Source organism: Spermophilus citellus (genome assembly GCF_964194105.1).
Source record: "Spermophilus citellus genome assembly, chromosome: 8".
In the NCBI taxonomy this organism is placed as follows: domain Eukaryota; kingdom Metazoa; phylum Chordata; class Mammalia; order Rodentia; family Sciuridae; genus Spermophilus; species Spermophilus citellus.
In genome coordinates, this window is record NC_138189.1 from 98,750,364 (window position 1) to 99,038,721 (window position 288,358).

Genomic DNA, 288,358 nt, shown 5'->3' on the forward strand with positions numbered 1-288,358 from the left:
ATTGAATCCTGTCCTGTAGTGATATTTTCTCTCATCAGGAAGACGTACAAAGTAACTGAAGTAAAACAGAGTCCCACATATTGGCCTGATTGTTGTTGCAGGTCTTAAGTTAGTTTAGCCGCCCACTGCTCAACTGGAAAGAGTAACAATGGCTTCCAAATTGAGCCTGCCTCCTGCTCAGCTCTGGAACACACTTCTCTGCTCCACAAAGTGAGGGCTGCTTAGTGCAGCCCAGAGGTGCCTGTAGCCCTCCCATCCATGTGCCTCATGCTGGCATTCTCAGGTTCCTGTTTGTTAGGACTGCTTTTCTCTCAGCACCTGATTCTAGAGACCAACCCAGTTACCAGGGAGTGGCCTGGCTTTCACTTGCTTTCAACCTCTAGGAAGCACACTTGGTCACTGCCGCTCTCTCAAACTTGCTTAGAATAGCTATCTCTGTACTCCCCCTCAGGCCTTTCTCTCTAGGACTTGGTCTCAGGCTGGATATCTTCAGCCCATAGGGATGGGGGGGGGTAGTTCAAGCATCAACAGGAACTCTGGGGTGCACGGTCCCAAGGGGAGAGATGGGGCTGCAAAATATATCAATGAGATGTGCCATCCCCTGAAGACTGCATTTGGGATTAACTGTGATTTTACTAAAGGGATGTCATAAACTAGTTCTAACACCACAAGCCCCTAGTGCACATACATGCTCAAAACAACAGAAAAAGTCCAGCTGTTAAGTATTAGTCCCCTGCCCTAAGGCCTATGATTTTGTAAGAACACCATGGCCAACAATGGCAGAATCTACCATGAGACCAACTGCTGGAAGAGTAGCTTTCTCAGACTAGGGCATGTGTACGAGCTACTTACTTACTAGCTATCTAGACCTCCACACTGGACAATGGCCTTTCCACTTCACCTCTAGTTGGTCCTACAAATCAACATGGTGGAGAGAAAGGTCGCTCTGCACCATCGTCACCTCCCTACAACTTCACTATTAAGGATAAAAAAGGACTCTAGAAGATCACCTTCCTAGAAGCATATGCTACTCCCACAGGGCTCCCAAATGAGGCACGGCATTCCATCATTCAAAGGTCCTCAAGTAGAAAACTCAGTGTCAAAAACTTCTTCCCCTAGAACTGGTTTTGGAGGCTCCCAGTTTCCAGACTTCTACAACCAATTTTCCTTTTTTACAGTTCTGGGCCTTAAGCATACTAGGCAAGTACTCTACCACTGAGCCCCTGCCCCAGCCCTTATACATGGTGTTTCTAAGCGCCAGTTTATAAGGAGACAGTAGGAAGTACAGTTCTCACTCCAGGAGGTTTTCCTCTCTAATACCTGGCAAAATACACTAGCAATACACTACACTACAGAAATGAGGCTGTGGTGTCTATCTTGCCAAGGCTTGGAGACCCATATTCAGACATCACAGCTTTTCCACGTCTGCAAGACCTGCATGGCCACTCTAGTGAGAGGGGGCTCTATAATCTTTATAAATTCACTTAGTACCATTTAAAAATACATTGTCATAGGATGAAGTTTTATTTTCTCCTATACTACTACTACTTCTCAATTTACATGTCAGGAGACTTGAAAACATCTAACACTCATGCTTTTTGTCTGGAGTCTTAAATCATCTAGTCTATTGCTCATACATAAAACATAACTTACCTGAATGACAACCATCCTTATAGCACACCAGATCATTTCCTTCTTGGTAATTCCTCCAATTAGCCCCAACCAGCACTTCTCTGAAGGCTTGGAAAGACGTTCCCAAGTAAATGTGGGGCACAGGTCTTTTAGCTCAGGTAGCCTAATTGCTTCCTTCTCAGACTCCCTTCTATAACATTCAGGCCTGTTCCCAATCTTCAGCTCATTCTCTTCAGGTGTAAGACCTAAGCTGTCTGTAACCCTGTAGATTACTGTTGCTTCCTTTGCAGTTGGCCTATCTTTGCTAGAAAGTGTTCTCAATACTTGATAGCCATTATCTCATCTGGTCCTCAGAACCCTATAGGATAGATTCCAATGTTTACTAGACATAGTCAGAAAACAACTTCTTTAAGTTATACAGGCAAAAAAAAAAAAAAAAAAAAAAAAAGTGAAGCTAAGAACTAAAACCCAGGTCTGTTTCATTTCAAAACCCACAATATTAGACTGATTAATCCTGCAGCAGCTATAGCTGGTGACTTTAAATAAAACACTGAATTAGTATCAATGACAAGGTTGTATCTTTCAGCAGTTAAAACCATGATTCTGAAACAATGAGATCAAGTAACTTAAAAGATAGAATTTACACAACCCACGGGTTCTTTCAAGGTATAGTTCTGGAAGTACAGCAATGAATTTACCATTCAAAGCATTTTGAACTACTTATACATTACTACTTATATAGCATTGATGCCTATTTACAAGCAAATTAGTCCTATAGAATTATAGCCACACCTTATATTTGGTAGATTTATTCAGTTACTTATGTTGAAATGTTAAGGGGATTAAAATCAAGGTGGGAAAAACAAAAGCTTGTTTCAAATATGTAAACAGTATAATAGCATAGTTAGTGCATATTATTTTATAAGGCATGACTAAGATACTGGTTCTATCCAAAGATGAGTGGTTGAATCTCAGGTGAATTTCGGAATTATATATATTTTTACTAATATGTTAGTAAAAAAAAAATATTGATACTTAGAAAAATCCAGCATAAAATTACTTTACAACACCAGATCTCTATATCCATATTTCTTAGTACCCATACCCGGTTTCACTTTACCTCACTCAGTTCATGCTGTCATTCAACAGGACTCAATAGGACTATACCTTTCAAATGGTGTCAAAAGAAGTTATCAATTTCTCCTGAGAAACTGATATTAACAGTGAATCTTATGGACAATATGATTTTTATTTTACAAAGACATCTTCATGACTATTCAAACTGTTCCCCAGAGAACTCCATTTTGCTGATAACTACAGACCAGGAGATACCTACATTCAAAGGCTTACTTTTTTTTCTAACAAGTCATTTCATACATTGTATGGTTTTAATTTCAAATGTTCACTTCTACTATGGGAATAAAAATATCGTGAAGAGGAATTAGAGGGGAAAAATTAAACTATGTTTTTGAGCTAAGACCTGGTAGTTACTTTAGAATGTTTTGAAGACTCATGGCTGCTGTCAGGAAGCATGGGTGGGAAGGTGAGGCCCCTGCCTGGACTCGCCCTTCCTCAACAAGTGCAACCAAAACACAGCCCAGGAAAGCACAGGTGGCTGGGGTTCTCGTTCAGGTTTGGTTTTCAAAAAGGCAACAGCTATATATGGACCATCCCGCCACACAGCTCTTCCTGGGAGGAACCATGCCCACCTGAGAATGTGGAACCCAAGGAGTTGGGAAGGGAGGCCACTCCCCAAGTCCCAGGTTTAAGAGAAGGATATTCAAAATCCCTTCCTGGTTCCTTCTGAACTTGATGCTTGGAAATGAAACTAACAAAATTCAGAGGCCAGTTCTTTCAACTGTTTAGTAGGTTAAAGTGCATTTTAAAATTGATTCAGAAATATTACTATAATCCTTTACCTTCCCAATCCAACAGTCACAGTGTTGAGTTCTATCTCTTTCCTGGAATTCAGTAGGCAAGAGAGAGCCCTGCTACTTCCAAGATGAAGGCTCAGGTTCTATGTGCACTCTGCTCACAGTGAGAAAGTAAAGCCCCTCCTGGGCCATGGTTCATGTCAAAGATCAAGAGCCAACCTGAGAGTGAGCAGGGCACTGTCAGGCCACAGGATCACCTTGAGCAGAGAAAATGGTCATGGCTGCACAGGCACTTCCTTTTGTTAGTTAAGCAATGTTTAGGAAGCTTCTTAGCTTCTAGTGTGGCAGAAACATTAAGTATGTACTTTTTCACTTTGCAATGCATTTGAATATTTTTAAAATTAATAATCTTCCTTTTATCAATTATGAAATGAAGAAAAAAATCTCAACCATTTGCAACTATGCAAGGGCGCCCATTTGGGAGAAAAGTCCCATCTGCAGTTCAAATTTGAGATTTTCAAATTTACTCTTTTTTAAAAAAATTTGTTTTTAGTTATAGAGGACACAATACCTTCATTTTATTTATTTTTATGTGGTGCTGAAGATCGAACCCATTGCCTCACACATGTTAGGCAAGCCCTCTACCACTGAGCCACAACTCCAGCCCCAAATTTACTCTTTTGTACTTAATTTTATCATCAAAACCTAGATCTAATCTGTATTCTGCAACAAAATTATCTGGTGACCTTAGGCACATCCCTTAAACTCTCTGTTAATGAGGCCACTGGACCTCAGGGCTTCTGATGTCTTTCCAAGTCCTAAATTCTATCATGGAAGACACTTTCTCAAGCCAATGATTAAAAGAAACTTAAGTTACATTACTTCACTTTGTTGGCAAAGAAGAAACAGATGTTCCTTAAAAATCATTCTCTGTGCCCTTATTACTACTTTATTGGTAAGAAATGTGAAAGGGACAGCCTCGGGCAGGCTTTACACAAATGCCTTCTGCCATTCCCTCACCATTGCTGCCACTTTATAAAATAACAATTGGCCAGAGAAGATAAGACTTAGCTTTTGACTGGATCGTCAACCTTTACTTTTATAATAACTTAAGCATTTATAATTTTAAATTACATGTTTATTTCCAAATTTTCACAGATCAATAGATTGCATTTTATTAGAAGACATTTTACAGGAGTTTGCAGCACTGATTTCTTATTAAAAAAAAAGAGAGAGTAATGATTAGGATTTGATGATTAGGATTTGTAGATATGAATGACCATGAAAAGACATCTTCCTGGAAACCAAACATACACAGATATTCCCACCAATCCAGCAACAGTGTCTTGATGAGCTGAATAAAGACATAACATCTTAGGTCACACCCAGATGCAGGATAAGGCTCAAAGCTGCAGGCAGCAAAATATTCTCAGAAAGGCAAGATGCAGGCACCACGGACTGCTGTCCCTCACAGATGCACAGAGTGCGTTGCTGGCTCCTCATAGGAGTGCACAGCAACATGAAGCCAGCAGCTCACTCTGGGAGGAAGGGCCTCTCCTTTCTGAGTGACTCCATCAATGTATTACATAAGAAACATTTGCTCCAAGGCACTGAGGGTGTAAAGTTTTTTAGAAAATACATAGAAATGAACAGACTAAAAAAAGAAGTTAATTATCAATGGAAGAATCTACCATTACTGTGACTAATGAAATAATTACCTCAAATTATAATCGAAATGCACATTGAACAGACTGCACAGTGAGGGATTGCCTGACCAAAGCGCATCCCCATGGCTCTTGGGGCTGGTTAGAGCACACTCACGAAACTTCTTCCTGAAGCCAGAGAAGCTGTGCATCATTTGTATTTGTAATATCCTTCTCCGGTCTTCTTGCCCAGCTTCTTCTCTGCTACCAGCTTATTAAGTGATGTGCTGGGCTGAAACAGTGGGTTCTTCGCATCCATTTCATGCCACCCTATTAAAAGGAGAGACAAAGTGCTCCGTATTCCCAAGGCACTTCTGGAAGTACAGCTTGGGGAAAAGGGCCTTACTCTGATGTGGGAAAGCTCCTGGGGCATGTTGCCCACTCAGGCCACCATGGCAGAGGCATGAGGCACTGAGGCATGTGCTAGTGTAGCCGCATCAGCCCCAAAGCAGGCATGCTGCCACCCACCTGTGCCAATCGAAGCCCAGCCCTGTTATGGCCCTTCTGGGTATCCAATCAATTCCTGGAAATCACTAAGTTCAAGGGTCCAAGAAAACTAATAAAACCTGTTAATTTGCTGGTTGGACTCCTAAGTAGCACAGTTGACTTTCAGAAAACATGTTAAAAATCTGAATTCCTATTACTTCCTACTACTGAATTTTGTTCCTCATAAAATTCAAGTTTCCTGCTTAAATTATAACCCCCCTCCTCCCCAATGCATATAACTTTTTGTGAAATATGGAGTAGAGAATTACTTTCAACTTCCATAGTTCATTTAAAAAAAAAAACTCATTGTTAGACCAATGCTTTATTTATTTATCTATTATTAGTTGTGGATGGACACAATACCTTCTTTTTAAAAAAATTTATTTTTATGTGGTGCTGAGGGTGGAACCCAGTGGCTCACATGTGCTAGGCAAGTGCTCCACAACTGAGCCACAACCCCAGCCTCAACAGTTCAGTTTCAGTAATTATTTTTATCTTGTCTTCGGAGTCACCACATTAAAGTGGATACATTTAAAAAATAGTTGTGTATCTTGGTTGTAATGGAGGACCCACAAATCAAATTTTGTGATAAAAAGGGACAATGACAGTCACATTTTCTTTCTCCTGCCATCAAATATTGAATCTGATACTAAGGTATGCATATGGTTTATTCCCCAAAGGTTCACGTGCTATAAGTTTGGTCCTCAGTGCTGGTGCCAAAGTGGTGAAACCTTTAAAAATTGGGCTTAGTGGAAAGTAATTAGGTCAATGGATGAATTCTGTCTCTTGGGAGCAAGTCTCCTATGACTAGATTACATCTTGAGAGACTGGCCTACTGCAATGCAAAGCCATCCCACACCATGGTCCCTTCTCACACCACTGTTTGCCTTTTCTACTTCTTTCTGAGTTGTGACCCAGCCAGAAGAGCTTTGCCAAACCCAAGCATCTTACTGTTGGGATTTTCCAGAATTATGAGTCAGAATTATGAATCAAATAAACTGCTTTCTTTTCTTTTTTTTTTTTTTTTTTTTTTTTTTGTGGTGTTAGGGATCGAACCCAAGGCCTCCTGCATGCTAGATAAACACTGTATCACTGAGCTACATGCCCAGCCTTACCTCTTTTCCTTATGAAGTACCCAGTGTTGTTAAAGCAACACAAAATTCAATTTAACAAAAACAACAAAGGATTCCAATTCCTACCATCCAGAATGAACTTTGTAGTATCCAGTCCAACATAATCAAGAAGCTCAAATGGACCCATAGGGTATCCAGCTCCCAACTTCATTGCAGTGTCAATGTCTTCCTTGGATGCATCTCCTAAGGAAAAAAGGGCAGCAGTGAGTCACCACCACTTTTCCCAAATTCTTCCTATCATGGGGTTTAGTCCCAGAATCAGAATTTCATATTTTACATTTAAAGTATGTCTAAAGTCCATGTGTCTTCTGAACTGGGTAAGATTTCATCTGAGATATTTGCCCAATATGTCACAAGATGTTCAAAGCAACTGTATCATGTGAGGCAAATTCTAGAGCACTGCTGTTTGTTCATGGAGAGGGAAAGCCCTGGGTCTGGAAATGCTGGCTACTTCCTAACAAACTGGGGTTTTCCAACTCTGGAATCATTTCCTGAAATATCAGTTAATGCTAGAGAAGATTTCTTTATTCATGAATGGGTTGCAAACACACACACACACACACACACACACACACACACACACACACACACGTTTCTGTTTTCATATGTATCATGTATATTTTCTTTTCTAGCTTTCTTTGTTTCACAAGTAACAAGTATTCCCCTGGAACCACATTCCCATGAATACATCAGTTAAGATAACTGTTTTTAAAAGTCCAAATTATTATGATTTAGATCTGGAATATCCCCCATAGGTATGTGTTGAGGATGTGGTACCCAATGCAGCAATGTCCAGAGGTGGGGCTTTGGGGAAGAGGCTGGATCATGAGGGTTCTGACCTTATCAATGGATTAATCCATCTGATATATTAATAGTGACCTATGGTGAGGAGTGAAACTATAGGTAGGTGGGACATGGTTGGAGGAAGTAGGTTACCAGGGGCGTGCTTATTCCTGTATCTTATTCCTGGCTGTCCCATCCTATCCCCCCAACCCCCGCTCTTTCTCTCCCTCTTAGCTGCCATGAGTTGACAGCTTTCCTCTACCACACCCTTGTGCCATTATATCCTGCCTCATCTTAGACCCAGAGCAATAGAACTGACCAACTATGGACTTGTAAACCCATGAGCCAAACTAAACCTTTCCTCCTTTAAGTTAAGTATGTTTGGTTACAGCTGCAAAAAGCTTTCACAAACTGCTATGCACATATGAAAATGGGTTGAACAGACCTAGACAATTTTTTTCCTTGAAAACTTCCCTGTAACATGCTGTCCTTTGGACCACAAGAGGACTTTATAGAGAACCAACCACCTGTGTATCCTTTCTCTGAAATCAGAAATTGGAATGAGCTATAAGAAGTGGCTATCTAGAATTTTATTTCAAAGCACAAAGAAGTAGTTTAATGATATTCAGAGTTAAATAAAATGTTAAAACAGGATTTCATAATTCAGATTTTTAAGCACAAGGAGCAAGAACTACTAAAAAAGCTATAAAGACATATGTAATTTGGGGAGGGCAGGTACCAGTAATCTAACCTAGGACACTTAACCACTGAGCCACCTTTTTATCCTTTTAAATTTTGAGACAGGGTCTCTCTAAGTTGCTTTGGGCCTCACTATGATGTTGTGGCTGGCCTCAAACTTGTGATCCTTCTGCCTCAGCCTCCCAGGTTGCTAGGATTACAGGCATGCACCACAATGCCCTAAGACTATATTTTTTTAAAAGTATAGAAAGTACTAACGTAATGCTGCAGAATTTCAGAGCAATTTAAGGTGAACAAAACACCACTCAAATTATTTTCTATGCATGACATTAGTACTATACTAATTAGGATTCGAGACTTCTGAGAAATCATTGCCACAAAAAAGCAGAAAAGATCAGGTATATCAGCCTTATCAGGCGGCCTTATTGTTCACTCATGTTTGATTTATACCCATTGTGTAGCAGGCACCAAAGACGTACAGTGAGACAATGAAAAAAAAGTACTCAAGGTACTTATGACAAAATGGGAAGACTAAAATGTGCAAACCAAAAAGACAATATAACAGTTGCTGAAGCTTCACGAAGATTTACATGGCTCTGTGTGGGCAATGATGGGCAGATTTTCTCAGAGGAGGGCAGACAGGAAGATAGAAGAACATGTGAAGGGGCAAAATTTGAGCCGTGGCTCTATGGCTCAAAAGTGGATCTGACTCAGGATTTCAAGACCCTGCAACTTCTATGGTAGTACTGTTGCCTCTAGATGATGGGGGTTAGCAGGCTTACATACCCTTATCTCAGGGTTTAGCAATAGCTGCTCCCTGTGCCTGGGGCATGAAGCTCTTATTCTTTAGGTCTCAGCTCAGGTGTCACCTGTCAGAGCCTCCCCTACTCCCTGCATCTAAAAGAGAAGCTCCCAGGACTCTGGGCTAGGGTTCCCACCATCCTAGACCCTCTGTCTCTACAATTCCTAGTCACAGTCTAACACTTCTCTACTGACTCATTTATATGGGGAGTGCCCACAAACAGCCCAATTGTTCCCACTTAACCCAAAGCCACTGAATCAAATTCATACTCAAAGAAGGAATATGAGCCCTCTAGGCAAGACAGTAATTCCTGATTCAGAGACTCACTTGAGGACTATATTACTTCCAACAACAAAAAGACACTACCGTGTATTATGAAAATATTTTTAAAAATCTAGTTTTACAAAGTCAGCACAACTCTTAAAAGTTCTGTCTTGAGTAATAAAGAGCAAAAAAGGCAAAAAGAAGAGAGAGAAATAAAAGACACACACAGGGACTGGTGGACCAAGTGGGAGTTAAATGTTGTATCATACTGATCAATAATCCCTAAAATTCCTTTTTTTAAAAAAAAAAAATTTTACTTGTAGATGGACACAATACCTTTATTTTATTTGTTTATTTTTATGTGGTGCTAGGGATCGAAACCAGTGCCTCATGTATGCTAGGCAAGCGCTCCACCACTGAGCCACAACCCTGGCCCCAATACTTAAACTTCTTTAGAGTTAAGTACTTCTCTAAGAATCTGGCATTCCTCCCATAGAAAATTTTGCATCAACCTTAGGAGGTTCATGAGACCCCTCCACCTCCCCTCAGGCAAGAGCCCTTAACTCTATAGACAACAAAGAAAAGCTTCCTCAGTGTACTCAGAAATCTGCCTAGATGGGGACTGGGACCTGGGCCTGGTCTCAACATTGTTTCCTCTACCAGCAGCTCATCAGCACCACCTTCCAACTACTCTCAAACTGGGACCTGGGTCTGGTCTCAACATTGTTTCCTCTACCAGCAGCTCATCAGCACCACCTGCCAACTACTCTCAGCGTTACCAACAGAGACTCCCAATGTCCACATTAGTAGTTACCTCAATTCCAAATGCCTGACCTGTGCAAGTGCTTTGGGGTCATGAAGAAGAGGAGGACCCAGATACTTCCCCAGAAGGGTATGGCAAGAGAAGACAGACATCCGCCATTCCACAGGGAAGGGATTGGCAAGTCACCCATAGGAAGGCCAAAGCAAAAAGAGCTATGAAAGATTATGTTCAGCATGGAGACGGAGGACACTCAGGTGGGGCATGGGAGTAAAGTATGTGGCAACCACAGCAGGGGCAGAGAGCGAGAACAGTTTGTACACAGTGGATTACCAGAGAACCATTGTGCATGTCTGGAGCAAGGGGTGACTACAAACAGAACATCCTATAGTGACTGGGGACCAGGATTATCACATTCCCAGGGCCTGTTCCCAGCACAGTCCTCTTGTAAAGAGCTCACTGTGTTGTCCACAGCCAAGCTATAACTAGCAAACCATTATGGGCACCTGAGAGGGGACAGTAGTCTGGGCATCAGCCCATCCAATCTATATCCCTCCAACCCACAAGAATAGTGCTTGACTGCCCCCACCAGGCCTTCCCCACAGTAGAATGAGCAATAGTGAGTACTGAGCTGGACAATGAGAAGGCCTAACACAGGAGCCATGAGGCACAGTCAGTAAAGGCAAAAGAGGGCAATGGGCTTCCACTAGTCCCATAGGGAGTGGGTGATAAATAGCAGGAATTAGTTGTGTCCTGAAAGCTGTCCAAACATCTGGGGGCCTGACTAGACAGTAGCCCACACATCCTTCCAATGATCCTCTACCACTCAAAGCAGCCTTTACCAATCCCATGGCCCAGGCATATCAATAGTGTGGTACAGAAAAGCTTCCCTCAAATGAGGTGGGAAATGAAGTCACAGAGCATCTACAGAGGCTTTGTTGTGCTACTGGAGTCTGAGACACCCCCGCAGGGTCTGTAGGTAAGATACAGCACATAGCATCTCCACAACTTCCTCAACAGCACAGCACTTTCTTCGCAAGCACCGTGGAAGGGACAAGTCTGAGGAAGACATGAGGTAACAGGAACTTGTTTGGTGCCTGATGAAGCCTCACTGAGGAGGAGGGAGAGCTGGGATGGAAAGGGAGCAGGTACAACAGGAAGAATCAAGCAGATGTGGAAGACAGAAGAGGGAGAAACCAGAGACTCTGGGTGTCAACAAGTAACTGTGACAACCCAGCTGCAGAGCTGAGAATGGAGGCACAGTGGTGGGCATGCACCTAAGCCCTATTCTGTGCTGGCTGGAAGGGGAGGGGCAGTAAGGTCACAGAAGGGATGTAGTAAGAGGTCTGGGTATGACATAAGGAGTGCAGACCACAGTGTGGATTACTGGAAAACTGCACCCACCCAGACCTCAGCTCCTTTAGGAGATGCACCAGCTCAAAGGCCTCAAAATGCCAGGAGATCAGCAATGACAGACTGTCCTGGAGAGCACCAAGAACAAACTAAAGCACATCCACCAGGCATCAAACCCTGTCCTCTGTCACACCCCACAGGTAGCCTGCGATGGTAAAGGGCAAAGGTAGTCTGTTCTGAAAGGGACCACTGCTGCTGGGAAGCAGAACAGAACAGCTTTCACCTTCCCATAAAATACTTGATACAGGAGAATGTATCAAAGGGACAGTGTAGTTCAGTGAGGAAAACACCATGAAGAGGTGGTTCATCCACATGCTACATTCTCAAACATTATATTTTATTAAAAAAAAAAAAAAAAAAAACACAACTGCCTTTCAAGGTAGGCAAAATGCTGCACTTTCTTTGAGGTGTAATTAGGCATATTTGTTGATAGATAAACACAGAAGTGTTGGTTTGATCTTGGAGCAAAAGTGAGGCAATTGCTTCTATAAACCATAGAGAAGTTAATATTTAAAGCAGATCTTGAGGAAGCAAATGTGCTTTCATCTCTCCGGAAGAGCTGGTGTAAATGTTTTGTTTCAAAAATGACACTCTTCTGGGAGTGAGCATTTGTGAATGATGTCACTGAAAACAGTTACACTTGCTTTTTATCAAGTTCCATTACAGATTGCTTGCCTTCGAAGCAGATATGATAGTTACCTTTCCAAAACTGGGAGAGAAGGTGGGCAGGAGAATGAACATCAACTATAACCCTGGACCATGTCCCAAGTTTTATGTTCCTTCAACAGGAAAAGTCTTTGTCAAACAAGTATTGAGGGAAAATTTTTAGATCATTCTTGAGGTTAAAAAAAAAAAAAAGAATCATGCCGTCTTTCAATAAGTATGAATACAGGGCCATTAGAAATCATCTTTATCACATATCAGCTCTGTCACTTATTTCCAATACAAGTTTTTAGATCCTAAAGGAACTTTCAGTGTCCCCTAGTCTATTGATTTTCACATTATTATTATTCTTTGTTTGAAGCAGTATACTTTTAACCAAAGGCAAAGATCAAGGATATAAATCTGGGTCAGCCACGCAATTGCTCAGACTGGTACTGCAGTGGAGGCCCACAGCCACCTGTTAGAGGCCTCACAGAGAAGCTGGGAGACCTGGATATAATGACAAAGGTTCTGAGGCCATGGAGAGGCTAAGATGACACAGCTAGAGAACTGCAGCTCCTTCCTCTACTATGTGGCCCTGCTTTCTACACACTTCATAAGAAATGTAGATCTCAGACCAGCTCAGGAAGAGTACCTCGTTCATGCATCCTGATCGCTTCTATAAGGTATGGCACCAGGAGACGGTTCACAATAAACCCAGGAGTGTCCTATTTCAGAAAAGAGAAAAAAGATAAATGACTTTTCATTAAACTTCATCTTTTTTGAAGTCACCACTTTTGTGAAGATCATTACTTCTTGCCTTGGATTAAGTTGCCCATGTTTATCAAGCTATATACATTTGTTTTAAAGTACCTATTTTTATCTCACATGACAATGTAATCTTTTCTTCTTTCCTATCCCATTTCCCTTTCAGCAACCTAGGAAAAATTATCACTCCATCTAGAACAATCCTTCAAGGAGTACTATATTCCAGGCTCTGGCACATTCTTGGGCTACTCAGTGTCCTTGCACAGTGCCGCACAGTAGAGTCCAGGACAGGTGCAGGGACAAAGGAGTAGGTCCCCTGGTAGGTGGCTGGCCCTTCATGGCACAGCTTGGCACAGCATGCCACCTCTCCAGGGGATGACTCCAGGCACTGAATTTCTTTGCATGAGTATAACACTTAATCATCTCTCCAAAAGGATCAGTATGAGATTTAGATTTTTATTTACTGATCTCTTTGGTGGGCTTATGGAGAAGGTCAGATTGGTAATGTTTTGATGGTGTTTATGTGAAGCTAATTTCCACTAAGTAAACAGTGCTCCCTCTTCTGTCAAAAAGCTCTAATCTGGGCTGGGGTTGTGGCTCAGTGGTAGAGCACTTGCCTAGCACATATGGGGCACTAGGTTTGATTCTCAGCACCACATTAAAAATAAATAAATAAAATAAAGGCATTGTGTCCATCTACAACTAAAAATATTAGGGAGGGAAAAAAAAGTCTGATCTTCCTAATACAGACATCCTCCCCTTGACCTACGCCCTGTATTCTGTTTCTAGCATATAATAGGTATTCTGCCATCATATGAACTGAAGATGACCAGAACCTGGCACACTTGCTGAGCTAACCTGGGTGCATGCTGTGTAAACTGCACAGTGAAGTGACAGCATTTGTACCTCCTATAACTTCGACCAAGCAGAAACCAACCCCACCCCCATTACAAGAATGCAGAGAAGACCAAACAAGGTTTATATTATAACCAAGATTATAATAACAACACAAAGGTGATTTTATAACTGAGGCAAAACATGCTTTTCAACTTAAGATGAGAGCATGAAACACACCAATACAAAGTTACAATCAGAAAGCAGCCTTCAAAAATATTTGCTCCAGGCCAGGCCTGGTGGTGCACACCTGTAATCCCAGCAACTTGGGAGGCCAAGGCAGGAGGATCACAAGTTTAAAGCCAGCCTCAACAACAACGAGGTGCTAAAACAACTCAGTGAGACCCTGTCTCTAAATAAAATACAAAATACAGCTGGGGATGTGGCTCAGTGGTCGAGTGCCCCTGAGTTCAGTCCCTGGTAACCCTCCAAAAAATTGGCTCCAATTATAATAACTAATAACCTTAATAGAAAGAGCTCACAGGACCCGCTTGAGGCTTTTTTAGTCACCTCTTTTTTATATACGTAAGAAGTAGAAAGGATAAAAAATAAACACATAAACCAGTAATACAGCTGTTTATCATCAAGGGCTATGTATTGTGTGTAACTGTATGCGCTGCACTTTCACACAACTGGCAGTAGAAGTTCGTTTGTACCAGCATCACCACAAACATGTGAGTAGTGCTGGCACCAAAACTTCAGGACGGCTACCACACCAGCACACAATAGGAATTTTTCAGGTCCAGCCCAATCTTATGGGATCATCATCATGTATGCTGTCCATCACTGACTGACAGTGTATTGTAGTATATGACAGTATGTACTATGTGCTAAGCTTCATTCTATGTGCTGCCAGGACATGTCTCATCAAGAGCTTGAATGCATGACCCATTGACTCACAGAGAGCCTCAAAATATCACATAGATGTGTTTCCCAATTATCTAACAAGCTCAATTTTCAGAAACCAAAGGCTTCCTGTCCCTGAAGCTGCCATAGCTACTGAGGGGAGAAAGAATCGCCACTCTCCATGAATTAATGATTATATGCTGAGGATAATTACCGGCCTTTTCCTGCATTTCTAGCACTAGCTTCTGATTTGCCTAAAGTTTAGTTCTTTCTAACACAATTACTACTTTCTTCCACTAACAAAGCAAAAATGGGTAAGAAAGTACAAATATAACATCCAGTTATCAATGTGCTTTTTTTCAAATCCAAGTGATGTAAAACCACAGAACCAATCAAATAAAAAATGGGTGTTCAAAAATGAGACTCTTGGGCTAGGTTGTGGCTCACTGGAGCACTTGCCCAGCACATGTTCGATCCTCAGCCACATAAAAATATAAAAATAAAGGTATTGGGTCCATCTACAACTTAAAAAAAAAAGAGAGAGAGTGAGAGAGAGAGACACTCCCAGCCAGGTGTGGTGGCACACACCTGTGGTTCCATCTACACCAAGTTCAAGGCCAGCCCAGGCAACTTAAACTTAGTAAGATTCTGTCTCAAAATAAAATTTAAAAAGGACCTGGGGATCAAATCTTTATCACGTCAGATTAGGCCCCAACTTCCTTAATAAGACTCCTGAAGTACAAGAAATAAAATCAAAAATCAATAAATGGGATGGATTCAAACCAAAAAGCTTCGCTCAGCAAAAGAAACAATCAATGAGGTGAAGAGAGAGCCTACATTTTGAAAACAAATTTTTGCCACATGCGCATCAGATAGAGCACTAATCTCCAGGATATATAAAGAACTCAAAAAACTTAACACCAAAAACACAAACAACCCAATCAATAAATAGGCTAATGAGGTGAACAGACACTTCTCAGAAAAAGATATACAATCGATCAATAAATATATGAAAACAATGTTCAACATCTCTAGTAATTAGAGAAATGCAAATCAAAACTACTCTTAAGATTTCATCTTTGCCAGTCAGAACGGCAGTTATCAAGAATACAAACAACAATAAGTGTTGGTGAGGATGTGGGGGAAAGGCACACACATACCTTGCTGGTGGGACTGTAAATTGGTACAACCAATCTGCAAAGCAGTATGGAGATTCCTTAGAAAACTTGGAATGGAACCACCATTTGACCCAGCTATCCCACTCCTTGGTCTAACTGAGAGAACTTAAAAATATCATGTTATAGTAATGCAGCCACATCAATGCTTATAGCAGCTAATTCACAATAGCTAAACTGTGGAAGCAACCTAGATGCCCTTCAATAGATGAATGGATAAAGAACTGTGGTACATACACACAGTGGAATATTATTCAGCATTAAAAGAGAACAAAATTATGGCACTTGCAGGTAAATGGATGGAGCTGAAGAATATCATGCTAAGCGAAGTAAACCAATCCCCCAAAACCGAAGGCTGAATGCTCTCTGATAAGTGGATGATGATCCATAGGGGAGGCATGGGGAAAATGGGGCAACTTTGTACAAAGGAGAGTGGAAAGGGGGCCCGGGGACAGGAAAGATGGAATGAGATGGACATTATTACCTTAGATACATGCATGACTGCACATATGGTGCAACTTAACATGGTGTACAACCAGAGAAATGAAAAGTTGTGCTACAATTGTTTACGATGAATCAAAGGCATTCTGCGGTTGTGTATATCTAATTAGAATACATTAATTTTTAAAATTAAAAAAAAGCAGATGAATACAAGAAAAAAAAGTGGGGGCTGGGGATATAACTCAGTGATACAGCACTTGCCTAAGTATATGTAAAACCCTGGTTTTAATTCCAATACTGCAAAACAACAATAAAAACTACTGAGACTTCCTAATAACACCAGACTGGTGGACTAGGGGGACCAGCATATACAAGTCTTTGGCTTAATGAGGCCTACATCAACATATGTCTTGTTCAGATGATTCATGGATGATATGACTTTTTGTGGGTTAATACAATACTATAAGTTCAAATGTAAGACTATTTTAGAAAAGTATGCCAAGAAAGAACTATAAAGATACAAAAAATCATGACAAATAAAGGTCACAACTTATTTATAAAACTTTGAATGGTGTGGCATTTTGTACCTTTTTTTAAAAAACTGCAAAGTCATGCAGAAGTATAGTCCCTAAGTTTGGGGAGGATGAAGGTAATCGGAAAACTAAATGGGGAACTAAAGTCATCATTTAAAGTCAAATGCGCAACCTGAAGGTAATCAAAATGACAGACACCAATAATTGGGATCATTTTTACAAATAATAACTGGGTACCTTAGGAAAAGGGGTTTAAACTGAAGGTCAAGCCTGCTTTCCCTTCAACATGCTTCTCACTGGAAAACATAATGGTACATTCTATAGAGAAGCCCTTCCTTAATGCTACAGGTTAATCAGGTTGGTCTCTTCCTGTGTCATTGTTTCCCTAACTATCTGTAGTGCTCTTTTCAAAAGTTCTTTTCATAGGTTTCTGTTACAGATGTATGTGTCCAGCAAGCTGTAATTGACATAAAGCGTTCCTGAGTCTCAAGGGCCAACAGCAGGTAAAGCTAGTGGGCCACAAAAACCATGTATGAAAATATAACTGCTTAGGCTGGGGATGTGGCTCAAGCGGTAGCACGCTCGCCTGGCATGCATGCGGCCCGAGTTCGATCCTCAGCACCACATACAAAGAAAGATGTCCGCCAAAAAACTAAAAAAAAAAAAAAAAAAAAATATATATATATATATATATATATATATAACTGCTTATCTACAGACAAAAACCAGGGCCCAGAGAGAACTCCCAAGTCTTCTATTCAGCTGGAGCCCTAAGATCTATTTGAATCTCAAGACTATCTACCTGATGGCCCTGGGCACAGGTCAGGAGTCTGGTTTCCTTGCCCAAAAACCAGAATGAAGATACAACCTGATCTTATGGCTCATGGACAATTCTGCAGTAAACAAGTGCCCCATCTCTCATATATCATTCTATTAGAAGTATTCTACCTGAACTAAGTCAGGTTCCAAGGGAAACCACCTCCTTCCCAAGCTACCTACAGTTTGGATGCTGTTTGTCTCCCTAGAGGTTGGTGTTTTGGGAGCCTGGTCCCCTGAGAGATGGTGTGGAACCATTAAGAGGTGAAGCCTAGCAGGAGGTTCTTAGGTTATTGCAGGAACTCACTTGGAAGGAATTGCTGGTTTTCTGGAATGAATTCTTCAAAGAATGAGTTGTTATAAAAAGCCTAGGCATGATCCGAGTCTCTCCTTGGCTTCTTATGTAGACATATGATTCCTCCTGTATATGCTCTGGTCAATGTGACACCATCAGCCATGAGCTGATGCTGATGCTAGCTAACACCATGCCTTTGAATCTCCAGAACTGTATGCTAAATAAACCTCTCTTCTTTATGAAGTTAGTCTGCCTTAGGTATTTTGTCATAGTAACTGAAAACAGACTACCCATACTCTACCTTGCAAGAAACAGGATGTTTTCCCAAGGCTTTGCTAAAGTCCACCAGAGATTCAAATGTCTTCTGGCTTGTCATTGGTGTTTTAATGACCTGGAAATGCAAAGCAAAGAATTATGTCTGGAAAGCAGCAAACAAGTGCAATGAATCATAGAATGATTCAAGGAAACACTGATTTAACAGGGTCCATACAGATGGCAAAAATAATTTTAGTTTCAGCATAAAAATAGAGATCTTAAGCCAAAAACAAAATATTTACCAAAATGTCTATTTTAAGATAGTGAAATACTATAAAATGCAAAAAAATCAAGGCTTACAATGTAAGTGGAGAAAGTATTGGGCAGAGGGAGGGTACAGGACAGTTCTACAGGTCTGTCACTGAGACAGTCCTAAATTCAAATACCAGTTGCTCTAGGTGCAGTGGTACACACCTGTAATCCCAGCAGTTTAGGAGGCAGAGGCAGGAGATTCACAAGTTTAAAGCCAATCTCAGAAAGTTTAATGAGGCCCTAAGGACTTAGTAAGACCATGTCTCAAAACAAACAAAAATCCCCTGTTTTACTACTTACTGGCTGTTTCTTCAAGGTGAATTGACACTAAAATCAATCTATCCATCTCAATGAAGTGAGAAAAAAATTAAAATGGGGGTAAAGCACTAAGCACAGCTCTGAGCAGGTATGAAGGGCTCAGGAAATGCTGGCTTTTCTTATTGTTTTAGTAGTCATTCAGGGTGGTGGAGGGTAGGAGAGTGTGGAGATTGTCCTTAGAGCTGTCTGCACAGAACCTCACTTTCTCCTACTATAGAGAAAGAGCTCCAGCAAAAGGAGTGATTTGCTCAAGGAGTGATTTCCTCCTGGCCTCCTAGATGTGAAACCCTCCCACTATTCCTCCTTCTCCTACACAGATGCCCTAGGGCCCACACCCCCCTTTGCTTTTGAACAGAATCCTCCCAAGAAGAAGCCAACAGGACCAGGTCCTGCCACCTGCTCCAGCAGGTGCACACAAGGGTACAGCTGCTACCCCACTCAGGTGGAGAGGAGGTGGTACCAAGAACACTGCCAGTAAGCACTTATAGGATTCACCTGTAAGGAATTAGATTTGGGTAAATGTAGAGACTCAGGTGAATTTAAACACACACACAATTTAAATGCCAGTAAAGAACTTCCAGTAGAGTTAAAGTGAGGAGGTATGGCTTTTACATCAGATCCTTTATGTTACCTTGGGCAAGTGGCTTACCTCTCTCCTATGAAATGGGCATCTTCATACATAACAGGTCCTCCTGCCTAGGAGGGCCAGAGAAGTGCCTGGCTTAATGAGCTAATGTCAAAGCAGGGTTAAAGAACAAAGGATCACGACTGCTCATGTTCTAGGTGATCACAGCCTGGGTGTGGTGGCATGTCCTGACACTAAGTAAAGTTAATGAGTAGAAACAGAAACAAGCATCAGAAAGACAAAGACAAGGAGCAGGACGAAAGCAACAAGAAACTGACCTGTAGGTTCACAGACCCTGTGAACAGCAATCCTGAAGCTGTTCCTGAAAAGTCTGTATCAGACCTACACAAAATGAGCTAGGCTTATTCTAGTTAAATGGAACTATGTTAACTATGGAATCTTAAAAATAAGTTATTGGGTTAAAGGAGTCAACAATAAAGTTCTGTTCTTGTAAAGAGGAGGGATATGTTCAACATATAACAATGTGCTATAGATAGTCTCAGTGATACAGCACTTGCTATATCACTGAGACTATCTATAGTTCCAACAAGTTCAGTCCCAAGGTGGTGAGCCACTCAGCTTACCACACAATTCATTCTGGTGCTCACCACCAGCAACATATATATAAGAGCTGAAGCTAAAAATCAAATAGAGCACTTTTACAAAATGTTTCCTAGAAAATAACATTTGCTAAGCATCATCTGTTAACATACTACATCTCTGAAGACATAGTCAGTATTAGATAAATGCAGTTGAAACATTATTAGCATTTAAAGTAACTCTACAGAAAGTGTCTTTATCTCCAAACAAGTATACATATGATATACAGTAAATAATTAGTTCCTACATACTAAAATGTTGAAAATTTATTCCATTTCTTTGCTTTTACTGCATAAGAGTAAATGCTATTTTTCTTTGCTAAACTTCTTTAAAATCAGCTTAATGAGTAAATTGGAAGAAGCTGAAGAAGCATCAGAGCTGTCACTTGAGACAAAGGTCTAAGAGTCATCATTATGATTGATGATTACAAAATGGCTATACTGGGGGAGGTAGGCAGTGAGGGAATAAAAGAAGGAAAGGGGGCTGGAGGAGAAAGAAGGCAGCAGTGAGCAGACAGACCAAGTCCACACTTTGGCAGTAAGGCCACAGTCAGTCTCTGGAAGCTTGCCTGACTCCACACAGGCAGCGTCCCCCACACTTCACATGGCAATAACTCCTCAACCTCAGAACAAATGCTGCTTTAATAGCAGCTGCTCCTCTGACCCTATAATTAGCCCCTGTAAAGAGCAAGTTGCCACATTTAAGGTGCAAATTGTCTATTGTGACTCCATCTCCCTTACACCCAAGTCTCTAAGCAAGCAAGCAGAAGCAGCCCAAAGAGGAACACTATAGGTAATCCTGCCTGGCCTTTACTTCCACCTCTCAACTTTGTGGACAGGAGGCTCCCAGGTTATCGGAAGCTGCTCTGAACAGTTCTGATCACAACATAGAAATATGCCTCCTCTGGGGACAATTTAAGGCATATGGGGCCAGAATTCACCCCAGGAATGGTGGACAAGGTAGTACATGAGATTTAATAAAAATTCCACCTATAGCATGGAACAAGCTGACCTCAGCAAGACAGTATGAATGTGTGTGGGTCTCCCCTCCATGGTCTCATCAAGCCAGTGGTCTTTAGTGCTGCCTCCCAAACTGATTGATACCTTTCTCAGCAATGCCACAACCACAACAATAACATTCCATAGCCCTCCAAACACAGGATTGTAAAGACACAAATTACAGGCACCTTTCTAGGTGCTTTTTCTTCCTTTGGCCCTGAAAAGGACAAGAGAAGCACAAGCACAGGACAATCATCCACCCTCCCATTAAAACCCATCCAACATAATCCCCAGTAGCAGGGCCAGGAGACTCAGAAGCCAAGTACTGGAGAGCAAGACACAAGCAGATACCCACTGACCTCTACGAGTTTCATCAGGGGCACTGGGTTGAAGAAATGAAGGCCGGCAAATCGGTCTTGTCTGGTGGTGGCATTGGCTATGCTTGTGATCTGCAAAGAGGAAGTGTTGCTGGCAAAAATTGTATGTCTGTGGAGAGAAAAATGGTGAATCAGAATGAGTCCCAACTTTGGAGACATGCAGCAACATGCTCAGGTGCCATGCCCAAGGTACCTGCTTACTGCCAGATCTATTGTCCCCACCTGCCGAGGATGTCAAGGAAAAGACACATCTTCACACAAGAGGCTGAAATTAAGTAGCCTCAGTTTTGTTTAAATCTTAAAATTTTAAATTAAGTAGGTTACCTTTTCTAAAGGCACATGTAATCTTTACCAGTCTTCCCTTAATTTCCAGGAACTTAATTTCTCCAATCTACTGGTATTAGCTACTTTTCATGTTATATGAGGAACAAAAAAAAGAAGGTAACTAATTGACCAAGCAACAAAACCAACCTCAGTCACAAAATGAAACTCAAAGTGATCCAATTAATGAAAAAAGAAAGATGGATATCTAAAATCAACAACAAAAAACTAAATATCTCAAATCTCCAACAAGAAACATCTGATGGGAAACACAAGCTTAGAACTTTCCTCTCAAGTGAAAAATCCTTACTTTTACATTAGATGAGAATTTAAAATGAAAACAGAAGAAAACAAACATGGTCTAAAGAAGTATTAAGGTTACACAGGTACTCTTGGGGAAGGGAGGACACATGAATATACATGATATATGTTGTAATGTCTCCTGAAAAGTTCCATCTTCTTTTGTGTGTATAAATCAACTGGTTAATTTTACAAAAGTCCATGCTGACTTAAACCAAATTTAATTTTCAAATGAGGTTCCAAAAGCAGGAAAGGCAAATCCTTGGAGACAGGACTTCTCAGTTTTCCTATAGCACCACCTTGTGGATAATACTACATAAACCAGCCTAATGCCAATCACCACCATTCTAAAGGCCTGGTCACAGAACAGGGATGGGCAGTGGTTCTGTTACTAACCAGAATCTTGAGGGCTCCTGATTTCCTACAAGAGAATACTACAATGTGCTTGAAATCAAGAGTGGTGGGAGGTGGTAAGGGGAAGGAAGAAGAAACCCATAATTTGGAGAGAAGAGTGAGGTGAAAGAAGAGGCCAATGTGGGTTAGGTGGCTGACAGATGAGGCTCCAGCATCCTTGTCTCAGGTCAGCTCTTCCTTTCAAGACATAAGCACACCTACTTTTCTCAAACTACTTTCAAGTTAAGCAATTTAAAGGCCAGGCAGAGAGGCTTTTCTTTAAAACAAATAAGATATTTCTAAGGTTTTAAAAATTTAGTTATTGGGCTGGAGTTGTGGCCCAGTGGTGGAGCTCTCACCTAGCACATGCGAGGCCCTGGGTTCCATCCTGAGAACCACATAAAAATAAATAAAAATAAAGATATTGTGTCTAGTTACAACAAATAAATAAATAAATACACAAACAAAATAAAGGTGTTGTGTCCCAACTAAAAAATAAGTATTAAAAAAAATTTTAGTTCTCAAAGTTTCTTGCTTTTTAATAAGTGGGGAAAATAATGTAAACTATCCCCCACTGGAGAAGGTAATGAAAGAAGATCGACTGTGTGGCTGACATAACACTCAGGGCAGCCAGGCACTTGGAACCGCAAGGGCGGCAGGGAGGGCACGTGTCCAGCACCGTGCGAGCAATGGCTCCCAGGATCCCTTAAGAAAAGAAAGCTTTAGCCAGGCTCAGTGGCACATGCCTATCATCTCAGTGACTCAGAAGCCTGAGGCAGGAGACTCACAAGGCCAGCCAGGGCAACTTAACAAGACCCGAAGCAACTTAGTGAAACCCTGTCTCAAAAAAAAAAAAAAAAGAGGATGGAGATATACCTCAGTGGCAAAGCATTCCTGGGTCCAATCCACAGTACCAAAAATAAAAAGGTTTATTTCAAAGACTAATGTTACACTTATAATGTGATAGGTACCACATTTACAAGACATTTATAGGACATTTGAAGGGCCACTCCTCTACAAAAAGGCAGCATGCAGGCAAACTTGGTAAAATAATGAAGGGACCCTGAGCTTGGTCCCAGTGTGTCCAGGGCATGTTTTACCAGTAAGAGGCAGACATCCTGCCAGCAGACCTCTGTCTCTACCCCATCAGCACAGGCTGGCTCAGCTCCTAACAGCCTCACACTGCTGTTCTTCAGGACAAACTAAATGATTTTTACATATTAAAGCACAGGACCATCTTATGTTCCACAAAAAATACTCATATTTTCCTGGAAACACATGACTCTTTCATATCATATTTTGTTTTTCTCTTTCTGATACTCAGATACCCCAAACTACTTTCCTTTTAAAAGCACTAAAAGAAAATAACAGCATAAGCATGATGATCACTAACATCACACTCAGGTCTTTATGTCAAGACAAGAGAGGGTGATGGTGATTGCAAAAGATCGGAGTCCAGGCTTTGTGAATGGGGAGAGCCAGGACATGGCTCCAGATGCCTGTAGTTGCCACTGACTTTTCCTTTAGAGTTTCCTCTACTGCTGGGGAAGTCATGTTCTTTTCCGGATAAAGCTGTTTCATCGGGGCTTCCATTGGGAACTTTATCACTTGAACCTATTTTCTTCTCCCACTAAGAGATCTAACTGTAAAAACTCAGCAACAAAGTATTTCTCAATAAATGTGCTTAAGAAAGAAAACAATTTAGGAAGCATTCAACAGTGGTGGTAAACTAAAATGAAAACAGAGTGCAGAAAAGGATGGCTGAAGGCCAGCAAAGGAGTCACATCTTCAGCAGGCCTACTACGAGTTATCCCTTTACTTTCATGTGTCACATCCGCTTTACATGAGCTCAAGTGACAGAGCCTGACTCACAGCAGGCACTCAGGAAACAAGAATGAAACAACTGTGCAATACATGCCACTATTCCTATCATCAGATAGGGTGACACTTTTAGAGAGTTGTAACTGAGAGAGTCTTGGAAATTATTTGCCCTAAACCTAAAATCGAGGATCTTCCAAGGTCAGAGAATAAAGTGGTTGGTGCTGACACAAGTCCAGCCTCCTGACTTTCCTCTCATGTATTCATTACCCACCACTGACAGCCAGAGAGCAGTCACGCCTGCTGCTGTTGCTAGGAATGATCAGTCTTGTAATAAAGGTCAAATTCTTTGACAAAATGCCTATCTGGGGCAGGTGTTTTAATATCCAGGAGGGCTCCATGCTGACTTGGGAGTCAACCCCAGTACCAAGGGTGTCTTCTGTCTTTGTCAGATATTTCTGTAGCCTGAAGGCACAGATAGCAGAGTGATATACAGATGACAGGAAGACGGGCTTTTTTCTGTCAGGTGCCACAGCTCTGAGGGTTGACATTCTAGCAGGATATTATATGAATATCTCAACTGATCACTAGTGGATCCCTGAGAATTATTTTTGCCTTTCAGGTCTAACCTATAAAGGCAATTAGTATGTCAAAACAGACTACAAGAAGAGCACAGATCAATCATTCGGGATCACAATCACCAAATGCCAAGGGTTGAACGTAATAAAAGGCCCTGGATTCTCAGGGAAATCCAGAGATGCCACTGCCTGAACAGTCCCGAGTCCTGTGCAAGCCTACACCTAACTCAGGTGGCTCTTTTGTGCAGTGAAAGCCGATAAGGAGTCAGTGTTCCTTTAAATGTTCCCAAGAGTGTTTTCACTGAGCCCAGAAAAAACTCAAAATAGAGGAGTCTTGAGGAACTATACAGACAGAAGGACATTCCCTTTAATGACAACATTCTGTATGCTCACCCCAAATACAGAGAAACACGAAACTGATAGACTCTTAAGGACGTGCTGAAGCCTCCTCCATTCTCACTACAGAGAGGCCATGATCTGGATGCTGCAAAAAACATACAGGCCTGTCCCTAAATGGACCTGTCCACTTAACAACAGGCAATTTCACCCTCATTTGTAAACAAGCATCAGGTCAGGGTAGCCCAAGCCTCAGGAAGCAAATTGGGAGTGGGTGAATGGAAGACAAAGGAAACGGTATTGGCTCTTCTGGAACAGCTGCAAGGTAGTAAAGAAGTGGTCCTGGTATCAGAACAACAAACAAGGAGGAATGCTCAAGGCCAGGGAAGGAGCCCTCAGAACCTGACAAGAACATTCAGGGGTCACATACTCAGCAGCAAACTTGTCCAGCCTTTGGAAGAGCTCGTTCTTCACCTTCAGGTTCTCCACGATGGCCTCCACCACCAGGTCTGTGCTGTGGACGACAGATGCTGCATCTGTGCAGGTTGATATGCTGCTCAGGGTCTTCTCCACAAACTCATCACCAGCCTAATGCAGTGGGAGGAAACAGAAGAGAGCATTCACTGGGTTCACAGGAAAATGGTGGGACTTGCTCCTAAAACAGAAGGAAGGAGGGCTGGAGAAACCAACATGCTCAGACACAACTTGAACACACCCTGAGAAATCAAACTGTGTTTCTGCCTAGAGACAATGGCATCTCAATGCAATTCTAGACAGGTCAACAGTCTGCCTGTGAACACCTGGGCACAGCTATGAGGTCCCAGAAAGATAGAGTTATAAAAGGCCTGGGCTGAGTGTTGGTGTCCAGGACAGAGAGGTACTAAACCCAGACTCTTTGCATTTGCCATATGCCTGGCACAACTATCACTGTCCTCTGTTGGTAATGATCTATCCAGTTCTTAGTTTTGCTCCAGTTACTAAACGGAGTGATATTCACAGCTACTGTACTAGCCTTCTGTATTTGTTCTCAGAATACTTATGAAACTTGCAATTTGTCTTTCCAGAAAAGGACAAAAACATAGCTCAGCACTACTCATCCATCTAGAAGTGGTGCAGACTACTCCCCTCTAATAGAAGGCAGAGGAAAGCCAAACTAAGCAGTCAAATAATAATCACTCATTATGGAGCTGAGGTTATAGCTCAGAGGGAGAATGCTTGCCTCACACGTGTGAGCACTGAGTTTGATCCTTAGCACTTCATAAAAATAAATAAACATATTTAAAAAAAATCACTCATCATGTGCCAGCAACTGATGCGTCAAAAACAAGCTAGAAACCATCTCTGCTCTCAAAGATCTTGTAGTCTCATTTTATCCTGTGACTTCAGGTTCCACAAACAGACCTCAGTTGGGGCAGAAACAGAAGCAATGCCTCTATAAGCAGCCATTTTATTTCAAGATGTAATTTATCCATAGGGCACTGTAACAGTTGTAATGAGAAAATCATCCAAAGTCATCATGGAATAAACAGCCAGATCAGTTGTTTAACAGAAACACAATTGTGAGATAAGAGATAATTTTAAATTTTCTATTACCCATATTAAAATGAAAAGAAATTAAGGGATGTAATCAACTTTATTTAAGTTTAAGATACTATCACTTCAACATGTAATCAACTCTTTACATTTTTTTTTCTATTGAGTCTTTAAAATATAGCTACATTTCAAGTGCTCAATGGTCACCCATAACTAGTAGCTATTATACTGGTCAGCACTGGTTAAAAACAGTATGTCAACCAGACAAGTTAAACTGACATCTCCTTCACCTGATGGTGACCCCAGCAGAGGAGAGAAAACATCAGACTAGACTTCTGAAGAGTTAACAATCAGGAGCTGAGCAAATTGAGCATATGGGACATCTTTTTACCCCTATGGCATGGCCACAGCCTCAACCCAAGGCTGACCTTTGCAGAGTGAAAGAAAAAGGGCAAATGTAGCCTATCTGGGTTCAGACATACTCTGTCCTTGCTAACTCTTAACCCAAGCAGGATTCTCATAACCTGTCTGCTTGAACCCTCAACATAACACCCACCATGTTTGAGAACATGAAGGACAAGTAAAGGAGATCTTAACTTGCTTATGATATTTAGTTTTTGGATTTCATCAAGAAGAGAATAAAATTATCTCCATGCCTACCATTCTGGTTTTTAAAAGATGATTAGACATTAGGAAAAATGCAAATCATACCACAATGAGATACTACTGCACACCTTAGATATCTATGATGGAAAAAAAAAAAAAGGAGGAAAAAACAAGAGCTGCCTGGGATAGAGAGAAAATGGAACCTTCACACATTGCTGGTGGGGATATAAACCAAGGCATTCACTATGGATCACAGTTTGGTAGTTTCTCACAAAGCTAAATATGGTACCATCAAATAACCCAACAATTCCAAATACATAAACATTCATCCCAATACTGGTGACAAGGGCTGGAGGAGAGTCAGTGCCAGGACCCCTGAGGAGACTGCAATTCTTACATAGAATGACACAGTATTTTCATATAACCTACATACCTATTTCCATATACTGTATATCATTTCTAGATTATTTTGTACTGAATTGTTCACAGAATAACTCTCAGTAAAAACACATTTTTTGAGTTTTTTTTTTAATCTGTAATTGGCTAAATCCAAAGATGTGGGACCCATAGATATAGAAATTGACTATATATCCAAAAGAAATGGAAATAACAATGTTCATTTTAGCATTATTCACAATAGCCAAAAAAATGAAAGCCTCTTAATCCCATCAATAAACAAAGGGATGAGCAAACTCTGGTATATACACACGATGGAATATTATTTAGCCATAAAAAGGGATGAAATTGTGACACTTGCTACAACACGGATGCATCACGAAAACTTTAGGTAAAATAAGCTAGACTCAAAAGACAAATATTAAAAGGTTCCACTTATATGAAGCATCTGGAACAAGCAAGAAGCAAATTTATAGGCAAAAAGTAGATAAGAAGTTACCAGTGCTGGGGGACAGAGGGAATGGTAAGTTACTGCTTCATGGACAGAGTTTCTGGTTAAAAACAAAAGACAGTTTTCAAAACAGATGGAGGTGATGAGTGTTAATAATGTGAATGTAATTAATGACATTGAGCTGTGTACTTGAAATTGATTAAAATGACAAGTTTTATGTCATATGTATTTTACAAGAATAAAGAAATTTAAAAAGGCAACAAGCAACAAATAACAAATTCCCTATTTTATAATCTTCTCTACGGGCACATGGAGAAAAAAATCCAACCAAGCCTCCAGGTAATCAATCTAAGTAACTTTAACAAAGTGACAAAGGAAATATACATTCATTTGGGTGACTTGTGCAATATTTCTAATTAAATGTGAACTCCCAAGTCAAAATGTGCTGGAAAAGCAACAAGGTCCAACAAGAACAAGTCAATAAGCTAGAGTTCCCAGCCTCCTAACAGTTACTCCTGGTTCTGTGAGAACGACTCATCCTAGATTTGCCCTCTCTAGTTTATCATAAGAAGGCATATAAGATATCAAAAGTTTCCGTCTAAACATAATGTTTATTTGATCATTCTGTTTTACCTTTCAAGTACAGAAAATATTACTATTTCTCCCTCTTCTATTCTTTTGAAAAAATGGCTGTTCCTCAGTCCCAAATTCTCGATCTTCCTTAGAATAAGTTTACCACCTCAGAAACATTTTCCTCAACCTCAAATCCTACCCAACAACAATATAGTTACTTACTTCTCCTGTTTTCTCATCAGCACTTCCTGAATGCTTACTGATGATGTTATTATACTGGTATAAAATTGTGAAGAAATGAGTTTTCCAAAAACAAACTTAAAACAAAACAACAAACCCACAGTAAACTATGAGTAGAAACCCCTCACAAATGTGATGAGTGAGAAGAGAAGACTAGTCTTAAGGACAATGATAACAAGAAATTACCTTAGGATTTTCTGCAAACTTCTTCTTTGACATTTTCCTAAGGTTTTCCTCAACACTTTTTTTGGATTTTGCCAGGATGTCCTCTGTTTGGTCCACCAACACTACTGTGTGGCCACTTGCCGCAGCAACCTAAAGCAAAAACAAATAAACAACAACAAAAAAAAAAAAACAAAAAAAAAAAAAAACAAGGAATTTCTTGTTAAAAGAAAGAAAACATAAAAGTTTAAGAAAGAAGAAAACAGTTCCATATGCCATATGAATTCTACCACCATTTCACTCCAAAATAGTGAATAAACATAATAAGCCAACATTAACTAAACTCATACTTCCTGCCAAGCACCCCTCTAAAACCTTTATGAGGAATATAGCAAATTCTCAAAACAACCTTGTGAAGTTAAGGAGCACCCCAGGGTGGCACAACAGACAGACAGCACAGCAAGGATCTGAACAAGGTTTTGGAGACCACGTTGGAACCCTTTCCCTGTACAACTCCAGCACTATGCTGTCCAATACAGAAGCCACTACCACATGTGACCACTTAAGTGAAGTGAAATCAATGAAACTTCAAACTCAGTTCCTCAATCACACCAGCCCTTTTCTTCTGAGCTGCAGGACTTGGGGAGCTCAACCCCTGGATTCATCTTTCTGTAGTCCTTAAATCAGAAACAAGTATAAGACTTTAAACTTTAAGCTGGGCTTAACTGCATACACTTGTAAACCCAGCAACTTGGGAGGCTGAAACAGGAGGATCACAAGTTTGAGGCCAGTCTCAGCAACTTAGTGGAGACCCTGTCTTAAAAATGTAAAAAGGGCTGGGGATGTAGCTCAGTGATAGAGTGTCCCTGGGTTAAATTCCCAGTACTAAAACACACACACACGCACACAAACAAACAAAAACAACCTTTAGAGAATCATTGCAACAAAAAGGCTCTGTGCTATTCAGCAATAAGATATACACGAAATTGAAGTCTTTGGTAATCGACCAGTTTAAGACAGGTGAGTTCCTACTTTTACCACATCACCTTGGTTGGGGGAGGATCCTAAAGAATAGGTATACTTAGTGAAACTGCCAAGTTGAAAAACAACCAGCTTGGTTTAGCCATAATCAGTGACAAAGTCAATCCATATTTCATCAATTTGCCAATAGCTTCAGCAAGGACCATGGAATAGGAACTATAGTTCAAAATAGGCCATCAGGTCACCTTACAGACAAGTGTAAATGAATCAGCTTAAGACAGAAGCAAGAGGACACATATGACCTATAACAAACATGATTTAAGAGGCCAGAACGAATGAGATGGTCCCGAGGATCTGGAAAACCCCTGGGAAGCACTGCTTTGGAACCTCTGGGCACCAACAGTATGTAGAGAGGAGCAGGTTAGCTGTAGTGGATCTGCCCAGAGAAGAACAAGGAGATGAAAGTTTTAAAAATTAGTCCCAAACCACTGTCATCATGTGAAATTTTTGAGGCCAGGTAACTAAAAGTAGAAAGCCAAAGAAGAAAAGAAACAGAAACAAAAAAGCAAAACCTAAAGGCAAAGAGGTTCAAAACCCAAAGCAAGACTCCCAGGAACAGTTTCAAAATAGTAAGACAGGTTTAAATGCAAGTCAATTTCAATCATATCTACAGCTTCAACCACGGGGCAGGTATGTGTCTGAGACTGTGGGGCCAGAGGGTGGCATCAGCACCCCAAGGCCTGACAGCCTGCCTGGGAACCACAGAGGAAAAAAGCTGCCAGGACAGAGGTCTGACAACTAGAGCAGGGCAATGGGGCAAAGGGATGAGTCATTATGATAAAAGGACAAAGCAAGCGGCAAGTCCACTGTCAGCAGAAGCACTTCACATGTTGCAGGCAGGTAGCCTAAAGTAGAACAATGTCCCCAAAGCAGAAGACCAATTAAAGTTTCTCCCTAAGTGGCAACAGACCAAAGCCCAGCAAGACAACAACTGAAATTATCTGATAGGAATCTGCACTTCCAAATCAATAAATGCTAAGTAGAAAGGCCAGAGCAAATTAGAGGCTATGCAGAAATGACTTAAGACAGCACACCTGGGACAGCTACCCTTAGGAAGTCTGCCTGCAAGGTGACCCTTGGCTGGCATCCAAAACTTGGATTTTGTGAGGCTCCCTACCATTCTTTGATAAGTGTACCCCTGTGCCTAAACTGTTTGTGAAAATGATGTTGCTTATGCTGAATGCCTGTGTTCCACCTGAATGTGAAATTTTGGAATGTGCAAAGCAGAGGGTGCCTACCTGACACACCCAACAAAAATCTTGGACACTTGAGTCTCTAGTTAGCTCTACTGATGAGTGTTTCATAAGTGCTGTTATAACTTGTTGCTGGGGCAAATGAGCATGTCCTGTGTGACTACACTGGGAAAAGGCCCTTGGAAGTCTCCCCTGGACTTTACCCAATTCACTTTTCTCTCTGGCTGTCTGTGGTTTTGTTATCCTTTAGCAGAAGGAGTAAATTATCATCATGAGTAAGACTATTTGCTGAGCCCTGTGAGCCCTTCTAGTGAGTCACCAAAACTTGGTGGGGCTGGAGATTAGTGGGGAACTCTAACACAGAAACTAAGAAATCAATCCCAAATTCTGGTTGGAGCTGGTAAGGAAACTGAATTGCTTTAAGATGGGTGGCCATCGGCAGCCACAGCTGACAGGCAGGAGTGATGGTCACTGATCCAGGTACATCATCTGCAAGGCATGGGCAAGCAGAGGTGCTGCTGCCTTGGAGTCTTTTTGTTTTGTCTTGGCTCCTCTGTCTAACAGCACCTCTGGAATAACACAAGTGATTTTCACTTTATTCCTCTTGACCTCTCCTCTAGGTCATTCTTGGTCAAACAGGATTCCTGACTGCTAGCCACCAAGTACCGATCTACTTGCTCTCACTCCAATTCCAACAGACACCACCCAGGCTTTCTCAGGTCTTCAAGGAGATGGAAGATTTTTGAGTATATCTGACACAAGATGGTGCCAAAGCCGAAGGGAACGGAAACACTAAAAGACAATGGGAGCTGTGCTCTCTTACTGAGAATTTATAATCTCACTGAGAAAAACAAACACAATTTTTTGATACAAAACTTTGTACATGGGATGTCACACAAAATAAAAGCCTCATGGTGAGCAATCCAGGCAGGCATCAGATCTCATTAGGCTAGAGGAGAGGAACACATCTACAAGGGGCCCAGGGTCCTAAGGAGTAACCTTGAAGAAGTGGCCTCAGCAGATGGGGCAGGTGGTATCACAGGTGGTGACTCTAGAAAGCTACTTTCTGAGTTACTATAATCACATCTGACTGTGATCATCACTAGATAATTTGGACTGTTACAGATAAGCTATAATGCTAGCCTCATAATTACTGCTTTTAAGCCTGTAACAGAATCAAATCTAGAGAAGAAACACCCTCAAATAATAAAAAGAAAAGAAGCAAGCACATTTACTTAAAAAAAAAAAAAACTAAAATTCAATCAGAAAAAAAATGTCCAGAAAGTATTTTAGGCTTAAATGCTGACCTTCCACTCCCACCTAAAGTCCTCTGATAAACATCCTACACCTCCACACACACAAGACACAGGGCCAACTCAGCCTCTGCCTTTCCTCATCCTGGTGTCTGCAGCACATACCAGAGACAACACATATGTGCAGACAGTGGCCAAAAAAGAGCTATTAAATCAAAGCTCTCCAAGCAACGTTCCAGGAGAACAAAGTGCATGTGTCACATGATCCTGTGATTGTGTAAAAGGTCTGTTTATTTTCCCATCTCATTTCTAACAGATATGCTCAGAAACACAGTCAGCAACTTCCTGAAGATAATTTCATGTTTTATTCATCTCTGCAAATCCCAATGCCTAGCCCATAGTGAGCACACAATGCACAAACAACACAAGGTATGTATTAGATGCTTAATATTCACAGGATTATAAACCCAATATTCTTTGCTTCTAGAACTCTACTTCACATGGGTTCAGTACTCCTCTCCTACTGGTGAATCAGTCTATCGGGCTACCACAGAGATGGCCTCAGGATACAGGCAGTCTGGCCCTTGCCCCCATGTAATCCACAAAAGCTGCAAGATTCTCATTCCAGACTTGGCAAATTGAGGCAATTTTAAGCACAGGTAGGCTGCCACAGGCCACCTGAAGGCCATCTTGTTTCTTTCTGAATTATTAATGCACTTGCCCTATTTTTCCTATGAGAACCAACAGAAGTCTCTCTACCTTCTTTCGATTATCAGGGGAAAAAAAAATCCTTTAAAAAGAAAAAAGTCAAATGTAGCAAAAATACCAGGGACCATGTATTGAACACCTACCAAGTGCCAGGCTCAACTCTGCATTTTTCCAAGACTACTTTCTGAGTGGTCCAAAAACCTTGTTGAAGCAGACAACATACTTTTTGCAAAAGAAGAAATGGGACTGGACAAGTTGAGTCACTTGCCTAAGATCACTAAGTTGTTAAGACACAAAGCCTCTCATATCTATCAAATATGATTCAAATTGAGACTGCCTAACTCCAGAATTGTGTTCTTGTAATCCAATTAAGAGTTTAAGGAAAGTTGTCCTGTTTTTTGAAGTTACCAACTTTCAAGATACAATAATAAAATATCATTTTGCAGAAATTTCATGTTCCTAATTTTTTTCTATCCTCTTTCCCCCTTGCCTTTCTTGGTAACTATTATAGACTTGGTAATAGTATCATTAACAAGTCCCTCCTAGTTAACTAAATAATTACATGTCAGTTCTCTCCCCCAATGTGATGTTCTAATACTCCTTAAAACACATTATGAAGGGCTGGGGTTGTGACTCAGCAGTAGAGTGCTCACCTAGCACTTGAGAGCACTCTGCTCGATCCTCAGCACATAAAAATAAATAAAATAAAAGTATTGTGTTCAACAACAAATTTTTTTTATTGGTTGTTCACAACATTACAAAGCTCTTGACATATCATACTTCATACATTAGATTGAAGTGGTTTATGAACTCCCAATTTTACCCCAAATGCAGATTGCAGAATCACGTCGGTTACACATCCACAATCTTACATAATGCCCTATTAGTAATTGTTTCAACAACAAATTTTTAAAAAGGCATTATGAAACTGGCATCACTGTTCCATTTTATATAGACGAGGAAACCTGAGGTGTAGAGAAGTTAAAACAACATGTCTCAAGTCTAATGGCCACTAAATATAGTAACACACACCATCAACAAGCATCTTTTGGCCTCAGTTAGTCATAGTAATAAAAATTACTAGACAAACCAGAGCACCTACTTAGACAAATGAGTGTTTAAGGCTTAAAAGCAATAAGAGGCACACTAAATACACAGGGTTCTCAAAGTCTGGGTCCTGGACCAGCAAAAGCAACATCAGCTGCAGACTTGTAAGAAATATAAATTCTCAGAATCTAGACTCAGTCAATCACACTGTGGCAAGACTTGCAGATGATTCTGATGTTCACTTAGGTTTCAGAGCTTCTGCTCTAAGATCTGTAACCCAATCAGGCTATAGATTAGAATCAGCTGAGGGACATTTAAAATGAACACAGTCCAGGCCCCACCTGCATATATTCTGATTCAATTTAGTCTGAGATGGCACCTAGGCACTGGCATTTTTAAACATATCCTGTTATGGTTTAGATATGATGTGTCCCCCAAAAGTTCATGAGTGAAGGAGTGTGGCTCACTGACAAAGTGCTTGCTTGACATGCATGAGGCCCTGGGTTCAAATCCCAAGCACCAAAAAGAAAAAAAAAAGTTCATGTGTGAGATGATGCAAGAAAGTTTAGAGGTGAAATGATTATGAGAGCCTTAACCTTATCAGTGCATTAATCCACTTGAATGGATTAACAAGGTGGTAACTGTAGGCAGGGACAGTGTGGCTACAGGATGTGGGTCACTAGGGGTATGCCACTGGGGTTTATATTTTGTCCCTGTTGAGCACAGCTCTCTCTGCTTCCTTATAGCCATATCTTGAGTTGCCTTTCTCTACTTATTTCTTGTGTCACAATGCTCTGCCTCACCTTGCTCCCAGAGCAATGGAGTTGGCTGTCTATGGACTGAGACCTCTGAAACCGTGAGCCCCAAATAAACTTTTCCTTTTCTACATTGCTCGTCACGTATTTTAGTCACAGCATCAAAAAAACAACAACAAAAAAATCCCCAGATGATTTTAATGCCCAGTCATTGTACCCAGAAAGCACTGCTCTAAAACAATTTTGTTGGGAGGTAAAAATCCTGTTAGTCCTGATTCCTATCCCACCACCACCTACACACACACACCAGCTTTGCCAACTATATCCTCAAACCACAGAGAGGCCAGCAAATCTCTGTCCCTAAACCAGTTATTTCAAGTCTTCCTGCCACTGTGTCCACAAAAAAGTTCCAGACATCATCATGAAGACACTATCCAGAAGGGTTTCTTCCCCAAACTCCCCAAAGAAAGATCAGGCCCTACCAGTGCTCTTTTCCCTGGGACTCTTGAATATAAGGTGCCTTGCTTCCCTAAATAGAACATGTTTCTTAATTCCTGAAGGTCAGGCTCTGCACTTGTTGCCCCACTTTTGTTTTAGTCCCTTCTCCTGAAATGGCTCTCTTCTAACTTTGACCTCTGGCCACATTTGCATCTACCATGTCCTGCATACACCCTTGCTTGCTTGTCCACTACTAGCTACCCTCCACCACCATTGAGCTAACAACCTCCCTTTTCTTCTCCATAGCCATAATACTGGCGAGGGGCGAGGGAATGTGGAACCTCCCAGAGAAGATATTCTTTGAAAGATTCCCTGACCAACTGAAATGTTAGTCCATGGATGTTTGTCACCCCTAATAACAGCTCCCACTAGGAGTACCTTCCTGTACCAAATATCAAGACTATCAATCTCAATTTTATTTAACCAATTATTCAACTTCAAATGCCAATTTTAATTAAGTATCATTTTACAGTTATATAGTTTATTTTCTTAAAAATGGAATAATTATGACATTAAAATCTCAATTAAATGAGCTTATGATTGTTTTTGATATTTGGAACAGGAAAATTCATCAGTTACCATTGTGCTGATAACTATTCATCCAAAGAGAGGAGCTAGGTAATATCTACAGCACAGATATTATGAACATCATGAGGCTCAATTCTCTGGCACATTATCAAGTGCCTGTGACTGCTTCATTCTCCCACAACTTTCCTTCTTCAAGCCATTGCAAAACGTTCTTGGAGGAGGTACTGTGGCTTTACCTAGAACAAATAATATTATGAACATAAATTTGCAAAGTGCACTGATATCTCAGATCTCATTAGTGACAAAAATAAACAGTCATATCATCCATAATATCTTCTATTAATGTTATCAATGAAAACACAAATTTTAAAAATTCCTATAGAACTTTTGAATCCCCCAAAATAAGCCTAAAGACCCTAGTTTAAAAAACAATGTGATCTCCTCTAACCTTTCTGATAACCATAAGAGCAAATGTTAAGAAAGGTGTGACAAGTTAAAATATCAAATAAATATTTAAACTGAACACCATATTAACATTTGGTTCAATGTTCCTCTTTCTGTACTACGTAACACCCTAAACTTCAATTTAGAGACATATTATTTCTTCAGCAACATTCTCCCCAACTGTGTTTCCAGCCTCCAAAGCTCAATGTTCCCAGCCCTCAATAGAGGTTTGTTTCATCTTCTGAAAGTCCAACTTAAACATTGTCTCCACAGGCTCATATTCCTTCCTCCACAAGATAACCAAGTCTTGAAGTATAAAACTCATAACTCCTATAGCTTACTCAAGTTCTTTTGCTTTTGGCTTTGATCTTAAAAATCTCTCTTTCACCATGACAGTGGCACACACTTTAATTCCCAACTATTTGGGAGGCTGAGGTAGGAAAATAGAAAGTTCAAGGCCAGCCTCTGCAAATTAGAAAAGACCCCATCTCAAAACAAAAAATAAAAAGGGTCGAGTGATATGACTTGGTGGAAAGCACCCCGGGGGCTCAATCTCCAGTACCAAAAAAAAAGAAAAATCTCTCTCTTCCATCTAACTTCACTCTTTCTTCATTCTTCCTTGTAAAAATTATCCTTAATTGCTGTTGAGGCCAACCTCTTTCTTAGGATATATATGATGGTTCCTGGTCATGGGTTCTAGTCTCTCCTCTTCAATAAAATTCCAAGTTCTGGCCAGGATCTTTGTTGCCCACCTATAACCCTGGTGACTCAGAAGTTGAGACAAGAGGATTCCAAGTTTGAGGCCTGTTAGAAAGATCCTACCTCAAAATAAAAGATAAAAAGGTCTGGGGGTGTAGTTTAGTGGTAAAGTACCCCTAGGTTCCATTCCCAGTACCAAAAAAATAACATAAAATCCCAATAGTTTCAACATGATTAAGTCTTCATTCACAGTTTTCAGTTATATGTTGATGTGAAGCTAAAAACAGAACAAGGGCTATGCTTTTCTTGGCAGCCACACAACTACACTGGTGCACACAAACGCTCCAGACAGTGGGGAAACCTCTGGACAGTTCAGGTAAGAAATGCAGAGGTTATTAGAAAATGCTTTTTATCAAATGATCAAAGACCATGGACAAATCCTGCTTCTTTGAAGGTGAGAGCTTTTGAACACCTGTCCCCACATCTGTGCATTCCTAGGAATGGAATGGACCATTTAGAGCACCATACAGGACACAGTACTGTGTTCTGTCCTTCATTGACCATTGGGCCACTGATAGCTGGCTCCAGGCCCCTGGAAAAAAGGATAAACAAATTCTCTGCTCTCAAAAAGCTTAATTTCTCATAAAGTATTCCATTCCATCCTCATAACATCCATTGGGGGTAGGCATGCTGCTCTCATTGTAACAATAAGCAAACTGGAAGTTGACATGTGACTGGGATTTGAAACTGGAACTGCCTGCTTGCTTACTTTTCTTGACCCTGCAAGGCATGGCTGGGTCTAAGGGCAATATTCCCAAACAACAAGCTGAGCCAGGGCCAGATTCTGGCACCCATGTGCCAACTTGGAACTGGAAAATATACCTTAACCTTTGTCAACTGTCCAATACCGTAAAACTGGGGCAAAAGTATTTTGGGGAGGATTCAGTGAGTTCATATAATTTAAACACCTATAACAGTTCTTAGCATACTACAATAGATTATTATTTGTATTCTAGGCTGCCCCTTCCCCTCTTTAGGCTACAAGGGTCTAAGGCTTATAATTGGACCCAGGTATAGCCTTCTAAGGCTAGAGTTAACCTTTACACAGCACAGCTGGGAATGGAATGGATCTACTTATAAGATTTCTTTGGAGATTTGTAACCATTTGGAAAAGGTGGCAGACAAACCTTCCTAGAAATATTTAAAAAAAAAAAGTTAGTTATGCCAATAATGCATAAAATATATAATTGTCTATTTTATCACCTACTACCATAAAATATAAACAAATCTTTTATAAAAGTTAAAATATATCAAAATCTATACCCACAAACACATAGTATCATTTGCAGTGGAGAGAAATGTAAACAAAGATGCAATATTAAATCATAGTTGCATACAATTAACTGTAGTACTCTCTGCACTGCTGTGATCATTTCACAGTGTCCAGGTGTGACTGCCGTGGGCTCAAGTGCTGCTGTTAAGTCTCTGGGTGAGCAGTGTGTCTCTTCAATAAGCCATATTATCATAGTAAAAAGTGATCTCTGTGGTTCCTGCATAGTTCTCACTGTATATAATACAAACAACAAACAAAATCTGTATCAATAGGCCTTTTATGTTATAGGTAAGGCTTCCAGCCCACAGCAGGCTCATAGTAGTCAAGTTTCTGGGGAGTCAAAAACTATACATGAATTTTCAATTGTGCAGTGATCAGGGTCCCTAATCCCTGCATTGTTCATGAGTCAACTGTATTTTGTTTTGTTTTTGATCTTACACCTCTGATCTCAAGACTTGTTCTCCTTTCAGTTTTCATTTTCAGGTATTCCCACCTGTGTCTTTAATTTTACAAAAAGGCTGGGAAATCACTCTGTTTAAAAAGAAAGAAAAAAGTGGATGAGGCAACTTCCTCAACTATCTAAAGTGGCTTTGGCTTCACCACCAAAGTCCTTCCATTACTAAGTAGCACAGTGGTATGCTGAGGGCCAAGTTCTAGACTAGAGCTAGATTCACATTCATATTCCTAAATTCATATTCTCACTACAGGGCTGGGGGTGTAGCTCAGGGGTAGAGTGCATGCCTAGCACATGTAAGGCACATGTGCTTGATCCTCAGCACTGCATAAAAATAGATAAAATAAAGGTATTGTGTCTATCTACAACTAAAAATATATTTTTTTTAAAGCAAAACCCTCAATGCCATGCTTTGAATATGTCCCATTCAAAGTCAGGTACTGTCAATGCGGTAGTATTAAAAAGTGAAGCCTTTAAGAGATGAACAGGCCACAAGGGCTCCTCCCTCATGAGTGGGATTAGGTGCCCTTATAAAAGAGCATGTCAAAGGGAGTATGTCTGGCTTGCTCTTCTCATATGCCACATGAGACCACAGCATTTCTCCTTTCTGCAGGACACAGCAAGAAGGCCCTCATCAGACACCCAATGCCAAGTCCTTGTTCTTGGACTTCCAGCCTCCAGAACTGTAAGAAAATAAGTTTGTATTCTTTACCAATTACCTACTCTCAGGTGTTTTGTCACAGCAGCACAAAACAGGCTAAGACAATGGCTTAGCCACTTACTATGTGGCTTTGAGCAAGTTAAGCACTCTCTCTGTAATCTTAGGATACCCATTCCACAGGACTAATATGAGGATTAAGAAATTAATGCACTGGGGTTAGGGATACAGAGCTCAGTGGCAGAGCATGTGCTAAGCATGTGAATGGCCCTTGGTTCAATGAAAAAGGAGAAGGGGAGAAAGGAAGGAAGAGGAGAAATAGGAGGGAGAGGGGGAGAAGAAAAAATTAAAGCATTTAAAATGCTTCAACTGAAGCTGGGCACATGGAAGGTGCACAAAGTTTGTCAGCTACTATTCTACTCAGCACACTTGGTGCTTCCACTTTCTCTAGAGCTATTCCATTCCTTAACTCTAATTATATGGCTTCTGTCTCAAGTCTTTTTGTGCTGCTAGAACAAAATACCATAGACTATGTACTTTATATATAATAGGATTTGATTTTTTAACATTTCTGGAGGCTGGAAATCCAAGATCAAAGTGCCAGCAGGTGTGCTATCTAGAGAGAGCTACACTGCTTCCAAGACAGGGCTTTGTTGATGAATCCTCTGCAGGGAGCACCACTGTGTCTTCACATGGAAAGACAGAAGGAGCAAACTTGTCCCCTAAAGCCATTTTATAAGACACTAATCCATTCAAGAAGGCAGATCCAACAGCTGTATCACCTCCTAAAGCCCTCACCTCGTAATACTGTTGCATTGGGGATTCATTTTAACATTCATTTCTGGAGGAAATACATTCAAACCAAAGCACCACTGTTTCCTGAAATTACAGATAATGTACCAATGACTGTTAGCTATAGTTTGAATAGGATCTGTCCCCACCAAAACTCATGTTTGAGTCTTGGTCATTGCATACTGATACTGAGAGGTGTGGACTGGTGAGAGATGTCTGGATTACAAGGGCAGAGTGTCGTCATGACAACAGATTAAGACCTTTCTCAAAGGAATGGGTTTATTCTTACAGGAGAGGGTTAGGCATCATAAGAGCAGGTTGTTATAAAGCAAATTTGGCTTCTTTAGTGTTCTCCTACTTCTCTTCTTCATGAGCCCACTTACCCTTCTGCTTTCTACCATGAATAGAAACAGCATGGCTCTTACCAAATGTGGCTGCCTGATCTTAGACATTCCAACCTTTGTAATTCTAAGCTGAATAAACCTCTTTTCTTCATAAATTATCTAATCTCAGGTACTATTGTAGCAATAGAAAACAAAGATAAGGCCTTCTAACAGGTTAAGTCAATGCCTTATTCTTTGGATTCATCTTTTATTTTTGCATGGTTCTGCACACTGCAAATTTGGATTTCCACTTTGAAAGTCTGTGATTTCTTATAAGTTGCTCCTTTTGGGCATATGAAAACTGACTTTTTAAAATTTTCTTGGCTTCTAAGCAAAGGTATCCTTTAAAGTTCTGCTTTCAATATTCTTTTCTTCTGGCTCTATATCCTTTGTTTTTGAAACTATGCCTGAAACATGTTCTATTCTAAGTTAGAGTCATCATCTTGACCCTAAAGCCAATTCTCCCTGACCTTTATGAATGGTACCACTATTCTGCAAATCACAACGTGCTGGATAATATCTTAGTTTTTAACTACGGTCCAAAAGAGTTCTACTGAATATTCAAAGCCTATTTCAAATGCTATTCTCTTCATGAAGCCTTTGACCAAATGAATGTCCTCTTTTTCTGTTTTGAAACCTTAGAGCAAGATTTTTTTATGGTTTCTATTATGTGACTTTACACCAAAGTGACTATGTCACTTAGATTTTTGTTTAATTTCTCCTGTTAGACCTAAAATCTTTTACTAGCACAAACTGACTTAAGTCTTTGCACCCACCTAGGATTTATCACATGCCTTGCACATGACAGGTACCCAATAATTGTAAAATAAAAAATAATTTGGAGCATGATAAACTGAGCTCCAGATACAAACCAGACACACCACACTTCTTCCTCTTCTGTGCCAATTTATAGATCCATGACCTCACCTGTGTGGTTTTCTCTGCCAGGCATGTTCTCCCTCATTGCTGCCTCCCCTATATCTTTCATAATCTAATACAGAGGTTATTTGTCCTTTAATGAAATTTCTTCCTACCCCTAGCAGACATTTCTTTGTGCCTCTACTGATTTATAGATATAACAAATCTTTTGTATAGGACTCAAAATAGTGTGTGGGGTGGCAAAAAAAAAAAAAAAAAAAAAAGGTAACAGAAGTTTAAGCTAATATGACTCACCAGCTACCAATGGCTGCTCAATAATATAATAGTAGCCCAAACCACAGGATCAGAAAATGAAAGATAAAAAGGCCATAGGTTCTTTTATGTAAAAATTTCTCAAGTTTGGTCATTAATCAACCAGAATGTAAGAGAAATTCCAGATGTGACGGAAGAATGATAAATCAGAAATGCAAAAACTGATCAACATCAACTTTTGATTGTGAACTCAAGATAACAATGCAGAACCTTTTCAAAAGGGCTGCTACATCATCTACTAGTTCAGATTCTAAAGTTGCTGTCACTATAAATGCCATTTCAGGGTTGTTCTGTCTTACCCCTATCTGAAACCCAACATAAATTTCATAAACATACATATAAACAATATATATATATATATATATATATACACACACACACATATATATTCATACTTTTTTAATGTCCATTTTTCCTTACCATAAGAATTATATTCTATATGTCACATCACATCTTTTGTATTTAAAAAGACTTTCCTCAGACTGGGGATATAGTTCAGTGGTAGAACACATGTTCAGCATAAGCAAGGCCCTGGGTTTGATCCACTGTACTGTGTGAATCTGCACATGCACATGTTTACCTTAAGGTAATGTATCCAAACTATTAAAATTTTCATCTATAGCAAGTCACATCCCAGACATGACAGGCAGGCAGTCTTTATTACAATTAGTTATTCATACCTGTATTTCTTCCTCTACACAGTAGGCTCCTCAAGAGTAGCAATCACATCTTACCTTTCATACTTCTTATGAACACATGAATGATGGACAACCCTTCCACTGTTTTTTGGTAGTACAAAGAATTGAACCCAGACCCTCACACATTAGGCAAGCACTCTGCAATGAAGCTACATCTCCAGCCCGTATCAAGTTCTCTTAAATTGCACAGGCTGACCTGTAACATATAATGTTCCTGTTTCAGCCTCCCAAGTTACTGGAATTACAAACCTGTACCACCAAGCCCAGCCTTGTCTATTTTTTAAAAGCCTCAATATGCAAATTGTTTTAGAAATAAATTCTCAAGAAATCATGACTGGTTTTGTTAACTAGGAAAACTTTATGAAAACAAACTTTACATAAATGTCAAGTTATTTTAAAATTATGCAAAATTAAAATAATGAGAAATCACTTTTGTTTGAAAATAAGAAAAAAATGGAGCTAATAGCAGACTTCAGCCAATTATAAAGTATAAAAAAAGTTATAAAAGTCTCCGTTATTTTGGTGAGCAGATTAGATTTCTGGAACTGGTGTCTGGAATGCTAGGCAAAAGAGGAACTGGAAGACACATGTTGCCTAAAGAGTAATTAACATTCTTTATACACTGTACCTACCCCTGTGATTTAAAAATGAATTTGTGTTTAATTCACTCCAGCATGTTAACGCATCTTGTTCCTTTTATCAAAGGGGCTGTAGGCAAGGCCCTAGGCTGCAGAGGGGCCCATGTGAGCCAGGTCAGATATGGCCACAGAAACTCAGATTCACTCCCTCCAACACAGCTTCCTCTTACCACATGGGGAATTAAGACCCTTAGCTTTCACTACCTTAAGGTCAGAGATCAGCAAAAGCATTTATTGTTCAGGGTTATTAAAGATAATCAAGACCAGCAATTTGTAGAGCAGATCAGCTGATGTGGTAGCCAAAATCAACTAGTGGTATCTTTTAAATTCTCTTAGCCGTGAAATCCTCCATAGGAAAGAATACAAAAGACCAATAATGTAAAATAAGTCATAGAAGAGCAGTTTGGGTAACACTAAGAATATTCATGGGACCCCTGAGGTCCATCAGAGAGCATAGTACAAAAATCTATGAATTACTCACATCCATTAGAATGACTATTACAAAAAACAAAAGTTTGGGCAAGGTATGGAGAAATAAAAACCACTGTGCATTGCTGATGAAATGGAAAATGGTGCTGCCACTATGAAAAACAGAATGGAGGGGTCGGAAGATGGCGGCGATGGGAGTGCAGCTCCCCAGTGCGCCGCATCACTGTGCGGGAGAAAGACGAGGTGACACGGCTGAAGGCTACCTTGTTGGGAATTTCCAGTGAAACTGAGGTGCTCCAGAATCTAGAGGACAGATTTCCAGCGCGCGGGATTCGGCTGCGGGGACTCGGTCGCGGGCGATTTCTCCGCACGGAGGGTAGCAGTACCTGGTCGGCGGACCGCCCCGCGGATGGAGTCTGGGGCGCGCGCTAGTTAGTTAGTGGCGAGGTACCAGAGCGGGATTACAGCGAAGCGGATTCTGGAGGCTCCTGCCAGCGGTGCACTGGCCGCGCTTAGTGCTGAGTTACAGCTTTGAGACAGAGGAGAGAACCGGTCCAGTTCGATTCCCGACACCAGTCGGAACACGGAGGAGGACAGCAGCTGCCATCTTGGAGAGCTGATGCAATCATCCGTTTTCTACTGATCTCAGCTCATTCAACTACGAAACAGATGATTCCAGGCTGGTATTTGCCTGCTTCTCGCAGACAGATCGCTCAGGCTCGGGACTGGAGAACCTGAGGAGAATACTCTTCGGGGCTCGCTCCTGGCAAGGCGGGCGCCGGACTTTGAGCGGCCAGATTCTAGCTCCCCGGGTTGCTTTGGCCCAGGGCAGGGGATCCTATGGGGACTCCGGGCTGAGGCCAGTTACAAGTGGATCGTGCGCTGACGGGCGGCGTGGCTCTGACTCCCGGAACAGTTTTGGCCCGGGGCTGGGGAGCCTGCGGGGACTACGTCTTTGACCCTGCCCCTGGCAGAGCGTACACTGAGCTGGGAGAGTTTGGAGCGGCCAGGCGCGGGCTCCCGGGGCTGCTTGGGCCTGAGGCCGGGGTACCCGCGGGGGTCGCTCTGTGGAGCCTGCTCCTAGAAGAGTGTGGCAGGGATCGGAGAGGCTGGGTTCTGGCTCCCGTAGCTGCTTTAGCCCAGGGCCGGGGATCCTGTGGGGACTGCGAGCTGAGGCCAGCTACAAGTGAAACGTGCGCCGAGGGGCAGCGGGGCTCTGAATCCCGGAATAGTTTTGGCCCGGGGCTGGGGAGCCCGCGGGGACTGCGTCTTTGACTCTGCTCCTAGCGGAGCGTGCACCGAGCAGGGAGAGTTTGGTGCGGCCAGTCTTGGGCTCCCGGGGCTGCTTTGGCCTGGGGTTGGGGAACCCGCGGCGGTTGCTCTGTGGAGCCTGCTCCTAGCAGAACGTGGCTGGGAGCGGAGAGGCCGGCTTCTGGCTCCCGAAGCTGCTTTGGCCCAGGGTTGGGGATCCTACAGGGACTGCTTCTCGGTCCGGGTCCTGCTGGGTGCTGCGGGGCCCTGGGGGGCAGAGTGGAGCTACCACCTGCGCCCAGATCAGGCTAAGGGACCCGCCGGTGTGGTATCATGACACCCCTACTGCAGCTGGGGCCAAGGAGAGTAGCCACCCACGCCTGGAACAGGACCAGCGACCCGACGGCGCGGTAGCCAAGTCACCCCATTTGGAGTGGAGGCTGTGAAGAGTAGCCGTCTGATCCTGCAAGGTAGGCAGACCTGCGTCCCACTGGCAGGACAGGCTCGGCAGCCTGCCAGTGTGGTGGACAAGTAGCATCGAGGCAGTCACGTCACACTGGTTGGAGTGGGGGCTGAGCAGAACTGCCGCCCAAGCCCGCAAGGTAGGCAGATCTGAGACCCACCGGCGGAACAGGCTTAGAGGCCGACCAGCGTGGTAGACACGTCACACCAATTGGAGTAGGGGTGGAGCAGAGCTGCCGCCCACATCCGGATCAGGACCAACGATCCGAGGACGTGGTAGTTACGTCACCACAATTGGAGTGGGGGCAGAGTAGAGCAGCCACCCGCGCCCGCAGGCTGGGCAGACCTACGACCAACCAGCGTGGTAGATAGATCACCCTAATTAGAGGAGGAGCAAAGCCACTACCCGCGCTACAAGAGAGATCTCCCAACTATACAAGAGTAATATAAATAAATAGGGGGAAAATTTCAAAAACACAACAGTTTCACCAAGCAGAAAGAAACGCAAGCAATATGAAAAGACAAGGAAAGAAAGGACCACAAGCAATGCAGGTCAACTCAACTCTAGAAGAGGTAATAGCTGCAACAGATGGAATGTCAGATAAAGAGTTCAGGATATACATGCTTCAGATGATCTGGAGTCTCAAGGAAGACATGAGACAGCAAAATCAGACAATGAAAGATCACATTGACAAGGAACTACAGAAACAAATCCAGGAAGTAAAAGATCAATTTCACAGGGAGTTAGAAGTAATAAAAAACAAACAAATAGAAATCCTAGAAATGCAGGAAGCAATAAACCAACTTAAAACCTCAATTGACAATACTACCAGCAGAACAGATCACTTAGAAGATAGAACATCAGATAATGAAGACAAAGTATTTCAACTTGAAAAGAACATAGACAGCTCACAAGACTGCTAAGAAACCATGAACAGAACATTCAAGAATTATGGGATAACATTAAAAGACCAAACTTAAGAGTCATTGGGATACAGGAAGGCACAGAGTTCCAAACCAAAGGAATAAACAATCTATTCAATGAAATAATACGAGAAAACTTCCCAGACCTGAAGAATGAAACAGAATCCCAAATCCTAGAAGCCTACAGGACGCCGAATGTGCATAATCATAAGAGATCCACACCTAGACACATTATAATGAAGATGCCCAACATACAGAATAAGGAGAGAATTTTAAAAGCTACAAGAGAAAGGAAGCAGATTACATTTAGGGGTAAACCAATCAGGATAACAGCTGATCTCTCAACACAGACTCTGAAAGCTAGAAGATCCTGGAATAACATTTTTCAAACACTGAAAGAAAAAGGGTTCCAACCAAGAATCGTGTATCCGGCGAAATTAAGCTTCAGGATGGAAGATGAAATTAAAACCTTTCACGATAAACAAAAGTTAAAAGAATTCGCAGCTAGAAAACCATCTCTTCAAAAAATCCTTGGCAAAACATTACAGGAAGAGGAAACTGAAAATAACATTGAAAACCATCAGTGGGAGGTAGGACAGGAAAGGAGGGAAAGTAATCAAAGAGGAAAACTAATCAGGTTTAGTAACATAAATAAACAAATATGACAGGAGGAACAAACCAAATCTCAATAATAACCCTAAATGTTAATGGCTTAAACTCACCAATTAAGAGACACAGGCTAGTTGAATGGATCACAAAACAAGATCCAACAATATGTTGCCTACAGGAGACGCATTTGATAGGAAAAGATATACATGGACTGAAGGTGAAAGGCTGGGAAAAATCATTCCACTCATATGGACTGCGGAAACAAGCAGGAGTGTCCATACTCATATCAAACAAAATAGATTTCAAGCCAAAGTTAATCAAAAAGGATAAAGAGGGACACTGCATACTGCTCAAGGAAACCATACACCAACAAGACATAACAATCATAAATATATATGCCCCAAACAATGGTGCAGCTACGTTCATCAAGCAAACTCTTCTCAAGTTCAAGAGTCTAATAGACCACCATACAATAATCATGGGAGACTTCAACACACCTCTCTCACCACTGGACAGATCTTCCAAACAAAAGTTAAATAAGGAAACTATAGAACTCAAAAACACAATTAACAACCTAGACTTAATTGACATATATAGAATATACCACCCAACATCAAGTAGTTACACTTTTTTCTCAGCAGCACATGGATCCTTCACAAAAATAGATCATATATTATGTCACAGGGCAACTCTTAGACAATATAAAGGAGTAGAAATAATACCATGCATCTTATCTGATCATAATGGAATGAAACTGAAAATCAACGATAAAAGGAGGAAGGAAAAATCATGCATCACTTGGAGAATGAACAATAGGTTACTGAATGATCAGTGGGTTATAGAAGACATTAAGGAGGAAATTAAAAACTTCTTAGAGTTAAATGAAATCACAGACACAACATATCGGAATCTATGGGACACATTGAAAGCAGTTTTAAGAGGAAAATTCATTGCTTGGAGCGCATTCCTTAAAAAAAGAAAAAACCAACAAATAAACGATCTCATATTTCATCTCAAAATCCTAGAAAAAGAAGAGCAAAACAACAGCAAAAGAAGTAGAAGGCAAGAAATAATTAAAATCAGAGCTGAAATTAATGAAATCGAAACAAAAGAAACAATTGAAAAAATTGACAAAACCAAAAGTTGGTTCTTTTAAAAAGTAAAATCGACAGACCCTTAGCCATGCTAACGAAGAGAAGGAGAGAGAGAACCCAAATTACTAGCATACGGGATGAAAAAGGCAATATCACAACAGACACTTCAGAAATACAGAAGATAATCAGAAATTATTTTGAATCCTTATACTCCAATAAAATAGAAGATAGTGAAGGCATCGATAAATTTCTTAAGTCATATGATCTGCCCAGATTGAGTCAGGAAGATATAGACAACCTAAACAGACCAATAACAATAGAGGAAATAGAAGAAACCATCAAAAGACTACCAACTAAGAAAAGCCCAGGACCGGACGGGTATACAGCAGAGTTTTACAAAACCTTTGAAGAGGAACTAACACCAATACTTTTCAAGCTATTTCAGGAAATAGAAAAAGAGGGAGAACTTCCAAATACATTCTACGAGGCCAACATCACCCTGATGCCTAAACCAGACAGAGACACCTCAAAGAAAGAAAACTACAGACCAATATCTCTAATGAACATAGATGCAAAAATCCTCAATAAAATTCTGGCAAATCGGATTCAAAATCATATCAAAAAAATTATACACCATGATCAAGTAGGATTCAATCCTGGGATGCAAGGCTGGTTCAATATACGGAAATCAATAAATGTTATTCACCACATCAATAGACTTAAAAATAAGAACCATATGATCATCTCGATAGATGCAGAAAAAGCATTCGACAAAGTACAGCATCCCTTTATGTTCAAAACTCTAGAAAAATTAGGGATAACAGGATCATACCTCAACATTGTAAAAGCAATCTATGATAAGCCACAGGCCAGCATCATTCTGAATGGAGAAAAATTGACGGCATTCCCTCTAAGATCTGGTACAAGACAGGGATGCCCTCTCTCACCACTTCTGTTCAACATAGTCCTTGAAACACTGGCCAGAGCAATTAGACAGACGAAAGAAATTAAAGGCATAAAAATAGGAAAAGAAGAACTTAAATTATCACTATTTGCAGATGACATGATTCTATACCTAGCAGACCCAAAAGGGTCAACAAAGAAACTATTAGAGCTAATAAATGAATTCAGCAAAGTGGCAGGATATAAAATCAACACGCATAAATCAAATGCATTCCTGTATATCAGTGACAAATCCTCTGAAACAGAAATGAGGACAACTACTCCATTCACAATATGCCCCAAAAAAATAAAATACTTGGGAATCAACCTAACAAAAGAGGTGAAAGACCTATACAATGAAAACTACAGAACCCTAAAGAGAGATATAGAAGAAGACCTCAGAAGATGGAAAAATATACCCTGTTCATGGATAGGCAGAACTAACATCATCAAAATGGCGATATTACCAAAAGTTCTCTATAAGTTCAATGCTATCCCAATCAAAATCCCAACAGCATTTCTTGTAGAAATAGATAAAACAATCAGGAAATTCATATGGAATAATAAAAGACCCAGAATAGCAAAAACAATGCTAAGCAGGAAGTGTGAATCAGGCGGTATAGCGATACCAGACTTCAAACTATACTACAGAGCAATAGTAACAAAAACAGCATGGTACTGGTACCAAAACAGGCGGGTGGACCAATGGTACAGAATAGAAGACACAGTAACCAATCCACAAAACTATAACTATCTTATATTTAAAATCATGCAATGGAGGAAGGATAGCATCTTCAACAAATGGTGCTGGGAAAACTGGAAATCCATTTGCATCAAAATGAAACTGAATCCCTTTCTCTCGCCATGCACAAAAGTTAACTCAAAATGGATCAAGGAGCTCGATATTAAACCAGAGACACGGCGTCTGATAGAAGAAAAAGTTGGCTATGATCTACATACTGTGGGGTCGGGCTCCAAATTCCTCAATAGGACACCCATAGCGCAAGAGTTAACAACCAGAATCAACAAATGGGACTTACTCAAACTAAAAAGTTTTCTCTCAACAAAAGAAACAATAAGAGAGATAAACAGGGAGCCTACATCCTGGGAACAAATCTTTACTCCACACACTTCAGATAGAGCCCTAATATCCAGAGTATACAAAGAACTCAAAAAATTAGATAATAAGATAACAAATAACCCAATCAACAAATGGGCCAAGGACCTGAACAGACACTTCTCAGAGGAGGACATACAATCAATTAACAAGTACATGAAAAAATGCTCAACATCGCTAGCAGTCAGAGAAATGCAAATCAAAACCACCCTAAGATACCACCTCACTCCAGTAAGATTGGCAGCCATCATGAAGTCCAACAACAACAAGTGCTGGCGAGGATGCGGGGAAATGGGTACACTTGTTCATTGTTGGTGGGACTGCAAAATGGTGCAGCCAATTTGGAAAGCAGTATGGAGATTTCTTGGAAAGCTGGGAATGGAACCACCATTTGACCCAGCTATTCCCCTTCTCAGTCTATTCCCTAAAGACCTAACAAGAGCATGCTACAGGGACACTGCTACATCGATGTTCATAGCAGCACAATTCACGATAGCAAGATTGTGGAACCAACCTAGAAGCCCTTCAATAGATGAATGGATTAAAAAAATGTGGCATTTATACACAACGGAGTATTACTCTGCATTGAGAAATGACAAAATCATAGAATTTGGAGGGAAATGGATGGCATTAGAGCAGATTATGCTAAGCGAAGCTAGCCAATCCTTAAAAAACAAATGCCAAATGTCTTCTTTGATATAAGGGGAGTAACCAAGGACAGGGTAGAGAGGAAGAGCTGGAGAAGAAGATTAACATTAAACAGGGATGATAGGCGGGAGGGAAAGGGAGAGAGAAGGGAAATTGCATGGAATTGGAAGGTGAGCCTCAGGGTTATACACAATTACATATAAGAGGAAAGGAGGGGTAGGAGAAAAATTAGACAAGTGGAAGAAATGTTTTATAGTAGAGGGGGTGGAGAGAGAGAAGAGAAGGGGAGGGGAGGGGAGGGGAGGGGGGATAGTGGAGAATGGGATAGTCAGCAGAATACATCAGTCACTAGAAAGGCAATATGTAAATTAATGGAAATGTAACTGATGTGATACAGCAATCTGTATACAGGGTAAAAATGGGAGTTCATAACCCACTTGAATCAAACTGTGAAATATGGTATATTAAGAACTATGTAATGTTTTGAACAACCAACAATAAAAAAAAAAAAAAAAAAAAAAAAACGTGGTTGGGGATGTGGCTCAGCAGTGAGCATCCCTGGGTGCAATCCCAAGTACTAAAAAAAAATGTACAATTCTGTATCCAAAAAAAAAAAAAAAAAAACCAGAATGGAAAATCCTCAAAAAATTAAAAACAGAATTACCATATGATCCAGCAATTCCACTTCTGGTTATATACCCCAAAGAACTGAAAGCAGGGACTGAAACAGATATTTGTACACCTATGTTCAAGCAGTACTAGTCACAAGGGGGGAAAAAAAGGTGGAAGTAATTCAAGTGTCCACTGATGAATGAATGAATAAACAAAGTGTGATACACATTCAGTAGGGTGTTATTCCACTTAAAAAGAATAATCTAGCACATGAACCTTGAAGATATGATGCTATCTGAAATAAGCCAGTTGCAAATAGACAAATACAACGCAATTCCACTTATTTGAAGTACTTAAAATAGTTGAATTCAGAGACAAAAAGTAGAACAACAGTTGTCAGAGATGGAAGAAAAAATGGCAAAAAAAAACTATTTAATGAGTTCAAAGTTTCCATTTTGCAAGATTAAGAGTTCTAGAGGCAGATGTTGATGATGGTTCCATGACATTGTAAATGTACTCAAATGCCACTGAATCATACACTTGAAAATGGTTAAAATGATAAATTACCATAATTAAGAAAAAACAGATGATAAAGAAAAATAACAAAAAACCCACTGACCTAATCTAACATAATATCTTCTTTTCAGTGAAGAAAGAAAACAGAAACTATCACAGAACAATTAATCACCCAGATACAGACAGACACCAAAGATCTGATGGCTCTTTCTATTGATGTAACTGAGGACCTTTCTGATAATGTGAGGATACTTGTATTAGTAAGAGCTCTTATTTAGAAAAGCATTTCATGTATCTTGGATGCAAGGAAATCAACAGAACTCATGTTTCTTGAATTATGTAATGATATCACTTAAGTTACTGCTAACTTTTTGGCAAGGAGATATCTGGTAATGGAAAAGGAGACCACAAAAGAAAAATAACCTTTCTTCTCCTCCTTCAAACATCTATAATTTATTGTAATCTTTACAATAAATGAAGAAGACTCCTCCTGGCACTTGAACTTCAGTGACAATAATTTAAATCAGCCACTGAGAATTCTTGTCTTGTATTACAGTGACTTACACACTCCAAGACCTTGAAGACAAGTAGTCTGCAATGGAAAAAAATTATTTGAAGCCTATGTCCTCAGCTCCATGACTTTTCTAGGCCTAGTGGAAGGCAGGCTCAGCCAGAGAGGAAATATTTTTAGACAAGGGTGCTTCAGAGTTCTAAAAATAAGCCAAGAGAACAGAATGCTTGTCAAAGTCCCCAAAGTACTCTGGCCACAGGATCAGTAAGCATGCCAATATTATATTTATTTTTTGCAAATGTATCACCAGATTTGAAGCAGTTTCTCTGAAGCATAGCTTAACTGATGAATATGTAAAAACCAGTCACCAACTGGTCTAGTGACTGACTGGTTTCCCTCCCCTCTCCCACCAACAACACAGCTCCACACCAGAAAGGAGGGCTATGGCATGGTCTTCAAAATATCCCCAAGTGGTACAAATTATCCACCACACCTGAACTCTGAATAAGGACAGAGTCAATGCTCCAAAGCTGACTGTGCCAGGACTGCTGTGCCTTCACAGGAAGGTCTGCCTTTCTCAGTCTTCTTGATTTGCTCCAGAGAAGAAAATGGGTCATAAATCAGGTGCAACTCCATGAACTGGCAAGTCTGGGTTTATGATTATCTCTGCTTGAGTAAGACCTTGGACTCTGCTATCAGCACAAAGTAATCTTCACTAAGTTCAACAAATCAGGCAAGGGTTCTTTGTTGAGGCTTTCAACCACACTGCCACCACAGCCAGCTGGTTTGTTATTAAAACAGTTAAATGCCTTGGCTGTCCTCCCAAGCGTATTTCTAAAAAGCTAAGAAAATGTGCCCCCCAATTTGGACTATAAGTCTGCTAAATATAAAAAAATTTACTAAGGGGCTGGGATTGTGGCTCAGCGGTAGAGCGCTCGCCTAGCACAGGCGGGACCCAGGTTTGATCCTCAGTACCACATAAAAATAAAGGCACTGTGTTGTGTCCATCTATACCTTAAAAAAAAAAATTGTTTTTACTAAGTATCTAGGTTTGGTTGATACAGAGGAAGTATTAGGTAATAGGGGTAATACAGAGACCTCCCACAAATTCTGAACAAGAGGAGGGTTAATGAACATGTTAATTATAACAATTAAGTCTTAATCACATTTATGAATCCCTCAAAGATGCTGCATGATAGACACTTTGGGCAGAAAAGAGTTATAATCTAAACTGTTCTCCACCAAGATTAATATGATAATATGTTATAATAAGGTTTTTTCCTTTAGTGTTTGCTGAAAAGACTAACACAGACACTCCCACAACAATTCAGGTAATATGCCTGGTCTAGGAATCACAGAGGAGATAGCAAAGTTACAGAGCCTTTTCCAGGATAAAGAAAACACTTTATGACCTCAGTTGCAGAGTACATGAGGCTAGAACAGTAATAGCAATAACCAAAGGATATCCTGTGGGAAAAACTTTAGGGGGAAGAAAAGGGAACATGATGATTTAATTTTTGGTAGATAACGAGTCCATAATGGCAGAAAGTCAATGGCAGTACAGCATCCAGAGGGAGATGACCTGCAGGTGATTCTAATTTTTAGTCTAGAGTTGAGAAGAAGACAAGCTGATAACTGTGGATTCAGGATACCAAGAGGATCCTTTGGCCATTCTTCTCCCCAAAAGACAGCATGGGCCAGAGATCAGACACAGCTATGGTTTTCTCAGTCTCAGGGATTTCCAATCCACAGAACAGGAGTGTAAGGAACCCAGTTCTGGCCCCAGCTCTGCCTCTCACCCTTGACCTCAAGTATCATCTCTGTGGGGGTAATTATTAGAATGGTCACATGAAATAATAGATATCAAAAGGCTATGCAAAGAATAAAACATTATATTTCTTGGATATTTTAAGTGTCAGGCTCTGTTCTAAATGCTTTGTGAGTATGAATGCATGGCAATATCCCCAAAGCAAGTCAATGGGGCATTAAGATTATCTTTCTCAAGAAAACACTTAGGTAAAATTTAAAATTTCCAGAATTGTTTGAACTTCCCATATTTCTGTATCAAATAGCTTCAAAGACAGATAAGAGACTTTAAATAGGCCACCAGTTTAGATATGCCAAATCATAAAGTAGTGAACATGTACTGACCAATTATTGCTGAATACACTAATAAGAATTGTGCCTGTATAAATTCTTATTAGTGTATTTTAACATTTAATTCTCACAACATGAGGCAAGTACTGTTATTTCTAGCTAGAGAAAGAAGGAGTAAGTGAGTTGCCCAATGTTCTTTCAGCCAGGAAAGGAGGGCAGGGATCTAAACTCTGGCACGGATTTCAAGGCCTGTACTTTCAAGCTTAGAACACCACTTACCAGAAACAATTACTGCATCTCTAGCATAACTGGAGAGACAGCAACAGCATAATCTTCCTGTGTTCTCAGTAGAGCTAGGCAAGGAAGTATGTATATTTAAGGCAGATAAGGGGAGAAGAGGAGGGGAAGGGGAGGAAACCTGAAACTCAAACAAGCAGATCTAGGAGATAGCAGAGAAAAATAAAAACGTGACTGAAATGCCATTTCTTATTCTACAAAATGTCCAAATACATTCAATAACAGCATTTTATTTTTATTTATTTATTTGGTTTTTGTTTGTTTGTTTATTTTTGCCTGTCTGTCCTACCTCTTCTCACCCTCTGGGAACAACAGTATCTCCACACCCACCCTGAGTTCAATGACTGATGTGCAATACATAGGTAGAGCAGTACATCAGTGATGATCAGAGAACAGCCCTATAAAGAATTAAGTAACAACTCAAGAAATGAGGGAAGATTTTATGACAAACAGATATATGCCATACCCTTGAGCAGGAAGTTAACACCTGCGAATAAAAATATTCCTTTCATAATGAACAGTCCAAATGAGATCTTACAGTCAGGTAACTACCAATATCTATGATCCTGAAACTTCTAGGTCTCTGCACTGTTTTTCAAGCAAACTTCAACAGAGCCCTATACTCACTGTCCCAATAGAAATGAATAAAGCTAAAAAGTACAAAATAACTATGATTATTCCTCCATTCAGAATCAGAAAGTTCAGAGCTGGGAGCAGGGGGAACAGGGGTGAATAAATTCAGTGGCTGGGGAGAAGTTTTTGAGTCTGAGTCCTTTTGGAGCATCACAAAGGAACACAAAGGTTAGGGGAATATTCACCTGTAGCTTAGAATGTTCCCCCTGCCCCCACTTTGTTTCAATAGCTTAAGGAGTTCTCCCCAAAAGAAATGTGCAACTTTGGCTTCTTAAAGGGAAAAATAAACACACACACACACACACACACACACACACACACACACACACTTTTTGGGTGAGACAACTCACCCCTAATCTCCTTTAAGGTGCAAACTTTCTCACTTCCCCAAAGAAGTGTAATATCCTAAAAAGAATGGGCTGGAGATATAGCTCAGTAGCTCAGTTGTTCTTGCCTAGGATAGACTAGGCCCTGGGTTCAATCTCTAGCATAAAACACTCATAACACTCATATTCATTCATTCATTCTCTCTCTCTCTCTCTCTCTCTCTCTCTCTCTCTCTCCCTCCCTACACACACACACACACACACACACACACACACACACACACACGGTTTACAGAAAGTCTCTGAAATGCCCCAGGGAGCCCACTGGCTTCTCACCAATAATTTAACAGAAACGTATGAGCTATCCGGACTCCTTGTATGAAAAAAGGCAATGGACTAAGTAAAATTTAGAAAGGATTCATTCCATGAACTGGAGAAATGCACAGCTTCTTCCCTTTCTTTCTTCTGGGCTCCTCCCCCCCTTATAAAGCAAAAAACAAAGCTGGGCATGATGATGCACGCCTATAATCCCAGCATGCCTGTAATGCAGTCACTCAAAGGCTGAGGCAGGAAGATCACAGGTTCAGGGCCTGCCTTAGCAATTTAATGAGACCCTAAGCAATTTATCAAGACCCTGCCTCAAAATAAAAAGAGCTGGGGAACCCTGCTTCAATCCCTGATAACTCCCCAAGCCCCACCAAAAAAAAAAAAAAAAAAAAAGGAAAGAGGGAAACCAGCAAAAGACTTTACTTGTCCTCACTCAAGGTTTATTTAATGCACAAATTTCTCTGTTGGCCTAAATATACAGCTAAAGATAAATTGGCAATCAAGACCAAGTCAGAAGCCTATAACAAGCAACACACATAAAACAAGTTAACTTATTTAAACATTAACCTGCAGTCTAAGGGATTTTTTTTTCTTTTAATTTAAAGCAAACTAAAAAAAATAACAGGCCAAGTAGATACTCTAAAAATACATCTGTACTAATGGCCTATGTTCTGGTCAAATGCAATTAAGCACAGACCTCACTTGTCTAAAATTGTTTAATTGCTTGTGAAATACATCAGGTGCCTACAAAATCTGTTCAGAATTTTTTCATCTTGCTCAGCAAAAACTAGAACACATTAAAATGATAAATTAAAAAATTAAAATTGTAAACAGACCTGCCACTTGATTAAAATTAAAACTACTTCAGCAAGAATTCAGGAGAATGAACCGAAATGTGATTAGCACTATAATCAAGACAATAGTTTTTGGGTTTGCACTTTTCTCACTTTACTAAGGTGGTAGATGAAAGGTACTTTATCTTGTTTCAGAGATTCCCTAAACAAACTTCAGTATCAGGTGAGATTTACAATATGTAATGGAATTATGACCAATATTTTCCATCTTAATATTAGGTGTCTACCTCAGTAGCAAAGATCAGGAATGAAAGGGACACAAGGCAAAACATGCAACAGGATAGATAACTGCACTGAACATAAAAATCACAGAGGCAGTTAACAATGAGCTCTTATCATCTGCCAGACACAGTCCTAATTGTTTGACATATGCTAATTCATTTAATCCTCTCCATATTCCTCCAGGCCAGTACTACTTTAGAGACAAGGAAACTGAGGTACAGAGGTAAATTAACTTTCCAATGTTACCACAACCAGTGTGGGATACAGCCGGCCTGCAGACCATCCAACTGCCTATACTGACATCCATCTGTATACAAAACATATCAAGTAATGTCAGTGGAACTCAATAGGCAAAACAGATTTTTACTCTGCCAAAGCTGTTGATCCAGAAGCAAAAAGAATGAGGTACTATTGCCTAGACTGCTTGCTACAGGGAAGAATGCAAAACGAAATCATCTAACCCACTGAAAATATTGCATAGATTTGTTTCACAGGAAAGCACCTTTTCCCTCTGAAGTAGAATAGAAGAAATTAAAATGGGTAGAAAGAAGACATAAAGGAAAGACAAGAAAATATAATTTTAACTTTGAGTTTCCACATAGCAAGCCAGTCTCTTTGCCAGGGCTGTCATTCCAAAATTTTAGGGGAAATCTGTAAATCTTAAAGTTGACCATAAATTCATTCCCTCATAATCACTTTAAGCACTGTTAAATAATGGATTAACACTTTAATAGATTAAGCAAAGAGAAATACAAATATTTTGAGGAACCTATAATTTAGGGAACTTCCTAGTATTACCTATTGCTCAAATAACAGAGACCAAGTCAGCTAAGGATCCTGAGAATGATCAGACCACCATAAATTGTCTTACAATAATGAGAATGATGGCAACCTTACATACCTTTTCTTATCATACCTTACATCCTTCATTTAAAACAAGAGCCAGAAACCCCTAAACCACTGTCTCTCACTCTCAAGATGGTCTGCATTCTCCCTTGAACAGTGTACTGTTTGCTTTCTTAAATAGATCTCTGTGCCTCTACTGACTCCTACTGGAATTTTTTTCTTTCATGTATGCCAAGGGCTCTATTTGTCCTGAGTTGAGCTCCCCTGCCCCTTCTCCCTCTGAACTCCAGGAGACTCTCTTCTGGTGATTTCTTCTCCTGACACCTCATAGGACTAGAGTCGTCACCTAAAATAACTAGGGTCTCTTAAACTGTTACATTAAGGATGGAACTACTATTTCTTATGATGGTCCACTATTTAGGCTTTTGGTTTTTATTACCGTTTGGAATAACAGTTTTATTATTTTTCCAACCTAGAAGGTAAATAGCGTTCTTTTTTTCCTTTAAGTTTCAAAAGGCACTTCCTGGTCCAGCTAATGAAGGATTAAATTATCAAATCTATGTATCTCCTTAATGTCAGTCACTTCTCCTTTCTTTTTAGGTGAAAATTCCAACATTATGCTTATAATTTGAGGTGCTGCTTCTGTCTCTTCATGAAATACAACATGCCCCCCACCTAAACTGGGGATTAAACCCTGGGGCACTCTACCAATGAGTTACATCCCCAACCCATATATATATATATATATATATATATATATATATATATCCCATATATATATATATATCCCATATATATATATCCCATATATATATATATATCCCATATATATATATATCCCATATATATATATATATATATCCCATATATATATATATATCCCATATATATATATATATATATTTTTGTTCATTTGTTTATTTTGGAACAGAGTTGCTGAGGTTGGCCTCAAACTTATGATCCTCCTACCTCATTTTCCCTAGTCACTGGGATTACAGGCATCTGCCTCACTGAACTTTTTCTGTAATATGTGTAAAACTTTTAGGTTGAAGGGACTTATTCCTCTCATGCCACACATAATGGAGTTTATGAGGACACCAAAACCTAGCAGCCAGGGTATCTGTACAATGAAAAGAACAACATATGTCCAAAACCATGATCTCATAAGAAATGGGAGACAGTAAAAATCAGAAAGATAAAACATTACAGAAATACAGATTTTAGGGGGAAATGCAATCAAATTAACATATTGCAAAAAAAATGCAGGAAGGGGAAATAAAGACACATAATAATAGTAAAAAAATGTTAAGTAACATGGAAGTATGAATTAGAAAAAAGACAAATAAATAAATAAAAATTAAACTCTTTCGTGACTATAGTTAGTGCAGTTTAGGAACACTCCGAAGGAAAAATTAGGTGACAATAACCGCTCCTCCATTCCCCAACAATTTAAGGGCACAGGACTTAAATTAATGATAAGCAGCTAGGATGTGTAAATCAGAATTCTCTGACATGAGTGGGAACATAACTGGTTGTGGAAAACAAAAAACCCTAAAAACTAAAAGCATTGTATCCATATAATCAACTGCACCTCTGAACCTGAATCATAGAGCTGGAACAGAGTCCTGCAAAAAAAAAAAACCAAAACAAAACAAACAAACAAAAAAAAACATAAGTCTCCTCTCTACTTCTTCAGTCCCCTCCACGGTTTTATCTCCAGCTCCCACTGTCCTTAGCGTCGGAAGAGAGCCCAAATTTCTCTGCACTGAGGGCACTAGGTCAAAGTTGCCTCCAGAAGCCTTAGGCGGAATTCCAGGCCTCCACGAATTCGGATTAGGAGACTGTAATTTACAAAGTGTTAGAAAAGTGGTGGCTATTGTTATTCTTTGTAACCTAGCAGACGAAGGAAACAGGGGGAAGAGCGGGGAGTCCGTGTAGGGAAGAATATTGCTGACAAAGACTGCATTATTATTAAAAGCTGGTAAGTAAAGTTAAAACTGATAGCAGTGCATGTCTCTGAAAGTAAATTTCTGTTTGCGCGAGGCAGCGAGCAAACAAGTTATGCTGAACCTGGTGCCCCCGTAACTTTACGCACGGCCCCGTTCCAAACTGCCTTCACCAACACTCTCCACCGAACCTTCATGGGGCCTTGCGGAAGGCTGGAATTTCAGATAGGAAGGAACTGGGGACCGGGCCAAGAACACTGAATTCGGGGAGACACAGATTGGCTGTTCCTTCACGGGCCCAGACGTAACGTAGTTCAACTACACCCGGAGGGGCGGGTGAAAACTCCCCGCGACTCCGGAGGAAGGGCCACCACCTGCCGGCGCTTTCGTCTCGGAGTGGGCGGCGGAGCGAGCGTGGTTCGCTGCCCGTGGGGCCGCTCACCTGGGCTATGCCGGCGCCCATCAGCCCGCCGCCGATGACCGTCACGTGCTTGACGATAATTTTCTTCGCCGCGGCCGAAGCGCTGGACGAAGAAGACAGGGAGCGCACGAACTGCCTGGTGACGAAAGCCATGGTGCAAGGACGACTACAGCGACGGCGAAAGAAGACGAAGGGTAAAGCAAGAACAGCTCGGCCTAGGCGGCAAGCGGACCTCTGGGGGCGGGCACCCTGCGGCCCCGCCGCCTGCGCGCCGCGGCGCCGCCGTGACGTCAACGGAGGCGTGGACTCGCGCCTGCTCTGCCCATTGGCCTAGACGTCAGGCGCCCGCATTTGAACGTCTGGACTCTCCACTGGGGTTCGCTTTCAGGGGCGCTCGGCCCCGCCTGGCTCCCAAACCCAAGGCAGCACACTTGGTCAACCCTCAAATCAAATGTCTGGCGACCCCTGGGTTCCAAAGCAAAGATCAGGCCCGGGGAAGGAAAGGAGAGTTGACCTTTAGTTATCTATTTCAAAGTTAGTTAATCAATGCAGTGAGCTTGTGGTCAAAGAGCAACCTCTGGAGAGGAACTGATAAGATTAGAAAGCAAAGGCAGAGTATCTTTCTCAGCAATGGAAGACTAGATACACTCTAGGCAAATCTTCTCTTGCGAATACTTTGTAATTATTGTGCTTTAGTCATACAGACTTTCTATAAGTTTACTTACTTTTTAATGTATAAAAGAACCCACAGAGTCACCATCCAAACAAAAGTCATCTGCTCCCAACTGAAAGTAAATATAGTGAATCCTTTGTACCATTGCTTTGATCTGATCTTTATATTTAATTCTGCAAAAACATGGGGGAAGCGTGTTTTGAGCACCTTGTTAGGCTTGGGAGGTCACTACTGGCTGAAGAGACAGTGTTACATTCAAGTAGTGTTACACCATAGCAAAATGCAAAAACCTCTGGAACTAGAAATGGGAAAGGAATATCACACAAAGAAACCTAGTAACAGGAATAATTTGGAACTTTTATAAAGAAAAGATAATTCTAGGCAGGAGAAGCAGTAAATGCAAAGGCAGGCTCATACTGCAACAACAAAAGTGGATGAGGAATTAAGTGTGGTTAGAGGGGAAGCTATGATGGTAGATTAGGAGGATGAGTGTTTAAGTGGATTTTAACTATTAATCCTCATTTACAAGTTTATCTAATGAAAGGCAAAATACAACCTAAGTACAGTGTTGTCATAATGTTTTTTTTTTTTTAAAGAGAGAGTGAGAGAGGAGAGAGAGTGAGAGAGAGAGAATTTTTTAATATTTATTTTTTAGTTCTCGGCGGACACAACAGATGTGTATGTGGTACTGAGGATCGAACCCGGGCCGCACGCATGCCAGGTGAGCGCGCTACCGCTTGAGCCACATCCCCAGCCCTGTCATAATGTTTTTTAGGATGAAATTTGCCTGTAATGTACAACATGATGCCCAAATATGGTACGTTTCAGATGTATAATTTCTTTTCCTCAGGAAAGAAAGAATAACACTTGTCTTAATCCATTCAGGCTGCTATAACAAAATACCATAAGTCAAAGGTCTTATAAATTGAGTCTCTTTTATTGCTAAACAATAAAAACTTCTTTCTCACAGTTCTAGAGGCTGGGAAGTCCAAAGTCAAAGGCACCTGTTGATCCTATGTCTGGTGAGGGCCTGTTTCCTGACTAATAGGTGGTTCCTCCTTGGTATAACCTCACAAGGTAGAAGCTGCAAGTTAGCTTCATTGGGAATTCATCCCATTCATGAGGGCCTGCCCTCATGACCTCATTATCTCTGAAAGGCCCACCTCCAAATACTCTCTTATCAGTCTTCAAAGTATAAATTTGGTGGGAACACTAATATTCAGCCTGTATCACTACTGCGGTATTTTTAGTGTTTCACAAATATGAGGTCCTCTATGATATGTGAAGGTGTGAAGTAAAGAAAGGAGAGCTGTAGTGAAAATTCAGAAGTCTTGGAGCAGTCATCAGTGAGCTGTATAACCTTCTTCAACCACTTGCCCTTTCTTGGCTTTAATGTCCTTGCCTGTCAAAGAAAATGGTTGAGAAAATAACCTTTCAGATAATTTATACTGAGAGTTTTAGACAATTTACAGTCTTCTGAAGCAAAAGGGCCACCCCTGCTCCTCTTCCTGCCCAGTCCTGGTCAGATGACAGTTACAATAGAATCATTCTTCCTTTGCTAGGACAGCAAGTTGTTTTCCAAGTGTAGCCTTGGACATTTGGAAGCTGGTAAGAATTTCTGTAGTTCCTGACTTGCACCTTCAGCTTGTTCTTGGAGTTGTATTTCATCTCTCTGCAGAAAGAGTGAAGTACTGGGAATCGTAACCCTGGTCACTGATTCAACTCAGAGAAAACAAGCAATAAAGAACAGAGTAAGAGGACTGGGATTGTGGCTCAGAGGTAGAGCACTCATCTAGCATGCGTGAGGCACTGGGTTTGAACCTCAGCATCACATAAAAATGAAATAAAGGTATTGTGTCCACCTACAGCTAAAAAAATAAATCTTTAAAAAGCAGAGTAAGAAATGACATTTTTATTTTCATTCCATAATTCAAAAATTGTAATACTTAAAAATAGACAACAAAGAAGCATTATTTAACAACACACATGGTAGTGGGCTCTGAGTAGATTCTTTACCTCCAACAAAGCATTGTGGAGAGCTGAGCTAATAACACTCCATCACTGGCAGGTGACAGGCACATAGACTGAGGGACAGGATTTGTTAACAACCAGGAACATTAATGGAGGTGAGAATCATTAAGCAAGTTGTAATTGTCTTATTTATGGAAAACTATTGATTGATTTCTGACTTTTTGAGAAATAGCGAAAAATTAATGTTGACTCTCTGGTTGAACAATTTCTAGATTTCTTATGGCAGAAAACTGTGACTGCTCAGGGTGGATCAACAGAAAAGTCCAGAACACCCAAGTAAAAGCTTACCTACTTCAAAATCAATGGTGACTAACATTGTTCCTGAGGTTCTAAGGAGGCAATTGTTGATTAAGGCATATCACTAGTTTGAAAAGGGCACAGTTGTGGATTCATAAACCCTACTGAAACATACTCTCATAATGATTTACAAAATACACAAGGCAGACTCTCTTCATAATTATTAAAATTATTTTATGAATAATTGTATCATCTTAAGCTTTTAGGAAAAATATTGTCACAGCAACGGCAGACTTTAAACATGTACCTTAGATTTTCTTATCATGCCAGCAGTTGTCCCAATGCCAGCTGCTCTCCACCTCCATTTTCTACTTGAAAAATCTTTCTCAGGGGCTGGAGATGTGGCTCAAGTGGTAGCGTGCTCGCCTGGCATGCGTGCGGCCTGGGTTTGATCCTTAGCACCACATACAAACAAAGGTGTTGTGTCCGCCGAAAACTAAAAAATAAATGTTAAAAAAACTCTCTCTCTCTCTCTCTCTCTCTCAGTAAAAATCTTTCTCAGTTTCAAAGAATGATGGCATTCCCAATTCACAAGTTAAAATTAAAGTCTAGAAAGTCTGACACATAGGTGTCTTGGGATCTAGGTGGTAAAAACACTTAAACACTCATTTGTGTTAAATACTGCCTTTGGAACAAATGAAAGTAATGTGTAGTACAGTGGGTGCAAGTCTGAGTCTGAATTTTAATCATACAACATTTTCCAATCTGGGCATGAAATTGCTTGGGCTTTCTTGCTGAGGAGATGAAATGATTGTTCACATTTTCAAGCACACAGAGGGAAGCAGGTACAATTTCACCATAAGCATTAATCGCTGTGGGATTTATTGAGTGTAGAATCACAAGATTCTCCTATTTTATAGGAAGGGAAAGTTTTCTAAATTATTGAGAATGGACTATTATTCTAACCTCATCCAGCAATTTTCCAAATGTTTGCTTGAGATTATAAGACTCCCACTAAAGAGGGCACAATGTAAATTCATTATCACCCAAAGGGAAAATGGTGTATCAGCAGGATACACCATTTTACATAAATCATACCTTTCAAACAAATCATACCTTTTGGGTTATTTTCTTAGGATTTCCACATCTAAAATTTCATACTTTTAAAGCTAACCGTGTATTAGCCTTACCAACAACTATAACTAATAATAGTGGTCATCCTTTTGAGAAATTTTTATATACTACTTGCTAATTACATTAAATGGTTTTGCATGAAGTAGCAGCCAATATATATTGAGCCCTTTCCCATGATCCCCCTTGTTCTAGGTGCTTCATGTGAATCAATTTATTAAATCCTCACAATAATGCTACATGATTTGTACCAAGGGCCCACAGTTCTTTAACACATAAGGAAACAGGCCAAGAGAGATTCAGACACTTAGCCAAGGTTACACAGCTAATTAATGGCACTGACAGAATTCAAACCCAGGATGGTCTGTTTTCAGGGCTCATGTTCTTGACCACTATGCTGTTTGCCTCTTCATAGCAACCCTAAGGCTCTCCTTGTCATGTTATCCTTGCCTAAAGCTTAAAAATGAAGGCCAGGTTTTGAGTAGTAAAGTCTCTTATGAATTGTTACTCACCTAATCACTGACCAGGCTTGGGTTTGAACCTCCTCTGACCTCAAAGCAACTCAGGAGGCTGAGATAGGAGAATCACAATTCCAGGAGAGCCTCAGCAACTTAATGAGGCCCAAAGCAACTGAGCAAGACCCTGTTTAAAAATAAAGATATAAAAAGGGCTGGGGATGAGGCTCAGTGGTAAAGCATCCCTGGGTTAAATCATCAGTACCCCAAATAAATAAATAAATAAGCAGATGGATTTAGTTGGACATCTTTACTAATAAACCCCAGAGCTGCAAGTTTCTGGCAGTCCTTCCTGATGTTTCTGCCTGATGACTCTGTAGGAATCATGTGTTCTATAACATCCTGTTTTCCAGCTTATAGACTCAGATTTCTCAAACACAAACATTCACTTATAATTTTCTACTGGTTATCTCTCCTTGGAAACCCCTTCCATCCTTCAAATGTAACCCTATCAAAATTTATAGCTATTATTTCCCACTCCCCAAAATGCCTTCCCATGATGATCCCAACCAAGAGTGTTCTTCCCCCTTACCACTACATTCCCATCCAATTGGCCATAAAATGCCATCAATTCCACCTTAGAAATGGCTTACTGCTGGGTGCAGTGCTACACACCTGTAATCCCAGGGGTTCGGGAAGCTGAGGCAGAAACATCACAAGTTCAAAGCCAGCCTCAGCAATTTGGCAAGGTCCTTAGTAACTCAGGAAGACCCTGTCTCTAAAACAACAACAACAAAAAAAAAAATGAAAAAGGGGATAGTGCAGCTAGATTGTATTTAATAAAACTTCCCAAAACAATACAGTTTTATTAACTTTAGATCTGTTATCCATTAGATCTCTAAACTTGTTCATACTACATATTTGCTCTTTTGTATCCTTTGACTTATACTTCCAATTTCTTCTCCTATTTTCCTATCATGTTAACCTCTGTTTCATTCTCTCTGTGTGCATTCAAGCTCTTTAAAAATACTGATTTTACTTACTTATAAGTGAGACGATGAAATATTTTTCTGAGTCTGGCTTATTTCACTTTCACTTAGCATAATGTCATCTAAGTCCATTTATGTTTGACAAATGGCAAGATCTTCTTTTTTAAGACTGAATAATATTCCATTGTATATGCATACCACATTTAAAAAAATCTTGTTTCTGAAATGTCCTATCTCTTGTATGAGAACCAGCCACCAAAGGCAGAAGAGGCTGAGACACCAAAGAAAGAGACAGATCCAAAATCACACAAAGTGTAATTTACCAGGGACTTGTAGACAGCAGCACGTCTTGAACGGAAGACTCCCCATATTCCAAGACAGGAGGAAGTAGTTTACATGCTAAGCTAAACAAAGATGGGCCACAGTCCACCAGAATGTGCCTGGACTCTCTCAAAAACTAGTGACATGTCCAACGTCAGTTAAGAAATAGTCCAGTGGCCTGGGGTTGTAGCTCAGTGGTAGAGCCTTTGCCTAGCATGTGTGAGGCACTTGGTTTGATTCTCAGCACTGCATATTAATTAATTAATTAATTGTCCATTGACAACTAAAAAAAAAAGAAAAGAAAAAGAAAAAAAAAACAGGGTATCAATGGCCAACATCATACACTCTGTCAATTCTCTTAACAATTTTGTTTGGATTAGGATGGAAGCCAGGGTCATCTGGTGAGCCAAATGGCAATTAGGACCAACATGCCTGTAGTCATGTCAAACCTGATCTCTACAATCAATTCATCTGTCAGTGGACATTTAGTTTGTTTCCATATCTTGGCTATTCTGAATAATGCTGCCGTGAACATGTGCCTGCTAGTATCTTCACAAGGTGGTGATTTCATCTCCTCTGGGTTGGTACCCAGGACAGCAGTCAGCCTGCATCTGCTGTGTAGAGGCTGCTCCCATTCCTAGAGTGCCTTCCCAACATTTCAGCCCTACTCCACATCCCTCTCATGTCAATAGTCACAAGTTACAAAGAGGACCACTGTGCTCTCCTCCTGTTCACAGAATGAAGACCAAACCTCTAAATCCTGGCCCCAGTACTCTAAACTCATCTAGCTTGTTTTTTAAAAAATATATATGTGTGTGTATATATATGTATATATATACACACACACACACACACACACACACACGTGTGTGTTTGTGTGTTATAGATGGACACAATACCTTCACTTTATTTATTTAGTTTTATGTGGGGCTGAAGATGGAACCCAGTGCTTCCCAAATGCTAGGAAAGCACTCTAACCACTGAGCAACCACCCCAGCCCCTAAACTCATCTAGTTTCTTCTGTTCTTTTCCAAGTACCTTAAATGATAACCACAAATAACCAAAGTATCCTAACTTTCTAAACTGTCTCTTATAAAGAGCCCAATTGCTAGTTTTCCTATAAATGAATTAAAGGTCAATCCCAAATTAAAATGTTTTGACTATAATTCTAAGACTTTCATTAGAACCAAGCATTTAGAGTGAAAGAAGGCTGATAGTGGCTCTTTGATTTACTTTTAAAAGTGAAATCATTGATTTTGGAAGTAACATTGCTTTATGGGAGAAAGAAATGTTTTTGCTCATCTCTTATCTATTGGACGTGACACTAGGTGCTGAAAAATACAGATGCGATCAGAATGTGATCTTTGCTCTTTAAGGGCCCATGGCATAGTAGGAGAGATAAAAATGGAACTAAGACATGACAGTGATATTGGCAGGTGGGAAATAGGGTGAACAGGTGGGTGGGCAAGAATGCCCTATAACATTTAAAGAATGCTCAATTTGACAGACTATGTGATAAGTGTCCCACATGTATTTTCCCATCTATTCCCGTTACACTTCAAAGGTATATCATTATTTTTATCTTTATCTTGGGTCAACTGAGACTTAGAGTAGAAAATAACTTGCCTGAGGCTTCATAGGCTTCAGTAGAGAGCCATATCTCGAATTTGGGTCTGTGTGCAAGCTATGATTCAGCCAGTGTGCTAAGCTAGTGCATGATAGTGAACATTACAGCAGAGACTGGAGGATGATTAGAAGGTTTTCAGGCAAAGAAAGAGCTAAAATGGCATTCCACACGGAGAAAAAAAAATGTATATCAAGATTGTAAAGGAAGAGAGGTGGGAGAGTGGTCTGGAAATAGAGTAAAGGTAGAATAATTAAAACATGGGGGCTCTTTTGGGTCAATGAAGATGAAATTGGAAAAATAAGGAGCCAGATCAAGGTGAACCTTTTTATGAAATTCACAGTCACAACTGCAATCAAGTTTTTTTTTCATTTTTTTGATTTGGAGATAATTGCAAACTTATAGAAAAGTTTCAAGAATAAACAGTGCAGCTGGCCCATTGCACATACCTGTAATCTCAGTGACTCAAGAGGCTGAGGCAGGAAGATCATAAGTTTGAGGCCAGACTCAGCAACTTAGTGAGTCCCTAAACAACTTAGGGAGACCCTGTTTCAAAATAGAAATGTAAAGCATCTCTAGGTTAAATTCCCAGTACCACAAAAAAAAAAAAGAAAGAAAGAAAGCAAATAAACTCATATATTCCTTATACTGACCCACCTATTATTAACATTTTACCACATTTGCTTTATCATCTGTTCTTTTTTTATCTATTATCTTTATATAGACAGATATAATTTCTGTACCATTTGAGGGTACCATTAATTACCCACATCATGATCCTTTATAACATTTCAGTATGTATTTCTTAAGAATAGAGTAATTCTCCTATATAAACATAATCAACCTTAATGATTTAATACACATTTTAAACTAATCTATCATCTATACTCCAATTTATTTAGTTGACTTAGTAATGTACTTTTGAGATTTTTTTTCCTTCTAGTACTGAATTCAGTCTAGGTTCAGGTATTGCATTTAGTTGCCATGCCTCTCTCTTTAAAAAATAATAGCCTTATACAATGGAATATTACTAAGCCATAAAGAAAAATGAAATTATGGCATTTACGGGAAAATGAATGGAACTGGAGAATATCATGCTAAGTGAAATAAGCCAGTCCCCCCACCCCAAAACAAAGGTCAAATGTTTTCTCTGATATGTGGATGCTAACCCACAACAAAGAAGGTTGGGGAGGGGAAAAATAGAAGTCCATTGGATTAGACAAAGGGAAAGGAAGGGAAGGGATGGGGGATGGGAATAGGAAAAGACAGTAGAATGAATTGGACATAACTATGCTCATATATGAATATATGACTAGTGAAACTTCACATCATATTCAATCAAAAGAATGGGATATTAATTAGAATAAGTCATACTTCCCGTATATATGTCAAAATACACTCTACCGTCATGTATATCTAAAGAGAACAAATGAAAAAGTGAAAAATAACAGCTTTATTAAGATCTATTTTACATATCATAAAACTTGGGCATTTCAATTTTACAAAATTCAATGATTTTTCAGTAACTTTACTAAATGGTACAAACATTACTGTAAATTGTAGAGCATTTTCTGCTGAATGTTTTCTCTGACATAAGGGGGGGTGACTCATAGTGGGGTAGGGAGGGGGAGCATGGGAGAAATAGATAAATTCTAGATAGGGAAGAGGAGTGGGAGGGAAAGGGAGGGGGCAGGGGATTAGCAAGGATGGTGGAATGTGGTGGACATCATTATCCAAAGTACAAGTATGAAGACACAAATTGGGTGTCAACATACTTTATATACAAACAGATATATGAAAATTGTGATATATATGTCTAATAAGAATTGTAATGAAAAAAAAAACACCAAAGTACATGTATAAAGAATGAATTGGCATGGACATACTTTATATACAAAGATATGAAAAAATGTGCTCTATATGTGTAATAAGAATTGTAATGCATTCTGCTGTCATGTATTTAAAAAATAAAATCAATTAAAAACAATAAAAAATAAATAAATAGATTGTAGAGCATTTTCATTCCCCCTATTAGATCTTTCATGCCCATTTAAAGTGAATCTCCATTCTTATGCCCAAGTTTTATGATATGTAAAATAAATCTCATAAGGCTATTATTTATTTTTCACTTTTTCATTTGTTGTTTTTAAATATACATGATAGTAGAATATATATATATATATATATATATATATATATATATATATATATGAAGTATAACTTATTCTAATTAGGATCCCATTCTTTTGATTGTATATGGTGTGGAGTTTCACTAGTCATGTATTCATATATGAGCACAGGAAAGTTAAATTCAGTTCATTCTACTGTCTTCCCTATTCCCAATCACTAATCTACTTTCCATCTCTGTAGATTGATCTTTTATAAATACTTCATATAAATGGAATCAAATAATAAGTAGTGTTTCTTGGCAGAATGTTTTTTAAGTCTCATTCTTGGGATAGCATTTTTAAAATTTTTATTTATTTGTTTATGTTTAGTACTGGAAACTGAATATAACAGCACTGAGCTACATCCTTAGTCATTTTTATTTTGAGACAAGTTTGGGCTGAATTTCCCAGGCTGGCTTTGAACTTGTGATACTCCCACCTCAGCTTCCCCAGTTGCTGGGATTACAGGTATGCACCACCACCACACAGCTAGTAGTTCTTCCTTTTTATTACTGAATAAAATTCTATTATACCAAACTAGAACATTTTATCTAGTCATTCACCTTAGGGTGTTTCCAGTTTAGAGCTACGTGCATAAAGCTGGTACGAACATTCACATACTGGTCCTTATATAGACACGTTTTCATTGCTCTTGGCTAGATCGGAGTGGAATGGCTGGGAGGAGTGGCAGTTTCATGTTTAACTTTTTGATAAACCACAGAGTTGTTTCCAAAGCAACCACACCATTTCATGTAACTACAAGCAGTGTATGAGGGTTCCCTTCTCTCCACATCTTCACCGACACTTATTTTCTCTTATTTATTATAAACCTACTAATATGTGTGAAAAGGTACACTTAATGCATTTCCCTATTTACTAATGATGTTGAATATGTTCCCACATGCTTATTTGCTATTCATAGATTGTTTTTAAAAAAAATTTTAAGTTGTAGATGGACACAGTATCTTTGTTTTATTTATTTATTTTTTTAATGTGGTGCTGAGGATCAAACCCAGTGCCTCACACATGTGAGGCAAGCACTCAACCACTGAGCTACAAACCCAGCCCCCATAGCTCTTCTTTATTAAAATCTCTCTTCATATCTTTTGTCCACTCTTACTGTTTTTTTAAAAATTATTATTAGTTTTTAGTTGTAGACGGACACAATACCTTTATTTTATGTATTTATTTTTATGTGGTGCTGAGGATCAAACCCAGGGCCTCACACTTGCTAAGCACGTGCTCTCCCACTGAACCACAAACCCAGCTCACACTCTTACTGTTTTTATTAGAAGTATGGATTCATGAATTCCTAATCTTTCCAAAGGTGTATAATTCCTAAATGTATCAAATTATTAGTATTTTTAAATTGATACATTGCATGTATTTATCATGTACAACATGATATATTGAAGTATATACATTATGGACTAAATAATTAACCAATATATCACCTCGCAGGGTTATCATTTTTGTGGTAAGAATACAAAATCACTCTTTTTACAGTTTTCAAAAATATAACATATTGTCATTAACCATAGTTACCTTACTGTACAATATGCATTTAATTATTTTGGTGTTCAAAAGGAGCCAAAATTGGCTAGTAAGAACTACCCACAATGGTTCCTTGAGATATTTCTCCATCATGTTCTCTAGTGAAACTAGAGAGATGAGAGTTATCATTTCCCCAAGCAGTTCCTAAATTTTTGGCATTACAGACGCACCTGATGCCCACTCTGCCTTAGCTCCAAAGCCAGATATCTTGTTGAGGAGCTCTGGTTCCTTTTAGTGGGAATGGTATCAGAACCAAGATCTGGGTAGACTTCTACTTTAAAGAGATTATACTGGCTACTACGTCAAGAGTGTGTTAGTTCTCTGTTGCTGTGTGACATATTACCAAAAAGCTTAGGCTGAAAATTTAACTCATTGATTCCTAGGTGAATTAATCTGAGATGGCTTTAACTGGGTGGTCTGGCTAATGGTTCTTCATGAAGTTGTAACAAGCTGTTATCTAAAGTGATAGTCTAAAGCCTTGACTGTGATGGTGGGATAGTGAAACTAGAGAGATGGGAGTTATCATCTCCCCAAATCTTTGACAGAGAAAGAAACTTTGCTCCAAAGAGGTCAAAAGGTGAGTTACTAGCAGGGGTCAGGCTTGGGTCTGGGGGTACCATACTCCTAGTCCTGTGCTCACCATCCCACTATGTCCCGCTTTCCACCCGTCTCCATAGGCCTGAGGTGGCAACTCTCACCAAAGGCCTGAGTTGTGGGCCCTTGGGAATTCGTCTACAATTTACCTTTGTATACCTGGTCAGATGTTCTTGAAGAGAACAAGGTTTTAGTGTTTTCCTTATACTTACATTAAATATATATATATATATATATATATATATATATATATATATATATATATATATATATATATATGTTTCTTTTCAGCAAAAGAAACAATCCATGAGGTGAAACAGAGAGCCTACATCCTGGGAGCAAATTTTTACCCCTCACACATCAGAAGAGCACTAATCTCTAGGATATACAAAGAACTAAAAAAGCTAAACACCAAATAATAATAATAATAACCCAATCAACAAATGGGCTAAGGACCTGAATAGACATTTCTCAGAAGAGGATATACAATCAATCAATAAATATATAAAAAATGCTCATCATTTCTAGCATTCAGAGAAACGCATATCAAAACCATCTAAGATATCATCTCACTCAGAATGACAGCTATTATGCATACAAACAACAATAAGTGTTGGTGAGGATGTGGGGAAAAAGGTTCACTCATACATTGCTGGTGGAACTGCAAATTGGTGCAGCCAGTTTGGAAAGCAGTATGGAGATTCCTTGGAAAACTGGGTATGGAACCACCATTTGACCCAGCTATTCCTCTCCTCGGACTATACCCAAACGACTTAAAAATAGCATACTGCAGGGACACAGCCACATCAATGTTTATAGCAGCCAACCTAGATGTCCTTCAGTGGATGAATGGATAAAAAAAAAATGTGGCATACACACACACACACACACACACACACACACACACACGATGGAATTTTACTCAGCATTAAAAAAGAACAAAACCATGGCATTTGCAGGTAAATGGATGGCCTTGGAGAAGATAATGCTAAGTGAAGTCAGCCAATCCCCAAAAAACAAATACGGAATGTTTTCTCTGATATATGGAGGTTGACTCATAGTGGGGTAGGGAGGGAGAACATAGGAGAAATAGATGAATTCTAGATAGGGAAGAGAGGTGGGAGGGAAAGGGAGTGGGCAGGGGGTTAGCAAGGATGGTGGAATGTGATGGACATCATTATAAAAAGTACATGTATGAAGACTTGAATTGGTGTCAACATACTTTATATACAGAGATACAAAAATCGCAGTATATATTTGTATTAAGAATTGTAATGGAAAAAAAATAGCGTTACCTTAGATTAGGTAGAGGGACGTGAAAGGAGGGGAAGACAGGGGATGTGGGGATAAGATAGTAGAATGTCATTATTATTTTATATATGTACGTGACTGTATGACCAATGTGATTCTACAATATGTATACTCAGAAAAATGAGAAATTATATCTCATCTATGTATGATATATCATAGTACATAAGTGCATTCTACTGTCATGTATATCTAATTAAAACAAGTAAAAAAATTAGTTGTCAATGGCCTTTATTTTATTTATTTATATGCAGTGCTGAGAATCAAACCCAGTGCCTCACATATGCTAGGAAAGTGCTCTGCCACTGAGCCACAGCCCCAGACCCCTTATAATTACATTTTTTATTAACATAGCAGAAAGAATAGACACTTTACATAACTAAAAGGTATTAATCCCAGGCTCCTGGAGAAAATTCTTCAACTTCCAGTGTAACTTTTGCATCTGAGTCTTGGTAAACTTTCTTCTTCCACAAGGGGGCAGCAGAAGGCTTTTCAGTAAATTTAGAGCGTGCATAAAATCTAGTGCTAGTAGCATTTTTTACTACTTTTTTTTTTTTTTTTTTTTTTTTTTTTTTTTTTTTTTTTTTTTTGCAGCTTGGTGCAGGTAAATTGAACTCAGGGCCTCATGCAAGCTAGGGAAACATTCTACCACTGAACTACATCCTCAGCCCTGCACTTCTTATTTTTAAAGAAACTTTCTCAGGCTTATTGAAAGAACTACAGGCATAGATTTTCACTTAGAAAAAAAATTTTCACCTTAAAAGATTTTAAAGGTGTTTGGTACATACTATCAATTAAACATATTTCTTGAATGACTAGTGATTAGCTTAACATTTGTAAATATTTAAAAATAATACATTGTGGGCTGGGTCTGGGGCTCAGTGGTAGCACATTTGCCTGGCATTGCTGAGGCACTAGGTTCCATTCTCAGTACCACATATAAATAAATAAAATAAAGGTCTATCAACAACTAAAAAAAATTAGAAAATAATAATACATTGCAACTTAGATGACTGAAACAATAGGAAGTTGAAACCTTACATTTAATTACTCTAAGACTTTAAAATTTGGCGTCTTGCTTTTAATTTTCTTTGACCACATAGTGCAATTAGATCAGGGTCAGAATGTGTAGCTTTTAGATGTAGAGCCAAGATCCTGTGAGTTGCTCTTTTAACTTTGGTCTCTCCATTTATTCAAATATGAAGACCATCCTTAAATTCCCTTTTAGTAATTAAAGAATCTACTTAAAGAATTAGATTTTAGACTAAATAAGTTTTTAAATAAAAATTAAAGAATTTAATTTTTGTTTAAAAACTTAAAAAAAGTAACTATTGGTAAGTGAGAATTAAAGAATTAATTAAATTAATTTTAATTAAAGAATCCTAGTCTATCATCATTTTAGATTAAATAAGTTTTTAAATAAAAATGCTCCGTGTGCCCTTTTAAGAGCCATTGAGGCTTTCAGTTTGCAGGTGAATACTAAAATATCCTGAACCAAACAGGCCCTGAACTATCAGTACCCCGAACCATATTGGAAATATAAAGTATTCTGCCACAGCATCTGGCAGAATAATTTTTTAGTTACAGAAAGATTGCAAAAATGGTTCATAGAATTGAGTTAACCCGTTATAGAATCATGGCTCATCTGTCAAAACTAAGAAATTAATATTTGTGGGCTGGGATTGTGGCTCAGTGGTAGAGCGCTCATGTGAGGCCCTGGGTTCAATCCTTTGCACCACATAAAAATAAATAAATAAAATATTTATTTTATTGGTATTGTGTCCAACTACAACTAAAAAATAAATATTTTTAAAAAGAAATTAATATTTGTACAATACTATTAAGTAAATTACAGACTTCATTTGGATGCATCAGTTTTTTCATTAATGTCAGTATTCTATTTCAGAATCCAATCTAGGCTATTCCTCTGTATTTAGGAATAAATACTTTGATTCATATTCTTAGATTTTCTCTAGATGTGTAGTTCCACTCCATATTGAATGCTTCTCACTTACCAATAGTTACTATTTTCCTTTCCAAAAATATCTTTAGAATTTGATGGTTAAAACTGGTATGTCACTGTAATACTTGAATTTTGATGAGTTTGAAATTATTTCATATTATTAGATATTTAGAATAAAAAGTTTTTGTTTTTTGCCTATTTTTAAAATCAGTAGTAGAACTCCTATAATATATATAAAGTGCTTGTAAGTCAGTGCTATACTAGATATAAGCATTCTATATATTAAGAATATTAAACTTTTGTAAAGGCTGTAGAATATTTTCATGATTTGAGGTAGTTCTGAAAATAGAGAAATTTTCAATTTTTTGTGTCACCAAATTTATTGTTTTAGTTTTGTGATATTCTGTGACCTTTTACAGAGTTAGGTTTTGCTATTTTAAAATTTTTCCTTTAAATCAACACATAAAATCAACACATAAAATTTGTGCTAGAGGGGGTAGAGAGAGAAGAGGGGAGGGGAGGGGAGGGGAGGGGGGATAGTAGAGGATAGGAAAGGCAGCAGAATACAACAGACACTAGTATGTCAATATGTAAATCAATGGAAGTGTAACTGATGTGATTCTGCAATCTGTATACGGGGTAAAAATGGGAGTTCATAACCCACTTGAATCAAAGTGTGAAATATGATATGTCAAGAACTATGTAATGTTTTGAACAACCAACAATAAAAAAAATTTAAAAAAACATGCTAAGCAAAAAAAAAAAATTGTGCACATTTTTAGGGCACATAATTCAATACATGTGTACAATATGCAGTGATCAAATCCAGGTAATGAGCATTCCTATCTCTATAATTTCTTTATATTTGGGGCCTTCAAACTCCTTGAGCTTTTTTATAAAATATATAATAGGTTGTTATAAACTATAGTCATCCTACTGTATAGTAGAACATTAGAACTATTCCTCCTCTCTAATGTATTTTGGTACCCATTAGCCAACCTCCCTCTATCTCCCCTCCTCCCAGACCTTAGTAATCTTTATTTTACTCTTATCTTCATTGAGGTCAACTTTTTCAGATTTCATACAGGAGACAGAACATGAGGTAATTCTGTGTCTGGCTCATTTTGTTTAATAGAGTGTCTTCTAGTTCCATCCATTTTGGTGCTAGTGACAGGATTTCATTCTTTTTTTTAAGGCTGAATGATATTGCATTATGTATACATACCACGTTTTCTTTATCCATTTATCTATTGACGAGCATCTAGCTGATGCTAGAGTGAACAGTGTTGCCATAAATGGTAATCCAGGTATCTCTTTGATATACTCATTTCATTTCCTTTGTATACATACCCAGAAGTAGGACAGCGGAAGCATATGGTAATTCTATTTCTAGTTTCTGGAGGAATCTCCATGTTGTTCCCTATTAATGGCTGTACTAAATTTACCTTCCCACCAGAAGTGTAAAAGAATTCTGTGTTCTCTGCATTTGTTTTTGATAACTATTCTGGCTGGGGTGTGATGATATTTCATGATGGCTTTGACTTCATTTCCCTGATAATTGGTGATGTGGGGCAGTTTTTCCACGTGTTTTTTTTTTTTCTTTTGGCCATTTGTATATCTTCTTTTGAGAAATGCCTTATTCAGACAATTTATGTAATTTTTAATAATTTTACCAGGGTATAATCAAATAAAAGTTGTATATACTTAAAGTGAACAACTAGGTGTCCTTCTTCTCTAAGGTGAAATAATATTCCACTCTATGTATTTGTGTATGTGACGGGTTTTCCTTATCCATTTATCCATGAGTGAACATATTCCATCTCTTGGCCATTTTGAATAATACTGCAGTGAACAAGGAATTGCAGATAAATCTTCAAGATCTTAATTTAAATTTCTTTGGCATATAGCAAGAAAGGGGATTGTTGAATCATATGGTAGTTTTATATTTTTTGGTACTGGGGATTGAACACAGGAGTACTTTACCACTGAGCCACATCCCCAGCCACTTTTACTTTTTAAATTTTGAGACAGGGCCTCACTAAGTTGCTGAGACTAGGCTTGAGCTTGCAATCTTCCTGTCTCAGGGTCCTGGGTTGTCAAGATGACAGGTATGAGCCACCATGCTCAGCTATATTTTTAATTTTTTTAGAAACTTCTATATTGTTTCCAAAATTGTTGTACCAATTCACGTTCCTACCATTCCCTTTTCTCCACATTCTTGACAACACTTCTTTCTTCTTGTCTTTTCAATAACAGCTATTTTGGGGAGAGTTACCAAGGATTGAACTCAGGGGCACTGAACCCTGAGCCACATCCTCAGCTCTATTTTATTTAGAGACAGGCTCTCACTGACTTGCTTAGCATCTTGCCATTGCTGAGGCTGGCTTTGAACCTGAGGTCCTACTGCCTCAACCTTGAAAGCCATTGGGATTACAGGCATGTGCTACCACGCCCTGCTCAATAATGGCTATTTTAATGGGTATTATATCTGGTTGTGTTTCACTCTATATTTCCCTGATGATTAGGGATGTTGCACACCTGTTCTTGCATCTGTTGGCCATTTGTTTATCTTCTTTTAGAAATGTCTACTCAGGACCTTTGCCCATTTTATAATTGGGCTATTTGTTCTTTTGCTATTGAGTTGTGTGAGTTCCTTATATATTTTGGATATTAACCCCTCATAAGATGTATGGTTTGCAACTATTTTCTCCCATTCCATAAGTTGCCTTTTCACCTTTTTTTTTTTTTTTTTGCTGTTCAGAAGGCTTTAAATTTAATGTGATCCTACTTGTCTATTTTTGCTTTTTTTTTTTTTTTTTTTACTAAACTTTTGGTGTCATATCCCAAAACTGCCAAGACAATGTCAGGAAGTCTTTCCTTTCCTCTTTATTCTAGTAGTTTTTTTTTTTTTTTTCCGAGGGGGGATGGGAACTGTGGATTGAACTCACAGGCACTTGACCACTGAGCCACATCCCCAGCCCTATTTTTTACTTTATTTAGAGACAGAGTCTCACTGAGTTGCTTAGTGCCTCGTCACTGCTAAGGCTGGCTTTGAACTTGCAATTCTCCTGTCTCAGCCTCCCGAGCAGCTGGTATTACAGGCGTGCACCCCCGTGCCTGGCCTCTTCCAGTAGTTTTAAGTGCAATTTCAGATCTGATGTTTAGGTCATTAATCCATTTTGAGTTGATTTTCACATGTGGTGTGAGATAAAGGCACCAATTTCTTTCTTTAGCACATGGATGTCCAGTCTCCCAACACCAATTACTGAAGAGACAAGCCTTTCTCCATTGCATTTTCTTGGCACCTTTGTGAGTCCAAGTTGGCTGTAAGTGCATCACTGGATTCTCTCTTCTGCTTCATTGATCTACATATCTGTTTTCACTGTCAGCACCATATTGTTTAGATCACTGAGGCATTTTATTATATTTTGAAATAAGGAAGTGTGATACCTCCAGCCTTGTTATTTTTGCTCAAGATTGCTTTGGCTATTTGTAATCTTTTGAGGTTCCATATGATTTTCAGGATTGTGTTTTCTTAGTTTGTATAGAATGCCATTGAGATTTTGTTAGTAACTGCATTAAATCTGGAGATCACTTTGGGTGTTGCATGGTGGTCTTTAATATTAATTTTTCCAGTCATGGGTGTGGGATGTCTTCCCACTTATCTGTGTTTTCTTTAATGTCCATCATCAGTATTTCATCATTTTCAATATACTAGTCTTTCACCTCCTTGGCTAAGTTTATTCTTAAGTATTTTATTCTTTTAGTTGTTAATATAAATTTGGTTTTCTGATTTTTATACTGATTTGGTATTCTACAACTTTATTTAGTTTATTCTAACAGCTTTTTATTGAGTCTTTGGGGTTTTCTAAATGTATGATCATGTCACATTCAGAGAAAATTTTCCTTCTAGTTTGGATTCTTTTTATTTTTATCTAATTGTTTTGGCTGAGGCTTCCTGTACTATGTTGAATAGCAGTGGTGAGGGTGAGAATTCCTGTCTGTACCAGCTCTTAGAGAAACAGCTCTCAGTTTTTCCCCTATTGATTATGTATTCTGTGGGATTTACACGTACAGTTTTGTGTTGGAATTAAGTTCCTTCTGAGCCTATTTTGTTGTGTTTTTATAATCAAGAATGTTGAATTTTGTCATAAGTTTTTTTTCTATATCTATTATCATGTGACTTTCATCTTTTATTTTATTAATTGTGGTGTATCACACTGATTGATTTGCATATTGGGTCATCCTTGCATCCCAGGGATAGTTCCTATTAGGGCAGAGTACAATGTTTTGAACATGCTGTTGAATTGGTTTTTTAAAAATGCCCACTTTGGGGAATGATATTGACCAAATTATAAGTTATATTATTTGTTTGTGTAAGTATGTAACCATAAATCCCCACTGTTATGTAGAATTATAATGCATCAATAAAAATATGGAAAAAGAAGAAAAATAAAAAATAAACTGCCTATTTGACCTTCAGGAAGTGAGAGGGGTACTGATGCAGAGGGTCAAGACACCAGGCAGCTTCTAGGGCTCTGATTATGGTCTTTTTGTTAGATTAATGGTATTTCAACTAGAAGATGGAAGGCAACTGTGTTCCTCTTTGATCAATCCACTCTTTAAGTAGATAATGGAACTTCAGAGAAATCCCCATACAGCATTTGTGGATCCTCATGGACCATAATTTTAAGTAATCAGCACACCAATGCACATCTTGAGGTGACATTCCCTAGATAAAGTCAAGAGACAAGCACTCAGTACTCTGCCACTGTGTAGATCTGTCCTTCTCTTATGCAGTGCTGGGTTTGGATGTGAGATACGAGAAACTTGGGCTTCCTTATTTATCTTTCCGTATCTTGTGATAGAATCACTTAACTTTACGCTGAGGGCATATTTTTAAAAGAATTTCCCTCCTGTCTAAAGACCATGCCAGTACTGTATTGTGGCCATCTCTCTTTGAAGGTCTGTTTCCTCTGTCATTTCTTAACATGCCATTTGGTAAAAATAAAACTTTGTTAGGAATTAAAAAAAAAAAAACAAAAAAATCAGACATGACACTGTCTCCATAAAAACAAAAAGTTTAATAAATGCACCCAAAAGTATAAAATATGAAGACTAAAAGTTAGATATTAGGCAGAATTATAAAATAGAGTACAATTACTTTCATAGTTCAGAGAAACCATGAAATGTCAAATTGAAGAATGTCAGTGTATGAGAAAAATATCAACAGTCCTTCAGTCATGTGCCATATAAAGATATTTTTTAAATGCTACAGTTAGAGGCATTGTATTTAAAAGTTTAATAAACTTCTGATTCTGACACGATGTCATGGAAAACAGAACAAACTCTTTGGTTAGGAATACCGAAAATCCATCTATAAAGAGTAAGAAATTTGCGAATGCTATTATTAGTTCCATTCAAAAAAGCATAAGAATTTCATTTCAGGAACAAACTGTCCCATTGCAGTGTAGGATAACCAATCTACACAGTATTGCCTTGTCTAAAATCTGTACAACCTCTCCAGTTCCTCTGCATTTAGTCTATTAGCTTTTCTCTTTTTATTAAAGATAAAAATTCTTAAGGCATCTAAAGATTAGCCTGTATTTCATCTACCTGTATTCTAAGTGCTTAATTATATTTATAAAAAGCAAAAGAATGGTATATAGATAATACAAAGAATGTAGAGTCAAACCAAATCAATAGTTGATTACATAATATTCCATCTTTTCTTGGGTTTTTATTAAGCAGAATTATTTTCACTCCTTGAGCATGCAGGAGTCTGCCTAGGAATGTGCTCAAAGAAAAAATCCAGCCTCACGTTCAGAATTGCTCTGGAATGCCATTCATGGACTAAGAAGCTCCAAGTACCTAAAGTGGTTAATGACAGATGAAGAAGTCAGAGGTAAATGAGATCTGGTGTCTTTACTGGTCTGGAAAACAGAGCAAGGAAGGGTGGCAATCACAGGAGGCCTTCCTGATCAAAGTGTTCAAGTTCAGTATTTCATCTTTGGCTCTTTTCTTGCCTTCTTTGCTATTGGGAGTAAAAGCAGTCACTCCTTCCCTCCTTGAGGAAAGCAAGTATGAGGCCCATGGATGTGGCCCAGTCTCCAGCTGCTGGGAGCTTACATTCTGTTATATTTAAACACATAAGGCATCATTCTAAGTTAGTTTAGAATGGTTGTTTTAAATGATCAAATGTCTAGTAATTTTTTAAAAGCTGGCTTAAACCAACATTAATAAATAATATATACTGATTTCTTAACATCATTTCTAAGCAACAAAAATACAACCTATAGCATTCAAATAGGATGGGATAAACATCATTTCTAAGCAACAAAAATACAACCTATAGCATTCAAATAGGATGGGATATTCCCTTAAGCAACCTTCTTAAAATTCATTCACATGTGGACCGGGCTTCAACTAAGAGCAAGGGGCTGGAAGAGAGCAACAGTTCGACATCCTTGTCTCAAGGAGTCAGTCTGGGCTGAAAAGGACCCCAGCTAACTGGGGCGAGCTACAGGCTCAAGAGGTGGCAGAACTGAGAAGTGGCTCAGAGAGCACTCTCCATCACAAGGACTAGTGGTGCCGAAGGACGACACTTCTTCACCAGGTGTCTTAAGTTCACTAGGCCTCAGCTTTATTAGCTACCACCTGGCACCCTTTTAATGTGGCAACTATAAATACACAAAGGTATGGTGCCAGCCAGCATCAGGAAAGGCTCAAAAATACAGTTGCTCATATTTTATCATGATTTCTTCCACATAAAGAATATTATGGGAAAATCAAGGAAAGGGCCAGTTATTCTTTGAAGCACATTCTCTGGAGGAAATACCAGCATACTGGGCAGGAAAACTCTTCATTGCACAGGACCACTTTTCATACAGCATCCCAGGAGCAGGACACCCATCATCATGATGAACCAAAAACAAAAACAAAAAAAAAAAAAAGAAAGAAAGAAAGAAAAGAAAGAAAATGCACTCACATATTTCCAAACATCCCTGGAAGGGGTTACCACCTGGGATGAGAACTGTTCTTCTAGAGGGATCTTTTTTTATTAAGAAACAATGTAGTTCTTTTAATAAAGAATAAGCACACCTTCCTGTATTTGTCTTTGAGAGTATTCGAGGATCAGCCATAGAGAGCCTGGTGGCAGGGAGAACAGGAGAGGACTCTAACCTACCCCACATCCATTCTGATGACAGTGTCCAAGGCTGGACGCCACTTTCATATTGTTGGAGACCTTAAAAAGTTGGGAGGTAGATCTTCTACCTCTTATTTTCATCTCTAGACTTTTGGTCAAATTGGAAAAGATATGAGGCATTTGACCTTCCTTAATGCTGAGAGGTAGAGAGAAGGCAAGTGTTGCTACCTTCATTGTAACATGATGGAGGCACGGAGGGATGAGAAGATATATTCATTGGTGGATGCCATGACAACTAAAATCCGGAGTTCCTGCTTCCTGATCAGGTCCTTTGGTAAATTAGATACATGTGTTACTAAAGTATCCTGCTGAGGAATCCTCCAAGATGGAAGCTCCCATGAGCTCTAACCTCTCTCCAGCTATTGTTCTCTTATCTGAGCCTAACCTGGATCCGCTAAGGTGCTGGACCCACTGTCAATTGCAGTAGTCAGATTTAGAAGAACACATATTTAGGTATCTGTTTACCTTCTCTTTTTTAGGTATCTGTGTGCTTCATCTCTTCGAAATGATTATATTAAATGGATAAGGAGCTAACGTTAGACCAAATCTTCCAGTCAGGTTGGGCTTCTTAGAATCCTTAGGTAAAGCAAATGTGAAAGTCTGCATCAGGCTCACAAACATGAGGAATAGTTCCATCTTTGCCAGCTGCTCTCCCATACACACCCGCTTCCCTAAAAATGAGATAAAAAAGTAAAGATTATAATATCATCCCTTTTACTATTTATAAAAGTACAAATTTATAAGAAATCTCTAAATTAAGTACTTTAAATGCACATGGGAGAGTTTTAAAATTGCCATTTATACCATAAAATCTCCCACGGTGTATACTAATCAAAATTTTTGTATACCAAGTTCACACTTTCACTCCTACTAATGAAAACCTATCATCTAGACAGGAACCGCAGACAGATCCAATGTGCAGCTACCCTGTATTTTCCACACGTACTTATGTCTTTCCTTTACTGTCACCTGGAAGATTAAAGGGGGAAAAGTCAGATTAGATTCTTTGGAACCTTCCTTTTCCATAGAAAGGATCCACATTACTAATCTGGAAACCCAAAAGGACCTGGTGAGATTAGACAACCCCCCTCCCCCATCAGCCTACAGGTCACAAGTTCCTCTTAACTCCAGTGGTTTCCTGGGACCTAAACAATAGCCTAGACAGCCCAGAAAGGAAGATTTCAAGACATATTTAAAGATCAAAAACCAACTGCCTTCTTTTTTCTTTTTGAAGATTGAACACAAGGCCTTGCACACACTAAGTAAAATGTTCTGCCAGTGAGATACACCTCCAGCTCTTATTTTGTTTTAAAATTTTGAAATGAACTTAGAGAAGATGCATTATCTAAATTATTTGCCTCTTACACTATCTTGTCAATAAAGAGGCATTCTTAAAACAACATAAAATAATAAAAGATTGTTTTTAGTTCTGCCTCCCCCCACACCCACCTTTGTGTAGAGCTGGGGAATTGGACCCAGGGATTCACGCATGCTGCAACAGAGCACTTACTCTACTATGCTCCCAGACCAAAGTTCTACTTCTTTTTAGATTTATACCATTAACAAAACAAAAGTTTGACTGACCTATCCCAAATGGAATAAAGAATTCTTTTTTTAAAAGTTGTCCTTGGTCATCCAGAAATCGATCTGGGTAGAAGTCTTCTGGTTTCTCCCAAATGGTTGGGTCTCTGTGTACTGACCATAAATTGGGTAAGATCAATGTTCCTTTAGGAATGGTGTACCCTTGGAGCACTACAGCAAACAAACAAACAAAAAAACCCCACAGTGTTATTCAACGTACTTATTAGTTCACTAATAGTTCTCCCTAATTACCACTATCTGACCAAAAAAAAAAAAATCTAGTTTTGTATCTATTTCTCTCTCTCTCTCTCTCTCTCTCTCTCTCTCTCTATATATATATATATATATATATATATATATATATATATATATATATATATATATTTGCCATCTTAATTAGCTGAGAGTAAACTGTGAGGAACTTTAGAGTAGGGATAAGATGTTAGTATGGCATCCTTCTACCCATACCATCCCAGGATCTAGCCAGAGACAGGACATAGTAAGTACTCTGATAGGTGTTGAGTTAATGCATTCAGTCAAAACATATAAAAACATTATGATTAAGTGAAAATACAAAAACAAAAAACAATAGAGCATCACAGATGAACTTTCCCAAAGAATTACAAATTCCTGAGAATCATTTAAAACATATCTGTTTACAGGGTTTTTTACATCTTCAGATCAATCTGATGAGGAAGGTAAATGAAGATAAAGGGTGTACAGGAAAGTCAGCCCCTGCTCTTACTAGCTAACAAGTTAGTATGCACTGTAAGAGTCCATTATCTAGGGCCAATGCCCAAAAGACACCATGCACATTGGAGAGTATCTAATTTGTACCAAAAAATGGTTAAGTGATCCAACATCATTTATAAGTAACTGCTTGCTACAACTGTCTTGTAGTACATTCAAGCCCACTGAATTATGCACTATCTCTAAAGAAGGTAAATTCCTTATTAATAGGGATGTTCAAAGACATCTGGAAGTGACCAACTGGGCATATTTCACGGTCACTAAGAAGTTGAAATGAGAGACCCTAGAATCAGAGGGGCTCCTTCTAATTCTTTAATATTTATACTTTTTGGTTGCAGAATTTAAAACATTGAAGTGGAGTAATTTCCAGCTAAATCCTTAATTTCACATTTAGACCAGCTCTTCTGACTTCCACGTTAAGGACTAGAGATGCCTTTGTTAATTCTGGGATTTTTTTCTGCCAACACAGCTGACTGAAATGGTGCACTATTTGTTTTGCCAGGATAAGCGTGAATGCTCTGAAGGCTGGAGAGCTATTAATCACACTCAGCTAGTGCTGGAATGTCAATGCAACTAATGACGGACAACTGAGGGCTGAAACATCCCCTGGAGAGTTCATTATCTAGGGCCAATGCTAATTCCAGTGCTCACCGTGCCTTTCACCCCAGCTCTACAGGGTCTGGGGGCTGTGCTCCCCGCAAGGGCATCCAAAGGAGAAAGTCCCTGGACTTGCCTGTTTTCTCTGAGGTCATATGAGGAACAGCGAGTGGCACCACCACGGTTAGCCTCTGCACCTCCATGATGGTGGCTTCTGTGTAGGGCATCTGGGCCTTGTCTGTGAGGGAAGGAGGTCGGTTGGGACCAATGACCCTTTCAATTTCTTCGTGAACCTTTTCTGCATAAAAAGGGAAGAATCAACCAGAAGTTGAGCCTGCACCCATGCACACTTCCTTTTACCACTTACACGTGATCGACTAGCTAGCAGGGCAGGGAAGTGATGTGCCAAGTGGAGACAGCTATCCCCAGGAGGTTGTACCATGCTAGCTGGGATTTTAAAGGAGGATAGCAGAACAGATAGAGGGGCAAAGGAGAAAGCACCTGGATTCAGGAGCACCCTGAATCACACTCTCATGCGAACAAAAGCTTGACTCTCTAAGCTGACTGTAGCAATAGTGTTAGCCCAAGATGGCCTCCAGTGAACCCTGTTCCGTGGGGTTTGCTATTACTGGGATCTGGAATATCCCCTGAAGGCTCATGCATTAAAGGCTTTTTCCCCATAGTGTCACTAAGAGGTGGTGGAAACTTTAAGTGGTACCTAGTGGGAAGTTCTAGTTCATTAGGGGTGATCTTGAAGAGGGCAGTGGAATCCTGCCCCTTCTTCTCTCTTTCATATTCTGACCATGAGATATGCCTTGCTTTACCATGTGCTCCCTATAAGACGTGCTGCTCTGCCACAGGCCCAAAAACAATGGAGCCAACTGACCATGGACTGAAACCTTTGAAACCATGAGCCAAAATAAAACTTTTCTTGGTAAGTTGATTGTCTCAGGTGTTTTGTTACAGTAACAGAAAACTGACTAACACAGGGTCCCTATCCTAGTGCATTCCCCCTCACACTTTGTAGCAAGTTGGTACAAGTTGTGATCAATGAGAAGGGAGAAGGTCACTTCTGAGATTAGCCTTTGCCACTCATTCTCTCAAGTCACTCACTCTGCGGGAAGGTAGTTGCCAAGTTAAGTATCCTTATGTAAAAGGTCAGAGTAGTCTGTAGCCAACAGTCATGTGGATTGTCAACTTAGAAGTGGGTGCTTCAGTCCCTGCCAAGTCTGTAAACGACTGTGGGCCCAGCCAACATCTTGACTGCAACTTCATGAGAAACTTTGGACTAGAATCATCCCAGACAAGCTGTTCCTGGATTCCTTACCCTCAAAAACTACATGAGAAAATAGTTATTGTTTTAAACTGCTAAATTTTGGGATAATCTGTTATTCAGCAGTAATTAATAAAGGTCTGCACCAATTCCACCCATGGTAGGAAAAATAACAGCCCCTCCAAGATATCCATACCCTAATATTACCTTTGGTACTTTGTAAATATGACATGTTACATGATATCTTCTTCCATTTTCTGTAGCTATAACAAAATACCTGAGGCTGGGTACTTTACAAAGACAAGAAGCTTATTTAGCTTAGAATTTTGGAGGCTGAAAGTCCAAGATCAGGTTAGCCCCATCTGTTTGGCATCTGGTAAAGGCCCCTTCAACCGCATCACAACATGGAAAATGACATCACAGCAGCATCGCATCTGAGAGAGAGAGATCGTTCAGCAAACAGGAAGCCAAACCTGCTCTTTTTATAATACCCACCCTTGCAGGAACTAATTTGTCCTATGAGAACCACATTAATCCCTTAGAGGGTGCAGCCCCACAACTCCATTACCTTGCTCTAGGTGCCACTTCTCACAGGTTCCACCACCTCAACCCTGCACACTGAGAACCAAGCTTCCATCACATAAACCTCTGGGGGGACACCTTCAAACTATACCTAAACCATGGTACCTGACAAAAGGGACCATGTTGATGTGATTGAGTTAAGCTTCTAGAGATGGGGAGACTATCCTGGGTTATGTGGATGTGCCCAACCAGTGCAGCCATATTCTGCATAATGATGTTTCAGCCAACGACAGACCCGTGGACAGTGGTCCATAAGATTATATTGCCTAGTGACACGTAGCTGTCTTGTTTTAAGTGCGCTCTGTGATGCTCGCCCAATGATGAAAGCACCTAATGAGACATTTCTCAGAACATGTCTCATCGTTAAGTGACACATGGTTGTACACAGGTTTTAAAGTCAGAAAGCCTTCCCAGTTGAGTGCAGAGGCACAGGGAGATATGACTATGAAAGAATGGCCAGAGATGTGACATGCTGGCTGTGAACTGGAGGAGGGAGCCAGAAGCCAAGAATGCTAGGAAGGGCAAAGAAATGGATTCTCCTCCAGGGCCTTGGGAAAAGAACTGTTAACATCTTGATATTTAGTCCAGTGAGACATATGTCAGACTTCTAATGTATAGAACCAAATGATAACAAATTTGTGTTCTTTTAAAGACACCAGCAGCAATAAAAACCAAAGGTTATATCCTATTATAGCAGCATAGAGACTAAAACACCACCCTTTCCTCTTCTCCTATTTCCTGTTGCCAGTGCTCACTATCTATTGGTCCTGACATGGTGCAACCAGCTGGGCTACTTTCATGAGCTGCTCTAGGTCTCTGTCTTCTGTTTTCAAAACCAGGTAAGTAGGTTCAGAGGAGTGTTATGATCCCCTTCAGCTCCAAAACGTCCTACCACTGTACATTTCATAGGTAACATACCTGTGGAGATTAAAGCGGGGGGGGGGGCAGGAAGTTATGGCAAGAGTCCTACTGTCTACAAACTCGGAGTTTCACATGCACTTTGCACCAACTCCCTATGGGATGCAAACATTTATTTTCTCATCCAGCCTGAAGATATTGCTTAGTGCTTGAAGGTTGCTAATCCTGATTTCAATAATCTGGTTTTGCTATGAATGAAGAATTCATCGGTTACCTTGTACATCAGGGTTCAATGACATATACAGCAGGCACCACAGCAGAGAGTTTGTTGTGGTATCTGTCCCAGCAATAAAAAGATCCCCGATGATATAGAATAAGTAGTCTTCATTAAAACTACTGTTGCTATTATTTTTCCTCTCTTCCTCCATGTGCAGAAGGTACATGTCTATGAAGTCCTGAGGGTTCTCACCATCCAGAGACTCTTGATGGTCTTTGATGATCTGTTTAAGGAAAGTGGTTATATCCTTTTCAATTAGTCTTAATTCCTTATATGGTCCAAAGGGAAGGTAATACAGCCAGGGGCATATGTTGATCAGGAGGAGCTGGCTGTTGAGGCAGATTTCTAACCCTCGGGACATGAAATCTAGCATCCTCTTGAACTCACTGTTGGTATAATCAAAGCGTCGTCCAAAGCACAAGGAGCAGATGATGTTAGAGACGGCATTGCTGAGGATGGGGAAAGGGCTGAAGGGATTTTCTCCCTGCTTTTGCATTTCCTCCTTCACATACTTGAACTCCTCAATAATCTTGGGCTCCAAGCTAAGCTTTCCCAAGCCAAAATGGCGAAGAGTGGAATGAGAGAACTTCCTCTGTTGTCTCCAGACTGGGCCATAAGGTGCGAAAACAACCCCTGTAAAAGGACACCCAAGAAAGGAAGGTGAGAGAGAAGGATGCACAACAAGACTGAACAGGACCTGCAGGGGCATATATTCTGCATGTTTCAGAGCACTTATGCAAAGTTCATAAACAGATAAAGACCACTGGTCAAGAAGTATGACTAACAAAATTTAGTCATTGAGATAGTTTAGTGACGAAAATCACTTCCACTTCAATTGGAAGAATTTGCTATAGAGCTATTTTACCACTGATAATAATTCTTGGTAACATGAAGAGCAAAGTTTCAATGTCCAAAACTAGTATGTGCATTTAAAAATCTTTCTATTTCATAAGAGTGAATCCATGCTTAGAAAATCTATCAAGCCAAGCTGGGTGTGGGGGCTTACTCCTATAATCCTAGGGTTTTGGGGGGCTGAGACAGGAGGATCGTGAGTTCAAAGCCAGCCTCAGCAATGGTGAGGTGCTAAGCAACTCAGTGAGATCCTGTCTCTAAATAAAATACAAAATAGGGCTGGGGATGTGGCTCAGTGGTTGAGTGTCCCTGAGTTCAATTCCTGATAGCCGCCGCCCCCCCCAAAGCAAATATATCAAGGAAGACACATCCATGAGCAAATCATCTATATTCTAAACATTAGCAACAGAGGGATAAGTATGGTAACAGATGAACCTGAGGGCAGAGACTATATCTGATTGTGTTCACCATTAAAATCCCAGCTTCTAGAATACTGCTGGGTACATAGGAGGAACTTGCTAATTATTAGCTGAATAAATGAACAGCACAACTGGATTAGAATTACTAGCCTTCAATGTTTAGAATCTTGCAACTGGCAAGTAATCTTAAATATCAGTGGTTGGTAACACTTCTCTTTTATTTATTTATTTTTCATTTAAAATATATTTTTTAATTTGTTCTAATTACACATGACAGTAGAATGCATTTTGACATATATGGAAGTAACTTCTAGTTTGTCTGATTGTACATGATGTAGAGTTACACAGGTCATGTAATCATATATGCACATAGGGTAATCCTGTCTGATTCATTTTACTATCCTTCCTACATCCATACCCGCTTCCCTCCCTTCACTTCCTGTCTAGTCCAAAATGCCTCTATTTTACCCACCCCTTATTATGAATTACCATCTGTATACCAGAGAAAATATGTGGCCTTCAGTTTTTTCATATAATTATTGGCCTCTTCTGGCTTCTTATTCTAACAATTTGCATGCCTGAAAATGAATTTATTCCACCATTGCACTTCCTCTGAATTTGGAAGACCGTGCTAAGACTTGATTGATGGAGTTATAAAGTACATATATTATTTCTCTTAGCACAATATTCTCCAGTTTCATCCATTTACCAGAAAATGCCATAATTTCATTCTTCTTTAAGTCTCAGTAATACTTCATTGCATATATATACTACAGTTTCTTTATTCATTCATCTGTTGAAGGGCACCAAGGTTGGTTCCATAGTTTAGCTATTGGGTAACACCCCTCTTTTAAAAACATCTGCACTCATTAAGTTCATTACAAATACTTGATTCCTTGATTCTCACTTGCTCATCTCCCACCATCAAACCCAACAATATTATTCCCAGATGTATCAGTTGTTCTCAAATATTTCCCGTTTCCTGTCACCTATTTTATCCTCCTGGTTTTCATGGTGTGCTTTATCATTTCAGCCAGTTCTTTGTCCTTCCCATATCATTTCTGAATGCTTACTCTGTGCTAGGAAATAGGATGCCAGGTACAGTTGAGAATGAAATACAGACCCTGCTCGGTGGTTAAGTCTTCTCATACTCTTTAATACTTTTATAAAATGCCTTTCAATGTTAAGCATCCATATGGTCAAATAAATCAGATGGTCTGTCTATCCCGTGTTCCTTCCTGGATTCTTCCAAATGTGTACACAACTCTGAAGTGGCTGATCCCTAGGCTTCCCGTCATCACTTGGGGATTTCCTTAGGACTCTTCTGTGTCGGAATCCATTTCCTGGTTCCTATGTCTTCCTCTTTCTTGTTTCACTCCCAAATTTTGCTGAAGTACTTTCTTTAGTAGTTCCAAGAAAAAATGTATGGAAGGCCAGTTTCTAACAATTTGCGTGTCTGAAAATGTACTTATTCTATACTATGGCACTTCCTCTGAATTTGGAAGACAGTGCTAAGACTTGATGGATGTCATAAAGTACGGACATCTTTGACATGACTAGACATTGCTAAGTTACTCTCCAAAGTGAGAGCATACCAAAAATGTACCCACCAGAAATATATGAACATTCTCATTTGTTCCAAATAGTTGCCAAGTTGCCATTACTTGATACTTGTCAACATTATTATTTTTGCCAATGGGAGGACTGAGATATACCTCATGATTTCTATTTGCATTTCTCTTAGGGTTAACTGTGGCTCAGCACAGCTTTTCATATGGTTACCAGCCTATTTTGGCTTCTTATTCTATGGGTTTATGCTGATCAACCGTACAATTTTCTTCTTATAAATTCGAGGTGCACGGCAGATCTCTCACCACCTACTCACCCCCTCCCCACTTACGGTATTTGATAAACAGAAAGATTTACACTTGCATTTATCAACCTTTTTCTTTATGATACGTGCCGTATATCTTACTTTAGAAATATCTTCCTGCCATGAGCTCAGAAAGACACTACTTTCTTATAAAATTTAAAATTCAGCTTTTTTTCATGTTCAATTCTCTCTGCCTGGAATTATAATCGTGTTAGGTGTTTCTACCTAAGAATAAAACTAAACCTTTTTTTCCTCCATGCAGATGCTCCACTGTTCAAGCACAATTCATTTAACACCTCTCTCACCCCTGGCATCTGTAACGCTGCTTCTGTCGGGTTTCCTACACACTGGTTCTTATAGTTTAGATTTGAGGTGTCACCCAAAAGCTCCTGTGTTAATACAGGAATATCCAGAGTTGAAATAATTGGATTATGAGAGTTGTGACCTAATCAGTCCATCCTAGTTGGAATGGGCTGAGTAGGTGGTAACTGTAGGCAGGTGGGGCGTGGCTGGAGGAGATGGGTCACTGGTGTGCCCTGAAGGGTTGTTCTTCCTGTGGCCCTTCCCATTCACTCCTAACCTCTCCCTCTCCCCTCACCCTTCTCCCACTCTCTGATTCCTGAGGCTGACACGAGCTGAGCAGTGTTTCCTCATTGGGTCCTTCCTCCATGATGTGTTCTTCATGGACTGAGGCCTCTGAAACCCTTAGCCCCAAACAACTCTCCCCACCCCCAAGCTCTTCTTCTTCTTCTTCTTCTTCTTCTTTTTTCTTTTTTTTTAGTTGTAGATGGACACAATACCTTTATTTTGTTTATTTATTTTTATGTGGTGCTGAGGATCAAACCCAGGGCCTCACATGTGCAAGGCAAGTGCTCTATCACTGAGCCCCAACCCCTGCCCTTTTTTAAAAAGCAATATTTGAAATTATTTGTGTTTTCTGACTCCTCCACTAGGATATATTTCATGAAGGCATAACTTTTATCCTTAGTGCCTCATAGTAAGTATTAAATAAACTTTACTGAATAAAGAAATGAATATGTGACAGAGGAATAAAAAGGTTCTAATTAATAAAGGAAAAGGTGATTTCTTCTATGTATGTATTTAACTTAAGGGATAAGAGAAATCAGTGAAAAGGGAAAGTAAGAATTTTTAAGGATATTAGCAAAATACCAACATTAACCTCAGCATATCTCTATCTTAATAGTGTCATCTAAAAATAGGAGAAAATAATTTCAGAGATCATAGCTTTCACTACCAAGATAAAAACAAAATCAGAAACAGAAAAGCCACCCTAAATTTAGAACACATAGGAGTCAACAATTCATTATTCCCTGTAGTTAGAAGAAATTAAACCCAAATTCAGAAATGGAAAACAGGCATGTTTTATAACTATATTAATTAAAGATCTATATAATCAGGGAGCCATATGAAATATTCAAAAGTAACTGAACCACAAAAAAAGTTTCATATTTCAAGGTTTTGGAGTCTAGATGTAGTTAATAGTTCATTTATTTAGAATATATGTAGAATACTTTAATACTTCTAAAAGTAATATTGTATATTAAACATATTACTTGCTTCCAAAATTAGGTGTACATTTCCACTTTTTAAAAATCTGTCATAAACAAAGCATAGTGATACTCCCAGCTGTTTCTGAAGCTGATGCAGGAGAGTGGCCAAGTTTGAGGCCAGCCTAGGCAACTTAACAAGACCCTCAAAATAAAAAATAAAATGGGCTGGGGCCCAAGCTGTTCTTATAAGATATTTTGGTCACACTGACAACAACAGTGACTAAAACATCAGTTTATAGGTTTTCTATTCTGCTACATTGGATAATTATCACTGTTTAAAGCTTCTTTTTCTTCTTCTTCTTATTATTATTTACGAAGGATTGAACCCAGGGGAAATTAACCACTGAGCCACATCCCCAGCCCTTTTATACATTTTATTTAGAGACAGGGTCTTGCTGAGTTGCTTAGGGCCTTGCTAAATTGTTAAGGCTGGCTTTGAACTTGAGATCCTCCTGCCTCAGCTTCCCGAGTTGCTGAGATTACAGGCTTGCACCACTGTACCCAAGATAAAGCATATTATCTTTTTTTTTTAATATTTATTTTTTAGTTGTAGATGGACACAATATCTTTATTTCATTTTTATATGGTGCTGAGGATCGAACCCGGTGCCTCACGAGTGCTAGGCGAACACTCTACCACTGAGCCACAACCCAGTCCCAAGCATATTATCTTAATCATTTATTTTATAATATGTATTAAATCTAATAAGGAAGTCCCCTCTCCTCCCTCAAAACCTTGTTCAAAATTGTTTTGGGATATTCTTGCCTTTTTACTCTTTTATGAAACCTTTAAAACCAGCTTGTCATGCTCTGTAAGAAAGCTTTTGGGATTTTTATTGAAAATGCATTTATAGGTTAATTTAAAGAAGGTTTATTGACTTCTTTATGACTGTTGGACTTGCTTGCAATCCAAGGATAAATCTAAATTTGATTAAGATGTTTTAAAGCTTTTTAAATACAAAACATTGCTGGAATATTTTCTTAATTTTTTTTAAAAGCTCATAAAGGAAAATGGCCTATAAGTTCCTTGTTTTATGCTGTACTTTTCTAGATATATTGACCTCCTGAACTAAGCCAGGGTGTAGGCTTTCTAAAAGCATTTGTCTAAAATTAAAATGACTTGTTCCTCTTTTCTTTTTATAATCCTAAAGTTGGTCTCTAACTCATTAATTTTCAGACTGCCCCCCGCCAATCAATGTTTTTGGTTTTATTGGTCCTGGGGATTGAACTCAGGGACATTCAACCACTGAGCCACACCCCCAGCCCTATTTTTTGTATTTGATTTAGAGACAGGGTCTCACCGAGTTGCTTAGTGCCTCACTTTTGCTGAGGCTGGCTTTGAACTTGTGATCCTCCTGCCTCAGCCCCACAAGCCACTGGGATCACAGGCATGCGCCACTGTGTCCAGCAATAATTCTAAGCTCTACATTTATCTCTGGGTACCACTTTAGCTGCAATGCACAAGTATCATTTGAAGCTTTTTAAAAAATATATACTTTTTAGTTGTAGTTGGACACAATACCTTTATCCTTTATTTTATTTATTGATTTTTATGTGGTGCTGAGGATCGAACCCAGGGCCTTGCACATGCTAGGTGAGCGCTCTACCACTGAGCCACTGCTCCATTTGCAGGAATTTTTATCACTGAGTTTAAATAATTTTTTTCTATGAGCCTTAATGGCTACCTGGGGTAATGTGTCTTCCACTGTTTTTTTTTATTGTTTGTTTGTTTTTAATACTGATTTTTGACATTTGATGAGACTTGCTTTTCAGCCTAATATGTGGCTAATTTTAATAACATTTTCAATAAAATAAGGAAGTGGAGGAAACATTCTCAACAGAGGCTAAGATTGAGAACTGGACATTTTTTATGACAAGCTGATGGCAATAAAGTTCAACAGACAAGAGGGGACCAGGGAGGTGGTGGCTGAGAATGCCCAAGGTGAGAGGCAGGGACAGGACTCAATGGCCTTAGGACCACGAGCTCTGCAGGACAGCAGAGTGGCTTTTCATCTTAGGAGGGTTTGGCAGAGGGTCAGCCACATCTTGCAGTTGTTGACATCTTTTTTCTTAGGCCTGAAAAGCAATGATAATTATAGATGTAGACAAAAACATCATTTGCAGCATTATTTAATATAATATTATTATAATATTAAATAATGATTTAATATTAAATATTTAAATTTAATATTATAATATTAAAAAATAAAAATGACTCCAAAGCAAAAAATCAGGAGTCTTGGTCGAGAATGAAGAAAACACGCTGGTTTACCAGAAAGACCAATGAGGCCATAAAACCAGGAACCAGAAAGGGAGGCAAGGCAAAAATGTTACAGAACCCGTTCCACCTTTCCCTTCTCTTGAAGTTGCCTGCTTTCCTTCCAACTTCAAACCAGATTTTCCTTGAAACAGGTGATACCTTGAGATTACTTTTTTCCCAGTCTCACAACCAAAGTAAAGCCCTCTATTTTCTTTTTCCTTCCTTCCTTCCTTCCTTCCTTCCTTCCTTCCTTCCTTCCTTCCTTCCTTCCTTTCTTTCTTTTTTGTGGTGCTGGGGATTGAACCCAGGGCCTAGTGAATGCAAGGCAAGCAGTCTACCAACTGAGCGATATCCCCAACCCAAGCTCTCTATTTTCATTGAAAAATTCTGGGAAAGGATTCAAATGCTTCAGTCAGGTATCCCATGGTGATACCAATTTGGGACACTATTTATTTCATTCATGGCTCAAGGTGTCCAGACTCAACTATGAATACAAATTCTTATCCCAAAACTATGTGAGAATAGAACTAAGCTATGGAGCCAAGCTAGGTGCCCTTCAACAGCTGAATGGATAAAGAAATTGTGATATACATACACAATGGAATTCTACTCAGTTATAAAAAAGTTATGACATTTGCCAGTAAATGGATGGATCTAGAGACTATCATGCCAAGTGAAATAAGCCAATCCTAAATAACCAGAGGTTGAATGTTTTCACTGATATATGAAAGATAAATCACAAAAAGGGGGGCAGAGAAGGGAAGAAAAGAAGTTCAGTAGATTAGACAAGGGAATGAAGGGAGGAGAGTGGGGATAAGATTAGGAAAGACAGTACAATGGGAATTTGATATAATTTTCCTATGTACATATATGAAAATTCCCAAGTGAACCCTACCATTATATATACCCACAAGAATGCGGTCCTAGTTAGAATAAGATATATTCTATGCTTGTATAATTTTATCAAAATGAATTCTTTACTGTCATGTATAACTAAAAAGAACTTCTCCCTCCAAACAAACAAACAAACAAAAAACTACAGCTGTGAATTTTAGAGTTCTGCACTAGACTAACCACTGTTAGAAAGAGATGAAATATTCTGATCAATCCATCTTTAAATCAGTCTGTCCCTCAACTAATGCTGTGGTTGGGGACATGAGCTCAGGTTAAGTTATGGCATCTCCCATTCCTACCACAGTTAAAGAGAACGAGGACTGAGGGTACAGATAAAAAGTTCCCCAGAAGTGGGTAGCCTCATCAGAGGAACAGGTGGCCAGGCAGCTGTAACACAAAACCCCACCTCTAACCGAATAAAGAAATATGGGCTATTGAGCTGTCTAATCATGTCTAGTCAACTGGTCTAATTTGGAACAGAAAAAAATATAATAAATATCACCTCACATTCTAGAACTTTCCTGCAAGTGCTGAGTCAACTATTTATACATCCCTGTTTATGACACATCCCCTTCTCTGCTAGCTTCACCAACTTTAGCAGCAAATTCTCTCAAAATATCATATATATTTAATAATGTTATTGGCCTCTTAGTCCTAATGTCATTTATTTTCTATTTTGATGTACACTTCTTAGTTTCTGGGCAATTTCTCATTTTATTTTGTTGACACTTCACTCTTTTTTTTTTTTTTAAACTGTATTTATTTATTTGGTGCTGAGGATCAAACCCAGTGCCTCACACATGCTTGGCAAGTGCTCCACCACTGAGCTACAGCCCAGGCCCTCCACTTCACTCTTGAAAAAGTTTCTTCACTGTCTACATTTTCTTATTCAAATGATCTTTCTCTGTTCCAAGTTAGGTCCACAAGCATCTTTGTATCATATGGTCCTCCCTTTTCATTATCTCATCAGATATCTTCACCAGCCACACAAATTTCTATCATTAAATCTTTCACAGCATTCAGTCAGCACATATCCACCAGAGCAGCATTGCCTACAAACTCCTGTTTCTTGGAGGAATGCATGTTGTAGCTGAAGTACTAAAGCACTAAGTTGCTCTAGGCTCCCAGCTCTTTCCCTAAACAAAGAGGATCCAATAACAAGCAGTGATCCAAGTGATGCTTAGAAATTACCCTTATTATAGATTTTAACCAAACAGCACTGTGACAAACTGTTTTGTTAAGAGCTGGGCACAAAACTATTAGGATCTGAAAGAAGAAAACTGACTTCCTATTTTAAGAAATCCAGGAAAAGAGATAGACACACAACACCAATTACAACACAGTGTGATGAGTGTATCAACCGATGCTTGTATGCTTTGTTCATTTTTGATTACCTACTCTATGCCAATCAGCGAGTCCCAGTGGTTAACAAGAGGAACAAAACCTTTGCCCTCTACCTCTAACATTCCAGTGGTGAGTGGGGGTGGAACAGACTAAATACTTTTAAAGTTTGTAATGAGTAATACACGAATGAGAGAAAATAAAGGGTGGTATGTATAAATAAAGGAAGTGACTAAAACGAAACTGAAAAGTGGCAACTGGCCTGAGAGGTGTGAGGGATGGGAAGCAGTCAGTCAAGTGAAGATACTACGATGCTGAGGATTACAAATGCAGTAGCCTGGGTTGGCACAGGCTTGGCAGGAATGTGCTTAGGAAGGCCAGGCTGCAATGTACAAGCACAGATGGTACCTGATTTACTATGGTTTGTCTTATGATGGTGCAGAAGCAATGGGCATTCAGATAAAACTATACTTTGAAAATCGTGTGTGTGTGTGTGTGTGTGTGTGTGTGTGTGTTTGTGCATGTTAGGTGTTGAACCCAGGGCCTTGTACATGTAAAGAATGCACTCTTCCACGAAGTTACACTCCCAGTCCCTGAACTTTTACCTTTTTGTACACTGGCAATGTGCAGTATGATATCTTGAAGATCCTGGGCAGCAGTGATGAGCTGCAGCTCCCAGTCAGCCATGTGATCAGGAGGGCGGATGACCAAGACTCTACAGTGTGCGGCGTTGCTTAGCTATGATGTTGTAGTAAATGCATTTTTGACTTATGATATTTTCAACTTACAATGTGTCTACCAGAATGTTACCAATCATAAGTCAATAAGTATCGGTAAATGGACAATAGAAAGAAAGAGATAAAAGTCAAAAAGGCAGGCAGAAGCCAGATTCTACAAAGCATAGTAGGTCAAGTATAGAACTAGGAGAAAATTAGCTTTGGCTGGAGAGAGATGTGGTTTCATGATTTTTAAAAAGATCATTTTGGGGGCTGGGGCTGTAGCTCAGTGTCGGAGTGCTTGCCTAGCATTTGTGAGGCACTGGGTTCGATCCTCAGCATCACATAAAAATAAATAAATAAAATAATGATTACTGTCATGAATAAATAATTAGAACAAATATAAAAAGATTTAAAAATGAAGGTATTTGTGTATTCATCTACAACAAATACACACGCACATAATAATTTTAGCTGCAGTATGGAAAAAGAATAGCATGGAAACAAGTAGTCTAGTCGGAAAGTTTTTGAAGTATCAGATGAGAAATAATTATAGCTTGGATGCTGACAGTGGGGAGGAAAAAAGGGGGTACAGGACCCTTTATTCTACAGTTGGAATGAACAAGGTTTGTGGATTGACTGGAGGCGCATGGGATGGGTCTTAAAAGGAAACTGTGGTCATAGAGAAAAGAGAAGCTCATCTCTACCTGGGGACAGAGAAGCATGTCAGAGAACACAGTATTAAAGATGTAATATTGAAACACAGTCTCAAAAGTAGGTATGAAAAAAAGAAAATAAGTATCAATGATATGGAGAAATTGGAACACTTGTGCCTGGCTGGTAGGAATGTAAAATGTGCAGTTACTGTGGAAAATGGTATGGTAGGTCCTCAAAAAATTAAATAGAATCATATGATCAAACAATTCCAATTCTAGATGTATGTCCCAAAGAACTGAAAGCACGAATTCAAACAGATATTTGCACACCCATGTTCACAGCTGCATTATTCATAGTAGTCAAAAGGTGGACAAACCCCAGAGTTCATCAGTGGATGAATGGATAAACAAAATATGGCATATACATACAATGGAATATTATTTAGTTTTCAGAGGGCAATTCTCATATATACAACAATATGTATGAGCCTTAAAAATTATACCAAGTGCAAATTTTTAGCTGCAAAAGGAAAAATGTATGATTCTGTTTATATGATATGTAGAGTAATGAAATATACAAAGACAAAAAGGAGACAGGCACAGTGGCACATGCCTGTAATCCCAGCAACTTGGGAGGCTGAGGCAGGAGGATAGTGAGTTCAAAGCCAGCCTCAGTGATTTAGAGAGGCACTAAGCAACTCAGAGAGACCCTGTGCCTAAATAAAATATAAAAAGGGCTAGGGATGTGGCTCAGTAGTTAAGTACCCTGGGTTCAATCCCCAGTACGAGAGAGAGAGAGAGAGAGAGAGAGAGAGAGAGAGAGAGAGAGAGAATGGTAGTAGCCAGAGGCTGGACCAAGGAAGGGGAATGGGTTCTGAGAAAGAAGTAAAAAAGAGTTCTGTGGATGGATGGCAGATTGCACAGTAATGTGGATATACTTGATACCACTAAACTGTGCACTTAAAAATGGTTAGGATGGTAAATTTTATGTGTCTTTCACCAGTATTTAAAAAGAAAAGCAGGTAGGATTTGTCTAAGCAGTCACCAAGATCAGGAGAATCCCAAGTAGAAGCAGCTGCAAGTGTGAAGACACAGAGAGGGAGAGGTCTAAACTATGATGCTTGTTTTCAGTGTCACAATTAAGGTATTATGGTAATTACGACTGTTTAAAATCTTGATATAAAACTCTGGTGTTATCAGCTCCTAAAAAACCCAGAATCTCTTCCTGCCACAGACAGGGAATACCAGTTCATTTACTTAAATACTTGTTGAGCTCCTACAGGTGCCAGACAGCAATAGCTCTGTTCTCCTACATGTCAGCCCAGTGATGAAGACCTACATGCAGGACCAAGGTTACAAAATTATGTAGTCTCCATTTTGGTAAGTCAGTGAAGGAAAAGTATAAGAGCAATGAAATTGCTTCTAACAAGGGAGCCTAACCACTTGACAGTGGGGTACAGGTAGCAGAGGAAAGTTTTTTAAATTGACCTGACTGGTGGGTAAGAGTGACTGAGACAAAGAAGTTTGGGGCCTACCAGCCAATAAGACAAAAGGGAAGAGTAATTAAAAAAAAAAAAGGTGTGTGTTGGAGGGGATGGGGAGTAAAGGAGGGGTAAGAGGACACTCTATTCCACTGCAACAGACAACATATTTTCTGAACTACAAAACTGAGCTATATAGATTCCCAAAAACAGGAATCAAACAAGCTATGAATCAAAGCATTAGATTTGCTAACAAGCTCTGAGAGTGTTTTCTGGACATGCCATGGGAAAATAATTCTGCTTAAGCTTCTGCCCTCAAAACTCATAAAGTGAAAAGAATATCCTTTTTTATTTTTATTTTTAACCCAAGGGTGTTTTATTTACCACTGAAATACATCCCCAGTCCTTTTTATTTTGAGAGGAGGCACGGTCTTGCTAAGCTGCTGAGGCTGGCCACGAACTTGGTATCCTCCTGCCTCAGTTTCTCTGGCATTACAAGCATGTGGCACCACGCCGGGCTATTCTCCCCTCCTAACAAGGCCAAAGTTTTTAAACTTTGGGATCATACACCTTGTGATCCTACCCCTTCACTCAACTTCCCCATGGGTTTCCTACTTCTGATCTTGGAATCTTAACAGCCATGCATCCCTCAAGACTCGGCAGAATCTTAAAGACCCAGGATGGTAGAACTGCCCCCACCACCCGCACAGGATGCAGGTGTGCGAAGGGTTGTGTGTATGTGGCCGGAAGGGGCTCGATGCACCACCGTTCGGGCGCACCTGGAGCTCCATCTGCCGCAGGAATGCCATCTAAACACACCCTTGACCCCTCACCCCTACCCCAGGTCCCGGCGGCAATGGGACCTGCTCACCCTTCTCCTTGGTTAACATGGAAATGAGGGGCACCCTCGGGCGGTCGCTGAAGACCTCCGCCTGCTGTACCAACGCCTCGCGCACGCTCTGGAAGTCGTTGAGCACCACCACCAGGTAGTGGCCGATGAAGAAACTGAAGATGTTGCCGTACACACGAGCCAGTTTTGCCAGGATCACCTGCGGGGCCTGGGTCGTGGGGTCCATCCCTGCGGCCCTCGCAGTGTGGCTCACCCAGCCCTGTCGCCGCAGGAAGGACGGCAGTAACACGTGGCCAAAGTTGCCCACCAGGGGCCAGGGCGTGGGACCCGGGGGGATATCCCGCGCCCGGTGCCACCGCACCCAGCTCCAGCCCAGCAGCGCGATGAAGCCGCACAGCAGCAGCAGCGCGCCGCCGCTCGGGTCCAGCCGCAGCAGTCCCCGAGTCGCAGGCAGGAGATGCATCGTCCAGGGGGGGTCGTCAGCCGGGAGCTGCTGCTGCCCTCGAGAGGACATACTCCACACGCCGGCGTCAGCACCCGCAGCAACCGAGTTCCTCTGGGTGACCCAGGCGCAGCGTAAGCAAACTCCCGCCCTCGCCCGCGGCCAGCTCCGCCTGGGAAGGTCAGGGGCGGTGCCTGGAGAGCTGAGAGCGCCCTGGATTGGCTGCGCCCAGCACATTCTCCCCGCCTCCTCCAATCAGCGGCGCTCGAGCGGAGCCTGGAGAGGAGGTCGGCGGGTGAACTGGTCGCGCCTTCTGATTTGTCCCAAAGTTTCACCCCGTGTTTAGGTCGGGCTTGATGGTGACAGCCCCTGAAACTAGGATGCTGCAACACGACCTTAGGCACTAACTGACGCACTGTCGGTGTGTTTGTGTGTGTGAGTGTGTGTGTGTGTGTGTGTGTGTATCACTCATCTCGTCTGCATCCCTCATCTTGTCTGCTGAATACATAAATTCAAACAGGTTCTCGCGTTTGTTTCTGCGTGTGACCTGGGACAAGCAGAATACTTTATTCTGAGAATATGAAAAGAATTTGCTTGGAGGATTTAAGAACTTGTAATATAAAAACAAAAGCAATCGGTTGCGGAAGGTGACAGTATTGTGATTGGCCTTAGACCAAACCTGAAATGCTGTGGTTGCAATTTAAAATATAAATTGCGTAATATTTTAAAAACAAAGTCTTTCTTCAGTCTCTCTTGATAATGGCTCGGGGGTGCTTCCCTTTCCTTCTTCTAACAGACCGAACCCTGTAGTTTCTCTTAGATTGGTCATAGAGTTGTTCTGTTAGACCAATATTTTGATCCTTTTCCTTCTCCATACACTAAAAGTTCGATCGCCCTGCACTTAGAAAGGTGTGACAGGAGCATAATGAGCTCTCTTCCGTCCATGGTCCATTCTATTTTGTTTCTATAAACAAGTGATTCCAGTAAGATATGTTCAATTTCCAGACCACTCTGTTCTCACACTATTTTTTTTAACCTGTTTTTCCTAAGTTAAGCTTGGAGTTGTGTCCCCTAAAAAACAAAAACACACCTTGCATCTTCTGTAACTAGCCATTAATTGTTAGGTTACTTTTCATGTTCTTTTAATATCTAAAAGAATTTTAAAAATCTAAACTGTCTTCAGATATGATCTTCAACATAGGATCTCATTTTTTCATAGCCCTGCTCTCTATAGTAGTGGCCACTCAGTCTTTTCTTACAAGCAATTCACAAATAATTTTAAACTATTTGAAGCTATACCTCATTTACCAACACTAACAACCTTATTCTTGTGATATTACTACTGCACACGTTTTTCTAAATATTCTCTTACTTTTGTTAGTTTAACAGCTCTGTGAGGCAGAGAGGAAGTGTCATGGGTTGGATTGTGTGTTCTCACCCCAATTCATAAGCTGAAGAACTAACCCTCAGTACCTCAGAATGTGACTGTATTTGGAGAAAGGCTTGATAACAGAGGTAAAAGTTAAAATGAGGTCATATGTGTTCATATGCGTGAACGTTGATCCAATATGACTAGTGTCCTTGTATGAAGAAGAGGCTAGGACAGAGACACAGAGGAAGACTATATGAGGTCAGCAAGAAGGTAGGGAGACTGCAGAAGAAACCAAGCCTGCCAATGCCTTGATCTTTAACTTCCAGCATCCAGAACTGTGAGGAAATTGCTTTCTGTTCTTAACCACCAGTCTCAGCCCTAGAACAGTGCAGGAAGCTATATTGTTCCTCTTAATGCTGTGGGTAACCCATACATGAGGGTGCTTCTCAGGGATGAATTTCACCAAATTGCATTCAGGGAATTCTTGCCAGGGGAAGAATATTTCCTGCTCTATCTTCTCTTTTTTAGATAGAAAAATACAATAACGATCAGTAACAGTATAGGAAGAGAATTAAAAAAAAAGATCTTTGGGGTAGGGATAGACAGCAAGAAAGACGATAAAACTTTAACAAAACAATCATTTTATTGAGCCCCCCAAGACATTTTAAACTAGTCACTTTCCTACTGAAATCCTTCTGGATTTACATGGATTTGGGCCAGAACTGTTAGTAACTGTATAACTAAAACATCTAAGTACTTTTTATTTTGTTATCAAGAGTGGTGTTAAATTACCCCATTTGTAAAACTACAATTGTCCAGCTGGTTTGTAATTCCCTGGGAGGTACATGCCACTCACCACATTCTTGCAGAGTCAGTGAATGCGAACAGAGAGGGTTTATGGATTATGAAGTGTTTGCAAAATGCTAAAAAAGGAGAAGTGTTATTTATTCATACTACTTGGTTGTATAATCCCACTGACCATTTAAAAATTAACCCCTTCATGTGCATGTGTGAGACTGTAATAACAAATCCCACTATTATGTATTATTATAAAAATGCACCAATAAAAATGATAAAATAGGGTCTGGGGTTGTGGCTCAGCTGTAGAGCACTTGCCTTGCATGTATGAGGCACTGGATTCTATCCTCAGCACCACATAAAAATAAGTAAACAAAATAAAGATATAAAAAATGACAAAATAAAAATAATTGACGCCTTCATATCCTTTCAGTTCTCATGATTTGCTTTACATATACCTGAATGTCTTCTATTTATATATATGGATATGCACTTCTTCAAGTATGTAAACTCTCCATCCTCCCAAGTTCCTTACCTGAAACTGAGGTAATAAATGTATCTATGTTAAGCATAAAGCTCAAGTGAAATAATCATCACAATATCTAGCATTTTATTAATAGTGAATTAGGTACAAGCTATAATTATAGTAGTTATTATTGGGCCTGATACCTTAAATTCAACAGATTGGTGCTATCACTGACATTTTCCCCCACTCCTTGAAGTTTTATGAACCATGTCTGAGATCAGATTGTGAGACTGCACAGGGCATTATTTCCTATACTTAGCATTTATGCCTTCAAGTGCTGAATTAATACACTTACCCATCTTCAATATTACCCTCATTACCCTCCACCCACTTGGTTACACGTATGTTCTGTGGTAGCTGCAAAAGACATGACAGGAAGGGAGCCCTTGAAGTACCTGTCTATTAATGGAAGGTGGAATCTCAAAGGTAACAGAATCCAATTCCTGAAACTTTTTTATTTGGACAAAATAGTGCCAGGATTGGGAATTTTTTTTTCTGAATTTCAAACCAGAAATGGTCCAAGTGCTCTACAACAAAAGAGGGGGTCAGGAGAGAGGGAAACTGGTATATTTATTCAATAAACTGCTCCTTTCCAATAAAAAGGGGTACACTATGGTAGACTCCACAGCATGGATGAATCTTAAGACATACACTCAGTGAATACACCCGGGCTGGGGTTGTAGCTCAGTGGTAGAGCACTTGCCTAGCACATTCGAGGCACTGGATTCGATACTCAGCACCACATAAAGATAAATCAAAAAATAAAATAAAGATATTGTGTCCATCTACAACTGAAAAAAATTACAAAAAAGCCATACCAAAAAAGAGTACATACTGAATAACTGCATTTATATAAAGTTCTAGAGCAGGAAAAACTAACCTATGGTGATACAAATCAGAACAGAAAGTTGACTGACAGGAAGGGAATAGGAGAACTTTTCCTGGGGTGGTAGGAACATTCTACATTTTGATCAGTTATTGGTTACTTGGGTGTATGCACTTGTCAAAATCGAAGTGTGCATTTTACTATAAATAAATAAATTATATCTCCATAAAACAAATAAAAAATAATAAATAGAAACCAGTATTTTGGAGAAAAAAGACATGGTGAAGTAAGAAGACAATGGTTTTGGTTTATGAGATGTACCTATTGTGAGGTGGGTGCCCACATGTATGTTGTTAAAGTGACAATAGCGATTAGTGGTTTAGTATGTAAATAAAGAAAAATGAAAAAAATGTCATTAAAGAGATACATTCCTCTTAAAAAATAACATTCTCTTAATTCCCCTGGTTGTAAATGTTACTGATTCTCCACATTTTATTTTTGTGTACACCTAAGCCTTGCTGAAATTCCTATTTCTCCCCATTTATTATGCAGAAACCATCATAGAAACCACAAGGGACCTCTGTCCAAATCTAATTGGGTTGCCACAGGCATATCATTAAAGTTCTGACTTTGGTTCTTTTTACTTGGTGAAATTAGGGGTTTAATACACATGTTCTATGTCCTTCAGTCCCTAACATTCTCCTGCTTATGTGGATTTGCAGCACTTTGAATCTGGCCTTTGGTTAAAATAACATGCTTAGCCAATCAAATTGAAAAAATAGTATGTACAAGGTAATATATAAGCCAGTTGCTTCAACAAAGCTAGCACAGGGCTGCTACTTCCTGGTTCTGGAGATGAGACTTGGCCCTGTGCCTAATTATGAAGGCTCTTTTCCAAGTGTTGTTAAGACTCACATTTTAGAAAGGACATTGAAAATTCACCTATTCTTTAGGCAAGAACATATTCAAAGAAAACTGATATTTTATTCATTCACTTATTTAAGGTTCAAATTAGTTTTATTTTTCAATAAAATATACCTTGGGCTCATTTTGAACTTTAAGAAATCGTTACCATTGGTGTTATCATTCAGTTTGCATTTATTCCTTAGGTGACTTTAATACTCTTTAGTTAAATTGAAGACAATAGTAAAGCCCTACAATTTAACTTTTAAAATATAACTTCATTATTAACTAAAGGATGTGTATAACATTGTGAAATGTAACAAACAGATTGAAGTGTCTCAGGGACACTCCAGAAAACTAGATATTTTAAAGTAAATATTTCACTCTGATTTTTAAAATATTAAGTTTTTGTAGAAAAATTGAATATACAGAACATTTTAAAGTAGGAAATAATATCACCTTTTTATTCTTACCATACAAGGGGAATCTTTGTAACTTAATATGCATACATATTTCCAGCCTGGAATGCATATATTTAATCATCACAAATATTTCTATTTAAAATGTTTATATATCTGTTAATATGTGAATAAAGAGATATCATGAACATTTCCCATGTTGTTCTCCCACAAACTGTTTGAAACTTCTATATTGTTGTCTAGAGATAAGCACCCTTTTCTTGGAAAGGGCCAGAAAGAAAATATTTTGAGCTTTGTGGGCCATTATGGTCTGTGAACTCCACAACACTGTGGGTGCAGGAAAGCAACCGTTGACAATAAGGAAAAAAATGAGCATGGCTCTACTCCAGGAAAACCTTTAACAAGAGGGAGCATCTGGGCTTAGCCTGCAGGCTGTTATTTGCCGATATATGGATTGTAAATTATCTCATCCATTGCTTCTTGGCCTTTTGGCTAGATCATTTTTAAAAAATTTAGGCTGTTAAACGTTTAAGACTATTTCAAAATTTATCAGATTCTTGGTTGTTGACCCTATTTTCAAGTGTTTTGTTATTAGGAAAAATATCTATATAGATATTTAAATGTTTGATTATTTCAGTAGGATAAATACCAAGAAGAACTGGCACATTTCTTGTTGAAATATAAAACAAAGTGAACACACACACACATAACTTTGACCTTCTATCTCTGCAGAATGAAAAGTATACTACCTAATGAAAAGTATAATATATCCTTTCAGATTTCTTAGCTTTGGGTTCACCAACCTGCCCTTTTCCATTGATTTCAGTGTATTTTGAGAATCTTGCCATGCTTCATGTCCTTTTAACCACTGTCTGGTATTTCACTGAATGGAATCGTTCATCAATACACATATACTGAGCCCCAATTATCACAAACTGTTCTCAGCACTGGGGATATTATGTGAAGAAAAATAAGTGCTTGCTCTTCAAGGAGCTTACTTTAAGTAGGAGAAGACAGATGACAGGTGAATGAATGTTTAATGTATCAGTTGGCAATATTATGAGTGAAATAAAGCACAAAAAGGAGACGGCAGCAATGCTCTGTGTGCGGGGGAGAGTTGCCATCTTTTTTTTTTTGCCGGGGTTACTGGGGATTGAACTCAGGGGCACTTGACCACTGCACCACATCCCCAGTCCTATTTTGTATTTTATTTAGAAACAGGATTCTCACTGAGTTGCTTAGTGCCCAACTTTTTGCTAAGGCTAGCTTTAAACTTGGTTCCTCCTGCCTCAGCATCCTAAACCACTGGGATTAGAGGTGTGCACCACCGTGCCCAGCGAGAGTTGCTATTTTATATAGGCAGTTCAGGAAAGTTCTCTCTGGAATAGAGAGCTGATCACACACAGGAAGGCCTGTAGATGTCCAGGAGACTTCCACACAGAGGAAACTCCAAGTACTAAGAGCATGCCATTTGCAAAGTTAATTTTACTTCTTTCCTTTGAATTTCAATGTTTTTATTCCTTTTTCTTGATTAATTACTCTGGCTGGAACTTCCAATACTATGCTGAAACAAAGTGAAGTGGACTTTCTTACCTTGTTCTTGTTTAAGAGGAAAAGCCCTCAGTCTACACTGAGTATAATGTCAGCCACACCTTTTTCATGTATGACCTTTATTGTGTTGAAATTGTTTCTGTTTATTCCTGGTTTAGTGTTTTCAATCATAAAAGATTGTTAAATTTTGTAAGAAATTTTTTTTTTCTGCATCAACTGAGATGACTGTGTTTTTTTTCTTACTTCATTCTGTTAATGTATTACATTGATTGATTTTGATATGTTGAATCTTCCTTGTACTCCAGGAATAAATCCCACTTGGCTATGTATCTACTCCTTTCAATATATGCTGAATTCAGATTGCTAGTATTTTGTTGAGAGTTTTGTGTTAGTATTTATATGGGATAATCTGAAGTTTTTAAAAAGTAGTATCTTTATTGGCTTTAATATAGAATAATTCTGAACTCTTAAAATGAGTTTGGAAGTGTTCTCTGCCCTTTAATTTTCTGGAGGAGTTTGAAGATTGATATTAATTCCTCTTTAAACGTTTGGTGGAATTGACAAATGAAAATATGGTTTGGGGTTTTTCTTTGCTGGGAAGTTTTTGGCTACTGGTTCAAACTCTTCAGTGGTTGTTTTAGTCAGCTTTTTCACTATGGTGACTAAAAGATCTGACCAGAACAATTGTAGGAGGAAAAGTTTATTGAGGGCTCAGGGTTTCAGAGGTGTCAGTGCACAGACAGCCAGCTCTATTCCTCAGGGCTTGAGGTGAGGCTGAACATCGTGGTGGAAGAGTGTGGTGGAGGGGAGAAGCTCACATGATGGTCAGAAAGCAAAGAGATAGATTCCACTCACCAGATAAAAAATGGTACCGTTCCATGCCCACTTCCTCCAGCCACACCCTACCCACCTACAGTTACCATTCAATTAATCCCATCAGGGGATTAGATCACTGATTGAGTTAAGACTCTAAAAACTCAATCATTTGTCCTCTGAACCTTCTTGCATTATCTCACACGTGAGCTTTTCAGGGACACCTCACATCCAAACCATAATAGTAGCTATAGATGTATTTAAATTTTCTATTTCTTCCTGATTCAGTATGGATAGATTTTGTTTCTACAAATGTGTCCATTCCATCTAGAATGTCCTGTTTGTTACTATAAATTGTTCACTGTTCTCTTATAACCCTTTTTATTTCTGCACAATCAATAGTAACATACCCAAATCAGAGGTTTGTCATTTGTTAGAACCAACTCAAAACGTCATTGCTTTCTGTGTGGTGGTGTTGTTGTCACCTTAGGTAAATCCTTTTTCCTGCCTACCTGTCTGCCTTCCTCCCTCCCGACTCCAATGCCAGGGACTGAAGTCAGGGTCTCACACATGCTAGGAAAGTGTTTTACCACTGAGCTACCCACCCAGCCCAGTCAATTTCATTTTAAATAGTTTCAGCAGCAGGTTTCTCAACACTTTTCTTTAAAAGGTTGTTATTTATCAAAATAAATTTTAGACACTTATTTTTACTACCTTCCTAATTCAAAAGTCAGCTCACTGGTTAGTTACTGCTGAAATATGGAAACTTTGTTGCTAGTACAATATGGTAACAGACACATGGCTCTACTGTGATGGATTAGATATAGCTACTTGACACTGGGGCAAAGTGACCATTCTTTCCATAGTCCAAGGCAGCAGGGATAGAGTGAGATAGATTATTTTATTGAATTAACTGTTTTATTAGAAAAAAAAATTCCACATCAGGAATGCATCACTCATATTTCTGGAAGTTTCTGGGGAGACAGAGCAACACAATTCAGATTATCAGTGTGTAAAATAAGGGAAAGGTAGGTAGAATAAGACCTTTGGAAATAGAAGCTTGAATTTGTGACATTAAATTTCACTGACAATGAATTTGCTTTATACTAACAAGCTTATGAACTTAAAACACGTGCAAATTCTCTTGTGTTCCCTTTTGAATTGGGAGCCAGCTTTCTCCCTTTTGAAATGTGGAAAATTGAATTGCAAGAAACAAACTGTGAGAGTGTAATTATGACAGGGAGGCAATTAGTTATCTTCAGTGAAAACAAAACTCAAGTTTCAGCTCCAACACTTACGAACCCTTTCATCTCTTGAAATGGGGTCACCACCCCTTGCCTCACTTACTTCATAAGGTTTTATGAAGATGAAAGAATGTATGTCAAGCATGAACTGTAAAATGCTGTGCCTTATTAAACATGCCACTTGAATTAAATGGGCACTACGTATGTACTCATGGTAGCACCTAATCCATTACTGTTCTAATTTACATTAGTGAGCAACCCAATTTTACACTTCTGATATTCTTATGTACTTTATTAGAAGAAAATGAAATGTTAGGTGTTAAGATTTGTGAAGCTTCTATGACTTTACTTACCTATTCCTTTTTCATGGGTACTGGGAGAAGATACAACAAGACTCCTAGGTCACAGACAAAGGACTTCTAACTCAGCACAGCAGTAGCTGAAATGTCAGCATGGTTGCTTTGAATTCCCTTGTTCCCCAAATCTCATGGAGAGAGGTGACTTGGAGGGATTAAGACAGATGCCACACATGTAGTGGGTTTGCCAATCAGTAGAGAAACATTGAGTTTGCGATTTTATTGTGTTAAACAGAAACAAGCCTCTTTATTTTGGGCAATATGCTACCTAATCCCTCAAGATGGATCCCTGCAAGCACAACAGCCTGGGTAACAATCATCAGGGTCATGCACTCTTGGCAGACTCAGCAAAAAAATGTGTTGGTATAAATGCTCAGGGCCCATAGCTGGTTGCTTCTCCCAGCATTTAGATGAAATAAAACCTGGTATCTCAAGTAGTAAGTAAAACCTTACTATTCTACTGCAGTTCTCTGCTAAAATAGTAAATATAAAACAAAAATGGCAAAATAAGTGGCAATGTATCCAAAAAAGTAATCAGCTTCTAGTTCTTCAGAATACCTAGTCATCAAGGCCCTCTCCAATGTTTTCTTAATCTTGCAAACCCAAGATACCATATTTTATGCAATTGAGGTTTGTTGTTCTTGTTGCTGTTTTGTAGTACTGGGGATTAAGCCCAGGGGTATTCTACTACTAAGCTAAAACCAGCCCTTTTTGAGGCAGGGTCACCCTAATTGCTAAGGCTAGCCTCAAATCTGTGATCCTCCTGCCTCAGCCTTCTGAGCAGCTGGGATTACAGGTGTGTGCCACTATGTCCAGCCAGTAATTTAATTTTTTAAAGTTCTAACTTACTTATAGGTGAATTTTACAGTACATTCACCTCTTGATGTCAGGAATTGTATTTATCAGCAACTCTGGTATGACACACAGTGGAACTCAAGAAGCTAGTGAACAAGTTTAGTTCCTATCTTCCTATCTCTCTGGAGGAGATTAAAAATACTGAAGAAGATGAAATATCATCAAAACTTGCAATCCCCTCTAAATGGCATGACATTATCATTCAGATAGAATGAAGGCTCTTTCTGAGTTCAAGATGTAAGCATCTTTAACCTAAAAATCTATATCCATAGATAAAACATGCATATAGATGTTGCTTTTCCATCTTCAAACATGGTGGGGATGGGATGGAGGAATTACCTTTTAGTGATACTAGTTAAAATCTTTTACCTACTCTTAGCATGTCCAACACTGGTCAAGACTTGGACACACCACCACACCCTGATTGTAAAATCAACAACTGTGAAGTCTCAACCATGCATGTACGGTGATCAATTTTTCCTGCCAACCATTCTTTTTTATTTTTTGGTACTGGGGATTGAACTCAGGAGTGCTTTTCCACCGAGCTAGATTCCCCAATCCTTTTTGTTTATTTTTAAAAATTTGAGACAGGGTATGGCTAAATTGCTTGAGATCCTCCTGCTTCAGCCTCTGGCGTCACTGGGATTACAGCCATGTACCACCGTACCCAGGTCCTACCAATCATTCTTATTTTTGTTTTAAAGTAGTTATTACTTACAAATCTTACTCACCATTATTATGATTCAAAATGCCACTTTAACTGGGTGTAGAGTTGCCTACTGATTCATTAATTGGAATTAGCTTAAAAAAGAGAATTGCCATTTTAAAAATGTCTAGAGATTTTTACCCTCTCATAGGAGGGGCATCAAAAGTTTTCATATAAAGAGAACAATGGAACCCAGAATGAATCCACCAATTAATAAGAGCTGCCCGGTCCCCTGTAGGAAGAGCAAGAGTTCACATTAGCCTCTCGTACAACACATTCTAGACAAGGGCATAAGGGCAGTCTGGGGCCGTGGCCAGCAAAATCAGCATGCAATGTTTCAAAAAGGACAGGACTTAGGCATGATGAGCTTTCTATCCCAGGCCTGGGTGGATGTGGTGGAAAAACTTTACTTTTCTCTATCATTTCCAGATAATATCTATATTCAATAATCCCTGATCTTTGAACCTCAGTATCTTATCCTACTCCCTTTGACCCATTGAACTACTTTCACTAACTGACTTTTGGGTAGGGGTCATGCTCTCATCATTCATCAAGGGGTCTAAAAATAACACCCTGCAACCTGCTTTGGCAAAGACTAAGGAATTCAGAGGGCACTGACCTCAGATCGCTTGGTGGAGGCACAAGGAGACATTTCTTTCAGAAATGAGCGACAGGACTCTGCTTTCTTTAAAGAATTAATGATTTTTGCCCATTTGTAAACAGAAAATCAGAATCATAGAGCATGTAACTATTTTTTTCCATAAATGAACTTATATTGTTGTACCTTATTTTTTATTTTAAATTTAACGGCAGGAAAAATAATACTGTGCAGTTGACTCGTGGTTCCATTAACTGGAGGTTGTCACCTTATTTTTAAAATAGTGCTAGAAGAAAATAACCCTCTGGTGGTTTTATTAAGTACTTTACTACTAAATAAATATAAGAACACATTCTGTTAAATTGAAAGAAACAGTAATACTAATTTTGAAAAGACTGTTGATGTCACTGTGGTTTATTGGATAAATACAAAGTATAGGCTCTTTAAAGCAAAACCAAAGGGATTAAAAACCAAGTACACAAATCCTCTTTTGAATAGAAACATAAATTAGTTTAACTAACAATTAGGCACTTAAAATGCAAATGTAAGACGGTACTTTTAGAAGTATAAACAGTAGTTATAACTTCTAACTTCCTCCTGAAATGTGTGTTTTTTTTTTTTTACAAATACAAAAGCACAAGCATGGAAAATATTTCTAAACACAACAACAAAAATTTCCTCTCATTAAAAAAAAAGAAAGAAAGAAAAAAGGAAAAAGAAAATAAAAGAAAAAAGAACCTGAATTCAAATCTCATATGATAGATCAATGATTAAGGTACTGGTGGGTAGGAGATAACAGTTTCTGAAATTTACATATTTGATTAACAAACTATTCAATAGCATACAGTAGATATCATAATGAAAATATATGTCAGGAAAATAATGAGTTCTAGACTTAAAATTTTACTTTACAACAAGGCACTTAACACATTGAAATAGTACAGTAAATTTCCAAAAGAATGCAACTGGCTACCCCTCAAAACCTTGTAATAATATTTCTTTTGTGAATATACTGTAACATAACCATACATTTTGCAGCATTAATCATTGCATAGGAGGTAAATTAAATAATAAATTCCAACTTGGCAACTAGATTAGCTTATGTTTATAGTTTTTCTTTTAAAGGACAATTTAAAATAATTCCACAAGACAGCACTCTTCTTTCATGATTCATTTAGAACACAAATATAGTTATTAAGTAAAAATAACTCAGAACTTACAAGGTGTCTATTTGTAAAGACTTATCTTTGGGTACCTTTGACATGATTTGCAGTGTTTGGATAATGAAGTCAAGAGCACTTCTTCATAAAAGCAATATTTTCAGCAACTGGGTCAAAGGAGTTAAATTATTGCAACACAATGACATTAAAAACACAAATATGAAGAATCTTTATACATAAAAATAGAAAAGCCTTCCACACATTACACATAACTTATAATATGCTTGATTTAAAAGATGTAAACTCATTTATTAAGAAATTCCTTCTCACACTTCCTTACACTACAGAGGTGAGTGCGTTAAGACCGGCTTAAGTGTTTAATCAGTTTTACAGTACAAAATTAAAACAACAACAGTAAATGAAATGTTCAAAATATTCAAGGAACAGGATGTGAGCTTTCAAATACAAAGGAAACTTACGAGTTTGAGCATGTAAATTTTAAAAAATAAGAAAGACAGCTGACTTGGGGTTTCAAAGTAAACAAAAGTGTAGGTAGTTATAAAGGGAGACATTAATGATTGTGTAGCTAGAGGTAAAAATGGTCTGCAAATTTCCTTTGATCATATGGATGAAAGATTCAAATTGCAGCTTCCTATAATCTGAGCACATTTTACAAGTGGGAAGGGCTTGAAATGTCTCTAAAATAACTTTCCCCCCATAGTTTCAGTTGGCAAAAATTGAAAAACAAATGCCTTTAAAAACAAAAATACACACTATAAAGTGACCTCTGCTTTCCAAGACATACAACCTATAGCCACAAGGGGGCGCTGGTAATACAGCAAAAACCCCCTAGTGACCCTAATGCCACGTCACCCACAAAACAGCTTTCAAGCTTAGTCTCCAAATAGCCTGTCTTCCACAGCAAAACTTGTTTCCCAAGATGCCGGTTAATTAAATGACAAATTTGTCATTTATTCAGATGGAACTGGGGGAAGAATGCTTTCTTTTCAGATCTAGTGGAGGAGCTTGAAAACTAGAATCTGAGAGAACTTCATTTCCATTGGAAAGAATTTAGGAAAAGGTATAGCATAATTTATAGGCATTATCTATTATAGCTATTTCATAGAGGGACTAAATTACAAGAAAAGGTTTCAACAGGAGCACAGGCTTACAAAAACATGGATAATGGATAAGATGTGAATCTTCACTGGCAAAGAAAAGATGTTGCAAAAATTTGCTGTTTCACAAGATCATAATTGTTTGTTTCCTATCTATCTCAGAGTAGCATGTTGGGGTAAATCCCATGTTTGCTTTCCCACATGTCAATGAGTTTCACTATTTCTCTTCTTTTCCCATCTTGAATCTCTGAACGACCCCCACCCTTTATTTTCAATCCACATTCTCCCTCAGCACCTGTCAGAAAGCTATGACACATCTTGTGTAGACTACATGGGAGCAGTAGTGTCCACACCCTGGGTCATGGGTGTTTATTAAGTTCTTGAGAAGGTGAAGATATTATTTTTTTAAAAAGTGAATTACTTGATATAAGTGTGAGGCTTACTGTTTCAAAGGTGTCCAATAATCAATACATACGGATTTTTAAAGCTTAAGCACTTTTCCTTATTCAATTGGAGAAAAGTGGGTTATCCAAGACACAGATGAGTGAGGCTCTAAGGGACATTAGATTGTTTTATTTGAATTAGAGGCTCAGGGAGCAGTATCTAGGCTTTAGTGTCTGATGATTTTCCTCCTAATCAGACAATGGAATTTAAAATCAGTGTTTTCAAGCGGAACACCTTGTGCTATCACAATTGGCAATATTTAATAGATACACTTAAGCAAAAATTACATAGAATGATGTCTAAACACACAAGGCATATGTTTATTATCATTTTATATAATAAAAATACTGGAAAAAAATCCTTGTGTTTCAAAATCTGCCAAGATGTTTAAGGTTTTAATTCTTATTTAAAATAACCAGATTAGAGAGCCTTCTCCTGGTCTTTGAATTCAACCACTTTTCCTTTAGTGATTCTTCTATTACATAGAGGAGGGGAAAAAAAAACCACTCTGAAAACTACACAGAATTTTAGCACCAAAGGATAATGACCTCTCTGAACAGATCTATATTGTGCTTTTCTCAAGCAATTTAATGGCCAATTTTGTATAATCAAGGCTGACTAGTGTATAATGATAAATTTAGAGATGTTTCCCGTGTAAGAGGAAATTTCACCTTTAATATACTTGTAACTGCCTCATCCCAATCTACTGGCCTATCCTACCTCTGCCCTCATAGAATATTTTCTAAGTTTACTAGAAGTCTTACAAATTGACCTTTAATTAGTTAAGAATTTAAGCCAAGAATTATCCAAAAATTTCAATAGCAGTAATTAAAGCACTAAATCTGATAGTATTAAGTCTCTGATCAGATTTTTAAAATCCACCTGTTTTGCATCAACTCAATGAAATTTAGAAACAATTATCCCTCTTTTTCCATGTAGCTGTGCCTGTCTAACAAGTTGATTCCAAAAGCATATTAAAGTACAGCACCATGTATTAATTTTCACAGGGTAAAAGTCAAATTACTCAGTGGTGGTACATGTTCTCAGGAAGAGTGTATGGGAGCTGAGGCTGTTGATAAAAGGTAAAGGTACATTAAACCTTCAGGCTCTGTCTTGTTTTTTCCATAAAGTACAATGCAACTAGGAATAAATAATTTTTAATGAAATGTGCCCAGATATCTTTTGGGGTTCCAATTAGGAACCTTAAAACAGACTTTACCCCAGCACCTGAGCTGGAAGGGAAATACATACTTGTTCCCCAAGGGGTGTGAGCACCTGTTCACACATGCATGTTTCCAGCCTGTGCTGGCGCAGTTGACATCCCTGGGGTCCCAGATGCAAATCTGCCAGTCAGGCTGCATCTAAGTGTGTGCATGAGGGCCATTCCTTAGCAGAAGGAACCCCCTGCTTCCTGTGTATCTGCCATAGATATTTTAAAGTGAAATATTTACACATGTGTAAAATCTGTGGGTGTGTCAAATACTTTTATATTTCCTTGGATCACCTTTTAAAATAAAAAAGATAAAATTGTCAGTTAAAAACGTAGGACTAAAAGTGATACATAGTGCATAGGGTGGTAGCAGCAGAGCGCATTCCTAGACTCCCCCCAACCTTCCCTGCGACAGGGTAGAAGCAAAAGTGCACCCAAATGTGACTCGCAGCCATGGACTGCCCTCCCCACCCAAAGCCTAATGCTAAAAACTACTTTCAACATTAGGCTACTCTATTTACACAGTGGCTGTATACATCCAGACATTTTATTCAAAACATTAACAAATTCTTCTGACCCTGGGAGGAAAAAAATATCCTGAAAGAATGCTGAAGTAGAAGATTTTAGTGGCGAAAGAATAAGAAAATGGGTAATATGTTCTTTGGCACCTCTTTAACAAGCTCACTAGTAAAATCCCAGGATGGGGGCTTGTCTCCAATGAATGAAGAGTGCAGGAAAATATATCTTTCTCAGGCTGAATTAAAAAAGAAAACAGTCAAAAAGTAATACTTTGTTCATCTTTCCAATCATTTACACAAAATTTGGTCCACGTCTTCATTTACCAGTCTGTTTTCCTAAAATAAAAACAAAGCTATACCTTTGGTTGCAGCATGAAAACTCTTTTGGTGTAAGAGCTGGTGCCTCTGGATCCTCAGGTAGACTTCTCGTTATCCTCACCAATCTTTTGGACCCGTGAATACTTTTTGCATGATGACTTGAAGCAGCCAGGAGGCCAAGACAGTGGCCAGGAGAAGCAGCAAGGAATTGAGCCTTGTACATTTTTTTCAAAAAAATAAAAGATGGGGAACCACCATGCTCGAGATAAGAAATTAGTCTGTGAAGAGACTTTCAAGTTCTGCAAAGGGGAGGAAAAAAGTGAAATGAGACGTCTTTCATGATTCGTCCCCTAACTTTTTTATTAATTAAATGGTCATTCATTGTAACTTAACAGGGGAGGCCGAGTCTGTATCCCATGGCAGTAACTGCTGTTACCCCCTTTCCTCAACTCTGCTGTGACTCTAGTCCTCAACATACCAAAGCACCTTTTCCTGTTTGAGGCACATGCCATTTCTTCTGCCTATAATTTCAGTAAGAAGGGAGACTTGGGAATGGTATTCAGTAGTAATGATTTCTAGACTGTGTGAGTGTCACATCTAGCTGCCTCTACTAGAGCTCAGAAGGTTGAACATATTGAAGAGGAAAGGCGAAAAGTTTGATTTGGTAGTGTGAAGAGGCATCTAGAAGGAAGTGTTAAGAAGGAACAAGGAAACAGTAAACTACAGAATAGGAGAGAGAACTACAAGAAGAAATAAAGGAATGCGGAGAAAAGGTATTTATCAGTGGACACCAAGAGATGGATGCAGGTTTTTCCAGAATGACATATCGATCACTCACAAATTTTCTAAACATTGTATGTACTGAGAAATACTGCGAAGTTTATTCAGAGATAAGTAAGTCAAGGTGTTGGGAGTTGCAGACCAACTCTATTACACCAAAAAACTACATCAAAACTTGAAAAAGAGCAGTGGAGGATCAGATCTACCTTGGACCATTGGGAGAGAGGAGTTAGGGAAAGCTTTCTAGAAGCTCTGCAAGAATGAATAGGAGAAGAAAGAACAGTTCCCCCTGGGAATAGGAAGAAGCAGAAATTAATAAGGAAGGAGAAGAAGGGAAGCCAGAGGGTACCAGTCATCCAGAGATGTACCAAAGCCAGTAACTCACAAGATATTTATTTTGCCTGATTAAAAAAGAAAAAAACCATGGCTGGCTCTCTTTCTAAAAATTAATTTATGTGCTTTGAGAATAGAGCAGGTACCAGGCTGTCCCATGATACTTGTACAGAGATGGGTCCTAAATTTTAATCTAGTACATCTCTCTCTTCAATTCCAGTATAAATCAGCTGAATTACTAAAACACCACAATGTGCTCTGTGATTTTACAGCATTTCTACCTTTACATGGCCTTTCTATTTGTGAAGTTATTTGGCTTCCTATTAAGAAGCAGGTGTGGCTCTAAGTATAAGTGGACTGTTGAACCCCACATCTGGGTGGGGCCAGCAGTTATTCCCATGAAGCTCTCTCAAACCCCACAGTATGAAAGGGGTCCTCTGAATTTCAAGAAAAGAAACCATCCGAGGATCGTCACTGCTCTCACCTTTTCATTGGCCATTGAATGGTACCACCAAAAGAGCCGTGTTGTGATATAATAAGCAATGATCACATCAACAGTGTAGTGTTCATGCGCTACAAGAATGCAGATGATCCCGGCGGCACTCAGGAGCCAGCAGATTAAATGATACCACCAGAAATGACGAGGCGAATCTGGACAGTGGAAAAATTATAGAGTTAATGAGATTCCCAGAGATGATTTTGTCTGTCTGTCTATCTATCTATCTATCTATCTATCTATCAATCGATCTATCGTGGAGCTGGGGATTGGACCCAGGGTCTTGCTTATGCTAAGCAAATGCTCTATTACTGAACCACACCTGCAGCCCCCAGAGATTAATGATTATAAGCTGTCCTAATTACCTGGAGTAAAATAATCTAGGATTGGGAAATTACTAAAAGGAGAAAACTGACCCATATGAGTCACTATGAACCATCCAGGATTTGCTCAGATAGGACTGGGCAGGGGGAGGAGGTAGGGGCGGTGGTGGTGGGGACAGACCATGGGTAGAACAGGTATAACTGTCATTCACTGTGAGGGGAAGGCAGTGGCTCATAACAATAGATATTCGAGGCCTTGCCCTCTGCTAATAAGCTGTTTAATAGGGAAGAGAATGGATTTCTTATGAGGTTGGCTGGAATTGGCTTCTCCTGGCTCACATAAGTAACCATGCTGGAAAGAGAAGCAGCAGGTGTCAAAAGAAAAGGTGCTCATTCATGAAAATAAGGGGAAAATGTCAAAGCAGGGGAAATTTCAGGTTATAAATGTACTTTTGTTTCTCCCTTGTGTGTCTGGGGTGGAACAGGGAGTGGCCCTGTAGCAAGCAATAACTTGACTCTTGGCAATTTCATACTGTTATCGACAACAGCACTGTGAAGCACTGTTCCCTATGAAAACCTTAGGAGTCTTGCCCATTCACTTATAGATTTTTAGCCTTCCTGGTGAGACCACTTAGTCATTCATTCCATGGATTAGCTGTTAGAGAGAACTGCAGAATTGGTGGGTTAAACAGGGTGGGACTTCTCACCCAAATGTTAATGACAGGCACAAATGGAACCTATTCATCTCTAATTACTTGGTCATCTGTTTCATTTCTTTCTTTTTCTATTTTAAAGCTTTATTGGCTCACAATAAAAGTTTAATAATCCAATAAACTGAAATTTATTCTCTATTTAAACTTTTTTATATTCTCAGCTGACATTTTCTTTCCAGTGTAGAAGAATGGTTGACTAGCAAAAGGCTGCATTCCTAGAACTTCAGATGAAACACCAAGTCAGTCATCACTTAAATACAAAATCTCTGTGATAAAATAGCTGTTGCTCTTTTGGTACCAGGTAGAACAGAAAGGGAAAGTAAACATATTTGCATTTGAACGTCTGATTTTCTAGTTTTGGATGTGCTATTTATTCACTTGCTTCACTGTACAACCAAGTTCTCCAAGGTAACTCAAAGAAACCCAGAATTTTCAAATTTTATTTTATTTTATTTTATTTTTTGGTACTGGGGATTGAACCCAGGGGTGCTTAACCACTGAGCCTCATCCCCAGCCCTTTTTGTATTTTATTTAGAGACAGGGTTCTCACTGAGTTGCTTAGGGCCTTGCTAAGTTGATGTTCTTCCTGCCTCAGCCTCCTGAGTTGCTGGGATTTGAGGCATGCGCCACACCATGCCTGGTGTGAATTTTAATGCTGAGAGAGACTTTAGTCTTAGGGCCTGAGGGGGTCAGATCCAAGCCCACTGTTGATCTGTTAGGCTCAGCAGATGAAAACTGGACAGGACATATAGATGCTAAATGCTCATCCTGCAGCATCACAAACCCCAGTCTTCCTAAGGTCTCATGCCAACCTTCCCTGATTACCGGGTATTTATGAACAGCTCAAAATGTTCAGGCAAACCAGAGCCATTTTGCATTATTTTTGGGGGGTGGTCACAAAATGGAAAGCTGAAGTAGATAAGGAAAAATGAAGTAACTTGAATGGTCATTTTACTACTCTTGAACTGAAAGTGAGGTTTTAAGAATAGCTGGAAACCCTAACATTTTTCTATGATGCTACCACTGCAGCAGGACCACTACTCATGAATTCAGAACATTGGCTGATCCCTGTTTCTCCCAAAGGTATTTTAAAATAAAAATGACAAAATGGTAATCCTCTTTGTTCTCCACTCTACCCATAACATGGAGCTAAAAGATGGTGACACAGGTGGCTGGGGTGTGGCTCAGCAGCAAAGTGCTTGCCTCCCATGTGTGAGGCACTGGGTTCGATCCTCAGCACCACATAAAAGTAAATAAACAAAATAAAGATAATGAGTCCATGCACAACTAAAAAATATTTTTTTTAAAAAGATGGTGACATAGATTGTAACTGACTTCACTGTCTATGTGGGATCTTGAACATCCTGGGCACTGAATAATAATGACAGTGGATTTGGAGTGGTGGCAAGGTTAAAAATGACAATGATCTTTCGTAGCCAGACATTTGGGGTTAAGAGCATGGCTGATTTCTCCAGGCAAATTTTATAAGGAGTCTAGGTCCCACTGATAATATTTGCACAATTGTGTAAAGCCCTCTTTTGTTAAACCACAAAATGGTCCTGGTCCCACCTTTTCATTTGGTCTCACAACTAAATTTAAATCCACTCATCACAAGAGAGCAAACAAGAGTCCAAGCTGATTAAAAGGCAGGAGAGCAAAACATACATAAATGATGCATGTCATTCTAGAAGCAGACTTTTCAAAGAAACCACTGGAACCTCTACTTCCTCAGAACAACAACACATGGTGTAATTTAGAAAGTGACTGTTTTCCCTAATCACAAAGAAACAGGCACAAACATGGAAGACCCTGTTTATATACAGAACTGGTTATGAATTGGAGTTTGTAGTATTACAGATTTGCCATTTTACGTCTCCCCCCAAAGTGGAGAAAAGCAGAATATAATCCTTTACATGCTACATGTAAACTCACACAACTTTTAAAACCCCAGCTGATGGATGTCTTGGGAGAAAAATATTTCTACATATTGGGTGACCTTCATCAAAGAGAAAGTTAACTACAAGTTGACAGGCTCTGAGGTTAAAAACCGAACAATAATGAAAAATATACCTTGTTTATAGATAGGTAGACTATTCCTTGGCAATTCTATAAGATCAGATAACTCAAATTTCCTAAAATCCTAAACAAAGCCAAGAAATGAAGACCAGAATCTCTAGGGTCAGTCGACTTGAGTCTGAACACCTGATCCTCCAAATTCTGGCTGTGGTCCAGGACCACAGTCATGTGGCTTTCTCTGTGCTTAAGAAGAAAGACTGGGGGGAAACAGTACCTCCTGTTGCAAGGATTAAATGAGTTAATTTGCATCAAGGGCTCAGAATAGTGCTTGGCCTAGAAGTAGTAGTATCACCTCTATGCTACTAGTGTTAATATCACTTGTTCCTCAGTTATTTTGGAAAACTGGCCTTAAGTCTCCTGGGATGTTTTCTCTTCATTATTTTGTGGTTTTCAACTCACAGGGCCTTTGCTCTGACCCTTCTAATCCTCCCCACCCCATCCTCTTTCATAAGTTCCTTTTGATTTCAAATTAGAGAGAAGGTCCTACAAACGAAATAAAACTGTGAGTTAGAAAATAACTTCTTATATACAGGTGGAACTTCCCCTGGCAAAATTTAGAGTTAGAAATATAAACAATGCATTTCTGGAACCAAAAATTAGGTATTAGAATATAATGATTAAATTTCAAGAGTCTATCCCCTGATATTGGTGTATAGCGAGATTTAGCCACGGACCCTGGTTCCCCCCACCCTCACCATATACCATAGAGTGAGTGGAAATAAGGGAGAGGTACAGAAGGCCCTAGGCCTTCAAAGCAAGCATGACAAAGACCCCACACTTAGCTAAACCTATTTGGATTAATGAAAGGCCAAGAGAGGAGGAAAGAGTGAGAAAGGGGCGGTGGGGGGGGGAGGGGAGGTCTCTATTTACAGAGACTCTTTTTCTTCAGGCTGAGTGAAGAGAACTGAGATGTACTTCTAAGAACACTAGGCAGGAGGCATCTTGGATCTAAAGATGAAGGTGAACACCGAGCAGCCTTGTATACATGAAGGAAGAGGTATCACCATTTCAAAAGGACTCTGAGATGATGGGCCCAAATGGGCCCAACCTCAGGAATCTACAAAATTGTGACCTGACAATGAATAAGACATTATTTCATCAATGAAAGCTACTAGAAACACAAGGATTCTGTATAATGGAAAATGACTATATAAATATGAAAACAGATCTCAAGTTCTTGCCTCCAGGTTTCCTCTTAAGAAGAAAATGATTGGAACTGGCAAAACCTTCCATCAAGATAAGATGTCTAGTAAAACATAGAGTGGCGAGAAAATGATGGAATGAAGTGGGACTCAGAAATGGTTTAAGGGGGGAAATGAAGGAACTCCCTAGAATCATGGAATGGAAGGGTCAGACAAATAATTCAAAGTTTATTTACTTTTGGATTTAGAATGGACTAATTCTTTTTGCAATAAATTTAATGTTTCTGTTCTTAGTTCCAATATTAATAAAGCTTTTCATACCTTGAGTTGTTTGGGAAGCATGCTAAGTGTTAGAGAGAAGCCATAGCCAGGTTTTAAGACTTTGGTGGTCACAAATACTTAGTTGAAATGATAACACACACACACACACACACACACACACACAAAGTATTTACATCTGTGTTTTTCATAGCTATTAACCCTAATAGAATAAGGGCTCTCCCATCCATTTCAGAGCCAAGGGACCCCTCTGCTACAACAATCAATTACATGGGAATGAGCTATTACTTACATTCTTTGATGAACAAATATGTAAGTGTCAGCACAACTGTGTGACCACTGAAGAGGAAGTCTCCACACAAGATGTGCGACCCAGTTATGGACAATCCACCACCAGAAATCAACCGGAGAATCCGCTGTATTTTTGCCTGAGAGTCTCCATTGAGCTGAATGACACAAGAAGATTCAGAAGAAAATTTACAAGCTGATAAAAATTATGTTTTAGCCTAAGTGTGTGACAGAAAGGTCACCAGGTTGTGATTTTTCCCTCCCTTCTAACCTAAAATGTCAAAAAGAATCCAAGGGGAAGGTCCTCAAATTAGATTCCATGCATTGCACTGGCCAACTTTATTGACACATTTTAAATTATTCAATATGTTGCTAATAATATGTTTTGGTGGCATTGTGTCCTTGGGCAAAGCTTTTAAAAATATTAATAACCAATGACTTCACCACAGTTATGCACTAAAAAGCGGATCAAAGCTACTTTCTTTCCTTTTTGAAGGGGGAAGTGGAGGTTTGGGACAGTTAATATTTTATTCTGTTGCATACCACATTACTAATATTCTGCAGTGCCTTTGAATCTTGTATTAAGTGGGCAGCCTCAAGTGTACCTAACAGCTATATTAATGTCTGATCAAAACACTACAGTTAAAAAAAGAAGAGCTGCAACTCATTAAATCATTCAAATAGGATTGAAAATGACAGATTAGTGATATACTGGCAGTTTTAAAAATGACTAGCTTTGATCAGGGAAAACATCCCCAAAAGAACCTATGTGCTGAGGCGCGGGGTCAGGAGAGGGCTGCTGTGATCAGGGGCATTCTATAAACCTCCTAGAAATCATTATGGTGAAATGGAAAATAATGTTGGGCTAAGGCAGGAAGTGCAGGCAATGGACAAAAGTTTACTAACCCTATTAAACTTTAAGCACACAGGAAGGAGTTGGTCAAAACAGTAGACATAGAAAATCGGAATACAGAAATGCTGGGGGGAGCTACATGAAAGGTTTCAGATGAGTCTAGAAAAGCACCGAGAGGCTCAGAAAATCAAAGGATACTTGGAGAGAGATCAAGAAATAGTGTGAATGGAAGAGAAACACAGAGAGCCCATTACTGACTACTTCTTAGGAACCTGGGGGACAGGCATATGACATGCTGCTTTTTGTACTCAATGATGATCCTTCTGAGAAACTAACCCTTGACTTGTGGCTGGCCCAACCTCCATAGTGGTACTCTGGTGGTGCAAGCACAGTCAAATCTTATGCAAGTGGATGCATGAATGTATAGGGTCAGAATGTGCACAGGGGGACGAGAGTCTAGGAGGGGAGAAATAAGTCAGTCCCCAAAGCAGGTGGCAAACCATCCTATCCAGGACAATAAGGAACTGGGTCAAGAATCCTTGCCTAAAAGATCCCTCTTATGGTACAAAAGTGTCCTGATTTTAAAAAATCATATTGGGGGGGGGGGCACTGGGCTTGTGGCTCCGTGATAGAGCATCTGCCTAGCATGTATGAGGCACTGGGTTCGATCCTGAGCACCACATTAAATAAATAAATAAATAAATAAATAAATAAATAAAGGAATTGTGTCCATCTACAAATAAAAAAAAAATGTTTAAAAATCTTATGGATCCAGAAAGCCTTCTGGTATTGAAGAGACTATTGCAAAAAGTTGAACATACCAGATTGCTTGGCAGTTAAGAATAAGGTGCTGCGTAGAAAATGACAACATAAACTTAGAGGAAGGGTGGGAAAAGCAACTGTAGGCTTTAAAGGAGTTTCAAAAGCATGCAGACTGTTGACAGAGTTGCATGACTCACTTCAGGCATACCACATAGAAGTCATGCGACAAACTACATAATACACTGCGACATGCCCTTGGTATTGAGGATTCAGTCAAGCCATGTGCTTTATCAGATTGGCCACATGAGGAATTTCTTCTGTTGAGGTTGGAACGACTACTGCCAACACTGAGATCAAATAAAAAGGTACATAGGCTCTGCCCAACCATTGTGTTCCCAGTTTCAAAGGACATATTATTCTTCATTTCAAAACCATAACATTTTTTTTCTCTACTCACATATCCCAACTCTATAATTTTCTGAAGGCAAAAACACTTAAAGCCCTCAGTCCCTTTAATTGGGGTCAACGGTGTAAAGAAATTAGGAGCTGAGATAAACCACACATCCCCTTTCCTCTGCATTCAGTGGTGTTGGTGGACAGACATCCCTCCCCAAATCCATGGTTTTGTTTTCCAAAGTCTCAGTTTCTCACTGCCAACCACAGTCAGAAAGTTTAAATGAAAAAATTCCTGAAAAAATATTCATTAGTTTTAAAATAACTTCTATTGTAGTATTGTTATAATTATTCTATCATTAGTTATTGTTAATCTCTTACTGTGCCTAATTTATAAGTTAACTTTACTCATATGTACATATGTATGTATGGGGAAAACATAGTATACCTAAAGTTCAATATCATCTGAAGTTTCAGCACCCATTGCGGGTCTTAAAACATACTCCCCACAGATAAGTGGGGGCTACTGAATGGAGATTCCTGATACACTTGATTATATATGGTTTTTTCAGAACAGAGGAAGGATTCTCTTCTTGTCTTCTTAATTCCTCAGTACTATTACTGCCAATCCTAATACATCAATTCATGCTTAGTATAAATGCTAAATAAAACTGTAAGTAAAGAAAAGAAAAAAACTGGTGAAGAAAAGGAGAATAATGGGTGTTAGAATTAATGGATTTATTTTTTCTAGTTCTTTTCCAATTTACTGGGCCTCCCCATCACATGTCACAAGACTCTCAATACTATTAATTTCTTTGTTTTCAGACACAAGTCTGTGCAGTAACTGGATATGGAATTAAAGATGCACAAACCTAAAGAGAAGCATCAATCAAAACAGCCAAGCAGACTAGGGCTCCAATGTTCCTAAGTGTTCTTACAACTGCGACCTCCATTAAACACCTCCCATAAAAATAACTGAGGTGCAGGAGAGCCCAATATGGGGTCTGCCAAACCAGAAACTTACAGGCTGTCCCTTCCATTAAGGAGAGAGGTCTTTGGCCATCTATGGCTGGGATAGAGGGGAGAGCTGTCCCGGAGAGCTCTCCCAGGGAAGGAACCCATGCTATCCCAGCCAAACATTCTTGGGTCAAAAGGATTTAGAAAAACTAAATGATCTCATAAAATCATTTCATAATCAATAAACCAAAATTTATCTAAATATTGAAAAAATACAAAAGTCTTGACTGAAAACCAAAGCGGGGGTTGGTGGCTGAAGCAAATTTTAAGTAAAGGACTTAAAGTGAGCTGCAGAATAGATGAGAGAGGGGGTAAAATGTGGAAGTCACGGGTTCACGATGGTGACTCCTGTGATCACATCTGGTGGATTGCAAACTGCAGGAGCCAGTCACTAGCTGGGACACCCTCCGATAGTGAGTGATTTCAGTACACAGAGCCCTGGCACTGCTCATCATGAAGGGCATGCCATGGAGCCAGAAGCACAGGCAACAGGTAGATTATCTCACAGCCTCCTAACCACAAAACTCTGAGCGGCACTCAGTGCCAGCCGGTGAACCACATTTAGAATGCAATTCCAAACTCCTGTTCTGTAGCACCTCATCTCTAATCAGGCAGAGTGATCTGGAACCAGAACCTACAGCTGCCTGTGCTTTGGGAAGAGGTGCTGACAAGTGAACACAGCAGATGATTAGTTAAGGAAGCTCCCCAAGTTTCCATCAGGAATGTTTGTGGCTCAGTTATCCCACAGCACATTTACCGATGTGGGTCCTGAAAATTGCACCTCTCTCATGGAGGGCAATCTTTAATCTACTGTCCTTCCACAATCATAGCAATCCATCCCTGCAAACCTCATCCATTAAAAGGATGGGCTTGCCCTTTTTTTTTCCTGTGGCCATTTCTTCACTCAACACACTACAACAGGACATTAGAAGAGTTTATTGTGCTTCTGAACTCCTCCCATGCCTTGAATTAGCTTCACTAAAAAGCAGCCAATGTGTACACTGTTTTAATTACAGACACTTTCTGCTTTGATGACTGTGGAAAATTACGGCTTCTCCCAACCACACCTACATTTGGTAAGGGAGACTGCTGGCTTCTTCAGTACAACTCTATTTTTCCTTTACTTCAGACATCTGCTTAGTGTTCAGTAAAATATGATGTTAGACTTCATTCCCTGTCTAGAAAGCACATGATTTGTACGCTTCCATTTTATAAGCAAGTCTATGCAGTTACTGGATATGGAATTAAAGATGCACAAACCTAAGGAGAAGCATCAATCAAGGTATGCAAAGGTCTAAGGGGATTAACGGCTCTCTCAACAGGACAGAAATTGATTGCTGCTCAGGGCAGTTTCAGGAGACATCCCCATACAGTGTCTTTGCAGAAGGCTACCCTGCCTTTTACAACTGCTAAAAACTTTGAGGGTCATCCTTGACTGTTTTCTCTCAAATCCATATCCAACTTATTAACACAGCCTATTGATTCTGCCTTCAAAATATATCCTGAATTAAATGATTTCTCATCAATTTCACTGCCACCATTCAGGTTTAAGTTCTTACAGTGGGTCATAAGAGCCTCTGGGGGCACAACCTGTGGTGTGTACCCCCACTACTGCCCCCCAAACTCCCTGCTTTTCCTCTGACCCAAAGCAACTGAAATATTTGCTTGGCCTGGAGCTCATATCCCATCCTGGGGCTGTTCCCTTGCCTGGCTCCTGCCCAAATGCTCTCTATAAAATAGTTCTCTCTCTATAAAATAGTTCCTACCCACTTACTGCTCCTCATCAGACAATCACCTGACTAATCATCATGTGATACATCTGAAATTATCATCTGTCATCCTTCAATAGAACATTAGTTCTAGGGGCAGGACTTCATTTTGGTTATTATTGGGCCTGGGAATATAAGCTCAATATTTGTAGAATGAATGCATGAATGTATAAGAAAATGAGGTTACAAAGCAGAAAAGCAAAATGATGGTAATGTTAAGTTAGCAGAAAATGATATTTTTATACACAAAGATGTACTTTTATCAATTTTGATTTCTTCCCACAATCTAAAGAAACATAAAAAATATGTTAGATTCAGTGAGCACCTATGAAAGTATGTATACGAATGTACCATATAGTGGGTGTTTGGTAACTGTTTTCTTGATTCCCTCTAAATGGGAATGCAAAGCTGCTTACCTTTGGAGCACACTGGAAATGCATTCCAGGCACAGGGAGAGTAGTAACGTACATTGTAATACAGCGATATAGGTATAAAGTTCCAATGATAAAAAAGAATCTGCGCCCCACTATTGACCTAAAGGAAGAAGAGGGATGGGGAAAGACAAGCTTACTGGTTGCTTTTGTTCTTAATGCAATCAATAAAACCTAAGTCAAGAAAGAAAACTTTAACAGGTTAAAAAATAATTAAGAATAGCATTAACAAACCAGTTTCACACAATTTAAAGGCTATGAGCTGTTCATTCTGTAATTCCATGGTGATACTGTACTTCCATTTCCAGAAATAATGATTCATATGCTACAATAAATGTAGGTGATTTGGAGCCCAAAATGACTAAGTGTTTAGGAGTGTGGGCATTAAAGTAGACCAGGAATTTAGATGATCCCCTCTCTCTTAAAAAAATGTCACTCTTTGCCAGCGAATTCAATGACTTCTATGTTTTCAGTCAACTCATTGATTAATAAAACCCTCAAGGACATATCAAAGATATAAGTGAGCCACAGTCACAAAGGAATTAACTAATGAGCCAGGTGATGTGACATAATTGGACACACAGGGAAATGTGACAACCCATTAAACTCAAGTTCTATAAACAAGGTTTATTTGGGGACCATCTGAAGGTATTTTGACAACTTGGGAATGAACTATATTTTCTCTGACTAAACAAATTTCCGGAGAATTACATTTTGAAGATGTCCAAAGTGCCCTTATATGTTAAGGACATTTAATAGTGAAGCTGTAAATTGATTTACTTACTTTTATTCAATCTTCATCAAAGAGGAAAAAGAGGAGTATGAAGCTTTTGTATGCAGTTTGATCGTGTTTATTGCAGCACTGTTCACAATAACCAAGAAATGGAGATAACCTAAGTGCCCACCAACTGATGAATGGATACGGAAAATGTAGTGCCTATACACAGGGAATTCTATTCATCCTTAAAATGATGGCATCCTGTCATTTCTGACAATATGGATGGGACTGGAGATCATTATATTAAGTGAAATAAGCCAGGCACAGAAAGACAAGCACCACATGATCTCACTCATGGGGAATCTAAGAAAGTTGATCTCACAGAAGTTGAGAGTACAGCAGTGTTGCCAGAGGCACAGGGGGGTTAGGTGAGCAGAAGGAATGGGGAGAGGTTGATCAGTGAGTTCTAAGCAATGGTTAGACAGGAACAAGAAGTCCTGGTGTGGTATTGCACAGTAAGGTGACTACAGGTAACATTAATGTACTGCATATTTCATAAAAAATGTTTAAGGACTTTAAATGTTTCCACTATGAAGAAATGATAAATGTTGAGGAGATAGGTATGTTTAATTTTATTTATTTATTTATTTTATTTTTTTTTTTTGAGAGGTAGAGAGAGGTAGAGAGAGAAAGGTAGAGAGAGAGAGAATTTTTTTTTTTTAATATTTGTTTTTTAGTTATCGGCGGGCACAACATCTTTGTTTGTATGTGGTGCTGAGGATCGAACCCGGGCCGCACGCATTCCAGGCGAGCACGCTACCGCTTGAGCCACATCCCCAGCCCCTTAATTTTATTTAAATATTACGTATAAGGAGGCTGGAGTTGTGGCTCAGCAGTAGAGTGCTCATCTAGCATGTGCAAGGTATTGGGTTAGATCCTCAGCACCACATAAAAATAATAAAATAAATATATAAATGTCCAACTACAACTCAAAAAATTATTTTAAAAATATTACATATAGGGCTGGGGTTGTAGCTCAGTTGTGGAACGTTTGACTTGTACGTGGGAGGCACTGGGTTTGATCCTCAGCACGACATAAAATAAATAAAGGTATTGCATTTATCTACAACTAAAAAAAATGTATTTAAAAAAATATTACATGTATTCAAACGTCACATGACAGTTCAATTTTTTTCTTAACATTTTTATGTATGAGTTAAAAATCATTTAAAAGTAAAGAAAGACAAAAATGCCTAGGTAGACATCAAGGGGTCCGAGTGTCCTTACAGCTCAAGGTGACAGTCCCTTTTTTGTTGTTTGTTTGGTCTAGAAGCTCTGGCTCTGGGAATGGAAAATGAGTGGGATTCCTTTAACCTCTGGGTTGCTAGTTATAACTTCTCCAGAACATAAAATATATTATTGCAATTTTCCCACTCAGAGCTACCAGACTTTCCAAAGTAGGACTGATCAAAGACTTCTGGAATCACAGTGAATTTCAGGGTGAGACATGTTTGAAGTTTTTCCAAAGACTGTGGTTCTGACATGGATCAAGTTCTAATTCAGGTAACTATTGAATATTCTAATTTAAAGAATTATGTACAAATACATATTTTGGCTGCCTGACACCAGTAGCTATTTTAAGAATGTTTCAGGGTTTCTGGGATTAAAAAAAAAAGAACACTCTTTAGACTATGAAAGAATTTCTTTATTCCAAGACTTGCTATCCTAGCTCTGCCTTTTCTCCTACTGAGCAAGGTAACCAATAGTGCTCTCTCCCCCCTTGGTTAAAGGAAGAACAATTCACCCTTTGACTCAACCACAGGTCCCAGAGGAGTGCTGTTTGAATTGTGCTGCCTGCTTTTAGACAAGGTCAAGGAATGAGCAGAAAATTATAAGTTTATTATATTCATTCCAGCATTCTGAGTTTAGCTATACTCAGAACAGAAAACTTAGGTGAAACAAGCACTCTGTAGCATTATGTAGAAAAATAACCACTGCTTATGATTTCTTTCCCACAGCTTTGAAAGGTGCTTTTAATAGAGCAAAGAAGAATTTCTCATTGGGCTGAGATGTCTAAAAGAGGTAAAGCTGGGTGTGGTGGTGCATGCCTGTGATCCCAAGTTCAAAGTCAGCCTCAAAAACTTAGGGAGACCCTGTCTCAAAATAAAAAGTACAAAAGGGCTGGGGATGTGTCTCAGTCGTTAAGTGCCCTGGGTTCAATCCCCAGTACCAAAAATGAATAAAAGAGATATAAAAAGGTAAACTCATGTGACTTGTGACTAAAACACTGGATACCATTAAAATGTATGGTGTGATGGCACACACCTGTAATCCCAGCAGCTGAGGAGGCTGAGACAGGAGGATCAAAAGTTCAAAGCCAGCCTCAGCAATTTAGTGAGACCCTAAGCAACTCAGTGAGACCCTGTCTCTAAATAAAATACAAAATAGGGCTGGGGATGTGGCTCAGTGCCCCTGAGTTCAATCCCCAAAAAAAGGAAAAAGAAAAAAGAAAGAAAAGAAAAAAAATGTGTGGCTCAGGTATATGCCCATGAGTTGTGACATAGGAAAATTTAATCTGGTATCGGAGAGGAAATGAATGTCTAGATGATGATTCAAATAAGCCAAGGTGAAGATTCCACTTCAGGGTGGAGTTCAGCTACTTACCAGACCCTGGAAAATGTCTCTTTTTATATACAGGAACAAAATTTTGCTGCAAATTAAAGGAGAAAAAAAAAAAAAAAAACACCTATGGCCTGGGCAGGCCCTCTTATGTTCAGTGTATCAATTCCAGATACTGAAAAGAAAATCACTAACATTCAACAAATATATTTTTTGATTTTCACATATAGCATGCCTTAACTAAGTAAAACACAATTATCAGCTCTTTTACTTAAAACATACCATGAAAGTAATGTGAAAGAAAATGCTTAAGAATGACTTCAGTTTGTAGAATAAGTTTTCAAGGCTGCACCTGAGAAAGTCTCTGGCCAAGACAGACTGAATTCCTCCAATCACAAAGCAACAAAGAACGGGAAGAACAACATGGCATAAGCTCTCCCTTCTAAAAACCATCTTGTGGCAATCATACTGAAACCTTAACTGACTTGGAATCTTCAAGCTATATCAACTCGGCATGCATCATATATTTTGAAAGCCCCAGACCATGGGTAGTGGTTGGATCAAACTCCTGTATTTCAGTGATTTAACTGCTAGAATCCTAGTAGAAAGCAAATATTTAATGACTGAGATGAAAGGGGAATTGAGGGGTCTTCGTTTTTTATGGACCAGAAGTCAGAATTCACACAGAGAAGCATGAATAACCGCTTTAGATCTATGTCCAATTTTCAAGTGTCTTCAAAGCAAAAACGCTGGCTACTACACTTCCTGATTCCTCCTATTCCAAGACAGGGGTGGGGACCAGCCGAACCCAGTGAACTCTGAGCTCCTTTGTGGTGCTGAGGTGAAACCAGAAGACAAGTTTCCTTTAGAAATCTAAAACCCAAACCACAGGGACCCAGTTCTAAATTCAGTTTCTTTAAACAAACATTTGTGACTGGGTGGCCCACAGGCCAAAAAAAGCAAAAAACAAAAACACCGAAAACCTAATACTTGAGAACTTTTGAAGACAGGCAAACCTCAAAGATGGATAGTCATCTCATTAGGAATAAGGGAGAAAAAAGTTTCCCAGCCTCCTCCCTTTCCCCACTTGTCAAGAACCTGAAATAATCCAAGCAAGAGTGTATGTTATTCCCTTCGATGGCTCTGGATTTATCATACAAATGCCCTAGCACCCAAGTTGCTAGAAATGAGGAGCCGGGCATTAAATTCAAACACTCTTTGAGTCATCCACCACAGTACTGCTGTATCCTTGCCAGTTTGATTGCTCAGTTAACACTTTTTGTCTAAGTGTCACTAAACTTATTAGGAAGAAAACAAGAAAGACTTACTTGTATCTCAGAAAGAGCCACTGGGTGATCCATAATCCAACTAATATAATCCCATTGATTTCTGATACAGAAAATGCCCATTTCACCCGATCAATGTAATCAAAAAACTTGTCTGGGAGGGGAGGGCTGAGCTCCTTGGGAGGGACCCTCTCGTGCACAACTGTGATCATGACTGTTGTCAAGATGAGGTTGAAGAGTGCGTACACGAAGGCAATGCCCGTTTTCCACCACTCTAGGGGAAACTTGTTCCTCGACTCGGTGGGCATAGCAATTTGGATATAGTCTGGGTACTTTTTGGTGCCCTTTCGCAGCCCATTGGATAAACTCTTAGCTTTACCATTGCCATTTTTGTTTTCTTCCTCAACAGGCTCAGCAGGTCTTGTGTAGGTGTTTGCAGGATCATTGGATTGATTTTCCAAATGTTCTTCAAGTTTTGCTGTCTCTATGATATCCATTGTCCCCAGTCTTCAGATCAAAAAGGAGATGGTAAAGTTCTTGTTCCTTGTGGTAACTTATTTTTTTTAATCCTTCTACTTCCAAGATCAACATGGACTCTTATAATTGATTTTGTTTCCTAATACAAAATGCAGAAGGTAGCCATCTGATTATTGTTCCTGCCATGTAGCTGTCTGCTGCACGTCCACCACTCTTACGAAAGGAAGCCAATTCTCGTTCCCCCAAAAGATGTTTCTATCCCACCTAAAAATAAAACAAAACTATGCTCAGATAATAAGTTTGTCCAATTATCAAAATTCCGAAACAAAAACATTCTCAAAATAAGGAAACAAATACCAAAGCCATTTGCTTTATAAAGATATTGTTAGAACACAGTTGACATTGCAGAGATTGAATTTATTTACAAAACATTGAACTGTTTAATCCTGGTATTCCTGTCTCTTTTTGAACTGATGTCAGTATAAAAAGGAACATTTTAACTATCAATTCCCTTTTAATTTCTTTAAATAAAAGACAGGACCCAACATTGTAAACACTTCAGACTGTGTTATTTGTTGCTAATCATGAAGTCATAATAAGCTAGAACCTGCCCAGAGATCACATCATTCCCTCCTAAGACTGTATCTTTTCTATGAACCTTAAAGAAAAAATTAAAAACTCTGGTGAGTTGCTTCAATCGTCCATGCATGGAATAATTGTTAGTCTCTGCATCCTTTTGGTGACTACATTTAAGAACCGATTCCAGAGCAATACAGTCAAGGTATTTACAACAGCACTGCCTCAGTTTATCCTTGCACATTCAGAGATGCACACCATGCACAGGAAAAGTTGGCAGCCTTCAAAATAACTTAGCGAAAAGAAATACAGAACCTTGTCTATGTTTCATTTAGAAAGCAAGCTGTTTTAAGGATAAGATCTTTTACTACAAAGTCATGGTAAATTAGTAACTGACAATATCTGACGCAACCATCAGAGTTTCTATCCAACAACAGAAACTGGCATCCAGAGGACTCGCTTGGGGGTACTCACCGTGACACTGATGAGGAAAGGGTAAGCTTGGCTTAAGCTCCACAGGCTCCAAAGAGCAAAGACTTCTTTGGGACACAGAGCACCACCACCAACTCTCTTATACTAGCTAGCAACATGCTCCAGCTGTTCTTAATTTAGCAAAGCAGTATTTTAGTCACACTATGGAACCACCACCTGAAGAGGTTTTCAAACCTTGTAATTAGTCCCCACCCTGAGTACACTGCACAACTTTAGCATAATCCTTAGAATTTCAAAGGACTCTCTTTTCAGGGCAATTTCAGGAAAAATAGAAGGACGAAAAAATTCAACATAGTGACAGCTAAGTCTTTCTTTAATGAAAGAAAAAAGAGAAAATTTAAAACAGCACCCTTAGTAGGTACAGGCTATATTTATTTACAGCTATGAGTGGTAAACAGAATAACTACAAGTGTTTACTGTGCATCTGCTGAAGGATATATGAGGGGAATTAAAGGGGGCTTTAAATAAGCTAAAATACCTGGATATTCAGCCAAAGAGCTTGTAGTCTAACTGAAGAGATAGAACCAAAGCAACAAACTGTTGGAGAAGACTGAATACATACTGTCAAAGGAAGGCAAGGGCTAAACTGATCACTAGATAAAAATGTAGGCTTAAGTGGGCTCAGTGGTGCACGCTGTAATCCCAGCGACTTGGGAGGAGGCCAAGGCAGGAGGATCACAAGTTCAAGGTCAGTTGTGGCAATTCAGTAAGACCCTGTCTTAAAGTAAATAAAATAAAATAAAAAAGGGGTAGGGATGTAGGATGTAGCTCAGGGACAGAGCAGTCTTGGGTTCAGTCCCCAGTATTAAGGAAAAGAAAAAAATGTAGGTGAGTTGTAATTTATTCTGGTCCTGTCAAGAAGTCTCCCCTCACAGACACGGTCCCTATCTGAGAAAGCAGAAGCTGGAGGGAAGGTGGCCTAATAGACGACTGGAGAATGACTGGAGGACGAGTTTGGCGGAGAGATGTCACTAGCTTTCAACATCTTGCCTGCCTCTTGTCCCTTTGAAAAGCCTCCCGCTATTGATACATTAAAGCAGGATGAGAAAGTCCAAAGCCCTCTGGCCTCACATATTCTCTAGAGTACCCTCCCTCGTATATACAGTGGTGTGGGAAGCAGCAGCAACGAGAAAAGATGCCACCGCAAGATAGTTTCAATAGCAAACCTTCAACACCACGGACTACTACTTTAGTAGGCACCAAAGTTCTAATTCAAACCACTGCCTGTCGCTTCATCAACCCCTCGCCTGATCCATCAGAGCATCTTGCCAAGCTATCAGTCAAATTCCCATCAATACTTCACGTATGCTCCTAGTCTGATGTTCACATGAGAAACAAGCTTGTGATTTTGAAACCCCATTTCTTCCGGAGACATACAGATGAGCTTTGTAAGGTAGGCACCTAATTCTAGAACACAGAATGTGGAACAGAGGAAAATCTAATTAACTTTTTTTTTTTTAAATGAGGAAGCACTCAGGCACCCACCTCAGGGGACTACCACGAGGATGACTGAAACAATTAATTGTGAAGAGCTTTGTGCCACTGGGAGTAACAGCACTCTAGGAGTACAATGCCCATTTGCTGTCATTAGTAGTAGGATTGATATTTTCCTTGGGATTTCATTAAGAAGATTAAAGGTACACAGCACTTTCCTCTTGTGTCCACCAAACCTGGGACTCAGTGATTGTCATCAAGTTGACGATTACCACATACTCCTTCCTATAGCCATCCTTTCCTATCAGCATCTGGGATCGTGACAAAATTAACAAGTTCTTCTCCACGGATGGCAATTCCATGAGCTCATTTGTTTATGTTGCTATGCAGGAGCCAATGCCCAGCTTTCCAAGTCCTCTTATATGGCAAAAAAACTGCAAGTTTACCTGGATAATAGAAAAAATTCAAGATTTTTTTTTTTTTGGTGGTGCTGAGTATTGAACCCAGAGCCTTGTGATGCAAGATAAGCACTTTACTAATTGAGCTATATCCCCAGTCTCCAAAAGTTTCAGATCTTTATAGACTCATGCCCCTTTGGAAAACAAATGCAGATGCAGAAATATTGAATACACTGATATTGTTGTTAAAATTTTTTAGAAATATGATACATTCCAAAAATGTAAGGGTGGCTTAAAATTAGGAAGTGAACATACTGATACATCACAAACACACGTGAAAAGCAAAGGTGTAATTATCTTGAATGAAGCCAAAAGGGCATTTGATAAAATTCAACATGTGTTTGATTTTGTGGGGGAGACATATTCTATGGAAGGAACAGATTCACAGCTATACGCTTTCAATGACAAATCACAATTTTAGTACTATGACTTCTGCTGTCGAGCAAAAAGTTTCTCACTGTTGCTCCTCTTTTCTCTCCCAAAAAAAAACTTTAGAATTTTTTTTGTCAAATTATTAAAAAACACATATTTACATATCACTGCATTTCTCTGTTTTACTTATTGTCATCTCTACTACCTCACATTATTTTAGTAAAAAAAAGAAAAAGAAAAAGAAAAAAAAAACCCAGGCAATTACCAAAATTATAAGAGAAATGCATATATGAAACCAACTATCTCAAAGATATAATATTCACCTGGAAGGTCTGTTCTATTCATAAATTTCACACACACAGAGCTTCCGTACAGAGCCAGTGATAACCAGTTAAAAATTTAATAGAAATATGATTGCGTATGATGGCTATTGATGTAGCCACTATACCAATGGAAAAAATGCCTTCAAGAACTTTGGTTTCTGTAGAAGGGATTGAGGGGAGGGAGGGGGCTGTGGGGACGGAAGGACAGTAGAATGAGACTGACATTATTACCCTACATACACTCCATGTATGATTACACTACTAGAGTGACTCAGCAGCATGTACAGCCAGAGGAATGAGGAGGTGTGCTCCATTTGTGTACAATATGTCAAAATGCGTTATACTGTAAAATAAAGAAATCAACAAATAGAATGTCACTTTAAAAATCTCTCAAATAAAAAGAATTGCTGGGGCTGGGGCTCAGTGATAGCTCACTTGCCTGGCGTGTATGAGGCACTGGGTTCAAATCTCAGCACCACATAAAAATAAATAAATAAAACAAAAGTCTATCAACGACTAAAAAAAAAATTTTTTAAAGAAATTGCTAAAAAAAAATAAATAATGCCCTCAAGTCCTAGTAATTAAAAGGGTATGTTTAGAGCTTATAGGAAGAAAGCTATAACAATTAACACTAAGATCAAAGAAAACACAAAGCTATACAATATTTCACAGGAGGGAGGCTGAGATATTAACATTAGTCATTACTTTTAATAATCCCAGGAGTGTGTTTCCTTTAATTTGACAAATGTTCTAAGTTTCATCAATAAAAATAGGAACAACACATTTGCACTACTAGACACAAAACATAACTAAATTTGGGTGTGCAGCACCTTTACCCCGTGGTCCTCTTTTGTAAGTTTTTCCCAAGGAAATAAACGTACAAAAAATATTTCTACAATCATTTTTAATAGTTGCTTATAGGAGAAAATCGGAAAAATCCAAGTAGTCGAGATGGGATTAGTCCAACAAATTACAGTTACCTTGATATTATGAAGTTCCAGGTGGTAAAACAGGCTGCGCATCCAAAATCTGAAATACTCTGAAATCTAAATTCCTTTTGAGTGCCAACAAGATACTGCACAAGCCTGATGGTTCAATGAACACAAACTTTGTTTTCATGTATAAAATTATTAAAACTATTGTATAAAATTATCTTTAGGCTATGTATATCAGGCACATGTGAAAGAAAGAAATTCTGCGTTTAGACTTGGGTTCTATCTCAAAGATCTCTCTCTCTCTTTCTCACACACACACACACACACACACACACACACACACACACACACAAATATTCCAAAATCTCTAAACCCCCAAATTGGAAACACTTCTGATCCCAATCATTTCAGATAATGGATAATCAACCTGTGTAATGACTATAAAACTACAAGACAGAGATTTAAATACTAGAAATGAATATAGAATACAACTAAGAAGAAACTTCGATTGAAATAGAAAATGTAGGATTTCAATAATTCATTCATTCAGAGGTCATGGTTTGATTAAAACAAACAAACAAACAAAACTGGAAAGGGGCCATGTGACAGATACTCAGGATACAAAAGAAGGTGAAAATGTGAAGGGCCACTCCCATGAGACTCCATCAGCAGTTCTGACCAGAGGCAAGTTTAATCTGCAAGGCCACTGACCATGAAGTCAAAGAGATTACATGTGCTGTTGACCAGATTTGCAAGTCCGCCTACCTATGCATTTGTGCTTAAGGTGATAAGATATATTAAATGTGTAAATATAGTTTCAAAATTAACAGAACTTATCTCAGTTTATTTGTGGGTTTAAAAAATAAGAACTTATCTAAGCTTAAACATGGGTTTTAATGTTTAAAAGAATTTAATCTGTTAAAGATAGAAGCTTAACATCCATCAAAGAAAATATATTCCTAAATGTTCAAATTGGAATTATGAATAAAATGATGCACATATGGAGCCTAAAGGCTCAAGAAGAACTAAGTTTTGAAGAATTTTATTAAACTGAATGTCAGTTGAAAAAATAGCTGATGAGTTTCTTAACAGACCCAAAAGTTTTCTCATATCTTACATAAGAAAACTTGTCTCCAAAAAGCCATAAAAATGGAGTTGTCAAATGAAACAGCCCACAAAACAACAGTTCTCAGCAAATGTTACTTAAATATCAGGTAATGTACTTGTATTTTATCTAATTATTTCTACAACAACACTAGGAGATATTGCTAGCCCATTGTTAAAGAAATTGAGAGAAAGTAAGTTGTTTGAGGTCAGACTGACAGGAAAACCTACAGTTAAAGCAGGAATCTGACCTCACAAGCCCCTGCTCTTAACTGGCTTACTACTACCTTTAGTGTTTGAGATTTTAATAGGTGAACAGTACAGTCAGCTGAATGGACCAAGAGACAATTTTGAGATTTTTCTTTTTTTTTAATATACATAAATACATAAAAGTTCCTCTAGACAGCATTATTAACAAGTCTTTGTAATTTTGCAAAAATCAATATAAACTTAGAGGGCTGAGGATGTAACTCAGTGGTAGTGTATTTTGCCTAGAATGTGTGAGGTCCTGGGTTTGACGTGCAGCACCAACAATAAATTAATTAATATAAACTTAGGGGGATTTTTTCCCTTCTTTTTGAATTGGGGATTAAATCCAGGATCCCTGTGCCTGCTAGGCAAGAGCTCTACCACTGAGCTACATATTCCCAATCCACCTACTTTTTCTTTTATTTTGAGACAGGGTCTTGCTAAGTTGCTCAGGATGACTTTGAACTTGTAATCCTCCTGTTTCAGCCTCAGAAAAATTTTTATAATTCATCCCTCTTGTGTGGAAAAAAGCAAAGGAGCCTGCTGACAATTTCCCTATAACCTATAGTCACAACTTAATTATATTTACTATTATTAATAAGCCACCATCTTAAATTTCTAATATAAGCATATTACTTTATGTAAACAGATCCACTTTGGTTAAGAAATCTTACATCCGCACAGGTTTTCCTAAAGACCAGTAAAGACCGGGACATCTTAACTTTTTCTTATTAATAGTCTTAGAGCTGAACTTGCTTGTAAAAATATCCCCATCTAAAAAGGACAGGAGGCAATATGCTTATGGATATAAGGATGCTTTGTAAGGGATGCAATTATATTTTGGAAGAACCTACAAAAGTTATTAATTAGTTTTACTTACAAATTCTCTAAATCTGAAGACCCACTGGTTACTAAAAATTACCATGTATTTGCGAAATACTTTCCCAACCAAAGGAACTTGGAAAAGTATCCTTGTCAGATCAAGTTTTTATAATGCCACTAACTCCCACATAAAATAAGATTTAAATTAGGGCTAAGGTTGTGGCTTAGTGGCAGAGCACTTGCCTCGAACATGCGAGGCACTAGGTTCGAGCCTCAGCACTACATAAAAATAGATAAACAAACAAAAAAAAATATTGTGTCCATGTATAACTAAAAAGTTTTTTAAAAACAGTTTAAATTGGGATGGGCAGGCTTCCAAAATATCTTGCTAACACTTTAGTCTGAGAATAGTTTGGGAAAAAATCTAAAATAAAAGACATAATTGAAAAACCAGCTACTAATGACTATACTCTTAAACTTTGTGGTAAGGAATATGCTTTGGTGGAGGACAGATGTTTTGATCTCTGGCACGTACCAGATGGGATTATTTTATTTCTGATTCTTAGTTATTCTAAGAGAAAGGTACACCCTATCAATAGATATAGAAAGTAATTAGTGATTACCTGGGACTGCAGGTGAGAATGGGGAGTGATTGCAAAAGGGCTCTTTGGGGTGGTAGAAATGTTCTAAAATTAGATGATGCTTGTGCACATTTGTAAATTCACTAACAATCATTTAAGTTACCCTTAAAACAAATGAATTTTATAAGCTTGAGTTATGAAGCAACTCAGCTGTTAAAGAAAAAGACATAGCCCACTGGGATTATTTACTATATAATTAGAAAACCAAGGACCATTCCACACTGTTATTAACCTCCAGGTTCACATTTCCCTTTACAGTATTGTACTTACCAGCTGAGCACTTCTGTAGCAATGATTGCAAACATTTCTAAGATTTTTTTTTTTTACACAGACAAGACCAAGAACTAGTCAAGGAACAGTAAACTGTTTAACAAAATTCATGTAAACTGTGCTCCCAAAATAAACTTGTAACTAAATAATGTGAAATGACAAAAAACAGATGAGTTTTCTAGCAGAATTCATCACAATTCATTATGAGTTAGATGACTAAGGGTTTTTTTTTTTTTTTCCCTTTTTGCAGTTTTAAGGATTGAATCCAGGGCCTTACATATGCTAGGCAAGCACTCTATCACTCAGCTATATCCCCAGTCCTTGACTTAGATTAAAGGGGAAAAATGAGGTCTTTCTCATTTAAAACAAAACAACAACAACAAAAAACAAACTGGTTACTTTAAATGGCTGACATGAAATACTTACCCAGGACAAATATTAGTTGTGCAAAACTGAAAACAGTAAATTGTGGGACTGGCAGTATTTCACAAGAAGGGATGGCCTACAGGTCCCACTAGAAGCTCTTCTGCCTTAGCTAAGTTGATCCTGTAAAGGACCTTCAGTGAGATCTGATCCAGTGTTTTATAGGATATTCTAAAATTCAGCTTCTTTTTGTAGACAGACTGTTGCCTGTTCAGTTTTCTGTTGGTGATTGGAAAAATTCTGATTATCAGTTCTAATTCTGGGATATTTTAGAAAAACAACATTCTTGAGTTGTGTAGGAGAGGAACCTCAAAGGGCGGTGAAGTCACAGGGAAAGACAACTTGACAATTCTGGTATAATACAGAGCATGTGGTCATGTGAATAAGTGAACAAATGCATAAATAATTAATGGCTAAATAGGTGGACGGATTAGACAGCTTGATTAGACAGATGAGTAAACAGGTAGAATGAGACAGCACACAGATAGGATTGGTAACTCAGACCCTGAAGATGGAAGAGGGCCATAAAATAAAGCCAAAGTCTAGGGAATATTTAAAAATAATCTTTTTAAGTTTCAATTCAGATAGTCTACATCAGAGGTTCTCAAAATTAAGGGAGGGGAGTGGGGGACATGCCACACATTTGAGGAGCTTTGCCCAAATGATGGGAAGTGGTGGAGCTTTGCCCAAATGATGGGAAGTGGTGGCTTTTGCTTGTCTCCACCTCCACTACCCCTCCCGATTCCAGGCACATCTAGTGAGACTTCTGGAAGGTGGAGACGGGGAAACTCCCCATGGGGTGCTTTCCTCCTTCGTCTAGCTGTTTTGGACACTGGGTAGAAAGAGCCAGGCTGTTTTCTCCTTCCCACGCCTTTCCGCATTTAAACGCCAGTGAAGTATGAGATACAAATGGCCTTAGAGAATGAGCTGGGCTGAAGGCTTGTCTTTGGGTTAAAATGCTTATCTACTTCTCACTCCCACCGAGGAAGCTATAAAGAGACGTTCACCCTTTTAGTAACCTGAACTGCAGCTGTGTGGCACTGGTGGTATGGTGGTGAGCATAGCGGCCTTCCAATAATCTGACCTATAATTTTATCAATATACAAAAAAAGAAACCCACAAAAAACTAATCAGGACAGTTATTTGTTCACTGGTACCCCTCCATGCAACTGGCATTACCTGCTCTAAGTTAATGGCCAAACAAAACCAGCCAGCACTTGTTCAGTAGAAATACCCTGGGGCCTTTATCAGAAAGGTTAAATCTAACAGCCGAACTGAACAACAGTGATAATTATCTGCTTCTATATTCCCAGCTTTCTTTATATACTCCTAAGATTTATATACCTAGAAACTGATTCCTTGGGGGGTTTTAATATTTATTACTCTGGAATAGGTAGCTGTACAGATTACCTATCAAAATGAGAGGTATCTGAAAAGTATTTAATCCCATTTAATAGTTTTGAAAGGGATTTGTCTCATATTGGCGTGAATGCTTTCTCCCAAGAATAATGGCTGGTCTAAGAAAGAAAAGTAGAAGCTGAATCTAATAGCTTAGCATTATACTCCCTGACCACACAGCCCTTTCTAAATGACATAGAGGTCTCATTTCAGGTTACCCCCATAGGTCACAATCAAAATCAACAGTCTATTTCCTAGTCAACCATAAAACACTTTTAGATTTGGAAGCAGAATCTTACTGCAGGAAAATCAGGATAAGAAATGAAAAGGGGAAAAAATGTAAAAGATTAGTTCCTTTTAAATAACTTCATTATTCTGCTTTAATAATACAACTCCTTTATTTCATGCTTTTCAGATTATTTTAGAAATATACCTATTGATTTCTCCCTTCAGCAGGTGGTAACCAAATAGTGTGTATATTTCATACTATTTCCAATACTCTGCATAGAACAATATAAGCAGGCTACTGAAATAGGTGTTTAAAAATGACTTCTTAGCCGGGCACAGTGTCGCACACCTGTAATCCCAGCAGGTCAGGAGGCTGAGGCAGGATAGTGAGTACAAAGCCAGTCTCAGGAAAAAATAAAAATAAAAAGTGAGTTGCTAAGCAACTCAGTGAGACCCTGTTTCTAAATAAAATATAAAATAGGGCTGGGGAGGTGGCTCAGTGTTCCAGTGACCTTAAATTCAATCCCCAGTACCATCCCTGATCCAATCCATACTTCATTAAAGGACTATCACAAATGAGGAAGAAACAGCAAGAGAACAGCCTTACTAAAGAGATTCAATTTACCTAAAAGATTAAAACCCTGAATATATCAGAATGCCATTTAACGATTTCAAAGAATGCAAAGTTACACTGAATTTAAAATATACCTATAAAGTATTTATGCACTGAATTTTCATTTATTCTAATAAATTAAGGGAATGAAGAAACTATCATAAAATGTCAATTTCCAAAATTTTCACCAGAAAACTGTATATTTTAAAAAATTCACTTGAAGGAAACAAAAGAAGTTTGGTTTATTCCTTATAATATTTAAGTATTATTTTAAGAACTATTAGTGGCTAAGTATATGGGTGTTCAGAAATTACTGCCAATAGACACATGGTCCCCTAGGGGAAAATGAAGTGCTTTAGAACAAAATTCTTATGTTTTTAGTTTTAGAGCAACTAATCCAATAACCTTCAGGGATGACACATTTCTCTCATAAGAGGCAGAACAGCTCACTTAAGACTCTTCATTTTCTGTGATGTACATACACAATGGATTTTCATTTAGACATGAGGAAAAATGAAGTTATCTCATTCACAGGAAAATGGACGGAACTTGAGAACATTATGGTAAGCAAAATAAGTCAAATTCAGAAAATCAAGTGTTGTATGTTTTCTCTTTTATGTGAAAGAGAGGAAAAAGGCGTGTGTGTGTGTGTGTGTGTGAGAGAGAGAGAGAGAGAGAGAGAAAGAGAGAGAAAGAAATCTCATGAAAGTAGAAGGAAGACCAGGAAGACCAGTAGAATACAAGAAGGGGAACAGCAGAAGGAAACAGAAAGGGGAAATAGTGGGTAATAACATAGACCAAATTATATTGTTATTTTGTGTGCATGTATGAATACCTAACAAATCCCACTATTATATATAATTATAACACACCAATAAACCATATGGGGAAAAAGACCTTCATTTTCATTTGTGATCAACTCTGTTGATTTTCACAGGTATAAAGTCAAGTTTCTAGTAAATGTGTCTTTTGAGGTCCACTCTACTAAATGTCACCTGTACAAAGCCTGAGCAATCCACCACAAAGTGTAGGCGCTGTTGGTATAACAACTATCATGCAGTGATATATTTGTACACTATGGATTTTACAGTGATTCCAAACCAACTGTCTATTTCCCTTTTGAAAAAATCCTATAACAGGATTTTGCTCTCTTACTTTGCATTTCCCTTCAGAATCCATAACATCAGAAACTTAGGTCCAATATACCTAAGCTGTCTCTTTGGCAGATAATTAGATAAAAAAGGGAGATGAGTTTGTAAAAGAAAAAAGATAGTAGAACAAGTGTAAAAGAGTTTCTGCAATGGCCCTGGGTGACTTAGTGAGACCCTGTCTCAAAACAAAAAACAGAAAAAGGCCTGGGAGTGTGGCTCAGTGGTTAAGTACCCCTGGGTTCAATCCCCAGTACCAAAACAAAACAACAACAACAGCAAAATCCCAAAACAAAACAAAAGAGTTTCTGCAATGAAACTAAAAGAGGAAGAAGAAATGGATAAGTATTGGGCGTAGCGATATACACCTGTAATCCCAGTGACTCAGGAGGCGGGAAGCGGGAGAATCTCGAGTTCAAAGCCAGCCCCATCAACAGCGAGGTGCTAAAAAACTCAGTGATACCCTGTCTCTAAATAAAATACAAAATAGGACTGGGTTTGTGGCTCAGTGGTTGAGTGCCCCTGAGTTCAATCCCTGCTACCCAAAAGAAAAAAAAATGGAAAAAGTAAAGATAGACAATAGAGTTGTACCTAAATAGTTCTTAGGGGCCCAATGTAAGCCACATTCAGTGAAAGCTCTGCTAACAGCTTGGGGACTGTGAGGGACACTGGGATCCTATGGAAAACCAAACTCTGGTAGCGACTGTGTGTTGGTGCTCCTACACATGACATTAAAAATGCAAGGACCCCTAAACAAAGCCAGAGTAAACATAATCACAATAAAACACACGAAAACATACCAATACACTTTTTAGCAGGTACTGTTAGTTATTATGCGACAATAAACATATAACAAATTACAAATTCCACATAAATAATATATAAAATATGAGTATTTATTTGATCAAGGCCTTCTCTTGGGGCCCAGGCTATCATCTCGCTTTGCTAATTAATCAGTTTTTCATTCTCCAAATTTCTGAAGGGAGGTGATTTCAAGAACCCAGCCTTTGAGCCCCACTCTCAAATACCACTGAGAAAACGTGGAAAAAAACAGGAGGAACTGAGAACAATTTTTGCTGTAATCATCACTTTTGTAGTAAGTGGAGAAATAAAGAATAAAATTGAGGAGGCCAGGTCTCATAGCCACAAATCGCTTCCTTATTTCTGTTTGGAGTTGATTTCTCCTATACCTTCTCTGAGAAATGGTAGGTCAAGGAGTCCCTATGATACATACCTCCCAATTATTAATAATGAAAACTTCCTGCAAAATGTCTCATTGACAAATTAACACACAAGCATCTACCTTATTGTAATTCATGGAAAAGGGACACTGGAAATTTACCTTGAAATAAAGCCCATTAAAATACGATTTAAGCTGTCATTACAAAAGTATAAAAACTGCACTGAAGAGTTGGAAGGATCAGAAATTGGCACATTGTTTTGAACATCTCTTTTTTTATTATTGATTTATACCCTTCAAGTTTAATCATTCATAAGAAGTTTTATATTTTTGTTTTTGTTATTTTTGTTCTGAGATGGGGTCTCACTATGTTGCCCAGACTTATCTTGAATATGTGAGCTCAAGTTATCTTCACGACTCAGCCTCCTAAGTGTCTGGGACTAAAAGTGCACACCACCATGCCTGGCTGTCATAAGCTCTGTTGTTGTTGTAGTTTTTAGATATACACGATGGTAGAATATATTTTGACATATTATACATACATCTCTTTTTAAACACAATGAGCGGGCTGGGGATGTGGCTCAAGCGGTAGCGCGCCCGCCTGGCATGCGTGCGGCCCGGGTTCGATCCTCAGCACCACATACCAACAAAGATGTTGTGTCCGCCGAGAACTAAAAATAAATAATAAAAATTCTCTCTCTCTCACTCTCTCTTTAAAAAAAAAAAAAAAACACAATGAGCTTTAAAAATGTATATCTCTTGAAACAGTAACTTTATTGATAAGAATTTGTTTTGGAATATATATTAGATATTAAAAAACAATGTTAAAAACAGTAAAACATTTTAATAATCTCAATATCAGCAGTTGGAGACTAAAGCATCCATAATATACACTGAATTATATATCTAAATTTTCATAAAAAGTAAATGTGAATGTTCACGGCATGATTTACCAGTTATATTTTGCAGTTTGATTCATAATGCTTAGTGGGTGTTTGAGGGATAACAATAGTTAAAAAGTCAATTCCTTTATAGAGCTTTTCATGCTGCTAATATAAAACAATAATAATATTAAAGATAAAAAGTACTATGAAAAAAATAAAGTGTGATAGGGCAAAAAAATAACAGGAATATTCAAAATCAGGGGCACCAGGATTAAAAGGTAATTTCAATTTAAAATTTTAAATGACTACTCATTTTCATAAAGGGAAAAAATATCAGTGCACTATCCAGTCAAAAGAACATCTTTGTTCCAAACTGCTGAGGCTCATAATCAATTTCCAGGAATCTGTAGCTTTTTAAAATTCAAAAGGAATTCCACTGAAAATGCTCTATACTAAGACAATTGTGGATTTTTGCCTCTGATTCTTTATTTCTAATTGATCAAGAGGATGTGCCAGTGTGTATACAGATAATGTCTAATTATGTTGCTCATAATATTTTTTTTAAAATTGATCTTCCCAGTGCTGTTTTCTAAGAAATGTTTAATCTGTCTGAGGCTTTTAAGAAAAGGTTAAAGATCCAATATTATGAACACAGAATATTTTTTTAATAAAAGCATTTTGTGGGAGCAGAAAACCTGAAGCTATCAAATATCTAAACAAAGACTCAGAATTCAATTTGACCTTCAATGCAGAAGGGTATAAACTACAGGTATGGGAAATGTTTAACTGTATCCTGAGTTTAATGAAACAGTGACCAAACAAGATAAGCAGTTGTTTCTAGTCAAACATGTAGCAATTGTTACACTATTGCTAAAAGCCTAGAAGGTTAGGCAAATAAACAGATAACAGATATAGAAGATGATTATTTCTGTTCTCCTATTCAGGAAGGTAACAAGAGAAGGCTAGCTCCTATCCCAAGGGCCTTTTGAGTAACTTCTCCCACCATTTCCCCAGCCAGAAGTCACTTAAGAACAATGAGTCATGAAAACTTTAAAAAAATTAGACAAGAGCCTGAAATAATACTTGAAGTTTAGTGAAACCATATGCCATATAGAAAAATTCAGATGATAAAAATTAAGTGGAAAAATAAGACTTATTATATACAATGTAGTATTTTTTTAAAAGTCTATGGTATGTAGATGAAAACTGAACATAAAATTCTAAAAGGGAATAATAATAGTCCTGTTGTTAGTTAATAGCCTTTTAAAATGCCAAGTTCTACTTATCAGTAGTGAGTAGAAAAATCAGAAAATTAGTTACTCCATCTGGCTTAGCACTGATCTATCCATGGAGTCAACTCTGCTCAGAACTGTTTTCCATGGGGTGAGGCAGTTTTAGAGAAACACAAAATGATTAAAAGCACTGACTCTAACCCCGGATGTAATGCTAAAGGGAATCAGGAAACACTATAAACTCAATGCTCAATTAGAATCAGGAAGCTAAAAGATGTAATTCCATATTTAATCTTATTTCCATTAAACCTAATTTCCATTGATGACCCCACACAAATAAGTGTTTGACTATAAATAACTACTTGAATTACTTTTCAATATATATGTGTACTGTCAAAAACCTATATTTAAAAAAGGTTCACATAAATTCTACTTCACTGCTCCTTATTAAAAATACAGCCTAGGGCTGGGGCTGTAGCTCAGCAGCAGAGCCCTTGCCTAGCATGTGTGTGAGGCACTGGGTTTGATCTTCAGCACCACATAAAAATAAACAAATAAAATAAAGGCATTCTGTTCATTTACAACTACAATTTTTTTTAAAAAAATATAACCTAGAAAATATTTTTGTTGTTGTTGTTTGTACTGGGCATTGCACCCAGGAGTGCTTAACCACTGAGCCATATTCCCAGTCCTTTTTATTTTTTGAGATAGGGTCTCATTAAGTTGCCAAGGCAGGCCTTGAACTTGCCATTCTCCTGCCTCAGTCTCTAGAGTTGCTGGGACTACAGGCATATGCCACCACCCCTGGCTGAGCTTTTTGTATCTGATTTTATTTCTACAACATTTTGTGGCATAATCTGTATTAAGAAGCACACAGGAGACGGGGAGCCCATTTCCAAGCCTATACTGATCAAGACCCAAACTGACATTCTGACTAATGTGTATCTAAATTTCAGAGCACTACTGTGAATGGCAACAGTGACTGTGGGCTGATGGGGAGCATGTTTAAAGGAAAAGAGTGAATTCCATCTAAGGATCCCATAGCCTAGAGATAGAAAAGGCAGATGCTTACAACTCAGGTCCCCAACTACACTTGTCATTTCCTTCTGTCAGACAGGCACCTCCTGCTTTGCTTCTTTTCTCAGCAAAGGGTACCACCATCCACCAGTTGCCCAGAGGAAAGAAAATCTTAGCTATCTATCATCTCAGGTTCTTACACCCTGCCCTGCTTACCAGACACTCACCCTCAATCCTGTCCATTTTCATCTCCAATCTATTGATTTACTGCTGCGCTATCAAGCTTGGTTCAGATCACAAACAACTCTGCCTTACAGAGGGCAGGAATGAGCGCAAACACATCAATAGCCAAAATAAATGTTAGGTGGGTTGAATCCATCCACTAAAAAGGTACGTAAAATTATTATGTTTAAAAGCATTATGGTGATAACAATATTGGGTGGTACTAGTACTTGTACATGGTGAAAGTATTAAGAGAAAAATAGGTAATGGAGAACAGTTTACAAAGAAGATATAAAGCCATGGACTTTTTTTTTCACAAGGAGAAATCAGGAACTTTGCAGTCACTGGATTTAATGAAGCAGACCCTCCCTCTCTGGTTTTGCTCCTAGTCCATTTCCTGCTTTATGAGCCACTTTAAAGCATTCATTACTTATTTTGACTTAAGAGGAAAAAAAAACTTACAACAAAAACAATAAACATATCAAAATCAGCATAGTATAGTAAACCCATTTGCTATCACAATTATTAAGGGAAATCTTAATCTAACCTCAACCCTAAGTTTTTGGGTTATTTGAAGCAATCTCAGAGACCATATAATTCCATCTGTAAATAATTCAGTATACCTCTCTAAAATAGAGTCTTTAAAAAAAAACCCAACCCTATTGCTATTGTTACAAATAACCAAAGTTAACATCACTTCCTTAATAATAATATCCAGTCAAGTTACCTTTCTCCAATTTTTGTTTTTTGTTTTCTTGCTTCTTAGATAGAGGTGTGTCCTTCTGACATGTATTATTTCCTAGAATTGCTTACAAGGTCCTTCATAATCTGGCCTCTGCTTTTACAGTCTTTAAAACTTGCATTATTCCTCTTCCCTAAATCCTCTGCCTTCAACCATATGCACTTAATTTTTGTTCTACTCCCTGGCAATATCCCCTTACCAGGTCTTTGCTTGTCATTTGTAGCAGGCTGTCTCCTCTCATCCAGATCCTCTGCTCAGACACTATCTCAAACCTCAGGACATGGTGCACAGTCATATCCTCCAAGAAACCCTCTCTGCTGTGATTCCAAGGGCTTTGTGTGCTCCTGCATCCAGAAATGAAGCCTCTACTACCTGATGACCAAACCTTCTGCTCCCTCTCCCTCAAGTTTCATTAAAAAACAAACACTAATTTATAGTTTTCAGCTTGTTAGAAATTAACCTTCCCCTGTTGGGTGCTCTGTGGCCAAAATTTTCATGGTATGGTTATCATTCTTCATCTTATGCCTTTTGGCTTGTATTTTCATGCACAATTATCATGCAGATCTCCTTCATATGATGATCTATAGGTGCAAAGGAGACTTGTGTTCAAAGATCATTTGTCAATACAGGTTGAGTACCTCTCTGAAATGCTTGTGACCATTAAGATTTGTTTTTCTGTTCTTTCTTTCTCTTTTTTAATTGTCCTTTAAAAAAAAAATATTTGCGTATATATGAGTTCTCTTGAGAATGGGACCCAGGGCTGAACAACAACAACAAAAAATCACTTATATTTCACATATTCCTCCTATACACACAGCCTTAAGGTAATTTTACCAAAAATTTTAAAATAATTTTGTGCATTTTACCAATGCATCACATGAGGTGGTATGTGTGGAATTTTCCACTTGTGGCACCATGTCAGTCCTGAAAAAGTTTTGGATTTTAGAGCATTCTGGATTTCAGATTTTCAGATTAAAGATACTCAAACTACAATAAGAAAATCTAGAGAATTACTTAATAATTCTTGGTAATTTACAGGATATTTAATAATCATGAAGATTTCAAATGTAAAAAATAATTGTGTATGACAATGACAAGGACCAAAAGGCTACTGGAAAAAGACTCAAACTGGAAGGCAGGGATTCACAACCCCAGGGCAATGGGAGCACAAAACAGCTTCACCTTATTCTGAAAGTGGCACCAACTTCCTAAAACTTACATGCACTCAGAAACATTATTGCTTTTCAAAAGATAACAGACTAAATAAACAGACTTTATAGATATTTTGGCTGAAGTACAACCAGAAGGCTATAAGATAACTGTCAAAGGAAGTTTCTGGGGGCTGGGGATGTGGCTCAAGCGGTAGCGCGCTCGCCTGGCATGCGTGCGGCCCGGGTTCGATCCTCAGCACCACATACCAACAAAGATGTTGTGTCCGCCGAGAACTAAAAAATAAATATTAAAAATTCTCTCTCTCTCTCTCTCTTTAAAAAAAAAAAAAGGAAGTTTCTGTAGAAAAGTTGACCACCTTGTATAGATTCCATCATCTGTAAGTTGGTGCATAATGACTAGGCAGAAGTAAAAAAATTTTCTGAGCCCATAACAAATCTAATTTATATTGTGAAGCCAACTGATCATTTTTGGCTTTGTTATTTGAAGAAAGTTTTTCTTAGAGAAGTATTTACAAATACTATATATGCTTCGAACAATTTTTAACAATTGGGATCATGCAAAGCTAAGTGGAATTTATCACTTCTATGCTATATTCTTTCCACCAAGGAAAAAAATTTGAGACAAGGACTTGCTATGTTGCCTAAGCTGTCCTAGAATTCCTGGGTTCAAGCAATCCTTCTGCCTCAGCCTCAGAGTAGTTTGGGGACAACAGGCGTGCACCACCACATCCAGCCTGAAAATCTTAGGTTGGTTTGGAGCCTTTTTTATTGTTATCATCTTGATTTTTTTGTTTGTTTTTAGATTTTTGCAGTGCTGGGGGGGTGGAGCCTAGGGCCTCACGCATGCCAGGCAAGTGCTCTACCACTAGGCCAAATCTTCCACCCCCAAAATATATTATTTTTATTTTAGTTTAACAAGATTAGAATGTTTGGGCTGGGGTTGTGGCTCAGCAGTAGAGCACTCACCTAGCACATGCGAGGTCCTAGGTTTGATCCTCATCACCACACACAAAAAAATAAGTAAGTAAGTAAGTAAGTAAATAAATAAATAAATAAAGGTATTGTGTCCGACTACAATTGAAAAATAAATATTTAAAAAAGAGGGCTGAGGTTGTGGCTCAGTGGTGGAGCGCTTGCCTAGCATGTGTGAGGCACTGGGTTCGATTTTCAGCACCACATATAAATAAATATATAAATAAATAAATGTCCATTGACAACTTAAAAAATATTTTAAAAAAGACATTATAATGTTTTTAAGTGCTTAAAATTTTGAATTCATAACATATTAGTGACTTAATGTATTCATAAAATCTTCTGAAGAATAAGAGTACAGCTAACATTTATATGGTACTTTTTATTATACAAACACTAATAAACATACTTAACTTACATAATCTTCACAGCTCTATGAAGTATGCATCATGATTACCACATTTCACAGATGAGCAAAGAGAGATAAGTGAATTGCCCAAGGTTATCAGCAAGTAAATAGCAGAGCCAACATTTGAGGCTAAGCATGCCATTCTATGCACTGTTTGAGAAAAGCACCTGCAAATGCACACACAGGTTCAGGATGAATTCTCACAGCAAAGGAAAGGAAATGGGGTACCATGTCTTTGCTGTGCCAGGAGAAACAGTGCCAGAGACCAGCAGATTCTCAAAGCCAGCTGTTCCCAGCCGCTTCTTCTTGCTATACACTAAAAATGATGCAGAATCAACTCGGAAGACATTTATAATATTCCTTTTGTAAATGTGATTCCCAGGCTAGGTTACCTTTCCTCCCCTAACTTTTCTGCTTATGTTTAAATTCAAATAAAGGGAATAGAAATGCCCTAGAACAATTCACCTAGACACGGTCAGATTGTTGTTGTCAAGGAGGTGATGGAGTGAGGGAAGGAAAGACATTACAAAAGCGTGTCCCAGGAAGACCTTGTGAATATGTCTTCAGGCCCCCATTTTGCTCCAACTTACAGAACTCTCTTTGTGTCTATTTTGGAGGAATTATCCAAAAATATCATCTGAAATATGGCTTCCATGGCTACAAAAGCTGATAACCTAATAGTGTCATGGTAAAACCTTGGGTCAAAAGTCAAAAAGATCAGAATCCTTATCTCCAACTGGCCATAAGCAAGCCACAATTAGGTCTGGGTAGGTAATTTAGCAGGGCCGGGTTTCAGTTATCTCATTTAGGTCAGTCCCACAGATTTCTTAGATGTTTAGTAATATTTGTAAACAAGTAAATAAAATTATATAAAAGAAGAAAAAGGTATGTTATTCATCTCACCAAATACAGCTGAAGAAAGCAAATAAAAATTTCATTCTTAAAGAAAGAAAAGAGGTAGGGTAAGGTAACAGTGATGGAGGACACTAATGATTAGATGTTCCAGGTATGTTTCCTTAGTGCTCAGAATAACTCTTGGGGCTTGATCCAGTGATGTGAGATGTCAATATCCCCAAAGGCTTAAACAAATTTTTTTTTTTTTTGGTGATGTTCTTTAGCTTGATGAAGGGACCATGTTATTAAATGAAATAAACAATCAAAGTTCATTTAACAACATGGTCCCTACATCATGCCTTTGCTGTTCTCAGAAGCAAATTAAACACAGATATGTTTGTATGGTAACATCTTAGAAGGGAAGGGAGGAGGGATGGGAATAGGAAAGACATGAATGAATCAGACATATCTTTTCTATCCTCATATATAAATATGTGAGCAATGTAACTCCACATCATGTACCACCACATTAACAGAATCCTAATTGGAATAAATTATTCTTATTCTATGCACGTATAATATTTCAAAATACACCCCACTTCATGTTTAAAAACAAAAAAAAACCCTTGGCCTCTGTCATCTTTGGGCCTGCCTAGGTAAGTCTGGAATTCCGAGAGCAGGTCATCAGGAAGGGAAGCCTGAAACACTGGGACAAAAGGTAAAGCTGCTGTCCACAGGCAGAATTTCTTCTTCAGTTGAGGCTTAACTCCGCTTTTAACTTACTGTATCAGAACTCATTCTCAGATTATCTTCAATACTTTAGATCAATTTATTATAGATTTTAATAACATCTATGAAATATGTTCACAGTAATATCTAGATTAGTGTTTAAGTGAATTACTGGGGACTGTAGCCTAACTAAACTTAAACATCAAAATGACAATCTCATATGCCAAAATAAATAAATAATGTGCTTTCCATTTTTATTTTGTAAACTTTATTTCTTCCCTGTGTATTTACGTAAGGAGTTAATGGCTACCAATTTATTTTGAGACAAAATGTGTATAAAGTGTGTAATTCTTACTAGTTATAACCTCCTCCTTTAATGTTTTTCATTAAAATGTTTGTATATTTCAAAAAATAATAGTATTTTATTATCTTAAAAAATATATCTTAGAAGCCCTTATTTGGCTTCTAACCCTGACTCTGCCATTTGATGAGAATTTTAACAGTCTCCTTGGTCCTGTTTCTTCTGCCCTACTTCAAACTATGCTAAATAATTAACCTTTGACTTATTATAATTTAAAAACATGATTTACCTTATATCTCTATTCTTCAGGTAAGCACACAGGATAAGTCACACGAGAAGGGAAATCAGTCGCGAACAATCACCCAACAGCTTCTATCCACTATTTAGGCATCTGAATGGAGCAAGAAAGAGGCTGTTTTTGGAGGCCTGATGCAAATCCCCTTTCCCACCAGGACTAAAACCAATTACATAAGATCTTAAGGAACAGTGCTTCATTCAGGTTCATTAGAAAAAAGCATGAAAACTAAAGAAAATAATTTCATAAGGTTGAGGGTTAAAGGTCCCATCCCTTAGAACAAGACATGATTAACTGAAAGCAAGTTAAACAATGGAAAGTTACTGGGTCAGCTCAGAAGCCAACACCAATGGACCTACAAGTAAAGTACCACGTTACCAATTGACCATCATATGCATGCAGATACAAACTTAGTAAATAATAACACTCATTAGTCCAAATCCTGATTAAAATAGTTGGTGTTTAAAAGGTCTTTCTGGAAATATTTAAACTTGGGAAATAAAAATGTTCCAAGCAATCTGAAATTGCTTGCATACCTTGATTTAAGGAGCCCATGTATTTTACTAGCATCAAAAGCAGAATTTATAGTAGCAAAGAAGACTAGACCTCTCTGATAATGATTTGCAATCCTAGATTTGAAATTTTTCTCTGGGTAGCAGACTGTTCCAATTTTTACCCTAGACATGACATACACACCTGGGTCAAAAAGTTGGAAATGGCAGCTGATGTTCTAATTTTTGCATTAGAACTTTGTTAATTAAAATAACAATTTCTACCTTAAAGACTTTTGGAACAAATAAATATAAACAAGTTTAGTTAACTCGTATCAGTGTATGTATTTGAATCATGTGAGGAATTATGTGTGGTTTCTCTTTATAAATAAGTCATGTCGGCTTAGTGATATTCTATGAGCAAAAGTTAATACAATTTTTTATCAAGTAACAATGATTCCTGATGAAGTATCTAAAATTCATGTAAATGGCAACAAATGGGAAAATTCTAGGCCCTTCATAAAATAAACCAAACTTATGAACATTTCCCCCGTATCAACAACACACACTTATAGAAAGTTTTTCAAGGTATATGTCCACATGTAAAACAAGGGTTCCACATTCAAAGTCAAATTAAGTGAAGCACTGTGCGTTGTGGCTTCAAGAAAAGTCAGAACATTTTAGAGTTGAACATTTGCTTTTCTCTTACTTTTAATAGAGATCCAAGTCAACCTTAAATCACTGTGATATTATTTTGCTAATAAAGAACTCTTGATATCATGTTGTATTCTTAAATGTGTGCATTTTTTGTGTGTTTCAATTTAAAAATAAATATTTTGAGAGGCTGGTGTGTATATACAGTCCAGTGGTACAATGCACACTCAGCATTGCAAAAGGCCCTGGGTTCAACCCACAACATCAAATAAATAAATAAATAAATAAATGCTTTCAAAAAGAAATCTTTATAGCTATTGAATAAAAAGATATCATGTACTTACTTATGGGCTGCACCTTTGGCCATGGGTACAAATTAACAATAATAATGGATTTCTGAAATAACCCTGAAAATTCCTCCCTAACCTTTTCCTCTTCTGAACTTTAGAGTCCCCCATTTCCTTGGGAAACACCCGCGCCTGAGATTTGATCCACCCAGACACACTGGAATGAGAAAGACTCTGCAAATGCAGGAATAAGAAAGACGCTGATTACCTACATTTCCTCTCTCCAAATGGCATAGCACTCTCGGCCATGTTTAATTGCTATAGAATATCATGAAGGCACTGCCCAACTCCTAGACCAACATGCAGTCACATATTCCCCATACCATTCCCTAACATTCTCACCTCTCTTTAAAAAAATAAAGTCCAGAGAAGTCACCTGGGATTCAAGGTCATTGGTTCTCTCCCCTTCCCTATGTTCTTACCCATTTTTGTAGCAGGCCCTGCAGTTTTACAGTTCACTGCTTACACAGGGCTCTCTCCTCTGCTGGTTATGAGCTGCAAGGACAGAGTCCATGTCTTATTTGTTGGTGTCACTGGCTACTAGCCAAGTACCTGACATTCTGGGCCTAGAATGGCTGCTGAATGACTACATCAGCCCACACACTCAAAGACACCAGAATTACCTTACCCTTTTCCAAAGAAGCACAGGTATCTTTCTTTTCTAAATGAGTCAGTGATGTGTTTACAGAATTGTGGGCCTATCAAATACTAGTCCCATCTGACTTTCTATGGTTTACTTCATGTAACTGCAACTTCTATTATAGCATATCTTACGTAAATAGGTGGGATATGATGTAAGGTGTAAGGAACACACCATATCTGGCTTCAGAACATCAAAGCAATGCTGATGTAGCTTTTCGATATATAATTTTCAAAGTACGTAATTCTGAAAATCCTTGGAGAGGCTTCTCAAATGATTTATGGTTATAATCTCTGTAATTATAGTCCTTGGAATCATTAAGGAATAAGCAGGGTCCTGCTTATCTTTGTAACTTCTTCATTCCTTCATGATTCAGCCCTCCGGGAGTTGCGGAGAATGGAGGGTGAGCCACCCCAGCCCCAGAGCTTAGATAATTAGGGACTCTGGTTCCAGAGCTTCCCAAACATGGACATTGAAATGGACAAGCACTTCATGAGGTTGGCATCCTTCTGCCCCCATCTTGAGTTATGGAGAAGTAAAATTTCTAACAAGTTGCAGAAATGGGATTTGAATCCAGGCAGTGTAGGTTCCACTATGTTCTGTTGTTACTTTCTGGCTATTTTTTTTTTTTTTTTTTTTTTTTTAACAATCAGGACATACTATGATTTTCCCCTAACAGCAGCAGGTTTCCTTCCCTGAGAGTCTTTCGGGGCAGATGGCACACCTTTTCCCCCTTCAACGCTTTCTGGGGACAGTTACCACAGAGGTAACCGGCTGTTTGCCCTGTGAGGTGACATCCTTCCAAATATTAGCTGGTCCCACCTTCTTACATACAGTTACCAGATCTGCGTCATCTGACTCCCTCTGAGAATGTTTATCCACTCTCTGGTGACTTAGAAAAGGGGCATTTCCTGGAAATACTGAGGTTGGACATTTCATTGTAGTGAGGTGTTTAGAGTGTGTGAATCACTCCTGTTGCCTAGTAACTCATTTGTGTTTGGCAGGATGAAGGCAACCGAAGCACAGGTACAGTCGGGCACAGGGCAGATATTTATTCAGCACAAGCCCTTCCCAACACTGGACTGTTGATTTAATGTTTAAATCTTGACACCGTTCTTTCCCACTTCCTTACTAGTCATAGAAGCTCCTTCAATCTTTCTTTGTAAGTCAGGAGAATTCAGAAAGTATTATATTATGCAAAAAATCACCACATTCCTTATAGCTGAAATAAAGGTCACGTTATTTTTCCTATTGAATTATCTCATGGTGTTTGGAGGGCAGGCTGCTCATCCCCAGAGCTTGTATAATTACACACTATGGTTCTAGTGCTCCCCAAATATAGATATCAAAAAATGCGCAGCCAACTTTACAAGGGAGATATCCTTACTGCTCTCATCTGAGGTATAAGAAGGGAAACTGAGAAATCTAGCAAGTGACAGAAAAGGCAATTACAGGATCCTTGCAGGTATAGGGAACTGGAATTACCCAGTGTCATGGAGGTTACTTGTCATCCCTAGAAGAATTAGTTTTCTCATGAATTCACTGTTAACATAATGTACTCGGTAAACAGCACTGAGTCACTAATTCTGACCTCACAGTTAAGAGATAATTTTTTTATGCATAACAGGACCATTGACTCATTTAGTGGGCTATATTCCAGACCACAGAATTGTTAACACTCAAATGCACATACTTTCTTTTTCTTTTTATAAAACTTTTTTTAAAAAAATATTTTTAATAGTAGATGGACATGATATCTTTTTATTTATTTGTTTGTTTGTTTGTTTGTTTGTTCTGTAGAGGAGGAAGAGTTTATTTGAGGGCTCATGGTTTATTTATTTTTTTAATGTGGTGCTGACAATTGAATCCAGTGCCTCACACATGCTAGGCAAGTGTTCTGCCACTGAGCCACAACCCCAGCCCTTTTTTTTTTCTTATAACAAGAATTGATTAGCACAATATAAATAGTTTCAAAAATTAGGGGATTCACCCTCAAATATCATAAGGAATATAAATCATGGGACAGCTAGACTAAGGTCACCTTACTAATCTTTTGTCTTCAAATTAAAGATAGCATGGTCTTTAAGTCACTGTAGAAGCCAAAAATTTAGAATAAAAACACTTTGGTTTGGCATCCTATATAAAGTCTCCACCAGTTATTATTTTCCCCATATATGTTATGGCTCCATCACTTTCCTGGTCATTTCTATACACTAATGGATAGAATTTATTCAAAGGAAGAAAAAGTATTTTTTAAAGCCCCCCCCCCATATATATATATATATATATATATATATATATATATATATATATATATATATATATATATCTAGGATGGGTGGGTATTTCCAGTTTATTTATTTTTTGTTTGTTGTCCTATTTTATTTAAATGTCATACCTCTGCCCATGGGATATACCTGCTACAGACACAAGAAGGTAAGATATAAGGGTATAACTAAATATTACTTCTAATCTTAAAGGGAAAGTCCTAGATCCTAAATTTATTTATTACGTTCAGACTAAAGGATACCAAAATAATTTTAGAAATTTTTCTTCTTTCTTCTCATCAAATAATATTCATTATTATTGGGGTTTTAGTATAGCTGATACCCATAAGTACTACAAAAGTCAAATAGATAATTTTGCTTTGTTTTTCACAGCTATAAATGGGTATATAAGTTTCCTTAGTAAATTTCATCTTAAACATGTTAAAACTTTATCTTATATGAATTTTTCCCCTTAAATATCTCTCTCAAAAAGAGAAATCTTTCCATGTCTAAAAGCTTCTTAAATTCTTTTTTTTTTTGTGATATTAGCTTTCATTTTATTTTAAGCTTCTTAAATTCTACCAGATCAGATTCTTAGCAGATTTAAGAAAAGAGTACTCTCATTATCTAGAACTGGCTAATTGTAGGTTAGAATAACAGGTGGCAAGAAATATGAGGATGAATTGCTCTCCAAAGTATTTTAAATCCTTAACCATGTCTAAAGCAGGTTTTCCTAATTTGGGGTTCATAGTTGACAGGTAGACCTCCTAAAGCTGTAAAAATCATCTTGGCTCCTACATATAATGGAGAAAACAAAGTATTCAGTTCTGTAAACTCTCAAATGGAGTGTAGGTCCTGAGCAATGAACTGCCAGCAGATGGCTAAGGATTTAGTTCATAATTTGTTGCTGACGACCTGCTTAATACAAACTGTAGTTAAAAAAAAAAAGAATATTTTTTCAATGTTGTAATTGAATATTTCTAATCATTAAATAGGAGTAGAGTTCTCTACCTCTGACAGTGAGCACAGTTTATTGCATTTGTGTACTCTGAAAGTGAAATTACCATTAATTTTCTCATATTTTGAAAATGTATCTAACCTTCATTTAGCTACCTGTTACGGCCAGGCAAACAAGACAGACCATGTCCCTGATATCATAGATCTCGTGAACTGGTTGGGGAAACAAATAAAATCACACAGGGAGTAAATGTTTGCAAAATTAAAAGTTCAAGACTAGAAGAATACATTGCCAAGGCACACAAGCCATTCCGGAAAGTTCAGAGAAGGCTTCTTGGAAGAAACTCTAAACTGAGATCAGAAGGACAAAGCATCAGGCACGTTGGGGTGGGATCAGTAAAGACAGATGAGGTGGTGTGTTCAAAGGCCTAAGAAGCAAAGCAAGGTATGCATATTTAGCAATGGTGAGTAAGCTTGGCAGAAATGGGGGGAAGGTTGGCTCTGGAATAGCCTGGTAAGACCTATAATACTTGGGTTTTGCTCCAAGGGTAAATGGAATCAGGGAGCAACACACTCAATTTTGTATTTTTTAAGATCCCACATATGATTTCTTATGCTCAGTGGAAAATGAAATTATTCTTTTACCCAAGGGTAGGTGTGCAGGAGTCTCCATATAACCAGTTTTCTGTAGTGCCAGTGAGATGTTACCATGCGACCAGGGAATAATAGGGGCTCAGCCTAGGAAGAAGTACAATCTGAATTCCAAATCCAGTTCCACCACATTCTAGCAAATCACTTAACTTTGGGAAATTCACTTAAACCCTAGATGCCTCAAAGCAGAGGTAATAATAACTACCTCACAAGGCTGTTATGAAAACTAAAGCATTGAGAATAGAGGCTGCCACCATGTCAAACACAAACCAGTCAACCCTGGGATTGAGAACCATTGTTCCTGGCTATATTTAACATTTTAAAACTATATATATATATATATATATATATATATATAAACTCTGGGGACTGGAGGTGTAGCTCTGAGGTAGATGATGTGCTTAGCATGCACACAGTCCTGGGTTACATTCTCAGCACCAAATAAAATAAATAAAATCTTTTATCTTTAGAAGCTATTTCAGTTCCTTAGGAACAGCAGCTTAAACAAATAAATCTTTCTGTCTTACACATTTTTCTATTTGAATTTTTAAAAATTTTAAATGGAATGCAAATCCAACATAATTATACAAAAATAAAGTCTGATTTCTGTCTTTGGGCCTTGTGCCATATTTGGGCAAAACTCTCCTGTCCTGCAAATCAGCATTTACATGGCCTAATTGGCCAAAAAGTGGCCCTGATCTGGAGTTTCTAGGACTACTTATTTGCAGATAAGCTTCAGAGTCAAAGCATAATTCAGAAATCAGACTACTTAACTAAAATTCTGTGCCTATGAATCTAAAAGAATTTGGTAAACCATTTTTTGAATAATTTAATTATAGAGAAGGAGAGCAAGGAGTTTGTATATCTAAATACAAACATTAAGATAACCAAGAATCAGTCATGTGGCTTCACCACTATGCATAAAACGATGTAATTCCCAGGGGAGACTTCTTGCCATCTCCATTTGTTAGGTGTAAATGCTAAATCAGTCTATTCAAAAATCTGAAAGACTGGACATTTTACAATAAAACACAGATAAGTTAAGACCTAGTGCTAAAAGTCAATTATGTGCTAACATATCTGTGTCATTTGCACTAATACTGCAGAAGACAGAATATCTAAGTCTTTACAATGCTGAGTGTCTGCAAGGGGTGTGACCACCCTCATGTCAATGACTCACTAGGAGGCTTCAGACAACTCTGCCTATGGCAATACTCACAGCTATGATTTATTGCTGCAAAGGGATACAAAGCAAAATCAGCAAAGGGAAAAGGCATTTGGGCAAAGTTTGGAGATGACCAGGCACAAGCCTTCAAATGAGCCTCTCCCAGTGGAGGCATATGAGATGTGCTAATTTTACCAGCAACAGGTGTGAAGTAGTGTAGACCAGGGTTTTTAAATTTTATTTATTTTTAATTTTTTAAATTGAGGTTGGTCACTAACACATCCTCTGCCAGACAGAAACCCAAATTCAATACTCCCTGCAGGAAAGCAGGTACTCAACATATACCATATTTTTTTTTCCAAAAATAGTGTAGAAGCTGGCTGTGATGGTACACACCTATAATGAGGAAGCTATCTTAGCACTGATTTATTAATTTTTCCTCCATATATTGTTTAGAGAAATTTCTTTATTGCAGAGAAGTATAGTATGCTATTTTTTACATTTTGAAGGGGGAAAATATAAATTCATACTACTATTTCCTTCCATCTGCATAAAGGAATCCAGAAGGATTCATTTAGGTACTGACAACTTGGGAGACTGAGTCAGGAGGATCACAAGTTGAAGGCTAGCCTCAGCAATGTAGCAAGAGCCAAAATTAAATATAAAGGGATGGGGATTTAGCTCAGTAATAGGGTGCCCCTGGATTCAATTCCCAGTACCAAACACAAAACATAAAAATGTGTAGGACCGGTGAACCCTTCCTATCAGGACTGGTGGGAATGCCAAAGGACTGACCCTGCAAGCAGGTCTAAAGGACAGCAGCCTCAGGCCTGCCATGTCAGCTCACTGCACACTGATTTGTTTCAATTAGCTGTAATATAGGATTAAGCTATAGCAAAAAGGTCTTACTTTTAGTTCAGCTAAGTATATCACATACCTGAGAAACACTTTTATCCTGCATATTTATGGAATATACAATGTAGCACTTTAAATAAGGGCAAACATCATCTTAAAATTTATAATAGAAAATCTAAAATGACTTGGCAGACTTTTTTTTAATTATCCTCTGGCAACATGTACAATAATTTTTATTTAAAAAACCCTTAATTGCAGCTCTATTTGATTTTCCAAGAATTTTCTTTTAAAAATGCCACTGAAAATTCCGAATAAATATTATTCCCAAATTGGAACTACTTTTGAGAAACCATTTAACCTATCAGGATTGGCAAAACCTCCAGACCCTGAAAACAAGTACCTTCACAAGTTTCTGGTAGAAATGTAGTAAGAAAACCTACTCTGGAAAGCAGTTTAATGAAATCTGTCAAAACTACACATACACCTTATAACCTGCAATTCTCCTTTGCAAGTTTACACAGATGTAATTGCATACATGAAAAGTAGCCTATGTACAGTTATTTATTGCAGCATTGTTTAAAAGCCAGTGATTGGCCTCAACCCAAATGTCCATCAATGGGTCACTATTTACATTGTGGTACATCCCTACAATGGACAACACTGTAACTGCTTTAAAAAAAATAATGAGGAGCTCTCTTAGCACTGATTTGTTAAATTTTCCTACATATATTGTTCAGAGAAATTTCTTTATTTCAGAGAAGTACAGTATGCTAGTTTTTACATTTTGAAGGGGGAAAATATAAATTCATATTTCCTTCCTTCTACAGAAAGGAATCCAGAAGGATTTATTTAGGTACTGACAACAGAGGCTGGGTAGGGGCTGGATGGCAGAAGCAGAATTTGGTCTCATTCCTTAAGTCTGAAAACAATAATGGATAAAAATTATATACTCCTGGGGCTGGAGTTGTAGCTTAGCGGTAGAGTGCATGCCTAGCACACATGAAACACTGGGTTCAAACCTCAGCACCACATAAAAAAATAAATAAAAAAGTTATTGTGTCCATCTACAACTAAAAACATTCTTTAAAAAGATATATATATACTTGAAAAGTAATTCTTTCTCAAGTCCAAGTTAAATCAACCTAGTCCCTTTTTTGGGCTGTTGTTTCAACAAACTTCTAAAAATTCTGGACTGAGTAGAGCAGAAGATTTCTTTATTTTCCAAATCATGTTCCAACTCTCTCCTTTTCTACTTGTGTCCATCCACCATCTTGCAGGGGTTTTTCCCAGGGTACCTGAGAGAACGAGAGTCCAGTTCTCTATGCCTTCCTGCTCCCATTTGCTTTCTGAGGATATCTGGGAGTTTTTTAAAGATTCTTGAAAGCAAGAATTTGTTTTTTGTCCTCTGCCTCATTTGCCACATGGAGAAAAGGGCCTGGCACTAGAGAAAGTGTTAAGTATTTGTTGAATAAATGGATTCTTTTCTTCATCCAATGTCAATGGGACAGACAACACCACACAAAGGGAGAGAGAAAATTTGTTGGTGTCAAATATATTAGAAATACTTGCCATTCCTAGTACTGGTCCAATATAGGCGTTCTGATCCTTGCAAAATTCCTAGAATTATTCTGGGTTTTATAGAAGGTGAACAAATAAGCCTAGAGAATGCTGTGTGGAACAATGAACCTTAATTATTCACAAAATTTTATTTTTTAATTAACTTGTGATTACATGTACTTTGGGTCCATGTTAGGATGAAAGTCTTTCAGGGAAACACAACACTAATTAGTCATGAGGTAAAACAATGGCTACCTTAAGTCAAATGAGTTCTAGTCCTAAGGTACCCAGAGGGAAAAAGAAAATCTTTCGCACCAAAAGTGCAATAACTATTTTTATTTTCAAGAATAAAATTATCCTTGAAGTTAATTTCAAGCAGTCTAGCAGTGAATTTATTCACACAATATCGATGTCAATCACACTGAACACAACTTCTTCTTCCTCAGTGGGCACAGAGACATCTCTTTAACCTTGGAATATATAACTTTTTTTTTTTTTTTGGCACTAGGGATTGAACTCAGGGGCACTCCACCACTGAGCCATATCCCCAGCCCTATTTTGTTTTTTATTTAGAGATAGGATCTCACTGAGTTGCTTAGCACCTCATTTTTTGCTGAGGCTAGCTTTGAACTCGTGATCCTCCTGCCTTAGCCTCCTAAACTGCTGGGATTACAGGCATTCGACATCACACCCAGCCTAACCTTAGAATATGTGACAATAAAAACAGAATAATCGTACTAGTAATACTTCAATAATGTGTTGAATATGTGCATAGCTGACTGATTTATCGTGAAGATTTTTAGTGCCACAAACTTTTCTTAAGCTTGGTTGAGGCCACTGAGCATTCTCTTTTAGCAGAAAGGTTTAAAACTTTGGGTCTTATGTCCATTTCTCTTGCTGTCATTTAAAATAGCAATCCAATAAGTGAGGAACCATCCATCTACCTGAAAGAGCTTGCCATTCAAGATTCTCCATAGGATAAAATAAAAATTCTAAAAGTAAAAGTATTTGTGCAATATATTTTATAGGGCTAGGAGTGGAGGTGGGGATTAAACTCAGAGGCACTTCACCATAGAGCTATATCCCCAACCCTTTTTATTTTTTAAGATAGGATCTTGCTGGTTTTTCAGCGACAACAAGATCCAGCCCTACACAGGATCTTGCTGGATCTCATTGTCCTTTTCAGTGTTTTACTACTTGCTCCTTACCCTCCAACCCCCTCAATAAAATGATCTAACCCCCCCACCCCCCTACACAAAAATAGAATCTTGCTAAGTTGCTTATGACCTTAATAAGTTGCTGGGGCTGGCTCAAATTTGTGAACCTCCTACTTCAGCCTCTGAGTCACTGGGATTAGAGCTATGCACCACTGTGCCCAACTTGTGCAGTATCTTAACTGGAAAAGGGGAGACAGCAGAGAAGTTGCAGAAGTGGTGGCCAGCCAACCTTGAGCTGATGATACAGCATTAGAGAGCACCAATCCTACCTTTTGTAGATGATAGCATGGACAAGTCCACCTTGGTCCTGTGGCAGTTAACACTCCAAGTCTTATGGCAGATGTTCTCCAAGTCTTGTGGCAGATGTTTTCTGAGTGTTGTAGGGCCAGAGGATGCCAACTGTAGGAAGGGGAAATGGTCAGGTTAAGAATGATGCTTTGAGCCATGTGTAGTGGTGGACAACTGCAATCCCAGTGACTGTGGAGGCTGAGAAAGTAAGATCACAAGTTCAAGGCCAGCCTCAGCAACTTAGTGAGGCCCTGATTCAAAACAAAAAAAATAAAAGGGGCTGGGGATGTGGTTCAGTGGTTAAGTATCCATGGGTTCAATCCCTGGTCTCAAAACAAACAAACAAAAAAGACTGAAGAAATGGTACATGCAACATTATTTTAAATAAAATAAGCCAGCCAAAAAGACCACATGTTGCATGATTTCATTTGTAAGAAACATACAGAACAGACAAATGCAGAAACACAGAAAGATAAGTGGCTACCAGGGGCTGGGGGAAGAGGAGAATGGGCAGTGAACATGAGTGGGTATGTGGTTTTTCTCCAGGGTGATGTGTTCTAGAACTAGATAGCAGCTGGCTGCAGATTCAAAATATACCAAAAAATAGAACTACACACTTCCCAAGAATAAGTTTTATGGGATGTGATTACTTCTCAATGAAGTTGTTAGAAAATTAAAAGGAAAAATGTGTACCTGAAATGTCACCTAATGATGAAATAAACTTCAACCAGCCCCAAAGTTCATACCAGGGTAAGGCCCATCAGAGTAAGTGGCCTAGTGTCCATCTCAGAGGCTGTAGGCTTCCCTCCAGGGGCCACACTTGTCCCTATGAAGAACACTACATATTTGGAGGATATTTTCCTCATCTCAACTTGAACTTTAATCCAGCCACTCCCCTCTGGCAACTCCACCCACCACTACCACCGGCCTGACTCTACTGCCCAATACCATCCTGCTTACCCTGGATCATTGTGTCCCATTTTCCAAGCTGATCTTTCTAAAAGTTCACACTCCTACTTTAAACCCTTCAGAGTTTCCCCACACTTAAGAGATCTCTAGGGCACTGAGATACCAATGTATTTTATTTCTTAGGTAGCAGGGGCAAGTCAAATCAAAACAGATAATTGTTCTTGGGCTTTAAGTTTGTGAATAGTAATAATTTATAACTATTTTAATATGGTATAAATGATACTAATAATATTGTTATCTTCTAGGTTATATTCAAGTCCATTGCTCTAAACATGGTACCTTCTAGTCACTTACATGTGGGCCCTTGTCAAAGAGGAGAATGGGGCTGCCAGCTATGGCAGAACACAGCTATAACCCCAGCAACTTGATTTGAGAGGCTGATCCAGGAGGAATGAAATTTTGAAGCTCGCCTAGGTAACTTACTGAGACTCTGTCTCAAAATAAAAAATAAAAAGGGCTGGGAATGTGCCTTAGTAGTAGAGTATCCTTGAGTTTGATATCCCCAGTATTGGAAGAGAGGAAGGGTGGGGGCAAGGGAGCAGAGAGTGAATGGCTAAAAGGTAACAACCGGAAATTGAAGGCAAATACATGGTCACCATTTCAAAAAAAAAAAAAGTTTTTATACACATTCTAAGGTGGTGTTATGTTATAAAAACACTTATTTTGAATAGTATCATGAAGTTCGTGATTTATTTTAATATAAAGTTTATGGATCATGCGTAATTTTATAAAGGAATAAAGTAAATGATATAACTTTCAACTGACGGAAGTGAGGTAGAATCAGAGAGCTTGGTAAATACACGCCAGGTGTTCTTGATCACAAGATGCAGAGGAAAAGGGAGAATTGTTTCCTGTGACTTAATGTCATTCCACCTGCTGCCAGGGGCAAGTCACTGAAAAGGCAGCAAAGCCAGTGGTTATAAATAAGGATCCTGAAGGCCACACTTAGCACCTGTGTGACTCCAGATGAGAGCCCAACCCTCCGGGTGCTTCAGTTCCCTCATCCAATTGGGACAATAACTATGCTCACTTCATAGGATCCCTCAAAGCACTCAAGAATTGAAGGAATTAATAGGAATGAAGAGCTTAGAAACAGCCTCTGGCATTTAGTGTCCTATGCATTTGTTAAGATGGAACTAAAGATGGGAAGAAACCGGGGGAAATTCAGTGTCTTAGTCAACTCTTACACACTGATGGAACCTGGGCTGCATATTTGGTTCTCAACTCCTTTGATGCCAGAGTCAAAAACAAAAACAAATAACCTACAGACCAAAACTCAGAGAGAGGAAGAGGGAGAGAGTCCATATCTGTATGTATTATGAGGAAGAGGACTGGGGAATAATATTTTGTTCTCTAGAAGAAACAAAGCCTTCCTTGACACTTAGCTTGGATATGTTCGCTGTGGGTCCATAAACAAGAGGTGATGAGGAGCAGTGAAGACCAGGCAAGCCATCGCATGGTGCTCTGATAGGATTTCATTATGTCCCTCCATGAATTTCAAAGACTAATGCTCCAGAAGCTCTTCAGTAAGAAGCCATGAAATGTGAGAGGAATGACCAGCTCTAATGGGCTGGCTCTTTTCAGGGACACAATTACACCAGAAATTCTCAGTCCATCTTTACATCCGTTCCCCACAGCCATGCTTCTGATGATCAGAGTTGAGGAGACTGGTCCAGATTTATGAAGCAAATTTCCTAACATCAGGAGATGGCAAAAATAAACCACATGAAAACATTAAGAAACCTGATGCGTTGAAAAGCATCTGTTTTTTTTTTTTTTAAGTTTAATGGATTTGAGAGTCATCATCTGGCAGAAGTCATCATCTCAGGGGATAAAACAACTTGGAAGGATATTCCCATCTGTCATAGTCATCTGAGGCTCTAAGCTCTTGTGGTTAAGACATATTTTATTGTAAATTGGACAACAGATGAATTTTCTGTAAAAGACTGGTTACAGAGAGCAAACCATAGCTTTAAAAGGACCTGTGCTGGGCATGGTGGTACATACCTATGATCTCAGAGACTCAGGAGGCTGAGGCAGGAGAATCATAAGTTCAAGGCCAACCTCGTCGCAAAATAAAAAGGCTAGAGCTGGGGATGTGGCTCAGCGGTAGAGTGTTTGCCCAGCACCACCAAACATAAAAATAAAAAGGCTGGGGATGAGCATGATGGCCCACACCTGTAATCCTATGGACTCAGGAGGTTGAGGCAGGAGAATCACAAGTTGGAGTCCAGCCTCAGCAATTTAGCTGAGACTATCTCAAAAAGAAAAACAGACTGAGGATGTAGCTCAGTGTTAAGAGTGCCCTTGGTTCAATCCTTGGTATTGCAATAAAATAAGTAAATAATTTAAATAAGACCTGTGCTTCTTCAGATAGTCCCAAACTACCAATAGTCCCTTACCATGATGTAGTTGAACTTCCATGGTTACTCCACAATTCAAATAATAATTGAATTTCATGTGCCTAAGCCAACATCCCAGTGATTTGTCATTCTTTTCTACTTAATCCAGCAAAGTATGTTGTACTTGGAGTTAATTATTTCAAAATTTTTCTTCAGACAGAGTGATGTTAATCTTTTTATTTAATAGAAACATAACAATTGTACATATTTATGGGGTACTGTGTGGTGTTTCCATACATGCACACATCAAGGTAACAGCATCTCCATCATCGCAAACATTTATCATTTCTTTGGGAACATCCAAAACACCCAATTTTGAAATATATACTAAATTGTTAACTGTAGAAAAGGGTGTTAATATTAAGGTTGAAATCAACTACAGCAATGTTTTTTTCATTTTAATATATGTGGAGTATTGTTAAAGAAAGCAGAAATAGATTACTTAAATTGTGGTTCTCAGGCATTGAAAGTAGCATTCTGCTAAGGAGAGATAGCATTTATAATTAATCCCTGCGCATCTTGGATAAACATCACTTCTTCGGAGAAGTAAGATCAGGCTTCCTTTCACTTCCCCTAACATAATTCTACACTTTTTCTCCATCCTATTTGTTTGCTAATTGCAATCGTTTAGTCAATCAAAAGACAAGATTTACTTGTCTTCTTTCTGTGAGACTTTTAAGATTCATGAGGGAAGAGGCCACACCTGTCAGGTTTTCTGCTATTTTTCAGGCACAAAGCCTGAAAGATGGTTATATCTGAGTACGGGTTCACAAACTAACTCTATAAGAAGCACATGTCAGCTCCTTGAAGAACAGGTAAGGAAGTCACTGAAGCGATCCTACAAAGGAGGGAGGGAATGAAAGCATTTAACTCTCATCAAAATGTGCCCCACAGTTGGATACTTGGAAGGTGTATTTCAGAGACAGAGTCCCTGGATGTACCTAAGGCAGATATGAAAGAGAGGGAGGGAGAAAGGGACTGTGGAGGACTGACCCACTAATATAGGCGGGTGCTTTCAGAGTAAAATCTTATTATTAGAACTTAAATAGTGTTTTCTAATTATAGACTCAAACCTAAAATATCTTGAAAGGTCACTCTGTACTTCCCACTGCCTAATGCACACTGCATTCAAAACATCCCCAAAATAGGAATCCTTTAAAAAAAAAAAAAGCCCAGAGAAGGAAGGTTGAACAACAGATTGAAAAGCCCTGTGTTCACAACCTCTGCTTTCTGCAGTTTTTCTATTAGGTCCTCTGTGGCTCAAACAACCAGTAAGCTGGTTCACTCCTCCAAGACACAAAGTTGTTATTGTCACAATCAAACTTCTAAAATCCTCAGAGTAAAAGTCATAAGAAATCATAAGAATGTCACATAATAGTGATCGTTGAATATTTTTAAAGTCTGTCAAATGCCTTCAAACCTTCTTCAGGGGAAAAAAAAAAGCCCCTTACACTTGCATTGAAAGTCAGAAAGTAGTAACAAACAAATATGAAGTAGTAAGCAAACAAATATGAAGTCATTTTCTTCATATATTAAATTTTTTTAAAAATTAAAATTACAAAACTGCTTTCCAGGACTACTATTAAATGCATTTCTTAGGTTTTTGTAAATTTAAGCATGTGAACAAAGATTTAGCTCTGAGCATATTCACCATGACATTGTTAAAAATAGAGAAAAAAATTAAAAAAAAAAACTTTAAGTGTCCTAAGTGCAAGTGCAAGATATTGCTTAAATAAATTGTGGTAGACACAATGTAATTATGAAATACTCCTTCACCAGGTTCAGTGGGGAGGGATCAGAAGTTCATGATATACTCATGGGTACAAAACAATGATACATATCTGACCCTATTTATCCTGTTATTTGGAAGTTGCATATGTAAGCATAAATGTTACTGAAAAAAATAATGCAAAATGTTAACAGGCAATAGATTTCTAGATGATTTGTGTTTTTCTTATCTAGGTATTTACTTTTCTAAAATAAACATGGCTTGCTATCATAATTTAAAAGTAAAAGAGAAGATCTGGGGCTGTAGCTCAGTGGTAAAGCATTTGCCTTGCATGTGTGAGGCATGAGGGTTGATTGTTAGCACCACATAAAAATAAATAAAGATACTGTGTGTTCATCTACAACTAAAAAAGAAAATTTTAAAGTTTAAAAAAGTAAAAGAGAAAAAAAGACATTAAAATTCCCCAAATTTCCAAATATCAGCTACCATATTAAGTCTCTAAAAAAATTTATTATGACAATCTCAAGGACTGTTTGGTATCCTATTTACTAAAGATAAAAAAAGTAAATATCATTTTTACTTGTGGTCATTATATGTGTGTGTGGGGGGGTGAGCAAATAAAAATATTCAATCCTGGAATTTTATAAGTTTTCCTTTTAGCAAGATGCTATTTGTGGTGATGTACCGCCAAGTAGTAAAAAGGTCAGCCTCTTTGATTAAAAATAGCATAATTATATAGTTGATAAAATTAAAGCAAAATGTACATATTTACTATGATTTCTACTCTTGCTCAGAAAAAATCATGCTTTTGAAAACATAAAAGAAACTCCAAGTAAAAATAAAATGAGACACTTAAGGGACTTAGGACAGAAAGAAATTGTGGGCCTGAGGATATAGCTCAGTGGTAAAACGCTTGCGTAGCAGGTGTGAGCCACTGAGTTCGATCCTCAGCACCACATTAAAAAAATAAAACTAACTAAGTAAAATAAAAGTATTGTATCCACCTATAACTAATTTTTTTTTTTAAATTTGGCCTGGGTTGAGAGAAGGGGGTAACATCACATAAGCTGCCCAAAAGGTTCTGCTTTGCCCAGGTAGAAAAAACAGAAGTTGGAGTGCAGAATGAGTCCTCAGAGTAATGGAAGTATGATAAAACCACAAGGATCCTGTAGTGTGCATACCTAAGAAGGTTAAAAGAATGACAGAATGGGTGTACCTGAGAAACTTGGGAGATCTAAACGTGTGTTGAGCATCCAGGAAGGCAGTGTTCTTTCGATCCCCAGTCATGGGAGTCTCTTGGTAGAATGAACTGGAATTACTTACTTAGTAATTCATTTCCTCTAGTTTTTTTTTTCCTCTTTCCTTATCTTTTGTTGTCCTTGCTTGTAAGATTTCTAAGAGGGTGTTTGCTCTGGCTACCTCACCGGTTATCAGCAGTTTGCTTGTCTTGTGAGAAACTGTCTTTCAAACATGAACAATCTGTCCTTGTCAAAACTGTTATAAAGAGGCACTGGGTTTCCCGTGCGCACCACACCCACTTGAGACCTCTGCACCCCGCAAGTTTCCAACATTCCTTCCAAGCAATCCTAAAGTAAACTGCATATCAGCATATTTATATAAACCCTTATCTCACAAAGCACAATCTTTCACATCATTTTTGAAGTCTCAGAGGAAGGACATATTAAGAAAACAAAATGGGAACCAAGAAATTAAGCCCTCGGGATCCAAAGAGCTATGTGGTATTGAGATGAAAGAAACTCTTAAAGTACTAGGAATAGCTGGATAAAGGGGAAGGAGAAACAAGGAAGTGAAATGGGGGACACATTAGAAGTTTTTGCAACTGTATTTTGAGCAAGAGAGAGGAAGATGAAGCAAAGTGCCCAGTAGCCTAGAGAGATGACCACATCTTGGGGGTGGGGCGGTGGACAGAAGTACCCCAACCAAATAAAGGGAGGGAGGCTCTGCTGGTGGAACTGAGGTACCACTCAGGTTCCAACAGGTTGTCACAAAATGGGATGGTGCTGCTGACAAAGCAAATCCATCTTCCACGTGCTTTTACCTTGAGCTTCTAAGTCACGCTGGGCCAGAGCCTACGACTCAGGTGGCAGAAGAGAAAGTGAACTGGGAACAGGCTTTAGTCACCTTGATCTCAGAATACGGCACCTTCAAGGGGCTGGGGTTGTGGTAGAGTGACAGAGCGCTTGCCTAGCATGTGTGAAGCCCTGGGTTTGATCCTCAGCACCACATAAAAATAAATAAATAGAGGTACTGTATTTATCTACAACTAAAATAAAAAATAAATAAAAAGAAAAAGAATAAGAAAGAAAATAAGGGCTGAACACATGGAAAAAGCCCTGAGGTCCCCCAACCACCTCCTTCAGTATCCCTGGGTTCAAGTGTCTAAACCTTGCTGTTGAGAAAAGTGAAGAATTATTCATCTCTGCAAAAAGGTTAACAAATAGAAAATAATCCCAGTTTCCCATGAAAGTTCTGAACAAGCAAACATGTATGCATGTGGGCTTTTTCAAGTGGGAATACACATTATTATTTTTTTACTTTTTTCCGTGTGTGTGTGCGCGCGCGCACGCACGTGTGTTTTGTAGCTGGGGACTGAACTGAGGGCCTTGTGCATGCTAGGCATAGGCTCTACCACTGAGCTACACCCCCAGCCCTTTACTTGTTTTCCATGGCCCTTTGGTTAAACTGTAATGATGTATTACCTGGTCAGCCACCTTCTAATTGACAGCAGTGAGAAGTATGACAAAAACAAGAGGCAAAGGGGCTTCCTGGGCAAAAGAGCATGGGCAAAGTATATTTATTACAATCAGAAGACCTGATTTTAATCTGGATTCTGATATTACCGCAATCTTTAAAAATCACTTGAATTCTGTGATCCTCAGTGAATTCTACCTCAAGTGTATTCTTCATCCCTGTATCCCCAGTACCTAGAAATTTGTAAGGTACATAATAGGTGCTCATCAAGCATTTGCTTAAGAAAAAAAATAAACTTGTTGGATTAATAGTCTTTCAAATTTGTTCCAACTTTCTATAATGGTACTATTTAATACACCATAAGCTACATGAAGCTACTTAAGTTAAATTCATTAAAATTCAAAATTCAGTTCCTTAGTTACTCCAGCCACATTTCAAGTGGTCAGTAGTCCCGTGTGGCTTGTAGTTGCGGTAATGGACAGTACACAATTTGGGGGACATTCCATCACTGCAGGATATTCTGTACAGGGCTGTCACAACAGTGCATAACTTTGGGCAAAAGGCAAAATCTTGTACCCACATGAAGAGGGGGCTCTCTAATTCAGGAGACTTTGTGAACCGTTTACAGAAGGCATGCAGGGAAACTCATGCAGGAATGAAGCATTGTTCCCTCAGAAAATCCGTCTTATTTTTAAAATATTTGCTTCTTCTGGTGGCGCACACCTGTAATCTCAGCAACTCTGGAGGCTGAGACAGATGAAGACAAGTGTAAAGCCAGCCTGGGCAACTTGGTGAGACCCTGCCTCAAAATCAAAAATAAAATAAAAAGGGCTGAGGAATACAGATCACTGGTAAAGTATCCCTGGGTTCAAGCCCTAGGAGAACAACAACAACAAAGTATTGCTTCTCAGGATAGTTTCAACAAATTGTGTTGGAACAACTGGACAACTACATACACAAAACAAATAGAGGGGCTGGGCTTGTGGCTCGGCAGTAGAGCGCTTGCCTCACACGTGTGAGGCACTGGGTTTGATCCTCAACACCTAAAAATAAATAAAATAAAGATATTGTGCCTATCTACAACTAACTAACTAAATAAATAAATAAAACAAATAGAGATACTGATTCAGAATATAACATGAGAAAATCTACTTGATCTTGGGTTCAGCAATAGATAAATCTCCATCAAGCATAAGCCAGGAGAGAAAAAAACTGATAAGTTGGGCTTCATTAAAATTAAATACTACTCAAAAAAATCAAATACTGCTCTACAAAATGCAGTTAAGAGAATGAAGACAAGTCACAGACATGGAGAAAATGTTTGCAAAACAGATATCTGATCAAGGACTTATATCCACAATACACATAGAACTCACAAAGCTTAAGAAACCAAGAACCCAATTAAAAAGTGGGCAAGAGAGGCTGGGGCTGTAGCTCCATGGCAGAGCGCTTGCCTAGCATGTGTGAGGCACTGGGTTCAAACCCTAGATCACATAAGAATAAACAAATAAAAAAAAAGAATAAACAAATAAAATAAAGGCATGCTGTCCATCTAAAACTACAAAAAAAACAAAACGATAGAGTGCCGGGGATCCCAATAGGCAATTGTGCGACCCTGGGGATCCGGGCTGATTCGCCCGGCCTTCCCGCGGCTACAGAAGGCGGGTCACCGCAGAGAAGTGATTAATTAGCAAGCAGGGAGAAAAGTGGCTGCAATTCTGTGGAATCCTGCCAGATGAGCCCGCACTGACCCCCGGGCTGAGTGCGGGATTTCGGAGGGGGAAGGACGCGGTACAGTTCTATCCCCCACAACGGAAACAAAACAATAGAGTGCCACGGTCCCCAATAGACACCCTCCACACCCAACAAACGGCAGGTCCAGAGTACAGTTTGAACTGCCGAGAGCCATCACTCAGGGGAAATCTGGTCTAGCAGGAGAAACCAAGACTAGCAGGAGAAACTAGGGGACTAGAGGCCAGGCCCTCGCGACTGGGTGGCTGGAAACCGCAGGCCCGCCGGCGACAGCCCACTGCTCGCGTAACTGGGCGGTAGGAGAACGCCCGCCCGCTGACTACCGACCGCTGGACTGGGTGCCTAGAGATCACCAGCCCACCGGCGACAGCCGGCCTGCTGCCCGCGCGACTGGGCGGCCGGAGTCCACTCCCCCGCCGCGACCGATCACCCGCCCGCTGCCTGAGATACTGGGCCGCTGGAGACTGCCCGCCTGCCTCGATGGGGAGCTGAAACCAAACAAAGACAGTCTAGTCACACAGCCCCATTAAGACACCCCAGCAAGGAGCCTGGGGCCCGTCATAGCAGAGTAGTGACGTCACTGGAGCTTGGCCGTCGGAATTCCTTCCCAGCAGAATCCACGTTAGCAGGCACAGTTTAACAACCAAAGAAGAAACAACAGAGTAATACAGAACCAAAACAAATCTATAGAAGAGAGCAGAAACACGGCAATCAAATAGAGCTAGAAAGTAACGTGGACAACACGAGAAAACAAGGGAAAAAAAGGAGTACAAACAATGCAGGACAACTTAATTCTACAGGAGGATATAGAAACATCAGAAGCAGGGATAGGGAAAGAACTCAAGGCATACCTAACTCGAATGGAATGGAATATTAGGGAAGACATGAAACAGCAAGTCCAAGCAATAAAAGTATATTTTGAAAATGAATTAAACAAACAAATTCAAATGGCAAAGAACGAGCTCTACCAGGAGATAGAGATCTTAAAAAAAATCAAACAATAATCCTAGAATTGCAGGAAAATATAAACCAAATTAAAAACTCAAACGAGAATATTACAAACAGACTTGATCAAGTAGAAGTCAGAACATCAGATAATGAAGACAAGGTTTATCAACTTGAAAAGAATATAGTCAACACAGAAAAGATGCTTAAATCCCACGAGCAATCTATTCAAGAGATATGGGGTGTCATAAAAAAACCAAATTTGAGGGTCATCGGGATAGAAGAAGGCACAGAGACTCAAACCAAAGGAATGGACAGCATATTAAATGAAATAATTCTAGAAAACTTCCCAGAGATGAAAGATGAAATGGATTGCCAAATCCTGGAAGCCTACAGGACCCCAAACATTCAAAACCATCTATACACAATGGCATCTATACACAATGGAGTATTATGCAGCACTAAGAAATGACAAAATCATAGAATTTGCAGGGAAATGGATGGCATTAGAGCAGATTATGCTAAGTGAAGCTAGCCAAGCCCTAAAAAACAAATGCCAAATGTCTGCTTTGATATAAAGAGAGCAACTAAGAACAGAACAGGAAGGAAGAGCATGAGGAAAAGTCTACAGTAAACAAAGACGAATGGGGGGAGAGAAAGGGAGAGAGAAGGGAAAGCATATGGAAATCTAGGAGACCTTCAATGATACATAAAATTATAAGAGGTTATGAGGGGCAAGGGGGAGGGAAAAAAAGGGAGAGAATTGAACAACAGCAGAGGAGGTAGAGAGGGAAGATGGGAGGGGAGGGGAGGGGAGGGGGGATAGTAGGGGATAGGAAAGGTAGCAGAATACAACAGTCACTAATATGCCATTATGTAAAAATGTGAATATGTAACAGATGTGATTCTGCAATCTGTATTTGGGGTGAAAATGGGAGTTCAAAACCCAATTTGAGTCAAATGTATGAAAGATGATATATCATGAGCTATGTAATGTTTTAAATAATCAATAAAAAAGAATAAACAAATAAAATAAAGGCATGCTGTCCATCTAAAACTACAAAACATTTTGAAAAAAAAAGTTAAATAAAAAGTGGGCAAAAGATCTAAACAGACACCCCATTGAGGAAGATATATAGATAGCAAATTATCATAAGGAAAAGAGTTAAATACTATCTGTCACTAGGATGCTGCGGTTTAAAACAATGAGATACCACTATATACAATAGCTAAAATCCAAAACACTAACATTACCAAATGCTGTTAAGCATGCGGAACAAATGGAACTATAATTCATTGCAGTGAAAATACAAAACAATACAAATTTGAAAGACAGCTTGCCACTTGTTGCTCAACTACATAGTCTTATCAAGTGACAAGGCAACAGTTACTCCTCTGTATTTACCAAATGTCTTGAAAAATCAACAATCTGTAAAAAGAAAAAAAAAAATGTTGACAACAATTTCATTCCTAACTGCTGAAAACTGGAGGCAACCAAAATGTCCTTAAATAAGTAAAATGAATAAACTATGATGCATCATACAACAGATGATGATGATGATGATGATTGTGATTATACTAGGGATTGAGCCCAGGGGCACTAAACCACTAAACCACATCCCCAGCCCTTTATTTATTTATTTGTTTGTTTGTTTATTTATTTATTTATTTTTATTTATTTTGGTACCAGGGATTGAACTCAGGGACACTCAACCACTGAGCCACATCCCTGGCCCTATTTTGTATTTTTAGTTAGAGACAGTGTCTCACTAAGTTGCTTAGTGGCTTACTTTTTGCTGAGGCTGGTTTTGAACTCGCGATCCTCCTGTCTCAGCCTCCTGAGCTGCTGGGATTACAGGTGTGCGCCAACCATGCCTGGCTTTATTTTTCATTTTTTTTAATATTTATTTTTTAATTATAGGTGAACACAATACCTTTATTTTATTTTTATGTGGTGCTGAGGATCAAACCCAGTGCCCCTCCCATGCTAGGCAAGTGCTCTATCTCTGAGCCACAACCCCTACCACCTTTATTTTTTTATTTAGAGAAGGGTCTCACTAAGTTGCTGAGGCTGGCCTTGAACTTGTGATCTTCCTGACTCAGCCTCCTGGGTCACTGGGATTACAGGCATGTGTCATTCATGCCAAGCTAGAATATCATTAAGTACAGAAAGAAAAGCTATCAAGCCACAAAAACCTGAGGAAACTTTAAATGCAAATTGATAAATGAAAGAAGCCAATCTGAAAAGGCTACATACTATAGGATTCCAACTAGGACATTCTGGACAAAGCAAAACTATGGAGATAATAAAAAAAGATCTGTGGTTGCCAAAGGATAAGGGAGGTTGGGATGAAAAAATTAAGGACAGATTTTTTAGGACAGCATGATACTACAGTGATAGACACATATCATCAGACTTTTCAAAACCCATATGTAAGAGTGAACTCTATTGTAAACCATGGACTTTGGTTAATAACAATGTATCATATTGTTTCATTAACTGTAACAAGTGTAACCCACTAATGTGAGGACCCTGGCATGCAGGGGACACAGAATATGGAAACTGGTTTCTGCTCAGTTTTTCTGTAAACCTAAAACTGCTCTAAAAAATAAAAAGCCTATTAATTTGCAAAAATAGTACTTCTCAGAATTAGCTATAAACTCTCGGTAATAAAGACAGCAACATTTTTTTTTCAAAATTAAAGCACTCCAAATACTGATTTAAGCTCTAAAGCAATACTGCAACATTATGAAAAAGCAGCCCCCAGTTACATGCCTTAAAAACAATGATAATCTGTTCAAACATAATCACTGACTTAAATCTGCTTTATAATTCTAAAATGCTTACTAAGGCCTTGTAAGCATACAGAGCATTCTGAATATGGTTCCATGATGACAAAACAATGGTGGTCAGGTTGCAACTCCAGCACCGATTTCTACAGGTTTGCATATTCAACATACAAATTTATACTGGGTATGGTGTCGGCCTGCCACTATAGCTGTAATCCTGGCTACCTGGGGGACTGAGGCAAGAGGATCACAGGTTCAAGGCCAGCCTGAGCAAGCTGGCTAAACCAAGTATCCAAATTAAAAAAAAAAAATAGGGCTAGTGATGTCACTCAGTGGTAGAGCACTTGCCTAGCAAGGGCAAAACCCTGGGTTCAATGTCCATCACCACAAAACAAAACAAAAAAGGGAAAGAAAAAAAGAAAATGAAAAAATCGGTTGTGGTTTTAGCTCAATGGTAGAGTACTTGCCTAGCATGAACAAGGTCCTGGGTTCAATCCCCAGGGTCACACACACACACACACACACACACACACACACACACTGAAAAGGCTACATACTATAGGATTCCAACTAGGACACAAATTCGTTAAGATGCTACTTAGTAAAGCAAATGGCAGGGCCCCTCTTAAGCAGCCCTGCTAAAATGAAAACTCTTTTCAGTGTGTAGCACAAGCACATATGGGGGGAGGGGTAGCACAAATACGAAGTGTGCACTTGCAAAATTATACCTTCCTGAAACCAAACCCAAGAAGACTTGTTTTGCTTCCAAAATGACATTTTTAGGACATCCCTTAAAATCATTCTTGGAATCTTTTTTGGTTCATAAGTTTGATGATGGGGTGTTTAATGCTGTTGTGTGAAATATGTTTCCCTCTAAACTTTGTTATGACTTCAGTAATTACTTGTCTCATGGGGAAAAAAAACCAAGAATATTCTTGATTCACATTAAAGGACCCCTTAATTTAAGAGTTTCTTAGCTGCTTGCCTCAAGGAATCATGCTACCAAACAGGGCTCCTTTCTTGTAAACCCTCTCCTGCAGGAGGGCTTTCTTGCATTTTGGCTTGCTGGTTCCCATTAGGTTCACTGTAACCATGCTCACTTGGAGGCTGTGGACTACGTTGGCAATGCAGGAGAACAGGGTGCAACAACACTGAATGAAATAATGACCATATACACTCTCCTTCCTCCCTGCCAGATCAGAGGCTCCTGGAATACAGGAGAGTCACTCTCTCTTTGGAGCATTTCCTATTTTCACTACCAATGCCAGACTGTTCTCAAAGGCTCAGAAAAGGGAGTTTCTTCTAACCTAGACCTCCTACGCACCTTGCAGATTGTCACAAACATCACTGGCCTTGTCCTGTGGCCCCAGGGACAAACTCCCTAGGAAGTCACAATAGGCACTCACTGGCTGGGAGCCTCTTGCCTCACTTCTCCAGAGGGGTTCCCCTTCCTGGCTCAGCAAAGCTGCTAGTGCATGTAAGAGTTCTGGCTTGTTCCTGACTTGAGGGGACAGGGAGAAAGACTTCCCTTCCTCTTTTCTAGGAGACTCAAAAATCGCTGTCACAACTGCTTATTAGCTTTGTCCCCCAGCTATGGGAAGGAAAGAACAGATGGTCCAGTCTCCATCAGAAACCAATAGCTACACAAATTAGCAACTGAAAGAAATATAATTACTTAATCTTTGTTTGACTGTAGCTAGGTTTCATTTAAAAAGGAGCTATTTGAAGAGATGGGCAGGAGTGTCATTTCTTTGGATCATTTCAGTATATAAAATTGCATCCTGCTAAGAGCAGACATTCATAGAAAAAAATCTTTTTTAATAACATAACCACTTTGGCCATTCCACCTGGCCAAATCCAAGATGATTTTTAAGAGGTATTTTAAGCACCTCTTGAAAACTGACAGTGTCTTCATAGTTCACACGATACATACTTGTCAATAAGATAAAAATGGGACCACAGAAATAACAGCCACAAACCCAAATATATTTTTTCTGCTATTTTCGAAATTCCTCGTAATTATTTTACTGTGATTTTAATAAAAGGACTCAAAGGACTTCCTGAGAGTTTCTGTCAATTATATCTACAATTTAGAATTACATAGGGAACCTGGTTGGTCTCCCTGAACGCCCTTCACAAAACAGTATTCCAAGCAACGCAGGATGAATTTCCTTTTTAGCACTAACCCACAGGATGTAAGGTCTCTGAGCCTTCCCAGTGAGTGTACCCTCAGGATGAAGGATGGCTTGAGGACTGACCTCAGTACTCCAACCCCAATCTCCCGTTGCCATGACAGCCTCAGCTAACTCTGCTTCTCCTTGTTGACAAGCACATCCATGGCAATTCACAGCTGACACTGCACTGCCTCTGCTACTTCTGCTTCCAAACACAGTGTCAGGAAACTATTAGTAACACTATGGTTTATAAAGTAACAATAAGGCCAGCTCATCAGGCAGCTAGCTGTATTTGTTAACTCCTAGATATGGATAAGGAGTCCATCCAGACTCTCTTTAGAAGATAATCAACTCTTATTTGAATGAATAAAAATGTTTTTGAGGACAAATAATTTTTAAAGAAGCATTTTGTCAAAATGTCCTTCAAGTTTCATGTTGAAAGGATCAAAGGGTTCTTAGAATTCAAACACAGCTAATTAATCACCCAAATAAAAATAAGTATGTATCCAATCCTAAGATGGTTTGACAAGTAGCATTCTAGTAAAAGCAAGGTTCAAGTACATCATGTAAAATAAAAAATTCAGCCTTCTTCAGTGATGACAGCAAAGCAGGGCTGAAGCTCAAGTGCCTGTACAAACAGGGCAAGGAGAACAGAAAAGAAACTCAGGGACCAGTACTACCCATTACCTTCAGTTTGTCTTTCCCACGAAACCACTCAGAACAACACTTCTCAACCCCATCCTACTGCGTGTAAGTTTCATAATTTTCCTGCTCTTTGCTCACCTATTAAAGGCAATTTACATTTCAAGAAGGAAACCAAAACAACCAAAAGGAAGATTTTTAAAAAGAGAGGAAAGTGGGGCTGGATTACATTACAGGATAAAGAGTCTTAAAGTGGGAAAAAAAGAAAAGCAAGGTCTACATATGACTAGTGGCCCATGAAGAAATAATAAAGCAATAACTACAAAAGTTTGAGGTCTGCTTGGTAGAATGAGCCTACCCTCAAAAATCATGGAGATACAACTGGAAATGACAAGAGGTCATTAAGATGGGTGGATATATCTTAGTTTCCATGACTATCCACCCGGACAATTAGAACTAGGTTGATCCACATTTCTCTCTCACATGCTTTAACACACAGAAACAGATATAGAGAAAGGTCCCTGGGCTATAGCTTCCTTCACTTTATTTCAAGTACATTCCCGGCATTCCGCTAATATATACTACATGAATTATCTCCATGAATGTATATCTTTTAGACGTATAATTTCAATTCAATGACAGAAGAGTCCCAATGACCATGCAACCTTAATTTGCTTCCCTTAAAAAGTTACTAGTTGCCCATATTTTAAGTTCAAGTTTCTTCTCTCTTCATATTAACATCAACTTTGGAGACAAATGCTATGCTAACTTTGAGATGCAGAACTTATCATCAGATTCTTCCTCTTCATTCCTGTGAGTAGCACTTTTGTCACCATCTCCACCACTCTGTGCCATTAGAGTACTGAAGAGTCTGCCAAGCTAACTAATCACAACTTTCCACACATCCAAATCCTTGGGCTGCAGAATAAGACCTGAATTCCTCCTCTTGGTATTCCACATCTTCCTGCCTATGATCCTTACCAAGACGGCCCTGGAAATAGCATTACGCTGGATTAAAAAAACTAGTTAATCCCACCTTTCCTAATAATCTTGGTTTCGCACCTACATATAAAGAAGTTAGACTCACTAGGCCATCTAAGAATTTTCAAGCTCTTAACTTCCAACCTTTTCATTCCACCCTCTCCAGCTTCATGAAAATTAAAAAAAAAATGCCATAGTATGTTGACTCTATTAATGTTGTACCTACTAGTTCTGGTCTGTGTCGGGAAATGTACAATCCATTTAAAGATCCAAGGACACTAGGCTAGACTCTACGAAAGTCCACTTCTCACTGTCCCCACATGAGCCCTCAAAAGGGCATTTTTTTTTAAAGAGAGAGTGAGAGAGAGAGAGAGAGAGAGAGAGAGAGAGAGAGAGAGAGAGAGAATTTTTTAAAAATATTTATTATTTTTTAGTTCTTGGTGGACACAACATCTTTGTTGGTATGTGGTGCTGAGGATCGAACCCGGGCTGCACGCATGCCAGGCGAGCGCGCTACCGCTTGAGCCACATCCCCAGCCCTCAAAAGGGCATTTTGATAGACCATGGATTCTCAATAGGGGTATCTTAGTTTTGCTTTCTGTTGCTATACAGAATACTTGAGATTGGGTTATTTATAAGGAATAGAAGTTTATTTGACATATGATTTTGAAAGCTGGTAAGTTCAAGATCAGGTGGTCACATCTGGTGAAAGGCTTCTTGCTGGTGGGGACTCCCTGCAGATTAGCAAGAAGGGTGTAAGCATGCCAGACTGGTTTTTGCAACAAAGCTACCCTCTGTATAATCAATGAACCCATCAGTCCATAAAAGGATTTAATTGAGTCACAAGGGACAGACACTCATGATCCAATCACATCTTAAAGATCCCATTTGGTCCCACCTCTAAGAACCTGGCACTGGGGATTCAATTTCAACATGAGTTTTAGGTGAAAACACTGTGATTGAAAGGTGAAAATTTGGTTTGTGATTCTTCAAAGGGCATTCAAATTTCACAGGATTAGGAAATCAGTTAGGAAAAACCTGTCTAACAAGCTTCCTTACAGAAGTGGTATTAGGAGAAAAAAAGAGAGAAAGAAAGACAGTGATAGAGGAACCCAGAGAGGGGCTCAAGTCACTGAGTTGGTTAAATCACCTCAAAAAAATTCCCAAGCCTGAGTCTCAGCTTGATATTCACAGGGCTACAAATGAACAGCATCTTTTTTTTTTTTTTTTTTTGGCGGGGGTGGGGAAGGGATTGGAAGGAATATAAATATTTTGAAATGAAAGACTGTCCATCGAAATGGCATTTTTGACTCCTCAGGATGTTCAAGTTCTAAAAGATCTTTCCTATCCCTGTGGCTGTTTTTCTGTCATCAACTGTGTGAATAATACTCAACTCCTTAAGAACTTAACAGAACTGATGTGATGACTCCAGACTCTTCGTTTGGCATCTAGAACATGGCTCTTCTGTCCCCTAACTCACTGACAACTCCATCCCCTTAATTCACTTTGCTATTCCTCAAAGCTTCACTGCCTACAAAATCTCCCTTGGTGTTCCAGATGTCCCATGACTTCAATATGTACCATTTCTATGTTGACAGTTCTGTCCCTGCTCTCAGCCACACATGCAAGTCACAATCACAACTGGCTAGGTGACATGTCTTCATGGGGATGACTAAAGAGCAACTCAAACTAACCAACAGCCAAACCATAACTCCATTCTTTACAACTCGCTCCCTCACCAAAACTAGAAAATATGCCTGATTTCTCCTACTCTCTCATGTCATACACACTATCCTAAATCCCTGAAACTCCCAAACCTAGCCACCATCTTCCATCTCTAATGTCATCAACCTACTTGGAGCTGCATCACAGAATGTTGCTACGGCTTCCTAAAGGATCTCCTGTCTTTACTCTTACCCACTTCTAGCCTACTCTCTGCCCAGCAGCCAGAGGACTGCTATCACAATGTAAACCAGATCATGCCCTTCTTATAATACTTCATAATGCCTTCTTGTGGCATTTGCAATGACATTTAGATCCCTTACAAAGTATGCAAGCCCTACCCACCCTGGACCTGCTAGCCAAGCCACATCTATCTCTCACCTATCCTACTGCTCATCTGCTGAAGCTAGACCAGACTTCCCACTCCTTGTGTAAATAAGCTCTTTCTCTGGTGCACATGGTGTGTCCTCTGCCGAGTGTTCTCATCCTTCAAAATCTCAGTGCAAATCTTCTCTCTCCCCAACTGTGCCACAGTTGGCCAGCCCCAGTCTCTACTTCCTTCAAGGAACTAGTCCCAATCTAAATTTATATACTGATGAGTTTTCCTTGTGTATCAGCCTGGCATTCTTCCTTTCTCTAGCATCTTTGCCTCTCTTCACACACACATCCAAACAATCTCCATTAAAGAAAACTTGAGTGTCGTTCACTGCTGAATCCCCAGATCAAAAATGTCTAGTATATAGCATGTGCTCAACCGACATTGTATGGAATGCACCGATCAATTTCCCTAGGAACTGAGGAAGGATGTACCTCAGCCACCTGTGTACAAGTATCTGCTAAAGACAATACATTTATGGAATCCAAGGCAACCTGTCCAGAGAACCTGGGGAGAACAGCAGCTTACCTGATGGCTGGAGAACTGTCAGCTATGAAATCCTTCCTTTGTACCCCTAACCCCGAACAGAACTGCATGGTCTCCCTCATCTTCCCCCCTGCCCCAGCCCTGCTCTGAATCTATTGTGCTGGTGTCTTCTTACATTCCAATGGTTTCTGTTCCAGGCAGACTGATATTTGATATCAAGTAATGATTTCTCTGATCCAGGTTCTACAGTGGCCTTGATTCCTAAACTGTCACAATAAACATCAGAACAAGAGCACTAATGAGTAAACGTCATGTCACATATAAACAGGGCAATGGCAGGGTGAAGGTGGCAGTAGATAACAGGTGGACGACCAAGTGCCAGAGGAGTAGATGTCGTGAAGCCCTAGGGCTGAGACTGGTGCAGACATGAAGGCATAGGAGCCGTCATCTTTCCTAGACCCACAAATCTAATAATCCAGGTTTTTGTTTACAGGCCAAGGCGTGTCTGGCCTTGAAATTCACAAGTTCAAGCAACTGATAACCTTAGAGAAACATCTCAGCGCACTCTTTGGTCAGTTCAGTCATACTGGCAAAAGGTACCAGAACCAGTTTCCCTCCCTCCCTCCTTCCCTTCCTTCCTTCCTTCTTCCCTCCCTCCCTCCCTCCCTCCCTCCCTCCCTCCCTCCCTCCCTCCCTCCCTCCCTCCCTCCCTCCCTCCTTTCTTTCTTTCTTTCTTTCTTTCTTTCTTTCTTTCTTTCTTTCTTTCTTTCTTTCTTTCTTTCTTTTTCTTTTTTCCCCCTGCAGTTCTGGGGATTAAGCCTAGGGTCTCACATATGCTAGGTAAGACCACTGAGCAACATCCTCAGCACTTTTTTTTCCCCTTTGGTACCTGGGCTTGAACTCAGGGGGACTCAACCACTGAGCCACATCTCCAGCCCTTTACGGCCTCAGCCTCCAGAGCGGCTGGGATTACAGGCATGCACCACTGTACCTGGCTCCCCACACACTTTTTATTTTTTATTTTGAAACAGGGATCTTGCTAAATTGCCCAGGCTGGCTTTGAACTTGAGCTTCTCCTGCCTCAGTCTTCCCCACAGCTGGGATGACAAGTGGGCACCACTACCTCCAGCTCTGAGCCACTCCATGGTAGAACGTGGGTTTTGAACTACAATACACCGAAGTCATTCAAGAGCAACTGCTATGGTTTGGATATGGTTTGAGTGGGTCCCCCAAACCTTTATGTGCTAGAAGCCTATCCCTGGTGTGGGTTGAAATGTGGTAGAATCTTTAAGATGCGAGGCCTTCTAGAAGGTAAATTAGGGAGCATAGCCTTCAGAAGGAACCAATGCCATCTTTGGGAGTGGGTTAGGTCTCTTGGGACTGAAGTACTTACAGCAAAAGCAGATTGCCAAGTGAGGCCACCCTACATTTGGTCTCTTGTGCATGTACTGTTTGTCACTCTCACAGGTGCTCCTGCCCTGTGATAACCACCCATCATGCTGTCACATAGCATGAAGCCCTCATAAGGTACCAATGCTAGCACTATGCTTTTGAATCTCCAGAGCTGTGTGTTAAATAGGCCTCTTTTCTTACTAATGTACTCAGCCTCCGGTATTTTGTTATAGAAACACAAAATGGATTAAGATAGCAACCATTAACAGATTTTCTTCAGATACATGTGGGATAAATTGGTCTGAACTATTCTGCCCAATACAATAGCTGCTAGTCAAAAGTTGCTATTGAGCACTTAAGATGCAGACAATCTGAAGAGATGTGCTATTAAATATAGAGTACATACAAGATTTCAAATGCAGAAAAAAATGTAAAAATTTCAAGAATTTTTATATTGATAGCATTAAATATAATAATTTGATGTATTAAATTAAATGTATTAAATCAATTTCACCTGTTTCTTTTTACTTTTTGCAATGTAGCTGTTGGAAAACTCAGGTTACATATGTAACCACCATGGGTGGTTCATATCTTATTTTCACTGGACAGCACTGGGTTCTCAGGGGAGGGTTACCTCCTAAGCGCAGGTTAGCACAATGATCCAGAGTCTGGTGTTTGCAAGTCCAGAAAGTATTTCATTAGTTCACCCAGGAGAAATAAGCTCTGGAGCTCTGGTTCACATTAACAAAAGATCCAACAGAGAACATCATCGATTAATTTCTCAATGATGGGAGACAGAACAGATACCCTTCTGGTCTCAGTGAAGGTTAATTACTTGGCCACTAACATAGTGAAGGCATCCTTATTCTGCTACAAAGATGCTATGGTTTAGATGTTACATTTTCCCCAAACACTCAGTATTAAAGGCTTGGTCCCAGAGTGGTGCCACTAGGAGGTGGTAGGAGCTTTGCTCATAGGATTTAGTGGGAAGTCCTTAGGTCATTGGAGTCTTTCCCTTAAGGGGGACTATGAGACCCTGGACCCCCTCCTCTCCATTGCTTCCTGGCCATGAGGTGAGTACTATTATTCCACCAAATGCTCGTACCATGATGTGGGTCATAGGCCCAAAGCAATAGGGCCAACCAATTAGAAATGAAACCTCTGGAACTGTGAACCAAAACAAACCTTCTCTCTTTATAAATGGATAATCTTGGGTATTTTGCTATGGTAATACAGGAACTAGAAGGGAAGAGCAAATTATTAACTAGGAGTTGCTTAATTAAGATAAAATGCATGTAAATGAGTCAGTCCTACAGAGCACTGTACCTTTAACAAGAGCACAGGACATTTGTATATCAGAGAACTGAGGACCTTTTCCAAAAGCATTTTAGAACACACAGCAAGACTTCACTTATATCAGGTTTTTTCCAAACCTTTTGATAAGAGGAAATAATCAATCCATCTTCTATACACAGGCACGCATGCACACATACACACATGTGTATCCCCTAGTCTAACAAAGTAACTCAAAATCTACAAAGAATATATTTAAAAGAACTGTAAATATGAAAATAATCTCTCTACAGTTTTTGAGTTTCCAAAATCATGCAGCTAATTTTCCACCTATGTTTCTTAAAACGTAAAGTATTGTACTATCCTCTGAGTTCATTTGTCTCTCTCTTTTTTTTTTTTTTTTTTTTTTTAAACTGGGTATTGAACCCAGGGGTTCTCTACCACTGAGCAATACATTAGCCTTTTTTTTTTTTTTTTTGTCCCCTTGAGACAGGGCCTCACTAAGTTGCTGAGACTGGCCTCAAACTTTCAATCCTCCTGTCCCATCCTCCCAAGTTGCTGGGAGTACAGGCATGTACCACTGCACTTGGCTCGCCTTCCTCTTTCAAAGCCAACAACGGACACTGGAGTTTTTCTAAGGATGCCAGTTCTCGTGTCCTAACCTGCTTCCCTTTTCCACTTACATTGTGATTACACTGGGCCCACCCAGAAGACTGTAAGGATGGCCCTAAGAAGGGCCTTAGCCTAAGTAACTCCATTTTAAAATAAAACTGCAGCCCCCACCAGGCACGCCTATGGAGCCTTCCAACATGGTCATCAGGCATAGCCTGATAAAATAAGTCACTCTCCACAACCCTGATAAAGCTCGAGGGAAGTCTCTGTCATTTGCCTTCACCCTGATAAATGCAGAGGGGAGAGATCAGGCAGAAACCACCAGACCAGATATCCTGACTTCAGGACAACAGACATCCCTCAGAAACCTGGTAACAGCTGATAGGGACTGAAAGGGCGGACAGAAGCCCCAAAATTTAGCATAAATGATAGAGCAAATGAACAGACATTCAGCCAGCCAACATTGAGGCACAAAAGCCTGAGAGCCTGATGAGGACCTGGACTGACAACCCAACCCTTCTCATCTGCCTGAACCTCTGTGTTGTCCTCACGGATCTCAAACTTTACAGCATCCTCTTGACTCTGGTGAGAAAAGGACTTCTCCTTACAACCGTCTCCTCATCTGGCCATCAACTCCACCCCAGGAGAAGCCTCTATCAGTTCCTGACCTGGTCGCTGCAGTCTGAGTATACATCTGCTGGACTTAAGACCTAAGACTTAAGAGTTTAAAACTAGCACTTCAGCTTAGCATGCAGAGGGAATATCTGTAATAAGTCTGTCATGATTAAGCGTGTTTGCAATGCTTAGAATTAATTTAGAATTGTTTGCTTTGAATTGATCATGTCTGTTGCAGTGCCCAGCATTAAGGATTATCATTCCTTGATTAAGAACCTATAAAGTGAAATTGTAAGTTTTCTGTCGAAGGAACCGCTGAGCTAGAGCCAGCCCTATAAAGTGAAATTGTATTGAGTGTTTTGAGTGAATAAAGCATTGAAAAGGGCAGAAGTGTGTGGACATTCTTTATCTCTCCCCTTGACTACATATGTTGTACTTTTGCCCATCTCAACAATGACCTAGGATAATCTCAATTTCTCGTTGTGATGTAACATGACAGAGTCCCAGGTTCTGAGATTAGCATGTGAGTGTTGCTGGTGAGCCACTGTTCTGCCCACTACCCACCCCGCACCCCACTAGTAGTTAGAAAACAGTGAAAGAAACCTCATGTGGACAAGTTCCTTTCTTCTGATATGGATTTTAAACTACTTTAAAAATTAAAAATTCTAAAGCTAAAAAGCAAAACATAAATTCTGTCAAATAGCAGGTCTGAGACTTCTGCTTTTCTTGCTCAGCTGAGCATGCCCATCCTGGACATGGGAGAGGGTACTGCTCACTTCCTGGATTCACACCAGGGCTGACCAAACGCCCAGAAGCTTTGAGAGAGAGATGCTTGGCAATACCACTCTGGAAACGAAGCCCCCAAGTCTTTTACTGAATTCTCGTATCCAATGGCAGCGTAAAACCCACTTGAATACAACATTCCAATATATGATCAAGATGTAGTCCTCCCCATGTGGTAAATGGTAAGGAATTGACAGCAAGTTTGGACAAGTGTGATTTTTTCCTTTGATAAAACTGCATGGGCGCCAGGCACAGTGGCACGTGCCTATAATTCCAGCGGCTTGGGAGGCTGAGGCAGGAGGATTATGAATTTAAAGCCAAACTCAGCAGAAAGTGAGACGCTAAGCAACTCAGTGAGACTCTGTCTCTAAATAAAATACAAAATTGGGCTCAGTGTTGAGTTCAATGCCTAGTACCGAAAACAAAAACAAACTGCATGCACAAGTGGGGCCCAAACTGAGACACTTGTTAGATCTACATCAGGCAGAGGTTAGACATCACAGGCCAACTGCCTGCTTTCTTGCTTGGTAATTTGTATCTATTACCAAGCAGCCATGACTTTGGATAACAGACATGAATGCTAATTGTGCTGCCAAGCAAGAGGGTGTTGAAGTTGATGGAAGCTCTTCCCACACGTAGTAATCCTTACAAAGGAACCATTACACTCTCTCTCTTTTGTGATGCTGGGGCTTGAACCCAGGGCCTTGGGGTTGCTAAGTAAGCACTCAGCCACTGAGCTACACTCCAAGGCCCAACTGCCTGCTCTCAAGACCTAATTCTATTGTGTACTGTGTGATTTTAAGCAAGTGATTTAGCCACTCTCTTGTCTCAAATGGGGATCCTTCAAACAGGGATGAACATATCTGCCCTCATGTTTTAAGAGTAAATGAGGACGAGTTCTAAGTACTTGGGACAAACCCTAGCACCTCATGAGCACTTAAAGTATTTGTTGAGTAAAAATTTTAAATGTCCCTGCTGGCTGCTTATAACTTGCCAACCAAACTATTCCAAGGGAGCATACTTCTCAGCCCTAACTAATCCATCATAGAGGACATATTTTATGTACAGGTTAATATGTGCAATGATGTTCTTCCAGAAGTGCTCTAAAATACTAATTTAACAAAAACAAAAGCCCTCTACTGCTATTGAAGTTTGGTAGCAACTACTGGGGTAGTAATGACTTGGTCGAACAACTCACTGAGCAGAGGCGAATCCCAGAAGACAGTAGCAGCTGTGTTAAATAACCGTCTCAGGGCCTCCTAAAGAAAGACGCACAGCACTGGCGAGGACAGTGGGGTTTGTGATGCTTAATGGCCCCAGAATTTTCTGGGACAGTGGTGTCCATGGTACAACACTCTGTGAGGGACAGTACCAGTTGTGCTAGACTAGCCCTCCTGGCATCTGCTGAGAGGAGGGCAGGCATATTATAACTGCACTTCCAAAGCTTCTCAGCATTCGCAGCTGATGCTACATACTTCTTATGAACATTCTCAAAATACAATGGCAGTGTACAACTCACTTCAATCATTTTATTTTAACCCCAAAGGAAAGGGGAAGGGGTTGGTGGGGGGATAGGATCCAGACCCTGTCGGCGCAGGCAAGATATAACACATGGATATTTATTACAGAAAAAACAAGTTACCTTAATGAGAAATATCTGATTTTGCCCAGGTATGGTGGTGCATAACCTGTAATCCCAGCCACTTGGGAAGCTGAGGCAGGAGGATCACAATTTGGAGGCCAACTGGGCAACTCAGCAAGCCCCTGTCTCAAAATAAACAATTTTGCTCAGTGATCGAGCACCCCTTGGTTCAATCCCCAATACTGCAAAAAACAAACAAACAAACAAACAAACAAAAACAAAAACAAAAAACAAAAAAACCCTGAGCCACTGAACATTTACTTTGAGCCAGGTATTACTCTCAAAGTTTTATACCCACCAAGTCACATTAATTCGTATGGTGGGCTGGGGATGTGGCTCAAGCGGTAGCGCGCTCGCCTGGCATGCGTGCGGCCCGGGTTCGATCCTCAGCACCACATACCAACAAAGATGTTGTGTCCACCGAGAACTAAAAAATAAATATTAAAAAAAAAATTCGTATGGTCACCCTAAGAGGTAAATGAACCTATTGATAAACCTAGTGATGATCATAAACCTAGACTGCCACACAAAACCTGTCAGTTCTCCTTATGTATTCCTTCATGACTTAAAGGCCAAAGAACTAAAAATTACAGACATCAAATTCTTTATCAAAATAGAGGCCTCCAAACCTGATATCTCCAAAGAGATGTCAGACAGCCAGGAAGGATGCTGGGAAGGGCATAGGCATCCCAAAGAGCTGGGCTCACTTTTGAATCCCTGTTTGCTTCCCACCACCTCTACAGCCTTGGGTGCACACGCTTTCTACATTGTTTCTAAACTTCCACAGCAGAGACAATTTCTATTTTGCAGGTCTATCTGGAAACAAAGACAGTGTTTCACCTAATCCACAGGAGTGCCTATCTCATGGGATCTACCATTATATAACCACCACTATTTTACCCACTACCTTTATATTCTGTGTATGGTGGAACTCAAGAAGCCAACTCTGCTGTTTGACCTGCATTTCCAAGGCTGAACTCTGCATCAGCCAATGCTGACAGTCTTCCTGAAGGTCTGCACTTCTCTGTGGGGATGGGCTACAACATAAAAGTCTTTCTCTGAAGAACCTCAGTGGGTTAAGTGGCCTGTGATCTAAAACCACTTACTTGGTTTTTGACCCTCTTCCCTCCCCCTAAAAAAAACCGAATTCTTTCATATTATCTCAAGATGTTTGATCAGACTACCTAAACTAAAAATATCCCCAGGTGAGGAAAAGAATCCTTATGCCACCTCGGTGGCGTGGGTCTGTGAAGAAGTGACATTGCAGTATACTCATCCACCTTACCCCACCCAACTGGGCCCTCCAGGATCACAAGACAGCCAGGACCACAGTTCCATTGGGGGGAGGCACCACCACCCTCTGGTATATTCCCTTCTTTCTGTCTGTAGCTGCCTTCCCACCTCCAGGGCTCTCCCTCCCATTAGTCCCTTCTAACGGGTGGAAAAACTTTTTTTAAGTTTAATTCCTACATATCTTGAATTTCCAATCATCTTAATGAAAAGAGGTGATTAAATTCTTGTGGTAGGTACTCATCCCAATTTTCCATTGGCATGATGTCTCTGGTTCCAGGGATTCAATTGGATAGCAACCACCTTTGTTCAGATATTCACTGAATACCTTCTGGGCCTAGGCAAGTATGGCCAGGTAAACTTGGAGCTGGACACCCCCAGGGCAGGTATTTAAACTCCTTTCCACTACTGCCTGAGGCTAGCCCTGACATCAGGTGCTTTTTCCACAGGTGAAAGGAACCAGGAGACATGAACTTCAACACAGCCCACCAGCTGGGAAATGGCACTTACCTGAAGGACCCTGAAAAGTCTCTCCACTTGCCCTGAAGGAGCCTGCCTTTCATTTCCCTTTTAAATGAATTTAGTCTGTGACTCACTTTTTAAAAAACATTGTATACATACAAGAATCCAGTTAATGAGTCCATGCTTTGGGGGAGGGGGCGGTTACTGAGTGTGGAACCCAGCAGTGCTTTATCCCTCATCTACAAGCTAGTACCCCCACATACACCGTATTTTTTTTTTTTTTAATTTTGAGACAGGGTCTTGCTAAGGTGATGAAGCTAGCTTTGCACTTGGAATCCTCCTGCCTCAGCCTCCCAAATCACTGGGATTAAAAGTGTTTGCCATCATGCTCAGCTAATTAATGCTTCTTGAAAAAGAAACAAAAGAACACTTGAGTTTGGTTTGAAATTTTTAAGTTATACTATCAATTTAAATGAAAACAGAAAATTATAAGACTGCATTTCAAGTTGTTATAAGCAAAACACCAAATGATATAAAGGTTGGGCAATAGGGCAAACCAATTAGCAAGTAACCTATGATCCCCTTGACACTTAATTTTATTAGCTGTTTCTTTAAATGTTACTTTGGATCACAAAGTCATTGAACTGATCTGAGTGTCTGGATGAATTTGACACTGCTTATATGAAAGCATGCTTTATGAAAATTATAAGAAAAAATTAACTAGCATTAGAAATGGGACTATAAACCCAAGGCAAAATTAAAATTTTGACTCAAGGTGACCTATTTATTTGATATTGATGCAACTTATTCTAAACCTAGTGATAAATCTACTAAATTAAATGTCTGGAAATACTTTACTTCACTGGTACTAAGGAAGTAAAATTTCTTTGTAAGAGCTGCCTGGCAAAATTAGCCCTGCTCCACTGTGTTATAATACCTCAAAAAATAAGTTTAGCTCCACAGGCCAATAACAAAAGCACAAACAGTACTTTAAGAGAGCTCCTATGTTCCCTTTTCATCAGATAATCCCTTGAATAACAAGCTACTACCCCGCTGTGCAGCTCCACAGAGGTTGATCCTCTTGCTGAAATCTTATGAGACTCACTAAAGAAAAACAGAAGTTAAAATTCTTTTAAGTTAAAAAGAAAGGAGGTTGGGCATGTTGGCACACGGGGATAATCCCAATAGCTCAGGAGGCTGAGGCAGGAGATTGCAAGTTCAAAGCCAGCCTCAGCAATTTAGGGAGACCCTGTCTCAAAACATAAAGGGCTGGGGTTGTGGCTCAGTGACCAGAGCGCTTGCCTAGCATGTGTGAGGCACTGGGTTCGATTCTCAGCACCACGTATCAATAAATGAAATAAAAATCCATTGACAGCTAAAATATTAAAAAATAATAAGAAGACATAAAAAGGTCTGGGAGTATGGCTTATGGTTAAGTGCCCTGTCATTTAATCCTTGGTACCTGGACTGGGAATATACTTCAGAGATAAAGTGTGTGTTTAGCATATGCAAGATCCTGGGTTTGATCCCCAGGAACATATTTTAAAATAATAATAATAAAATACATAAAAGCAGGGGGAGAGAAGATTCTGTATTTCTGAACATGATTCTTTATAAGGCAGCTAAATTACCTGGTTCATTGGCCCACATCTGTAATCCCATCTACTTGGAGGCTGAGATAGGAGGATTGCAAGTTGATGTCCCACCCAGGAAGCTTAATGAGACCCTGTCTTAAAATAAAATAAAGATCTGGGATATAACTTAGAGCACTCCTGAGTTCAATCCCCAGTACTGTGAGGTGAAAAAAGAAAAGGTAACCAAATTAAATGTATTTCACTTTTTAAAAAGTGAAGTAAATTATAGAAGAAAAATTTCTTTTTTGAAAATGAAATACTCATGGATCTCCAGATAAAGCTAGGAAGATATTTAAAGCAGAGCTGCTTAAAATAATGACAACTGGAAACAAACTAAGTGTCCAACGATAGGGGATTAGTTGAGATGCATGTAGCCATGTAGTAGAAAAGAAAAAACGATAAAAACGATGCTATAGAAGAGTATTTTAGAGACTAAGTGGTGTCCATATGGGGGGGGGGCAGAAAATAAAATATAAAGAACAAACCCAGTTTTGCAGAACACAACTTCCTAATTGTGAGACTTCACAAAAGTTACTGAATTTCCATAAATCAGTTTCTCCCTCATAAAAAGGGGGTAATAAGAGTACCTATCTCTAAATGTTGGAGTGGGGATTATGAGATGTTATAGTTACATGAATACAGGGGACACGTTTGGCCCAAAGTAAACTCAGTATATGTTACCTCTTTATGTTGTGTGTGCGTGAGTGGAAAACAGTGAGAATAAATAACGTAAAGTGGTTTTCTGGGTGGTTAAAATTTCCATAGTAACACATTGCTTATAATATGAGGAAAACTAATAAATGGGGATATTTGCACACAGTGGTAATCCTCTTAAAGATCTACCACAGTGTTTTATTCACGGTAAACAAGTCTTGATAGAGCTAAACTGAGCCTTCAGATTTCATTTAAACAACTTGCTCTGGACCATTTAAAATGGTTTAAACTTAAGAGGTAATTTGTCTTTAATGTTTTTTTAAACGGTAAAGCTAGACAGACCTGCATTATTCAGCCTCATAAGGATTTATGAGCCTCAATTCAAGAACCTTCAGAAAGCCACTGGATTTCTCCTTATCAGTGAGAGGCAGCCTACTACAGTCTAATCACTTATTTCCTTCTAATTCCCTAATCCTCTCCTCTTTGACTCCTTTTCCCTCTTCATAATTAAAGTCTGGGGTTTCTCTCTACTGGACCATAGGTTTAAAGGACAGTAACAGGGATTCCTTCCTCTTAGCATCAGTAGCATCTGGCAAAATGGCTGGCATATAGTAGTTGCTTACTAAGTGTTCAGCAAATAAATGATTGAATAAATATCTCATAGTAGTAATTCAGGCTTCAATTCTACCATATGTGAATAAAAAAAAAGATCAGTAAGCCTTAAAGTCTGAAACTCCAAAATTCTTAATAATTTTTATTTTATTTTATTTAGAAAAAAGAAATATCTTGCTGGTTGTGGTGGTGCATGCCTGTAATCTCAGCAACCTGGGAGGAGGATCAAAAGTTTGAGGCCTGCCTCAGCAATTTACTGAATTCCTGTCTCAAAATAAAAGGGACTGGGGGGTGTAGCTCATTGGTAGAGTGTCCCTGGGTTCAATTCCCATAAGTAATAATAATAATAATAATAATAAATATCTTACCTCAAAGTATCACTTTAAATAAGTTCTCATTTGTACTTCACTATTTTAATATACATAAGATTATTTCTATTTTTTCCTTATATTTCATTTAAAGTTCCATAAACACCCAAGAGAATTTGAGTAACTTCCTTAAAATAGCAGTTAATAAATGACTACTTAAATAGTCTTGGGTCTGGTCGATTCCCAAGTCCATGATCTCTCTATACCATCAAAGTTGTAGTCATAGAATAAGAACAAATGCTTTCACTAAGATCTGAGCAAAAGCTTCAGATTCTTCTAAATATTTCCTGGGGCTTTTACCAGGATCTGGGAAAAGTGAAACAGAGCACCTCCCAGGAGCAGCAACCTAAGGATCTCCAAATGGCTCCCTCCAGGTCACAACTCAACCAGCTTTACTTAAAAATGAAACTAAAGAAAACAAATTAAACATTAACCAGTAAAAGAAACGACCTCACCCAGAAGACTATCAGCAGCAGACCCAGGAAAGGTTTATAAAAAGGAAATTTTACTCTGCTTCTTTAAAAAAAAAAAAAAAAGGTGTGTGAGGTGGGAAGGGGTAAAGTTGTAGAGCTTTCCACACATCCCTTCTTCCTGCAGGCTTGTCACTTTCAGTCACTGCCATGACGTGGTTTAAACAGTGAGTGGCAGTTCCTATGACACAGGTGGGAATCAAAACCTTCTCAGGTATCCACACTGAAACGTTTGACTTCCTGAAAATATCACTTTCCTCTTTCCACGTCAAGGAACTTGCCAATGGATTTCACATGCTAAACCTCAGCCCCCCAGGTTTACATATATGTATAAAAATCTGTGGAAATTAATTGATCATTACCTAAACCAGCTGGAATGTGGTCTTATTTATATATAAACAGTTACAATTTGTTGGAATCTGCTTTGTACCAGCCATTATGATTAAGTCTCATGTGCTTTAATCATCATTGTTGTTCTCATTATTAATCCTGATTGAATCCTCATAATCATCCGAAGTAGTTATAATTCCATTTTACTAGTTTAGAGAGCTTCATATACCTGAGAACCCACTGGTAACAGACGAGACCAGGAGTGAAGTCACGGAATTGAAAAGTTAAGGACAATTCAAAATCCACGTCCAAGCCCTAATGATACTAAACAGCTGATTCTCTTCAAAATTTAGTCAAAATGGTTTTAAGGTCATTTTTGAGGAGGCAAGACTTAAATGAGAGGAATGGCAATAAATAAAAGTAAATGATTACAAAATCTGAGTTGGTTTCTATTCACCGGCTATCTGTACCCACAGATGGTGACTAGGGGTCCAGTCCCACCTATCTATCCTAAGAAACCAAGTCTCACTTCATGATAGCCAAACGTTGAAAGGTTTCTGTGTTAGCAGCCCAGAGCTGTGTTCGTTCACACATCATCAGTAAATGTCTCTCGAGATGGAAAAAAAAAAAAAAAAAGTCCCTCCTCCACCACCCGAACTTCAGCCCTGACCTCTGGAGTGGCCCTGGACAAGCTATGGTTTAACCTGTGTGTTTCCAACGCCAGCAGCTGGTTACCCGAAATGGGCTGCAAATGAATGAGCTGAAATATCAGAGCAAGGAGACTGAGTCACACAGCCCTCCTCAGGCCGATGAAAATCCGAGGAAGGATGCCCTGGGGCGGGGCAGGTGGGGGCCGAATATTAGAGCCCCATCTAAAGCTGGAGATCCACCCCCCCTTCCCCACGCGCTTAGCAGGACGCGCAGCCCCGCAGCCCCGCAGCCCATCCTCCCCGCGGCCCCTCCGGGCGCTCCTTACCCGCTCGCCGTGGAGCTCGCGACACTCCAGGCTGTAGGCACTTGCTCCCGGGAGGAGGATCTGTCAGAGGACCCAGCCCGCTGCTGCAGCCTCTGCGGCCAGTCCCGAGCACCGCCACCCCCAGGCCTAAGCCTCCAGAAAGTTTGCTCGGGGTCTAGTCCTCACGCACCGCGGCTCCGCGAGGGGAAAGAGCTCTCCCGGTTCCTCCCGCGGTCGCCACCCGCGAGGCCGCACTCGGCGGCGCTGCACCACTGGCCGGGCTCCGGGCGGCCGAGGGCGGCTCCGCGCGCTCCGAGGGCGGGGTCTCCCCGCCGGGTTCAGCCCGTGGCGCGGCGCGGCGCAGCGCTTGGTGTTTACCGCGGCCCCGCGGCCCGCTCTCCCCGCCCGCCGCGCGCGGCCCGCGCCCTGCGCGCTCCTGACATCATTCATTCTCGCACACCCTCGCCCGCCCACTCCATTTCCAAACACTGACTCACCCTCCGGCTCAGTGGCGGCAGCGCCCGCTCCCGCTGCGGTGGCTCTCCTGGCGCAGAGCGGAGCTCGAAAAACCGGTGCGACTTCTTAAGAAGAAAATCCCAGTGGACCCTCCCCTCTCCCGGCCCTTAAAGATGCAGGGAAGGAGGGGCTTGGCACAGCGGGCAGATTGGCTGGGTTCGCAGAGGTTGAGCGCCTGGCGCAGACCTCCCGGAGCGGTGACTTGGATCTAACTGGGAAAGTTCCTTAGGTGTCACTCCTAGCAACTTTCAGGGTGGGGCTGGAAAGGGATCTACCACCCCCGCACCTCCGCTTGATCCAGAAACTGTTTCCTGACTATGGTGTGACTAGGTTTGGGGAAACCCGGGTTGATTCAAAGGGTGTCGCCCTGGCCTAGGTCAATGGGGTGGGTTTCCAAACATCACAGGATTGCCTAGAGATGTTAGTCATCCCACTTAATAGCACCTCTAAGTGAACGGGAAGGGGCTTGAGGCTAATGATACTAGCCATTTTTCCATTTGTCCTGTTAGTTGATTTGTTTCTAGGTAAGGATAAAAAAAAAAAAATAACCAAAATAAACATTGGAAGAGTAGATCTTTACTCATTTGAGCACTGCGCTTTTCTCCAGATTTGGGGGCACAAGGTGGCTGTGTGTGGTTTCGCGGATGACCTCAGCAGTTCTGTTTTTAGAAGGGGTGTTGCCATCTTAAAAATGGTCAAGGATCTACATTTTCTTGGATACCATTCATACACCTGCTGAGCAGTTTTCAAAACTGTCAAGATTTTTTTTTTTTGCCTTGCAGTCCTGGAGATTGAATTCAGGGTCTTGAGCATTGGTGAGCAGTTTTCAAACTAAACGATGGCAGCTTCAGAGGGTCTAACTAGGAATCTGAGGGAATTGGCCAAATCTCTATTGAATTTATTTGACAGAAATGTTTTTTGTTAATTTCTATTTCCAGAAAGGGTACTTCCCGTTTAGAATTCGCACAGGCTTAGGGGTGATCCATTTAACAACAACAACAAAAAAAAAAAAAAAAAAAAAAACCGAGAGGTATCTCTCTCTGGGTTTCTAGAGTGGATATAATTTTTGTGAACAATCATTGGTCCATGGTTATTAACCATGATTGTAACAAAAAAAAAGAACATATAAGGGTATTTCCCAAACTGACAACTATAAGATATTGTCACAACTCAGAAATTTCCTTCAAATAACAACTGCTCCTGAAATTAACCAAAGGTTCAACATTATTGTGTGGACGATGCATTCCTTTAAAGAAAGGAACCCAAAAGACAATACCAACAATCAAAATTTCTTTTTCTTTTTTTTTTCTTTCTTTTCAATGAGAAGTTCATCTTCAGTTTTACAAAGCCCAGGCATTGTGCCCAGAATGCAATAGCAAATGGATCGGTTTGCTAGGATGCAAAGTAAATTCAAACAGTTTTGGCCAGCAATCACCACTAATTCAAAAGCTTGAGGGTTCCATGCATAGGTTACACAGAGGTTCTAGGTTCAAATGTGGACCCAAACATAGGCAAGTTTTGGTGAAAATCCATTCCACCTACACCCTATTTTATGACACAAATATTTGGACCTTATGGAAGTATGGACCAATAAAATTTTCTTTAAATATCAGAAAAATGATGATGTGGCCTTTGGGTTTATGTATGTAGATAAAGTAAAAAAAGCTCCAAAGCCTGCAGTTCTATCCACATTGTTGCATGTAAATCCTGCAGGTCCTTCATGGGCCTTTGTCTTTGTGAAAGACTATTTAATGGATCGTTTTTAACTTGTGGTTACTATTGTGCCTCAGTTTAAACATTGTGAAATAATCAGATCATTTTATTATAAAATTAAATACCCCAAATAAATATAATAGTATAATTGTAAATAAGTTGCATGAAGTTTTTCCATGTTACTCACTGAGAAGGAAAATTAGTCATCATGATTTCTGTTTTGAAAAAATAGTGACATCCATCTCACAGAAAGTAGTGATGTCTTTTTATATTTTTAACTGTATCTTTTCTTCTGATTATTTATCAAAATTTATTAAATCTATGATTTGTCACCTTTCGAAAATAATGATGCTGAATGCTCTAAGAAAGAGAAAGGACTGATAACTATGTTCTTGACATTTTTTTCCTAAGCCAGTACATAATGTAAATCAAATTTTATAGAAATTCCTTTGGTTTGATAAAACAAACTGATTGGGGAAATATACATATTTGTAGTACTTATCTCCTCTTTTAATTACTACTGTTCTGAACATAACTAAAGTCATTTATTTAATCAGCAAGTTTTATTGTGTTTCCTCTTCATGCACATGGCTGTTTATCTAAGAATCACCACTTGCACCTTGTAAACATGTCTCAGCAATAGGGAAAGATTTTTTTTTTTTTAATTTTGCATGAGGATGTTTATTGTAGTATTATTGATGATTTTCCTGGGGTCCAGCATAGTGCCTGACATATAATCATTGAGTGAGTAAATAAATGAACAAATCTTTAAAAGAACAAACCAGTAGAATTCCAGCAACTTGAGAGATGGAGGCAGTTGGACCACTAATTCAAAGTCAACTTCAGCAACTTATCAAGACCCTGACTCAAAATAAAAACTAAAAAATGGGCTGAGGATGTGGCTTAGTGGTAGAGAGCCCTGAGTTCAACCCCCAGTTTAAAAAAAAAAAAAACCAGTAGTCAAGAAACTCCATATTATGGGATAATATATAGCCAATTTTTTAAAAAGAGAATAAAGTAGTTCAATAGGCTCTAATTTAGAAAAATACCCTTGTTAAGTGAAAAATATAGCAGAAAAAATATATACACCATTTTCATGAAACAAACTATATATAGTTTCTTCTTGGTATTTGATAGAGATTAGTTGCAAAACCCCCACAGATTTCAAAATCTGTGGATGCTCGGGTCCCTTATACAAAAAGACACAGTATTTGTATATAATCTACACATATTTTTATAGTTTACATTACCCCCAAATTGCTTATAATACCTAATACAAAGTAAATAGTTGTTATACTGTATTATTTAGAGAATCATGACAAGCAAAAGTCTGTATGTGTTTAGTACAAGTGAAATTTTTATTTCATTTACTTATTTACTGGGGATTTAACCCAGGGGTACTTTAACTTTCCACTTTCCACACTATTTATTTTAATTTTAATTTTTAATTTTTATATTTTATTTTTATATATTTATTTTTATTTTTATATATTTATTTTTATATTTTATTTTCCACACTATTTTTATTTTGAGACAGTGCCTCTAAAAGTTGCTGAGGCTGGCCTCAAACAGATGGGAAGTTTTATTATTTTATCCTCCTGTTTTACAGGTGTGGTTACCATGTCCAGCCAAAAAGTGTCTTGTCCATGATTGGATGCTGAGGGGAGAAGAGGAGATAAGACAATGGGGGAGGTCAGTCAATAATTAAGTTTCCTGAAATGTCTGGAAGAAAATGTCCAAAACACAGATGGGTAGCAATGGCCTAAGAAGAACTCCAAGACAAGGGGAAACAAAAGCACGAGTGGAGCATAGTTATGTCTGTAGACTGATGGTGAAAACTTGAAAAAAAAAATTCCCTTTGACTACTTTCATTTTCCTTTTAGTTAGGGATCGTGTAACAAATGAACACGAACTTATCAGCATGAACCTGCACAATTGTATTAATCTCATCATAGGACCCCATCATGTAGGTCAGAGGTCCTACACGGTTCTCAGCTTCAGGTTCCACAAGGGGAAAGCAAGGGGTTGGTCACAAAGAGCTCTACCAACCTTCTAAACTCAAGTTGCTAGTGGAACCTAGTTTCTTCTAGCTGCAGGACCAGTTTCCAGTGCTTTACTGGCTCACCTGTGGCCACTTAGCTCCTACAAGCATCTGGTCGAGATCCAGTAGCCGTGTGTTGAATCTTTCTCCTCACACATGGAATCTTTTTGACTTCAGCCACATCCCTGCCTCAGCTGGAGAATGTTTTTTAAGGGCTCATCTAATTAATTGGGTCTACCTGAATAATTGTTTTAGTCATTTTTTTTTCTTGCTGCAACTAAAAGATCTGACCAGTACAATTTTAGGGGAAAAAAAGTTTATTTGAGGACTTACAGTTCAGAGGTCTTAGTCCATAGAAGGCTGGCTCCATTTCTCTGGTTTAGAGTGAGGCAAGAAGAGTGGAAGAGTGTGGCAGAGGGAACCAGCTCATATGATGATCAGAAAACCAAGGGAGGGAGGGAGAGAGGGGGGGGGGGAGAGGGAGAGAGAGAGATAGAGAGAGAGAGAGAGAGAGTGTGTCTCCACTCACCAGATACAAATGTATACCCCAAAACCATGCCCCCAATTCCCACCTCCTCCAGCCATACCTCACTACTTCAGTTACCACTCAATTAATCAGAGGATTAATTGACAGATTGGGTTAAAACTCTCCCAACCCAATCATTTTGCCTCTGAACCTTCTTGCGTTGACTCACACATGAGCTTTTGGGGGACACATCCAAACCATAACAATAATCAAGGCTGATCTATTTTAAGAGCTCTTAATTATATCTTTAAAATCTCTTTTGCAATGTAATGTGTTCCCAGTTTCAGGGATTAGGGTGTGGACACCTTTGGGGTCTCATCCTACCAACCACAAGGTGACTCCATCAACTAAGAATAAGGAAGTGGAACAGATGGGAAGTTTTATTATTTTATTTTTTCAGGTACTGGGGATTGAACCCAAGGACCCTCTGCCACAGAACTACATTTCCAGTCCTTTTTATTTTTTATTTTGAGACAGGGTCTCACTATGCTGCCCATGCTGGCCTTAAACTTGCAATCCTCCTGCTTCAGCCTCCACTCACCTCGAGCTGCTAGGATTACAGATGTGCTTCACTGCAGCCTGCCATGCTGAGTCTTACGAAACTAGAAAGTCCAGGCAATGCTGCTCCAGGCTAATCTCCCCCAGGAATCAAATCATTGTCAACATGCAGCCTCCTTTTCTTTGCTATTGCTAAATTCTCCAAGGACATGTTTTATATAGCCCAACACCCCTCTTAGGCTAAACATTTCCAAAGTTTTAGCCTCAGAATAATCATCCACCTTTTTTGCTATACAGTTAGGGGAAAATCATACATGTTCTCAAGAAATATTAGCTATGGTTTTCATGAGGGATCATGCTGTCTTGGAAATGACTACAAGAATTATAAGTGGGAGTTGGGTGCAGTGGTGAATGCCTGTAGTCCCAGCAACTCAGGAGCCTGAGGCAGGAGGGTCATAAATTCAAAGCCAGCCTCAGCAATTTAGTGAGGTCCTAAACAACTTAGCAAGATCGTGTCTCAAAATAAAAAATTAAAAGGACTTGGGATGTGGCTCAGTGGTAAAGTGCCCTTGGGTTCAATCCTTTGTAGTACCCCTATACTCACTCCCGTGAAAAAAGATTATAAGTGCAGTAGGCTGGAGGAGAGAGTTGAGAGGACAGAGGGAACAGATTTAAATACGCCCCCCCGCCCCCCCCCCCCCCCCCCCGCCCAGAGACTCACTGAGTCCCCTCCTAAAGAGTGAGGGCCACCCCCACCTTCCTACTCCTGATCTCTAGCTCTGTTTGATAGTCACTGGTTTAAACTCTAGTGTAGAGGAAGAGAAATCACTACTAGATTAAAAATTATATTCTGATTTTTAAGAGTGTTCTGTGACTCTGTGACCCTCTCTGAAACCCTAACACCTTGGTATTCTAGCAAGGTTGAATTTCAAGCTAACCAAACTAAAAACAGCCTTCACAGACAGGTGCCCGGCCAGAAAAGTGACTCCAAGTAGGAAACCAGGACATGCTCCCAGGACATGGCTGCCTCTCCAATTGTTTCCCCAACCCTATTCTAGTTAGAAGAGCACATACATCCTCCTCCACAAAGTTTCTTAAAGCATTGCTTATGATTATATCACTTTACTCCACTCGCCCTTCTTAAGAGAACTTGAAATGCAAATTAAGCAGACTTTTTCTTTTTCTTTTTTTTTTGTTGTAATTTAAAATGTAAAGGAGGATGATATTGCTGGAGGAAATGTTTGCTTTATGCAGATCTGACTTAAGCTGTTAGTTCAAATGAAAATGTCTAATAAGAAACATACAGAGTCTGTTTATCCAAACCTGTTCTTTAGAAAGGTCAGTAATAATTTTACAGTGCTGTGCTTTCTACATGAAAGTATCTAGTCAGTGACCTCAAACATGCAATAAATTCTACATCAATTATCTTTACAACTTCCTAGTACTGTAGTTAAATATGGTCCAGGATAAAGAGATATAAAAGATGAGTAATAATAGACTTGATTTCTCCTCAGCCTCTTCAACTCTCCTGGTCTGTGTTTTCTGAGAGTGGCCATTAAAACATATATCATATATACAATCTATAAATTCAACATGAAACAACACCTTACTTTTATACTAATGGTGTTACTGAAAAGAATCCAGAGCCCTTTCATATGCCATTAACTCATTTATTGTAGCTTTACAACATCCTCTTAAATTTAGCTTCTATGAATCCTTAGTCTGCATTCAGTATTTAATATCAAGTGCTTATAGATTCAGAAAAAAGTAATTGTCTATGATTCTTTTAAAAAGCATCTATTTTCTTTTTGTGCTCTTAAAATCCTATATTTTCTATCTAATTTCCCAATGTTATGTCACTCCCCCACCCCCCTTGCAAATACCCCACCTGCTATTCTTTATTCTCTCCTCCTCTGGCTCCTTTCTCCACTGCTGCCTTTTTTTTAAGCCCTCTCTTCCCTTGATCTCGTTTAATTTATTATATTTACTTATCTTTTGCTAAGTAATTGGAGGGAAAGAGTTTACCTTATTTTTATACTATATATATTCATTAGCAATCTGTTGGTACTCAATATATGCATTTGATTAGCTAGGCTTTTCACCCATTTTGACTCCATCCATCATGTAAACACCAAGTACTCACTGTATCCTGAGTTTTATAAGGAACACATGGAGTAGCATACATTCCCTAAATTCAGTGTTTCCAATACAGTTGGGAAAAGAAGAGAAACATAAGAAGTTTACATTGATCATAACGTGATCATATTTCACCTGGAAACAAATTAAAACTTAATGTACTTGTTTCACCTTCGTCTTCAAAGGTTTTTAATCCAACTCATGGGTGACATGCCAATCTGCTTGGAACTGGTTTTAACTGTCCCTGGCAGTGCCACCAGGCTATCTAGCTGCTGGTTTCCCTCTGCCCCTTCTACATGCTAGATAGCATGGTGGTAGATTATTATATAAACAGAAAAGGTTAAGAGAAAACCTAGAATAATAAGAGTAGTTTTATTTCCTGAAATACATGAGCTCACAGAAGTCAGAATCTTGGCAGAGAAAAAGGATTCATCCTCAAAAAGAGTTTGACTAAAATTGAAACAGGGGTTCACTTGATGCTTTGACTATATCCCTTGTGGCTTTGAAACTTACATGTTTTTTTTTTCTTTTTCCCAACCTTCTTCTCACTGACCTTCTCCTCCCTGATCTTCTTTCCCCTAACCTTTTCACTGAGCTTCTCCTTCCTGATCTCTCCTCTCTAATCTCATTTTCTCTGAATCACCTCTTTAAAACCCCCCTGTTCTGGCTGATGGGCAGAATCACAGCTTTTGGGACAGGAGTCCCCTGTGTTTCTCATTTGCTAGCAAAGCAATAAACCTTTTTCATTTTTCTTAAAACCATGTCCTCATTATTGGATTGGCATTGGAGCCAAGGACTGAGCTTTCAGCAACAAAATGGGTTTAATGAAGGGATTGTTTATATAGGGTATCATGTCATCAGAGAGGCCGGCTTGAAGATGTAGTAAGAAATGTTGGAGAACAGAGACACTGGGGAGTCATTACACTCCTGTAGGTCTGAAGGGGCTAGAAGACAGAAAGATCCAGAACGGATGAGGACTGGAATTGTGGAAAAGAGTCTGCTTCACAGAAGCTGGGGCCTCCAGAGGAGGAAGTTAACCACAAAAACCACAGGAAGAGAGAAAGAGAGGAAGAATCACAAGTACTCTGATCTTTCTTTCTTCCTGTCCTTGGATTTACTGTGATGCCTCCTCTGGCTGACCCCACCCAGAAGCTGAAGGATGGAGAAATACCAGAGATGCCTGCTTTAAAGGACCAGTGTCCAGGGGTAGGGAACAGGCTGAGGAAAGTGAAGACCAGATCTGGAGGATAAGTTTTGAATAGTCAGCACAACTCCATGTAAAATTGTGGGATCTATGCAGGTGAGGTTATGCTAAGGTATAAGGCATCCCCCTATATATATATATATATATATATATATATATATATATATATATATATATATATATGTGTGTGTGTGTGTGTGTGTGTGTGTGTGCACGCGCGTGTGTGTGCTTTACCACTGAGCTACTGTTTTACATCCCCAGTGCTTTTCCTTTTTTCTTTTGAGGCAGAGTCTTGCTAAGTTGCCCAGGTTGACCTCAAACTTGAAATTCTCCTCCCTGTGCCTCCCAAGTCTTGGGGATTTCAGGCATGCACTACAAACTCCAGCATTCCAAACTCAGCTGGAAATGGGGACAGTTGGGCAAATGCAAGAGACTAAGCCTCAGCATTTAGCTTGGCCAAGCTCTCTCCTAACCCTTCTTGCTGTACACCTTACATATACTGTTGAGTGCCAAGTGGTTAACATTTTTATCCCTTCTTATTTTGGTGAAAAAAACATATGCTCTTTTGTTAGGGCAAATCTTTCCTTCATAGTGAGTGCCAATTAGGTGGAAAGGACACCAACATAAAGGTAAGATGAGCAATTAAGCAGGTTTTCCCTGGACAATTGAAGTTGAAACTCCCCAATACACATACAAACACACACACAACAGAAAATTGTTTTAAGATTTGTAATGCACAAACTCTGTGAGTGGCCTCTCCTCAGAAATAGACAGAAAATTAATCTGCACTCAGGACCTTAATTAATTAGAATTAATTTGTGAAATCAGTCTAGGGTGCAGTAGTATACAAGTAATTTTTTTTTTCTAGTAGTACTGGGGATTGAAGCCAGGGTTGCTCTACCATTGAACTATCCCCAGCCCTTTTTATTTTTGATTTTGAGAAAGGGCCTCATTAAGTTACCCAGGCTGGCCTCAAACTTGAGATCCTCCTTCCTCAACACAGAGTAACTCTTGAGTGTCACAATTTACCAATTACTTAGCCAATTAAGACTCTGGACCCCTTTGCCCATGGTAATGACCCCTTCTCTGGCAACAGAACCTGACCATAGGATTCCTAGGCATTACCTATGGATGGCAAGGTTTTCCTAAACAATTGGGCATAATCAAGGAGACAGTGAACAGGAAGTAGTCTTCTTTTTTTAAAATATTTTTTAATTGTCAACGGACCTTTATTTATTTTTATACAGTGCCAAGAATCGGACCAGTGCCTCACACATGATAGACAAGCGCTCTACCACTGAGCCCCAGCCCCAGCCCAGTGGGCTGCTTTTATCTCCACCTATTTCTTGGCCATCAACTCCACATTATCTTGACCAAATAAAGAACAGATGAGGGGGCTGGGTTTGTAGCTCAGTGGTAGAGCCCTTACCTCGCATGTATGAGGCACAGGATCAATCCTCAGCACCACATAAAAATAAATAAAATAAAGCTTTTGTGTCCATATACAACTAAAAACATTAACACACACACACACACACACACACACACACACACACACACACACACACCACACACACGTGAGGGCAGAGAAGCAGACATTGTACTTGTCAGTAAGGCCACTGGAGTCCTTTGCCGGAGAAGTCTAGTGGAATGACCTTTGTAAAGGGAACTTCCCATCTGGCAAGGCAGGTTGGTGAGCCATAAACAGGTGAGCAGAAGATAAGCCTCTTCAGTTCCTGGCATGGCTGGAAGGGGCTGACATGGGTGCCATGACGTGGAAAAGTTGGAGAGCATTACAATAGAAAGATAACAGTAGAAGTCAAATAGAAACTATGGAGGTAGAGGTGGAGAAATGGAGGTGGAGGCTGGGAGTACAGGAAATTCTCATAGGAGACATTTCTGTAGAAGAAGGAGGAATGGAGGGTGGGAGAGAAAGAGAGTAATTAAATGTGAAGGGAAAGAAAAAGTATGTGGTGTTAAAGTGGAGAGGAAGAACACTGAGGGAGATCATGATTGTGACTGCCATTTCCTTTGTTAAATAAGAAAGTTATCAGCTCAGAATAGTGAGGCAGGATCTTGATAGGGGTTTAAGAGAAAAAGATATGAAGTTGGGCGCAGTGGTGCATGCCCATAATCCTAGTGGTTTGGAAGGCTGAAGCAGGAGGAATGCAAGTTCAAGGCCAGCCTCAGCAATTTAGCAAGGCCCCAAGAACTTAGCAAGACCCAGTCTCAAAATAAAAAAATAAAAAGGGCTGGGGATGTGACTCAATGCTTAAGCACCCTGAGTTTATTCCCTGGTAGAAAAAGAAGAAAGGAAGAAAGAAAATTTCTGTAGAGCTGAGCTCTCTGTGGAGAAGCTGGAGACCAGGAAAGAACCCAGTGGAATCTCATGGAATAAAGGAATCCAGTTTGGGGCTGACAGCAGTGGATTAAGAAATGACATTCCCTCCCCCCACTCCCTCTCTATCTCAAGGCTATAAATGAATTACTCCCGATGGTACAACTGGAGTGTACTTAAAGACAAATAAATAAATACTCTCTGAATGATTCCAATGTACAATCAAGGTTGAGAACAAATGGTCTAGAAAAAAAAATCTAACATAAAGTAGACTAATAAAATTAATATGGGGAATGGGGGAATGGCATTCAGATTCGGCTAAAGAGACCCTGAAAGCAAAGGTTAAAACTAGGCAAAGGGGATTTGGGCCTGAGGATGTTGTTATCAGGGAGAGAGATTTATAAGCTTATTAATTTGGAATGGGCACAGTTCCAAGGGATTGTATGATTTCATTCTGGCCAGGGGGCTTTTGGGGGACTTGCTATGGAAGAGGCAGTTAAAGGTATAAAGTTAAGAGAGCTGCAAAGTTTGTAAAGTTAGCTGTTAAATTTTCATGGAGAGTGGCTAGGAGGAAGGAGGGGAAGACTTGTTCATAGCTCTCAGATTGGACACTGATCTCAGCTGAACAGGCTCTGACCTGCCCTTTCTTCTGTTATCTTTGGGACTCTGACTCCATGTTTTCCAGAAAATTCCTCTTGCCCTCTGAGAATGTGATCACTTTGCTTTTGTGGGAGTAAGAAACACATACTGCTGGCTGGTGGTGCAGGCCCATAATCCTAGCTACTTGGGAGGCTGAGGCAAGAGAATCCACAAGTTTGATGTGGACAATGAAAGGAGACTCTGCTAATAAAACAAAACAACAGCAACAAAGCCGCCTACATACCAAATCTTAATGTGGATTACTTTATCCATTTTCCTGTTTTTAAGAGAGTATCAGGCCAGGTGTGGCAATGCACACTTGTAATCCCAGCTGTTTGGGATGCTGAGGCAGGAGGATTTCAAGTTCAAGGTTAGCCTCACAGCAACTTAGACTTGAAGAAACTTAGTGAGGCCCTGTCTCAGAATAATTTATAAAAGGATTAGGGATGTATCACAGTGGTTAAGGATACTTGGTTCTATCTGTGGTACCAAAAAAAAAAAAAAAAAAGAGAGAGAGAGAGAGAGAGAGAGAGAGAGAGAGAGAGAGAGAGAGAGAGAGAGAGAGAGAGAGAGAATATCAGGCTGAGGCACTGAGGGCTTCAAATTTAAAAAGTAGTGAATATTCAAGTAGAAAAGGCTAGATTCACCTCTTTTATTTATAATTCTGCTCAAAGTTATTTGCCCAGGGCCTTTATTGGGCAAAAAATAAAAACAGAAGCAAGCCATAATACTCCTACCTCTACAAATCCCACACTGTTTAGAAGAAAAACAGTCAAGGCTTGTGACTGTGGCATTTAATCTTTTATTTTGTAAGGAATATATTTACTGCTCATTTATCTTTTCACAACCCACAGCCACTATGTGGATCTTACCAAGTCACATTGTGCATACTCTGATGGTGAGTTAATTAGGTCATTAGAGTGGGTTGGGCTTCCAGGAGAGAAATAATTCCCACCCTCCTACTCCCTAACACCCAATTCAATTCCAAGAAATTATTTGAAAGTAGTGGGACCACAGTAGATGGTCGGGTGGGGAAGAAATTCATAACTCATTGTTTTATGTTATGAAGAAGTAGCTGGACTTCTCCAGTCAGGTAAACCTTAGCCTTCTGGATGGAAGACTGTGGGTCCTTTGCTCTGTGGCCCTGCTCCTCACAGAGCACATCTGCAGCTCTTGATGGCAGCACGTAGAACCCACAGTGCAAACCTCAAGCAATATTCGATTAAGAATTGTTGCCTTCTTGGAGGACAGTGAGCTCTCAAACCAGCAAACACAGGTGAACCCTCCTTCAGTACTTGTTACCATAGCACCATGTATTGGCACATTTGGGAGTAAGTCCTCAGTGCAGTAGGTGAGAGGAAGTGAAGCAAAGGGATGGTCACAATGCAGTCTGGGTAGGAAAAAAGAAGATTTTTTTTTTCCTATTTTTGGCGGGGTGGGGGGTGGGGTGGGGGTAGGGGGGCACAAGGTTGAACTCAGGGACACTCAACTACTGAGCCACATCCCCAGTCCTATTTTTTGTATTTTATTTAGAGACAGGGTTTCACTGAGTTGTTTAGTGCCTCGTATTTTTACTGAGGCTGGCTTTGAACTTGAGATCCTCCTGCCTCAGCCTTCCAAGCCGCTGCCACAGCGCCCAGCAAGAAGATATTTCAAACTGAAGGTATGATGTGCTCACCCATGATTCTCATGTCACCATCCAGTCCTAGGCCGTCACCTCCTGTCTCCCATGACGATCAGTAGTGGTTTCCCAATGGGGTCTCCCACCTCTGGTCTTGGCTCCCTCCATGCCATTATACATTCTACAACCACTGGGTTCTTTCTAAAATGCTATTTTGGGCAGGGCACGATGGCACACACCTGTCATTCCAGAAACTCAGGAGGCTGATGCAGGAAGATGGAAAATTCAAAGCCAGCCTCAGCAACTTAACAAGGAACTTACTGGGATGCTGTCTCAAAATTAGAAAATAAAAAGGACTGGGGATGAGGCTCAGTGATTAAGCGCTTGGGTTCAATCCCCCCACCCCACCCCACCCCCCGTACGGGGAGTGGTGGGTGCAGGGAGAGAAAGGGGGGGAGAGCCATTCTGGTTTGGTTTAATCATATTCCCTCTCCTGCTTAAACCCATTATGTAGCTTTCCTTTCCTTCCATTTTTCAGGATAAAGTACAAGTCTGAGTACAGCTTTAAAGGTCTATTATGACTTGATTTCTGCCTATCATTCCTCCTTTTGTCTTTTGCCACTCTCCCAGCGCTCACTCTACTTTGTAAACAAAGTGGTGAAGCTCTCTGTCCCTCCTTTTCTGAAAACTGTCTCCCTTCTTTATCTGCCTTATTCCCTCTTATTAATCAAAACTCAATTTAACTCTTCTGTTGGTTTTTCTAGTGAGTGTTTCATATTCATCATACCCTATATTAAGCATTTTCCTTATACATATCTTATGTGATTCTTACAACAGTCCTGTGAGGGAGACACTAATTACAAATAATTAAGCTGAGGGTGATGTTAAGTTGTTTGCCAAGATGTAGAGATAGCAAGCTTCCTAAGGGCAGGACAGTGCCAGAGTTGCCTGACATTCAAACCATGTCCACCTAGCATGTAGATGTAGTTAGCACTTACATTGAACTTGGGATGCACTGGGCCTATTTCAATCCTATATCTTGATACAATGGAGAAACTGAGGGACACCCACGAGTACACAACTAAGAAGTTTCAGGCTTGGACTAAGCAGCTTGTTCCAGAGAACCTACTTCTAATTGCTGCCATATTCTTCCTGCCCATGAACAGAAGTACTTGGTATTGCAGAAACACTAAGGAAATAAATGAAGCAGTCAACAAAGCAAAGAAAGTTAAGTGACCACCACTTCTAAGGCAAATCCTTTATTCTGGAGACTACCTCCCATGAAGTCTTTCCACTATTCCAGTAGAAAGCTGGATGCATAGTCCCAGCCAAATAAAAACATGTCTGAAAGAAAGGATTTTTCTTTTTAAATCCAGTAGCATCCAAGCTTCACCAAATAGTAATCAAAATATTCAACTCAAACATTTCCCTCATTGTTTTGGCACAGAGATATATACTTGAATGACAATCTCTAGGGGAAAATTGGAGAGAAAAATCCAGTGGGATTAAGTGAAAACTTGAAATCAACCAGCTATACTGAGGGAGGACTGCTGTGGTCTGGGAAAAAAAGGAGAATGGAAAAATCTTTGCAGTTCCTAACAAGGCAAAGAAGTTTAGTTTGGCCTTGGCAAGTACAAATAGAACTTGGGTGGCAGAGAGAAAGAAAGCAAAGGAATGCTTTTATAGTTGTTTTTCTCCCTCCCCCCAAACAGAAAATGTTATTGCCCTGTTCCTTCTGATTTCTGTATTGTTTTGGTGCTTTCTAACCCCAAAGAATTTTTTTAAAAGATCATGCCAGCATTTTTTTTTTTTACTTTTTATAAAATAGAAGAAATGTGAATGATGAACTGGAAAACACTTTGCTTTTGGAGAGATGATGACTTTGGAGATATGAAGTCAAGGGGGGTTGCTGAGTGGGTGAGGGACTCTTTTCTGCTGTTACATATGTCCCTCCAGCTGGTAGCTCCAGCAGAGACCCCAGTACCTGGCACAAATTTATGCCACAACTTTATCACTTTATCCCTTGGCTTCTCTCTCTCTCTCTCTCTCTCTCTCTCTCTCTCTCTCTCTCTCTTTCTGACATTGCACTATCCTATACTTTGACCTATCTAGGATTACAACATACAGAATAGTCCTCACTGGTGATCTCAGCCCCTTAGTCAAATAGGTTTAACTCAGTGAACTCCATTTGCATCTTATTGATTATTGATAAGTGCTATTATTCTCAAACTCTTTTATGTGAAAGAGGAACTTGCATGGTAAGTCCCTATTATTTAGAAATTCATAACCAAATCTAAACCTTATTAATTATTAAGAAGTATACTTATTTTCAATGCAATGATAAGTCATTAAAGGATTTCAAAAAAATTTATTTCACATATTGTTTTATGAAATTCACATAACATAGAATTAACCACTATATTGTTTGCTGAACTAACCATTAAGCAAACAATTTAGTGGCACTTGGTACATCGTCAATGTCATGCAGCCACCACCTTTATCTAATTCTAAAACATTTCCATCACTCCAAATAAACCCCTACTCATCAAGCAGTTCCTCTTCCTTTCCCATTGTAGAGTTTTAAGCAAAGGAATGATGTGATTTGATTGATGTTTTCAAAAGATTGCTGTGGGGAGAATGATCTGGGCTAAGAGTGGAAGGGGAGGATACACTCACTGGAGGCAGCCAGGACAGGTTGGGCTGGAAACAGTGGTTACCGAGGAGGGATGGTGATTGTGGAGACAGGGAGAGCTCATGGAGCAGGAACAGGACTCTACTGATGGACTTAGGGAGAAAGAGGTGACAAAAAAGGAGGAGCTGAGCAGAGCTCACAGTGTCTGGCCTTGGCTTCTGGGTAGAACCCATTTTAGGGATGGCTTTGGGGAAGAATGGATTTAGGGAAAACGTTTCAAATTCAATTTTGTACAAGTTAGTTCTGAAATTTCTGCACTAGGATCCTACTAGGCCTCCTACTTGCTTTACCCATATCCCAAAAAATTACAGGATCTATTCAGTACATTGCAATAAGAAGAACCTTTAAAAGTTTATTTCAAAACCACCTATATCCAACTCTACATCCAACTCTGTGAAAGACAAAGTCATTTCAATCATTTTAAATCCTTCCATCTTCCCCCACCTCCAGTTTACTCCCCATTTACCATATGTTCTGCACCCCTCCTTGCTTATTCTCTTCTACTGGCTTCCTTCTTGTTCCTTGAACTTGCCAGGCACACTTCTACCTCAAGACCTTTATAGCGTCTCTTATTTTTTTTTCCTGGAATGATTTTCCTATAGATATTTTAGACATCTTCCTGACCTCACCTCGTATTCCTCAAAGCCTTTGGCCAAATTTCAGCATCATATTATTCTTCCCCTGGAAGTAGGAATTGAAACCAGGGTCTGGTGCATGCTAGGCATGTGTTCTACCACTGAGCTACATCCCCAGCCTCAAGTTTCCTCATCTTAATGAGGCCTGTATCAAGTATCCTACTTAAAATTTCAATGACTGTCCATCCCCAACACTCTACTTTTCCTTCTTTTTTGTAGCATTTCTATTTCATTATGTTTTGTTACAACTCTTTTTAAGGGTTATTGTTAATCTTTGTCTCCTGTCACTGGAAAACATCATGAAAGAGACAGATTTGTTGCTGATGTAGACCAAGAGCCTAGAATAGTCCCTAATACAGAATAGGTACCCAGTAAATATTGGGCTGGATGAATAAAAATAACTATTCAATGACTAAGAAGATCTGTCAAATGCGAGGTTGGACAAATCAGTCTAACATTCAGATAAGGGGTGGGGTGTGGAAATATTAAACTGGGAGTGAATAGATGGCTGGGAGAATGGATAAAATTATGCAGGGAAAAACCATGACTAGTAAAGAGAGATTCTGTTATTAAGTTTGGGGAAATTCCAACACTTTGAGGTCAGGAAAAGGTGGAGAAGCCAAAAAGGAAGACAGATAATTGGAGCCAGTAATGTAGGAGGAAAACCAAGAGATATCTAAAAGAAAGCACTCTATGAAAGAAAGGGGGTGACATCTCAACAGAGTCACCTCAGGCTGTACATCTGGGAAAGATAAGGCTAGAAGAGCAACATGGAAGTCTTTGAAGACCTGGGTAGGAGTAATTTCTGTGGCAAGAGTTACAAAGGTGAGTTTACCAAAATGACTTAAGGATAAACTGGAGATGGCTACTAAGTAACTAACAGGCAGGTAGCATATACTGGAAATGATGGGCAAAGGGATTATTCCCATCCAGGGTTGGATAAAATGAGACTGTAATGGATTTCATCATGTTACTCCTAACAAAGCACAATTTTAAACTATGGAATGTTTGTTTCTGGAATTTTCCATTCAATATTTTCAGACTGGTCTTCCATATGTATTTGAAAAAATGTCAAAACATCCCATCAACCTAGTCCCTAAATGACTGTACAGAGGGGGGCTCCCTGCCACCCTGTCCACCTTTTGCACTGAACAGTTATGTGAATGTCTTAGTTTGGACTGTTGTATCGCAGTACCCTAGGCTTAAGGGCCTAAACAATAGACATCCATTTTTCACAGTTCTGAAGGCAGAGAAGTCCAAGATCAAAGAGGTGCAGATTTTGGTTCCTAATAAGGGCCCACTTCCAGGCCTGCAGATAGTGTTCTTACATAGGGTGCAGAGGGAGAAAGCCTCTTTTTCTTATCAAGCCACCAATCCCTCCCCTTGTGACCTCATTGAACCTTAATTGTCTCCTAAGAGATACAATGCAGTCCACAGTAGTGAACAAGAAATAAACTTTACTAATATATGTTTATATATATTTTGGGATCTGTTTTTAATGGCAATTATCCCAGCCTTATTAATACAAGGTATTCCCAGAGGAAAGAGCAAAGAGAACTATGTACCAGGCCTTTCTAGAAGGTAAACTACTTATCCCACCTGGACCAGAAGATACAAGTGGTAGGTGAAATGCAGAATAGGTGTGTTCAAGTGCCTGGCAAAAAGTATTGGCAGAGATTCAGCAGATCTATTACATTTAGAGAAAATAAATAAATAAATTGTGGACACCTGGGAAGCTTAGCAAAGACTATTGCAACTCGAGGATAAACGAAAATGTTCATAATGTACAACAGTAGGATATATTTACTGGTCACAGCCACATCAATGACTGTGCCTGCTCACAGCCTAAAATTATAACAATGCTACACTGAGAGGGTGAGAAAGAAAGAAGTGAAGGTGTGTGTGTGTGTGTGTGTGTGTGTGTGTGTGTGTGCGCGCACACACACACATGTGGACACATTTCAACTTCCGTAACAGGAGGTACATTTAAAATGTTTAAATATATCAAGAAGCAGCAGTACATGCCTGTAGTTTTGAGAGATGTCAATAATTACCAGAAAAACAGGATAAAAGTTTGGTAAGGAGATGTTAGTTTTCAGTAAAGCATTGTAGCATTAGCTGACTACAGTAAAGCATTGTAGCATTAGCTGACTACTTTAAAACTATGTGTGCATATTGGATAAAAGTCATTTATGCACTAATTTTTTTCCTTTAAAATTAAACAGGAGGAACAGAGGAGATCGAGAAGAGTAGACAACTCCTTCAAGACGCTTTGCCTGCAAAACAGAGCAAGGGTAGCCCAAACATTCAGAGGAGGAGTTAAACTTTCTTAAAAATTAATGAAATAAACTGGGCATGGGGGCATATGCCTGTAATCCCAGCAATGAGGAGAGGCTGGAATCTTTCTTGCAGGAGGATTGCAAGTTCAAGGCCAGCCTCCACAATTTAGAGAGACCCTGTTTCCAAATAAAAATAAATAAATAAAAAGGGCTAGAAATGTAGCTCAGTCATAAAGCACCTCGAGACTCAATCCCCAGTGCCAATAAATAAATAAATAAATAAATAAATAGGTATAATATTTGAGTAATGAATGATTTAGGTTCATAATGAAGAGGAAAGTCCTCGATCCTCTCCTTTCCACCTCATAGTTTTCCATTCCCTTAACAATATTTACATGCTATTTTCTTTCAGCAAAGGAGCAGTGTCCTGCCTGTGAGAGGAAAACATAGATGGCATGAGAGGTGCAGAGGGAGAGAAGCATCTCCAGTCCTGTGCATGAGCACCCAGCAGTGGCCCAGTTCTCCGCCCAGTTCTCCTGCCACTCAAGCCCTTCAGAGGGAAGGAACTTGCAGAACAGAGCCAGGAAGCCAGAATTGGGTGTATCTGCAGCTCTGCTTTCATTTTCAACGTCCTCACTAGAAACATGCCTGTGCAAAGGGAAAAGAAAAATCTAATTTGGTTTTCATGGTAACTGAAAGCTGTGAGCACCAAATGGGAGCGAAGAAGTGAACCAGGATCTCTGTCTCTCCTGCGATGCAAAGGTGAGATGCACTCAAAGATGCTTTTCTGTTGACTCCTTTGCCCAGACCCTGTGTGACCATCCTTATAAAGAATCATAGGCTTGATTTTATGCTCATATGTCCACTGAGATTATGGAAAGTAGGGATAAATTTTATTGCATTCAAGTGCCTATAACATAATATGTTTAATATTAGTTGTAAACATACAATATTTACTCTCTGAACATTAGTGAAGCAACCATACCAGCACAGAACAATTGAAACTATGAACAATTTTAGAGCAAATAAAAATTCCTTAAGGAAAATGACTTTGCTGGCCTGCAAGTATATATGTCAAAATATGTCATGATTTTTAAAGATTATGTTTTAAATTACTTGGCTTCCCATGCATCTCCTTTTTTTCCAGCACATTTAAGAGAATGACAGATATGCTTAGTTTAATGTAATATAATCCACTACTGAATTACTGAACTCAAATGCTGAATAGATAGTGTTAGTGCAAACATATATGCCACTGCTTGAAAGTGGTAATTCATTTTGAAGGCAGGTGGTGGTAATTTTGAAGAATTCTTCTCATTCTTTGAGAAGAATCAATCCACTACTTTCAGAAGGATATTTCCTAAGCATTCCCCCTGGAGGATGTAACCCTCTGATGTCTTCTATGACACGGTCAGTCATATGGAAATGTCAATAGGGGAATGCAGGCACCTTATCTTTTAGCTGTGGCATGAGGTTATACCAGCCTAGAAGAGGGAAATTCAGATGCCTCTGGGGACCAGACAGGAAAGCAAAATGGGAGTGACAGTGGGATTCAAGAGCTTGTATATTAAACTGAACCTGCACTTGCACCCAGTTGAAAAAGAGTCTGCTGTCAACATCCTTTCTATGGGATTCCAATGTGCTATCTCTGTTTAGGAATGGGAATAATCCGCCAAGAAAAATGGTGGCCCATGCCAGTAATCCCAGCAGTGTGGGAGGGAGGCTGAGGCAGGAAGATTGTGAGTTCAAAGCCAGCCTCAGCAACTTGGCAGGGCACTTAGCAACTCAGTGAGACCATGTCTCTAAATAAAAATAAGCACCCTGACTTAATCCTCAGTACAAAAAAAAAAAAAAAAAAAGAATGGGATAATCCTCTAGGATGAAAACTGCCTTTAGCGTCTCCACGCTTTCTGACCCCACCATGGAGCCTAGTAGTGATTTTGTCCTAAAATAATTAATCCAAAATGATTGCCAGAAGTTCCCACCATCCTTTAAGGCCTGCTAAAATCCCAGCTCCTTCCTGAAATCAACCCTTCCTCCTTTTGAAGATGAGCCTCAATCTTCTGCTGGCCTCCCTTTTTTTTCCTCTGTTGCAGAAATTCCAATGTCTTGTCCTACCGTGTCTTGGATATGTACTGGTTTCACCCCCAAATCTCAAGACCCAGCCTTATCAATGCCAAACGTATAAAACTCTGTAAAATTTAAACTAAGGAATTGCTAAGATTAGCTTATAGAAATTATTAAAAATTATAGAAATATATCCAAACCAGGTATTCCCATTCAAGGTATTCTCAGTGTTTTCCAAACTGGTGCTCCTCAGAACATTGGTCCTGAGAAATGCTCTCTGAAAAGTGTTTTGTGACCAAGTACTGCATTCTACATCCTGAGAGAGTCATAAGGCTCCCTGGTGTGGTAGAGGCTCTGAGATCAGGCGAGATTAAATAAGAGACCGTGTTTTTTTTGTGCAGGGAGGTGGGGTACTAGGGATTGGATTCAGGGGCACTCGACCACTGAGCCACATCCCCAGCCCTTTCTGGTATTTTTTTTAGTGCCTCACTTTTGCTGAGGCTGGCTTTGAACTTGCAATCCTCCTACCTCAGCCTCCTGAGAGACTGGGGTTACAGGTGTGCGCCACTGTGCTTAGCGAGCCCATGTTTTTTTTTTTTTTTTTTTTTTTTTTTTTTTTTTTTTTACCCAGGGTTCTCTTCATATATTTTATCCCTTTTATTGGAGCCATTTAACAGCTTGTTTCTTCAAATGTTGCTTGTGGATAGGCAGCATCCCACAGTAGGCAAGGACATAGACTGGCCTCAAGCTGCCTACAACGCAGTTCTCAGCATTCGTTGTCCCTGGGTAAGTTACTTGACTTCCATATGCCTAAGCTTTCTCATCTACAAAATCAGATAGTGGTAGGACACATTCTTTTTTACCCCCCAAAGTTATCACCTATTTATTACTGAACCAACCTATTAGTGCAGAGCATAGAAATAAGAGGAAAACCAGATTCCCAATAAAACATGTCCAACTTTCCAGACAGGGATGACATGTTCAGCCTAACATGGTAAGATGATAGTGAGCTTGACACAGCTTAAAAAAGGGTGCAATCTCATGTGCAGTTTCTCAGAGACCCAGCATGGCTCTTCTCCAATATCTCCTCTTAGAGTCGTGTCTGATTTTATTACCAGTCTTTGCCTAAATCCACTGGGGAATGGGAAGATTTTGTTTTGCCTTTGATCAAGAACTTCTTGAGGCTGAAAGGGTTGTAAGAAGATATGGCAAGGCCAGGCAGAGTGCTTCATGCCTGTAATCCCAGCTGAGGAGGCTGAGGCAAGAGGATTGCAAATTCGAGGCAGGTCTCAGCAACTTAGTGAAGCCCTGTCTCAAAATAAAACATAAAAAATGGCAGAGGTGGTAGCTCAGTGATAAAGCACCCCTGGGTTTAATCCCCAGTACCCAAAAATTAAGATGACGTGGAAAGTAATGGAGTCAAGAGAACACACCACAATGGTGGAGAAAAGCAGAAGAGCTATAGGTCTTAGTCTTTTTTTCTAAATTTTTCTAGTTGTTGATAGATCTTTATTTTATTTATTTATACACAGTGCTGAGAATCGAACCCAGTGCCTCACACATGCCAGACAAGTGCGTTACCACTGAGCCCCAGCCCCAACCCCTATAGGTCTTAGTCTTATCAGGCTCTTATGAAGATTAAATGAGTTAATATATATAAAGTATAATCCTCAGCCTAGCTTTGGGGTTTATGTTAGAAAATTAGGCCTTTCTCCACTCCAAATTCGGAAACAATTGAGAAATAAGATATGGATAAAACTTTTGTCTTTGCTTTCAATAAAAGCTGTTTAGAGGAGGAGACCCCCCACCTCCCTGCCTTCACACCCATTCAATTCGACCCTTTCAGTCACTGGATGCTGAAGACATGCATCCAGGAGATGGGCAGTTCACAGGGTGAGCAGAGAGAGTGTTTGTCTTATATTATTAGTTTGCTTGGGCTTAGGATAACAGAAATTCATAATCTCACAGTTCTGGAGGCTAGAATAGCACCTCTGAAAATAAGGTGTTAGCAGGGTCGTGCTCCCTGTGAAGCCTATAGGAAAATGAGCCTTCCCTGTTTCTTCTGGGACATCCTTTGGCCGATGATGGCAGCATTTTAATCTCTGCCTTCACCATCACATGGTGTTCCACCAGCCTTTTCACTTCATCTGCCCTCTATTCACATCTGTGTCCAAATTCCCTCACATCATAGAGATTCCACAGTCATCCAGAATTAGGAACCACATAACCTCATTTTAACTTGATCACCTCTGCAAAGACTCTATTTCCAATAATGTCCCATTGCAGTATTGGGGGTTAGGACTTCAACACGTTCCCTTTTTTCAGTTTGTTTTGAGGAACATATTTTAACTTATAACATCCTAAAGACAGGCTCTCTGAAATGGAGAGAAAGTTCCAGATGTGGTAGCACATGCCTATAATTCCAGCAACTAGGGAGGCTAAGGCAGGGGGATCACCAGGTCAAGGCCCCCCTCAGCAGTCTAGTGAGGCCCTAAGCAACTTAGTGAGACCATGTCTTAAAATAAAAAGTGCTGAGGATGTTGCTCAGTGATAAAGCACCTCTGGGTTCAATCCCTAGTACCAAAAATCAATCAATCAATCAATCAATCAATCAAGAAAAAGGGCACTAATGACAACCTTTCTTCCTTTTCCCCCACATCAAGCAGACTTATCATTCCTCCTTCCTTAGAGAGGAGACCCATAGGAGCCAAAAGAGGCAAGAGGTGTTCCAAGTTCTTCCTCTCCTCCTAGGGCTGACATTTAGAAATTGTCCTTTCTATGAAAAATGAAGTGGTACGGGCAAATTGCTCAATCTCCATCCCCAAAATTTAGCTCAGGTATTTCTTTGGGATTAAGTAGGTCTTTGGAACTGCTTGAGATCCTGCCTTAAAATTTGTCCATTGGGCTGATGTACTGGCAAATGCCTATGATCTAGCTACTCAGGAGATTGAGGCAGGGGAGTTATAAATTCAAGGTAAGCCTGGGATACCTAGTGAGACCCTGCCTCAAAATAATAATAATAATAATGTACTGGGGACAGTGGCCTTGTACTTCAGTGATAGAGCTCCTGCTTAGCATGCACAAGCCTCTGGGTTGCAATTCCTAAAACTGTAAAAATTTGTGAGTTGGAGTGCCTCCATCTCTCCTGGGGCCAACAGTATACTTGTGTGTTCTGAAAAAAAAATGGTTACCTAGACTCCAGGAGACTCAAGTGTTCCTTAGTGTCGCACTTGGGGCCACCTCCAATTGCCTTGCCCTGGGGAACTAGGTCCTTTCAAGCCTAGTTTTTGTTGTTGTTCTTGCATTGTCCTCATTGGTCTTGGAAATAGCTTTCAGCAGCTAATGTACAATAACAACTTGTATTCATTCAGATTTTCTTTCTCTTTTTTTTGTATTCAGATTTTCAATAAAGATTTTTGGGAAAGAAATGAATATTCAATAATAAGAAAAAAGTGGAGCAACAGTATTGTTTCAAATAGAAATGGATAGAACAAATCTGGCATCCTTGTTTGGGGAGAGTAGCTAAAAATTACTAAGCATTTACCAAGTGCTTGTATTGAACATGGGCTGTGGGTGGGAGAATCTGTCTCCAGAGTTTACACTTGTCAAAGTCAAACAAAAATATAGAGGAGAGAGCTGGGGATGTAGCTCAGTGGTAGAGCCTGTGGCTAGCATGCCCCCAAACCTAGAACTCAATTCCCAGCACAGAAGAAACGAGAGATCGAGGAAGAGAGAAAGTAATTGGAAGAGGAGGAGAAAGGAGGAGGAGGAAGAGGAAGAAGAAGAGTGGGTTGTCTGATGAAGGAACTCTTATTTGAAAAGAAAACATAGGATGGAAATCCAGGATGCATATGCAGAGGTCAGGCGGCTTCTGCTGCCTCTGGAGAACACAGGCAAAGTTAGGGGTTTATTAGTAGAGTCTCCAGACAGAAAAATGTACCATAAGCTGTTTAAGGGAGTTGGCAAGCTCTGGTTGGCTAGCAAGCAGTGACTAGGTAAAGTATGAAGTTAGTCTTAGTTTGTAGTTGGCAGTTCCATTGATAGAGGCTAAGATGAAAAAATAGAGCCGTTAAGATAGGTAGGCTGTTTGACTTCATAGTGGCTGCCAATCTTACTGGAGTGAGATGGTATCTTAGGGTGGTTTTGATTTGCATTTCTCTGACTGCTAGAGATGGTGCTGGCGAGGATGTGGAGAAAAGGGTACTCTTGTACATTGCTGGTGGGACTGCAAATTGGTGCGGCCAATTTGGAAAGCAGTTTGGAGATTCCTGGGAAAGCTGGGAATGGAACCACCATTTGACCCTGCTATTGCCCTTCTCGGACTATTCCCTGAAGACCTTAAAAGAGCATGCTACAGGGATACTGCCACATCGATGTTCATAGCAGCACAATTCACAATAGCTAGACTGTGGAACCAACCCAGATGCCCTTCAATAGATGAATGGATAAAAAAAATGTGGCATCTATACACAATGGAGTACTATGCAGCAATAAAAAATGACAAAATCATAGAATTTGCAGGGAAGTGGATGGCACTAGAGCAGATTATGCTTAGTGAAGCTAGCCAAACCCTAAAAAACAAATACCAAATGTCTTCTTTGATATAATGAGAGCAACTATGAACAGAGCAGGGAGGAAGAGTAGGAAGAAAAAATTAACATTAAACAGAGACATGAGATGGGAGGGAAAGGGAGAGAAAAGGGAAATTGCATGGAAATGGAAGGAGACCCTCATTGCTATACAAAATTACATATAAGAGGTTGTGAGGGGAATGGGAAAATAAACAAGGAGAGAAATGAATTACAGTAGATGGGGTAGGGAGAGAAGAAGGGAGGGGAGGGGAGGGGGGGTAGTAGGGGATAGGAAAGGTAGCAGAATACAAGAATTACTAATAGGACATTATGTAAAATTGTGGATGTGTAACTGACGTGATTCTGCAATCTGCATTTGGGGTAAAATTGGGGGTTCATAACCCACTTCAATCTAATGTATGAAATATGATATGTCAAGAGCTTTGTAATGTTGTGAACAACCAATAAAAAAAAAAAAAAAGATAGGTAGGCTGTTGAGCTGGTTTGGCCTGGTGGGTTGGCTCCTGGAATGATCATCAAGACCTGAGTATTTTTCCCCTAAGCTCTTGGCTCTGTTTTCCATAGGTATGACAAGAATGTTTTCATTTGTGTATTCAGTTTCCACACACTCTTAACCACCGAGCTACAAAGCCTCCTTTGTACAAAGCATAAGAGGTACCCCTTCCCTCTTCCCAGATAGCAGCTTGCCTAAGTTCTTCGGTAGTACTAAATGTATTTGGGGTTACCCTCCCACACACTTGATGTTGCCTTTCCCCTTAGATGGGGAGTTCTTCCCAAGCAAGAACTGATCCATACACACCTTCGTTGTCTAATTTGCTACTGCCTATCACTCTGTAGGTCAGTTTTTGATTAAATGAACAAATGCTATTCTTACCAAAGGATTTTTTTTTCAGTACTTTGCACATGTTAGGCAAATATTCTAACCACTGAGCTTTACCTCCAGTCATTTTTTAAATTTAAAATTTGAGGGGGCAGGTACTAGGAATTGAACGCAGAGGCACTTTTCCATTAAGCCACATCCCCAGTCCTTTTTGTTTTGTATTTTGAGACAGGGTCTTGCTAGGTTGCTTAGTCCCTTGCTAAATTGCTGAGGCTGGCCTTGAACTTGCAATCCTCCTGCCTCAGCCTTTTGAATCACTACGCCACCATGCCTGGCTTAATTTTAATTTTTGAAGCAGGGTCCCACTAAATTCCCCATGTTGGTCTTGAACTAGCAGTCTTCCTGCTTCAACTTTCTTTCTTTTTTTTTAAATATATTTTGTGTACATTTTAGTTTTCAGCAGACACAACATCTTTGTTTGTATGTGGTGCTAAGGATCGAACCCGGGCCGCACCCATGCCAGTCGAGCGTGCTACCACTTGAGCCACATCCCCAGCCCCCTGCTTCAACTTTCTAAGCTGAGATTATATTGTGTACCACCAAGCCCAGCTCCGAAGGAGCTTTAAAAAGTATTTCTGATCTCTGCAGTTATTAAAAGTAATAAAACTTAAAAGTAATAGGATTCATGGATTGTGATCACTTCACACCAAGTAACAAAATGTCCTGGCTAATGATCTATATTCAGACCTATGACACTATGTTGATTGCTTTTCATTAATTGGGACTTTTCCCACAGTTTCAATAGACAAATATGATTTCTTCCCAAGTCTCTATGTAGAAGCAGTGCCAGTATTGGATGCCTGGATATCTTAGGGTACCTGCTGAGTGGTCATCTAAATAAGCTGCTCCTAGACCCCCCCGGGGATGGAGTGATTATGGACCTTTGTCAGTAGAGAACCGCAGATCGATCTGGTGTCCTGCTCACACAGGGAGCTCACTCACATAGTGCGTTTTGGGACACAAGGAGTGGGATGACCTTTGAGTTATATTTTATTTTTGTATGAGGCACCAGATTTCTGGAACTCTGAGGCAAGTCTTATTCTAATAAATTAACAGAAAAATATGTTTATGTCAGAAGAATATTAAATCAAAATCTAATGGTAACCAAACAGATGACTGGCTTTGCACGAGCAGGGAAGAAGCCCTGGCTAATTAGTTGCTTATTAAACTGAACAGCTTGCTCCCATGCTACTCTGGACAATGTTTTTTTTTTTCATATACAACAAACAAGATGTCAGGGATAATAATATGTTTGTGGGGGAAATGACTGATACCAGAGGGTGGATGGGAACTGAATGTAGGAGTGGTGGCAAAAAGTAAGTCTATTCTGTTTTTTTCCCTTGGTTCTGGGGTGCTTTACCCCTGAGCTACATCCCCAGCCCTTTTTATTTGTAAATTTGAGACAGGGTCTCACTAAATTTGCTTAGACCCTTGCTAAGTTAATAAGGCTGGCTTTGAATTTGTTATCCTCCTGTCTCAGGCTCCCATGTCACTGGATTACAGGTGTGCACCACCATGCCCCACTGCAAATAGATTTGATAGCAGGAAGAGAAACTTGTTCATTGTTGTATCATCATCCCCTGGCATGGTGACTGGCATATGGTAGGCATTTAACAAATGCTTATAGTTTTTAGTTAGCTTTATCATTGTTGTGACCAAAAGACAGGATAAGAACAACATAGAGGAGGAAAAGTTGATTTGAGGCTCATAGTTTCAGAGGTCTCAGAACATAGATGGCCAACTCCATTGCTCTGGGCCCAAAGTGAGGCAAAACATCATGGTGGAAGGGCATGGCCATAGATAGCAACTCAGGACATGGCAAAAAGAAGCAGAGAGAGCCCCACTCACCAGAGACAAAATATAAACCTCAAAGCCACACCTCCAGGGATTTACCTCCTCTAGTCATAACTTACCTGTCTACAGTTAGCACTCAGTTAATCTATCAGTGGATTAATTAGGTTGATTAGGTTACAACTTTTATAATCTAATCATTTCACCTTTGAACATTCTTGCATTGTCTCACACATGAGCTTTGGAGGACTCCACATATCCAAACCATAATACTTACCAGATGACTTAATGCAGTTATTGGCCAAATATTAATAAAGCAACTATTGTAGTGTGAAGCTACCAAATACATTTAATATAATCAAAGACTTCAATAAATACTGAAACGTGATTTGCAGTGTAGGAATCTAATCATGATTGTGCTGGCTGGAAAAGTATAACATATAGTAGACATTCTTTAATATATTGAAAACTAACCACACTATAGCACTGCTGAGTTCCAACTCTCCTTTAAATGATTCATCCTAATACAAGTTCCAGGGTGGTGAGTTCTTCCTTAATGCTAGCTAATATTTTATTCAGCTGTAGCTCAACCTGAGTGAAACAATTGACTTGAAAAGGACATCAATTGTTCTAGTAACCTCTGTGCAAAGAAGAGCATGACATGGGATCACAATTGTTTCGAGGACGTTTATAACAGTGGGTGTGTTTATATTCTTATTGATTTCGCATAGCACTTTTAAAATAGAAGCCATAAATTATGCATGGCCAAGACCAATTAGGAACTGCAAGGGAACTACACTTAAAAGAAATGGCCCAAGAACTGTAAAGTCAGCTGGCTTAGAGGGAGAATTTCTAACAATGATTCATATGCAGTGCTACTAGTTGTGCTCTTGGCCTTGGGGGAAGCTAAGGGATGTCTCTGATATGATGACAGCTGTGGGTTGGAAGTCAGCTGTGGAAAAAGCACATGGGACCCAGTGCCTGCCCAGAGCTGGGGTTATTAATACAAGTGGCTCCAGAACTGTGCTCTTCACCACTGACGATTGTCCTTGAGAGGGACATCGAGCTTCTCTCAAGAGATTGTGTTGGTGATTAATTGAGAGGCATTCTCATGTCACAATGTGGACAGAAACATCAGAAGAGCACATGATGGAGCTGTATTTGTTAACACTGATGCCAGTATCACTTGTTTGGACACACTTCAGCCATGATTTGTCCCATAGCTATACCAGGATGTCTTGAGGCAAAAGCTAGATTATAATGAAATAGTGACATTCACTTAACCCATTAAGTCCCCAATTTTCAATTCTGTGAATATGTCAATGAAATCGATGCAGTTTCATTAAAATAGGTTAGAAATAAAAATCTAGAGCTTATATATTATTATACTAATTAATATTATAATTACTATGATTATATTCATAGTTAATTACATATTACAAACTGTATTTAAGATTTTAAGGACCAGGCAAGGAATGCACTAATTTCTCTTCTAAAGGATGGCAGAATGGTCCATGACTGGTTGGTGATCTCTAGGCCTGAGGTGACCCCGTGACAGTTAAAAAGCACATCTTAGCCAGGTGTGGTGGTGCAAGTCTGTAATCCCAGTGGTTCTGGAGGCTGAGGCAGGATTGTGAGTTCAAAGCCAGTCTCAGCAACTAAGTGAGACCCTAAGCAACTCAGTGAGACCCTAAGCAACTCAGTGAGACCCTGTCTCTAAATAAAATATTAAAAAGGGCGGGGGATGTGGCCAGTGGAAGAGCACCTCTGGAGGCTGAGGCAGGAAGATCACTTAACCCATTAAGTCCCCAATTTCATAGGACTGTAAACCTATAACCTTTTATTCCATTGTTCTAAAACATTTTCCCCTGCAATAAAATGTATTCATATAATTCATTCTTTCAGTACATATTTCTTTACTAAGTGTTTGATACAGGCTAGTTGCAGGGACAACAGAGGTGAGTTAGAGTTCCACACTATCTAGAAGAAGCTTGCCATTAGGCTAGTGAGGGAAAATACTTCAAAAAACTAAGTTGCAAAAGTAAATAAATATTTTCAAATATGGTGGTCTGTGCTATAAAACAGAAGTATATGATTCTTTCAGGCATTGTTAGAGGAGAATCTAATTTAAATTTGGTGGTTGGGGAAAACCATTTTTTTGAAGAAATGACATTAAATCAAGAGCAAAAAATCTAAGTTGGCGTTAGTAAAAGAGTGTGTGTAGTATATATTTCCTGTGTCTATGTGGGAGATAAGTGTTGGGGGGGGGTGGCTGTAGGAGTAGCCAACTTTATGTGGAGGAAGCTTGTTTTTTTGGAGAAACTGAAAGAAAGGGTGGGTGTCATATGGTGTGTGAGGTGGAGCTGGGTTTGAGCTGGAGAGGTTGGCAGGGCCATGTCACTAGGGCCCTGTGGGTCATGTTAAACATTGGGATTTTATTGAGAATGTGTGCTTGCAGGTGACTACACTAAGATAATGGAGCAGGCGCAGTGGTGCTATGAGCAATAGTTCCACAATGTGAGCAGAGATTGGAGTGTGACCTTGAGCACAATGCACATGAAACAGGATCACATTTCATAGCACTCTGTGTGGGTTATCATTGCTGGTGGTAGCACTTTATCAATGTTGTGAAAAAGACAAAATCATGCAGGAAAATACCAACATTGATTGAATCTCCCCAAAATGTCAGATATCATGAGCTTTTGTGTAAATGTTGGGAAGGCAGAGCCAGTAGACAGAGATGGTCCTGGCTGAAAGGAGAATGCGAAGGCAATTGTTGACCTGTACCCTGTCCTAACAGAACCTCTTTTTATAATCTGTTCTCTTCTGCTGCTCAGCTCAAGAAATATGAGGAGAGTTTAAATAGCTCACCCACAAGACTCTTTTCCTAAGCTTACATTTTTGTCCCCTGTATGTTTCTTAGGAAAGAGTAACCAAAAAGTACCAATGCTTGTGGTTCTGGCCACATTTGCAAATTCTGGAATGGGTATTTAGTTTTGATTAATATCCTAGCAATAATTGCAAGAAACAAACTTTATAAGAATCTTTTCTAAGTATGTAATTCATAATTTTGTTCACTTCACCTGGGAAGTAATTTCTTTTTTCTTTAATACTTGGTATATGTGAAGCATATGTATAATTGTTCCTGAAAACCTACAATCCCTATGAATCATGGAAGACCTTATGGACTAACAAAGGATGAGGCCATCATTTCAAGTTATGGTTTTATGAGTTCACTCATCCAATATTTTTTAAAGAGGGACATTGCATTAATGCATTACTTATAGACCACCAGATGGATTTTATGATCTGTTGATTACAGGTGTATTAAGTCAGAAGAGTAACAAATTCTTCAATTTCAGCAGATATTATAGATCACAAGCATGCCTACTACAGAATGAATCTGAGTGCATTGGAAAGACACTGGATCAATCGTTTCAGAAGATTAAGAATGAGAACTAAAATGTGCTAGGAACACATAGTACAGACCCTCCACATTGCTCAATAGATGCCTGGCAGCCTGGAGTCCTAAGGCAGTCAATCTTCATCAATACTTAACTTAGAATGTGCCTTGCTTCATTAACATTTTTTCCTTCTTCTGTCTTGTTTGCTTAATCTTAAGAAAAATGGGAAAACAGTGATGACCAGCTTGATAGCTAACAGTACGACCACAAGGAAAAATGATTATGAAGCTATTGGCGAAGGTAACCTGGATCCAGAGAGCGGAAAGGTTTAAACAAATAGTTCTCAGACCCCATTTGCCACAAGGTTATGAAGTCAGCCTTCTGACAGTGCAGACAGGCCATTCTCATACCCCTTGCTAGTTGTGGTCCTTGGAGACTGATTATAGCCATCTGGACTAGACAGTCTAGCCATTAAATTTGAAATAAATGAGACCACTATGGACTCAGTGTAACAGAAATAGTTTCATCATTCCCAACTGCCTCTTGAAGCCCACTTTAAAAATCCAAACAGCTCTCTACTAGAGTGGAAGGAAAAATGGGACTTTCAGCTGTAACAATGTCATAAAGGTGAGAAAGTTAGATTCTGATTACTATGATTTCAATCTTTTTGCCATATTTTTTTTTCAAAATTAACATGTTCTTTGCTGTTGTTTCAGGTTCAAGATACTTAAAGACCCATATAGGTGACATAGTAATCTTTTAAGGAACCATTTCTAGAAAGGTTGGGTCAAGAATTTATTAATTAATATTTTGAAAATAGTGCTAATAAAGAGGGAAAGAATTACTTGCTCATGCCAAGCACCATTTTATTTATTTATTTATTATTGTATAGAAAGTTTTTCTGATTTTATGATTTGTGTTGGCATTTTATTTGGTATTTCAGATAAAGTACATTAGGATACGATTAAAATGGAAAATGCTCTTTAATTTCTCTATTTTATTAAGTGTCTTGAATTATATTGAGATATTTCATAATCTCCCAACAGAGATTGTTAAATTCTTAAAAAATAGGTAAACTTTGAGAATAACAAGGTGGATAACTTTTCAATAAACTGAGAGTCTAATATTTTTTAAACAAAGGAAACTAAATGGTAAAATAATGACTAAAAATTAACTTTAGAGCCAGGTGTGGTGCTGCATGTCTGTAATCCCACCTACTTGGGAGGCTGAGGCAGGAGGAGTGAAAGTTCAAGGCCAGCTTCAGCAATTTAATGAGACTCTTAGGCAACTTATGGAGACCTGTCTCAAAATAAAAAGGGCTGGGGATGTGGTTAAGCATCCCTGGGTTCAATCCCTAATACCAAAACAAATAATAAAAAAAAAAACAGCAAAACTGCACATACACTGGAGTTTGGATCGGATATGACCCCAAAGGCCCACATGTTGAAAGCTTGGTCAACATGTGGCACCACTGGGAAGAGGTGGAATTTTTTTTTTTTTTAAAGAGAGAGTGAGAGAGGAAAGAGAGAGAGAGAGAGAGAGAGAGAGAGAGAGAGAGAGAGAGAGAATTTTTTTTTAATATTTATTTTTTAGTTCTCGGCGGACACAACATCTTTGTTGGTATGTGGTGCTGAGGATCGAACCCGGGCCGCACGCATCCCAGGCCGCATGCATCCCAGGCGAGCGCACTACCGCTTGAGCCACATCCCCAGCCCAAGAGGTGGAATTTTTAAGAGGTGTGGCCTAATGGAAGGAAGTTAGGTCACTGCGGGTGTGACCTTGAAGGGGATATTAAGACCCCTTTCTGTATCTCTCTGCTTCCTAGTCACCACAAGGTGAGCAGCTTTTCTCCACCATGTGCTCCCTGCTACGATTTATTGCTTTGTCATTGGTCCAAAAACAATGGCACAAACTGACCTTGGACAAAAACTTTGGAAATAAAAGTCTAAACAAACTTTTCCTCCTTTAAAGTTGATTATGTCAGGTATTTGTCACAGTGAAAGAAAATTAACGTACATACTCTATGCATTAGTTTTACATATATTAATAAATTATTTTGTAATCCCAGCAACTCAAGAGATGGAGGCAGGAGGATTGCAAGTTCAAGGCCAGCCTGCGATCCTGTCTCAAAAAAAAATGTTAGACAAAAGCCAAAATTCTGTTAGGAGGAGCTTAAAGAGAATATCTAGAAGCTGAGCTATTTTGGAGTTAAAACGGTTGAGATATTAGTTTTAATTATACAATTGAGAGACTACCCCTTGCTTATACCTACGCTTTTATTTGGATACTCTTTATGTGCCACCATGAAAACTGAAGAAAAGGATGGACATTTGAAACTATTTAACAAATGCTTTTCTGTTGTGTTTATATCCTGATGCATGAGAACACAAACTCTATTTACCAACTGTAGGTATTAACGTCAGTTAATTACTTGTATGAGACTTAAAGGATTTTAAAAAATTCTTTAAACTTTAGGTAAAACATAACACTATTTATTTCTAGTCTGATTAATTTTAATACCTGGGATTATGTTTCCTGCAAGGATCCGTGCTTGGACTTATTCATAGATTCTCCACACCCCATGTTTCTCCATCTTCCAGTTCTACTGAGATCCTTTCATAGGTTGTTGAAACTGTTAGAAGAACGAAAGTTTTGTTAAGTCAGGAGTTCTTTTTTATTAATTTTTAAATTTTATATATGATAGCGAATGCATTACAATTTTTATTACACATAGAGCACAATTTTTCATATCTCTGGTTGTATACAAGGTATATTCACACCAATTTGTGTTTTCATACGTGTACTTTGGATAATAATGTCCATTACATTCCACCATTATTTCTAACCCCATATCCCCTCCCTTCCTCTCGCACCCCTCTGCCCTATCTAGAATTCGTCTATTTCTCATGCTCCTCCTTTCTACCCCACTATGAATCAGCCTCCTTGTATCAGAGAAAACATTCAGCATTTGTTTTTTTGGGATTGGCTAACTTCACTTAGCATTATCTTCTCCAACGCCATCCATTTACCTGCAAATGCCATGATTTTATTCTCTTTTATTGCTGAGTAATATTCCATTGTGTACATATGCCACATTTTTTTTTATCAATTCATCTATTGAAGGGCATCTAGGTTCATTCCACAGTTTAGCTATTGTGAATTGTGCTGCTATCAACATTGATGTGGCTGTGTCCCTGTAGTATGCTGTTTTTAAGTAAGTCAGGAGTTCTAGTAATTGAGAGGTAAGAATAGAAAACCCAGCCGCAAGTTTCTTTCTGTGCACTAATTCAGGAGTTTTGACCCACACTTCTTTTCACCTTCAAAATATTCTTTCTGCACAACTTTCACTAGTTGCATTAAACAATAACATAATAAAAGTCTGTTGATACAGTTCTTATGTTCAAGCATTTTCTCCCTGAAGCAATTAGTAAGACTATCTGGACCTTGCAATAGCCTTTCAGTGGGATTTTCCACAGTGATGCTTTAATGAACAAACTGGTGATCAATAGTTTGTAAAATACTCTGGGATTTGTACACTATTGAAAAACTTGGCCTACTATTAGCCTATAATTCATTTTTAGGACTCTAAAGTGTTTCAGTTCCATTGTCATTCTGGATAAAAGGAACTGTTGTAAATGCCAACTTAAGGTGGAAGCTGCCAGCTACTTACCAGTTTGTGTTCCATTTACTTCCTCTAAATTATAGAAATCTGTGTGGGTCTGTGGCTCACAAACCAGGGCTGTGATTTCCGGATCCCCTTGCATCAACATATGGCTATGTATGTCTCTCTAATGGAATATAAATGGAAGTGACATATGCCATTTCCAGGTTAAGACCCCAAACACTGATTGTTTACCTCTCCCTTATTCTCCCCCATCTCTGAGTGGTAAACACAGACCATCCTGGGAGTAAGCTTCAACCATGCAGGTGAGAGAAACCCCCCGGTTAATGGAGAAGAGCAAGAGTCATTCATTCTTTCAGCTAGTATTCACTAAGTATCTATCCCAACCTTCTAAATGCTGAAGATATACCAGTGAAGAAGAACAAAATCCCTGCCCTTCTTGAACTCAGACACTTTAAAAAAAGTAAATAAGTGTAATGTATAACTATGCTTTATTAGAAATAAGTGGCAAGGAGAAAAGTAAAGCAGGGAAGGGACATTTGACATAAATACTTGGAATCAGGCTGTTATAGAAAATGAAATGGGAGGAAATAGTGCGGGTCATGGGTGGGTCGGCAGCGGGAGGAGAAGCTGTTGTCTTCTAGACGTGTGCTGGGCTGAAGGTGGAGCCAGGAAGATTTGCTGAGGAACCAAATAGGCAATGTGAGAGAAAAAAGAGTTTAGAAGGACACCAAGAGTCTTGACTTGAGGGACTTGAAAACTAGGGCTGCTATTAAGTTAGATAGTAGGAGTACTGGCAGGGGTGGGGTTACTGTGACTTCATTTTGAAGGTGTCAAGGTTTTGAACTTTGTTGGACTCCAAGTTGAAGTATCAAGTGACCAGTAGGAATCTGAACCTGCAGGTCAGAGGAGGGATCCAGACTGAAAATATTAATTTGGAAGTCATCAACATAGATATTATTTAATATCAGATATTATTCAATAATATCAGATCACCTAGGGCATGAATGATATAGAAAAGAAATGGTCCAAAAATCATTTAAAAGTAAGACAGATGAGGGAGAACCAGCCCTATCTCCCCAAAAGACAAAACTTCCAACCCCCCCTAAAACAACCAAAAAACAAAACCAAAATAACCAGAGACAAGGGAGACCAGTATAGTAGAAAAAGGGGATCCAGGAGAGGGAGGAAGGGGGTGAAGGGAAAAACACTAGAGGGAACAAAATCTACCAACAATTATATGTCCATGTATAAGTATACCACAATGAATCCTGCTTTGTATATATATTATATATATAATCCTTTATATATATATACATATATTATATATATATTCCTGATTTATATATATATATATATATAAAATCATAATGTACTACTGCTGATGGTGGTGGTGATGATGATGATGATGATGATGGTGATGATGGAGGGGAGATCAGTAGAGTGGAGCAAGCAGATCAGAGGGAAGTAGGAGGGGAGGAAAAAGAATGTACCTGGGAATGAGGTTGGTCAAATTATGTGCATGTGTATAATGAATCTTATTATCATGTATAATTAAAACGCACCAGAGGAAAAGAACAAAAAAATAACTTAGGGGGCTGGGGATGTGGCTCAAGTGGTAGTGTGCTCGCTTGGCATGCATGAGGCACTGGGTTCAATTCTCAGCACCACATAAAAATAAAGGTATTTAAAAAATAACTTAGAAGGGCAGCAAGAAAGGTAAGAGGTATAGCAGGCAGGTATGGTGTCTTAAAAGTAAGTAAAGTAAGTTAGAAAGATGGAGAGAAATTTGGTCCTTAAGGAACCACATGGATGAAATGGGCCACTTATCCATCCTTTGGAACGATTAAATGAGAGAAAAATAGACCTTGCTATTTTGAATCCCCTGAAGTGTTGGGACTCTTTGAGACAAAATTTTAAACTTTTGCCCTAACACCAGGCAAATAGTAAATACTCTCCATATAAATCTCACAATGATGACACAATTAACACTTATAAAATTCTCAAATATTAAATATTCTCAAATATTTGAAATATGGTGTGTGTGTGTGTGTGTGTGTGTGTGTGTGTGTATGTGTGTATTCACATGTTTGGAAGGACTTAAACAAACATTTGATTTTTTAAAACATACAATATGGAGTAAACTATGAACATACTTTATTTATTCATTTATTTAGGTTTAGAGAAGGACTTTTGTTTCTGGGGAAAGATAGTCTAATTATCTCTATCTAATTAGCATTTTTACCTTTACTTTCATACTGTCAAAGGGAAAATTGAGATAGTGAGAGATGATCTGTTTGAACAGCCATTTTTGTGATCCTTGACCTTAATTATCCTGTGGTTCTGTCATATTTAATTTGTGTGTTTGTGTGTGTGTGTGAGTGTGTGTGTGTGTGTGTGTGTGTGTGTGTGTGTGTGTATGAGAGAGACTAGGGATTGAACCCAGGGATACTCTACCATTGAGTCATATCCCCAGCTGAGGCTGATCTTGAACTTGTGATCCTTCTGCCTCAGCCTCCCTAGTGGCTGGATTACTGGCATACACTACTATGCCTGGCAGCATATTTAATACTCTTGGCTTTTAAGGGTCAAACCAACTTATAATAGTTCAGCCCAAAGGAAATAAACAATAAAGATGAACTAATTTTGATGCACATTAATTTGTTAAGTAGTTTCAAAGTTTGTTTTGGAGCCTAGTTTTTTTTATTGGTTGTTCAAAACATTACATAGTTCTTGATATATCATATTTCACACTTTGATTCAAGTGGTTTATGAACTCCCATTTTTACCCCGTATACAGATTGCAGAATCACATCAGTTACACTTCCACTGATTTACATATTGACATACTCATGTCTGTTGTATTCTGCTGCCTTTCCTATCCTCTACTATCCCCCCGCCCCTCCCCTCCCCTCCCCTCTTCTCTCTCTACCCCCTGTACTGTAATTCATTTCTCCCCCTTGTGTTATTTTTCCCTTTCCCCTCACTTCCTCTTGTATGTAATTTTGTATAACCCTGAGGGTCTCCTTCCATTTCCAAGCAATTTCCCTTCTCTCTCCCTTTCCCTCCCACCTCTCATCCCTGTTTAATGTTAGTCATCTTCTCATGCTCTTCTTCCCTACTCTGTTCTTAGTTACTCTCCTTATATCAAAGAAGACATTTGGCATTTGTTTTTTAGGGATTGGCTAGCTTCACTTAGCATAATCTGCTCTAATGCCATCCATTTCCCTCCAAATTCTATAATTTTGTCATTTTTTAATGCAGAGTAATACTCCATTGTGTATAAATGCCACATTTTTTCATCCATTCGTCTATTGAAGGGCATCTAGGTTGCTTCCACACTCTTGCTATTGTGAATTGTGCTGCTATGAACATCGATGTAGCAGTGTCCCTGTAGCATGCTCTTTTTAGGTCTTTATGGAATAGACCGAGAAGGGGAATAGCTGGGTCAAATGGTGGTTCCATTCCCAGCTTTCCAAGAAATCTCCATACTGCTTTCCAAATTGGCTGCACCAATTTGCAGTCCCACCAACAATGTACAAGTGTACCCTTTTCCCCACATCCTCGCCAGCACTTGTTGTTGTTTGACTTCATAATGGCTGCCAATCTTACTGGAGTGAGATGGTATCTTAGGGTGGTTTTGATTTGCATTTCTCTGATTGCAAGAGATGGTGAGCATTTTTTCATGTACTTGTTGATTGATTGTATGTCCTCCTCTGAGAAGTGTCTGTTTAGGTCCTTGGCCCATTTGTTGATTGGGTTATTTGTTACCTTATTGTCTAATTTTTTGAGTTCTTTATATACTCTGGATATTAGGGCTCTATCTGAAGTGTGAGGAGTAAAGATTTGTTCCCATGATGTAGGCTCCCTATTTACCTCTCTTATTGTTTCTTTTGCTGAGGAAAAAACTTTTTAGTTTGAGCAAGTCCCATTTGTTGATTCTAGATATTAACTCTTGTGCTATGGGTGTCCTATTGAGGAATTTGGAGCCCGACCCCACAGTATGTAGGTCGTAGCCAACTTTTTCTTCTATCAGATGCCTTGTCTCTGATTTGATATCAAGCTCCTTGATCCATTTGGAGTTAACTTTTGTGCATGGCGAGAGAAAGGGATTCAGTTTCATTTTGTTGCATATGGATTTCCAGTTTTCCCAGCACCATTTGTTGAAGATGCTATCCTTCCTCCATTGCATGCTTTTAGCCCATTTATCAAATAGAAGAAAGCTGTAGTTTTTTGGGTTGGTTTCTGTGTCTTCTATTCTGTACCATTGGTCCACCCGCCTGTTTTGGTACCAGTACCATGCTGTTTTTGTTACTATTGCTCTGTAGTATAGTTTGAAGTCTGGTATCACTATACCACCTGATTCACACTTCCTGCTTAGCATTGTTTTTGCTATTCTGGGTCTTTTATTTTTCCATATGAATTTCATGATTGCTTTCTCTATTTCTACAAGAAATGCCGTTGGGATTTTGATTGGTATTGCATTAAACCCATAGAGAACTTTTGGTAATATCGCCATTTTGATGATGTTAGTTCTGCCTATCCATGAACAGGGTATATTTTTCCATCTAAGATCTTCTTCAATTTCTCTCTTTAGGGTTCTGTAGTTTTCATTGTGTAAGTCTTTTACCTCTTTTGTTAGGTTGATTCCCAAGTATTTTATTATTTTTGAGGATATTGTGAATGGAGTGGTTGTCCTCATTTCCATTTCAGAGGATTTGTCGCTGATATACAGGAATGCCTTTGATTTATGCGTGTTGATTTTATATCCTGCCACTTTGCTGAATTCATTTATTAGCTCTAATAGTTTCTTTGTAGACCCTTTTGGGTCTGCTAGGTATAGAATCATGTCATCTGCAAATAGTGATAATTTAAGTTCTTCTTTTCCTATTTTTATGCCTTTAATTTCTTTCGTCTGTCTAATTGCTCTGGCCAGTGTTTCAAGAACTATGTTGAACAGAAGTGGTGAGAGAGGACATCCCTGTCTTGTTCCAGATTTTAGAGGGAATGCCTTCAATTTTTCTCCATTCAGAATGATGCTAGCCTGAGGCTTAGCATAGATTGCTTTTACAATGTTGAGGTATGTTCCTGTTATCCCTATTTTTTCGAGAGTTTTGAACATAAAGGGATGCTGTACTTTGTCGAATGCTTTTTCCGCATCTATGGAGATGATCATATGGTTCTTATTTTTAAGTCTATTGATGTGGTGAATAACATTTATTGATTTCCGTATATTGAACCAGCCTTGCATCCCATGGATGAATCCTACTTGATCATGGTGTACAATTTTTTTGATATGATTTTGTATCCGATTCGCCAGAATTTTAATGAGGATTTTTGCGTCTAGGTTCATTAGAGATATAGGTCTGTAATTTTCTTTCTTTGAAGTGTCTTTGTCTGGTTTAGGAATCAGGGTGATGTTGGCCTCGTAGAATGAATTTGGAAGTTCTCCCTCTTTTTCTATTTCCTGAAATAGCTTGAAAAGTATTGGTATTAGTTCCTCTTTAAAGGTTTTGTAAAACTCTGCTGTATACCCATCCGGTCCTGGGCTTTTCTTAGTTGGTAATCTTTTGATGCTTTCTTCTATTTCCTCAATTGATATTGGTCTGTTTAGGTTGTCTATATCCTCCTGTCTCAATCTGGGCAGATCATATGACTTAAGAAATTTATCGATGCCTTCACTATCTTCTATTTTATTGGAGTATAAGGATTCAAAATAATTTCTGATTATCTTCTGTATTTCTGAAGTGTCTGTTGTGATATTGCCTTTTTCATCCTGTATGCTAGTAATTTAAGTTCTCTCTCTTCTTATCTTCGTTAGCATGGCTAAGGGTCTGTCAATCTTATTTATTTTTTCAAAGAACCAACTTTTAGTTTTATCAATTTTTTCAATTGTTTCTTTTGTTTCGATTTCATTAATTTCAGCTCTGATTTTAATTATTTCTTGCCTTCTACTTCTTTTGCTGTTGTTTTGCTATTCTTTTTCTAGGATTTTGAGATGAAGTATGAGATCATTTATTTGTTGGTGTTTTCTTTTTTTAAGGAATGAACTCCATGCAATGAATTTTCCTCTTAGAACTGCTTTCAATGTGTCCCATAGATTCCGATATGTTGTGTCTGTGTTTTCATTTATCTCTAAGAATTTTTTAATTTCCTCCTTAATGTCTTCTATAACCCATTGATCATTCAGTAACCTATTGTTCATTCTCCAAGTGATGCATGATTTTTCCTTCCTTCTTTTATTGTTGATTTTCAGTTTCATTCCATTATGATCAGATAAGATGCATGGTATTATCTCTACTCCTTTATATTGTCTAAGAGTTGCCCTGTGACATAATATATGATCTATTTTTGAGAAGGATCCATGTGCTGGTGAGAAAAAAGTGTAACTGCTTGATGTTGGGTGGTATATTCTATATATGTCAATTAAGTCTAGGTTGTTAATTGTGTTATTGAGTTCTATAGTTTCCTTATTCAACTTTTGTTTGGAAGATCTGTCCAGTGGTGAGAGAGGTGTGTTGAAGTCTCCCATGATTATTGTATGGTGGTCTATTAGACTCTTGAACTTGAGAAGAGTTTGTTTGATGAACATAGCTGCACCATTGTTTGGGGCATATATATTTATGATTGTTATGTCTTGTTGGTGTATGGTTCCCTTGAGCAGTATGTAGTGTCCCTCTTTATCCCTTTTGATTAACTTTGGCTTGAAATCTATTTTATTTGATATGAGTATGGACACTCCTGCTTGTTTCCGAAGTCCATATGAGTGATATGATTTTTCCCAACCTTTCACCTTCAGTCTATGTATGTCTTTTCCTATCAAATGCGTCTCCTGTAGGCAGCATATTGTTGGTTCATGTTTTGTGATCCATTCTACTAGCCTGTGTCTCTTAATTGGTGAGTTTAAGCCATTAACATTTAGGGTTATTATTGAGATATGGGTTATCCTTCCAGCCATATTTGTTTATTTATGTTACTGAATATGGTTTGTTTTCCTCTTTGATTAGTTTTTCCTTTACTGTACTACCTCCCACTGTTGGTTTTCATTGTTATTTTTCATTTTCTCTTCATGTAATGTTTTGCCGAGGATGTTTTGAAGAGATGGTTTTCTAGCTGCAAATTCTTTTAACTTTTGTTTATCGTGGAAGGTTTTAATTTCATCTTCCATCCTGAAGCTTAATTTTTCTGGATACACAATTCTTGGTTGGAACCCATTTTCTTTCAGTGTTTGAAATATGTTATTCCAGCATCTTCTAGCTTTCAAAGTCTGTGTTGAGAGATCAGCTGTTATCCTGATTGGTTTACCCCTAAATGTAATCTGCTTCCTTTCTCTTGTAGCTTTTAAAATTCTCTCCTTATTCTGTATGTTGGGCATCTTCATTATAATGTGTCTAGGTGTGGATCTTTTATGATTTTGCACATTCGGCGTCCTGTAGGCTTCTAGGATTTGGGATTCTGTCTCATTCTTCTAGTCTGGGAAGTTTTCTCGAATTATTTCATTGAATAGATTGCTTATTCCTTTGGTTTGAACCTCTATACCTTCCTGTATCCCAATGACTCTTAAGTTTGGTCTCTTTATGTTATCCCATATTTCTTGGATGTTCTGCTCATGGTTTCTTAACAGTCTTGCTGAGCTGTCTATGTTCTTTTCAAGTTGAAATACTTTGTCTTCATTGTCTGCTGTTCTATCTTCTAAGTGTTCTACTCTGCTGGTAGTATTCTCAATTCAGTTTTTAAGTTGGTTTATTGCTTCCTGCATTTCTAGGATTTCTGTTTGTTTGTTTTTTATAACCTCTATCTCCCTGTATAGTTGATCTTTTGCTTCCTGGATTTGTTTATATAATTCATTGTTGAAGAGATCTTTCATTGTCTGATTTTGCTGTCTAATGTCTTCCTTGAGACTCCAGATCATCTGAAGCATGTATCTCCTGAATTCTTTATCTGACATTCCATCTGCTGCAGATATTACCTCTTCTAACGTTGAGTTGACCTGCATTGCTTGTGGTCCTTTCTTTCCTTGTCTCTTCATACTGTTCGCGTTTCTTTCTGCTTACTGAAACTGTTGTGTTATTGAATTTTCCCCCTATATATTTGTATTACTCTTTTATAGTTGCAAAGTCTCCCGTGCAGGCACGGGCATGGGCTCTGCTTCTCCTCCAATTGGGGCAATGTGCCTACCACATCGGCAGGCCGCTGGGCCTGTTCTGCTGGTTGGTAGCAGGTGCACCTACCTTGCAGGCGTGGGCGGTGGTTTTGCCACTCTGCGTGCCGCTAGGCCTGTCCTGTCAGTGGTCGCAGTTCCGCCTCCTTTGCAGTTGCGGGCAGCGGCTCTGCCCCTCTGAAGGCCACTGGGCCTGTTCTGCCGGTGGGTCGGAGGTCTACCTACCTTGCAGGCGCGGGCGGCAGCTCTGCCCCTCTGCGGGTCGCTGGGCCTGTTCTGTCAGTGGTCACAGTTCCGCCTACCTTGCAGGCACAGGGGGGGCAGCTCTGCCCCTCCGCAGGCTGCTGGGCCTGTTCTGCTGGTGGGTCACAGGTCCGCCTACCTTGCAGGCGCGGGACGTGGCTCTGCCCTTCTGCAGGCCACTGGGACTGTTCTGTTGGTGGGTCGCAGGTCCGCCTACCTTGCAGGCAAGTGGGGTGGCTCTGCCCCTCTGCGGGTTCCTGGGCCTATTCTGCCGGTGGGTCGCAGGTCCGCCTACCTTGCAGGCGTGGTTAGCAGCTCTGCCCCTCCGCGGGCCACTGGGCCTGTTCTGTTGATGGTCACAGTTCTGCCTACCTTGCTGGCGCGGGGGGAGGGGGCAGCTCTGCCCCACAGCAGGCCGCTGGGCCTGCTCTGCGGGTGGGTCGCAGATCCGCCTACCTTGCAGGCGCGGGGGGAGGGCGCGGCTCTGCCCCTCAGCAGGCCGCTGGGCCTGATGTGCTGGTGGGTCGCAGGTCCGCCTACCTTGCAGGTGCGTGGGGCGGCTCTGTCCCTCCGCTGGTTGCTGGGCCTACTCTGCTGGTGGGTCGCAGATCCGCCTACTTTGCAGGCGTTGTTGGCATCTCTGCCCCTCCGCAGGCCACTGAGCCTGTTCTGTTGGTGCTCACAGTTCCGCCTACCTTGCTGGCGCGGGGGGAGGGGGTAGCTCTGCCCCTCGGCAGGCCGCTGGGTCTGGTCTGCTGGTGGGTCGCAGGTCTGCCTACCTTGCAGGCGCGTGGGGCGGCTCTGCCACTCCGCAGGTTGCTGGGCCTGACCTGCCGGTGGGTCGCAGGTCCGCCTACCTTGCAGGCACGGGTGGAGGGTGCGGCTCTGCCCCTCAGCAGGCCGCTGGGCCTGATCTGCTGGTGGGTCGCAGGTCCGCCTACCTTGCAGGCGCGTGGGGCTACTCTGCCCCTCCGCAGGTTGCTGGGCCTATTCTGCTGGTGGGTCGCAGGTCCACCTACTTTACAGGCGTGGTTGGCAGCTCTGCCCCTCCGCAGGCCACTGAGTCTGTTCTGTTGGTGGTCACAGTTCCGCCTACCTTGCTGGCGCGGGGGAGGGGGCAGCTCTGCCCCTCAGCAGGCCGCTGGGCCTGGTCTGCTGGTGGGTCACAGGTCCGCCTACCTTGCAGGCACGTGGGGCGGCTCTGCCACTCCCAGGTTGCTGGGCCTGACCTGCCGGTGGGTTGCAGGTCCGCCTACCTTGCAGGCGCGGGGGGAGGGCGCACACCTATTTGCATTTAGACAGTTACGCGAAACGGAGGACGTAATGCTTGGGATGAAAGTTGGGGGGAAGGGGAAGGTAAGTGCTCTTGAAAAGAAAGAAGGAGAGGGAGATAGATAGCATAGAGGAGAATGGAAAGAGCAGTAAAACTTGGAAGGGGAGAGAGAGAGGGAAAAGGGAGAGAAAAAAATAAAATGAAATAGGAAATAAAATTAGGTCTTAGAGATCCATTTTCTTCTCTTCTCGTAGGCAAAGCTGTGCCCTCCGGGCTGAGTTTTGCCCTCAATGTGTCAACAGCAATCCCTGTAAGGCGGTTCCTGGGAGTCTCTGAATCCTGTTGGTCCAGAGCCGTTTCACTTCTACGGCCCCTCCTCCCCTTCCTCCTGCCAGCCAGCCAGGTCCTGCTCACCGGAGGCAGTTCCCCAAGGATTTGGTTACACTTTCAGCCCCACTGAGTGCTCTATTTCCCTAACTACTGAGCACTCTCTCTGTCATTCATCTAAGCCCCAGTCCTGTGGAGCTGTGGTCTGGGAGTCAATTGTTTAATTTTTCCGGACCCCTTTGGTGGGCACACCTTCGGAATCTGGCAGCTAAGACCATTGGTGTCGCTGCTGGTGGTAATAGGAGTTGGGGATCGAGGATCCCCTCTACTTCCCTCAGCCCCTACAGTCACAACCACTCTGCTGGCGGTAGGAGGAGTTGGGGGTCTGGAGTGTCCTCTGTTTTCCTCCGCCCCTACCGTCACACCCTCTCAGTTCGCGGTTGGGGGAGTTGGGGGTGGGGAGTCTTCTCTGCTTCCCTCTGCCCCTACAGTCATGCCCACGTCACTGGCAGTAGGGGGAGTTGGGGGTCGAGAGTCCTTTGGCCCTTACGGTCACGCCCACGGAGAGATTTTGAAGTTTCCCGGTTGTTTGTATGTGATGTGGGTGGGAGTCACACACTTGCTAAAGTAGATTCTGCTGGGAAGGAATCTCTTTGGCCGAACTTTGGTGACTTCCCCTCTCTGCTATGGCGGGCCCCTGGCTCCTTGCCAGAGTGTCCGAAGAGAGGGGTGGAACTGGCTTGTCTCTGGTCTGACACAATCTCTGGTTTTAGTTCCCAGTTTGCTATTTCGTAAAGGGTTGGTTAGATTCCCTTCACGCTGTCTGGGGGGGAGGAGCCGTTTGCCGGGTGGGCGGGGCTGTTAGTAGAGCCGGGAGGGCACGGGCTGTCTGCCCGGCCAGGCGGGGACACTACTCGCTGCGCCGGGCCGCTGGGGGCCGCCTGTAGAGTCGGGCAGCTGCGGAGGCGTGGCCAAGAGCCAAGTGGGTGGGGTGGCTGTTTGCAGAGTGGGCGGGGCCACCAGGAGAGCCAGGATGGCAGGGGCCGTCTGCCGGCCAGGCGGGGACCCCTTTTGCTGAGCCAGGCCACAGGGGAGCGTCTGTAGAGCTGGGCAGCTGCGGCCGCGTGGCTAAGATCTGGGCGGGTGGGGTGGCCATTTGCTGAGTGAGAGCGGGGCCTCCCGGGAGAGCCGGGATGGCGGGTGCCGTCTGCCGGTTCGGGCGGCGCCGCTCCGGGCTGCCGGCCGCTTGTAGAAGCAGCTGGTGGCTTCGGGACTGGACCTCTGCGCCCGCGTGGCCGGCCAAGATCCACTTGTCTGGGACAAACTGACACTTCTAATAAACCTACCAATTCCCGGCAGGTCCCCTCTTAACGGAATTTTGCTAGAAGTTCCTCAGTAGGTAGACTGCCACTGTTCCAATGGGTCTTTCTGATCCGGTTAATGTGGAGACATTGGAATCGCTGCTTCCTCGCCGGCAGCCATGTTGGATCCCCCCTAGTTTTTTTTTTATAATGAGCACTTATTTACAAGCTAGCGACTAAATATTGTATGAGGGAAACTACTCCAAGATTTTAAGACAAAGTCTATTTGCTGTTATTCTTTCCTCACATACCCTACTATCTTTTAACTTAATGATTACTTCTCACCATTTAAGCAGTGCTGATTATGTACGCCCATAAACTTCTCATTTTGGCAAATAAAGTTTGGGAGAGGCCCAAACTTTACCTTTACTTTCATACGGTTGAAGGGAAAATTGAGATAGTGAGAGATGATAATAGAATGCAATTTGAAATATTAAAACAAAACAGGGGCTGGGGATGTGGCTCAAGCAGTAGCGCGCTTGCCTGGCATGCATGCAGCCCAAGTTCAATCCTCAGCACCACATGCAAACAAAGATGTGTCCTCCGAAAACTAAAAAATAAATATTAAAAAATTTCTCTCTCTTTAAATAAAAAATAAATAAATAAAAACAAAACAGACTAAAGCTATTAATGCAGAGCTGACTTTGAATAGGATATGCAATTTTAAGTAGGAGACACACCTTTAGATCTGGCCAAAATGGGTAAGGTCTTTATTCCTTCACTCATTCAGCAAACAATGTGACATGAGAGACAGAACAAAGTAGTGGATGTAAAATGATAAGCAGAGTAGAAATGATTCAATTTTTGCTCTCATAGAATTTACAACTTAGTTGAGACTACAGATTTTAATCAAGTAATCTCTTAACGTGCCAACACATAGTATTTACAAGTTGGCAGTTACACTATTTCAAAGACTATGATGTCGGTACCACCATTATTCTCTTAGTAGACAAGGAAACTAAGATATAGAGAAAACTTGGCCAAGGTCACCTGGTGCATGTGACAGTAGAGTTTGAATCCAGGCAGTTTGGCACCAAGATCTATGCTCTTGAGCATTTGTTTACATATTCTGGCAAGTGTTCTGTAGGCAAAGAATAGGTTGATATCAAGCTTCTAACTAGGGTATATGCTCTCATTTGATTAGAAGAAATAGCATTGGACAAGAAATCCAAAAAGTTGTGGTTGTTTGTGTTTAATGTTCCAGGTGGTTCAAGTCATAGAAATCAAAAGTAGAACATTTAAAGGAAAAAGAAGTACAAATAAAAAAAATTTAAAAAGAAAATAAAGAAAAATAAGACTTGAATTTTGCAGTGGGGAGCTGGTTCAGTTACACAAGTGGTAAGAACAGTTTCAGACAGGGTACAGTGGTGTTGCCAAAAGCTCAGTCCTTGTCCCCCATGCCCATCAAATAACAAGGACATGGTTTGGAGAAAAAGAAAAAAGGTTTATGCTTTGCTACAAAAAGAGAAACACAGGGGACTCCTGTCCCAAAGGCTGTGATTCTACCCATCAGCAGGAACAGGGGGTTTTTAAAGAAGTAATTTAGAGAAAATGAGATCAGGAAGGAAAAGATCAAGGAAAAGAAGACCAGGGAGGAGAAAGTCAGGGAGAAGAATGTTGGGAAAAAGAAAAAGACGTGTAAGTTTCCAAGCCACAAGAGATGTAGTCAAGGCATCTAGTGAACTGCACCCGACTCCAAAGTATTTTTTTATTATTTTTAAGGCATAGTCCATTGCTGAGTTTTTGTGAAAGTACCCCTTTTGGTTTGACTCTCTGGATCTATCTTGCCTCTTCATTTTTAAATGTCGTAATAATAATCTACAGATAATTTCACTTAACTTCAGAGTATGTTTTTGTTTTTACAGTTGAGTGTGGATTGTTTTACTTCTTAGAATTGACTTATCAAGTAAAACCCACATTGACTTTCTGGCTGAGGAGGCCCAACAGTTTTCAACTTTTTAAATTTTACTTGTTCAAACTCATCGCATCATTTTCTTTCTCTGCTACCTGTAAGCTGCCTCTTCTCTCTGTCCTACAGCACTGACCTGAACTGGTTTTTCTGCATTTTCCTGCTTTTCCCCCCTGCATTTGTGATTTCCATCTCCTTTGTGTGCTGGCAAGTCTCCTGGCATATTTACAGTTAAGTGATGGACACTGTTACTCTCAGGATTTTTCTCTAAATACCAATTGTATATTAATCTCAAGAGGTGTTTGTCTACTTTGAACTCGCCATTCTAGTGTTGACCTTCATCCTAGAGCCAATAATCTTCCTTTCTAAACAGTAAATATCTTAGTTATTATTGCCGTTTATGTCCTTGGGTTTCAAATTAGAGTTTATTTGCAAGTCAAGTTTGCTGTTTTTAATGAGTTTAATTCATCAGAAATATATGTTGAGGTATATTCCTACTATTGTAAAACTGAGGGAAGTTTGTTTGTTTGTTTTTTTAGGAATTTAAATTGTAGGTATGTTACTCTTGGTTTTAGTATATTTTTGTATGCTCGGAGCTTAGTGCCTGATTGTATGCATGGGTCCTTGGTAAATGTTTGGTGCTACAGCAACCAGTTTCTTTGGTTACAAATCTGCCCAAGTATTTATTTAGCAAGTTATGGATCTGTGGTTCTCAGCCCTGGCTGTGTATTAAAATTATCTTGTTGATTTTAAAAATATGCTAATGCCCCAAGTTAGGATAATTAAGTCCAAATTTCAAAGGGAAGGGAGTTGGGCAGGGAACAGGCATTTTATGTTTACTTAAAAACTTTCCAGGTGATTCTAACATGGGCCAGGACTTAGAGCCATTTATGCAGTCTAAACTTTTTTGAAATTTATCTTGATGTTTACCTAATTACATTTTCTCATTTTGCAATCATTGCACTATCTAATAACCCAGGCTTGCTACACAATGCAATATAGATATTTGCCCAACTTTTTAAAGCCAAGAATAAAAGAACGCCCCCCTCCCCCATTTCTCCTCCTTTCTCCACTCAGTTTATGTGTAAAAATTCAACTGCAGAAAGACAAATTGGGAGGTGATAGAGGTTTGCCCTCTCAGCCTTTGTTCCTCCCACTGGGTTTCTTATGATCTTACCCTTTGGTCACTAGTGCAGCAATTAGCTTGAGAAATGGTAGCTGGCATATCCAGTGCATAATTTGTGAGGAGCCCATCCTGCAAATGCTATTTGTGATCAAACAAATAGTAGCTTTGGGACTTGAAAAACTCAAGGAGGGAGTAGAGTTACAATTTAAAAGTTATTTAAGGTTCAAGGAGTTTTTGCCTTTCAAAGGCAAAGTAAAGTTAAATGAAGGGGCTTAAAATCATAGTTCTCAGTGTAATGTTTTCAAAGGGTCTTATTTTTGTAGCCAGTTTGGGGCATAGTTTTGCTTAAGATTATAAGCACTGCCTTGTAATCGTTTTTCTTCCATGATCCTAGTCTGTTTTTATAAGGGTAAGAAGTACCAGGATTATAGGGCATTTTGTTGTCCTTTTGTAGTAAAACACTACTGTTCTTTCCATAGTAAAAGAAATAGCCACAAAAATTATGATTCCACTTGTAAAACAAATAGATGAATAGCTAGAGTGGTTTTGGAAAGACCTATCCCGCACAAGAACACAGAAAAGAAAGCGTTTATTTAGTGAATGAAAGGGTTCCAGCAGTAGAGCCCAAAATTTAGGATAGAATATTTGTTTTGTAGGAATGGTTATTGCTGACAAATCCTGATAAATCACCTTAAATTATAAACAACTACCCTTGTACTAAGTTTATCAGGTACAAAGTGAGATTAAAAAAAAGTGACTATTAAGAAAAAATATAACCAGCCAAACTGGATCCTTTAGACAATTTGAATTCATTCAATAGGATTTACTTAAATTCGAAAGATAATTACCAGTTTTGAATTTTTGTGTTTTATTAATTCTTTTTATTAACATGAATGATTATAATTTTACTATTCAGCAAATGATTACAAACTTTTATTTTTATACCCTAAATAGAAAATAGGTTTGCTATTTCTTGTTAAGATCATAAAAATTTTGAATTAACAAATTAAACTACTTTATTGTTTGGTCAATACCTACACACATGGAGATTCTTTGAGATAACAAGTCTAGAAGCTACATCTTAATTTAGCTTGTTGTCCACAAATTTATGTTTCATTCTGTTTTCGCTCATACTTTTCAGTGTTTGTGTGTGAACTAAATGCTTGAAATTTTTCAGAAAGGTAAACATAAAACATGTCTGATGTATTTAAACTATTGGGAGTGTATGTATATGTCAAATGTGTAAGATAACTCGATTTAGAAAAAGGATAATCAAGTTACTTGGGCAATTAAAAAAATTCTACTCTTACAGGGCAAACCATGGCAGGTTACTATTGACTTTCTATTCCTGAAGATACATTTTCTATTACTTGTTTACCCTGTCCCATTGTATATTGAAGTATATAACTTGTTTTTGTTTGTTTGTTTGTTTTTATAAGCAGTCTCAGCTAAGAGTTGGCCTTTAGTCTTAGAAGAGACTTTGAACTTGGACCTTTGAGCAATGCTGGGTAACTGTTAAGACCAGCAGGACTCTTGGAGTTGCATTGTGAGATGGACATGAGCCTCTGGGGCCAGAGATGGAATGTTGTATAGTTTGGACCTTGAATATACCCCAATATCGGATAATACAAATAAGACATTTGAACAGGATGGGAGGGGCTGGAAACTTCAGGAGGCAGGGCTGAGTTGGAGGAAGTAAGTCACTGGGGCATGCCTTTGGAGGGTTAATTTTGTCCTAGACCCCTTCCTCCTACTCCTTCTCCTCTACCTTTTCCTTTCCTCTTGCCCTTTCTTCCTCTCCTCTTCCATTCATCCATCTCTCTCCTTTCCTCCCTTCCTTCTGCCACAGAATATGTAGTGAGAGATATGAGAAACCTAATCTCTCCTGAATGGCAATCTTAGGTTTTAAGTTGGAAGACTTAGATGGAAAATTGGAAAACTAGATGAGAAATTACAATAATATGACATATGGTAATATTAAGTACTATCAATTAAATAATTATTATCATACCAAAAGTAACATACTACTACTTTCACTAATTTTTAGTAAATCTGTTCTAAGTACCAGACATTGTTCTAATGTTTTATTTGTATTATCCGATTTATACTCACAACAACTCTTATTAATATTATTATGTTTCCTCTTCTACAGGTGTGCAGGAGACCCTGAGAAGTTAAGGAACTTCACCAGAGTGCAGAGCTGGAAGTGGTGGGAAATAGTATTCAAATGTAGGAATTGTCTAGCTCCAGAACCTGTTTAACCACTAAACTGTACAACACACTAGAGAAATTCTTTAGTCGTAGAGAAGGGAGAGAATTAAACAGTTTGTATGGTTTATTTTGATCATAAAAAATATTTTTTGTGCATTTTATATAAATATGGCTTATAGTGTTCCTTTCATTTGATCACGTGGTTTTTATCAGTTGTTTTATTAAGGTTTAGTTCGTGTTTATCTTTTTATACCTAGGATCCAGTTCCCTTGTGTTTTGTTCCAAATTTTGACCAAAGAACAGGAAGGAGTCTTGGCTGCAAACTAGATTGATCAAATAAACCTTCCAAATGAATGGCTTTCAAATGGGTTTGGCAAAGGATGTGTATATAGTGAAGATAAATCTCATGTCTTAGCATTGGTAGAATGTTCCCTTAGGAGAAGATGGTTATTATTGCACAACTAGCATTTCGCATGGCAATTTTGAGATAAAGGAATCTTTCAGTCTGAGAATTAATGTGCTATCTATAGTAAAAGGCTTATCTGAAAGCTCATATTTCATATTCTAAGGATGGGTGGTGCTTCAGTTACTCTATGTGTGTGTATGTGTGGGGGGGGGACTACATGCACCACACCATGCCTTTTCTGTTAGTGAGATGAAAGTAACAATAATAATGGTTATACTATGAAGTTACCATTTATTTGGTTCTATAAGCCAGGACTTCTTATACACAAAGCTATGGAATAAAAATTAGATTTAATACAAGACACTAAGTGCTACCAAGAGATCAATGGCACTCAAGTGCTGTCTTTAGTGTTCTATAGATGGAAAGGGATGAGGAGAAGAACATGAAGTAGCTGATGCCACATTCCTGCCATGAGGAATCTATTCCTAAAACAGCTACCAGGGCACCCTCAGCTGGAACTTGCATGTCATGATATCCCTCTGACTGCAGGATTCAGAGCCTGAGTTGAATGGATATCCAAGGTGACTTCTTAGGTGAAAGTCCCTCCTCCATGGTAGAAGCAGCCCTTGGAGACTTTAGGCAAAGGAGGCTAGTAGTGGGGGACCATCAAGTCCCGAACAGATGGAATGACCAAGGCCAGCATGGGAGAGGAGGAAATGCTTTGACACACAGCCCATTGTCCTTAGTGCTTGTGTGAGCACAAGTTATTGTCATTTTGTAGTGAGAACTCTGGAAATATGCTTGGTGCATATGGCATGAGATTTTATAAGGCCTATGAAACTAGGGACTTAACTAATTAGAAGCCTAATTTGAGAAAGTTTTAAACATTTGGATTGAGGTTCAACAACGTGGATGTTTAACCAGATGACAGTACCAGGTGACTAATAATTGATACCACTTTGAGCACTGTTTAGATGCTTGGGAGTCATTTTAGCTATTTTCCACCCATTTTTCTCCCCCTGAGGTGAATAACTATGAAAGATCTAGAGGAAGAGGAGCTTCCACTAAAACAGCTATGCAGTAGTACCACCTAATCCCTGTGGTAAAATTCCAAGACCCCACTGGTTTCCTAAACAGGGATAGTACCACACCTTATATTTCTGTTTTTTCTATATTCGTATACCTGTGATAAAGTTTAATTTGTAAGTTAGGTAGCCCATCAGATATTGGCAACAATAACTAATAATAAAGTAAAACACTTATAAAATGTGCTATAATAAAAGTTATTTAATAGCCACGATCACTATGTGTTTAAAAGAAATAAATAGCAGTCAGGACAGGGTGAGTGGTTTCATGGCTAGCCATTATCCAGATGTGTTTTCCTCTCTTAGTATCAATGCCGTGTTTATTACTTAGGCATAATTTATATTTTTAGTGTTACTTATCATCTATTGCCATCATTAAGCAAAGTTCATGAGGTGACTCGTTCCCAGATTCCCTGACCTATCTGCCTAGAGTTCATTGGTTAATTACTCAGTGTCTTTTAGTTCCTAAAACACTCAAGAAAAAGTAGGAAAAATTTTATATTGATTTTACATCAAAACACATTTCACTTTTACCTTGTCCTTATTTATTTTATCTTGAAAAAATCTTACCAAAATAATTTCTCTTGGAACATTAAAAAATTTGTAACTGTTTAAACATGAATACTTTTCTCTAATTGTTTCATTATACTATGCCTAGGATGCTGTCTGTATTTCACATATCATATGCCATCTCAGTGATGAAGTCCCAAATGTTACTGTATATTCAATCAAAAATCATTTTTCTGTCCTTCATGTTTTTCTTTTAGGTTTACATCTTTGTCACACTCATTCTTTACTGTATTCTTCATCACATTGTGGTTCCTAAAAGTTAATAAATAGCCTCTGTGTTAAGAAAAAAATAAAAATAAATAAAAGTTATTTAAAACTTATGAATTGTTCATTTCTGGAATTTTCTGTTTGATGTTTCGAACCATAGTTGACCATGGGTTATTGAAACTACAGAAAAGAACGCCCTGGGTAAAGGAAACTATAGTACTGGCTAATAGCCTGCCCCAGGTCCATGGATGATGGCAGAGAACATGAGACTGCATGTGAGAGATAAGACTGCATTATCAACTGCAGTCACATGAGTATCAGCTCAATTGTGCCAGTGTCTTAAGTCCCAGATCTCATGAGGATACAGAGTTCCAGAGGGAGCCTGTACAGCAGTGGGGTGTGCCATAGAAAAGGAAACCTAAGCTTAGGGAATCCAGTGCTTCTTAGCTGTAAAGACCCTTTTTCTGGAGGGAGACAGTTACAGCATAGGGGCCTACAATGCATTACCTGATTTTCAGGATTACCAGCTGCAAAACCAATCTTCAGAAGTGGCTCATGGGGTGGCTAGGGGTGGAACGGGGAAATTGGTCAAGGCTTTGCAAATTTTGGCACACATAGCACGGTGTACGGGAGCACAAGAAGCTCATGGTGGACTCTCAATTGGAAAGAACAAATTTGGTTTTCAGGATGTCAACTAGTCACATTTTTATTGTCTGCATCTCTGTGGGACCAGTATTGAATTCAAAGCAAAGCGCAAGGATTAACTACCTGGAGGGTCAGTGCCCTGACATTCTAGAAAGGTTACTGAGGCAGTGACCTTGTAATGATGCTGTTTATCCCAGGTCTAATCAACCCTCTCTGAGGTCCTATAGTTCAATATAAGAAGGCCCCTGAGCTGAAAATTTGAAGCTCTTCTCTGTCTAAGGATGTGGGAGTGGAGACTATTCTCCTCCTTACCCCCACACTGTCCAACCTAAATTAAGATGCATAAGAAGCAAATTATAGAAGGGTGGAACTAGCCTTTATAGAGCTAGATTATGAGTGGAAAAACAGAATGACTAATTAAGAAAATCTTAGCACAATAGAGCTAATTTTATAGGCAGATTTAACACACTTTATATAAAAATGTATCTGTCTCCTGTCATGGTGACACACACTTGTAATCACAGTAACTTTGGAGTCTGAGGTAGGAGGATTATAAGTTTGAGGCCAGTCTGAGCAATTTATCAAGACCCATTCTCAGAATTAAAAACAAAAAAACTCTCTCCCTCCCTCCCTCCCTCTCTCTTTCTCTCTCCTTCCCTCCCTCCCTCCCTTCCTTCTCTTCTGCTACCAGCCTCAATGGTCCCGCTAATAAAATGTCGGACAGGTAAACAGTTCTTTTGGCTTGTTGAGTTTCGGAGCTTTTCAGCTTTTCCACCATTCCTACATTGGTGCCCAAACCTGCGACAGGAATCCCTGTCGCTCAAGGCGGAACCCCGTTCCCAAACTCAGAGCCTAACTGTTTCTGTCGCAATCCACACTTCTGATGCCTGCCTGACATCCACTACCAGCCTGCGGATTGTTCCTCCTCAGGGATTACCAACTACTTGCAAACGAACTGGACGAAACTCATGTTCACACAACCCAAGAAACCTACCTAGTGCTGAAAGATGAAGATATCAAATGACAACCCCACCGAAGGGCCATCTCTACCCCACCATGCCAAAGAAATAAGCCCTTGGTTTTCAGCTTTCTATGTTCTAATCTGCCTTCTCCTGGGCATAGGGCTTTTTCTACCAGCCCTACAGACTGGACGACATGCCAGAGATTAATGCTGTCTCTTTTGTTTCTTTTCATAGCTGCAGGTTTGTGGTTTACACTGTACCTCTGATCCTCCTCCAGCAAAGATGACACCTGTTACCCTCCGATGCATGCAATTCTTACAAGCCCTATGAGAAGATAGTCGGCTTATCCCACCCCCTCCCCCCAGCCACCCCAATGAATGGCTCATTATATCCAACAATTTGTGGTTACAGGGCACCTTCATGGACTTCTCCCCGGAGGAAATCCATGCCTTCAGCGCCTGGATATGTGGCCTCCTGGCCCTCCTTCTCCAACCAACTGACCTCCCTCCCTCCCTCTAAATGACGCCCTTACTCAGCAGGAAGAAGCCATATGGATCCAAGAGCCCCCAAACCAAAACAAAAAAGGGAGGAATGTTGGTAAAGATGGTGCCCGGAGCGCTTCTCTCCCAGGAGCTCAGGTCCATGAGACACTGAATGGTGCGAGCTTTGCGAACCATCACCTCCAATCTCTGTGAATGGTGCGAACTTTGAATGGCGCACCTCCAATCCCTGAAGTGGCACAAACTCTCGGCCAATAAAGAAGTAACAGCCCACTCGCCCCTGCTTCTCCTCATCCCACGTTGAGCCCATAAATATCAACACCCTGTTCTTGCTCTCTATTTCTGTCTCTGTCTCTCTCTATCTCTCTTTCTCTCTACCCTTCTCTTCTGCGACCTGCCACAACGATCCTATTAATAAAATCTCGGATAGGTTTAAAAAAAATCTAAAAAGGTTGATGATGCAGCTCAGTGGTAGAATGTTGGCCTAGCATGTGTGAGGCCCTGGATTTACTACTCAAAAAAAAGTTTTTTATATATATATATATATATATATATATATATATATATATATATATTATAAATGCTTTATGAATATTCATATTTCCCTTTTTTTAATCCATCTGGTTTCTGCCTTTTCCTCTTCTTCTCTCTCCCTTTGCCTCCTACTCTTTCTGTACTCGTCTTTCCTTCTTTCCATTATACAAATATTTAGGATAAGTTGCCTGAGAGAATTCCTTGCTCTTGATTCAGGAAAAAATTGGTTTTATTTTTAAAAGCACAAGTGAACAACAACAACAGAGTTGTACCAGGTGTGGTAGCCCATGCCTATAATTCCAGTGACTCATGGGCTGGTGGTAGAAAGATCATAAGTTCAGGGCTAGCTTCAGCAACTTACCAAGACTCTGTCTTAAAATTAAAAAAAAAAGAAAAATGGATTGGGGATGTAGCAACAAAACCAATAAAACAAAACAAAAAACCCTTAAAAACAAAAACAGTTGTATGTGTTTCTAGAAAAATGTGCCTTTAACCTTTTTTTTTAATTTAACAAATTTAAATTTTAGAGCAGTTTTAGGTTCACAGTAAAATTGAGCAGACAGCACACAGTTTCCATATAGCTCTACATGCTCCCCACCCAATTTTCCCCATTTGTAAATCCTCCTCCTCCAAGTGGCTCTCTTTTTTTTTTTTTTGTAATTGATTAACCTATATTATCACACCATTATTACCCCAAATTCACAATTTACATCGGGGTTCACTCTTGGTGTATAGTCTATAATTTTTTTTTTACAAATTATAATGACATAAATCCACTACTGTCATATCATACAGAGTAGTTTCATTACCCTAAAATTGCTCTGTGCTCTGTCTATTCACCCCTTACTCCTTTCATCCCATGCCAATCATTGATCCTTTTATTATCTCCATAGTAATTCCTTTTTCCAGAATGCTATATATTTGATACTGGGGATTGAACCAAGGGCTACTTTACCTCTGAGCTACATCCCCAACCCCTTTTAAAATTTTAAAAATTTTGAAATAATCTGGCTATGTTGCCCAGGCTGGTCTCAACTCTGTGATTTGCCTACTTTAGCTTCCTGAAAGTTGTGTCCAGCTTCCTACATATTTTTCTGAGGTTTGATAGTCTATTTTTTTTTTTGGTGTTGAATAATATTTGATTGTCTGTATGTACCATAGCTTATTTATCCATTTAGCTTTCAGTTGATTCCACATTTTGGTTGTTTCCAAGTTTTGGAAATTATGACTAAAATTGATATAAATATGTGTTTGCAGGTTTTTGTGTAAACATGTTTTCAGTTCATTTTGGGTAAACATAAATTTTCAATAAAAAGGAACATAAATTGCTAGATAATATAGTAGGGGAAGAGTTACTTTTCTTTCTTTCTTTTTCTTTTTTTTTAAATGAAACATCTACTATATATTTTTTTAATATTTATTTTTTAGTTGTACACAATACCTTTATCATGTTTATTTATTTTTATGTGGTGTTGAGGATTGAACCCAGGGCCTCACGCGTGCCAGGCGAGCACTCTACCACTGAGCCACAACCCCAGCCTTCTTTTTTTTTTAGATAAGAAACTTCCTGTTTTGCTGGGTGCAGTGGCACATGCTTGTAATCCCAGTGGCCTGGGAGGCTGAGGCAGGAGGAGCACAAGTTCAAAGCCAGCCTCAGCAAAAATGAGGCACTAAGCAACTTGGTGAGACCCTGTCTCTAAATAAAATACAAAATAGGGCTGGGGAAGTGGCTCAGTGGTTGAATGCCCCTGAGCTCAATCCCTGATACCCCTCCAAAAAAAGAAACTGCCTGTCTTTAAAAGTGCCAGTTATCTGTTTTGCATTCCCACAGCAAAAAAAAAAAAAAAAAAAAAAGAGTTTCTGTTGTTCCATATCATTGCCACCATTTAGTATGATCAGTATTTTGAATTGGGACCATTCTAAAAGGTGTATGTTATAGTTTGGATTTGGAATGTCCCCCCAAAAGTATGTGTATTGAAGGCTTGGTCCCCAATGCAGCAGTGTTTAGAGATGGGCCTTTGGGAAGATGATTGGGTCACAAGGGCTCTGACCTCATACATTGATTGATTCCTAACCTGATGGCATTACTGGGAGGTTTGTGGAAATTGTAGGATATGGGGCCTTGTTGGGGAAAGTAGGTCACTATGGCCATGCCCTGGAAGGCTATTTTTTGACCCCAGTTTCCCCCTCCCCCCACCATGAACATAGATACAAAAATTCTCAATAAAACTTGAAAAATTGCATACAAAAACATTTAAAAAATAGTGCACCATGATCAAGTGGTGTTCACTCCAGGGATGCAAGATTGGTTCAACATATGCAAATCAATAAATATAATTCATCACATCAATAGACTTAAAGATTAGAATTGTATGATTATATCAATTGATTCAGAGAAAGCATTTGACAAAATACAGCACCCTTTCATCTTCAAAACACTAGAAAACCTAGGGATAGTAGGACCATACCTCAACATTGTAAAAGCTATCTACGCTAAACCCAAGGCCAACATCATTCTAAATGGAGAAAAATTGGAAGCATTTTCTCTAGGTTCCTTGATTCTGGACTTCCTGGCCCCAGTCCGTGTCCCAAGATGGAAGCTTCCCCAACTAAAGATGGCGGAGTTGGCATCAGAGGTAACCAAAGATGGTGGTGGAGGCAACCATTTTCAGAGATGGGGCTGGAAGGATGGGCTGTGCAATGGCATTGGGCAGCCTGTTTGGAAATGGAGCCCTCTGGAGTGCAGTGCTGCAATGAGCAGCTGCCCCCTGGCCCTGTTTGTTGTCCCATGGTGGATATTACAACTTGGGAAAGGCTATGTCGGTGGCTGTAGTGTCTCAAGATGGAGGTGGTTTGGGTGGAGCTGCACGTTGGTGCATAGGGAACTGCAGTGCGTTGTTGGTCTCCGCACAGCACAGTGTTGGTCTCCCAGCCCCAGAGAGGCAGGGTGGGGCACAGTGGTGTTCCACTTCTGGCTCTGGTAAGGCTGGCGGTCACTGGTCACTTAATTTCACTGTTGCATTATCTTCTAGATGTTTTGTAGTTTTACATTTATATCTATGAACCATTTTGAGTCAATTTTTTAAAAAAGGCTTAAGGTCTATATTTAAATTCATTTGTGTGTGTGTGTGTGTGTGTGTGTGTGTATGTGTGTGTGTGTGTGTGTGTGTGTGTGTGTGTGAATGTGTGTGTGTACACATGTGCCCAGTTGTTGCACTTCTAAACAAAATGATCTTTTCTCCACAGTATTGCCTTTGCCTCTTTGTCAAAGATTAGTTGATTCTATTTTGTGGTACTATTTCTGAATTCTCTAGTTTGTTCCCTCCCTCTCTTTCTTTCTTAACCAATACCATAGTGTTTGGTTGCTGCAGCTTTACAATCAGTCCTAAAGTTGGGTAGTATCAGCCCACTGACTTTGTTTATTAATACCTACTTGGTCTTTTGCCCTTTCCTATAAAGTTTAGAATTTGTTTGTTGATAACATGTTGGAAGTTGATTTGGAATTGCATTGAATCTATAGATCCAGTTAAAAAGAGCTGACATCTGGATAATATTGAATCTCCCTATCTATGAACATGAAGTAATTTTCCACTTAATTCTTTTGTAGTGTCTTTTGTCAAAGTTTTGTAGTTTTCGCCATATAAACTTACATACATTTTGTAAGATTTATACCTAAATACTTTATTTTGGGGGATTGTTCATTTATTTATAAAGTGTAAACAATGGTCAGTGGAAGCCTGGTTAATATAATTTAGCCATCCAGGTTACCTATACTACAATTATTTGGTATTATTCATAATATATATGTGAATAATAGACTACAGAAGAATATTTACAGAAACAATTGAAGATACATTGTGTGATTTTTTCTTAGTATCTTTTATATTAGAATTATAATTATTTTCATAATTATGCTATAATTTAGTAATTTTTATTGAAATCAATGTTTTAATTAATGTTAAAAACAAGTAATCATTAATATTATTGCCTCCTATATTTTACTGAATAAGTTTTTGAGATCTTATACACAGCATGATAACTATAGTTAATAATGATATATTAATCATATATTATATATTTTATAATCCCTAAAAGAGGAGATTTTAAAAGTTCTTATCACATATGAAATATGTAAGTATAGGTGATAATATATGTTAATTAATTTAGTCATTCTATAATTTATAAGCATATCAAAGCAACACATCCAACCCACAAATATATATAATTGTCAATTAAAACTGAAAGAAAATGAAATAAAATATTTAACTCCTTAAAAAATGGTAATGTGTTTCTTCCTTCAAATTCCACTTGTTCATTGCTAGCATATAGAAAATTGGTTGACATTTGTATTTTAACCTTCTGAAACTTTGCTTTACTTGCTTGTTAGTTCCAGGGTTTTCCACTGGTTATTCTTTTGGATTGTCTACATACATGATTATGTTATCCCTGCACTGGACCTTGCAAATTTCTACTTGTGGGTTTCTATTCCCCAGTAAGTTGTGCTCTGTATCTACCTCACTGTTTCTCCAATTTTAGGAGCAGTAGTTTTTCCCTGTGGTCTTACTTCTCTCCCTGCCATCCCAATTATGGATTAGCATCCTCAGATCAGAGAAAACATTCAGCATTTGGTTTTTTAGGGATTGGCTTACTTCACTCAGCATAATATTCTCCATGGCATCCATTTACTTGCAAATGCCATGATTTTATTCTCTTTTAATGCTGAGTAATATTTCCTTGTGTATATATATAACACATTTTCTTTATCAATTCATCTACTAAAGGGCATGTAGGTTGGTTCCACAATTAAGCTATTGTGAATTGTGCTGGTATAAACATTGCTGTGGCTGCATCCTGGTAGTATGCTGTGTTGAAGTCCTTTTTGTATAGACCATGGAGTGGAATAGCTGGATCAAATGGTGGTTCCATTCCAAGTTCTCTAAAGAATCTTCATACTGCTTTCCAGATAGGTTGCACCAATTTGCAGTCCCACCAGCAATGTATGAGTGTACCTTTCTCCCCACATCCTCACCAACACATATTGTTGTTTGTATTCTTAATAGCTGACATTCTGACTGGAGTGAGATGAAATATTAGAGTAGTTTTGACTTGCATTTCTCTAATAACTAGAGATGTTTAACATTTTTTTCATATATTTGTTGATTGATTGTATATCATCTTCTGAGAAGTGTTTGTTCAGTTCCTTTGCCCATTTATAAGGTTATTTTTTTTTTGGTGTTAAGGTTTTTGAGTGCTTTATATATCCTAGAGATTAGTGCTCTATCTGATGTGTGTGTGGTAAAAATTTGTTCCCAAGATGTAGGCTCTCTATTCACCTCACTGATTGTTTCTTTTGCTGAGAAGAAGCTTTTTAGTTTGAATCCATCCCATTTATTGATTCTTAATTTTATTTCTTGCACTATAGGAGTTTTATTAAGGAAGTTGGGGCCTAATCTGACATGATGAAGATTTGGACCTAATTTTCCTTCTATTAGGTGTAGAGACCCTGGTTTAATTCCTAGGTCCTTGATCCACTTTGAGTTGAGTTTTGTGCATAGTGAGAGATAGGGGCTTAATTTTATTTTGCTGCATATGGATTCCCAGTTTTCTCAGCACTGTTTGTTGAAGAGGCTCTCCTTTCTCCAACAGATGTTTTTGGCACCTTTGTCTAATATGAGATAACTGTACTCATGTGGGTTTGTCTCTGTGTCCTCTATTCTGAAGTACCATTTGTCTACAAGTCTATTTTGGTGAAAATACCATGCTGTTTTTGTTACTATAGCTTTGTAGTATAATTTAATATCTGGTATAGTGATGCCACTTGATTCATTCTTCTTGCTAAGGATTGCTTTAGCTATTATGGGTCTCTTATTTTTCCAGATGAATGTCATAACTGCTTTTTCTATTTCTATGAGAAATATAATTGGGACTTTGATTGGAATTGTATTAAATTTGTATAGTCTTTTTGGTAGTATGGTCATTTTGACTATATTAATTCTGCCTATCCAAGAACAGGGGATATCTTTCCATCTTCTAAGGTCTTCTTTAATTACTTTCTTTAGCATTCTGTAGTTTTCACTGTAGAGGTCTTTTACCTCTTTCATTGATTCCCAAGGTTTGTTTTTTTTTTTTTTTGAGACTATTTTCAATGGGGTAGTTTTCCTCATTTCCCTTTCAGAATATTTGTCACTCATATACAAAAATGCCTTTGATTTATGGTTGTTGATTTTATATCCTGCTACTTTGCTGAGTTCATTTACTAGTTCTAGAAGTTTTCTGGTGGAACTTTTGGGTCTTCTAGGTATATCATCATATCATTAGCAAATAGTGCTAGTTTGAGTTCTTCTTTTCCTATTCATATCCCTTTAACTTCTTTCATCTATCTAATTGCTCTGGCCAGTATTTCAAGAACTATGTTAAATAGAAGTGGTGACAGAGGGCATCCCTGTCCTGTTCCAGTGTTTAGAGGGAATGCTCTCAATTTTTGTCCATTTAGGATGATGTTGGCCTGGGGCTTAGCATAGAAAGCCTTTATGATGTTGAGATATGTTCCTGCTATCCCTCATTTTTCTAGTGTTTTGAACATGAAGTGGTGCTATATTTTGTTAAATGCTTTTTCTGCATCTATTGAGATCATCATATGATTCTTATTTTAATCTATTGATGTGATGAATTACATTTATTGATTTCCTTATGTTGAACCAAACTTCCATCCCTAGGATGAATCCCACTTGATCATGGTGCACTATCTTTTTTCTGTGTTTTTGTATCTGATTTGCCAGAATTTTATTGAGAATTTTTGCATCTATGTTCATTAGAGATATTGGTCTGAAGTTTTCTCTTTTTTTTTTTTTGATATATCTTTGCCTGGTTTTGGAATCAGTGTGATATTGGCCTCATAGAATGAGTTTGAAAGTGTTCTCTCTTTTTCTATTTCATGAAATAATTTGAGGAGTATTAGTAGGAGTTCTTCTTTGAAGGTCTTGTATCCATCTGTTCCTAGGCTTTTCTTGGTTGGTAGACTTCTGATGGCATCTTCTATTTCATTGCTTGAAATTGATCTGTTTAACTTGTGTATATCATTCTGATTCAGTTTGGGCAAATTATATGACTCCAGAATTTGTCAATGTCTTTGATATTTTCTATTTTATTGGAGTACAAGTTTTCAAAATAATTTCTAATTAACTTCTGTATTTCTATAATGTCCATTGTGATATTTCCTTTTTCATCATGTATGTTAGTAATTTGAGTTTTCTCTCTCCTTCTCTTCATTAGCATGGCTAAGGGTTTATCAATTTTATTTATTTTTTCAAGGAACCAAATTTTTGTTTGGTCAATTTTTTCAATTGTTTCTTTTGTTTCAATTTCATTGACTTCAGCTCTGATTTTAATTATTTATTGTCTTCTACTGCTTTTAGTGTTGATTTGTTCTTTTTCTAGGGCTTTGAGATGTAATGTCAGGTCATTTATTTGTTGACTTTTTCTTCTTTTAAGAAATGACCTCCATGAAATAAACTTTCCTCTTAGTACTGTCTTCAAAGTGTCCCAGAGATTTCAATATCAGTGTTCTCATTTACCTCTAAGAATTTTTTTATTCTCCTCTTTTATGTCTTTTGCAGCCCATTGTCCATTTACTAGAATATTATTTAGTCTCCAGGTGTTGGAGTAGCTTCTATTTTTTTATTTTATTACTGATTTCTAATTTCATTTCATTGTGATCTGATAAAATGCAAGGTAGAATCTCTAATTTTTTTTGTATTTGCCAAGAGTTGCTTTGTGGCATAATATAAGGTCTATTTTAGAGAAGGATCCACATGCTGCTGAGAAGACTGTATTCACTCATTGATGGATGAAGTATTCTATATATGTCTATTAAGTTTAAGCTTTTTATTATATTATTGATTTCTATAGTTTCTTTGTTTGGATTTTGTTTGGAAGATCTATCCAATGGTGAAAGAAGTGTGCTAAAGTCACCCCAAATTATTGTGTTGTGGTCTATTTGACTCTTGAAATTGAGAAGAATTTGTTTGATGAACATAGATGCTCCATTTTGGGGTGCATATATATTTATAATTGTTATGTCTTGTTGATGTTTGGTTCACTTAAGTAGTATGAAATGTCCTTCTTTATCCCTTTTGATTAACTTTGACTTAAAGTCTACTTTATTTGATACGAGGATGGAAACCCTGCTTGTTTCCACAGTCCATGTGAGTGATATGTTTTTTCCCAACCTTTCACCTTCAGTCTGTGTATTTCTTTTTCTATGAGATGAGTCTCTTGAATGCAGCATATCATTAGGTGTTTTTTAAAAATACAATCTGCCAATCTATGTCTTTTGATTGGTGAGTTTAGGCCATTAACATTCAGGGTTATTATTGAGATGTGATTTGTATTCCTGGTCATTTTTTGTTTATTTTTGGTATTTAACTTGACTTGGTTTTTCCTTTGATTAGTATTTCCTTTAGTGTAATGCATCTCTTTAACTGATTTTCATTGTTGTTTTTGTTTCCTACTCATGGACTATTTTGCCAAAGATGCTCTATCGTGCAGGCTTTCTAGTTGTAAATTCTTTCAACTTTTGTTTATCATGAAAGGTTTTTATTTCATCATCAAATCTAAAGCTTAATTTTGCTGGATATAAGATTCTTGATTGGCATCCATTTTCTTTCAGAGCTTGGTATATGTTGTTCCAGGATCTTCTAGCTTTCAAGGTCTGGATTGAAAAATCTGCAGATATCCTAATTGGCTCCCCACATATGTCATCTGATTCCTTTCTCTTTTGGCTTTTTATATTCTCTCCTTATTCTGTATGCTATGTATTTTCATTATAATGTGACTTGGTGTACATCTGTTGTGATTTTGTACAATTGGCATCCTCTAAGCCTCTTGTATTTGATTTTCTAATTAATTCTTCATGTTTGGAAAATTTTCTGATATTATTTCATTGAATAGATTGTTCATTCCTTTGGTTTGGAACTCTGTGCTTCCTCTATCCCAATAATTCTTAAATTTGGTCTTTTTATGTTATCCCATATGTTTTGAATGTTCTGCTCATGGTTTCTTACCATCTTCACTGTGTGGTCAACATTCTTTTCAACATTATATATTTTGTTTTCATTGTCTGAGGTCCTGTCTTCCAAGTGGTCTAATCTGTTGTTGATGCTTTCTATTTAGCTTTTAATTTGGTTTATTGTTTCTTTCTTTTTTTATTGTTGGTTGTTCAAAACATTACATAGTTCTTGACATATCATATTTCACATTTTGATTCAAGTGGGTTATGAACTCCCATTTTTACCCCGTATACAGATTGCAGAATCACATCAGTTACACTTCCATTGATTTACATATTGCCATACTAGTGTCTGTTGTATTCTGCTGCCTTTCCTATCAAGGATTTCTGTGTTTTTTTTTTCCAGAACCACTATCTCCTTATTTTTTAATTTTTTTGCTTCTTGGATTTACTTATGTAGATCTTTATCGAAATGATTTTTGTTGCCTGTATTTTCTCTCTTATATCATCCTTTAATTCACAGAACATTTTAGTTATGTACCTCCTGAATTCCTTCTCTGTAATTTCTTCTGTTGTGCTGGCCATGGATTCTAATAATGTAATATTTTGGTTTGTTAGGGGCACTTTCTTCCCTTGTTTTTTCATGGTGTTTGAGTGTCTTCCTTTCTAGCACTGTGAATCTGAAGTGTTACAGATTTTACCTTATAGGCTTATAGTGTCCCTGAAGGTTTCTAATACCTCTCCTTTAGGGGGGAGAACAATGTGAACAGATCCCAATAAAAACAATGTACACCCTTAAACCAAACAACTAGTATTAAGATGTTTATGGTTTTGTCACAATATACAGAAATGGTAAGTTCAATTATTATCTACAATATAAACAGTAGGTTTGCAAAGGTGTTTATAGTTTCTTATGGTGGACAAAGAACTGGTGGTGAGGTGTAGGATGAAATGTTGAGAGGGTAGGTGGTGAGGATATAGAGTTATTAGATCTTAGAAAGCATGAAAGAGGAATCTAAATAAGTTGCTTAATAGCAGGAGAAGAGAGAGAAAGTGATTTGGGGGAGACAAGTGGGAAGACAATAGAGTAAAAAAAAGAAACAAATATTAAGAAAGGCAAAAAATGTTCAAATCGGAGTTAAAAGAATATACAACACCACTGTAATATAGTAATCAGACATCCCAGTCCTCAGTAGCCTCATTCATGAAAAGTAGTTGGTTTCACAAACATTGGGGATGTGAGGGCAGGAGAAGAGGGAAAGAGAAAAAAAAACTCAAAGGAAGGTATTGTTTTTGTTGGAGATCAGCACCTTTCCAGCTTCCCTTCTCATCCATAAGTGGGCTTGTCTGTTGTTTGCTGGTATCTTCACCCTCAGGATTGTTAAGGTTATTAGGGTGGAAGGGTTGATCTTGGGTGCAGGGCATCTGGAGGTGGGGTATAGCACTTGCCAGTCCCTGATGAAAGACTGTACCCCAAGCATCTCCTTTGGGGTTCACTTATGTGATGTGGGTACCTGGTCTTATCTCCTTATATCACCTGTAGACCTCGGTATTCCTTGTCTCTAATTTAGTATCTAAACTGTATCTCACTCACTCACCCCCTCCCTTTCTACTTTCCAATCAGAAACTTTTCTCTCCAGAGGTCTTGTGGACTGTGCTCTGGGGTTTGTGCAGCTGTCATGGAGAGCTGTTTTATATTGTGCAGTTCAGGACCTGGCTTTGCAACACAGTTTTGCCAGCTATGGACCTGCTGCATAGCTGCAGGCACCGTGCCAGGTTAGCAGCTGGTGGTGGGAGTGGGGGAGTTGGAGACTTTTGGTACCTTGATATGTTTTCTAAGTGCCAGCTGGTGTTCTAAGCTGGGAGTTGCTCCAACTAAAGATGGCAATAAAGGTGTCCCAAGATGGAGATGGCTGCTTTCAGTGATGGGGTGCTGGGTGGGGTGGGGCTGGGTGGTGGCATTGAGCAGGGTTTTCAGAGATGCAGATCCGAGGTGTGCAGTATTGTGCCTGGTGACTGTCTCCAGACCCGTGCAGTATCCCCAGGTGCAGGCTACCGCATATAGGGGACTGTGGCAGTGGTTGCATTGCCCCAAGATGGAGGGTACTGGGGGAGCCCTACATTAGTAGATGGGGTCCACATGGGAGTGGTGGCTGGAGATCTGCACATGGTGGGCTGCAGCTTGGTGGGGGGGGCTCTAATCACTCACAGAAAAACGGTATTCCCATTACTTGAACCCAAGGTCCTAGTGCAACACAGAATGCAGCCTCCCTCTAGCCCACCATCTTGGATCCCCCCCATTATCTTTTATTCTTTATCATATTTCACTGAAGTGGGATTTTTGTTGCAAACATTTTCAAATTAATACATTTCTGTCGCTGTTAGGACTGTGTTCTGCTAAATTGCAGCCTTTACTTATTAAATTCAGATTTAATGCCCCTCTTCTGTTAGAGTGATTTTAGTGTAGATATTTTGCTGGTGGGACAGGCTCATTTTCAAATACAGGTAGAAAAATCATATTATAAGGCTACACATTATTTTGAGCCATTTGCCACTTTGCTCTCCTATTTCTGTGTACACTGAACTCAATATGAAACAAAACTTTTAACCAACAAAGTCATATTTTAAAACTATTATTATTGTGACTAGAAATAAAACTTCTCTGCTTTTTCTCCTATCTCATCTCCTAGGCATGGGGGGATGGCACAATATGTATGTTACTAAGTTATCTTCTAACAAGCAAATTTGGATTATGTTAGCAGAAGAGGAAAAATAGCTAATCAGAAGTTTCAGTGTACCTTTATAAAATATATAAGATGGGCATTCAACAAATGATCGTAAAACCTTTTTTCACTAAATTATCTTTTAAAGATGTTTGAATGGGTAATACTAGAATGTAAAGTGAGTTTTCCCTATCCTCTTAGTGGCTACTTTCCTTCATCACTTGTTTTCTTACCTGTCTTTCCAGAGATATTCTAAGATTATTATATTTTCACAAACGATGGTGATGATGATCAGAAATTTTAACATTGGGCTGGGATTGTAGCTTAGTGGTTGAGCACTTGCCTAGCATGTGTGAGGCACTGGTTTTGATTCTCCACACCACATATAAATAAACATGGACAACTAAAATAATACTAAAAAACAAAAAGAAAGAAATTGTAACATTTATGCTAGACACTGTTTTAAGCATTTTATGTAGATCAGCTTATTTAGTCCTCACACCAGCCATATGAAATATGCTTATGATAGTACTGTTCAAAAAAAAAAAAAAACTCTGGGGCTGGGGTTGTGGCTCAGTGGTAGAGCACTTGCCTAGCATGCATGAGGCACTGGGTTCGACCCTATGTACTACATAAAAATAAATAAATAAAATAAAGGTATTGTGTCATCCGTCTACAACTAAAAAAATATTAAAAATAATAAACTCTGGGGTTGGGCACGGTGGTGCATGCCTGTATTTCCAGTGGCTTGGGAGACTGAGGCAGAAAGATCACAAGTTCAAAGCCAGCCTCAGCAATGGTGAGGTGCTTAGCAACCCAGTGAGACTCTGTCTCCAAATAAAATACAAACTAGGGCTGGGGATGTGACTCAGTGGTTGAGTGCCCCTGAGTTCAACCCCCAGAGCACCTACCCAACTTCACACAGCTGGTGGAGAAGAGCTAGGCTTCCATCCCAAGCAGTTGGGCTCCAAAAGTTGCACCTTTCATCACTATGTTTTTGGAATACTCTCCTTGTTGTTCTGTACCTTTTGTTTTTCACTTAATATTTTACCTTGGAAACTGTTTCCATCAATACATATAAAACCAATCCATTAGTTTTAGTGGCTGAATAGCATTCCATGAATATCTGTTTCCAACTGGGACCTATTTTGTCCTCCAGGGGACATTTGGCAATGTCAGAAGATGGTTTGGAGTTGTCACAATTGATTGGAGAGCTGCTACTGGCACCTAGTGGGTAGAGTTTAGGTTCATACATTACAGCAAAGATTTACTCAGCTCCAAATGTCCACAGAATTAAAACAGAGAAATATTGTTATGTGCCTTCATGTAAGCTATTCCATATTTTCTAAAACAAAACCATATGCTAAAAATATTCACAATCAGAAATTTGATTATACAATTTGCACTCTAACTTCTATAAATGATTTTTCATCTAGACACAAGAACAAGAACAAGAAATAAAATCTAACCTTGACAACTCTACAGATGATTTTGAATTTTCAAAGAAACTCCAGTCTGTCTGTGAAACCCTTAAGGATTCTGAGAAGGGCAAAACTGAGAAGGCCCATGTTTTTGACTGATCTGGTTCGTTCCTATTTACTTGGAGTGATATCATTTTGTGATTACACAAAGCTGACTTTGATTTGCTTAATGAGCTTACTGACAATCCTGGATGAATTTGACTCTAGAAAAGATAGGGCTCATCTGTTTCCCTTAAGAAAGGAGGCCTGCGTGGTTGCACCATCTTGCAGTCCCACCAGCAATGTATGAGTGTGCCTTTTCCCCACATCCTCGCCAGCATTTATCGTTACTTGTATTCTTGATAATTGACATTCTGACTAGAGTGGGATGGAATCTCAGTGTAGTTTAAATTTGCATTCCTCTAATTGCTAGAGATGTTGAATATTTTTTTTTATATATTTGTTCGTATTCTTCTTCTGTGAAATGTCTGTTCAGTTCCTTTGCCCATTTATTAATTGGGTTATTTGTGGGATTTTCCCTCCTTTTTGGTGTTTCTTTGTTTGCTTTTGAGTTCTCTATATATTCTGGAGATTAATGTTCTGTCTGAGGTGCAGGTGGAAAAGATTTTCTCCATTCTATAGTCTCTCTCTTCACATTCTTTTTTTTTTTTTTAAAGAGAGAGTGAGAGAGGAGAGAGAGAGAGAGAATTTTTAATATTTATTTTTTAGTTCTCGGCGGACACAACATCTTTGTTTGTATGTGGTGCTGAGGATGGAACCCGGGCCGCACGCATGCCAGGCGAGCGCGCTACCGCTGAGCCACATCCCCAGCCCCTCTTCACATTCTTGATTGTTTCCTTTGCTGTAAAGACACATTTAAATTTGATACCATGACATTTGTTGATTCTTGATTTTACTTCTTGCACTTTAGGAGTCTTGTTGAGGAAGTTGTTTCCTAAATTGACAAGATGGAGATTAGGCCTACATTTTTTTCCAATAGGCACAGGGTCTCTGGTCTAATGCCTAGATCCTTAACCCACTTTGAGTTGAGTTTTGTGCAGTGTGAAAATAGGGGTTCGATTTCATTCTGCTCCATATGGATTTCCAGTTTTCCCAGCACCATTTGTTGAAGAGGCTATCTTTCCTTCAATCTGGAAAGCAGTTTGGAGATTCCTCAGAAAACTTGGAATGGAATACTTTATGACTTTTGCCAGTAAATGGATGGATCTGTAGACTCTCATGTTAAGTGAAATATGCCAATCCTGAAAAACCAAAGGCCAAATGTTCTCTCTGATATGCAGATGCTAACACACAAGAAGAAGGAGAGGGAAGAATAGAAGTTTACTGGATTAGACAAAGGGGAATGAAGGGAAGGGAAAGGGGATGGGAATAGGAAAGACAGTAGAATGAATCAGACATAACTTTCCTCTGTTCCTATATGAATACACCACCTGTAAAATGCCACACTATGTACAACCACAAGAATGGGATCCTAATTAGAATAAGTTGTACTCCATGTTGTACTCCATGTATGTATAATATGTCAAAATGCACTCTACTGTCATGTGTATCTAAAAAGAACAAATAATAAAAAATAAAAAAGATTTTAAAAATAAAGATTTAAAAAATCAAAATAATTTTTTTTCTTTTTTTGGTTTTATATTGTTTATAGAACAAATACAATAAAATGGTGCTCCTTTTTCTTTTCTTTCTTTCTTTTTTTTTTTTTTTTGATACTGAAAAAAAAGAGAGTTCTGTTTGGCTTGGTGAGTCTCCTATTCCTCTTGGAGCAATTTAAAAAGCTGCTAGGGTGAACTATCTACAAATACAAGTTACAACTTCCTGATGAGTTTTATTTAGATGACCTATATTTATCTATGCTTTTCAAAAATGATAAAAGTAAAATATGCTTGAGATCATTCAAGTAAAGCTGATGCATGAAAAGTGAAACTCTCTCTCCCTGCTCAACTTGAGGATAACCACTATTGAGTTTATTAGTAGCCTTCTAGATATATTTTTATGAATTCACAGACATCAATATATGGAATATTCATTAGACTCAGAAATATTATATATTATCATATGTATTTATTATAAACACATGTCTCCTATTTTTTCTGCAAAAATTGAACTCTGTCTACCTAAAATTTATTTTTCCACCCCAACTCCAAAATTTATCAATTTCCCATGGATATCCTCCAAGTCAACCCAAACAGACCCAACTCATTATTTTAAATAGCCAAATAGTGTTATATGGTATACCAAAATTCATTTGGCTATTCCCCTATTGTTGATAATTTAGATCATCTCCAATTTTAATTATTAGATGACAGACCATTATACATATAACTTATATACTTACATCATTGCCTCTCAAGTATAGATTCCTAGGGATTGAATTGCTAAGTTAGAGGGTACATGCATTTTGAATTTATTAAATATTATCAGTGCATAAACATAGACCTATTTTTCCTCAGATAACTAAAAAAGAGAGAGAAATATAAATGACTAATGATTGAACCATGAATAATTATGCTATAATAGATTAGTTATTATTCAGATAATAATAAATAGATTATTGTTCAAATACTAAATGTTAAGCATGAAGGAGATTTTGCAACATGAAGATGCTCACAATATAATAATAAGGGTAAAAAATAAGAAGCTTTGTATATAAAACGTTCAATAGGCAGGAGAAATGAGAAAGTACATAAAAAAGTAAAAGCATTTGTTTGGGTGGGGTAAGTAGAAATAATTTTTTTTCTTTTTTGGTTTTATATTGTTTATAGAACAAATACAATAAAGTGGTGGTCCTTTTTCTTTTCTTTTTTTCTTTTTTTTCTTATTACTGAGGAATGAACCCAGGTGGACTCTACCACTAAACCACATCCCTAGTCCTTTTTATTCTTATTTTGAGAGAGGGTCTTACTAAATTGTCCAGGCTGGCCTTGAACTTGTGATTCTCCTCCCTTAGCCTCTTTGATTGCTGGGATTACTTGTGGGCACCACTGTTCCTGACACAGATGACTTTTTATCATTCCCCTAAAGATGCTTTCTTTTCACTAGTGCCTCCTTGCAGTTTGTTATATTGATTTATATACAGCGTTCCTATGTTTCTGAGAGCATCATTCCTCCCCATAGCCTCCAATTGCACTATGATTACTTTACCCAGGAAATTTACTTTAGTTGTTACAACTTCTCCACACAGTCCTATATCAGGAGAAGGTAGGGGCTGCTGCAAAGCTGTCAGAGGAAAAGCAAGACAATTGGTTAGTTTACTAATTCTTGTACATGAAACTCAGTAAATTTCTGTGAAAATCCTGCACTTTTAATACCTGCTTTCATCTCTGGAGTTGTCTACATGTAGTATAGGAGGCAAGGAAAGGAGAAAGGATGGCGGACACCGCCTTGTTAATATGTATTGTGTTGATAAAAAATACAGGGATGATAAATAGTTGATGTATAATATAAATTATTAATACTTAAGAAATTAAAAACTCAAAAGCAAGGAATCAAAAAGCATTTTCCATATATCAACAGCTAGTATAGTGGTTCTCTGCAATGTTTTTAGTGTTTGAGTGACAGATTGTTCTACATACTATATACATAGGAAAATGCTTGGGGTTGGAGATGCAAATAATTCATACTTACTTTCATCACTGAATTGAGTGTTAGTGATGTATACGCACCATCATATGTGAGCTAATCTTCATACTTTCTGAGTTTAATGAGTTTAAATGATCTGTGAGTTTGTGTCCATTTTTATAAAGCATTTGATACTGAAAATTTAAAATTTCAATCAATCATGGATTGGCTTATAACAGTTTTCTGTTTTCGGGGAAGAAATGTCAATACCTGCCTCATAACAGTTTTTTTTTTTATTATTGCCTCATACAAGTTCTTTTATTACATCCCTTACAGTAAAGTTATCCTTGAATAAAGTGGCTGCTCAGTACACATTTGAATGTTTTATTTTCTAATTGTTTAGGCTTTGGGTATATAAAATAAGGCAAGCTACAGGGGAAATTGTGCAAGCTAGGTGTACATATATCATTTAAGAATCATTTTTTATTTGATGGAAAATTAGAAGTGGGTTCACTTATTCTATACTGGAGTAGCATAATTATATTTCTGTTAGGCATCCTTTTATACAGTCTCCAATTAATCTACTAAATTATCAGCTTACTTTATAGATTCTATTTCCTAAAGTTTTGGGTAAGAGAAAGCTTACTGGATACACAGGATCCCTGGCTGGTTGTATCTGCAACATCTTGTGACCTTCCTCTAGACTTTTCAATACAAATATCTGCGTTTTTAAAATTTCAAGTCTTACTTTCAGACTCTGGAGTACAGCTGGCAAAACAAAAATCCATAAAGCTCACTGACTCTATAATTATTTGTTAATTTCCAACATCAGCTCAATTTTACTTCCTAGATTAATTCCCTATGAATTGACTCTACAGACTATTCTAAACCTTTATCACTTTATCAAGATGTACAACCCTTATCTCTGTCCTATCAGAGAAAATAGCAACAGCAACATCAACTACCATTTCACGAGCACTTGCTGCCAAGTATTTCGTGACAAAACTGCACAATGGATCTTTTTATTCCCTCTTTTCCACTTAAGGAGCCTGAACTTCAGAGAGAGAAAGAAACACACTCAAGGCCAGATGCTGCATGCACACCTACAGCTCATCAGGCACAGGATTCATACCCCATTATCTTTTTTTCTCTTTATCATTTAAAACATAATATTTGATGCATCTAAAATAGATATGTTTAATTATGAAAGTTAATTAATTCCATCATCTGATTCAGGAACTAGAACTTACCCACCACTGTGGCACATACCACGTGTTCCTTTCTTCTCCCTCCTTCTCACCCCCCAATTCCCTCAGCTAACCAGTTTTCAGTTTTGTATTCGTCATTCCTTTGCTACGTAAAAAAAAAAAAGTTATTAAAGAATTTATTTTTATTTTCCCTTGCCACTTTTTAACTTTTAATTTGAAAATGATTTAAAGTCCAGAAAAGTTTCAAGCATATAGTGCTGGAAATGTGGCTCAGTGATACACAGCTTGCCTGGAATGTGTGAGGCCCAGAGTTCCATCCCCAGTACCACAGGAAGGAGGGATAAATTACCAACAATTTCCATATACCCTTCACCAGACTCAAAAATTATTATTATTCTCCACATTTGCTATCTCATTCTCTCTTTATGTGTGTTATTATTTCTAAGCCATTTGAGAGTAAGAAAGATATGTCTTTTGCCTCAAAATACTAGACCATATATTTTCTGAGAACAAGGACATTCAGTTCAGAATCAGAAAATGTAACAGTGATATATTACTATGTCTAATTACAGTATTTAATTGCAAATTTTTGAAATTTCACTGATTGTCCTAATCGAATGTCTTGTATAGCCACCCCATTTTGCTCTTTCATGTCCCTCCTCCACCCTGTACAGGTGCCAATCCAAGTGACATATTACATACTACATGTCATATCCCTGTTTTTTCTTTTAATCCGAAAGAGTTCCTCAGTCTATCCATGGGCTTCCTGATATTTTTAACAGTTCAGCCAAATATTTTGTAAAATGTCCCTCAGGTTTTCTTCATGGGATATTTCCTTGAGGTAAGACTTAGGTTACTCATTTTTAGCTGGAATACCGTATAAACGAGGGTGTGTTCTTTTCAGTGCAACACCATAAGAATCATGTCAGTCTTTCCCATTTTGAGTGATGTCATCTTGATGACTGGGTTGGATTTCCAGGGTTGCCTACGCTAGTAGTATTATTTTCCCCTGTGTATAAATAATTTGCAGGAAATAGTTTGAGATTATATAACTACATTGTTCTTTACCATATCTCAACACAGTAGTTTTGGGATCCATTGACAATTTTGTCTGAATTGGTTATTATTATGATGGCTACCAAATGGTGGTTACTTCCATCATTCCTTCTACATGAGATTCTACTAGAAGGAATAAATTTTTCTTCTTCCCAATTTATTTTACTTATTTTTTCTTTTTATTTATTTATTTTTGCATTACAATTCTTAATACACCATTATACATTAATTTATCATATCTCTGATTATATATAAGGTATGTTGACACCAAATTCACATCTTCATACATGTATTTTGTATAATGATGAGGGTCTCCTTTCACCATCCATACTATTCCCCTTCTCCCTCCCTTTCCCTCCCACCCCTATTCCCTATCTATAGGTAATCTTCCTCCCTTGCTCTCCCTCCCAACCCCATTTTGAGTCACCCCTCTTATGTCAGAGAAGACATTCGGCATTTGTGTTTTTGGAATTGGCTAACTTCACTTAGCATAATCTTCTCTAATGCCATCCATTTCCCTGCAAATGCCATGATATTATTATTTTTTAGTGCTGAGTAATATTCCATTGTGTATAAATGCCACATTTTTTTATCCATTCATCCACTGAAGGACATCTAGGTTGGATCTACAGTTTAGCTATTGTGAATTGTGCTGCTATAAACATTGATGTGGCTGTGTCCCTGTAATATGTTGTTTTTAGGTCCTTTGGGTATAGTCTGAGAAGAGGAATAGCTGGATCAAATGGTGGTTTCATATCCAATTTTCCAAGGAATCTCCATACTGCTTTCCAAACTGGCTGCACCAATTTTCAGTCCCACCAGCAATGTATGAGTGTACCTTTTTCCCTGCACTCTTACTGGAATGAGATGGTATCTTAGAGTAGTTTTAATTTGCATTTCTCTGATTGCTAGAGATGTTGAGAAATTTTTGTATATTGTTGATTGATTGTATATCATCTTCTGAGAAGTTTCTGTTCAGGTCCTTGGCCCATTTATTGATTGGATTATTTGGTTTTTTGGTGCTTATCTTATTCAGCTCTTTATATACCCTAGAGATTTCAGCTCTATCTGATGTGTGAGGGAGGGGTAAAAATTTGTTCCCAGGATGTAGGCTCCCTGTTCACCTCACATATTATTTCTTTTGAGAGAAAAAACATTTTAGTTTGAATCCATCCCATGTGTTGATTCTTGGTTTTAATTCTTGTGCTATAGGTGTCTTATTAAGGAAGTTGGGGCCTAGCCCCATGTAATGGAGATTAGGGCCTAGTTTTTCTTCTATTAGACATAGAGTCTCTGGTTTAATCCCTAGATCCTTGATCCATTTTGAGTTAACTTTTGTGCATGGTGAGAGATAGGGATTCAATTTCATTTTGTTGCATATGGATTTCCAGTTTTCCCAACACCATTTGTTGAAAATGCTATCCTTTCTCCAGTGCATGCTTTTGCACCTTTATCTAATATAAGATAGTTGTATATTTGTGGGTTAGTCTCTGTGTCCTCTATTCTGTACCATTGGTCTACCAGTCTGTTTTGGTGCCAATACCATTCTGTTTTTGTTACTATTGCTCTGTACTATCGTTTAAGGTCTGGTATAGTGATAACACCTGTTTCACACTTCCTGCTTAGAATTGCTTTAGCTATTCTGGGTCTCTTATTTTTCCAGATGAATTTCATGATTGCTTTTCCTACTTCTATGAGGAATGCCATTGGGATTTTGATCAGAATTCCATTGAACCTGTATAGTGCTTTTGGTAGTATGGCCATTTTGATAATATTAATTCTGCATATCCATGAGCAAGGTAGACCTTTCCATCTTCTAAGGTCTTCTTCTATTTATCTCTTTAGGGTGCTATAGATTTCATTATAAAGATCTTTCACTTCTTTTGTTAGGTTGATTCCCAAATATTTTATTTTATTTTTTGAGGATATTGTGAATGGGGTAGTTTTCCTCATTTCCTTTTCAGAAGATTTGTCACTGATATACATAAATGCCTTTGACTTATGGTGTTGATTTTATATTCTGCCACTTTGCTGAATTCATTTACTAGTTCTAGAAGTAGAGTTTTTTTTTTTTGGTCTTCTAGGTATAGAATCATATCATCAGCAAATAGTGCTAGTTTAAGTTCTTCTTTTCATATAGTTATTCCTTTAATTTCTGTCATCTGTCTAATTGCTCTGGCCAGTGTTTCAAGAACTATGTTGAATAGAAGTGGTGAGAGAGGGCACCCCTAACTTGTTACAGATTTTAGAGGGAATGTCTTCAGTTTTTCTCAGTTTAGAATGATGCTGGCCTGAGGCTTAGCATAGATAGTTTTTACAATGTTGAGGTTAAGCTCCTGTTATCCCTATTTTTTTCTAGTGTTTTGAACATAAAGTATTTTGTCAAATGCTTTTTCTGCATCTATAGAGATGATCATGTGGTTCTTATCTTTAAGTCTATTGATTTCAGGATGTTGAACCAACCTTGCATCCCAGAGATGAATCCCTCTTGATCATGATGCACAATCTTTTTGATATGTTTCTGTATCCGATTTGCCAGAATTTTATTGAGGATTTTTGCATCTATATTCATTAGAGATATTGGTCTGAAGTTTTCTTTCTTTGAGGTGTCTTTGTCTGGTTTTGGAATCAGGGTGATATTGGCCTCATAGAATGAATCTGGAAGTACTCCCTCTTTTTCTATTTCCTGAAATAAATTGTAGAGTATTGGTATTAGTTCTTCTTTAAAGGTCTTGTAAAAACTTGGCTGTATATCCATCTGGTCCTGGGCTTTTCTTGGTTGGTAATCTTTTGATGGCTTCTTCTATTTTCTCACTTGATATTGGTCTGTTTAGGTTGTCTATATCCTCCTGTCTCAATCTGGGCAGATCATATGACTTAAGGAATTTATCCATGCCTTCACTATCTTCTATTTTATTAGAGTATAAGGTTTCAAAAATAATTCTAATTATCTTCTGTATTTATGTAATGTCTGTTGTGATATTACCTTTTTCATCCCATATGCTAGTAATTTGGGTTCTCTCTCTTCTTCTCTTTGTTAGCATGGCTAAGGGTCTGTCAATCTTATTTATTTTTTTCAAAGAACCAACTTTTTTTTTTTTTTTTTTTTAGAGAGAGTGAGAGAGGAGAGAGAGAGAGAGAGAGAGAGAGAGAGAGAGAGAGAGAGAGAGAGAGAATTTTTAATATTTATTTTTTAGTTCTCGGCGGACACAACATCTTTGTTGGTATGTGGTGCTGAGGATCGAACCCGGGCCGCACGCATGCCAGGCGAGCGCGCTACCGCTTGAGCCACATCCCCAGCCCCTAAAGAACCAACTTTTAATTTGTCAATTTTTTCAATTGTTTCTTTTGTTTTGATTTCATTGATTTCAGCTCTGACTTTAATTATTTCTTGCCTTCTACTGCATTTGCTGCTGATTTGTTCTTATTTTTCTAGGGCTTTGAGATATAGTTTGAGGTCATTTATTTGTTGGCTTTTTCTTCTTTTAAGGAATGAACTCCGTGCAATAAATTTTCCTCTTAGTACTGCTTTCATAGTGTCCCAGAGATTTCCATACGTTGTGTCTGAGTTTTCATTTAACTCTAAGAATTTTTAAATTTCCTCCTTGACGTCTTCTGTAACCCATTGATCATTCAGTAGCATCATTCTCCATGTGGTGTAGGATTTTTTCTCCCTTATTTTATCGTTGATTTTCAATTTCATTCCATTATGATCAGATAAGATGCATGGTATTATCTCTACTCCTTTATATTGTCTAAGAGTTGCCCTGTGACATAATATATGGTCTAGTTTTGAGAAGGATCCATGTGCTGCTGAGAAAAAAAGTGTATCCACTTGATGTTGGGTGGTATATTCTATTTATGTCAATTAAGTCTAGGTTATTAATTGTGTTATTGAGTTCTATAGTTTCCTTATTCAACTTTTGTTTGGAAGATCTGTCCAGTGGTGAGAGAGGTGTGTTGAAGTCTCCCATGATTATTGTATGGTGGTCTATTAGACTCTTGAACTTGAGAAGGGTTTGCTTGATGAACATAGCTGCTCCATTGTTTGGGGCATATGTATTAATGATTGTTATGTCTTGTTGGTGTATGTTTCCCTTGAGCAGTATGTAGTGTCCTTCTTTATCTCTTTTGATTAACTTTGGCTTGAAGTCTATTTTATTTGATATGAGCATGGATACCCCTGCTTGCTTCCGAGGTCCTGTGTGTGGTATGATTTTTCCCAACCTTTCACCTTCAGTCTGTGTATGTCTGTTCCTATCAGATGAGTCTCCTGTAGCTAGCATATTGTTGGATCTGTTTTTTTAAATCCAGTCTACTAGCCTATGTCTTTTGATTGGTGAATTTAAGCCATTAACATTTAGGGTTACTATTGAGATATGGTTTGTATTTCCGGCCATATTTGTTTATTTCTGTTATTTAATTTGATTTGTTTTTCCTCTTTGATTAGTTTTTCCTTTACTGTACTACCTCCCACTGTTGGTTTTCATTGTTATTTTTCATTTCCTCTTCATGTAATGTTTTGCCAAGGATGTATTGAAGCTTCGGTTTTCTAGCTGCAAATTCTTTTAACTTTTGTTTATCGTGGAAGGCTTTTATTTCATTTCAAACCTGAAGCTTAATTTTGCTGGATACAAGATTCTTGGTTGGAATCCATTATGTTTTTAGCATTTGAAATATGTTGTTCCAGGATCTTCTAGCTTTCAGAGTCTGTGTTGGAAGATCAGCTGTTAACCTAATTGGTTTACCCCTAAATGTAATCTGCTTCCTTTCTCTTGTGGCTTTTAAAATTCTCTCCTTGTTCTGTATGTTGGGTATCTTCATTATAATGTGTCTTGGTGTGGATCTCTTGTGATTTTTCACATTTGGCATCCTGTAGGCTTCTAGGATTTGGATTCCTGCTTCATTCTTCATGTCTGAGAAGTTTTCTAATATTATTTCATTGAACAGACTGCTCATTCCTTTGGTTTGGACCTCTATATCTTCCTGTATCCCAATAACTCTTAAATTTGGTCTCTTTATGCTATCCCATATTTCTTAGATGTTCTGTTCATGGTTTCTTATCAGTCTCACTATGCTGTCTACATTCTTTTTGAGATGATATACTTTGTCTTCATTGTCTGATGTTCTATCTTCTAAGTGTTCTATTTTGCTGGTGATACTCTCATTTGAGTTTATTATTTCCTTCATTTCCAGGATTTCTGGTTTTTTTTTTTTTTTTTTTTGTATAACCTCTATCTCCCTGTAGAGTTGATCTTTTGCCTCTGGATTTGTTTATGTAATTTGTTGTCAAAGTGATCTTTCATTGTCTGCATTTGCTGTCTAAAGTCTTCCTTGAGACTCCAGAACATCTGACCATGTATATCCTGAAATCTTTATCTGACATTCCTTCTGCTGCAGATGTTACCTCTTCTAATGTTGGATTGTCCTGCATCATTTGTGGTCCTTTCTTTCCTTGTCTTTTCATACTGCTCACGTTTCTTGCCAGCTCTGTGTGACTGTTGTGTTAATGATATATATATATATATATATATATATATATATATATATATATATATATTGCTCTTGTATAGTTCCAAAATCTCTCTGATCAGCTGCAGAACCACGCTGGTAGCCATGCTCACTGATAGATGTCGAGTAAGGTGTTCCAAGATGGATTCCGTCTGTTCCCTGCGTTTGGTGAAGTAGGGGGTGCTGGGGTTACCTTGTGCTGTGTTCAGAGCTTGGTCTGGTGACCCATAAGCAAAGCCTCTGAGTTCTGAGCTGCCTTCCGTCTACCTATTGTATTTCTTGTAAGGAGGAAGCCATGTCTAATCCTAGTATGAGCTTTCTTCATTGATCAGCATTGCCACCCTTGTCACATATCAAGTTTCTATATGTTCTTTGTTTTTATTTTCCTGGGATTTGTCTTCTGTTCAATTAGTCATTTAGCCTTTCCCTGTACCTTACGTTTTATGGCCTCATCCTTAGTTTCAATGCCTGGTTGGTCAAGTTCCCGCTTTACTGAGGATATTCCTGCTTTTCCATATAAACTTTAGAATCAGCTCATTATGTTACACAAACACTTCTGCAACTATTTTGACTGGAATTACATTAGCTCTGTTAATATTCTGGGGATAATTGATTTTCATGTTTTAATTTGGTCTTCCTTTCCATGAACCCAGCATATTTATATATTAACTTAGATTTTCTGAATATCTTAAAATAGTTTTTTTTTTCCTGCTTATGCCTTACAATGTTTACTAAATTTATTTTTAGATATTTTATTTTTGATATTTAAGTGAGATCCCTTTTAAATCACATTCTCTGTGTGCTTGTTATGCTATAGAATTATTTGCTGAATTATTGTTAGATTTTATAGAAATGCAACTAAATTTTGTATATTGACTATGGTGAATTTACTTTTCTAATTAAGTTGCCCTTAGAATTTTAATAATATAGACCACTATATTATTTGTAAAATAATTAAGTCTGTATTCCTTCCCAATTTTTTGTCTTTGATTAATTTTTCTTGAATCTCAGAATGACGTCAAAAATTAAGTAGCAGAGTGCTGTCTTGGGGAAGTTGCATCACTGTCCAGATAGGTCCTGATCCTAACTGCAGCTTGGCGCCATCTGGTGGTGATTTTTCACTCCTGTTTAAATACTAATGGGAAAGATTCAGGGCCTTCAGGGCTCTTAGGACTTGGGAAAGCATGAATGATTCCAGGAAATTCCTGGCTAGGTAACACCAAATGTTGTTGGTTCCATGTGGGAATATCTAGTAGGGAGATGACGGAGCAAGCAGGATTGAAACTCTACCTTCTCTCTGGGTTTTGTGCTATTTTGCTGCCTGGCTGCCCCTTTATCCTATGCCCTATTTTGTCCCTCAACCTCGCAACAGGGACCCTGCCTGCTTTACATTTGGACTTGGGTGGTAGATGGGAGCAAGCCTCCACTCTGTAGTCTTAGAATTCAGCTTTCCTGGGTGTATTTTCACCTGGATTATTGTTTCTATGTATTTGCATATTTTTCTTTTTCCTTCCATTATAATGTAAGTTTCAAAAAATTGAGGATTTTTATATTTTACTCATAGTCTTGGAATGAATGAAGAATGCTTAGCAAGTAGGCACTCAAAATAATTTGTTGAATAAAATGTGTGAAATAAATGAATGAATGTTGAAATTCTGTTTATATATTAGATTTGCTAATTTCTTCCTGTAATTCTACCATTTATTGGTTTACGTTTTTAAGATTCTTTCATCAGTTGCATAAAAAATAAAAATTGTTAATAGTTTCTTGATGAACTAATTCTCCTGTAATAATGTTTCAAGTGATCCATTTTTGGGTTTTGGCCACAAAAATGATTTTAATACTGATATGCACCAAGGATTCTTTGGGTTAATGTTTGCTGAGTTTATCTTTTCACTAGCTTTTAATCTTTGTATGTCCTTATGTTTTATGCCCCTGACTTCTAAACATTATTAGGTTGGATGTTTTTAAAATTTTACTTAAAATTTTCTCTTTTTTTCCCTTATGGTTGTAGATAGACAGCATTCCTTTATTTTATTTATTTATTTTTATGTGGTAGTAAGGATCAAACCCAGTGCTTCACATGTGCTAATCAAGTGCTCTGCCACTGAGCAGATTACAGGCATGTACAGCTACTCTGGCTGCTAATTTTTTTAATTAATTAATTTATTTTTTTAATTTAAGCACTTTCATTCATTTCTAGAAAATCCTTTTTTGTTATATATATCCATCCTGGGATTGAACCCAGGAGTATTCCCAGTCACTCGCAACTGTTTTCGACGCAGCGGTCCCAGGAGTGAGTCCTGGTCCTTTGTTCAGTGAGATTTCATAGGTTTTGGGGGGATACATCACACAGAAAATCATTCCATACCGTGGGAAAATCAAACAACAACTCTTAACATTGATTAGCACATTCACTGGTGGGAACAAGTTGGGTAAGGGTAATTGGTTAGTACAAGAGGGGGATTCGTTTGAACTGATTGGTTTAAGCCACGAGGGGAGTACGTGCTGAACTACATGGTTTCCCAACATGTTATCAATCACTAGAAACTACTGGGGGGTCATCTGATATCCCAGGTATTTTCCCCGTCTCATGCTGATTGGAGGTTGCTAGGAGGTTGCTATGGGACCTCACCTAGCCTGAGTCAGGGACACCTGGCACTGCAGATTTCTCCTGTTATTTGTAGATAAACAACTCAGCAGGGTGGGTATGTGCTTAGGAGTGCTCTGGGGTTTTTCCCAAGACAAGGATCACACCCCTTCCTTAGGATAGGCCTTGAGGTAGAAGCTGGATTTTCAAAAATGGAGTCACATCAGTTTCTCACATGCTAGGCAAGTGTTCTATGGCTGAGTCACAACCCGAGCCCCCAGAGCCCCAGCACTTTTTATTTTTTATTTAGAGACAGAATTGCTTAGTCTGGCCTGGAACTTGTGATATTCCTGCCTCAGCCTCCCGAGTAGCTGGGATTACAGGCATATGCCTCTGTGCCTGACCTAAATTATTTTTATTTAATGAATTATATATCTTTATTGGGGATAAAATCCTAGCTAATATTTTAATTTTTTAAGGAAAACTAGACAGAAGATTTATAAAACAATTACTTTTAGATTCTTTTAACTCCTCATTTTCAGGAAATTCTCATCTATTATTTTCTAGTCTCTGTATTCAGATTTCCATAAGTAAAATATATGAAGGGGAAAAAGCATGTGTGCTTTTCTTATGTACATCATATAAAATATCATTTTGGGATCTCTGTGAAATTAAATAAAAATATCTTACTTTCTTCAAAGATCTAATTCTGTTTAAAATGTGACAAACAGAATATGACATAGTAAATATATACAGTTTAGAGTTGTTACTTTAAGGAAGACAAGAATTAAAACAAATTAAATGACAAAACTAGTGATCATATGAGACACAAAAGGATTTAAGAATAAGACATCATGGTTCATCATTATTTGAACCACTTGCCATTACAGAAAGAGAAATACCTATTTGTGTTTTAAATAAAACTGGTGTAGGAAAGTAAAAAATAAATAAATAAATAAGAATAAAACATCATGGAGTCCCTTTATGGGGTGATTCAAAAGCTTATTTAATTTTTAAAATTAAAATAAAACTTTAAGAAACTAGAGAATCATATGCTTGTTGAAAGGAGAGTGACCACGACACTCGGAGCGACCAAGAGATTTTTATTGCAGCAGTGCAACAGAGGAGAAAAGAGAGAAAGAGAAGGAGAGAGAGAAAGAGAGAGAGAGCAAGCCCGTGCAAGAGAGACAGAGAGAGCAAGAGAGACAGAGAAAGCAAGAGAGAGGGACAGAGCAAGAGAGCAAGAGAGAGAGCAAGAGAGAGGGGTCTGGCAGGAGGGAGTTTTTATAGCCCAAATCTAATGGGGTCTCTGAGTCTGCAAGCTGCCTTGTTGGCACAAGGGAGGTTGTGTTCAGCCTTGAGCAGGGGGGCGAAGCGCTCAGCCTTGAACGGGGGCTTGGGCATTTGAGCTTGAAGTAAACAGGTGATAAAGAACCAGACAGAGAGTTTGTGGAGTGGCCAGGTCATCCTGCAGCTAACTTTGTTTGGCATGCCCTGCAGACAACTTACTCAGCCTGTCTTGCACCTAATACTTGTATCACACCAGAGTAGATTAAATAAAAAACAAAACAAAACAAACCCCCCCCCCCAAAAAAAAACCCACCCCAAATAAAACCAACTAAATAGACAAAACTCAGGCTCAGAAGGTCAGAAATCAGGTCTTAGGAAAATAGCACAATTTAGAAATGTTGCCATCTAGTGTTCACCTTTAGAATTAGTCTAATAACATTTGTGTAATCTAAAAAGATTATTTCAAACATCCCTCTTTCATACACAAGTTATTTTCAAAATGTATCTGGAATATTGATTATTTGAAATCAAGATTATCAAGAGACAATTTCATTTGAGGTGGGTTTTAAAAATTAAGAAAAGGCTGAGTGTGGTGGTGCACACCTATAATTCCAGTGATTTGGGAGGCTGAGACAAGAGGATGGCAAGTTTGAGGCCAGACACAGAAATTTAGCAAAGCCCTGTCTCAAACTTTAAAAAATAAATAAGGAAAAGCATGGAGATGTGGTTCAGTGAGACCTGGGTTTAATTCCCAGGACTGCAAAAAAAGAAAGAACAAAAAGGAAAAACCGGGCACTATGGCACACACGTGTAGTTCCAGTTTTTTGGGAGACTGAAGTGGGAGGATCATTTAAGCCCCAGAGTCTAGCCTGAGTGATATTGTAAGACCCTAGATAAAGAAAATAAAAAATAAGGAAAGAAAGTCAGAGGTTAATCAGGTCTTAGTTTACAAATAAAAAACCATAACAAAACATTCTTGCTAGTTTAAGCAGAAAAAAATCTATTAAGGAATATTAGATAGTTCAGAGAATTTTTAGAGAGCTAGAAAGACAAGTTTGGAGGCTAGTCAGAATCGAGGCCCAGACTCCATAGTGAGAGTGTGCCAATCATTCCAGGATTTCCATCATTCTTACAATGAAAGGTGACATCTCTGCTACCTTTGTGTGTGTGTGTGTATGTGTGTGTGTGTGTGTGTGTGTGTATGTGTGTGTGTGTGAGAGAGAGAGAGAGAGAGAGAGAGAGAGAGAGAGAGAGAGAGAAACAGATACTAGGTGAGCTTAGGTTACATGACTGCAAGTGAGTGTGAGAAAGTTGAGTTTATTTTCACATGGTGGTGAGTTGTGAAACTGCCTTGATAGGCAAATAATGTTCAAAAAGTGATGATCAGTCAGAAAAATGCACATAAAAGGAATCTACTTTAACACACCAGTTATATGGTTCTTTGACCAATTGCTCTGATAGCACATTTCTCTCAAAGCCAGTTGTCATTTACACAATACTTAAACTTTTCTTGAATTTATTTTGATCTTCATTGGATAAAACTGTCCCTTGGCCACAAATTAAATAACTATTAAAAACAAAATACTAATAATTTTGACCTCTCCCCAACATCCCACCCTGGTATACCTTTATAAGAAATTCAGGAAGCTAATCTGAAGGTGGTACTTATCAAGTAGTGATCCTTATGCCTGAAAAGTATCCTCAACTTTCCTCAGTGAGTCATTCCTTCCCTCTCTTTTCTTCTGGCTTGTGTGGATATGACAAACCCTCCTCTGCTACCCCTATCCAAGATCCAGAAGACCCCTCAGTCTGGCCAATGGAAACATTCCAGGTACCACTGCAGTCCTGGGATTGGTTCTAGGATAGGAAGCTGCGTCGTCTAGGACAGGCAAGGTGGGTGGTCCCTGGACACTTCCTGGCAATGTGGACTTGGATATTTATGGCTTTTCTTTTTCTGCTGTGGTTATTAGGTGAGGATCTCAGCCTGGAACTGCTGCTGATTTTAACATATATTAATTCCTGAGAACTTTCCTGAGAGCAAAGTTAAGCAGAGGGAAGGCGGGGCTGAGAGACACTTAGAAACGACAGTCCTCATGTCTCCTGAGCTTCTGTCCTTGAGGCTTCTTCAGTACTTATGCTGATAGAGTCACTTTCATCTTAAATCCATCCAAGTTGTTCCAGTCATTTGCATTCAAGAGTCATGACTAATTTGATTGGCTAGATTGTGGATTGATCAGTGCAGATTTCCCCCTAAGGATTCTGCTGCAACAGACCTTTATAGTACTTCTACCTGGCTGTTCAAATGAAAAAATTTAGTCTAACGTCTTCATGAGTGCACACACTATGCCCTCCCCTAAGGCAAAATGAGTTAAATGTGTCAATGGTTTTATTCATCTTGGGTTCTTTTTTAAAAATAAAATTGCCTTTTTAGGATTTGGTGAGAGATAAACATTTACATAAGTTTTTCTGTATTTTCGGCTTCATCCAGTTTTATTCTTTGCGATGGTTAATTTTATGTGTTAACGTGACTAGGACTTACCACAAGGCTGGTAAATTATTTCTGGGTGTTGTGTGTGAGGGTGTTTCTGGGAGAGATTAGCTTTTGAATTGGGAAACACCATCTTTTCTGGTTCTCCAGTGGATGGCAGATAATATATACATATTATGCCCAAAATCACAAAGTTAATGTTGTTTGAGGAAAAAAAAATAGAAAAAAGGAAGGCATTGTAGAGCATTGGAGACAAACTTTCTACTCTTTTATCCAATGAATCCTAGGACTTATATCTATAGTGTTTTCAGAGTATTCTTTCTTATGTCTCAGTCAGTTTGTAATTTGTGCAGAAACACAACTAGAGAACCAGGTTCTTGATAGATAGAGTATTCTTGATAGATACAATATTTTACCTTTAGTGACATATTTCCTCCCAAGTAAGTTTAAATTTAGTGATAGTGCTCTTTTCTTTAATGTAAGAGCTGTTCTTAGTATTAGCACAGTAAAATCTGATTTATGATTAGAATACAAAGGATAGTTAAGACTAGACACCTGGAGCTAAAAGATGAAACAAAGTATTGTTATTTATTGTTTGATGGTGCTCCTATATTCTTACAGGAAAGATACAAGTCTGCTTGATTTATAATTCTTCCATTAAATATATATTCACTTCCAAGTATTTGTTCTGCAATAGTCAGATGTGAGAGATCAGAATGTCAAGCCTGAGGAAAGTAGAGCCACACGTATTAAAAAGAAACTCATAAGATAGTCAACCCATGCTGACTCCAAACTCTTGAATGTA

At 39.1% G+C, this 288,358-nt stretch overlaps 3 protein-coding genes across 7 annotated transcripts; all 3 read right to left on the reverse strand.

Moving 5' to 3' along the window:
* Positions 1-4,730: 4,730 nt before the first annotated feature.
* On the reverse strand, positions 4,731-60,883 carry HADH (hydroxyacyl-CoA dehydrogenase). The gene is made up of 8 exons (XM_081304737.1): positions 60,570-60,883; positions 29,176-29,304; positions 25,621-25,778; positions 21,427-21,553; positions 18,261-18,350; positions 12,847-12,919; positions 6,895-7,011; positions 4,731-5,479 (listed from the first exon to the last, which is right to left on the reverse strand). The coding sequence occupies exons 1-8, from the start codon at positions 60,699-60,701 to the stop codon at positions 5,361-5,363; spliced, it is 945 nt and encodes a 314-aa protein (XP_081160863.1). The 5' UTR covers positions 60,702-60,883; the 3' UTR covers positions 4,731-5,360.
* A 20,438-nt stretch (positions 60,884-81,321) lies between these two features.
* Positions 81,322-102,265, reverse strand: CYP2U1 (cytochrome P450 family 2 subfamily U member 1). Of its 2 annotated transcripts, XM_081303488.1 has the most exons (7): positions 101,655-102,265; positions 88,719-89,354; positions 85,868-86,029; positions 84,388-84,555; positions 83,269-83,474; positions 81,946-82,474; positions 81,322-81,889 (listed from the first exon to the last, which is right to left on the reverse strand). In XM_081303488.1, exons 1-5 carry the CDS (start codon positions 102,145-102,147, stop codon positions 83,296-83,298), a joined length of 1,638 nt encoding a protein of 545 aa, XP_081159614.1. In that variant the 5' UTR covers positions 102,148-102,265; the 3' UTR covers positions 81,322-81,889; positions 81,946-82,474; positions 83,269-83,295. The 2 variants fall into 2 exon arrangements, with proteins under 2 accessions (XP_081159614.1, XP_081159613.1); XM_081303487.1 differs by having other exon boundaries at positions 81,946-83,474.
* Positions 102,266-113,451: 11,186 nt separating this feature from the next.
* On the reverse strand, positions 113,452-200,615 carry SGMS2 (sphingomyelin synthase 2). 4 transcript variants are annotated; one of them, XM_081304932.1, is made up of 8 exons: positions 200,419-200,615; positions 167,111-167,240; positions 156,035-156,136; positions 134,131-134,829; positions 129,451-129,568; positions 124,245-124,398; positions 119,408-119,574; positions 113,452-118,109 (listed from the first exon to the last, which is right to left on the reverse strand). In XM_081304932.1, the coding sequence occupies exons 4-8, from the start codon at positions 134,583-134,585 to the stop codon at positions 117,906-117,908; spliced, it is 1,098 nt and encodes a 365-aa protein (XP_081161058.1). In that variant the 5' UTR covers positions 134,586-134,829; positions 156,035-156,136; positions 167,111-167,240; positions 200,419-200,615; the 3' UTR covers positions 113,452-117,905. The 4 variants fall into 4 exon arrangements, with proteins under 4 accessions (XP_081161058.1, XP_081161057.1, XP_081161059.1 ...); XM_081304931.1 differs by lacking the exon at positions 200,419-200,615 and adding an exon at positions 199,943-200,307; XM_081304933.1 differs by lacking the exons at positions 156,035-156,136; positions 200,419-200,615 and adding an exon at positions 199,943-200,307.
* Positions 200,616-288,358: the final 87,743 nt, after the last annotated feature.

What these genes read in the sequence shown, in the direction of transcription:
- HADH (XM_081304737.1), bottom strand. Translation starts at nt 60,701, where the DNA reads ATGGCTTTCGTCACCAGGCAGTTCGTGCGCTCCCTGTCTTCTTCGTCC. An exon ending in AGTTTGCAGAAAATCCTAAG is followed by an intron (nt 25,779 to 29,175) that starts GTAATTTCTTGT and finishes CCACTGCATTAG; the next exon opens with GCTGGTGATGAGTTTGTGGA. An exon ending in GATCAGGATGCATGAACGAG is followed by an intron (nt 7,012 to 12,846) that starts GTACTCTTCCTG and finishes TTTTTTCCTTAG; the next exon opens with GAGATGCATCCAAGGAAGAC.
- CYP2U1 (XM_081303488.1), bottom strand. Translation starts at nt 102,147, where the DNA reads ATGTCCTCTCGAGGGCAGCAGCAGCTCCCGGCTGACGACCCCCCCTGG. An exon ending in CATGTTAACCAAGGAGAAGG is followed by an intron (nt 89,355 to 101,654) that starts GTGAGCAGGTCC and finishes GTCCTTTTACAG; the next exon opens with GGGTTGTTTTCGCACCTTAT. An exon ending in CTTTATTCCATTTGGGATAG is followed by an intron (nt 83,475 to 84,387) that starts GTCAGTCAAACT and finishes TCTCATTTTTAG; the next exon opens with GGAAGCGGGTGTGTATGGGA.
- SGMS2 (XM_081304932.1), bottom strand. Translation starts at nt 134,585, where the DNA reads ATGGATATCATAGAGACAGCAAAACTTGAAGAACATTTGGAAAATCAA. An exon ending in TGGCTCTTTCTGAGATACAA is followed by an intron (nt 129,569 to 134,130) that starts GTAAGTCTTTCT and finishes TTCTTCCTTTAG; the next exon opens with GTCAATAGTGGGGCGCAGAT. An exon ending in ATTCAATGGCCAATGAAAAG is followed by an intron (nt 118,110 to 119,407) that starts GTGAGAGCAGTG and finishes TCCCCTTTGCAG; the next exon opens with AACTTGAAAGTCTCTTCACA.